Genomic DNA, 259,369 nt, shown 5'->3' with positions numbered 1-259,369 from the left:
TGTGGGACAGTCAGGTAACAGGGCGGAGCTCTAACCGAGCTCGGCCTCACCTTTCACAACTTTCTCTCTCCTTCAGGTTGAGGATGATACTTAATGTTGCTCCAGGCTTCCCACCTCGCTCCGGTGAGCAGTAACAATAGTGATTTTTCTGGAATGTAGAGCTCCGGGAACGAAGGGCTGGATTAATTTTCACGTCATAGGCTGTGCCATATTTAAACACGTTCCTGCGAGACCGCTTGTACATGCAGTGCTAGTCTTTCCTATTTTCCACCTGCCACTGTCACCACCTTCCCAAGCTACCATCGTCTGCCGGTTTTTCTCACCTCCACTCTGATCTCTACAGTCAACACAGCAGATTGGTCCGTTTGCATTGCTAAGTCTGATCGGGTGTCTTGTCTTTGAGCCTAGGAATGCAGCTCGGCGGTAGAGGGCTTCCCTAACCTGTGCTTAGCCTTGAGTTCAATCCCCAAGACAACTGTTTTCAAACATAATAGTTTGACCAAACCAAAAGATTTGTATTTTCATCGTCCCATGTCTACTGTCAATATCAGTAGTTTTCAAAACAAGTTATGACGTCAGTATATAACCTGACAACATGACTTCCATGATATGTTAACGGGGAGGTTTAAATTATAGATATGAGAGAGAGAACAGCCAGAAGAATCTGAAAGAGTTCAAAGCAGAGAGAGAAAGAAGCAGACTGAACGTGGCCAAACAGACTGAACCTGGGTAAAAGAAGTGTTCAGTCCAGAGGAAGCTCCATTCCCCCAAACTTCAAAAGGTGGGGAACACAAATGGCTATCTGTGGTGCCCATTAGCATACCAAAGCACATGCTGGCCTCCAGGCTCCCTCGGTATTACAAGTACCTGTTAAATATTTCAAAGTCCATGCTAGCCTCCGAGCTCTTACCACCGCCTCCCTTATCCTTAAACTCCTTCCATCCGTCCTGCAGTTACTCATTCACTTTATAACCCTGCTATGGTATGCATGCTCCCCCACCCATCTCTCTGCTCTACTCCTGTGTCTCTCATGGCCAGATCCAGTCTGCTGCTGCTGTTCAGTCTGCTGCTTTCTCTCTCGGCTCTAGGCTCTTCCAGTTGCCTCTACTGTTCTCTCATCTCTACAATTAAAACCTTCCCCTTAACAGTGCCACAGAGTGGTTATACCATCAGTTTATACAAGGGGGAGAGGAGGGAGCACAAAGCTAGCAGGGTTATAAGGAGAATGAGTGGCTGAGGAGGGAAGCCCAAGAGCCGGAGGGAATTTAAGGAGGGGAGGAGTTGAAAAGAGTTAGGGTGGACTTTTGAAATGTGTAACATGGATTTGTGATACTGAGGGAGGCAGGCTGGCTTGAGCTTTAATATGCTAAGAGGCACCACAGAAAGCCATTTGTCCCTTCTGCCAGGGATAGGAAGAGGGGAAGTGGCATTACAAGTCCCTGAGGAATACTGGCTTTTCTCTAACCACAGAAATCCTCCAGTATTCAGGTTGAGCCCATTTGTGGGTATTTGGACCGACTGCCTTTTGGGGTTTGGGGAACTGGAGTTTCCTTTGGACCTAACGATTTGGAGCATTACATGTGTCCTGCTCCAAGGAAGCTGTATTAATCATAGAGAGTGCTTCACATAGTGCATCCTCCGTGATGGGTTCCCAGCTCAGTAAATTACAGTAGCATCCACTGGATTGTTCAACACTCAAACCAGAAATCTGCGAGTTATCCTTTCTGCCTTGGCTTCACACCTAGCCCACGGTAAGAGCCCTACCTGACTGCCTCTCACCATTTTCTCTAATCCAGCTTTCTTTATCTCATCTGGACCCTTACCCTGCCCCCAGCTGGTGCTGGTGGTTAAGCTCAGGACCTTCTACGCGTACCCTGCTATGGAGCCACACTCTAAACTCTAGCATTCCTATGTTTTTCTCTGCTACCAATTCTTTATACAACAGCCTTTTTTTTTTTCTTGTTTAAAGCCTTTCAGGAACTCACTGTTGCACTCAAATTAGCCTCCAAATTTTATAGGGTCAACTCCAAGTACAACAAACATAAATACTGAATAAACAGACAAATAAATTCCAAACTCTTCCTGCTGGATGGTGTTTTGTCTGACCAGAAAAGGCATTTATTTTAAATCTCCAAAGATCTAGATTGGTGTCTTAAGGTTTCAGTTGCTGTGAACAGACTGCGTGACCATGGCAACTGTTATAAAGGAAAACGTTTAATTGGGTGGCTTACAGTTTCAGAGGTTTAGCCCACTATCATGGCAGGATATGGTGGCAAGATGGCAGACATGGTGCTGGAGAAGAAGCTGAGAGTGGAGAAGGAACTACATCTTGATCCCACAGGCACAGTGGACGTGACTTGAGACTGAGACTGTTGTTTTTCATTAAATTCAGCAGCTGCTCCTTAAGCAACTGCTCTCTTAATCGGCAATTGTAGCTCTGCAGCTATTAGCAATGGTGACTGGCCAGGTGAGAATTTGTTTCTTCAGGCACCAAAAGAAACTTTTTTAGATCTCTATCCTTCTATAGAACTCAGGGTTCAAAAGTTGAGGTGAAGTTCTGCTCAATCTGAGGGGCTGAAGAACAAGTATCTAACTTTCTCCTCTAACTCGCATCTCCTGAAAAACAGGGCATCCTGCTCAACCCCCACAAAAGAACGGCTGCTACACTTAGTTCCACCTTACCACTTTATGTCAGCTAGTTGCTTGCTGACTCAGCTTCCTAACCCCAAGTTAATTTTATTTAATCAAACAAATGCAACACATCTTTGTATCATTAAACAAATTATTTCACAGCATAAATTAGTGTAACACATCTTAAATTAATATCCCACGACGTAAGACCTCAAAGCCCACCCACAGTGACATAGTTCCTCCAACAAAGCCACACCTACTCCAAAAAAGCCACATCTAATAGTACCACTCCCTATGTGCCTGTGGGGGCCAATTACATTCAAACCACAATCAGGCACTTATACCCCAACTTCTCCAAATACCTTATCCATATCTTAGTCACTTGAGCCACCACCTGGCCCCTATAGGCATTGAATTTGGAGTATTTATCTAAGGCCTAGTACTTTAATTTGAAGGCAATCTTGGGAGTCATTGGATCCTTTGGTTTTTGTAACAGGGCCCCAGAGTTTAATAGGCTCCCAAACCTTAGCACAACTGACTCCATGATGGGAGTACCATTCAGGCCATAAAACTTAGCATGTAGACAGTACATGCCAACATAAAAACAAAGAACTGATCCATCATACTCCGTAATTCTGGGAAAGTCTCTAAATGTACTAACCTTGCCTTTGGGCTTCTGTAGTGCCTTCTGGCTCATTGTTCTTGTTAACTGAATTATGTCAACCCAAACTATGGATTTGGTGCCTAAAAGTTCACCTGACCACCCAGTGTAGCCGCTGACCAGCTAGTGAAGACTTTCTATTTGCTTAAACCCATATCTGAGCAGTCTTTGTGGATATCGCACAACAGTTTTCAAATATGTAATGTATCAAAATCACTTTGAGTTTTTAAAAACTAAATATGTCCCCATGGAGATTTCATCCAGCAAGTGCTAGGTCATGCCTGCATATCAGATCTGATGTGCCTCCCCTTGTCGAGTTTAAAGGTTTTGTTGTTGTTGTTGTTTACTTATTTGTTGTTTTGAGACAGGGTCTTTGTTATATAGCTTTGGCTGGCCTTAAACTTTCAGCAGTCTTCCTGCCTAAGCAGCCCCGGTGCTGGGATTACAAGTATGCACTATCATGCCTAACTTCATTTTCAAACAGGAAACAAGCCCAAAGAGGGACTGTGCTATGATTCACCCATTACTTCTGCCATCATTTCCTACCCAAACCATCAGCAATAGCATCCAAACATCCCAATCCATATCCACAAAGTAATGAGACTGATTTTGTTGTCATTTTTATTTGTTTGTTTCTAAAGATAGGGTTCCTCTGTGTGTTTTATCCTTGACTGTCCTGGAATGCCCTCTGTAGGCTGACTTTGAACTCAGAGATCAACCTGCCTCTATTTCCTGTGTTGCTTGGATTAAATGTATGTGACACCACTGCCTGTTGAAATTGATTTTGTTTTGTTTTGTTTTTTGAGATAGATAAACTCTGTGTAGTTTTGGAGCCTGTCCTGGAACTCTCTCTATAGACCAGGCTGACCTCAAATTCATAGAGATCTGCTTGCCTCTGCCTCCTGAGTGCAAATTGATTTTCTTTTTAAAAAAATGCAAAGCAGGCAGAAAATAGTGGTTCGTGACTGTGATCCTAGCCCTGGGGAAGACTGGGGAAAAAGGATTTCCAGGTCCAGGTTAGCCTGTTGTCTATCTAGCAAGAGAGGAGAGACAGAGAATATGAATGAGAATGATATGGATGGTGCTTCCGTCCGCAAACTCCCTGGAAAACTTGAGAAGCTGTCTGAGGCACCGAGCCAAGTGTCTGCTGCTTACCACAGCATCTGAATGCATTGGCTCTCCTCTTGAAGCCATACAAATCCTTCAGAACACTTAACTCTTTCCTGCTTTTGAGATTTGGCTGACGCTGGATCCTTGACTGCACTGCCTCTATCCTTGACTGTACTGCTCCTCTCTGATGCTCTTCATGGAGAGCTCAGCTTAAATGCCATCTTTTCTGTGACTTTGTAAATAACTCCCCCACCCTCACAGCCTTTGTAGTAATGAGGCTTGAACCCTGGGCCTTGAGCGTGCTAGGCAAGTACTCTACCACTGAGCTACATCCTCAGCCTTTAAAATGTTTGTTTGAGATAAGAGTCTCATTAATTTGCTGAGGTTGATCACCAAATGACTTTACTCCCTCAACCTCCCCTGTAGCTGGATTACAAGACTTACAACCCCCGTGGCAGACAGATCTTTTGCTTTTCTTCTGTACCCTCATCTCTACTTTCTTCACAGCACTGGTTGCACTCTATAATTGCCTTATTTATCTGTTTATTTACTGTTCCCCCCATTTTTTTATTTCTTGGGGGGCATATAACTTGACTGTGTTGTTCATCACTGAATCCTTACTGCTTAGAACCTGTAAAGGTTTATTAAGTGAATGTGTGACACCCGAAACAGCTTCCTGTAGTGAAAGTCTTTTTAAGGTAGATGGCGAGAGAATTTGAAGTTTTCATTTTGGTGGACTTTTGAGCAGGGCAATGGAATGCCAGATACATCAGTGATCTGAGTTGAGAAACCTTCATGGCCATGAACCAGGCTCTTCCTCTGGATTGTTTCTGTATCTACAAAACAAGGCCTACAGCTCTTTGAGTTTATAGTGTGTTGCTATTTGCAAGTTTTTGCAATCTATTTCAATTTGTTGTCATAGCAGCCTAAGCAAACATTACTATTCCCAGACTTGGAAAGCTTACGTAAATAAATTTTCTTCAAGGCCCTTTCTGTCTTAAGAGTTCTGAGTCTGCTGATAGTCTAATACTGACACAAAGTCAGTGTCATAAATCCTATCTTCCCACGAATTTTTCTACCAGAAATTTTAACACCCTAAACCCTCACTTAGGCTTCTGCGAGGTACTTAAGTTTATCTTCTTGTTTTCCTGCACTGTGGCAGAAGAAGCTAGAAGGAGGAACAGACATAGCCCTCTCAGCTGTGGCCCAGCCCTCATCCCTAGAAATGGTGAAGAAGAGGAATGAGAAACTTCAGCAGTGTCCTCCCTGGAGGAGGAGATGAAAGTTGCGGAAGCCATAGGCGTCACTACCACCCTGTCTGCTCTCTCAAATGGTCATGCCAAATACAGAGGAAGTGCCAGAGTCGTCCGTGGAACCCTAGAGGGAAAGGATGAGGAATGCTCTCTATCATGGCACCAATAGGCTCTTTGCATGATTTCAAGAAATTTGCGCCAAATCCATTCTCATTCCTGGCTCTGTGAATGGGAAAGAGGCATTAAACTTGGCCAATGTGCTTGCCTGTGCCAGTTTTCAAGCAACTGTGGGCTGGCTGAGCAGATTTATAGATGTGCATAGAACTGCTTTGAAAGCATTCTGCAGAAAGGCCGGTGACATAATGAATACATAAGGTTAATGAGCAACATGATTGCTGACTGTAGTCCAGACGACATCTGAGGAAGTAGGAGTTGGCTTTTCCTAGTTATTCCCCTGCACACACTTCTGCTGAAGGGGGCAGTGCTGGTTGGTTTTTGTCAGCTTGACACAAACCTTGATATATCTGTGAAGAGGGAATCTTAATTGAGAACATGTCTCCCTAAGATTGGCCTGTAGGCAAGGCTGTAGGGGGTATTTTCCTGAATAATAATTGATTTGGGAGGGTACAGCCAATGGTGGGTGGTGCCAAACCTGAGCAGGTGGTCCTGAGGTGTGTAAGTCACAGGGAACAAGCTGATAGGGAGCACTCCTCATGGCCTCTTCAGTTCCTACCTGAGTTTCTGCTTTGAGTGCCTACATTGACTTCATTTCTCTGGATGACAGACTAACTACAAGCTGTAGATGAAATAAATCTTTTCGCCAGGTGATGGTATACACACCTTTAATCCCAACACTGGGGAGGCAGAGTCAGGCGGATCTCTGTGAGTTCGAGGCCAATCTGGTCAACAGAGTGAGTTCCGGGACAGGCTCCAAAGCCATTTGATGGCCATTTGAATATATTCTCTGTCAGTTACTTGCTTAGAAAGTAAAAAGCAGAAGCTGTTCTCACTCTAAACTTACTAATTCCCATCTCTCCTCTGCCAACTTGGTAACTCTAGAATCTTCTTGAATGTTCCCAACAGTTATGCAAGTGTCAGGTAGAGTACACTTCTCTGTTGCCCAAGAAATTAATAGCTGGCCTTAAGATGTAGCCCTTGTGTTATGCTGGAGAGCTGGATGGGGACAAAGAAAGAAAAGAAAGAACATTAATGGTACGTATAGTACATACACATGATGGAGGAAGGAAGGATAGACTATCAGAGAATCCTGCTAAGTAGGACCACATCAGCCCACCCTGCCTCTCACTTTCCAGGCAGGGCGAGAGTGGACTCCGTTGAGAGTGTTGATAATGCTATGATCAGATTCTGCCCACTGCTTCCTCAATGCCTCTGAGCAATCCAGTCTGTACCATATAATCAATATGGAGACATGCTACACTTGCCCTCCGGTAAACTGCTTCATAAGCCACCTTCTTCCCTCTATGCATCTCTTTCAGAGAAAGGGACCATATTTAAATTATTTAAGACTATTTAGATTTATAGTCAGGTTTATACTACAGTTTTCCCATACATAGAAGGTATACTTAATACTTTTCATAGCTTTAGTATATATTATTAATGTTATTATTAATAAGCTTATCAATAAGAGAAACATCAAGTTCCTTTTTAGAGAGCATATGCCGTACCTATGAAAATGTTAGTGTAGTTTTTTTTTTAAAATTACTTCTTACATTTGTATTCATGTGTGTGTGTGTGTGTGTCCTAGGAGGCCAGAGGGTGTTGGATCTCCTGGAGCTGGAGTTACAGATGCTTATGACTGCCTCTCCTGGATGCTGGGAACCAAATTTGGGCCTTTTGGAAGAGCAGCAAGTGCTCTTAACTGCTGAGCCATGTTTTCACCCCTTTATGGTGTAGTTTAAATTTATTTTATTTTATTTATGGGTCTGTGTGCATAGAAGCCAGGGGACAATCTCTGGGACTCAATTCTCCCCTCCCACCTGTGGTTTCAGGGGATGAAACTCAGGTTCCATTTGGCATATGCAGCATGTGCTTTTATCCCAGAGCTACCTTGCTGGCCCTGCTAGTTTTTACTTTTGAATTTAATACATTTGTTTATTGTGTGCATGTGAGTACACGCATACTATAGCACATGTATGGAGGTAAGAGGACCGCTCGCAAGAGTCAGTTCTCTCGTTCCACCCTTGGTGTTTCGATGATGCAACGCAGGTCATCAGGCTTGATGGCAGGAACCTTTACCCACTGAGCCTTCTTGGTGTAGCAGCTTGCTGTAGTGGTTTTTTGTGTTTGTTGTTGTTGCTTTTTTGCCAATCTTCCTTTTGGGTAATTTTGTAGATTTTTCAGAAGCACACAGCAATTATTTTTCTTTCTGTAGTTTGTTAATTGAAAAGACACGTGAAGCAGATTAATTATAAAATTACTTCCATATTGAATAAAACAAATCAATAAAAATACAGTAGATGTTTAGTTCTTTTTTTCCCTTAAAAGCCAGTATGAAAATTTAAAATAAAGCTACTGAATGTATCTCAATTTTTGAGGCAGGCTCTCATGTAGGTCAGACTAGCCTTGAACTTGCAGTACCCTTGCCTCAACATTCTGAGTTATGAGATTAGCAGTGTGTATGCTGATGATTGTCTCATGTTTTAGATTTTGAACACTTGGTGGGTGAAAACGACGTCTCCTGGCTAGAGCCTGTGCTGTATCTGGTTAGCTCCTGGCTAGATCCTGTGCTGAATCTGGTTAGCTCCTGGAGTGCTTTCCGCATCCTTCCCCCTCCACCCTTCTCCTGCAGTCCACACTGCTGATTGGGCTAGCTCTTTGGGGATCTTGCCATTTCCCTGGCCCAAGTTTCTAGGTTGGGTCTCAAATGCCCACAAGAAGACAAAATCAGGGCATTCATCTTGAGGTTTTTTTTTTTTTTTTTTTTTTTTAACCTTGTATAGTTGACGTCAACCTTCATGTCCAACTTGGTTGAAATGCAAGGTTATGTTTTCCTCCAGGCTTTCTTGAAGTTTCTGTCACCAGCAGACCCTTCATCTTGTTCCTCTATATTTTCCCAGTGCTCTGTAGCATTTACTTAGAGAGCAAGGACCAGCTCTTAATGGTGTCTTGCCTAGGACTGCGGGGACATGCTGTGCTCAGTTGAAACGGGTTGGCCAAAGTTTTCTGCATCATTCTGTATCCCAATCCAAGTTACATTCTATTGTTTGATGTGTTCTAACACACAGCATTAAACTTGTGTTCTTCCACCAAAATCATTGTAAGACGTTTGCCTCTGTTTATTAGGCAAGAATTTATTAAGAAATGCTCCAGGCTCCATTTCAGTGCCCTGAGTGTAATTAAATGTGTTTAAATTTGCTTTGTTTTTTGTTTTGTTTGTTTGTTTTACTTAACCGAAAAGCAGAGCCAGTGTATAATAATAATTGCTGTGCATGCCTGATCATCTGCACTCAGTCAATTCCCAGAATCCACAGGGGAAGGAGAGAACCCACTCCCCAGTGTTCAATCTCGTCTTCTGATCTCCACACACTCACCGTGGCAAGTATGCATACACCCATACCCACACACAGACCTGGGTTCAGTGTTCCAGAAATTTCCTTTGCTGGGCTCTTTCATCAAAGGGAAGAAAACTAAGATTTACTGCTTGCCCGTTTATATGTAGTACGGTTTAATTTGTTATCATTTAATCTTCTTAGAAAATCAATCCAAAAGTACAGCTTCAAGTTAGAGAGCTGAATAATAATATCCATGCTACTGGGCATTTCTCTTAGAGTGTAGTTGCATATTCCTGCCACCAGAGGGAAAGGTGGGTTTCATAAGGGAGAAAGCTTGACTAACTGAAAAAGCCTTAGGTGCATCCAGCTGTAGTTGCTCTGATATGGTAGATACAGAGGGAAGGCAAGCAAAGAGGAGACACAGAATGTGGGATTCATTCAAATGACTAAAAATGGAACTAACTGTGCCCGAGAGAGCGGAGGGGTCTTGAAGCAGTCTAATCCTCCTGTTGTCTTCACTAATGGAGAAACCGAGCTCCCAAAGGAAAAGCATTGAGCCTTGTCAAACGATGTGGGATTCCTCTCTGTATGCTGTGAATGTTTTATTACCATTGGTTAATAAAGAAGCTACTTTGACCTATGGCAGGGCAGAATAAAGCCAGGCAGAAAATGCAAACAGAGATATATAGAGACAGCAGGAGGAGTCGAAGAGACGCCATGTACCTGCCAAAGGAGAAAAATACCTACTGGTAGGCCAGAGCCTTGTGGTGATACATAGATTGATTGAAATGGGTTAATTTAAGATATAAGAGCTCGCTAGAAATATGCCTGGGACATAGGCCAAAAAGTATTGTAATTAATATAGTTTGTGTGCTTATTCAAGTCTGGGTGGCTGGAAACAAATGCACAGCCTCCATTTACAGTCAATGATTGGATACTTCTGTGCAGCTGGGAAAAACTGAGTGACTCATTCTCCAAATGTAATTCGTTTATTGAGGTAACTATTATGAGAACCATATATATATGCATATATGTATATATATATATATATTTATTTATTTATTAGGGGATGCTATAGGGAAAACAGACTCAAGGATATAGGACAAGGTATGATCAGTTGCAAAGCCCTTCTGTTCTGCCCAAGGGAGTCAGGAACCAGCTACACACACTGCTTCAAGCAGCTACCCAAGAGAGCATGTGACTTGTCTCTCTCCTTTGAAGAGATCACATCTGCAGACAAGAAGCCACGCCCTAAGGCCAGTACCCCAAAGCTATTGGCAGAATGAATTACTACAACAGACAACTTTGATCTTTCTATCACCTGCCCCTGCCTCTATCTCCTAAGTGCTGGAGAAGCAAGACTGCACCACCATACCCACAAAAAATAGTACTTTCAAATTCACTGGTACCTGGGGTTGGAGAGATGGTTCAGATGGTTAAGAGCATTGGCTGCTCTTTCAGAGAACCAAGGTTCAATGCCTAGCACCCACATAGTGACTCACAACCATTTTTAAGTCCAGCTCCAAAGGATCTGATGCCCCCTTCTGGCCTCTGTGGGCAGTGCATGTTTATTGTGCAGACATAATGCAGGTAACGTCCCAAAACATAAAAGTTAAATTTTTTTAAATCAAATTCACCAGTATCTGAATGTTTTAGTCAGAACTCCTGGCACTAAAATAATTTTGACACAGTAATATTTTATTACAGTGATAATTTATTAACAAAAGAAATGGCACCTGAGATCTCAAACATGTAGAAGACCTTACAAAATGATTAACAACCCCTCCCTCCAACAAGAAACACCTTATTTTTGTCCTGAAGGATGGTTGAGCAATGATTTATGAACAACAGCATCAAGGCACTTACTTGAATTAAAAAAGCCTACTATAAAATATGACCCTAATGGTAAAGGATGGTGACAGTTAAACATTTTTTTTGGTAAAAACTGAGAATTCAGGTGCATTCAGCTGTCTCCATGTTGTTTGCACAGGTAAACATGTACAAAGGGGGAGTAGGCTGTGCTGGTAATATTCACACTCGCGTCTGAGAAGCAGAAGGCATGGTAGCATTGGGACTTTGACTCCAATTTCCCAAACAAATTGCACTGAAGAGGAAAAAGCTGTTTGATTCTGTTTCCTCCTGAGGATGAGGCACAGAGTGCAGGATAAGTTTATTCAAGTGTCAAATGGAAACCCTTTGTGACCAGCAGCTTCAACAGACTTAGAATCAGTGTCTCCAATGAAAGTTTTGATCCCTCACTGCCCAGTATGCAGTCTTCAATACATTCTCATTTTAAATTAAGTCATAGGGTACAAAACACATACTAAAAATCAATTAGTGTGTTGCTTATTTGACTTTTTAATTGTATTTAACAGGTTTACTTTAAAATTTCAGTTACAAAATGCTTTTAGTAAAAAAATAGTTCTTACCATGATGAAAATTACTGTATTAAAAATGCCCCCTCTATATCAAAACCTCCATTTTTATTATTTTAAAAACCTTAAATTTTTACTTTTAACTCAAAGTAATTCATTTGTATTCTAATTTATGATATAGTCTATAAAAAGCCAGCTGGTGTACTGTTTATCCTCTCATTATAATTTTCATGCTTAAACTTAGCCCCCAATTTACTGTCATTCATGAATATCTAAACTTTTAGAGAAGAGAATTGGAGGACAAAAAGTCTCCAGTGCTAGCTTGTTTTCCTTTCTCTTTTTCTGGCAAAGTCTCACCAATTATCTCAGGCTAGCCTCAAAGGTACAATCCTCCTGCCTCAGCCTCCAAGTGCTTCATAGGCCACCATGCCCACAGAGTCTAGCAGCTTTCTGAGTAGCATTTCATCCATTCTGCAACTTAATTTAAAGCGAACTTCAAATTAAGGATCACTGGGATTAAGAAAAGATTCCAAGAGGGGACGAACAAAAAGAACAAAAGACTGGGCAAAAATATAAAGCTTATCCACTGGAGAATTCCACTTTCCTATAGACTCTTTCCTGAATATACTGCCTCCTGCTCCAGCCTCAGCAGAATCTCAGCTCGGGCACTCTCCAGAGCATTCTCCAAGTCCCCTCTAGGACACCTGCCTCCCACATACTTGGGAATACCTGAAGAAGCATTTACTTCCATGCAGAGAACCCTCAGCTCATCTCTGTCATTACCTACAAGAAAAGCTTCAGTAAGGATATTAACAGGGGCTGCAGAGCCCAAATCCAAACCTACTTCATTCCTCTTTGTACTTTGCAAAGTGGGGTTAACACTGGCAATGTGTTCTACAAGGTCGAACTGCCAGGAACAGCCTGCAGATGATTGCTGTTTGTGCTAGAATGTAGCCAGGAGCATTAGTCTAATGGATCATCTAGCATCTCCATGCGGTCTCCAAGTCCACCATTTGCTGTGCTGGAAGCTTTTATATAAATTATATCTGTTCCATTGACCCTGCTTAAAATTAACTAGGCGCCTGCCAGTCTTACCCTGTCTAAGACACAGACAGCACTGCAGCCACTCAGCTCACCGGGAAGGCTACTCCTGAGTAGGCCCACCCAGACTCTGGCTACAACCTGAGAATATGCTTCTTAGCTCTTTGGGGCTTTGGTGAGCCTGTGCCTCTCCCCTTTTAGAAACAGAACCACTTTCTAACTTTGCTCTTAGAGGTGTGCTTCTGAATCCTGATCTTAACTGTGGAGTTTACCAGGACATAGATTCTGTCTAGTCAGGTCTCTTCCTTTCTGGACAGATAGTTTTCAGTGATCTACCCTTTTACTCCCCTGAGCTGTTCTTTGTGTAGCGAGTCTGCATATGCACTAGCTATTCCATCCCTATGCACCTGTCACTCCAGCACTTGGAGTAGGAAGCAGGAGGACCAAAAGCTCACAATCACCCCAGCTATTTAGCATGCTTGAGGTCAGCCTGTGCTACATAAGGCCTTGTCATAAATACACACAGACACACATAAACTCTGTATTTCAATTAAGTGACAGCCATTTAACAACATTCAGGGTTTTACATCTGTTACACTCTAATGTTCTTAGTAAACAAGATAACTTATATGAATGTGTTTAAAGCATTAAAAAGCAAATGAAAATTTGTTATTGTTGCTGCTGCTGGTAAATTAGCCTTTGGTCCTAGATTTGATTCCTTCAATTATTAGCAATCAAATCAATTTTAATGTTTGATGTTAGGAAGATCTCAACCCAAAGATGGATACAACAGATTCTAGAGCATTCATGTTTTTAAAATGGCTATGAAAAGCAGGATCCTGTTTGCTTTTGTGGGACAAACACAAACCAGAACATCACTCAGTAAGTTGCTAATGCATATGTAAAGCTCCAGAACCTATTAGAGCCACACTATAAACTCACATGCAGGCAAAGAGCAGATACTTTCTAAACACTGAACTAAATTCTTTTTCTATGCTGGTGTTGCATGGATTGTAGAGTCATCTTAAATACATGCTTTAAAAAATGTGTGTGTCCCACAGAGGTCAGGAGAAGGTGAAATCCCCTAGAGCTGGAGTTACAGGTGACTGTGAGTGGCCTAATGTGGGTGCTGGGAACTGAATTTGGGTCTTCTGCAAGAGTAGGAAGTACTTTTAACTACTGAGCATCTCTCCAGCTGCCACTAACATGTACCTACTAGTCTCTCACTGAGTATTCAACATCTGTAATAGTCTTAATTCCAACCTGGCTTGAAGAAAGGGCAAGAGGGATTTTAAAAAAATGACTAGGATACTGTGATTTTACAACTGTTCACGAAGCTAGAGAGCGAAACGAAAGAACAAGCAAGCGACTGTTAACACTTCTTGAATTCCCAGGGGAGCGTTCACAAGGGATGTCAAACACCACAACAAGGTGGGCTTTATCAGCACAAACACCTCTAAGATAGAAAGTCAAACTTCTATTGGGCAAACAGAAAGGTATTTCTCACATGAGCAAACAGGAGTGTAATGGCAACAGAAAAACAACAGAAGCAGTTTTTGGAGTGTGTGTGTGACGTTTAAAAGCATTCTGCCTCAATACATTAGTCATATAAAGTTTGCTTCCCATAAATATTTTAAATTTTTTTCCATATTAGAACAGGCTAAGCCGGGCGGTGGTGGCGCACGCCTTTAATCCCAGCACTCGGGAGGCAGAGGCAGGCGGATCTCTGGGAGTTCGAGGCCAGCCTGGTCTACAAGAGCTAGTTCCGGGACAGGAACCAAAGCTACAGAGAAACCCTGTCTCGAAAACCCCCCCCAAAAAAAGAACAGCTAAAACATGATTTTGTACTTTGGCAACTGTGACTTTGATGACTTGGGTAGTAAGTGCTTTAATCTCACAAAGGTTAGTCCTGTATGCCTTGCTTGGGTGAACTATTTTTCTCACCTGTCAAAGTATTTTTCTGAAAAATCTACTCAATTCCTAACCTGTGGCCAGCCACCAAGAATGACACACCAGTAAAACTAAGGTTCCGTGAAAGTTCCAAGTCCTACTGCATGCAGCTACTTCTACTTAAGAAAGACTACCAATGCCCAGCAGAGCCTTGCTAAAACACCACACTGTGGTAGATTATTGTTGTCGTTGGCATTTATTTCTTAAGGGGAACTGTCATTCGTTCTTTTTTTTTTTTTTTTTTTGCAATCTCTCCTTGACTATGCACCACAAGTCCATTTACAGGGCTGCAAGAACTTGCTGAGACAATATTCTACTTTGTCTGACAAGACTGCCACTGATTCAGAAATACCAACTTAAAACAAATTTCAGGAGAAAGCACCAGGCTAAGTCAAAGAGGAAACAGCTTACAGTAGGCAGGTTCTCAGAAACATAGATGGAGCTGAAGAACAAAGACTCCCACTGTCTCTCTGACTTTGAACTTTTTCCTTACCTACTTATTCTAAATAAAAAGGCATGATTAAAACATCAGTGTTTACAATAGAGGTCTGTACAGTGTCGGGCTGGCTGTCAGGACCAGCTTCTCGTAGGAGACTATGCCACACTTCCTGTGTGAAGGAGAGGAGAAATGCGATTTCCCACCAGCCAGAGATCTTACTGCTCTCTGGGAGCAAAACAGAGAAAGACAGAGAGAACAGAACTCGTCTAGCAGGCCCTCGTGCTTCACCAGCCCCTGGACCAGCAGCACTGTCTTTCTTCCCCGCCCCGCAGAGCCATGCGAAGGCTCATGTGTGTAAAGCAAACCCCAACTTCAGCTCTCTGCCTTCTGGAGGATAGAGTTCAGATGTACAGTCCCTAAGGCAAGGTGACCAAGTTTGGGGGCTGCTTTACAGTTCCATTCTGTTTATACTGTACCCGAAGAATGATTATCTGCATCAAAGTCTGAAGCCACAGCATTTTCTTCTTTTTGATTCTGCCCAAAGGCTATTGGCTTCAAAGAGGAACCATTTCAAGTGTGCACCACTTTCTCCTTTCACGGTAGAAAGCGTTGCATGTTGAAACTGGCAAGACACTCTTCTTCCGTTTATTTACTTTCTCAGTCACCGGAAAGACTCAGACCATTGAGAGCAGGCACTCCTTTCTGCTTCTGAGAGTCCACTGCAAAAGCCACTGCTTCAGACAGACTATAGAAGAGAAGACTTTCTTCTTCCTTTTTGCAGTATTCTCCTCTGGTCAAGGAATCCCTCACAGAAGGATTGCACTGAGCCAGTAAAACCTGGACGCCAATGGCTTCATAATCCCTGCGAACTTCTTTCAGTGTGTGGATCCCCGCGGTGTCTAGAAACTGTATCGCACTGCAGTCAATCACAATAGTGTGCAGCTCCAAGGGGTCGTGGGACAGCTGCACTGAAACTTCATCTTGGATCCCACTGAAAATCACTGCTTCCTCTTTGAGTTTCTTCTTCGCTACCTTCTTCCAAGCTGCCTTTACCAAGATTGGGTTTAGAGTTTTCTTGTACAGAGCTGATTTAAAGCATTCTTTGTTTATGTAGTAGAGAGGGGATATGAAGCGGAAAATCTTGATGCCCGCCTTGGTCTGAAGGTTCTTGTAGTCAGAAATGGATTCAAAGGTTTCAGACTCTTCTTCCAAACCAAGCAGTGAAGCTTTTGGCTTCTGAGTACGGAGGATTACACAAAACATGGAAAAACAAACCCCAACAAGGAGGCCTATTTCGGTGCTTAACAGAGCGGAGGACAGCATAGTAACAAACCAGATAACCGTATCCATTCTGCTAACCCTCCACATCTTGGGAAGGTCTCTAAATTTGAGAAGGGCACCCCGGAGATTTACAATAGTGATGACACCAAGGACACATTTTTGAAGGGAATAGAATAAAGGAGCTATTACCAGAAGGACCAACAAAAGAACAAGGGCTGTCACGATAGCTGACAGCTGGGACTGGCAGCCTGTTGATTCTTTCACCAGTGTCTTTGCGAGAGCAGCACTAGTAGTTATGCAGTGGAAGAAGGAAGGTATGATATTGCAAAAGCCAATGGCGTACATCTCTTGATTTGCTTTGACCGTGTAGCCATGTTTCTTGGCAAACATCTCAGAAAGAGATACAGTGGTAGCAAAACCAATGATAGAAATAGCTATTGCATCTACAGCCACATTAGGAATCAGGCTCCAGTCTGGTGCTTGGGGTGGCATAAACCCGGTGGGAATATGTCCAGAAATACTGGAATTGTAATTCTCATTTAGTTTTCCAAAATGAGAAGCTAATGTCGCTGCCACAACGACAATGAGTTCGGTTGGAATCGGCGCCTTGAGCTTGGCCTTGAAGCGTTCATTGAGTTCTTTGCTTGGCAAAAGGACCAGGAGACACAACAGGCTGGTGATGAGATCACAGATATTGGTCTTAGGGATGTTTCTAAAGATATTGATCCAGGTAGTGATGACCGAGCCTATACCACTGCTCCGAGGAAGCTTCAGCCCGAGGAGGTACTTGGCCTGAGATGTGAGAACGGTGAGAGAGGCACCAGTGACAAACCCACTCAGCAAGGCATCTGAGAGGTAGACAGAGACAAAGCCCACTTGAAAGAAGCCCATCGCTACCTGGAAGAGAACATATGCAAGCGTTAAACAGAGATGGGAACGAGAGCCTCATACCACCCTGGCCTTCCTCTACTGTGACGAACCAGGGGACCAGATAGTGTCAGAGCTCAAAGAAACACAACCATACACGACTTTTCTTTCATGTCACAAGGCAGGGAAGGTTGCCTAAAGTCATACTCACTAGCCTCCCTATGAGGACTTGGGGTTTCATCTTATCCAATAATTTGAAGCTGGGACATAGTTCAGATTGCTTTCAAGGCTCCAAACAAAATGTATACAAACTCAAATTGGAGAAAGTCTTCTTCTACTTAAGAAAACATTTTCTCCAAATTAAAAAGTATTATCATAAAATGGAAGGTTTCTAATTTTTATTTTTGGAGGCAAAGTCTCATGGTCCCAGGATAGCCTTGAACTTTGATGACCCCAAACTCCTGATCTTTCTGCCTCTCCCTCCCAAATGCTAGGATTACAGGCATGTACCACTATACAGATGAAAGTAAAATTTTAGCTGCTAGAAAAAATTAAGTTCACATCAAAACTGAATCATGCTCTGTCATGCCTCTGAATTAGCAACACTACTCTAGCCTTTGCTGCCCTAGTCCGCAGAATTCTACTACCCCTCCTCACCTGGGTGAGATGTACTAAGAGAGCCAACATGGGCTCTAGGCAAGACAACCATCACTCCTTCCTTCTGTTTCTCCCACCTCATCCATACCAACGAAAGCCAACTATTCTTCCTGGCTCCAAAGCCTACATAGAGAACAGGGCTAATGCTGGTATTGGTTTCTGGATGCTAAAAGGCAGGGGCATAATCGTATCAACAGATTAGCAGGTTCCATACGAGACTCGAGAAGATTCTATTTTGTAATCATTTCTCTTGGCTGGTCAAAGAGTGGCCCTCAAGATTTTCACTCCCTCTTCATCAATCCAAGAGAACTACTAAATTTAGTGAAGTCTCTCACTAGAGTAGCTATTCATTTTTTTATTTTATTTTTTATTGAGCTATACAGAGTAGCTATTCTTAAGGAAGATGGGAGCTGACAGTAATCTGAATGACTCTGGCATCCCACTTCTCCCTTCCCCATCCCTCCCCCATCTATCCCTCTTGTCTGACTACTCATGGTGATTTTACTAATAATCAGCCACATGTGATATTAAGCAAACCCAGTGTTTCTAACATAGAAAGTTAAAAATTGTACTAGTTGGTCTGAGGACCCGTTCTGGTCTATTTTTTTTTTTAAATAAAAAATATCTGATTGTTGGTCGCTGCCTAGGAACAGGCAGGCAAGCCAGCCCTATTTTACCAGTGGAGTTTGGTTTTGGGTTCTACTGTTCGTATCTTCAGCACTCAATAAATGGTGGGTTTTTTTGTTTTTTGTTTTTTTTTACAACCCTAACAGTCCCCACACCAGATATTTGTGTATATTGATTACTCTTGTACTTTTGCCAGAAATAACCAATTGTTAAGTCTCTCCCTCATTCTTTGTCCTTCCTTCCCTGGTGTCTCAGTGTGTCACCATGGAGTCCTGGAACTTGCTATGAAATCAGGCTGGCCTCAAATACAGAGATCCTCCTGCCCCTGCCCCCTGAGTGCTAGGCTACCACACCCAGCCTAACTGTTCACCATTTCTTACCTGATAAACTCCAGCTATGAAGGTCACAGTGGTGCCAATTTTAATTGCATAACAACTTTTGGTACAAAGTCCATCTAATGTATGGTTTACTGACACACATCCATTTGAAGTCACTGCAAATGAAGACGATGTAGCAGCAATGTCAGGGCAGACTTTATGTAGTTCTCGGTCAACTACCTCACCAATCATAAGGCACAGTATTCCGAAAATGCCCACAGAGATGTGGCGAGAGGTACCAAACAGGCAATAAATGATGCTGGCAAAAAATGATGTATACAGACCATAGATAGGCTCCTGGCCAGCCAACAGGGAGTAGGCAATAGACTGGGGCACAAGAAGTATGCCCACAATCAGTCCAGACATCACATCGCCTAAAATGTTTTTCTTAAGATTATATTTTGGGAGCCACCGTAAAATGGGGATGAAATCAAAAACCATATTTTTGACTTTGGCTGGGCTACACTGGCAGCTCTTCTGCAGCTTTCTGATGACAACTCTTTTGATGTTAGTATCTGGCTTTTCCTGAGGTTCCATGTGGATCCTACGATAAGGTCTGCGTCGATCACTGGTCTCAAACTGCTTGAAGTCAGTGCTTGATTCCCTTTGGGCCTCCAGTGGGACCTCAGATGGAAGACTGAAGGCTTCTTCAGGTAAGTCCCTCAGCGGAAAGTCATGTTGCTCTTTATCTTCCGAAGACATTTTTGGAGTCAGATGGTTTATTTCCTACCCCAGAGAAAATATATACATATATACATTAACTTATAAACTAGTTCTCAGTGCTCACATATATTAGCAGTCCTACTAGCCCATTTGTGGGGTTAAAGAATTCCATTTGGGGCAGGCTTTTTCTTTTGAGGCAGGGTTTCACTATATAGTTAGCTGACCTGGAACTTGTTAGGTAGACCAAGCTAGCTAAAATTTAGAGATCACTTGCCTCTGCCTCCTTCATACTGGAATTAAAAGCATGGGCTATCATGTCCAGCCTGGGGGTAGATATCTCAAATATCTACTCTTTTACTGAGCCTCATCTGTCCTGGCCTGAGAGAGGTCAGGGAGAAAGGCCAGAAGTAGACTATACACAGAAAGTCACCAGGTTGGTTCAAAACTTCTCAAGAACACTAAATATTTTCCTTTGTATCTTCCTGGATTCCCTGAAGATTTTTCTCAAAAAATATTATCAGGGCAGCCTTTCTCCTTTTCATATGCTACCAAGGTCTTCACAGGCTGGGTATAGAAGTAATGTTGCCCAGAATTTTCACTTGGCAGATGCAGAAGTGACCCTACCTAGACTTTTGGGCCCTAAATTATAATCTAGTGCCAAAGGATCTACCACTATTAACTAGAAGAAAACAAAGCAAAATGAAAAGATAAAAATAACAACAACAAAAAGACAACAAAAAGTCTACAGCAATAGGAAATGCACCAGGTTTCTAAAGGAGCACAGTAAATTGTCAATGATTATGTCACAAATTAGTTCCACATCAACTGTGAGCTTAGCTTAGTATGGTAGTTTTAATGTAACTGGTCTCCATTATCTCATAGGAGTGGCACTATTAGGAGGTTTGGCTTTGTTGGAGTGAGAATGACCTTATTGAAGGAAGTATGTACTGTGGGGGCAGGTTTGGGAGGCTTCCTATGCTCTGGGTACTGCCCAGTGTCTCAGTTACTCCCAGTTGCCTTCTGATCTGATTTAACCAGCACCATGTCTGCTGCATTCTGCCATGCTCCCTACCATGATGATAATGCCTCTGAAACTGTAAGTGAGCCAATCCAATCAAATGTTTCCCTTGTAAGAGTTGCCGTCATGGTCATGTTATAACTTCACAACAACAATAATAAAAAAATATCTACACACATACACACACACACACACAAAAAAAAACCAAACCAATAAATCACCAACTAAGACAGAAGTTGGTACCAGAGACTGGAGTATTGTTATGATAGGCCCGATCATGTTTTTGTTTGGAGGAATGTGGACTTTGGTACTTTGGGTTAGGAAAACAGAGGAATGCTTTAAGCACTGTTTAATGGGCCATCCTAGTGAAGCATGGAAGACAGTGGTGCTAAGTTATTTGAATTGTGGGGATCAAGATGTTTCAGAGGAGAAGAATCTTAGTATGTGGCCTAGAGACTAGTCTTATGATATTTTGGTGAAGAATGTGGCTGCTTTTTGCCCTTGTCCAAAGAGTCCACCTAAAGCTAAAGGGAACAGTTTTAGATTAATTCCCTTGGCAGAGGAAGTCTCAAAACAGCCTTGCATAGATTCTGTCATGTGGTTATTAGTGCTAACTCTAATGAAGATTTCTAATGAAAAAAAAAAAAGCAAGCTGAGCAAGGAAAAATAAAAAAAATGTAAAATTTGAGGAGAAAAAGTACCAGCAAGTGGAATGGAGCTAAATCCTGTGTTCAAGGAGATAAACAGATTAAGAAACAAATACAGGGAGTGGTGACCTCAGAGCAAGATCCTACCAGCTAAGAAAAGCTTAGAGCTGGGTGGTGTAGTGCTGTCACATCTTTAATTCTAGCACTCGGGAGGCAGAGGCAGGTGGATCTTCAAGGCAAGCCTGGACTACAAAGCAAGTCCCAGGACAGCCGGGAATGTTACACAGAGAGATCCTGTCTCAAGCAACAACAACAATCCTCCCCCCCACCCCCGCCACCAAAGAAAAGAGTTGCTGTGGTCATGGTGTCTCTTCACAGCAATAAAAACCTAAGACATCTAGCATGTCTAGGTCTCTGGTCAAGACCTTAATAATTGTGTAAAAATCCAGCTGAAATGCTATTGCTACTAACAGTAGCAAACAATCCCCTTAGCTCAAATGAATCAGTTTCCCTCGGGTCCTGTGGCATTCTGTACCCGTTAATCAAGCAGGACCCCATGAAGCTCCTGCAGGAAAGGTGTGCCATTCTGTCCATCATGTGGTCACCACCAAGTGTAACACTGAGATAGCAGGTTTATTGACACGTTCAAATCAATCAAAGAACATGTTGTGACCATGCCCAGACAGAGGAAAATAGATGAAGGACTCAGGAAGTTTTGAATTGACAGAAGGAAAAGGGACCTTTGTCAGGTTCTAAAGACCTGTCATTACTAAGACGTTATAATTGAAGAGCCCATACCCTATTCAAGAACACAAGATATATAAAACTTACCCTTATTTGCTTAACTTAGGTTGAACAAGAGAAAAGCAATAATTATTCTGATGGTGTTTAGGAAATACAGGAGGAGAAAAGACCAGATTTAGAAGACTACTGACCCTGAGCAAGTCAAATGGTTAGTGAGCTGGTCCTCATGCGGCGTCTGTCTTCTCACTTCCTTTTTCCTGAGCTTGATTGAGTGATTTTCTGTCTGGGGCAGTCTTTGGTCAAAGTGCTTTTCTAACCCTAAGATAAGACAAAGAAATGTTAGAATACTACTGCTACCAATAATAATAACAACCAGACCCATGTGGGTGGTGAGAACTACCAATGCTCCCGACTTCTAGGCTCTCTCGTTTAGCCATGAGAATCAAATCCTGATAGTTGTTCTTTTAGAACAAGAAATGACACTATATGATGTGGGAGTCTCCTCTGTATGCTGTGAATATCGCTGGTTAAAAAAGGAACTGCTTTGAGCATATAGCAGAGTTATAGGGGAACAGAGTTAGGCAGGGAAAACTAAACTGGATGCTGGGAGAAAAGAGGCAGAGTCAGAGAGAAGCCTGCTGAAGATAGATGCTGGAACCTTGCTGGTAGGCCTTGTGGTAAAATATAAAATAATACAGATGGGTTAATTCTAGATGTAAGAGCTAGCTACCAATACACTTAAGTAATTGGCCAAGCAGTGTTTTAAATAATATAGTTTCTGTGTGATTATTTCGGGACTAAGCAGCCAGGAACCAACAAATGGCTCTTTCTTCCAACAGCTATAAAGCTACAATCCTTGCTTGTGTAGGTTAGTGGTAGGAGCTACAGTACTGACCCAATGCTCAAAAGGCAAAGAAAACTATTGGCGAGGGTGAGGAAGGGGAGCTAGAAGTGATTCACAGTGACCCAGATCCTTTGAGTACACAGGCCTAGTTTCGTGAAGCATCTTCTTAAAACGTCCTTTACATGGTCACTTGGTTCCCTCTCAAAGACAACACGTTTTTACTTTTTTTCCCTCAAAGTATAAAGACCACGATGTTCTGAGCTCTCCCATTGCACACTGAGAGGAGATGCAGCTCAAGCATTACAGCACTGGCCACACGTGGACAACCAAATCCTGGATGATTCAGGAGGACACAAAGAACAGAAATAATGCCATTTTGTTAGACCTAAGATTCAAATACTCACGCTGGCTCCTTTACATTTCCATGTTGATATATTTATAAAATAATTTTGGTTTTTCGAGGCAAGGTTTCTCTGTGTTGCCCTGACTGTCTTGGAACTCGCTCTGTAGGCCAGGCTGACCTTGAACTCACAGAGATCTGTGTGCCTCTGCCTCCAGAGTTCTTGGATTAAAGGCGTGCTCTACTTTGTCCGCAGGAATCATAATATTCTTAACCTAAGAGCAGGAAAAAAAAAGACCCTCAAAACTTTGAAACTGAGAAAGAGCTTTCAAGATGCAGTGTTTAACTAAACATAAAATAACATTGAATATAAATATATAAACATACATAAATGTATAAAATGTAAAATATGACCCCGTCCTGCCAACCTTTGATCATCATTGTTCATGAAAGCATAGCCATGGTGGAAATAACTCAGTTATCCCTCAATACACGTAGAGGTAAACAAAATGTGGTACAGTCTTGTACTGGATTATTATTCAGCTACTAAAAATGATTAAAGGTCTAATATTTTTCATTTGCAATGTGGATGAAGAATTTTTAAAGATACTTTAAAAGATATGTGTGGACTTGTGTGGGAGTGTGTGCACTGGAGGGCAGATGCTCACAGAGGCCAGAAGAGGCTATAGGACTCCCTGGAACTGGAGTTATAGGTGGTTGCAGCTCACAGCCTGCCTGACACGATGCTGGGAACTAAGCTTGAGTCCTCTGCAAGAGTGGTATGTGCTCTTAACCACTGAGACATCCCGTGAGCCCCTTGATACAGAATTTGCAAACCAGGTCGTGGCCGCCATAGGAGAGAAGCAGCCATGGCCCTACGCTAACCCATGGCAGTGGGCCTCAACAAGGGCGACAAGGTGACGAAGAACGTAAGCCAGCCGAGGCACAGCTGGCGGCGCGGGTGCCTCACAAAGCACACCAAGTTCGTGTGGGACATGATCTGGGAGGTGTGCGGCTTCGCGCCCTATGAGCAGCGCGCCGTGGAGCTGCTCAAGGTGTCCAAGGACAAGCGCACGCTCAAGTTCATCAAGAAGCGGGTGGGCAAGCACGTACGCGCCAAGAGGAAGCGGGAGGAGCTGAGCAACGTGCTGGCCGCCATGAGGAAGGCGGCAGCCAAGAAGGACTGATCCCCTCCCAGTTCTCAATAAACGTTGCTGTGGCGCAAAAAAAAAAAAAAAAAAAAAAAAGAATTTGCAAACCATATGCTTACTGAATGGCACAAAAAGACTATTATCCCTATTGTCATGTCCATATAGTGACTGGTATTTGATCCCCAGAACCTCCACCCATATGCACCCTCTCTCAAAATAAATTTTTTTATTTTTTAATTTTCACAGGAAATTTTAATGAAAAAGTATGTGAAATACCTGTATGACTACATAGCACCAATGTGATAATAGTTCAGGTTTTTGTTACATTCACAGGCTGTAGATATGCACACCTTCAACACTTCACTGACCCTAGACCTAATTTTTATCAATTTGTTTGTTTTTGAGACAGGGTCTCAATATGTAGCTCTGGATGGCCTGGGACTTGTTATGTAGACCAGGCAAGACTCTAACTCTCGGAGATCCACCTGCCTCTGCCTCCCAAATGCTGGGACTATGGCACTACACACAGCTACGAACCTCCATTTCATGACCACTGTGTGATCGGCTTCTCTTGAAGAGACAGTCTTTTAACAATATGAGGTCAACAATTTGGATATGTTTCTCCAAATTCTATCTACTACTAAATGTCTTCCCTCTAAGAGCAAGTCCAATGGCCTCTAGTTTGTTTTCCCCGAGCATCCATGTTCCAATCAGCAGACCACAAATACTAAGCTGCCATTGCTGGGTTGCAACCTTTTCCTGACATATCCATTTATTTTCTTTGGGAGGGGAGTGAAGTAGGGATTTGAACCCAGATCCTCATACATACTGAACACATGCCCTACACAAGACACACCTTGAAGACAGCATCCTCAAAAATGGTGCGGGGAACTGAGTCTCCACATGCCAGAGAATGAAATTAGACCTCTATCTGTCACCTTGCACAAAACCTGAGTCCAAATGATTGAAGACCTCAATGTGAAACCTGAAATACTAAACCTGCTAGAAGGAAATACAGGCAGTAGCCTACAGATGTAAATGTTGCCCTTGGCTGCCTTCCAGAAAGTGGAAGTGAAGTCCCTATTGCTGCAGACACTGTGTTCTTTGGACGTAGGACCCAGAGGATCCATGCAAGCTTCCTACAGTCCTACCCAGCTGTGAGGCCTGTGACCCACAACCACAATCAGTACAGCAAGCTCTCCCTAAAGGTGTAATAATGGCACTCATATCTTGGTGGTAACCAACAGCCGTCTAACTGGACTCAAGGCCTGCTGGCAGGGGGGATGTATGCCTGATACTGTAACCCTAGCTAACTACGTAGGGCCAGTGAAGTCATGAATCTCAGAGCAGGGTCTCCTATTGCCAGTTTACTAATCCTGCATACTTCCTAACTTCATCCTAAACACTTATCCTGTGTCCACAGAGAAGTGTGGCTGTCACCCCTCACCAAAGGGAACATTGTGGAAGAGGGGGCAGAACTAGCAAGTTTGCAGTGAGACTGACTCATAGACGTGATGGAGAACCCATGATACCTCAACAATCAAGAGCTGACAAAGAACAACAGGCAACTGAGGAATGCCAAGGAGGGTGAATTAGTCTTCCTCAGGGAGGACCCTCCAAACTGGTTATCCAATATCAAAGGGTCAACCCTGAAATCATATACATACAAGTAACACTAAACAAACCGAGTACATTGTATTTATACATTCATGCATTTATAGATCTATGTAACAATAACGGTTAAAGAAAAAGAGGGCAAAAGTTTGAGAGGAAGTGAAGGGGGCATTCAAAGGTTTGAACGAAAGAAATCAAAGGGAGGAAATGATAGTTATATTTTAATTAGGAATTAAAATAAATTTATAGTCACATGTGTGTTTATATATACATACTATACTGTACATGCCTTTTTAAAAATTTTATTATTGTATGTGTACACGTGCAGGCGCATGAGTATATGGGCTGGAGGACAACTTTGTGGAATCAGTTCTCACTTTCTACCTCCTTCTACCTTTACATGAGTTCTGGGGGTTGAAGGCAGTAATCAGACTTATGCAGTAATTGCCTTTACCACTAAACTATCTTGATGACCCTCTACTTTATTTTCTGAAACAGGGTCTCTCACTGACCGCAAGGCTCACAGTGTTAACTAGGCTGGTGGGCCAGCGGGCTCCTGAGATCCTCCCGTTTCTGCCTCCAATGACACTTGCAGTGGTCAAGTTAACTATTACATAGGTCTTGGGGATTTGAACTATGGTCCACCTGCTTGCATAACTAGCCCTCTTACTCACTGAGCCATCGCCTCAGCCCTCCATTTGTTTTATATTATATGTATGCACCATTAAAATTCTTGCATTTTCCAGTAGGAACAACAGTATAAAATTTATCTCTGTGTTATAATCTGGTTAACATAATAGCATCCCAGATGAGTTCAACCAACCAAGATCTGGCTTTTTCCATAGTTTTGTTTGTTTTCTTCTAGCTGGAATGCCCTTCCTCAATTAAATTCACACCTCTTTTTTTTTTTTAATTTCTCTCAAATGTCACCTTACCAATCAGTTTCTTACTAAATGCAGCATGTAAATTAGCGCCCCTCCATTTCCAGCTCTGCCTCTTGGAACCACCCCCTTCTCTTTGGTTTGATGTTTTCCCCCATGCCACTTCATATCATATATTGACTTTAAAATTTGTTTTAATTATGTGTATGCATGCATGTGCGTGCATGCACGAGTGTATGTGAGCGTGAGTGAGGATGCCCTAGGAGTCCAGAAATGGGTATCAGACCCTTATCAGTTACAAGTGGTTGTGTGGCACCCATCAGGTCCTGGGAACCTAACTCAGGTCCCGTGCAAGAGGAGTACATTCTCTTAAGCACGGAGCCGTCTTTCCAGCCTCTATACTTAGGTTAAACTGTAATCTCAAATTGTTTGCCTAACACCTAGTAAGTGTTTTACAAGTATTTGTAAAGTGGATGAATGACGGTTTAAGAGCTTTGCCGGGAAGAAAGGGGAGTTATTTCCTTTACTCTCATCCAACTCACCAAGTGCGTGCACCTCTTTGCACAAGATACTATAACAAAGACTGCATCAACATTCTATAGTTCATTAAGCACCTACTTGGGTTTTCGCTCACTCAAAGTTTATACTATCGACTTCTCAATCTTACCCTAGAATACAATTTGGAGATCTCCAAAGCCCTGCATATGTTCACCTCTCGCTTTTCCTCTAGGAGGCAGCACAGCATGGTACTACACGGTGACTTTCTGCATAGACTGACGATAAAAATGCAGATTCTTGGGCCTGCCCCTGCACATCCTAGGAAACAGAAGCCTCTGTATTTCGGGTGACGCGGAGCTAATGAGTCTGGGACCAGAGCTGGCAAATCAATAAGAGAGATCGGATAACCATTGGATCCCAGCCACTGTTCAACAGCTTTATGGTACTGGATAAAACCTACTCGGCATCAATTCCTGACCCGTAGAATGGAGAGATTACAAGTGAGGATCTCAGAATAGTACAGTACAAGTGAAGATCTCAGAATAGTACGGTACACAAGTCAGAAGTATTATGCAATACATAAGAGTTATTAGTCCATGTCTCTGGCAATTCTTAAATGACCTTTCATTTATTTTACTGATCTAATTTTCAAAAACAAGAATTTCTTTTATATCCAACACAATATATCACACTGGTTCTGGATGTCCCATAAAGAATCGCGGGGAGGCCGGGAGGTGGTGGCGCACGCCTTTAATTCCAGCACTTGGGAGGCAGAGGCAGGCGGATCTCTGTGAGTTCGAGACCAGCCTGGTCTACAAGAGCTAGTTCCAGGACAGGTTCCAAAGCCACAGAGAAACCCTGTCTCGAAAAACCAAAAAAAAAAAAAAAAAAAAAAAAAAGGATCGCGGGGTTAGGACCACGAGCATAGTTGAGAACCACACTTAGGGGAAGCCTCAGGTTCAACCCCCAGTAACCCTATAACCAAAAAGAATCATGAGTCAAAGAGGAAGAAAACTAACAATAGTATAGTGTCAGAAAGAACTCAGACTGTGAATGCTTCTAAATCACTGGTGAACCCAAAGTTATGAGAGAAAAGGACGCAGCCTGACGCTGCACATGGAGTAGAGGCGGGGTTCACTTACTAGCTCTGCCAGGGACTTGCTAGGTTGTTTTAGATGACTTCTTAGTGTGTCTGTCCACCTAAGCACTGAAAGAATCCCAACTCTAGTCTAGAGTTTAAAAGGATTTCTGCACTGAGTTTTGTACCTAACCAGGAGTGGAAGGTGGAGATGACTCCTCCGTCCATTCCGGACGGATACCAGCCCACTGCAGGTACGCCAGGTGCGAGGAGAGCAGTACCTGTTCCATTTGACTGCGGACGCTCCCCTCCCGTCTCCGGTCCTCACCTTAAGGCTCCGGGCTGCCAAGCCCGGGCTTCCGAGGCGCGTCTTCCCGTAAGACTGGGCTGCGGGGATGCTGCCGCGCGGGCACAGGCGGTGCGGCCGCGAGCGAGCCTCCCTTTAATCCCCCGGTCACCGTCCCCGCCCATTACCCGGCCCCGAGGAGGCGGCCCGCCACTGTCACCGGTGGAAAGGTGCGGAAGGAGCCCAGCGAGCCGAGCAGCGTGGCAGTCACGTGGCTTGGCGGCGCGACCGCTAGCCAATCACCCCGACCGGCCAGCGATCACCCCGCCCCTCGGTCGTTCGCTTTCTCGCGATTGGCTGCTCTGGACCCTCTGCCACGCATCAAAGGTCTCTGAGTTATCTGGGGATCCCGCCATGTACTCCCTGGGCTCGAACTGGGCTCCAGCTAGCAGACTGCAGAAGGTCCCGGGGCTCTCGAGAACCCTCCTCGAGCTCAGCTCGCTTCCGAAGGCTTCAAATGGCCACAGGCTCTTGCCCCAGGACTTCTTCCGTTCTCCGCAGAGCCCAGTAACCAGAGAGTGCTTTTAAAGGGTGTCAATGGAAAAGTAAAGATAGATATGAAATTTCACCCAACTGTTGTTTGACACCTTCCTGGTTTTTCATGATCGTTAGGGAGAAAAGTCAAATGGTCTCTGTGCTGGCACCACCACCATTGTTTATTTCTGCTACACAAAGGAGAGATCCGTGTCTCTGCATCCTAAGTGCTGGTCCAACACATTATTTTATTCTGTCGTCAAAGCTTGAGAAAATATTGCATTATGATTTTTCTCCTTTTAAAATATTTATTGCTTCAAAAGTTTTTCTTTATTACAGCTATTTGTGGGGGTGAGGTGGAGGGTATGGTGTGGGTGTCTAATTGGTTCTCTCCTCCCTTCTGCCATGTGGCCATGTGGGTCCTGGAATCAAATCCAGTTGTCAGGCTTCATAGCAAGCACTTTACCTACTGAACCGTCTTAAAGCCTGGTATTTGGGGTGGTGCTGGTGGTTTTGTTTTGAGACAAGGTCTCTGCAGCTCAGGCTGTTCTTGAATTCGTAGTAATCCTGCTTCAGCTCCCCAAATGCCGTGATTAAAAGTGTAAACCACCACACCTGGCTGTGATTTCTCTTTGTGTAGTGAGGAAATATGACTCAAACAGGTGAGTTACTGTGGGCCTACAGGCAGTAAGTGACAGGATGTGTTTAACCCTGTCACACCCGAGGGCAAAGCCCTCTCCTTCCCTCCCTCCCTCTCTTTGATTTTTTGAGACAGAATTTCTTTGTGTAGCCTTGGCTGTCCTAGAACTCACTCTGTAGAACAGGCTGTCCTTTAACTCACAGAGATCTGCCTGCCGGTGCCTCTTGAATGCTGTGGTTAAAGATGTGTGCCACCACTGCCTGGTAAAGTTCACTTTCTTGAATCACATTAGTGAATAAGAACCTCCATCTCCCCTCATCCCTGAACATAACAGAAATCTATAAAGGTTAGGCAAATTCAGTAAAGACATTTGTCTGTCTTGTTCCCTTTCTTTTTTTATTTCAGTCTGTATCAACCTCTGTTACAGATGAAGAAATTGAGAATCCTGGTATTCATCAAGGTATTATTTGTCAGGATGATGCCACCAAGAAGTAGTGGTGACCCAGAAATGATTTTTGAAGTGGAAGCTATCAGATGCCCAAACCTAAGCACTCTCAGCTATGTCCAGTGCCAGGGAAGGTACCAGAGAGAAGCCCCAGGTTTGCTCTCTCATTTCGGCTTTCCTCACTGCCTCTTCCTGTTGCATCTCCCTACTCAAAACATTCAGCGGAACTGGACTTTGATCTTCCCCTCGCTGGTGCCAGTGCTTCTGAACAATAGCAGGCTGGGGGATGATAACCAGCTTCCTGACTGCGGCCGAGCTGCCTGGTGATCGGTTTTAAAAATGGGTCAGCAGGCTGGCTATACAGCCCCTCGATCTCTTTAACCTGCGTAAGCCAAAGTGAGCATTTTCCCTTTTGCTGGTCTCCAGTTCATGGGAGCTGGGGCAGCAGCCTGAGAGCCACATGCATTAGCCATTATTCTGTCCTAAACATCTCCATCAGAGAGTAACTTATGATGTATCTTAGCTGGGGGCATTGTGAGCAAGCAAAGAATCATTTGGGTTAAGGACCATGTCAGAATCCCCCTCTCAGCCCTTCCTAGCCACACATTCTTCCCCAGTAGGACAGGCTGGCTCTAAAGCCCAGTGATGTTAGGCAGACCTGCTATTTAACGACCTATTCCTAATCATCTTTATTTACTTTTTGGGGAAAAGAATCAATTTCATTGCCTTTAAAAATGAGTGACGCAGAGTCAAGCTAAATTCAAATGACTAGTGGGAATCTGAGGATGTTGTTCAGTAGTTAGCGTGTGCTTAGAATGAGCCCTGGGGTCATTCCCCGCCAAAACCAATTGAGCTAAGGGTTTCCAGGGAAAAGTAAGTGTCTCTCACACTCTTTCTTACCAATCCAGTTTTGCCCCCTTCTAGAGACACCCTCGACAGCTGCTTCCTCTGTGGCCTTCCATGTTCACGTTACCTCACCAGTTCTTGGTGGAGACTATACATTAGACTCTGTTGGGGCAACTTTTAAAAGACAAAGTAGAGATAAGTGGTTATTTTTTTCTTTCTGGTATTGGGCATCTAAGCCAGGGTATTGGGTTACACTTTTTAATTCCTATTCTGCTAGGATTATTTATATAACACAGGTATTTTTTTCATCCACCTCCTCACCTCTAATCCCTAGAAGGGTTGTGGCCTTTCGGGACCACTCAGGGCTATTGTATACAGGGTAGAAAGCAACTTTCTCAGACTCAAGAAAGCAGTCATTCCCATGGCTAGTCTTGGAAGGAAATTGCTCTTAAGTGAAAAAAAAACCCAGCTATCTAGTCAATATCCAAGACTTTTAAAATTAAAGAAACTTCTCTAAGATTGAGACAAGAACTAGGCTTTGAGTGAATGGCCTTGGGTTTTCCCTTCACTGGAGAGGTAGCTAAGTCTCTTATGCAGTGGCTGTTGGTGCCCCAGGGAAGGGGCGCCTGTGTCATGAAGGCCAAGCACAGCAAGGCTCCTGAGCTCCAGCTGAGAGAAGACTCAGTGCATTTGGGGGCCATGCCATCTCAAATGAGAAACATGCATGTGGTAGCCAAGTATAGTCATAGCCAGAAGGCTCTTATGGGGCTAGCCAAGCAGACTTTAACAAGATCGGATGTTAGGCTATTGGTTATAACAATTGGGATTGAATGTCTTTCCAGCACTGTGGGGTGGGCACTTGGAACACATAAACTTTGATTTGGAGACAGAAGAGAAATGTGATTCTTACACCCAGTGTGAAGGAGCACACATCCCTTGTTATAAATATTTAGGTAAAGAAAGTAAGCAGTCACAAGGCACAGTGTCCAGATTGCTTTCAAGAACACAGGCTAAGAATTGTGGGAAATGGACACTCAAAATGAAATGTGATCTCGGCAATAAAATATTGACTTTTGCATTATTTGTTTAAACTCTGATGGATAGCCAAGACAATGTCTTAAAGATTAGAAATGGACTTGTTCTCTTTCTGGTCAAGAGTTTGGTTAAGAAAATAAGAAAGCGATCAAACAAATGTACAGACATTTAACTATACAAGTGTTCATCAAAAACACGGGCTGGAGAGGTGCTAAGCGGTTGAGTACTGGCTGCTCTTTCATAGGACCTGGATTCGGTTTCCAGCACCCACATGATGGCTTACAACCATCTGTAATTCCAGTTCGAGGGGATCTCATGTCCTCTTCTGACCTCCAGGAGCACCTGCCATGCTCGTGATGCACGTGCGTGCAGGCAAAACACTCATGCACATAAAATGAAAAATCTACAAAACATCAACAAAAAGTAGGGTATGGTGGCACATTCCCATAACCCCAGCACTTGAATGGTAGTAGAGACATGGGGATAGTGAATTTGAGGTCAGCCTAAACTACATAGTAAAACCCTATGTAAAATAAAGATACTGTGATGGTAAATTTGAAGTATCAGCTTCACATGAAGTAGATCATCTAGCAGTCACGGCTTTGGTCATGTCTGTGAAATGTTTTCTTAATTAAATTTATTGAGTTGAGGAGATCTGCCCATTGTAGGTGATAACCTTCCCTAGGCAGATTCTAGACTGTGTAACTGAGCTGAGAGGCAGGCATGCATTAATTTATCACTCTCTGCACTCTTGACTGTAGATGTAATGGGACTAGTTGTGTTAAGTTTTCTTCTCCTTGGTCCCCATAACAATAGACTGTAGCTTGGACTAGTGAGTGAAATAAACTCTTTCTCACAGCAACAGAAAATTAAACTAAGACATTTCTAAACAAAACACACACACAAAATGAAGCAGCCCAAATAACCACTGAAAACATGTTAAATAAATTATGATGCAACCACCCAGTGAGGTCAATGAAGCCATTAAAAATCGTCTGCTAAAAATATCTCATGGTGGAGGAATATATATACATATTATCAAACATAGAAGTGATGGAGGAAGGTCATTGGTCAATAAACAAACTGCCTTGGCCCATTCGATAGGCCATCCCTTAGGTGGGTGGAGTAAACAGAACAGAATGCTGGGAGGAAGAGGAAGTGAGGTAAGATGCCTCAGACAGACGCCATGCTTCTGCTCTCCAGGGCAGATGCGATGAAGCAAGCTGCCAGGTCAGACATGCTGAATCAAAGTCAAAGAATTCTCAGCTATATAGAGAGTTTGAAGCCAGCCTGGGAGAGAAGAGACACATTTATTTATTTATTTGTTTATTTTTTGGTTTTTCGAGACAGGGTTTCTCTGTGGTTTTGGAGTCTGTCCTGGAACTAGCTCTTGTACACCAGGCTGGTCTCGAACTCACAGAGATCCGCCTGCCTCTGCCTCCCAAGTGCTGGGATTAAAGGCGTGCGCCACCACCGCCCAGCAAGAGACACTTTTAGAAAGAAAGAAAAGGGTTGGAGGAGAAAGAGGCCAAAGGGAAGAGAATGAAGATGTGTCTCTGAGTGATAACTGTTATGTTGTTTTTATTTGCTTGTCAATTTTTTCAGTTTCCTGTGTTATAAAAGTGTACCCGTATGTGTATTCATGTACTCTATAAAGAGAGAAAATAATAAAAAGTTTCTTTAAACAAAAGGAGCCAGGCATGCTAGTGCATAGCTATAATAACAGAATTCAGGAGGTTGAGGCATGTGAGACCTTCTCCAAAAATAAATAAATAAATAAATAAAATCAGAGAAGGGAGGAGAAGGAGAACCAGGCCCGATGGTGTTTGGAATATGAACGAGAGATAGCCTGGGCTGTATTGTGAGACCCTACCTCAAAGGAAATAATGGCAAAATGGGCACATCTGTCACCGCCTGTCCTCATTAGTTTTTACCTTCCATTTGATACAACTTAGAATCAACTGGGAAGTGGGAACCTCAAATGAAGCATTACCTTGGTCAGACTGGCCCATGGCTATTCTGGCAGAGATGGTCTAGACTGATAATTGCTGAGGAAAGACCCAGCCCACCATGGGCAACACCATCCCTAGCCAGGTGGGGCTGTGATGTTTAAGCAAAGTCGCAGCAGGCACCTGGAAGCAGTGTTGCTTGTGATTTCTGCTTCAGTTTCTGCTTGAGTTCCTGCAGGGTGGGCTGACTTTGACCTGGAAGTGGAAGCCAAATAAGTCCCCCTTCTTCCTCTAAGCTCCTTTTGGTCAGAGCTGTTTTGTCACAGAAACAAAAAGCAAATGAACGCTGCCTCGTACTTGCACTGTGTTATCAGTTTAATAGCTATGTTTCCTGAGACCCAGCTGTCAGTTGTTCAGTGTGTAAGCCTCCCAGCAGGCCTAGCAATAAATATCATTATCAATAATTTGCAAATAAGGAAACTGATACAGCAGTTTAAATAATTTCCCCTAAGGCAAAAACTTTTTCACGAAGGAACAGGGTTCAAACTGAACTCTTTCTGGTTCTGTGCCTAAATGTGTGTGTGCCCTCCTGCTGCCTTTCTATGCCATTGTCAAAGCCACACTTAAGATGGGATTTGGCTGACCCTTTCGGAAGGATTCTGATTTTCTATTAAACGTTTTTTGTGTGCTGGAACACTGGCCATTAGTGTGGTGGGGCTGAGGTTGTGGGACCTTGAAGGGGTGAGGGTGCGGCACAAATAACCGGAACGTTCCTCATAAAAGGTACACTGAGGTACACTGAGGCAACAGATCACCCGAAACAAATTAGCTAAGCTCCTGAAACCTTCTGACTTCCTGCCATGCCAAGTGATTTTGTCCACTTCCATGATGGCCAGGAACTATGATGGCCTTCACCACAACACTGGATTTGTGAAATTGTAGAACTCCTAACCTAAATAAACCTCTCTTTTTTTGTAAGTCCCAGTCTCGAGTATTTTGTTGCATGCAGTCCTAGAAACCAGACTATGATATACCCAAAGTTCCTAACTTAAAAAAAAAAAAAGGTTATAGAACCCATTGTTAAGAATTTGGCAATTGCTAGTTGGTTACAATTCTTTTAATGAGATGACACTGAATTCTGTTGAATTCTTTCTCTCATCCTCTGTGATCATTTGATTTAGCATTTCCAGTATCAAAAAAAAAAAAAAAGAATTTGGGCCCATCTGGAGAGAAGACTCAGCGGTTTAGAGCATTGTTGCTCTCTTAGAGGACCCAGGTTCAATTCCCAGCACCTACATGGGGGCTCACAACTGTCCCTAACTCCAGTTCCAGATAATCTGAAGCCCTCTTTTGAGCTTTGTGAACACTGGACCCAAACATGTAGGCAATACATTCATGCACATAAAATAAAAAAGAAGCTAAAACAAAATTCTTTCGGGGTGATAGCAGGATGTCTGAGAGGAGTTCTGATGATGGTCCAGTGGTGATCATGTGCCAGAGGCCAGAGGACTTGAACCAGACCAATGACTCATTGCAATGAACATTTTGTGGGTTGGACTGATTGGAGTAAAGGGTACACTGTGTGACACACCGCAGCACCCGATGCCACTAGGATGAATGAAGAGGTGTTGGAAAGACAGAGCAGAGAGGTGGGGTTTTTTTGTGTGTGTGTTTTTATTAATTTGGGGGCTCTTAGGGAGAAATGATGCAGGGGTGAGGGGTGGATATGAGCCGACTGGAAGGAGAGCAGGATTGGGGTGCATGATGTGAAATTCCCAAAGAATCAATACAGAATTATGTTTTGTTTTTTTTAAAAAAAGAATTGTTATTAGAAGGGCCGTTTGTTTGTTTCCTGGCCTTCTGGCAACTCAGACCCGAAATAACCACACAGAAACCATATTAATTAAATCACTGATTGGCCCATTAACTCTAGTTTCTTATTGGCTAACTCTTACATCTTAATTTAACCCATCTCCATTAATCTGAACATCACCATGAGGTTGTGGCCTACCAGCAAAATTTCAGTGTGTCTATCTCCGGCGGCAGCTCCATGGCTTCTTCCTGACTCTTCTTCCTTTCTCCCAGCATTCAGTTTAGTTTTCCCCACCTAGCTCTGTTCCCCTATAGCTCTGCTATAGGCCCAAAGTAGTTCCTTTATTAACCAATGGTATTCACAGCATACAGAGGGGAATCCCATATCAAATGTGAGCCTAAAGGATAAAAAACACGAAGCAAGGTAAAGATAAGGGCAAACTTTGACAAAGTTTATCCATGACCCCAGGTTAGATTGTCAACCAAAACCAGAAAGGATTTCCGAACTCAAGAGGAAATCCATCTAACTGAATAAGAATAGTCAATAGGTAGCCAGACAGGAACTGACACCAACTCTAGGTCAAGGGTAAGAATAAATAAAATATGCAGGTGAGCCAAGATGTGTGTAAAATGAGGGTGGAGCCCTGCAAGGTTATCCAGCAGTTCTAAAGCAGCCGTCCTGTCAGGGAAACTGGCCTCTGTGGCTTTCGGAGGAGGTGGGATTTGGCAAGGCTGGGAGAGAAAGGTCTTCCTTCCATCAGGAAATGAGGGCTAAAGCAACACCCAATGACAGCAAAATGTCCTGTACAGGGACACAGGCTGATTCCTACAGAATCATAGTGACACAGAGATTACCCAGGCTCCAGCGCCTGCCTGAATGCCGCCATGCTCCCTGCCATAATGATAATGGACTGACCCTCTGAAACTGTAAGCTAGCCTCAATTGAATGCTTTTTTTTGGGGGGGGGGTAAGAGTTGCCTTGGTTCTAGTAGAAGTTGGTACCAATGGCATGTAGCTTACTACCCATATGATGAGCCAAGTATTTTATAGTTAAAATAAATGAAAAATAACTGAATAACTACCATCAAATTGAACATATTGCCATTTGTGTGTGGAAATAAAATTTCTGTCAGTTTTATGATTCAGCTTAATGTTCACATTCACGACTTTTTATTATATTATAGAGTAATAAAACATTACTCATTTAATCCCTCACAATAACTACATAAAATGATTTTAAGTAATTGGTGCAGCATATGACAGATTTTCTTCTCATTCCCCTGTCTCAGCCTCCCAAGCCCTGGGATAGCAGGTGTGCAGCACCAGGGCTAGCCTCCTTCTGTCTCATTTTCTATTTTTTGAGACAGAGTCTTACTGTATAGCTTGTAACTGGCCTCAAAAATTCCTATGTAGCCCAGGCTGGCCTTAAATAGCAATCTTCCTTCTTTAGCCCCTTGAGTTCTGGAATTCTGCTATGCGCACCACACCCAGTTTTCTCCTTTTGATTATAGTAACTTATACCTTTGTCTTAGTAGATCACCCTGCTCTCAGGAACCTTTGTGAACTAGCTGGCACCCTCCCGACAGATCTTCAGAGATTTCTCTTGGTCAGACACCCCCAGCCTCTTCACCCTTGTCTGTGGAAAACCTTTCACCCAGCACTGCAATGTGTGGTGATCATTAATATGCTGACCAGCCCGTTTTTGTTCAATCAGACCTCGGATTTCAGAGTTCCGGTCTTTCCAAAATGATTTTGTTCCCCACCGCTCCCAACCTTTCAGTTTATGGTTTAAAATAAAAATTCTGCAGTTCCCCAAGGGGCGCAGCGGCAGAAACTCTGCAGGTCCATGTGTGGTGGTAGTGAACAGTGGGTTCCAAGACCACAGTGGGTCATGAAGGCAGCCAGTCCCAGGCAGGGAGCCATATGGTGGGTGAGAGACCAAGATGGATAGGCATGCCATGCAGAGTGAGGTTGGATACTTATTTAGGGGGTTATGGGAGGGGAAAAGGGGAAAGAACAGAGAAAGGCAGACAGACAGACAGACAGACAGACAGACAGACAGAGGGAGAGAGAGAGAACCTAAATGGGGTGGGGAAAGAGACAGAAAAGAAAGGACTCAGACTGGAAGGAGAAGATCTGTCTGCCTCAGCAATGGATGGGGGAGGGGGCCTTGTCTCTTAAAGGGACAGAACAGACCATTACACCCACAAACACCTCTCCTAGCCCTGTGTATTTCCTTGTGTGGTCCCTGTTCTTTCCTTTGATTATATATTCTTTACCCTAAAACTTGGAATCTTAAAATCACCTGCAGCGGTTCCACTCCTGAATATGTTTAAGACGATTGAAGACATGTTCATAAAAACACGGTACACAACTGTTCACAACAGCTATGATGGTTAATCTTGACAGTCAATGGGATTTACTCACCTTTGGATGCGTCTATTTGAGGGTGATTGTAGAAATGTCTAATTGAGCAGGGGAGATCCACCTTTCTAGGTGGGCAACACCACTCCCTGAGCCAGGGTTCCACTCCCTGAGCCAGGGTTCCACTCCCTGAGCCAGGGTTCTGGACTGAACAGAAGGAGAAATCCAGCCAAACACCAGCATTCACATCCGTTTTCCTGCCTGGGAACACAATGTGACCAGCTGCCCCTCATTTCTGCTGCCGTGCTTCCCCGCCATGATAGACCCTCACAGTCTCCACCCTCCTGCCCCATGTAGTTGCTCTTTGCCAGGAATTTGGTCAGAGCAGTGATAAAAACAACTGAACATATAGCCCACAAGAACAACCAAAACGTTCAGTCTGGTGAATGAGTAAGCAAATTGTGGTGTAACCGTACATAGAAAGGAACCAAGCGCCGATGGAGACCTTGAATATATTATGCTAACTGGAAGAAGTTATACTAGGTGTGAGTGCACCCTACAATCCCAACTGCTTGGGAGGTGGAAGCAGGAAGATCAGGAGTTAAAGTCTTCCTTTTCTACATCAATTCCTGTAGCTTGGGCTATAGGAGACTCTTCCTCAACAATAAATGAATGAATCAATAGATAAGTAAATGAAAGAAAGGAAGAAAATGAAAGAAAAAGTCCAACACAAAAGCCACACATTGCACAATCCATGTCCTAGGAAATATACAGGAAAGGAAATGAAGAAGTCAGTGTTTGCCTGGGTGTGAGCAGGGAGGAGATCTGGGAGCGACTTTAGACACACGGGAGACTTAGTGTGATTCTGCAATTGGTGGCAATGGCTGCACAAGGTAGGAATTGTATCAGATGGCACATCATCATCATTATGCTAATGGTGATTGTTATGATTATGACTATGATTGAGACATATTCTCACTGTGTTTCCCTGGCTGGAACTCACTTTGTAGACCAGGCCAGTCTCTAACTCATAAGTGATCCCTCCTGCCTCTGCTTCCCAAGTGCTGAAGATGGCATGTTTCAAATGGTGAAATTCATGTTACATACATCATGTATCATTTTAAATATTTTATTTATTTATTATGCATACAATATTCTGTCTGTGTATATGTCTGCAGGCCAGAAGAGGGCACCAGATCTCATTACAGATGGTTGTGAGCCACCATGTGGTTGCCGGGAATTGAACTCAGGACCTTTGGAAGAGCAGGCAATGCTCTTAACCACTGAGCCATTTCTCCAGCCCCTATGTATCATTTTAGAAATTACTTTAATCACCTGTGGTTTGAGTCAGCTAAGGTTTCCGCTTTGTGTTTTTTTCATCTGAGAAGTCTGGATTGTAGAGTAGGGGTCATTCTAAATGAACTCCAGCAGCTGTTATTTTAGAAAGCTCCTTTAGCAAGGCTATGGGCTAGGAATGGAGGGATTAACTGTTCCTGGCCAGTTCTCCCTCACTCTGAACTCACTTGGAACCTTGGGGCTAGCAGGTTAGAGATAAATCAACTCCTTTGTTTGATGATAATGAAATTGAAGACTTGGCCAAGTCACAGAATGAGTGAGTGTCATGTTGGGCTTATAACCTGGTTTTTCTCTTCCTGGGAGCGCTTTATTTCTTTGAGTGAATTTTTGAGTGAATTACACAAAAAGGCTTTCCTTTATGGTTTTAGAAGTCCTTGTTTCCAAAGCAGTGCATTTCCAGTGTTTTCCCTAATATCTGAAAACAACCTAATGCAAACATCAATTCATTTGAGTAATTTGGATTTTTTTGTTTATTTTTTTTTGTTTTTGCTTTGCTTTTTTTGAGACAGGTTTTCTCTGGGTAGCCTTGGTTGTACTGGAGTGCTCTCTCTCTATAGAGCAGACTGTCCTCAAACTCAGAGATCCTGCCTCTGCCTCCCAAGTGCTGGGATTAAAGGTGTGCGCCATCAACTGTCCTGTGTATTTGGGTAATTTGTTAAGAAATCTGGAGCTGGGGAGATGGCTTCAGTGGATAAGGTGCTTGGCAATCCTGAGTTCAGATGCAAAAGAGATGGACACTTTTTTAGATAAGTACCATATACCAAACCTAAACCAAGACCAGGTGAACGATCTAAATAGACCTGTTAGTCACGAAGAATTAGAAACAGTTATCAAAAATCTCCCTTCCAAAAAAAGCCCAGGGCCAGATGGTTTCAATGCAGAATTCTACCAGAACTTCCAAGAAGAGCTGATACCTATACTTCTTAATGTATTTCACAATATAGAAACAGAAGAGTCATTGCCAAATTCCTTTTATGAAGCTACAGTTACCCTGATACCAAAACCACACAAAGACCCAACCAAGAAAGAGAATTACAGGCCTATCTCACTCATGAACATCGACGCAAAAATTCTCAATAAAATACTGGCAAACCGAATCCAAGAACACATTAGAAAAGTTATCCATTATGATCAAGTAGGCTTCATTCCAGAGATGCAGGGCTGGTTCAACATACGCAAATCTATCAATGTAATCAACCATATAAATAAACTGAAAGAAAAAAACCATATGATCATTTCATTAGATGCTGAAAAAGCATTCGACAAAATTCAACACTCCTTTATGATAAAGGTCTTGGAGAGATTAGGGATACAAGGGGCATACCTAAATATAATAAAAGCTATTTACAGCAAGCCGACAGCTAACATTAAATTAAATGGAGAAAAACTCAAAGCCATCCCACTAAAATCAGGAACACGACAAGGATGTCCACTCTCTCCATACCTCTTCAATATAGTGCTTGAAGTTCTAGCAATAGCAATAAGACAACATAAGGGGATCAAGGGGATCCATATTGGAAAGGAAGAAGTTAAGCTTTCATTATTTGCAGATGATATGATAGTATACATAAGCGACCCCAAAAACTCTACCAAAGAACTCCTACAGCTGATAAACACCTTTGGTAATGTGGCAGGATACAAAATCAACTCCAAAAAATCAGTTGCCTTCCTATACACTAAGGATAAGGAAGCAGAGAGGGAAATCAGAGAAGCATCACCTTTCACGATAGCCACAAATAGCATAAAATACCTTGGGGTAACTCTGACCAAGGAAGTGAAAGATCTATTTGGCAAGAACTTTAAGTCTTTGAAGAAAGAAATTGAAGAGGACACCAGAAAATGGAAGGACCTCCCTTGCTCTTGGAATGGGAGGATCAACATAGTAAAAATGGCAATTCTACCAAAAGCAATCTATAGATTCAACGCAATCCCCATCAAAATCCCATCAAAATTCTTCACAGATCTGGAGAAGACAATAATCAACTTTATATGGAAAAACAAAAAACCCAGGATAGCCAAAACAATCTTATACAATAAAGGATTGTCTGGAGGCATTACCATCCCTGACTTCAAACTCTATTACAGAGCTACAGTACTGAAAACGGCTTGGTACTGGCATAAAAACAGAGAAGTCGACCAATGGAATAGAATAGAAGACCCTGACTTTAGCCCACAAACCTATAAACACCTGATTTTCGATAAAGGAGCGAAAAGTATACAATGGAAAAAAGAGAGCATCTTCAACAAATTGTGCTGGCAAAACTGGAAGTCAATCTGTAGAAGAATGAAAATAGATCCATATATATCACCATGCACAAAACTCAAGTCCAAATGGATTAAAGACCTCAATATCAGTGCAAACACACTGAACCTGATAGAAGAGAAAGTGGGAAGTACTCTACAACACATGGGCACAGGAGAACACTTCCTACGTATAACCCCAGCAGCACAAACACTAAGGACATCATTGAATAAATGGGACCTCCTGAGACTGAGAAGCTTCTGTAAAGCAAAGGACACTGTCACTAAGACAGAAAGGCAACCCACTGACTGGGAGAAGATCTTCACCAACCCCGCAACTGACAAAGGTCTGATATCCAAAATATACAAAGAACTCAAGAAATTAGACCGTAAAAGGTTAATCAATCCAATTATAAAATGGGGCACTGAGCTGAACAGAGACTTTTCAACAGAAGAAGTTCAAATGGCCAAAAGTCACTTAAGATCATGCTCAACTTCCTTAGCAATCAGGGAAATGCAAATCAAGACAACATTAAGATACCATCTTACACCGGTCAGAATGGCTAAAATCAAAAACACCAATGATAGCCTCTGCTGGAGAGGTTGTGGAGAAAGGGGCACTCTCATCCATTGCTGGTGGGAATGCAAACTTGTGCAACCACTTTGGAAAGCAGTGTGGCGGTTTCTCAGGAAAGTCGGGTTCAACCTACCTCTTGACCCAGCAATACCACTATTGGGAATATACCCAAGAGATGCCCAAACATACAACAAAAGTATATGCTCAACTATGTTCATAGCAGCATTGTTTGTAATTGCCAGAACCTGGAAACAACCTAGATGTCCTTCAATGGAAGAATGGATGAAGAAAGTATGGAATATATACATATTAGAGTACTACTCAGCAGTAAAAAACAATGACTTCTTGAATTTTGCATACAAATGGACGGAAATTGAAAACACTATCCTGAGTGAGGTAAGCCAGACCCAAAAAGAGGAACATGGGATGTACTCACTCATATTTGGTTTCTAGCCATAAATAAAGGACATTGAGACTATAATTCGTGACTCTAGAGAAGCTAAATAAGAAGGTGAACCCAAAGAAAAACATATAAGCATCCCCCTGAATATTAACCTTCATCAGGCGATGAAAGAAGACAGAGACAGAGACCAACATTGGAGCACTGGACTGAAGTCTCACGATCCAAAGGAGGAGCAGAAGGAGAGTGAGCACGAGCAAGGAACTCAGGACGGCAAGGGGTGCACCCACACACTGAGGCAATGGGGATGATCTATCGGGAACTCACCAAGGCCAGCTGGCCGGGGACTGAAAAAGCATGGGACAAAACCGGTCTCGCTGAACATAATGGACAATGAGGACTACTGAGAACTGAAGAACAATGGCAATGGGTTCTTGATCCTATTGCATGTAATGGCTTTGTGGGAGCCCAGGTAGTTTGGATGCTCACCTTAATAGACCTGGATGGAGGTGGGTGGTCCTTGGACCTCCCACAGGGCAGAGAAACCTGCTTGCTCTTTGGGCTGAGGAGGAAGGAAGACTTGACTGGGGGAGGGGGAGGGAATGGGAGGTGGTGGCGGGGAAGAGGCAGAAATCTTTAATAATTAAATTAATTAATTAATAAAAAAAATCAGCAAGAAAAAAAAAAAGAAAAAAAAAAGAAATCTGGAGCTGGGGAGATGGCTTCAGTGGATAAGGTGCTTGGCAATCCTGAGTTCAGATCTTCAGCACTCACATAAAAACAATACAAAGCAGCATGTTACTTGTAATTCCAGCACTGGGGGGTGGTGTAGTCTGAGAAAAGGGGCAAGAATAGGAGAATCTCAGATGCTCAGTGACTATCCAGTCTCGCCAATCAGTGAGCTCCAGGTTCAGTGAGAGACCCCAGTTCGAAAAAGAAGGTGGAAGGTCTGGAGAGATGGCTTAGTGGTTAACAGCATTTGCTGGTCTCACAGAAGATCTGGGGTCAGGTCCCAGCACCCACACCACACAGTGCTCAACTGCTTGTACTCCAGCTCCCTGGGCTTTGCTGCCCTCTTTTGGTCTCTACAGGCACCTGCACACACAGTACATATTCAAAAGATTAGGTGAATAAAAAACTACACAATAGATAAATAAATTAATAAGTCTTTTTTTTTTTTAAAGTAAGGTGAGCTGGGCATAGTGGCATGCTTTTAATCCCAGTGCTCAGAGGCAGGCAGGATCTCTGTGAGTTCAAGGCCAGACTGGTCTACAAAGCGAGTCCCAGGCCAACCAGAACTACATAGTGAGACTCTGTCTCAAACAAACAAGCAAAATAAGTAAGGTGGAGAGTGATAGAGATCAAACGCTAACCTTTGGCCTTCATGGGTGCAGGCATGGACATGTGCACACACATACACACACATGCATACATGCACATGCATGCACGGGCACACATCACACACACACACACACACACACACGGAGGTCTAGGAATCACACATCATTTCCCCTTTTCAGTCTAAATAAAAAGGAAGGTTTTAACTTTAACATAGTAAAATTACATATAATAAAACAGGTGTCAAGCAAGAATAACAGTTACAATATTTTTTCGTGAGTCTAATTTTTATATCTAATTTATCCTTTATCATAACTATCTGTCTTCAACTCCATCAAAGACTCCAGAAGGATATAATATTACCTAAGTAAACTGGAAGTGCATGGTAAACAACTTCCAAAACTCTAGAATTGACAGAGACATCTCTCTGCCTGGAAAGTCACCAAAAGTTCTGTAATGCTGGAGCATGCATCTTTAGCTACAGGCCCATGGTATCTGGCAGACTTTTCCATGAAGCAGGAAATTTGAAAGACTGTTTTGCCTATATTGGCAGTTTGTCAGTCACTTTCTTCTGTGTCCTACAGAAAGTCTGGCATACTTTTTCATGAAGCAGGAACCCCAAAGGACCATCTCACCTTTAGGCAAGTTTAACAGTCGTTTTTGTGTGCTAAAAACTGAGAACCAAATCCAGTAGGCTTGCTTGTAACATTCCATCTTCAGAACAGCTGACGAGCCCCATAAGTTGACCATTCTAGCAACAACACTATCTTTTCGTCAGAGTGGAGGCCTCATGACCTAGATATCTTCCATAAGACCCTACCTTCTAAAGTATCCACTATCTCATGCTGACACCAAAGACCACGTTTCTTCAACAGCCTTGTTTTGCTCATTCTGGTACATTGAAAAAGGCAGCAAAAGTATATTACCCTATAAAACAAGGCCAATATTCATAATCAGAACCAAACTTAGTGTCACACTATAGGAAATGTCCTGGACTGGCCTCTTTGGGATACTCTTTTAGACCTAGTTTAAAGCCAAAATACACATCCGTAGTTTTAGGTACTCAGGAAGCTAAGGATGGTCTCTTGTGTTCAACCTGGGCAAAGCACCAAGATTATTTCAAGAAATAAAATGAACACCTGATTGATTGAGTAGAATTTTACTCTTGTGCTCAAGGAGCTGAACTGTACGAAAGCACAGATGTACAGTTATAGCACAGCCTGTGTAGAAATTCCCTTTAAAAGGAAAAAGATCAATGTGTTGGGGGGGTCCCAAATAGAAAAATAATGTATTGGGACATCAAAGAACAATCCTGGGAGGCTGTGGCACATAAGCTGAATAGAAGGGACAGGGTTGGTGGGGAGCAGCAAGAATAAAATGCAAAGCCCCAAATGGATGAAAAAAATATTAGAATGGACCTTAGAGTATGTGCACGGAAGTTGTGAAAAACAACAAAAGGGGCCAGCAAGATGGCTCAGCGGGTAAAGGCACTTACAGTCAAGACTGATGACCTGATTTCAGTCCCTAAGACCCACATGGTGGAAAGAGAGAACTGACTCCCACAGATTATCTTCCGACCTCCACACAGACATCATGGTATGTTCATACCCACTGGCCTGCAAAATTAGTATCTACAATAAAAGATTTTAGAAGGACTACGAGGACCAGATTCTGTAGAACTATTCATATCAGGTAAATAGGCAACAGGCTGGTGCAGAGGATGCAAACAGCCTTTTGTTCACTGGGCTATAGCCTTAGGGGAAAGACATTATTCATTCCAATCCTTAGTTATCTACAAGTTCTTGGGACTAGAATTTTATTTACAGGTATTTTTACTAAAATATATATATATAGATATAGATATATAGATATAGATAGATAGATACTGACTACAACATTTGTAGTACTAGAAAAATCAAACCCTGAACTATAGGGGCTGAAGAAACGGTTCAGTAGTTAAGAGTGCTTGTTGCTCTTGTCAAGGACCAGAGTTCGAGTCTCAGCACCCATATCAGGTGTTCACAACTGTCTGTAAGTCTAATTCCATCCAACGCCCTCTTCTGGCCTCTGTGGGCACCAGCACCCACATGCACAGACATACATGCAGACATACACTATCAACCAAAGTAAAAATAAATATTTTTAAAAGAAACCCAAATATCTAACTATGGAGACTCATTTACCTCTCAGAGGGCACAGGAAAATGTCTATGTTATTCTTAATTATCGCAACTTCAAGGGACTTCTCTGGCATTTAGTGGGTGGAAACTGAGATAAGTATCTTTAGTGTATAGGACAAACTCCTACAATGAAGAACTATTGGACTCAAGATGTCAATGGGGCCAAAGTGAGGAGCCCTTGCTGTCGAAGATGGTGCCACAACACACAGAGGAATACTCTGTAGTATTACAGTGGATGAGAAGTACCTTTGAAAGATGTTCATGATAGCTGACAACGATGGAAAAACCACGTTAGTCTGGCATCTGCAAGTATTTCAAAAACCTTAAAGCATGAAAAAACATTTCATCTTTAATTTTCTTTTTTGTCTTCCTATATTTCATAAGGTTCAGCAGTCAAGAACATTTAAAACTTATAAATAAAAACAGAACAATGCTATACCCCAAGGATGTGCCAGACAGCCCTGGAAGAAGGCTTAGGGGACAAACACTGGTAGGTCCCTGCCCTCATGAAGCTCCCAATCCAGTGGGGGAAGACAGAGGGAGAACAAGGGCGGGAAAGCCAAGAGAATTTCTGGAAAGAATAAACACAGCAAAGGAAATAGAATGGGAAGATGGGCAGGAACTGGGGGAAGGTGGTGAACTTTTCTGGGCTAAGATAACAAGAGATGATGGGTGATACTAAAGCTTGACAGTCTGCAGACTGAGTAAAACTGGGAAAGGCGTCTGGCTTAGAGAAGTTCAGACGGTCATGTGGACTGTCAGGGTAAGGAGCACCCTTTTCTCTCCCTCCGCTTTCAAAATAATATATAAATAAATTGTGACTTGTTCATCCCACTAAGAGAATTCTGAGGAGCCACAAGAAAGAATGAACTACAGTCACACATGGCGATACAGATGAAAATCACAAATGTGCTGAACTGAGAATTCTGCAGCACTAACCCGTGCAGAAGTCATGGTTTTCCATTGGGTGGAGAGGGGTACCTTTGTACATAGTACTAAATGGGTCCAACGCCCCCAAGAATTTATTACACTTTACAAGGAAGGACATAATTCACTTGACAATAAAGTCCCTTTACAAAGTTCAAAGGGCCAGCTACTGCTTACAATCAGGCATTCCGCAGCATTTACAAGGCACTGCTCACAGCACAGGGCTGTCATAGAACCTAAGGTAAGGTTCGTGCAGAAAGAGCGCGTGCGTCTCCTTTTGTGCAGAAGAGGCACATCAAGAAGAACGCTGGTGTGTCTAGAGTCTCTGGCGTTGATAGCCCACAGACTGTGGTGTGCATTTCTGATGAACAACCCAAGGAGGCACAGGCTAGAGTCAGAAAAAGCACATTGAGGCCAGGCGATGGTGGCGCACGCCTTTAATCCCAGCACTTGGGAGGCAGAGGCAGGCGGATCTCTGTGAGTTCGAGAACAGCCTGGTCTACAGAGTTAGTTCCAGGACAGGCTCCAAAGCCACAGAGAAACCCTGTCTCGATAAAAACAAAAAACAAAAAACAAAAAAGAAAGAAAGAAAGAAAGAAAGAAAGAAAGAAAGAAAGAAAGAAAGAAAGAAAGAAAAAGCACATAGAGGAACCAGGAAAAAAGATCAAGTTGAAAGGAAATAGACTTTCAAAAGTCAGTCTCTCTGGAAGGACCAGTTGTTAACTAGAGGTTACCTCTGAGCAGTAGGATCACGTGTGCTTTTAATTGTCCTTTCGCATTATTTTCTACAGAGGATATATATATAATTTTTTATAATAAAACTATGGAAGGTGTGTTATTTTTTTACAAGGGGCTTTAGAATACTAAAATTAGAAACCATTGAAATACAAACCCAAGAAAGCCTCGTGTGCAGAAATTATGAAATCAGGCCAAGAGCTGGTCAGACCATGATATACCTGTGTACAATACAAGCAGCCTGGAGCAGCCAGTGGCCACGGAAGTCCCACACTTGGGAGGGTTAGGGAAAGAGGGAATGAGTGTAGGTGGCTAGCTTTAACTGTCAAATCAACACAACCTAGAGGCACCTGGGAAGACGGTCTCAATGAGGGATTGCGGGTTGCCTTAATTGAGATAATTGGTGTAGAAGACAGTCTACTTTGGGCAACACTATTCCCTAGGCAGGGGCTCTGCACTGTAGAAGAATGGGTAAGTTGAGCCAAGCACAAGTGAGCAAGCAGACGTGCCTGCATTCATTCTCTCTGCTCTTGATTGTGGATGTGATGTGATCAGCTGTCTCAGGCTCCTGCTGCTATGACCCCTGACCACTGCAAGTGATGAACTGTAGCCTGAAGCTGTGAACTTAAATACACCCTTTTCCCCTCAAGTTGCGATTTGTCAGGGCATTTTATCACAGGTTTGGGTTGAGGGAATGGGTAGGGAGGCTCGCAGGTAGCTGTGTCAAAGCTCTAACCCTTCCAGCATGGAGGGCTATAGATACCCTTGTTAGCCAAACCAATCTCCAAAATAGTAATTGTCAGGCGTGGGTGTCACAGGTCCAAAGAAAGTCACTGGGGGCAGAGAGAACACATTTATGGGTAGGTAGTAGGCTGTTCCCAAGCTGCCTCTGACATCCTCAAGTGTTGTGCACTTGAATGTCTTCTCTAAGCCCTTATCGGATCAGGATGAAAAGGAACCACTCCTGTTCTCTCTCCCAGAGCCCACTGGCATCTGGAACATGCTGAGCCTCATAATTTTTATTCTTAGGAAGTATTAATGACTTAATCTCTCTGCTTGCTCCGGCTCCTGTGTGGTCTTCTCAGTGAGATTTACAGACAAGACCCAGAGAGGTCCAGACTGACACGGGGCACTCTGGAAAGGCCTGAGCCTGAACTCCTCCTTGGGAGCAGCAAGAGGGAGTCCCAACCATGGGTGAGGTGACAGCAGAGGACGTAGAGCAGTTCCTGGACTCAAACATTGGCTTTGCCAAGCAATACTATAATTACTATTACCGGGGGAAGGTTATCTCAGACCTCCTGGGGGCCAAGGAGGCAGCTGTGGACTTCAGCAACTACCACACGGTGAACAGCGTGGAGGAGAGTGAAATCATCTTTGACCTGCTGCGGGACTTTCAGGAGAACCTACAGGCTGAGAAAAGCACATTCAACGTCATGAAGAAGCTCTGCTTCCTCCTGCAGGCTGACCGCATGAGCCTGTTCATGTACAGGACCCGCAATGGCATCGCGGAGCTAGCCACCAGGCTCTTCAATGTCCACAAGGATGCCACCCTGGAGGACTGCTTGGTGATGCCTGACTCCGAGATCGTCTTCCCTCTGGACATGGGTGTGGTGGGCCATGTCGCACACTCCAAAAAGATCGCCAATGTCCCCAACACAGAGGAGGTATGCTCTCCTTGTATGAGAGGCTCTGGGGGTACACAGCTCTCTGGGGTTCAAGGGTCCAAGTGGGCTGAGTCACTGCTGGCCACCAAGCCTGGGAGAGTCATGGCATGAAATCGCCCTCTACTTATTGTCAATTTTATTATTTATTGACAGTTTATTTATTGACAATTTATTTATTGACAATTTATTATTTTTTTAGAAAAAAAGAATATTCAAAGCTAGCAGGAGTTTGAAATACTACAAAGAACTGTGTGCCTTTCAGTCATATTCACCAGTTATTAGCATCTTGTCGCGTCGGCTTCTCCCTCTATTCCTGTGACCTGTTAGAAGGAAGCTTCAGGCATGCCCTTTTGTCCATACAACCTTCATTCTGTATTTCCAGGACAGGACATTTCTTCCATATCCACAGTACAGTGGTGGAATTCGAGGAGCACAGTGCCAACATAACACAATCATCTGGTAGTTCATATGCAGTGTTTTCCAGGCATCTCGTGTACACTGATGTAGTTCTGTCTCTCCACTCCCAGCTGAGACCGCTCCTCAGTCTGTCTTTGCTTTCTGGAAAGTTGGTGTATTTGAAGAAATATTTTTTCTTTGAAAATCATACAAACCCACAAATATTTTACAGAAATGCCCTTCCATTTTGACTTATTTAATCCCCCTCCCCCCCGCCATGTGTTTGTTAAGGCGTTTGTTAAATTGTGTTTACTATACTCTGGGGGAGGAAGGAGAGAGAGAGAGACAGAGAGAGAGATTGACTCATTTGGCATCCCACGATGGCCTAGAAGTCCCTGGGGTAGCCCAGGATGACCTCAAACTCTTGGCAATCCTCTTGTCTCAGCTCCCCAAGTGACAGGATTAGATGCGAGCCACCATGCCTGGTTGTCTACTAAGGCTTCACAATTAGATTGGGTTTCACATCCTCACAGAAGCATCACTAATGTAATGTTTTTCTTCAGATTTTATAGCAGGAGACATTGGAGCCAAGTGCCCCATTGCTGAAAATGCTAACAGTAATTACCTGATTGTTCTAAAAATCCAGAAGCCTAGAGGGTCTCTGAGAGATCTAAGCCTAAGTGAATTACAAGATCCAATCACCTGGGCTACAGAGACTCTGCCTCAAAAACCCAAACCAAAACAAGCCAACCAAATCCTGCAGCTAGTGGAAATTTACTGACAGTTCTGACCAAGATCCCCACAAGCCACCCGATTTCCCTGCTGGTTATTAACTTGGACAGCTCTAAAGCAGGTCCGCTTGGTCTCCTGCCCAAGTCAACTCCACTTACCCTTCAGATCTCAGCTCAACAGTCACTTCCTTGGGAACACCCTCTGTCATAGCTGTCCCCTTCCTGAAGTGATTCATCAAGGTAAGCGCTAGCATCAAGGACCTTCTTTATTTGGTATTTATCCTGGGATCCTGTACAAGGTCAGGCACAAAGCAAGTGGTTAATAAACACAGCCTAAAGAACGGATTTTGCAGGGATTTCCCATTCGCTCATGGAAAGCTAATCCTTAGATGCCAGGGGCTTCATTTACTAGTATACCAGCCATCCTAAAATCCAATTTAAGGCCAGGCGGTGGTGGCGCACACTTTAATCCTAGCACTTAGGAGTCAGAGGAAGGCAGATCTCTGAGAGTTGGAGGCCAGCCTGGTCCACACTGGCTAGTTCCAGGACAGGCTTCAAAGCCACAAAAAAACCCTGTCTTAAAAAAAAACAAAAAAAACAATTTAACCATTTTCCCTGGATATTTTGTATTACTTTTATTTGTTTGGTTATTTTGAGACAGGGTCTTGCTGTGTGGCCCTGGCTGGCCTGGAACTTGCTTTGTAGACCAGGATAGCCTTGAACTCACAGAGATTTTCTTGCCTCCATGTGCCACATGCCTGGCCTCCTGGACATTTTGTGTCTTCGTCTTCCCCTTGCTTCTGTATTTATTTCAGATAAATAGTCTTAAGGTTAACAGGGGAAGAGGAAGGACTGGAAAATAACCTATTTAGCAAGGTGCTTGCTGGGCAAACACGAGAACCAAAGTTCAACTCCTAGAACCCACATTAAAAAAAATCAAAGAAGCCAAACCACTCTGGCATATATATACGTGTAATCCCAGATCTGGGGAGAAAAAGACAGGCAGAATCTGAGGTTTAATGACTAGCTAAATCACTGAGCTCTAGGTCAATGAAAGGCTGTCTCAAAAAACAAGGTGGACAGCAATCTAAGAAACGACACCCAAGACTGACCATTTCCCTCTACATGCAGATGCACATAAGTGTACTAAACACGTGTGTGTGTGTCCGTACACACACACACACACACACACACACACACACACGTCTCATCTAACAGGATCTGGAGGTCTTGGGAGGGGATTTGCCCAAGGTCACCAAAGCATTAGCCCAATCTGGCATAAGAATTCAAAGGGGCCATCAAACAGTAATTAGGAAAACAGTGGTTGTTTTCCTAAAAAATCCAGCAGTTTAGAGAGTCACTGAGAGTTCTAAGATAGCATGAACTACAGAGTCGAGTCTCAGGCCAGCCTGGGTTACAGACACCAGTTGTGTGGGAGCTAGGCTACCGTCATGGGGTTAATGTCTCCCTGCATGTCTACTTGGCATCCAGGACTAGGGTTTTGGGAGGAGTCTTGCTGGATACAGTGTGCCTCCTTTCAATTCCCTCCAAACTTTGTGACATTCTCCCAAGACTATGAAGACACAGTCTTGGGCAATAACTCTCACTATCTTGTGCCAACAGATGCTGACATGGAAACTCTTGCTCAGGGTGACACAGATGTAAAGTTCAGGTGGAATCTAAACTTAGCTTCTCTGGCCTTGAGCCCATGCTCTTAATCCTCTGCTACGCCACACGTCTCTTTATCTATAGAATGAGGTCATGGGATGGAGTGTTGTTTAAGAAAGATTATTTCCAACCATATTTCAAGAGTTATGACCTTATGCCTTGAGATCAGAGCTGGGTGCAAATATTGTCACTTCCTAAGAACATAGCCTTGGCAAATATTTAGTCTGCTTGGGCTCACTATTTAATTTATAAACCATTGATAGCACCCTGTTTCTGCCTCCTACATACTGAGATTACAGGTGGGTTGCCATAACTACCCGGCTTATACACTGATCCTGGGGCTCTAAATTCTGGGCCCAGACTTGTAGGATATGTGTATTACCTATTGAGCTATTTTGCCAGCCTCCTGGCACAAGGCCTACATGGGCAGTCCCTGTACCTTGTTTCAATTTCATAACTGTTAGTAAAGATCTATCCTAAGTAACAGATCCATTCCACTACTGTAGAGTATGGAAAAGGTTCTAACCTTGCCTTCCTGGAATTTTCCTTTTAGAGTCTTTTAGTCTCTAGAAGCGCTGAGCCCTTTGTAGGTCTTGGTGTTATGGAACTGAGGATTTGAGAAGGTCCTCTGATTCCAGAAGACCCAGGCCTGAAAGGGTGATGAACCTCCGTGCTGATCTGTTATTATTTTCTGTTCAGCTCTGAAAGTTCAGCCTCGCAGCCACACCCATATGTTTCCAGAAGCCCTTGAGTCCAGGGCAGCGTCCCTGGCTGTGAGTGACTCAGGCCTGCTTGAAAGTTCAGTTAAGACCAGGAAGTCCTGAGTGTTCAGCATTTGCATGTTGCTTGCTTGTTCTACTTGGGAAATCTCATTCAATGTCAGGCTCTGGGATGGATGTGATCTTACTAACAGTAACTAGAGGTTGAGTGGAGAAAGAAGATGGTAGAGAGAAGACTGGGCTCTAAGTTGTCTCTGAACCTCTATAAAGTTGTATTTTGAGCCTTCATTGTCCTAAAAAGTGTAAGACTGGTTGCAATAACTGCATTGTTGGAACGTGAAACTACAAGCTAAGTTTCCCAGGGTTCTCCTACACTTCTGCATCCCTGGCAAATCCCTGCTCATCCTTCTGCTCTTGTTCTTAAAAGACTTGGGATCAGCAAGCCAAATAAAACAGAAGATGATAGGCTAAGTTTTGAATTTAAATAAACAAAGAGTAATATTCTCATGTAAGTATGTCCCATGCAGTATTTAAGACATGCTTACAAGTAAAATTAATTATCATCTACTTGAAATTCAGATTTTTGTTTTGTTTTGTTTTTCGAGACAGGGTTTCTCTGTAGCTTTGGAGCCTGTACTGGCACTAACTCTTGTAGACCAGGCTGGCCTCGAACTCACAGAGATCCACCTGCTTCTGCCTCCCGAGTGCTGGGATTAAAGGCGTGCGCCACCACCGCCCGGCTTGAAATTCAGATTTAACCTGGCATCCTGCTTCTGTTGTTGCTGATATCCAGAAGGTTCAGAGAGTTATTTCAATTTTCTTGTATCTGTTGAGACTAGTCCATGAATGAGAAGGGATAGCTCTGTAGCTCTGTTTGGCAGGGCCAATGTGACTTAATTCTATTATGTATGTAAGTCATCTGGCTCTGAGCGTAGCACATTGCTATTATTCAGTAAATAAGTGATGTCACCATGGGTCCAGGCTTCAGATGCATCCATCTTTCTTTTCTTCAAGTCTTCCAAGCCCATTCCCACCTCCTGGACTTTGCAGTCATTATGTCCCTCCTTGGAATGAACACTCTCCTCTGCCTTGGGCTTCCAGCTCAGCGCTGTGTCTCTAGAGAAGGCTTCCAGACTCCTGTTCAAACCCAAACAGCTTCAGGCTGCCACCTCTCCCCTCACCGCTAAGGTCTTTCTGCTTTGTTTCTTTCAGAGCTCATCATCTCAGGCTGCCGAGAGAATGCTGAACCATTTTCTTATTTTTTTTTTCTGTCTCCTCTATTTAACTGACTGTTTTTTACCAGGACAGAAATCTTTTGCTCTCTGCTGTAGCCCCAGGGGTCACAGCAGTGCCTCAAACAGAAAGCATTCTGTCAATCCTGAGTGAATGGATGGTGACATTGGGCCTTCCTCAGCCATGTCTCTTGTGCCTGGGCTTTAAAGCCAATGGTTTGGGACTGAGGAGATGACTCAGTAGGTAAGAGAACTTGCTGTATAAATGTGAAGACTTGAGTTCAAATCCCTAGCGTCCATATACAGACACACAGCAGTCAGGTATAGCTATCTATCTGTGCCTACAACCTCAGCACTGGGAGACAGAGACAGGCAGATCCCTAGCACGCAGTGGCCAGCCGGTCTAGCCAAACTAACCAGCTTCATGTTCAATAGGAGACCTGACTCAAGGAAACAAGGCAGATGTCCCCTCTGGCTCCACCTCAGTCCCATGCACACACAACACACACACACACACACACACACACACACACAATTAGAATAAATTTTTTGAGTGGAGATGCCTCCAAAATCATCTGCTTCTGGTCCACTGAGGGCCTATGTTGTGGTTGTTTGCTATTTATTATGGTATGGCTATAGGTCATTGGGGGCTGGAGTGTTTGTGAAGAGTTCCTTGGCTAATGGTTCATAGAATAAAGTCAACTTGGACTTTGACTCACCTCAGAGACGGACCTCTGGGCCTGTCAGTGAGGAATTATTGTCTTTTTTTTTTTTTTTTTTTTTTTTTTTAGTTTTTTCAAACAGGGTTTCTCTGTAGCTTTGGAGCCTATCCTGAAACTTGCTCTGTAGACCAAGCTGGCTTCGAACTCACAGAGATTCACCTGCTTCTCCCTCCCGAGTGCTGGGACTAAAGATGTGCGCCACCACCACCCAGCGAGTATTGTGATCAGATTAACTGAAGTGGAAAGCACAACCCTAACTACAGGCAGCATCATTTCCATGGGCCGAAGTTCCAGACAGTATAAAAGGGAGACAGCAAACAGAGTGTTGCCTTTTGTTTCTCGTGGCTTGCTGCAATGTGATCGGTTGCTCATGTTCCCATCAGCACACCTTCCAGGACAGGGTCGACTGTACCCCCTCAGACTGGGAGCCAAGATAAGCCCTTTCTCCACCAACTTGCATTTGTCAGTTATTTTAATATAGTAATGAGAAGTGACTAGCCCGTTAAAAAAGAGGGTGCTGGTAGATTTAGAGACATCTGCCTCAGAGGTAAATGAGGCCCAAGTACTGGTTTTCCTGGATGAAGGCAAGTATTGCATAGCTGAACTGACTGAAACGAATCTGGGCATGCTCGGCCCTGAACAGTTCAGGCATTCAGCCGTGTCCGCCAAGAATGACACAGAAAACCCCTGAGCTGCTGCTGTCTTCCAGCTTGTTCTAATTAATCCTCAACCGCTAATACAAGTGGAGCATGACTGGCTTAATCTTAATTCCTTTACCCTTCACCCGTTTGCGCCAACTTCGCTGACCTTCTGCCACTGCCTATTCGTTTAATCTCACTCTGTCCAGAGGGAAATCCCGAAATGCAGGGCATCCCACCAGGAATACGAGTGGTAGGGAAAATTCTGCCGCCTCGGTTCTAGAGACCGTCGATGGATCGGCTGTGCTGCGGAATCGCCCTTCTCAGAACAGCACACATAGGACATATTTGTGCTGGCTCATGTCCCATGGACAGGGAAGTCAGGAAATTTACCACAGTGTCAGAGACAGAAAGGCGGATTCTCCTGACTCTAGACAATCCAGCCTCTGTCTTCCCTTTCTGGCTAAAGCCCTGTCAGGCTGCCTTCGGGGTTGGGAGTCAGGGTGTGTGCACCTCTGAGGTCTGCAGTTTTCAGCTAAGCCCTTAGGGTCTGTATTACTCCATTAACTTCTCTTGTGCTGCTGTGACCAAATTACCCGACAGAAACTACAGATGGAGGCCATTGGGATGGCTCAGGAGCAACTCCAGTGTGATCCCGAGAAGTCAAGTAAAGGTGGAAAGAGAAATTACTCCACAAGCTCTCCTCTGATTGGCACGTCTCTCACTATAGACATCATGCCTCTCCCATAATAACAATAAATAATGTTTTTACTTGAAGGAAAGAAAGATTGCTTTGGCTCATGGTTTGGGGCTAGGAGTCCAGCATGGGGAAGGTGTGAAGGGACAGGGCAGTTCATATGGAGGCCATAGAGCAGGGAAGGATGATGTCCCAGGTTGACTTTCCCCACTCCACGGCTTACTCTAGCTGGTCCACCAGCCTATGGGATGGTGCCACATGCTCTCTGGAAGGTTCTTCACAGACATGCCCAGAGGTTTGCTTTACTAGTCTCCTAGGAACCTCCTGACCTAATCAAGATGTCAGTCAGAATTACAGTTAGGGACTCCTCAGTGGGGAGCTTTAGTCTTAGCCACTTGGTACAAGCCTGACATGTAGTAGCGCTTTCATAGAGAGTTCTGGGATGGGGATGGCCACTGAAATGGCCATGTAAACTGTAATCAGCTTGTTAAGTGAAAACATCTGCCTACGATTCCAGCACCTGTGAGAGGCTGAAGCAGAAGGATGAGAGTTCAAGGTGGGCATGGAATATATGGAGAGACTGTGCCCGAATAAATAAAAGACTGGGTAGGAGTGGGGGGTGAAAATAACAAAGCCTTGGTCCAATGAGTGGATCCCAGTGTAACTTCACTGGGGCTTATGCGAGCAGGGCAGAGTTGAGGCCAGGGTCTAAATGCTCCCAAGCTGTGTTAACTTTGAGTTGCGGATCCCCTTTCTGTGAGGTGGGCTGTTGGTCCCTCTCTCTTAGGCTGCTGGGAGGATGATGATGAAAGGATGAGATGGAATGCCATGAGCAATGCCCACTGGCATCTTCATGGTTATGCCCTTAACTCCCTCATGGCTTCCATTTAAGTTTCTACCTTGGGCTTTGCTGCCCTGAAGTGTTTGTCCTCCGTGGCCCTTGGTGGGCGGCCTCTCAGGCCTTCCTCTTTTGATGGATGCTGGAGATGTACATGATCACCTCAAGTTGTTCTGCCCTTGCCAAAGGGGAACAGATGAACAGCGGGGGCTCTGAGATGCTCCCCCGTCCTTGTGGTCATTTGCTTGTTTCTGCCTTCTCTCAGGATGAGCATTTCTGTAACTTTGTGGATGAACTCACGGAGTATCAGACCAAGAACATCCTGGCTTCCCCCATCATGAATGGAAAAGACGTGGTAGCCATAATCATGGCTGTGAATAAAATAGATGGACCCCACTTCACTAAGAGAGACGAAGAGGTAAGACTGCTTGAGATACTGTTGAGGACACCACGCTAGCCCATTCCTCCTGCTCATGGAATTCCCCAACCTTGCCATTTGGTTTGGCTTTAGCATATATATATATATATATATATATATATATATATATATATATATATATATATATATATATCAGGAGGACAAGCCAAGTATGTCAGCCTATGCCTGCAATTCCGGTATTGAGAAGCTGGGGCAGGAGTATTGTCACAATTTGGTGGTGCACAATATAATTATAATTGTATAGCCTGGGCTGTATAATGAGTTTTAGGGCATTGCATGCTATATATTAGGCAGACCCTGTCTTAAAAACTAAAAGAGAGAGAGGAGGTGGGGTCCAGATGCTAATCTCTGAGGGAGGGAGGGAATATGACCGTCCAGACATTGGATTTTGGAGTTAGGAATGAGAGGTATTTGTTCTGGATCTTCCAGAATCTTATTGTTTTATTTGGACAAATCACTTATCTTCTCTGAACCTATATTTTTTTTATTTGTAAAGTGTCGGTGATTTCACAGTATCTACCTCAGAGTGGCTTGTAATTATTGGGTAACAGACACCAGTGACTTAACATAGTGCCACCAAGTTCAATAAATACTAGCTATTTTCATTAATACACTCTCAATAAATCAGCAAGCATGGTGAGTTTCCATTCGTGCAGCCACTCATGGTTCAACTGTGCAAATTGCCTCTGTGCAAGTTTTAACGACGGCCAGACATTTGCTGGTGGTGGAAGCGGCCAGAGGAAGGATTTCTCTGTCTCATCTGCTTCTTGAATCTGTAGATTCTTCTCAAGTACCTGAACTTCGTGAATCTGATCATGAAGGTGTACCATTTGAGTTACCTGCACAGCTGTGAGACTCGGCGTGGCCAGGTGAGCAGCCTGAACATGCCCTTCTCCTGAAGCATTGGTATCGTCAGGGCAGTAGGTGTGAAGGTACCATGAATCCAAGCCGTGCCTAGTGGGAATGCCCTGTATTAGGAGGTGGTGGAGGCTTGTAAAGTTGTATCCTAGAGCGGTTGTACTTGGATTTGAATGTTTGCTCACTAATGAGCGGGCAGAATTTAAGCCAGTTGCTAAGCCTCTCTGATAACGCGGATACGTAAGATGGCCGTGGTGCAAGCTTGCCACTCCAGCACTCTGGAGGCGGAGGCAGGAGGATCAGGAATGTGGAGATCAGACTGGGCTACTCAAGACCCTGACGAAACAAACAAACAAAGCAAAAAAAAAAAAAAAAAAAAAAAAAACCATGGGAATAATTATATATCATTCTCAAAAGAGTGTTATCAAAATAAATAAGAGGACATATGTAGGGTACTTCAACTGCTTATTATTTATTGTATGGTTTTTGCACTGTTGGGGATTGAACTCAAGACCTGTATTACTGACCTGCATCCTTAAACCTTGTGCTTAATATATATTATTAATAACACATGAGATAAAATAAATGGAAAAAGTTGGATCCAATGCCTCAGTTTTTTCACCTATAAAATGGGGCGAATGAGCTTATTTCTCTAGGTTATTGTGAGAGCTAAATGGAGTAAACTAGAAAGCCTTGCAGAATTGTTAGATTTTCTAAGAAACTTTCAACAACTCTGATCATTCTTTTTCAAATGTCTGCAGATACTGCTGTGGTCTGGGAGCAAGGTCTTTGAAGAGCTCACGGATATAGAGAGACAGTTCCACAAAGCCCTGTACACAGTCCGTGCTTTCCTCAACTGTGACAGATACTCCATAGGCCTCTTAGACATGACCAAACAGAAGGTAAGACAGTTTCAAGGACACCGGATTCACCTAGCACAGGACACAGCCTTGGTGAGTCTGCATGACTGTGGAAGATTTTACAAGAACGCTAGGGAGATGGCTCGGTTAGTAATGTGCTTGCCTTAGAACTATGAGGACCTGAGTTTGACTCCCAGAACTGAAGGAGGAGGAGCAGGCCATACACAGCATAGGTGTAGTGGTCAAAGGACCACTTTTGGAAATCAGCTCTCTCCTTCCATCGAAGATTCTGGGGGATTGAACTCAGGTCATCAGGCTCTCGTGGCAAATACTTTTACCCTGGAGCCATCCTGCTGATGGCTTTGCAAGTGTGGACCAGGATCCTCTGCTGCCTCACAGACGTCCCCTGCTGTCCCACAGACATCCCTGCTGTCCCACAGACGATGTCCCCTGCTGTCTCACAGACAACGCCCCCTGCTGTCTCACAGACAACTCCCCCTGCTGTCTCACAGACGATGTCCCCTACTGTCCCACAGACGTCCTTGCTGTCCCACAGACGATGTCCCCTGCTGTCCCACAGACGATGTCCCCTGCTGTCCCACAGACGATGTCCCCTGCTGTCCCACAGACGTCCCTGCTGTCCCACAGACGATGTCCCCTGCTGTCCCACAGACGATGTCCCCTGCTGTCCCACAGATCTCCTCTCCAACTCTGTGCTTTCTTTTTCTTAAAAGCGTGTTTTGGTGAATACAAATCAGAATCATAGTGTAGTCTAAGGAATCATTTTTTTCTTATGGCTAGTGACTTTTATGAAGTCACTAGACTGTTTAAGAAGTCTTTTTCTAACTTCCAAGATCAGAAAGGTATTTACTTATGCCAATTTGTGTAAGCTTTATTTTTATGGAATTCACATGTAGCTCTACAATATACCAGAAAAACTTAATGTATACCATGATACATGATAAATATTACTATTTCACGTGGACACCCAACCTACCATTACCTCATCTGGAAAAGACCCGCCCTTCCCCACTGCTCTAAGGAAAAGCCCACCTGTTGCCACAATCCCATTGAAAAGCCCATCTTTCCTTGGCTTGGTTTCTGGAATCTCTCCTCTGTTGCACTGGTTGATTTTCTATTATTCTACAGTGTCACACTGCCTTGATTTCAGTATGCGTGTACAATGTCTTGATGTTCACTTGTGAAGAGATCTCTGAATTTGGCATTTTATGTTAGAGTTCCTCACTATGTTTTTTTTTTTTTTTTTTTTTTTTTTTAGACAGGGTTTCTCAGTAGCTTTGGAGCCTGTCCTGGAACTCCCTTTGTAGACCAGGCTGGCCTCGAACTCCCAGAGATCCGCCTGCCTCTGCCTCCCGAGTGCTGGGATTAAAGGCGTGCGCCACCAACGCCCGGCCTCCTCACTATGTTTTATATCTCTTGAAGTTTCTCCCTGTATTTTCTACCCTTTCATAATTAGAGACTTCAAATTGAGTATTTTTTTCTCCTGCCATTCCTAGCAGCAACCAAGTCATTGATTATCTTCTTCAGGAGATATTAAGCTCTTCTAGAGCAGTGGTTCTCAACCTTCCTAATGCTGTGACACTTTAATACAGTTCCTCATGTTGTGGTGACCCCCAACCATAAAATTATTTCGTTGTTACTTCATAACTGTAATTTTACTACTGTTATGAATCGTAATGTAAATATTTCTTTGGAGATAGAAGTTTGTCAATGGGGTCATGACCCAAAGGTTGAGAATCCATGTTCTAAGGTCTGTAATGTGTTATATGCACCATAAACAAGTTGCAAACAGGACATGGGGCTCCGGTAGGTTCCCAGTTCACATGGTCACCCAGGTTGGAATTTTTTTTTTTGGTTTTTCGAGACAGGGTTTCTCTGTGGCTTTGGAGCCTGTCCTGGGTTTCTTTTTGTTGTCAGAAGTCTAGCAAAAGACTCCGTCTGGAAAGAAGGCCGAGGGTGTGGCATCTGAACTTTCTGTGAGCTCCCTTCTGTTTGTCTTCTGGGTGACATTAATATAAGCCAGCCATCAGGATGAGTGTGCTTAAAGGAACAAGGCATAAAGGGTGGCATCTACCTATAGCAATGCAGGGATAACAGGTCACTGTTTGTCCCCAAGTGTTAACAGCTCAATGATCAGAGAGAGACCTGGACAAGGAAAACCTTCTCTGGACTTTGATCTAACACAACCTTTGTATCTCAGCATGCAAAGGACACCAGCAGACAAGCCACAGATAGAAGCCTGGGTAGCCCTAGTGGCTTCTTCTCCTAAGCCTTCTTTCTGGTTCTTTCTTTCCCCCCTTTTCCTTTTTTTTTCTTGCAATAAGGCCTCTTGGATCCTAGGCTAGTCTTGAACTTGCTATGTAGCCAAGAATGACCTTGAACTCCTGATCTTCCTGTCTCTACTCCTAAGTGCTGGGATTCCAGGCAAGTGCTTCCACACTCATTTTATTCTGTGCTGGGGTTGGGGCACAGGGCTTTAGGCATGCTAGGTGTATTAGTTAGGATTTCTATTGCTGTGAAAAAACACCATGACCATGGCGACTCTTATTAAAAGAAAACATTTAATTGTGGTGACTTACTTATAGTTTCAGAGGTTCAGTTCATTATCATCATGGGGAGGGGGAGGCATGCAGGCAGGCATGGTGCTAGAGAAATAGCAGAGTGTCCTACATCTTGCAGGCAACAGGAAGTTGGCTGAGACATTGCTGGACAGCATCCTGAGCATAGGAAACCTCTAAGCCCAGCCCTGTAGTGACACACTTCCTCCAGCAAGGCCATACCCACTCCAACAAAGCCACACCTCCTTATAGAGCCACTCCCTATGAGATTATGGGGGCCCCCAATTACATTCAGACTGCCACACAGGCAAGCACTCTACCAACCGAACTCCATCCCCCCACCCGCCTTTCTCTATCTTCCTCCCATCCCCCACCCTCCTTTCTCTATCTTCCTCTTGTGTCTTAAGTAAAAAGAAAAACTCAAGATAAAGTAAGTTCAGAGCTGGAGAGATGGCTTGGAGGTTGAGAGCATTGCCTGCTCTTCCAAAGGTTCTGAGTTCAATTCCTAGCAACTGGCTCACAACCATCTGTAATGGGGTCTGGAGCCCTCTTCTGTCCTGCAGGCATATACACAGACAGAATATTGTATATGTAATAAATAAATAAATACTAAAAAAAAAGATAAAGTAAGTTCAGTAAGGGATGATTCATGAATCAGATGGCCCCCAGACAGGAAGCCATCAAGACCGCGGCTCTACATGGGCAGTGAACTCTTCTAGGGTGGATGAAATAAAGACAACTTAATTGGCTACAGCCACACATTTGTCTGATGTAGGTGTAATCTGATCGGTTGGCTGTCTGTGACTGACTAAAATTTAATTTGTAATAGAAACACGTCTCTTCTGTTATTAACTCAGATCTGGGGATGGAGCCTAGGGCCTTGCACATGCTAATCAAATACAGTGCCTGAGTGCCAGCCCAGCTCCTGCCCCAGCCTTTGTTTGTTATGGTGGGGTGTATGTTGGGAGTGCTGGAGCCCAAGCACAAAGGCAGGCTCGGGAGCACGCCCTGCTTATTGCGTTTAATAGCTTTCAGGGGCTTTTGGATGTTTTTTCACAACAGTCAATAGCAACATTTCTGGAGTTGACGGTGGCATTGTGTGATTTATTTTGAGACCCCATGTTTCTCACCGCTGCTGTTGTCATGATGCCTTTCTGATTGGCAGACACTACTGCAATGTGATTATACATCTGCGGCCTCATTGCTCTAGTAGGTCTCATCCAGATGCTTCGATTGTTTTCCATAGAGACCCTCCTCTGTAAAAAAGTATTTGTGTGTGTGTGTGTGGTTTGTGTATATTTCCATGTGTGTGTGTGGGTATGCACAAGCCACCATGTGCGGAGGCAGGGGACATTTTTGGGTGTCAAGCCTCTCCTGCCAGGTTGACTGAGATAGGGTCTTTTAATTGTTTGCTATTGCGTAAGACAGGCTGGAGAACTTCTGGGAATCCTCCTGCCTCCGCCTCCCATTTTGCCCTAAGAGCACCGACATTATAGACATGTGCTACTATATGCTACTTTACCTGGGATCTCAGGATTTGAACTTGCGTCCTGACACTAGCAAGGCAAGAGCTTTTACCTACTGAGCCATTTCCTCAGCCCCCAAACCTCATTTCCCCATCTAGTGTCCTACAACACTGGGGACACCCCAATCATCACCTATATTTCGTCTCATTAGACAGATCCTGTTTATCAATGTTTAACAAATAAGAATATTCTCTGACTTTGCTCTTCCAGGCAAGCTCAGGTTTCAGTGATCTTTCCACATTCAAACTTCAGTAGTAGGCAGTGCATATAGGCTTTTCTTTATAAGAACATGTGATTATTGTTTTACTTTACTCCTAGGAATTTTTTGATGTGTGGCCAGTTCTGATGGGGGAGGCTCCAGCCTATTCAGGTCCCAGGACTCCAGATGGAAGGGTGAGTCGCTTCGTGGTCTTTTCCATAAGCAAGGCTTGGTGGGTTCTGCTGAAAGACACTCATTCATCATTTGTCTCTTTCTTCACTCTGTCGTCTCTCCTGTGCGACGGTAATTCTTCACACCTTTCTGACCCTGTCACTTACAAATGTTTAATATCTTGTGGGAGTGTCGAGGGGACCCAGAGGAGCAGATGAGGTAGGAGTCGATCCCCGCATTCAGCAGACAAGAATGAGTCTAGAGATGTCACTCAGTTGGCTCAAGGGTCTTCCCAGCAGGAAGTTAGAAGCAGTTTGGAGCTCGAAAGAATGTTCAAATTGGTAGCCAGAGCACAGTCCCAGCTACTTGATACACTTGTTAGCTGCCTGCATTTAAGTTCTTGTTTGTTTGAACTTAAAAAAAACAAAACAAAACAACTGAACTGGTGGATAATGATAGTCAATTTTTTTCATAATGGGTTCTCAGTTTATTTTTGAAAAGATTGGAGATGAGTCAGATGGGACCTTTAAGCCCACAGGAAAGATTTGATTGGAGCTATGTCACGGCTGCATCTTTAGGAAGTAGCATGAGCTACCTAGTCAGCCACAGTCCACACCCCTGACTGGGTGCTCCTGTTTGCCCCCGACCCCTCCATAATTTAGGGTCACAGGGTATCATTTAAGTAGGTTATACCTGCAAATGCTATGGTTGCTCCGGAGAGGGAAGGGAAAAGAAAGTCAACACTGACTCTGAATTTCCGAACCAGTTAGTGCGCCTGCTGTTGGTGTGACAGGAAGTTCAGTGTGGTGGCTCTGACAGCGTTCCTTTCAGGTGGTGGCTGGGTTGTGTGTGCCTTCTAGGACACTACAAAGAAACACAAGAGAAGCCCACAAAAACCCACAGATATACCAAACAATGGCCTTGGCAAAGACTAGTCAGCCTGTATTGTTGTTCATTTAAGAATGGGAAACAATGGGCTGATGAGATGACTCAGCGATTAAGAGCACTGGCTGCCCTTCCAGAGGTCCTGAGTTCAATTCCCAGCGCCCATATTGCAGTTCACACCTGCCTGTAACTCCAGTCTCAGGGGATTTGACACCTTCACACAGAGTATATACAGGAAAACATCAGAGCACACCAGATACGGTCTCTTTATGTAGTTCTCAATGTTCTGGGACTCTCTGTGTACACTAGGCTGACCTTGAACTTGCAGAGATCTGTCTGTGCCTCTCAAGTGCTATGATTAAAGACATAGGACTACACCTGGCTCAAAACGTTTTTCTTTAATGAATGTGGGTACAGTGGGAGACTCCTGAGTTCTGACACTAGCTAGTTGTGTGGGCTTGGGGCATTTACAGAAGCCCTCTCCCTATTCTGTCATCCTGGGGCAGGCCAACCTGTTCATAGGACTTAGGTCACTGGTGCTAATCTCCCACCGACTTGCAGTAGGCATTCTAGTATCAAACCAGAACTGGCCAGTTGCATCTTGCTGTCTGCCGGGCGCTGTACCTGAGCTGTTTTATTTCTGTGGTACCATGGTTTGAACCCAGGGCCCCGTGCATACCAGGCAAATGTTTTACCACCTCCTCGGTCCTTTTTGTAATTTTTAAAAATCACCTTTATTTTTGAGACAGATTCCGTAGGCTGACCTTGAACTCCCCATTTACCCTAGGAGGTGCTTGAACTTGCAATGCTCTTGCTTCAGATTCCTGAGCAGCTGGAATTACAGACTTGTACCAGCAGGCCTGGCTATCACTTATTCTTTTTAATATGTCTATGAACAAGTTATTTTTATTTTTTCCCATTGGATACTTGAGGAGATCTGGAAAGGCCAAATTATTTGTACAGATTAAAAACCTGGGTGCTTTTCTCTCAGATGACTGCCTTCCTGTGGTCTCCCTTGTCTTCCAGTGTCGCTCACGCTGTATTGGCTGAATTCAAATGCGCTTTAAAAAATATGGTGTTTGACTTTAACCACTCCTCCCTCCATCCTAGGTCCAAAGCCCGCTAACAGCCAGCTTTATTTCATTTCATTTCCTTCAGAAAGTAAAACTTCTTGTGTGTGTCTAAAGTATGAAAAAGTTGTACAGGCTCATTAGGTCTCATGGAAAAAAACAAAACATACTGCTTGTCTTCAAACTGCCATACTTAAGGGCCTCATGATTTGGTTGCCAATGTACTGGTGACTCTTTCAAAGACCCTGGTGTCACAGTGTCTGCTGCTCAGCAGAAGGTAACAAAGGTGCTCTTGATGGCTCTGGTTTGGTTTTCCAGAATCTGTGAATTCATACATGAGTGTGGCCTTGAAGGCCACACAGTAGCTACAGTGTGTAGAAAAAGCTCTCTTTTTGCCTAACACATTGATTCTATTTTGCTGCTTTTCTTTTTTTTTTTTTTTTCTGAAAGCAAATTGATTCTCCAGTAGGTTTCAGAAAAAGAAAAATAAATAAAAATCCAACACCCTAGCCAAACCTGTTAGACATGCTCGGAACTTTTCGGAAGAGCCCCATGGCAACTGCGCTTGGCACAACGTTGTCAGCCACGCTGGCAGTAGCAGTGGCCACATGCTCACCTCCTAGATTCCACAACAGCCTGCACTTCTCAGCTGGGATGTTTGAGAACTATTTCTTGTCTTTTTTTTTTTTAAGACAAGGTCTTACTCTGTAGTCCAGGCTAGCCCGGAACTTACTATGTAGCCCAGGCTGGCCTTAAACTTGTAGTGACCCTCCTGTCTCTGTTTCCTGATTGCTGGGATTATAGGTGTGACTACTGTCAGGCCCAGAGTCTCTCAGTATAGTTCAGGTGGGTCCGGAACTCACAGTCCTCCTACCTCAGCCTCTGAAAATGTTAAGATTACTGGCATGAGCCACTAAGCCCAGTCAGTGCTTTCCAGTAGCTCAGCTTACAACGGGTTTGTAGGGATGTAACCCACACTGTGCATGGAGGAGATGCGGGCTCTATCTGTTCAACCACTTTCCCAGGGATAGTTGCCATCAGGTGTGGCCTGTTCAAAGTTCTTCTGCTTTGTAGGGAATAATATCTTCAGGCTGTGCCTTGCCCTGAGTGATTCCTCATTATAAAACAGCCGTTGGTTCCCTTTCGAGCACAAGTACTGATTAAGATGATTTGGTCTGTCATTTGTGCAAGCAAACAGCCACCATCTGTCCAGTGCCAACCACGAGGCATACTGATAACTCATTTATGCGAAGAAAGTATGACTCCCTCTGAATGTATCATATTAAATAAGGAACATATGGATATATGCATCAAAACTATATCAGAACCCAGGTCACATGTGTTTTTGATCCCAACACTCTGGAGACAAAGGCAGAGGCAGAGAACCACCCTGGTCTACCTAGTGAGTTCCAGGCTATCCAAATCTACATAGTGAGACTCTGTCTCAAAAAGTCAAAAAAAAAAAAACAAAACAAAAACAACAAACAAACAAAAACAAAACTGCATCAAAAAAACCAGACCTGTGAGCCTATCGAACACATGTGACTATTGAATGAATGAATGATGCCCGCTGAACACATGTGACTATTGAATGAATGAATGATGCAGCCCTGTACTTGGATCATAGAAAATAAGGGGCACCTAATGCTGGATACTGCAGCATTCTCCAATCCTTTCTGACCAGCCTATGCATGAGTCATGGACCAATAAGTACTGAGCTCTCAACTCTTCTATAGCATGCTTCACACACACACACACACACACACACACACACACACCACTATGTAAAGTGTAATACACAACCTGAGAGCTAATATTTGTATCTAAGATCAGATTGGAAAAAAAAACCAAAAAAACAGTACTACCAAAAGCCACAAATGCCAAGTGAAATCAATAGTTATTGGTGAACTTAAGTCATTGAAATTGACATCGTTGTGAACTTGTTATTCAATAAATTCTGACATTGTAGAAGGACATAGACATGTCAGTCTATGCTTCTAACATAACTTGCTCTCAGAGTAGGTTTGGCGTTGTTGCAAGGCCTTTTAACGTAATGAGGCTGAGACCTGTGGATGTGACAGGCATCCTTGAGAACTTGTCTATAGGATGCATTTCTGTATGTGGAGATGCTGAGTCAGAGAATATGTGCACTCTGGTCCTAGAGACATCCTGCTAACTCACCACCTGCAACTGAAACTCATAGGTAGAATGGGATATTAAGAATGATAAGATTGCCAGGCGGTGGTGGCACACGCCTTTAATCCCAGCACTCGGGAGGCAGAGGCAGGCGGATCTCTGGGAGTTTGAGACCAGCCTGGTCTACAAGAGCTAGTTCCAGGACAGGCACCAAAGCTACAGAGAAGCCCTGTCTCGAAAAACCAAAAAAAAAAAAAAAAAAAAAAAAGAATGATAAGATTTTTGTCGCTGTGGCAAATACTGAGACAAGAATGAGGTTTATAGGATGGAAGATTCTCTGGGCCTGGCAGAGTTCTTTGTCTGTAATTCCATTTCATTGACTGGTAGAGAGTGAGAGCCTTCTGTAGTTTTTCTTTGGGAGTCAGATTCAAGATCCAGATTCCTGAGCCAGGTGGTGGTGCATGCCTGTAATTCTAGCATTTGGTGCACACCTGTAATTCTAGCATTTGGTGCATGCCTGTAATTCTAGCATTTGGTGCACACCTGTAATTCTAGCATTTGGTGCATGCCTGTTATTTAGTGTTTGGTGCATGCCTGTAATTCTAGCATTTGGTGCACACCTGTAATTCTAGCATTTGGTGCGTGCCTGTAATTCTAGCATTTGAGAGGTTGAGACAAGAAGATCAGAAGTTTAAGGTCAACCTTGGCTGCATATCAAGTTTGAGACTAGCTAGAAAAGACTACATTAAATCTTGTCTCAAAAAAACTAGCCAACAGAGCTGGTAAGATGACTCAGCAGGCAACGGTGCATGTCACAAAGATTGATGATCTGAGTTTGATCCCTCATCAAACTCAGGTCCCGCATCATGGGAAGAAAGAATCAAATCCTACAAGTTGTCCTCTGATCTCCCCACCTTTGCTGTGATGTGTGCACATGAGCACACACACACACAATGGGCTGGAGAGATGGCTCAGTGGTTATTTCCTATGCAACCGTGATGGGGAGGGTAGGCAGAGGGAAAAGAGAATCCTTTGGACTTGCCTGTGGGACCACCATGCCTCAAAGGCACATAAGATGGAAAGTGGTGGAGGAAATCACTGAACAGCCTTGGTTGGCTTTCCCACACCCACTAAGGTTCACACACCTGCCAGCACAAATCTGTGCATGCACACACCCACACACCCACATACACACACACAATCCAAACAAGTGAATTATCCAGACTCCTGTAACCACACTGTTTTTACAAATGAAAAGAGATCTAATAGCTGAGGGAGAGGCTTGAGTGCGGAGTCAATGCTTCTTAATAAACGCAGCTAAGTGTTTTAGTAACAACTAGTCTGCAGGCTGGCAACAGTTCAGTGGTCATTGTCTGGGTGACTGTGTCCCAGGTCATAGAGATACTGCAGCGGCATTTTATGCTTCTATCCCTAAATCACATAGTTAAATGGGTCTAGAAATCAAGGACCCAGGTTCCGGTGCTGGCTCATTGCAATATCTCACTATACAGTACTCCTTCCTTCTCCTGCATCTCAGCTCTCAGATATGAGATGGTTGCTAAACTGCCTATCACTCTTAGGCAAACAGAGGACCTGATAAGACAATAGAATTTTTCATGGAGAGCAAGAGGAATAGAGCCACCTGCCAGCTGGTCCTATGACCCTCTTTGAGGGTCATTTAAGGACAGTGAAGGCTGGAGAGCAACAGAGATAACCTTAGAGGGAGCTAGGGGCAAACTTGGAGCCCCTGAAAAACAAGGGCAGATGCAGTGAAGGACGGGGTATGGGTGTCTTAGGCATGGGTAAACTTTGTGTGCTCTCTTCCTTGTGTGTTTTTTTTTTTTTTTTGAACAGAGAAGGAAGAATCAGGTTAGTTTCATGGGGGCACCTCTGTTGAAGTCCTGCTATGGCTCAGTGTATAATTTTCCTCTTTTGCCAGGAAATTAACTTTTACAAGGTCATTGACTACATCCTGCACGGCAAAGAAGATATCAAAGTAATCCCGTAAGTTTCATCTCCAGACATGAAAAACTTCAGGAACCTTAAACTTCCAATACCTTAAGTCAGTGGGTCCTGACACCGAACTCTGAGCACACTCTGAACACTCACATCCTTAGTTGGAGGCAGAGAGAGCAGGGGGAGGGTGGTAAACAATGAGACTGAGAAGGTGGTGAAACCAGTCTCCCAAAGGGAAGAGCTGGATCAAAGGCAAGCATGCTGAGTTATATATCAGAAGGAGTAGCCTGTGTTAACAAACAGCCTCAGCACCACCTCCCCTCCACCCCCCAAAAAGATGATGGTCTCAAATTGAGGCTTTTCAACCACTTCTGTGGAGCCACTTCTGGGGTTCAATAAAAAGGGAAGAGCAAAAAGAAGCTGGGAAAGAAAGTGACTCAGACCCCAAAGAACACCACATCCAGAGAAGGGCAGGAAAGGAAAGATGCTACAGGTACCTGTAGAGTACAATTTCAGGAGCAGAGAAGTCACAACCCCTTTTGGGATAAGTTGTTTTGGTCAGCAGAGTGTTCCAGAAAACTTATCTCCCAGAATCCCTTCCTGTACTAAGAGCCACGCCCAGAGCTCTTCCTGGAGACAGACTCACTTTCTTGCCTTAATTGTGGGCGCCATAAATTGCAGTCAGTGAGAGGATCACACCTTCAGCTGCTGCCCTTTCCCTGCAGAGCCAGTAGAGATAACTGGAAATGCTGACTAAGTCTTAGTCACCAGGTCAAATCCTAAAATACTCCTCTGTCACCCAGAGACGCAGTTCTCAGGTCTGTCTTTTGCTAGCTGAGGATGAGAAATAGTCTTACATTCCCCTCTTGCTGGGTTCTCTATTCCAGCACATTCCTGCTTGGATAAAAACTGGTTCTGGGGATGATGAGATGGCTCAGTGGTTAAGAGCAGTGGCTGCTCTTCTGGAGGACCTGGATTCAATTTACAGCACCCACATGGTGCACTTGTAACTCCACAGTTTCAAAGGGCACCAGACATTCACTTGATGCACAGCCAGACATACTGATAAAACACCTGTGCACACAAAACAACTAGCTAAAGAAACAGTTCTCTGCCACCACCCTCTCTTTCTCCCTCCCTTTCTCTTGCTCCCTCTTTTTCTCTTCTTTACTTTAAATACAGTCTTACTATCCAAGACTGGCCTCCAATTTATAATCCTCCTGCCTGAGTGCTGGGACTACAGGCGTGTAACCCATGCCTAGGTCTGAGTTTTCCTGAACACATTTTTTTTCCTCTTTCGATTTTCTTATGTGCAATCTTCAAACATGCTGCTCTCTAACCTCCTTTTCTTCTTTTATTTTTTTATTTCTTTATGCTCTACCTTCTCCCCTTTTTAAAAACAGGGTCACATGTGGTCTGGGCTGGCCTGGAACTTGCTGTATAGCAAAAGCTGGCCTTTAGCTCCTGATTCTTCTGCCTTGGTTCCCAAGTGCTTGGATTACTGGCGGGAGCCACCGCTCCTAGCTTCCACCCCTTTTCCGACCTTCACACTATGAAACTCGTGTGTCTTTTGCATTAGCACAACTCACAGCTTTCCTGGGTGTTTCTTTTTCTTTCTTTCTTTCTTTCTTTCTTTCTTTCTTTCTTTCTTTCTTTCTTTCTTTCTTTCTTTCTTCCTTCCTTCCTTCCTTCCTTCCTTCCTTCCTTCCTTTCTTTCTTTTTCCTTCCTTCCTTCCTTCCTTCCTTCCTTCCTTCCTTCCTTCCTTCCTTCCTTCCTTCCTCTATCTCTTTTTTCTCATGTGTGCATGCATATGTATACATACATGTCCACACAATGTGAATGTACACACATGTGTGCATATGTAGAGGCTAGAGGTCGATGTTGAGTATCTTCTTGCTCTCTCATTTGAACCCAGAGTCCACCAGCTTGCTCTGGGGATCTAGTCTCCACCTACCGCTGCAATCACCACTAGCCAGTGCTTGACCCACTGAGCCATCTCTCCAGCCCCATCCCCATCCCCAGTGCTTTACTAACCCAACACACCTCACCAGGCTCAAATAACAGTCACCTTTCTCCTTCCACCTAACCCTCTCCTGTGTCATCTGTTTTAGGTTTCTTGAAAACCTGCTGGTCTAGTGTAAACTTGTTCTCCTTTTCCAGTACCTACATTAAAACTGTAAATCCACTCTGAAAAGAAAAGGAAAGAAAGAGAGAAAGAGAGAAAGGAAGGAAGGAAGGAAGGAAGGAAGGAAGGAAGGAAGGAAGAAAGAAAGAAAGAAAGAAAGAAAGAAAGCAGTCTTTTTCTAATACAAACCTTTGAGTCAGTCAGGATATGCCTGACATCACCGTAGCAGCACAACCTTGAGGCCTATGGTACCAGCAACCACCCCACCACTTGCCCACTGTCAACTGGGGTGTGTGGTGGGGACCATCTTACAAGGATTGTCATCAGGTATGGCCCAAAGCTGACAAAACAGATACCGATTGCCTGGCTGGATAAGAAGACACCTGTCTCTGTGGACACCCGTATGTGTGGCACACAATTAAACACACGTACACGTAAATGTAAAAAGTCTTAAAAGATAACATATTTATCTCCACCATATTCTACTGATCACACAGGCCGGTCGTGATTCACTGTGCCTCATGTACACTAAGTCAAAACCATGAGGAGGTGGAAATTGCTTAGCATACCTAGAACACTGGTTTATTATAAGGTGTGAAAAAAAGGTCATGGTGTGAAATGAGATGCTTACAACACAGATGCCTGCCTCGTGTCAAGTCTACAAAGAAATCGAAGTTAATAAAAAAAGGAGCATTACAGAAAAGGAAGAGAGAGACATGAGTAGGCAGTCCACAAAGGCAACCCATATATCAAACACATTGTTATAAGGAAGACCACAGTGATGGCGTTCTCAGACCCTACCAGTAAGGCTATAATTCTAAAGTCTGAACACACTAGGTATTGGCAGGGACATGGAACAAAGGAATTGTAACATACCACTGACAGGTGTAAAATTGGTACAATTACTTCATAAATTAAAAATATATCCATGTTACCACTCAACATTTCGGAGACATACACTCAATATTTCAGAGACATACACTCAATATTTCCGAGACATACACTCAATATTTTGGAGACATACACTCAATATTTCCGAGATGTACAGAACTGAGTTAGCGGTGCTGTTTCATCTCATCTCAAACTGGGGAAGGAGCTAAGGGGTGATCGGCAATGTGTAAATGGATAAATTGTGCTACTGTGGTGAGAAGGAAAGAAACAGGCCAATCAGGTTAGAGAGGACAGGGAGCAGAGCCACGTGGGAAAACGCTGCAGAGAAGCAATGGAATTATACCACAATGACAGTTCTTCAGGGTTAGGGCCACGGCTGAGAGGGGCTGGGGCTTCCAAAGTGCTGACACTGCTGTTCTTGATCGGTGTGGGATTTCTGAAATGTTCACTTTCAGGGGTGTCTGTATGTATGTGTACATGCACACGTGTGCACATTCTGAGGCCAGAGGACATCGAGTGTCCCTCTCTATCACACTCTGGATGATTCCCTCGAGGCTGTCTCCCTTGAACCTGGAGCTAGGCTGGAGGCTAGCAAGCCCCAGTCATGCTCCTGTCTCTACCCTCTTCCCACCACCAGTGCTATGGTAACAGATACGTGCAGTCACACTCAGCTTGTTTGACATGGGCTCTGGGGATCTGAACCCAGGTCCTCAGATATGCTCCAATTACCCTTGGAGTTATCTTTCCAGCCCCAAATTCACTTTCTCATGAGTGATGATGATTGGTATGTCTCTTTCTGAATGTATATATTCTTACTATATTCTTAATGTATATATTCTTACTATAACCAAGCAAAAGTAATACAATCATGTGTCTCCTCAAGGAAGGGGATAGATTTGGAGAAAGGCATTACCAGGTTTTGTCATTGTACCAATACCCAGTAAAGAGGCTGTGATATCACTGGGGTGATACATCTTATGGGACCACTGACATATATGTGGCCCATTGTTGGCTGAAGCGCTGTTATACAGCACGTAACTGTAAGTCTAAAAGCTGTAGTGTTGCTTCTCCTAGATATAAGTATTAAAATATTAGCTTTGTGCTCAGTCTGTGGCAGGACTAAGCCTCTCTACTTCACGGGGGAAGATGACAGGGCTTTTGCTCTGCAGTCAGTAACAGGGTGGATTGAGTGTTTGGATAGTTTGAGCTCATGAACAATCATGAAAATGTTCTATTCATGACCTTCTTTTCCATTTCTGGATGTGCAGTAGACGGCTGACCACTCTTTGGGGCTGAGGCAGCTGTTGTGAGTGGAAGTGGGGGACTGGGCCAGTGGGAAGTGGGAAGGCACAGTCCCCAGACTTGAAAATCGCCATTTATTTGTCTTTGGCCTTCACAGGAACCCGCCTGCTGACCACTGGGCTCTAGTGAGTGGTCTCCCCACCTACGTGGCCCAAAATGGCCTGGTAAGTGACACAACTTGGAAGGGGGAAGAGTCTGAACGAGTAGGGCAGCAAGAAGATGTTGAATCAAGAGAGCGAGGGAAATGAGGGTCCAGCAGCTGACCCACAGAGAGGAGCACATAACTGACATTTGGGGAAATGAGCAAATACAGAGAAATCGTTCTTACACAGAAAGGTGTACGGTGTAGCCGACAATAGAAACTGGTGCAAATACATCAGGGACAGCATCATGACAGGCTGGTCTACCAGGATCCCCAGATACCGAGAACCAAGCTCTTGCACCAGACTTAATTGCCATTCCCAGCCTTCCCCTCCTACCCACAAACACAGCAGAACACCTGTGTGTTACTTCCTGCCATACCTGTGTGACAAAATACCTGCCCCGGGACCTCATCCAACTTCCAAAATCACAGCCCAGTGACCTATTTCCTCTAGCTAGGCCTTGCCCCCACCAAGACAGCACCTTCAGCACCACCAGCTGGAACCAAGCTGTCAGCCCAAAAGCCTGTAGGGGGACATTTCATATTTAGACTAAAAAATGTCCCACCCCCTCAGGGTCGAGAGTGGAGTGATGGCGTGCTGTCTCCTGCATCCCAGAGCAGGGTCATGTCCGGTAGCTACACATCACCCCTATGTGCTGTTTTGGCTAATGACAAAGCAGTCCACCATGGCAATCGGGTGGCCAGAAACCCAAAAAGGAAACAGGGAAATGAGGTGTGGGTTCCAATACTCACTTCAATTGGCATGTGCCGATAAGTGGAAGAGTACCTGCTAGGTCCTCTCACCTCTTAAAAGTTTCTGCTACCTCCCAGCAGGGTCTTGTTGATGACCAAGTTTTTTCACCCAGGAGCCTTTGGGGGTCCTCCATATCCAAAATCTATGACATGCTGACCTGGGTGCAGGGGTTGGGAGCCATATGCTGTATGTGCTTAGAGTTACAAGAGTATTAGTTAGGTCTGAGACAAGAAGACATTTCAAGGTGGCTTGAGAGGGAGGAAGGAGTTAGATCTAGTGGACCTTGGGCACCACTTTAAAGCCTAGGACTTTAATTCACAGGTGACTGGAGGCAGACAGAGAAGAGTACAGTTCAAGTAGGAGGTGATAAGAATCTCAAAGTAGGGGGTAGCGGATGTGGCTCAGGTACAGAGTGCCTGCCTTGTATGCATGAAGCTCTGCCCTTCATTAAACAAGTTGTGGCAGTCCACTCCCAAAAGGTAGAGGCAAGAGGATCAAAAGTTCAAGTTCATCCTTGGTCACATAGTGAGTCTGAGTCCAGCTGAGATAAATGAGACTCTCAAACAAACAAAAACCAATCTTGATGAAGGCAGACAGTTCTTAGGAACTGACGGTGACCCAGGCCCCAGGTAAACGTGCTCATTTAATATAACTTCAACAGAAACAAGATGTAGAGGAGAAGAGACAGGGTCGGGTCTCACACGGAGAAGGCAAACCTGGCAGGACTTGCTGATTAAGTCAGAGGGCAGAGGAGCAGCAGGACAGAGGGAATCTCCAGCTTCCGGATGAGCTGGACATTGTGGCTGTTGAGCTGCGGTATCCAATGACAAGTCACTTTCAGTCAAGAAGGAGAGACATTTCTCAGGAGCATGTCCGGCGTCCAGCAGGTGGATGACAGCTCCGATACCATGGAGAGAGTAGTGCTGAGTGACAGGGACGGAGTGTCTCAGCGTCAGGCAGCGCTGGAAACCATGGGTACAGGTTAAGGCTCCCAGGGAGAGTGCATCTGGCATAAAACACAGAGATGACAGGGTTTCCCGGGCAGGCGGAGAAAGAGGATTCTGTGAAGATCAAACATGAGAGGTCAAAAATGTTTGGAGACCCGGGAGAGACAGTGCCAGGGTAACCAAGGAAGCAATGCAAGAGTTCACACGCGTGTAGCACAGGGATCTGACGAGAAAGAAGCAGGAGTCCCACCATAGCGTGAGGCCCTTGGTAGCCACAGTGAAAGCAGATTTGGTGGCAAAGTGGGGAAAAAAGCCAGCAAGAAGGCAACTGAGGGATGGTGGTCAATGAGCAGGTGGTAAATATAAGAGAAAGGAGAATGCTTGCCTGGATGGTTGCTATGGTGATTATGTCAGCTGGAGGGAGTTTAGCAAGGCTGTGGGAGAGATCAGAGCATGCCCTGGGTTGGGGGAAACAGCCCTGGGAAAGGGCAACAATGAGGAGTAAGGGTATCCGATGGACATGGTCCTTGCAGAGGCTGGGAGGATGCTACAATGTATGTGCAGTGCTTGGAAAGGAACAGGGACAGCTGTCCCTCTGAGACCAGGCAGCCTCCCTCTCCAATGGTCAGTCATGGCCCACGTGGGAACATTGTGATAACTGAAAGATGGCATCTCTCCATGGGGGGATTGCAGCACTCAACCAGATGTCTTTGTGCAGTATACACTACACAGTGGCCCCATTGTCAGATCGATCTAGTCTTTTTTTTTTTTTTTTTTTTTTTTTGGTTTTTTGAGACAGGGTTTCTCTGTGGCTTTGGAGCCTGTCCTGGAACTAGCTCTGTAGACCAGGCTGGTCTCGAACTCACAGAGATCCGCCTGCCTCTGCCTCCCGAGTGCTGGGATTAAAGGCGTGCGCCACCATCGCCCAGCTTCGATCTAGTCTTCAAGAGAGAAATCTAGCAATATAGAATCAGAGTCAAAACACTTTTTGTTTCTTAATCTACTTTACAGCCCAAGGAAAGAATTCTTTCCTGTCAAACACAACAGAACTCTAACTGAGCCAGAGATGTTTAGAGTAGCTTGGTGGACTATGCTGGTCACCTCAGTCTTTAGGAGACAGAGGGAGGTTGGCTCCAAATCCAGACCAGCCAGGGCTATGTACTGAGATCAAATCCCCAAAGGAAAACAGAACATAGCTGGAGAGATGGCTCAGTGGTTAAGAGCACTGACCACTTTTCCAGAGGACCTGGGTTCAACTCCCAGCACCCACATGGCATTTACCTACTGTGTGTAATTCCAAGATCTGACACCCTCACACAGACTTACATATAGGCAAAACAACAATGCATATACAATAAAAATAAGAAAACAGAACACACATGCACACATATCTGAATATGCAAATACTTAACAAAAGAACCGCAGGATGGGGTACTACGCAGTTATTAATAATGACAGCTGTACGCTTAGCTTTTTCTAAAGCCTACAAAAGCCTCGAGAGTGTAACAGTTAAAAGGAAACTCTACCCGGTGACCTTTCCTATCTGGTACCCTCAGTTAGCAGCCCTGAGACATTTTGAATCTGTCCACCTGATGAGGACAGCGCCACCTTGGGCAAGGACATGTGTTCTGAATAGTGAGCAGGACTTGTAGGCTCTTGCTAGGCCCTGACCAGCTGCCTTATTCCCCTCCTGGCTTGCAGATCTGCAATATAATGAATGCGCCGGCAGAGGACTTTTTTGCATTCCAGGTAAGCCGTTTTTATTTGTTCTCTTAGCCAAGGGACTTTTTTTTTCTTTCTCTGGAAAGAATGTTAGAATACACCAGGATTGTCTTATTTTCTTGGGAAGGGAAGAAGGCACCAATTGGTTATATCCCAAGGTCCCTTTTCATTTCAAGACAATGCACATCTTTCATTCTCTGACCTCAGGACCAGGGCTTAGGCTCCTTACTCCCTGTCTGGGATGTTTCTGATCCTGGCATCTAACACTATGCCTGGTACTTGACAGGCCTGACATCTTGGGGATGGAAACCATTGTTCCTGGCATAGGGAATTAATTCACAGTGTTTGTAAGCAGCTAAACCCACATTAAGATCCGAGCTCTGTCCTCTTAGCTGAGCCAGATCATTGAGGTCCAGCTACCCGTGCAGCACGGAAGGGGTGGAGTCTGAAGCCCTGCTGTTTTCTTGTAGAAAGAGCCCCTGGATGAGTCTGGGTGGATGATTAAAAATGTGCTCTCCATGCCAATTGTCAACAAGAAGGAAGAGATCGTTGGCGTGGCCACGTTTTACAACCGCAAAGATGGGAAGCCCTTTGATGACATGGACGAGACCCTCATGGAGGTGTGGGATGCTGGGTGACCCTTGCCTGGCGGGGTTCAGAGTCCACCAACTTCAGGCTTGGACTCCAGAACTTCATGGTGGGACCCTAGTGTGTAACTAACTGCCTGACCACAAGGAGGGATGGGGGGCGTAGTCCTGAGGAGACTCGAGAGCTACTTTCTCCTTGTCCATTCCTCACTGTCCCATAAGGTTAATGCACTTCACTTTTGGGGACAGTTTTAGGTTAACATGAGAACTCGTGAGAAATCCTGTGTACTTCCTGCTGGTTGCACACTCTTACTTTCATGCCATCACTTTTTTTAAATAAATCTTCGTTTGAAATGCACTGACCTCCATTATTTTACCACTGCCTGTCTGCCCCGCATAGCTTTGCAAACCCACTTTATAGCTGAGAAAACAGAGGTCTCGACAGTCTCGCCCCCAGCCAGACCCTGGACCCAGGTTGGCGCTGCCTCTGATTCTTCCTTTCTGTGCAGTCTTTGACTCAGTTCCTGGGCTGGTCAGTCTTGAACCCTGACACCTACGAGTCCATGAACAGACTTGAAAACAGGAAGGACATCTTCCAGGACATCGTCAAATATCATGTGAGGTGTGACAACGAGGAAATCCAGAAGATCTTGGTGGGTAGCAGGGTTCCACTCTGGTAGAGTAGGCCATGGAACTGTGTCAGCCCGAGACCAGGTGTGAAGCGCAGGAGGCACAGCCTGGCCTGATTAGGTCTCTCCCACCTAGCACAGAGATGCAGCAGGCCTCAAAGCTGAATGGATGGATAGGTGGGCACCAGAGAGTAGCCATTAATGACTGCCTGAGGAGCAGTATCCCTTGCAGGGTCACCTCTCTCTTGGGGTCTGACCCTGGCTTGACAGCGCTAGAAACCCCACTTTCTTCTTGACTCAAGACTGACTGGGCACTAGAGACAGGGGCACCCAATTTCAGCCCTTACTTTAAGCAGGACACTTTTATCTGGCAAACCTATGGCGTCATTTCTCAGAGTCTCCCTTCTACAGGGCCACTCACTTAAAAGCCCTACACATGTTTAGCGAGCAGAGCAGTAAGTAGTTCAGAGAGAGTAGGAAGCCTGCCCATAATTACACTCTTTGTATTTAGGGATAGAGCAGAGGCTCAGGGGCACATTGCTTGCCTTGCATCATGAAGCCCTGGGTTTGATCCTGTACAAACTAAGCTTAGTGGAGCACGCTGTGATCAGGGCACCTGAGACATGGAGGGTCAAGAGTTCAATGTCATCTTTGGTTGCATAGTGAGTTTGAAGTTAGCCTGAGCTGCAGAAAACCCTGCCAAAGCAAAATATTGTCCATACAGCAAATTCCCATGTATGGGTATGTTCGAGTCTTCACATGCATTAGCCCCATGGGGAGTAGGGAAGGATTTCTTACCTAGTACAAAGATGAAGAAATGGAGGCTCCTAAGAGGGAGAGGATGTAGCCTCAAGTCACCTAGTATGAGAAGAGTTCTCACTTAAGCTTCATCAGGAAAATGAACTACTTTTCTTAATGGGTGGTTTGAGAACACCCCATGGGGAGAGTTCTCATGTATCAGGGCTGCTATTGTGAATGGTGAAATGGGTATGCAAGGATCAGTGGTTTAGCATTCCTGGAGAGGTTGGTGTTAAATAAACCAAGATCCTACAAACAAATTGAGTTAGTCAAATGGCTTGGGATATTATATCCAGTTGAGATCCCACAGCCTTGGTTATACACATTACACACTGAAACATCCCAAACCAATGTTCTCAGAGGTCTCCCTTCCCTTCCTTTCCTTTCCTTTCCTTTCCTTTCCTTTCCTTTCCTTTCCTTCCCTTCCCTTCCCTCCCCTCCCCTCCCCTCCCCTCCCCTCCTTCCCCTCCCTCCCCTCCCCTCCCCTCCCCTCCCCTTCCTTCCCTTTCCCTCCCCTTCCCTTCCTTTCCCTCTTTTGTTTTTTGAGACGCAAATAGTCCAGGCTAGCCAATCCTATCTCTGCCTCCCAGTGTGGGGTTGCGTTGCACTCTGGGTTTTCTTTGCTTTGCTTTCTTTAGAAAAGAAGACATGTAGCCCTGGCTGGGCCCAGACCTGTTCTGTACTTGAGAACGACCTTAAATTTTTGATCCTCTTGCCTCTACCTGAGATTACAGGTGTGTACAACCACGCCTAGGTTATGCAGCAACCCAGGACTTCACGCGTGCTGGGTAAACTCTTCACTGCTGACCTATATCCCCAGCTCAAGGCCAGTTCCTAATCTTAGAAAAATGCTAAAGAAAATCTTATTATCCCTTATCCATTAAAGGCCAATTCACAGAAGAAAACACCAAATTTAGATGAAATACCTCATGGTTTGCTTGACTCAGGCCGTAAGGCTAACCAAATACTGGATACATGGACCAGAAGGACACATAGCCTCAGCAACCCAGTTGGAAGCTGACAGATTTCACTCTGGATCAAGAAATCGGAAACAATTAACAGGGTTTCTTCATATGGCACAAAGGAAATTAGACCCAAAGAGGGAAGGAGCTTGTGTCAGGTTGCACAGCAAATGAATGAACCAAGACTGTGGCCAAAACCCTGATTATTCTCAGTCGTTAGTAACAATAAAAATATAAACACCAATATTATTTTGTTAGTACTACACTGTGACAATACTTTGCATACTTAGATTAGTTGAACTTCTGTTTGTTCAGGGACAGTTTTATTCTATAGCCTGGGCTGGCCTGGATTTCTCTGTATAGCTTATGGTACCTTGACGTCTAAGACTCCCCTGCCACAGCCTCTGGGATTGTAGACATGTTCCACTATGTCTGGCTAGTTCACATATTTTGTTTAAAAACAAGAACCAGGCATGGTGGAGCATGCCCATAATCCCAACACTCAGGCAGCTGAGGTTGGAGGGTGATGGAATGTTGCAGGCCATCAAATCTGAGCTAACCTGGGCGTCACAGTGGGACCCTGTCTTAAAAACAAAATCCTGGGGGTGTAGCTGAATGCTAAAGTGCTTGTATGGGCAAGGCCTGGGCTCCAATATTAAAAAAAAAAGACTATACAATCAAATGATTAGTTATAGGCTTTTATTATCCCTATTTATTAGATGACAGAATTAAGGTTCAAAGGTAACACAGCTGGAAGGTGACAGCCTGAATTTGAATGTGGCTCTCCATGGCCCCGACACCCAGTCAATGACTGCTGAATCTCTGAATGGGTGCTTCAGCTGGAGGAAGGGGCAAAGCAAAAGTGGGATGTGGAGGTCTCCTTGGGTTCTTGAAGCAATAACCTACTGTGTTTTCTCTGCTGTTTCGGGGCATGACAGAAAACCAGAGAGGTGTACGGGAAAGAGCCGTGGGAATGTGAGGAGGAGGAACTGGCTGAGATCCTGGTAAGCCGCTTGACCCTGGAGCAATAGGACTCCGAATATCCCTTCACTCTGCTTGGCTTCTCTCAGCAGACCCGGGGGAGGGGCCCGGGAGCACACTATGCTCCTTAACCACTGGACTCCACTCCAATTCAGCAAGGAGAACTTCCAGATGCCGAGAAATATGAAATCAATAAGTTTCACTTCAGCGACCTGCCCCTCACGGAGCTTGAGCTGGTGAAGTGCGGCATACAGATGTACTACGAGCTCAGAGTGGTGGAGAAGTTCCACATTCCGCAAGAGGTGAGGCCCACAGCTGCTCGCTCTTCTGCACTCTGCAGTCCCATCCTGTAGTCCAGCCTGGCCTTGAACTTGTGACTGTTGGTCCTGCCTCAGCCTCCTGGGTGCTGGGACTCCAGGTGGGAGCTACTATTCCCAGATCACTGACCCTCCCTCCTTCCCTCCACGCTTCCTGGCTTTAAAAAAACAGTTTGGTCTATAGAACATGTGGAAGGAGTATGTGCATTTGGGATTCAGAATATGTGCCCAGGGCCTGGCTGGATTCTGTTAGAGAAGGCACTGTTCGTTGGGACAAGGTCCTGGAACTCTCATGTGGGTGGCTGATCTTAGTTAAGTTCATGGGAACAGGCCTTTTCCACTGCAGAATTCCTGACAACGGTGCACTGTGGGAGATGTATGTGAAAGAAAGGGCGCACAAAACCTCCCAGACTTTGGCTAAAGTAGGGCCTTTGAAAGCATGCCCCAGACCAAGTCAGTACCGCCCAAGACGCTGTTGGGCTGGCCGTAGGCTTTACACACCACAGACCCAGACACAGCAGCATGCCACCAGCTCTAACGAACCTGACACTTAGTGGACCAGCTTGAGAACCACAGGATTAAACAGTCCTTCCTCCCAGGCACGTTTAGGAATCCTTGGTGAAGCTCAACCTGAAAAGGATGTGGGTGGCTCATGCTTATCTTGTCCCCAACACCTACAGTCATAGTGTCGAGCAGGAGGTTGCTTGCCTAGTGTTTATACATCTGTGGACACTTGCCACTGTCTGGGCCAACGACGGGGTTGGAGGAACTTGGGTGTCCTGAGGGAGGTCCTGGCCACCTGGGCAGGCGTATGCTGCCTCATTGACATGTGTGTTCACAGGCCCTGGTGCGCTTCATGTACTCACTGAGCAAGGGCTACCGGAGAATCACCTACCACAACTGGAGGCACGGCTTCAACGTGGGGCAGACCATGTTCTCCTTGCTGGTGGTACGGAGGGCTGTGGGGGTGTGGCGGCCACGGTGTGGCCGTTTTTATTTGTTGATTTTTAAGAATTGCACAATTCTGTCTGGGAGTGTAGCTTAGTGACAGAGGAGTTGCCTAGGAGGTTCAATTCCTAGCACTGAAAAAAAAATTGTGGACATAATACAAGCATAAAAGGAGATTCATGAATAAACCAGTAGGGCAAACCTGTAATCACAGCACTCAGGAGGCCAGAGCAGGTTAGCCTGTACCAGCTAGCAAGACTCTCTCAAAATATAAAACCACCAAGAACAGACAAATGTACAGAGCTTACCAAATTTTCTTTTTGTACCACACATACACATAAACACATAGCATACATGCCATTTATTTTTATGACCAATGGAGTAATCTATAATATTTTACTTGAAAAAAATATGTACATCATATAATGGTATGTTCTTTCATTGTATATGCCAATCAGATTTTTAAATTTTTTTGTTTTTATTTTCTGTGGATGAGTGTTTTGTCCATGTGGTACACCATATGTGTGCAGTATCCAAAGGGACTAGAAGAGGGTATCAGACACCCTGGAGCTGGAGTTTCAGGCTGTTGTGGGTGCTGGCTACTGGACCCAGGTCTTATGGAAGAGTAGCCAGTGTTTTTAACTGTTGAGCCATCTCTGCAGCCCCAAGATTCTTTCTTTTTTAATTAATTAATTAATTTATTAAAAATTTCTGCCTCCTCCCCGCCACCGCCTCCCATTTCCCTCCCCCTCCCCTGATCAAGTCCCCCTCCCTCATCAGCCCTAAGAGCAATCAGGGTTCCCTGCCCTGTGGGAAGTCCAAGGACCACCCACCTCCATCCAAGTCTAGTAAGGTGAGATAAACACACACCCACATAAAACACATCTCTTACTAGATGAGGCATAAAGCTTACCACTGAAGTCATTTTTAGAGGTACAATCCAGTGACTCTAAGTACATTCACAACGCTGTGCTTGCCAGGGTCAACTCTAGGACAGTCATTCATCTTCTCAAACAGTAGCTCTGTACCCATTAAACAAGAATGCCAGTTTTTCCTAGCTCTAGGCCACCCCTTGACCTTCTTTCTATAGAAACGTGAACCACTCTAGACACTGCTGCCAGTGGGATCACACAGACCTTTGTGTCTGACTTTTTTTACTTAACATAGCATCTACAAGGTTCATCCCATTACATTTTTCTTGCTGCACAGAACAGTTGTCCATTGCAACCTGTGTGTGTGTGGAGGGGTTGTTCTAGAACACCTCCTCATACCAAAACTTTGTGTGTGGTCAAGTCCCTTTTATAAAACAGCAGTGTATTTGTGTGTAACCTATGCCTCCTGTATATTCTTGTTTGAGATAGGGTCTTGGAGTATAGGTCAGTTCCACCTTGAAGTCCACCTTTTGGGTCCACAACTGGTCAGACCCACAGGTATGGAGCCCATACATACAGAGGGCTGACTGCAATGGCTGTCCTAGAATTTCTTTACTCAATACCCTATTGTTGAAGATGAAGGCTGTTTTCCAATCTTTTACTATGACAAGCATTGCTAAAATGTCTTTGGGTGGCCTTGGTATGTTTGTGTCAATATTTTTGACACATACATTTCAGAGTCCATCATATCTCATCAAGAGTTTCTCCATACAGGTCATGCTGCAACACCCGCTGGCCTCATGCTCCTTGTCTGCATTCCTTACCCTCATGACTAGCACTACCTAAGCACTAGGGTTTGGAAACAGGAGTTTTAGCTAGGCCACAGAAAGTGATGACAGCAATCTTAGATTAGGTTTTTCTTCCTTTCCCTTCCCTTCGCTCTCTCCTTACCCCTACCCATGTGTGTGTGTGTGCACGCGCGTGTGCACGCGCACACGCGGGGTCTCATGTAGCCCAGGTTTGCCTTAAGTTCTCTATGTAGCTTGAAGATGACTTACTTGCAACTATAGATCCTCCTGCCTCCATTGTCTCAGGCATGCGGGCATCACCACGCCTGGCAATTTGGCTTACTTCACTGAGCCAATGTCAGCTCTACAGAGTTCTCTCCACCTTCACTTCAACCTCAGCACAAACAAGAGTGAAATAGTTGAAGGAACCCCAGAGAAAACTTTTTCTGGCTGTACCTTGACTGGTAGACCAGGGTTAGAAAGCCAGCATTACGAGTATGGCCACGTTCAAAGACCTCCCAGTGACAAAATGGCTGCCAGGTTTGCAATGATCATTACATCCAACCCCTCCCACTCCGGGGCACAGATGCAGAGGTCCAATTAGAACGACATAGGAGTAGGGTGCTCAGCCTCCCTGTTTACCTGGGTTACCTGGGAACTGTCTCAGCTTGATATTGGAGCTCTACAGACTGAGTAGAGCGAACCATTGGTCACCCCATGGAGTGGTGGCATATGCCTTTAATCCCAGCACTCGGGAGACAGAAGCAGGCAGATCTCTGTGAGTTTGAGAACAGTCTGGTCTACAAGAGCTAGTTCCAGAACAGGGTCCAAAGCTACAGAGAAACCTGTCTTGGAAAAAAAAAAAAGAAAAAAGAAAAGAAAAGAAAAGGAAAAAAAAAAAAAGAAATTCAAGGTCATCTTCAGCTATATAGAGAGTTCTAGGCCAGGGCCTACAAGATGGCTTGGTGGGTAAGGGTGCTTGCTGCTAAGCCTTAAGAATTGAGTTTTATCCCCATGAACTATATGGCAGAAGGAGAGAACCAGCTTCCAAAAGTTGCCCTTTGGCCTCCACATATGTGTTGTGGCACATATATACACACGTACACACACACAAACATAAGTATAGCAAAAATTTTTAAAATGAGTTCTAGAAAAGTCTGGACTATATGAGACCCTGCCTCAAAAGCAAAAGCAAAGAAACAGACATCCGTGTGTGGGCTCTGGCTGTGCCCTCTCCACCTGTCTCTTTACCTTGCTTCCCTCCCCCTAAATAAATGCTCCTGGCTGATCCCTCTAATATCCTTCCAGACAGGAAAGCTGAAGCGGTACTTCACTGATCTGGAGGCCCTGGCCATGGTCACTGCTGCCTTCTGTCATGACATCGACCACAGAGGCACAAACAATCTCTACCAGATGAAGTGAGTTGGTTCTTAGCACCCCGACTTCCCTATCTCCCAGTCTCCCCCCAGACTCACTATCCATATATGTACAATCCCTTGGCTGGCTACTAGGGAGAAGCCTCACTGTCTGAAGCCTTCCACTTTCCCCACTCTGGATCTAGGTTTAGATCTACAGTAAATGGAATAATGATCTCCCAAAGATGTCCAAATCCAGGAACCTGGTAATGTTGGCTGACATTCAAAAGGGACTTTTCCATTGTGACTGAGTCGAGAGAGAGGCTTGAAATGCGAACCGGGATGATGCGCAGGGTCACAGTCCAAAGGGTCCTGGTGAAGAGGCAGGGAGTTAGGAAGAGTAAGCTTCCATCTGCTGCCTTCGAAGATGTCAGAAGGGCCTACCAGGAAGGTATGCAAGTATCTTTAGAAGATGGAGACAGACTCTCTCTTCCAGGGCCTCCAGAAGGAGAGCATCCTGGGCCCCACTTAGCTCTCTGAACTCCAGGGATGAAAGGAGGTACACTGTATTGTTTTACATCAAAAGTCAGTGACAGCTTGTTATTATAGCCATAAGACATTAAAATCTTATCATTCACTGGGCAGTAGTGGTGCATGCCTTTTAATTCCAGCACTCGGGAGACGGAGGCAGGTGGATCTATGGGAGTTTGAGGCCAGCCTGGTCTATAGAGCAAGTTTCAGGACAAGCACCAAAACTACAGAGAAACCCTGTCTCGAAACAAAAACAAAAACAAAAACAAAAAAGCAGCAACAACAACAACAAAAAAAACCCTTATCATTCTAAGAAAATTTTAAAAAAAGTTTTATCATTCTTCCCCCTTTCCTGTCTTATATGTGGAACTAATTTGAGCCGACATGTTAGCAATTGGAAAAATTCATTCATTCATTTGGCTTGCATTTGTACACTCCTCGGTTGATGAGCTGCATTTAAAAAAAAAAAAAGACAAATAGTAATAACAACAATGATAATGATGATAGAAAGACAGCCTCCATCCTAACCAAATTCATATTCCGCGTGGCCTCTGAGGCACTGTCCTTGGAGCACAGTCGCATTAAAACGTTACAACAGGCTTGGAGCTGGGTGGACCACAGGTATCACCTCCACGCCTTAAGTAGGTTTCTGATGCCATGGTAAACACCACAGCCAAGAGCAACTTGGAGGAGAGAAGGGCTTATTTCATCTATAGCTTATCACCCATCACTGAGGGGAGTCAGAGGGAATGCAAGGCAGAACTGCAGGCTGACTTTTCTTTCTCATCTTCCGGTTCCCAAATAGCCAACACAGAGACTTCCAATTATTACTAACCAGCCCTGGCAACTTAAACCAGCCCATTTCTATTAGGCCGTGGAAGCGTGCTGCTTACTGGCTTGTTCCTCGGACTTCTGTCCGCTACCTTTCCTGTACCTCCCAGGATCATCTGCCTAAGGTTGGCACCACTCCCAGTGGCTGGGCCCTCTCACACTAATAATTAATCAAAAAAATGCCCCCACAGTCTTCTCCACAGGCCAGTCTGAGGGAGGTATTTTTCTCGGTTGAAGTTCCCTCTTCCCAGATGCCCTTGGCCTGTGTCAAGTTGACAAAAACTCTCTCACACTACTTGAGAACGCTGGGATTCCACTAGATTCCACTCGGGCCCACAGCCTATAGGACCTTCTGAAGACTAGAGTCCATGCTCCCCCCATCTTCTCACTATCCTGGGGTGCTCCAAGGCTCATGCCGTGTTTTACGCTGTGGGACTCTGAGCAGCAGGCAGAGCATTGTAAATGTTCAATATATTTATTGACTTGAGAAAAGGACAAATATTTCTTTTTCACGAGAGCTCAACGACTTCCCCTAAAACTTGACTATCTTCAAAACATGGTCCTCTGTGTGTGTGCCCGTGTGTGTGTGCTCCCGTGTGTGTGTTGCGCCCATGTGTGTGTGTGTGTCTGTGTGTACACTGTGTGTGTGTGTCTAGGAGACAAATAGCTCTCTAAAACAGTGCCCAGTGCCTGGCCTTGCATATGCTTGTGTCCTTTTCTGGCCTAACAATGTGTAAAGAGTCCATGACCCAGAAGAGGCTCTCAGTTGCTTGTGAAGAAAGGCAAAGACAAAGTTAGGATATTTGACGTCTGCTCCTCAACTTCCACCATCTCATTTTTATTTTGTACAAAACCCTTCCTGCTCCTTCCCCATCAGCATCTGCCTATAGAAATAGGAGCTGGCAGGACTAGGTTATAATGTCTTTAGTCTCCATCTTGGCCATTTTATGTTGATATTCGTATTCATATTCTCTCCCTCCCTCCCTTCCTCCCTCCCTCCCTCCCTCCCTCCCTCCCTCCCTCCCTCCCTCCCTCCCTCCCTCATTTAGATCCCAGAACCCTCTGGCCAAGCTCCATGGATCCTCCATCTTGGAAAGGCATCATCTGGAGTTTGGCAAAACACTGCTGAGAGATGAGGTAGGATGACCCCCGTCTCACAGGAAGCCTGCAGGGGCACAGGCATCCTTTTGCCATTGGCTGAGGCTGTCATTGTCTTGTCACCATTTAGGGTGGCTGCCAGAAGAAGAGTGAGTGACTTTCCTACCAGCACCATTTCTCAAAACTCGTCTACTTCTTTTCTTTAGAGCTTGAATATCTTCCAGAACCTGAATCGCCGGCAGCACGAGCACGCGATCCACATGATGGACATTGCCATCATCGCCACGGACCTGGCCTTGTATTTCAAGTAGGTATTGCCCCTCACTTTCATATCAGTGATGATTATAGCAGCAAATGCCATCGTTCCTGCTGATATTTGTTCTGTGTCAGGCCCAACACATCATCCCTGTAAGGTAGATGTTCTTTTTGTTTGTTTTGTTTTTATTTTTTGGTTTTTGAGACAGGGTTTCTCCATGTAGCTTTGGCGCCTGTCCTGGAACTAGCTCTGTAAACCAGGCTCTGTTCAAACTCACAGAGATCCGCCTACTTCTGCCTCCCAAGTGCTGGGATTAAAGGCGTGTGCCACCACTGCCCGGCCAAGGTGGATGCTCTTACACCTGTCCTATAGGGACACGGATTTGCTAAAATCACACGCTCAGCGGCATCTAGAATGAAGTCTTCATTCCAAGGTCATAGTTTTTCCCGGCTGTTTTGTTAACTATGTGAATTCAGTAACTTCCCCGTCTGGACCAGCCTGTGTTAGCAGCCCAGCTGCTGTCTCACTCTTATGCTTGGTCTCTTTAACAAGCCGGTGTGTGTTGCAGGAAAAGGACCATGTTCCAGAAGATTGTGGATCAGTCAAAGACATACGAGAGCCCCCAGGAGTGGACCCAGTACATGATGCTGGAGCAAACGCGGAAGGAAATCGTTATGTGAGTCGAGGCAGGGTTGATCCTCATCTGCCTGGGGTCCACCCACAGCTCTTGCTGCTCTCAGCAGAGCCCTGGGACACTTGCCACTTTTGACATTTTCACATTTGAAAGCATGAAGCTGTGTCTAAATGGGATGGCCACAAGCAACCACATATGTTTAACTTCGATTTTAGCACTGAAAACACAAGAGAATGCATTGTTACTGGTTTATATATCTGCATGCAAGATATATAAACTATCTGAAGTATTTCAATGATAAGCTCTAGGATTCGAGTAGCTAAGGGGTACAGTGTTCAAGTTTTGAACAAAGTGTGTACTAATGGTGGAGAGCAAGCACAAGGATCCAAGTACGATTCCCAGAAAACACATTAGAAAAGCCACACGTAACGGAGCGCTGGGGAGGTGGAGACAGTTTGATCTCTCAGGCTCACAGGTCTGGCCACCCAGCCTCGCCTTGTTGAGCTCAAGGTCAATGAGAAACCCGATCTCAAAAAACAAGACAGATGGCGCCCGAAAACAATATTCACAGGTGCTCTCTGCCTTCTAGATACACACAAATGCATGCATGTGTGCATACACACACACACTATAGCATCTGTAACCCAGCACTCCTATGGTAGATGGGTAGCAGAGATAAGAAAATCATTCAGAAGTTCATGGACTAGCTAGCCTGGAGTACGCAACCACCAAAGAGACACCTTGCCTCACCAAGGTGGGAGGCGAGAACTGGCTCCTGAAGGGTGTCCTCTAACCCCCACACCAGTGCCATGGCATGCATGTGCCCCCACTCATCCCGCTGCACAGAGCACCCAGATAAGTCTGAAACAGAAGGATACTAAGGTAGTTCAGTCTTAATCCTAAGTAGGTGCTGAAGTCAGTAGGGAAGGTCTACTTTGAAGGACTGCATGCTCTAAGAGAGGATTTTCTAGCAGGCGTACATTCATACGCAGCCTTGGGACGACAGGATGGCTGCAAAGTCAGATCCCTGTCTCACTCCATGCGTCAAAGTAAATTCCAGATGAGCCAAGAATTGTTAAATAATGGGGGGTGGGTGATGGGAAAATTAAAAGGAATAATTTCAGGATAAACTTTTCTAAGAACAACCTGACATCCATATGTTGTAAAAAATGATTGGATAAATTTGACTATTTGAAAATCAAGAATCTCTGCACAACACACACATACATACACAGACACTAGATACACACACACATACACACAACCAAAGACAGAATGCAAAGAGAAAGTATTCGTGGTACTTCTAACAGAAAAGCAGCTAATTTTCTCAGTAGATGTTAGTACAGTTCAAGAAAAGAGCCAAGTCAACAGAAAAAAGACAAAAGGCACACAGGCAGACTTTGCCAAGAAAGGAATTACAACGCTCGGTAAAGGACGGTGGTGGAACGCATACCTACATACTGAGAGAATACGAAACAGAACTACGGCAGAGACAGTGTTTTACCCCTCACCTTGTCGGCCAGAGTGAGGGGAGCAGGTACTCTCTCTCACCAGCGTAGGGGACAAGTAGGTATGATCTTCACAGAGGACAGTGGGGCACTATTGTCTGCGAAGCTATGACCCCAAAAATTGAGAGAACACCTTAACTGTCTCTAATTCAAATAAAACTGGGGCTGGGGGGGGGGGGGGGCGGGAAGCAGGGCAGGAGGAAGCGGCAAAGTCACTTGATAGATAAATCAAGACATCTCCACTTTTGTCTCGGTGAAAAGCACGTGGCTTCAGTTTGCTTTTTTGTTTGCTTGTTTTTGCTTTCGGTGTGGCTTGGTTTCTAACGGCATTAATCTCTTTAACAACCACGCCTTCCCTGCCCATGAATTTCAGTGCATTCCTGTTTTGGCCAGACCACACGTTTTCAAATCCTTCTATGCTTCTTTTTGTTCCCAGTTCAAAAAGCATTCAGCAATAGCTATGCCATCTCGAAATCTCCTCCACCAGATTAATTAGACCATTGCTTTTAAATCCAGCCTCAATCTCAGAACACAAAGTATTGCCCAGGCAGCATGCAGATGACTTATATATAACCCAGTTCCTAATGGAGTCCTCACTTCTACCTGAAACCTTGAGAGCATTGTCTGTCCTATCCATACTTTTATCAACATTGTGGTCTTCTGAGTGTCCATTGAAATTAGGCACTATGCTGTGCTGACCAAATCCTAGGTGTACCAACCTGCTTCCCCAGTGTTCCATTATGTCACAATGCCCTCACCCATGGTGCCACCCCTAGTTTCTCTTCTATGGCTTTGACGGAGCCAGTTAAGAGAGCAACTTAAAGGCAAGAAGAATATAGCTATAAATCCCATGCTTGATGGCAGAGGCGGGATTGTAGTCAGTTCAAGGCCAGTCTGGCCTACTTAATAAATTTGAAGTCAGCCGGGGCTAGATAGCAAGATCTTGCCTTAAAACCACCAAAAAGGGAAGGGAATATCCTGCATGTTGTCTCCTGCTCAGCCCCGGGGAACTTGTGAAGAACACTATGGCAGTGGGAAGGGATGGTAGAGAGGCTTCCTCACATCACAGAAGACAGGAAGCAGTGGACTCTAACAAAGCCACAGCCCCCCAGGACACATACAATGACCTTCTTCCTACAGTTAGGTCCCACCTCCTAAGGTTTCAGAACCTCCCAAAGTAGGACCACCAGCTTGGGACTATGTCAACACCCGAGCTTGTGAGGGACACTTCACATCCCAGCCCTAACATTGTCAATCTTGCAAAGGCTGCTGCTCTGGCCCAACAGCCCCACTTCTAAGATTTCATCACCATACACTCCCCCACAGGTGCACCGAGGGTGGACGAAAGTCTTTGCCACGTGACTTCTAGTTACAGAGAAGCCTGGAAACAACTTATGTTCCCACCAATGACGATTCAGGATAAACACAGTGCTTTTACACAACGGACTACCAAATAAACTTTGCAAAGAGATATATCAAAGATATAAACAAACAAACATGGACAGGACTGATTATTGTAAAAGTCAAGATGGTCTACCAAGCAGTTTCCAGGCTGAGCACTTTTACCCTGCAGGGAACCCAAAACCTTCCAAGGCACGTCTGGGCGTGGTAATTCGTGTTCTCTTTCATAATACTAATCTTCCTGAAAACAAACCAGGCATTCCCACCCTTCTACCAGTTTACAGAGTAAAGCCATGTTCTTCCCTGTCTTGATCTGCCTACAGGACTTTGGCCCAGGCACAAGATCCTCTAGGCCATAAAACAAGAGGAATCCCGACATGTTTGAAGTATTGGTAGACACTTCAAAGCCTCTCCTGATAGACATGTTACAAGCCCGAGGAAGGGCCTCAGGCCTCCCCTGTCTTATAGATTCTGATAAAAACATACTTTCCTCTATATTCTCACAAGAGCACTTTTGACATGGGGTGTGCAGGTTTCTTTCTCTGTGATCCCTAACAGGGCATCCTACATCCAATTCTCTTCTGAGCTATTATCTGCCTATTATGGCTATTATCTGAACTATTTGAGTCAAATCCAACAAATTAAGGGTTCTTTCTTTGAAATATGCCTCCTCTCTCTCTGTCTCTCTCTGCTGGAGATGAAACTCGGGGTCTTGGCACACGCTGGGGCACGTTGGAGTTACTCTCATCCCTGCCTCCATTCCTGTGTAAGAGCCGCATACTAACCAATTACACCACGGGAGCAATCTCCTGCCTCCGTTTCTGACGCAAATCACACGTCTAGGCTTCTCATACTTCAAACAAACATGTGAGTCAGGCATTCTCATGACTTCCTCCTCAATTTCTATAATTTTTCCATAATGGCTTATAGAATTCTGGGAGATCTCTCACAGTTTCCAGTTTGTATTGGAGGATGGGGTGACTGTAGATAGATAACCAGACAGAGAGTACATAGGAGCAGTCTGGAAGGCCACCAACCTCTCAACATACAGGTGTCTACTAGCCTGGAAGCTCACCCCAGAACTGTCCAAAAGGTTTTTTGATTGTTGTTTGTGCTTGTTATTGTTTTGTTCTCACTATGTAGCTCTGGCTAGCCTGCAACTCGCTACTCAAACTAAGCTGGCATCGCTAGAATTTACAGAACCCGCCCGCCTCTGCCCCCAGAGAGCTGAGATTAAAGGCATGTGGCAACTCCTCCTGGTTTACAATCTCTAGCCAGCCTTCCCCTCTCAGAAGTCAGTGGACAGGGATAAATATTCAATTCTAAAGTCAGTTGGTCCTCCAGCTCCAATCCAAAGCTGTCTGGGGATCCCATCCTCAGCTACCTCATTGGCATAAGATAAGGTCAATCATAAGGAGCTCACTGCAAACAAGACACTCCCACCACTCAGAGCATTTAAAGGTTTTAGGAGCTGTGTGCAGGGACCTGAGGACAAAGGCCAGGTCTATTTCCTAGTTATACCCCATTATATGCAGTATTTTAAAAAGCAAAACAAGGCATTAGAAATGGAGGGTTTTGCTCTTTACCATTCAGCACATAGGCAGTATCAAGGTATGTCCCTTTAAACAACCATGACTTTCCTCAGAGGATGTGCCACTGTCTAGGGACAAGGTTATTAGAACAAAGATATCCTTAGGAAGCACCAAAGTGACAGATTCTGTTATTTTACTAATTATTTGTTTGTTTATGGTCTTTTGAGCCAGGGTTTCTCTGTATAGTCTTGACTGTCCTAGAACTCACTCTGTAGACCAGGCTGGCCTCAAATTTGTAGAGATCCACCTGCCTCTGCCTCCTGAGTGCTGGGATTAAAGGTGTGCACCACCACTGCCTGGCCCTGGTATGTAGTATTCTTTTAATTGGTGAGATCAAATCTCATGATGTTAGGTAAGGACTCTCCAGAGTTACACTATGGCCTAGTTCCTTGCTTGTCTGTCTCCCTGCCTGCCTGCCTACCTGTCTGTCTGTCATCGATCAGTCTGTCATCTTTCTAGTCACCTGTTTATGCTAGACAGTGTTCTGTGACACATGAAAGGGGCGGCTCTCTTGTGAGTCACGGTTTTGGTTGCTTCCGTCTGAGGTTACTTGGCCCTATAGCTTTGGGTCTGTAGCTGCATAGTATAAAATGTGGCATAAGAGGACTGGCCTGCTCTCCTTATAGTGGCCAAAGAAAAAGAAGCAGGAACTTCTGAGGACATGGCCAACTGACCCAACTTCTTTCCGTCTAACTCCACCTCCTAACGGTTCCCCACTTTGCAAGAGTGCTGTGGGTCAGAGACCAAGACTTCAGCACATAGGCCTTTAGGGAGTATTCAAGATCCAATCCATAATACTATTTGTCTGTCTATCCATCCATCCAACTGTCCATCCATATACCCATCCGCCTATCCTATGTACCTGCACATCTATTTCTACTTTCCTTAGAATTAAGAATAAATGAGAAAAACAAGAGGGAAAATACAAATAAGGGGCTAAGTAGATGTCATTGGGGGGGGGCATTATAATGTGCTTACTGAACTGAAAAGTTCCAGGTCAAATTTTGATGTGACTGCTTCAGTTGACAGCAAGTCTACCATTTCCAGTGATGTTATATGACAAACATTTCCATAGATTAAATGACCTAAATCTGAAGCTTCAAAGTTTCACTGAAAGCAAAGTTGAAACTCATTATGAGATAAAAAATCCCTTTATAAAAATATAGCCCTGGAAAGGTGAACCAGAATTCATAATGTTTTAATATACCTGGCCATTTTCAGTATCTTGTGTTAACACAGCGCTCCTGAAGATGTATCACAGGTGTAATTAGTAGTCCTCTGAGAACTCTTTATTCTCTCTTGCTGGCACGCATCCCGGGAATGAAAGAAGTGAGATTCTAGTGTTGCCTTTCAACAAGATGGAAGCAGAGTGTAATTGTCAGCAGATGGGTCACTCAGGGTTAACTCAGAGAAACCTCAAAGAATGAGTGGTCTCTTGTAATGGAACACTTTCCATCTCCAGGGAATTTATAAAAATGAAAGCCCCACATAAAATAGATGAAGTTTAGCAGTTAAGAAGTATTCACCCATTATCTGATTTTAAAAATCCCACTCAGGTGGGCAGTGATGGCGCACGCCAGGACTGCACAGAGAAACCCTGTCTTGAAAAACAAAATGAAACAAAAAACTCAAAAAAACAACAAAGCCAAAAAAAAAAAAAAACAGCAAAAATCCCCATCCTATCTCACTGAGATGACGTTCCGAAATCAATCACTTTGAGTATCAAATAATTATTTATAAAAATAGATAATATGTTTTGTTTTTTGGGCTAACTGTATGACTTAATCCAAAGGAGAAAAACTAACACTTGAAGGTTTATGGTCAGTGAAAAAAAATTAGAACTAACTAAAACTAGTCAAGGTATTTGGTTATGAATGGGTGATCACGAAAGACTATAAAGTGCATACATCTGTACACAGATAAAACACGTATCCACATATGTGTCCATGTATATACAGTATGAGGATATAGTTCTGCAGAAGTCAAGTAGAAATCTAAGTTTAAGGAGAGAAACTTGTGTTTTTCTGTCCCCGATGATGAGGGCTGATCTGGAGTTAGCACACTCTACATTCCTTTGACTTTGGAAGAGTGAAGTAACAACGTTCTTTCGCCGTCAGCATTTATAACGCAGTGCAAACTAGATCCTTGCAGATAGTTAAACATATGACGAAACAGTTTCAGCTGTCCGGAAAGGCTCACATTTTTTGAAACTATTTATGTAGACCTTCAGTAAACACGGTGTGAAGACCTGGAAAGCAGGGCTTGACGACCTTGGCACTGCTGATGTGGAGGGTCAACTCTTTGTTGTGGCCTTTTCTTGTGCCCTAGCATGTTGGACTGCTTTACCTGCCAGATGCTAGTAAGCGGGCTTTCCACCCCAGCTGTAACTACTAAAAGTCATTTCAGATGGTAGCAGGGATGCTGCCGAGCAGAAACCTCCCCGGCCAAGAAGCACAGCCATGAGGCAATTTCAGTTACATCCATGGACTTCTGCCTCTGTCTCAGAACCACTTCCCACCTGGGCAGAGTGGGGCAGTTAGACATTTGGAGCCTTAGCGTCAGGCAGTCTGGGCTCTCACTTATTGGTGGCGTGACTTGAGCAGGTTTTGTCACCTCTCTGCCTCAGTTTTCTCTGTAGCTCAGTGGGGATGATGATGATAGTGTCTACTGTTTTTTATTCTCCCAGAGTTGGCTGGCGGTAAGTGAAAAGCTTTACAACTCGGCTTAGGTAGGTGGTGCTTTGGGGCACTTCCTGTAATATAATGACATATAGATTTGGTCTTTGTTCCTGGTTCCTCACATGGAGCTTCTAAGAGCCTTGGGATTTCCTGAGCAACCGGTGATGGTAGCTTTTGTTCTCATGAAGTCACTCTTGGCAGGAGCCTAAATAGTTTTAGGATGGGGGCTGCTTACCAGAGACACCCTGATATAAGGAGCTTGACACTTCTAGCCTCATTTCTACCCTCTAGGGAGGTGGGTGGGGAAGGCCTGGATCAAGTTAATTACCAGTGACCCATGGTTTCATTCATCAAGCCTACAAGATAAAAAACCTTCATGACATTGTTTAAACATGGGAGTTCAGAGGCCTTCTGGATTGCTGGCCACATGGAGGTCTTGTGTGGCCTAAGGGGCCTTCCTACTCCCAACCCTTCCATGCTTTTCTTTCATCTGTTTCTCAGTTGTTTAACACACAGCAAATATAAGCAAATTGCTTCCCTGAGTTTTGCGAGCTGACCCTGCAAATTATTGATCCTGGAGGGAGGTTACGGGTGTCTCCACACCTGGTTTAGACTAAAACAGACAGAAAAGTGGCTAATGTTGGATAGACTTCCAAAGTGAAGGCCTTCTGTGAGACCCGACTGTTAAGTCTGAGGAATCAGGGCTAACTCTAGGTGGTAAGTAACTGACTTGAATTGTGAGAGAGGAAAATTCTGAGATGCCCTAAAGTTAGTTAGAAGGTGGGGGGTGGGGTGGGATGAGAGATAGAGAGGAGAGATGATGAGATGCTATTTGGCTAATAATTTAGTCCAGACCAACAAAAAACAAACAAATAGAAAAACCAAACTTCACCTTCCTAAATGTACGGTGAGGCCTTGTCTCTAAGGCACAAGAGGCAAAAGCCACCACAATGCTGTCACAAGTCCGCTTCGGACCCCAATCATCTGAGAAAGAACAAGCCGTTCTCTTATGCATTATTCTCCTATTCCAGACCTACTGGCTCCTCTGCACTGTAGGTTATTGTGCCTTCTTCCCCCAAAACTCAGGTACCGTGGATATCTTCTAACCACTCCCACCCTGCAGCTGCAACTGCGAGATTTTGTTCCAGGATCTGGCCCTTTATTTTTCTGGCATCTATAATGGCTCCATAAACCATTATTTACAAGATCCCTTGGACTGTAGAGTTTGAGTTCAACCTAAAGAAAACCCCAGCACTGTCTTCCGGTACTTTGATCGTCTTGGAGGTGCTTATGTTGTGAGCTTCCTGCGGTATGAGACCTGCACCAAACCCCTTGCTGTGTCCTGAGCCACATCATTGTGTCAGACCCCGCCTAGCTCTTTTTTGTGTTGCTCTCTACTTATTTAATCGAAGGATGTCCCACCAGCTCTTGAGCAAGGGTGCGACTTCCCATTCCTTATCAAGCCTTTTCTGTCTTAATTCAGTTTCATTCTTGATTGTGACCCAACCAGGAGTTGGGAGCCCTCAGCATCCTCAGGGCTGGCCTGTAGGGCCTGCTGCCTGATTTCATAGGCCTTCTGACCTAAGAATAGCTAATTACTTTTTTGGCTTTGTTTTTTGAAACAGACTCTCTATATACCCCTGACTATCCTGAAACTCTCACTATGTAGATCAAGCTGGCCTTGAACTCACAGAGATTTGTCTTTCCAGACTTCCCGAGGGATTAAAGATGTGTGCCACCAAGCCTGGAACTAATTGCATTTTAAGCGGTTGGGTGAATTCTTTAAAGGTAACATTTCACAACAAATAAAAAGAAATTAAAGCGTCCATGTCCATAAATAAGATTTTCTCCAGTTATGGAGAGTCATTTTCTGACTTTATGGGTTGTGGCTTCTTTTGCCTTTATGGTATCTTCCTCCATAAAAATCAATCATTACGTTAGTTAGCAAATAAATAAAAATTACATTTTATGACTTTATTGGTAGAAAGATAATCTTAGAAAATTTGTTATGATTTCATTTTTAATTCTGGCTTTATTGATTGGTTTATGAGGCTCTCTCCATAGCCCAGGCTGGCCTGGAAGTCACAGCAATCCTCCTGCCCCAGTCTCTCAGAGTACCAGGTTTAGAGGCATGAATCACCATATCTGCCTTTCGTCTGTCAAAAGCATGTAAAATTAAGGTATTTTCATAAGTTTCCAGAAATATGTGTGCCTTTGGCATTCTGCTGAACAGATAGATAAGTTGACCTGGCCTTTTAATATGTCTGGTTGCTTCTACTTTGCTGACGGAGTTGAGCAGATAAAATCGAGATAGTGTCCTCTGCAGAACCCAATCATTTGCCAGGACCTTTACACAAAGTTTATCAGCACTTGGCACAACATTTTACAAAGGAGGAAAGAAAGTGCCCAAGAGACAGAAAAGTGACTTACCTGGCGACAAGCTATGTGACCCCAGGATGGTAGCCCCAGAGAAAGGATCTGCTCCTGCGTATCCACCCATCCCCATACTGCTGCAAGGCCTCCCAGGAGGTGTCAGTGCCAGCATCCTGCAAAGTTCTGGAGACTGAAGACTGGAATGCTCTCTCCTGAAAGTCAGTCAGAGGGCAGGAAGAAGGCCTCTGCCCTCACAGTTAAGTTCTGGAGGGACCAGGTAAAAAGCAAGCTGAGCTCTCCCTGCAGCTGCCCTCCTGCATGGTAATTTGATAAGGTGATGGCAATCAGTGCTCTTACAAAACCCTGCTTTGTGCTCATCATAATACCTCTCAGGAGGAAGATTATGACCGTATGAGATGACTGAGTTCCTTTGATACACAACCTGGTATGACCGTCACACACTGAGGTTTACACACTCAGTTGAGAGACTTTAGGCATCTTGTTCTGGCCATTGCAAGTCAAGCGAAGATGGAAGGGCGGGATTCTGCTGAGTCTGATTCCAAGCCCTTCAGAGGCTAAGGTGTGGGGTTCCTGAGGCCTCAGATCCTCCTGCCCTCTTCTTGTGCACACATCCTCTTTCACTCCGTTCCACCTCCACACCTCCCTGGGCATTTTCTTGACGATTTCTCCTACTTTGTGCCCATCCCCACAATGGTTTCCTTCCTGAGATCTCTGAAAGAAAACACGAAACTGATGGAGTCTCTCTTCCTTCAAATCTTCCTGTCCTCTCTCTAGACCGGTTTCTTTTTGTAGCCTTGGTTATCCTGGAACTCCCTTGGTAGGCCAGGCTAACCTCAGACTTAAGAGACCTGCCCGCCTCTGCCTCCTGAGTGCAGGGACTAAAGGTGTGCGCCACCATGCCCAGCTCGATTTGGCTTCTCTTAACAAGGCTCCCAAGGGTTCCCTGAGGATCTCCCTCCCATGCCCCAGCCTTCCGAATGTACCAGGATTCCTGTTAGCAGGATTCTTGTGCCCGGTGTTCCCTCTGCCTTCTTTACCTAACCTCATCTGACATTGTTCACTGAAGACCCTACTTTCTAATACTGTTACGTGGATTTAGGGGCATTAGCATTTGGCCCATACCAGAGAGTTCCTATGCACTCCTCCTGGCCCAGCTCTCCTACCATATCTTAGGTGACCCAGGCAGCACTAGTTGCTCTCACTTTTAGGCACTCCTCTCCCCTTCTTGTCTTCTTCGGTGCCTTGGACCCTACTGTCTTACTCACCGTTTTGGCACGTGAATGCTCTTCTCTGTGTTCCTCCAGTGACCATGAGCCTCTCCATCTCCATGCCTTGTACAGCACCTGGGACTCTAGGACACATCTGGCAGGAGGGGAGGGGATGACCGCAACACCATCTTTAGGGCATAAGGTCTAGATAGGCTATTCTGGGGCTACGTGGCCTTCTTCCAGTCCATGAACATACCAAGTCTGCCTATAAAACATGTGGACGTGTTTCCCAGCCTCCGGGTGCGTGTTTCCACACGACACTTCAGCCAAGTAAAGCAAATATCTTGTCCTCTCCCGAAGCCACACCTGTGGTTTTAACCTGGGGACAATGACAAGGACCAGGAGGTGGTAACTCTTGCGTGCACAGCTGACCCTTTACTTGCCCAATCTGTTGACTAAGAAGATTTGCGTGTGTCCACACCTAACATTAAACACAGGGCACGCATTCCGAGGTTACTACCAAGCATGAAGGTGTTTCTATGAAACATACGCATTTCTGAAAGTCTATCCACTTAAGACTTACCTACTAAAAGTCACATTACATAATTAAAGAGTTTATTTAAACTTGTTAATGTTTTATGAGTGACCAAAGAGGCCTCCTAGACCAGCTGATGTAAAATGTTCCATATACAGATGATTAGTTATAATCAGGTTACAGAGAGAGCCCAGACAACAGTAAAGATCTTATCACGCAAGCACAAAAACCCAAGTTCAGATCCCCAGCACTCATGTTAAAAAGGAAAAAAAAGCACTGGATTATAACTGTAATCCCAGATTTGGGGAGACAGAGACAGGAGGATCCCTCAGACTTTCTGACCAGCCAGTGTAGCTGAATTAAGCTCCAGGTTCAGCAAGAGACCCTATCTGAAAAAGAAAGAAAGAGAAAGGAAGGAAGGAAGGAAGGAAGGAAGGAAGGAAGCAGAAAAGCAACTGGAGAAGACATCTGACCTTGGACTCTGTCTTACACACACACACACACGCACCTGCAGACGCACATACATGTGTATACACAAACAAGTATAAACTCACACACTCAAAATAAAGAAAATGTAAAAATAAGGAAAGTTATCCTTAAAAAAAAAATTCTGAGCTGAAAACTTGGTTCAGGTCCAGCCTTTCTCCACTGTTCGTTCCCCTCCAGTCCCTGCCCATGGGTCTCACTGAATCAGGCTGAGCTCTGCTTTCTGTGCTTCATCTGTGCCAGACATGGCTCTAGGCAAGCCCCTTTCTCCTCTCTTCTGTAGCTCCTTCCTGCAACACAGCTCTGAGAAGATGACTTTATACTCTGAGCTTTTAGCCGTCCCTTCTCCCCCCACCCCCCACCCCACACACTTACAATCCAACATGAACTTTAACCTCAAAGCCTGGGACAGATCACTGTGAAATATTCTCTCCCTTTGTGGCCCCTGTTCTTCCCTGTCCCAGTCCTTCTCTACTGTACCCACTGTGTAGGGATTCACACCTGCCTTCCCATCAATGTGAGACATGGCTACTCACTGAACCTGGGGTTCTCGGTTGGCTAGCCCACTGGCCGATGAACCCCAGGGGTCCTCCTGTCTCCCTGCTCCCTTGCCTCCAGGTGTGGGTTATAGGGGTATCTCACCACACCTGACTTTGTGTATGGGTGCTGGGGATCAAACCTCAGGTCCTTACGCTTGCCAGACAAACATTTGCGATTGAGCCGTCTCTGTAGCCTGACACCCTTTTTACTTTGGGAAATAAACTATCAATCTGTGCGTGTTAAGCAATGCCAGATGGGAAGTGGTGTTTGTGTGTCCGGCAAAGTGCAGACTCATCCTGTCTTTCTGTAAGATGATGGAGTCACTCAGGACAAGGTCCAGCCTGAGAAATCAGTTTATATAATATAGGGTAAACGTAGAGCAGGGTCCAGCCTGATCTCAACAGTAATAGATGCCCAGTATGTTCACTGCACATACACACCATATCTGGGTGCTACAGGCTGCCATTCAAGTTCATTATCTCATTTAGTCTTGTGTCTACTCTATAATAGAGGCACCACGATCATTACAGATAAGAAGAGAGGATTAGGGAGGTGAACCCGATGGCAAATCTCTGATTATATACAGAGACAGGATTCAACTCCAGCTACAGGGAGGGGAGTGAGCCCAAAATGGTGATGTTACCTACTGGGAAGGGGGCAGAGGAAAGTGGGGGACACTGAGTTCGTCGGCATCTGTAGCTTTAAATGGCTTTGGAGTGACAGAGAGTATCCTGTGCTCAGGGCCATGATGATGACCGCCTGTGACCTCTCAGCCATCACCAAGCCCTGGGAGGTACAAAGCAAGGTATGGACGCTTTCTGTCCTGGCAGAGAGGGGGCTCGGTTTGCTGACCACAGTTAACGAAGCTGGACCCTTTTAGCCCAGCTCCACTCTCTTGGTCTCTCCAGTGACAGATAGGAGTACCAGGGAAGGGGTGGGCTTCCCCTTTTGCTGAGCTTGAAATACTAGTGAGTTGGGAATCGGGGTAGGAGGGTTTGGGTTCTGCATATATGATGGGGTCCATCTGTTGCAGGTAGCTCTGCTGGTGGCTGCTGAATTCTGGGAGCAAGGTGACCTGGAGCGCACGGTGCTGCAGCAAAATCCCATTGTGAGTAGAGAGGGGGCGTCAGCCAGTACAATTTCTTGCCAACCCAGAGACGTGATTAATGACACAGGGCTGTGGCCTTACCTCTGGATATCTTTCACCAGCATAGTGGTTTTCTGAGATAGTACATGGTTCGTAGGCTGCGTTCAACCTCATTTCTTGAGAACAGAATGGGGGCCAGAAATGCATGCGCTAGCTACCATTACTCACCCGCCTGCAGTTGGAGGGCCTTGCTGTCAACATGTGGGTCCTTAGCGCCCTCAGGTAATTGGAGCTTCGCCAGTGGACACCAAACTGATTGCTCTTGATACAGGGGTGTAGGGACCACGTACCCTGACTCTGTTCTAGCTGCACAGAACCAGCTAGCGGAAGCCTATCTATCTGAGAATTTATCTTACCACTGAGAGCTGATTTGACTAGGTCAGTCAGCTGGCTTCTGGCAGTTAGGAACTGTCTCCAAAGGGTGGAGTTCTGAAGAAGGCCTGGGGAGGATGAGTAAAAAAGACAAAACATGGATGGGAGACAGATTGAACTCTGAGAGTGCCAAGGGTGTGTGGGTCACTGTATCAGCCCTCAGCAGCAGTCCAGGGAGAAGGAAAGGCAGGTGGAACACAGAGAGTGTGGAAAGGGGCGCTAAGAACCCCAAAGATTTGTTGTCTTCTCTGTGCTCTCTTTGCTTGCCTTGCCTTATCTCAGGCAGATGTTTAGGACCAGGGCAAAAAGCAGCCACCCTCTTTGCCAAAATATCATTAAGAATGGCATCTAGACCACTTACTAATCTTCTCCTCTGAAACTCCTTGAACTGTCATAATGTACATTGCTCTCGGCACCACCGTCTCCTTTGTTTCTTTTAATATTTTACAATGAAGACTGAATAGTTAGCGATCTCTCTGTACCATTAGCCAGAGTCAACAATTAACAAAACTTGCCATTCTTGTTTTACCTACTCTGCCCAATGCTCCCTCCACCCCTTTACTTTGGACTGGGATATTTTTATGGGAATCCCAGACTCGGCTATTTCTTCCTAAACACTTCATCTCTAAGAGAGAAGATTTGATTGCAGAAACAAAACAAAACCATAGCTAGAGCCACCACCATTTCATCCTTCCTTACAACACCAACAGCAATACTTTACCAGTGGCTCATTCCCAGTCTCTGCTCATTTTCTCAGATGAGGAAAAAGAATTCTGTTGATTTGTCCAAATCAGAATCCAGACAGTGAGGCTCCAACTCTGAAGCCTCACAGAGGCAGCAACAGGCTGCCCTAGCCTTCCTTTCTTCCTCCCCCCTCTTCTCTCCCTCTCCCTTCCTCTCCCTAATTCTCCTCTTCCTCTCTCCCTCCCCCTACCTCTTTCCACCTCCATATCATTGTTAAAGACAGTAGGTGTTTGTGTAGTATTTCCCACACTCTGGCTTAGTCACTTGTATTCGGTGTGCTCATTAACACAGTCCCCTATATATTCTATATTTTCTCCAAATTGCTAGTCAAATCTGGAAGCTTGGTAAGTTTAGAATTTTATTTTATTATTTCTGACATAGAGTCTCACACATCGAAGGTTGACCTTAGACTCACTATGTATCTAGTAGGATGACCTTGAATTTGTGATTATAGGCTTGTACTACCATTCCTTTTTTTTTTTTTTTTTTTTTTTTTTTTTTTTTTTTGATTTTTCGAGATAGGGTTTCTCTGTAGCTTTGGAGCCTGACCTGGAACTAGCTCTTGTAGACTAGGCCGGCCTCGAACTCAAAAAGATCTGCCTGCCTCTGCTTCCCAAGTGCTGGGATTAAAGGCGTGCGCCACCACTGCCCAGCTACCATTTCTATTTTTGTGTGTTTGTTTTTAGCAAGAATGTTTTTTAGATTGTGTGGATCCCTACTATTGCCCCATGTCATTAACTCTTTCTCTCCCATGACAGCCCATGATGGACAGAAACAAGGCAGATGAGCTCCCCAAACTTCAAGTTGGCTTCATTGACTTTGTGTGCACCTTCGTCTATAAGGTAGGCTTCCTAGAGTCCAGTGGACAGAAAGGATAATGAACCCTGGCAAGCGTGTGACACTTGGTAGGAAAATTTTTACCTCCAGTGGCACTTGGTTCTCAGGACAACTCTAGAGAGGGAGATGGCAGGTACTTTTGGCTGAAACCTGGAGCTTGGTTCCTCCTACTTGCTCAATAAATACTCACAAGACAAATGGCTAAGCATGCTTTTATGGACACAATGTCATTTTTCTGTTGGCCACATTATATACAAGAAGAGAGAGGTCAGAAAAGAGAAGCATCTCTGGAGCCACTTATGCAGCAGGACTGGAGCTGGGGCACCTACCACCCAGGCCAGGGCTTTCTACAGTATGAGCTGTAGTTCCTTTATAAGGAAGAAGAACAAATAATCCCAGAGGGGCCAAGTATCTCTCTTGTTGTACAGACCAAGTAGGGCCTTCTGGTCAACCAGACAGCATGGCTGATGCTCACACTGCCAGCAGCAGTGTTATGAATGGGGATGCTGGGCTTCATGTTACTGACTTAATCCCAGCTACTCTTGGGTAGATGCTGCTTCTGCTCTACTATCTAGATGAAAATGAGCTTTGGCAGTGACCGTTCCACATTGCTTCTGGTAGAGCCTAGACCACAGCTTAGGCATCTCTGGGCACAGTAGACTTTGACTGGCCCCTGCTGCAATGGACCTTCCTCAGCTCAGCAAACCTACTTTGCCAGTCTGCAATCCATTCTCTCACCTACAAATGCAGCAGTGATGAGACATCTCTCATGGGGTTGGGAGTGGAGGGACTCAAGAGACCTAAGGAAATAAATTGCCCCACAGATTGCAGTGTGCTGTGCCCAAGGCGTTATTCAACCCCTAGAGTTGCAGGAGCTTGTATGAAATATCTCAATAACCCAGTTCCACTCAGTGAATATTTATGAAGTATTTGTACGTTCCAGACCTTAGTTCTGCTAAGCCAGAACCAACCAAGGGGATGAGGCAGCCAGCGTTCCTCCATCTCTAGGTGTCATCCTCTGGAAGAGGCAGGCAGAGGGAATCATTGTAAGGAAGTGGAAGTTGATTAGAGAAGACTTTGAGGACATCCAATGAGGACTCGGTTTACCTAGGGTGGTTAGAAAAGGTTTCCCTGAGGAAGTGTTAGGGAAGTAGGAAGCTCAAGGGAAAGAGGAAGGGTAGAGTGTTCTAGAAAGAGAACAGTTGTGGGAAGTCATGAAGTGAGACTTGGGGTGCCTGGAGCTTCTGGATGGCAAAAGGATAGAGATCAGGGAATGGCACAAAAAGACTTACATTTCACCCTGAAGGAATGGCCATGAGGAAGGCTTCAAACAGGGGAAGGAGGAGCTCCCTAGTGTCAGTAGGTATGAGGGGTAGCTTACACCAGAGCCAGGCAGAATGTACCCCACTTTGAGCTAGGGTCCTAGAGCAATGCCCCTGCTTTATAGTCTTGCTCTCTCTCTGTCTCTCGCTTCCTCAGTCCCTTTCACTGTCTCTCCCACTCGTCTCCTTACCAGGAATTCTCCCGTTTTCATGAGGAAATTACACCCATGCTGGATGGGATAACCAACAACCGCAAGGAATGGAAGGCACTGGCTGACGAGTACGAGGCCAAGATGAAGGCGCTGGAGGAAGAGAAGCAGAAGCAGGAGGCGCCCAAGCAAGGTGTGCAGAAGGGGCAAGGTGGAGTCTTGGCCAGGCACACAGTCAGCGTGCAGCCCATCTGGGTCTGCACTGTTGTCTCTGTTCTATGTGGGAGGGTACTGAGGCTGCTGGAGGCAAAGTATGATGATCAAACCACGCAGTCAGATGCGTGGCAGAATCTGGTCCCTAGAGAGAGGTTGAGGGATGCTAGGATCCACAGTAGAATGTAAGGCAGACTCTGATTCTAAGCCTGCAGACGTTTTTGCCTAGAATTTTCAGTTCGAAGGAATTCTAAAAGCTGACTTTACAGCTGCTTGTTTATTTGAATCCTAGCTTTGCCACCATGAGGTTTGGCTTGTATATTACTAGTGAAATACGGCTGAGCATAGGAACATATGCTTGTAATCCCCGCAGAAACAAGAGACCTTGCCTCAGTAGGTGGAAGGGAAGAACTGACTCCCGAAAGTGGTCCTCTGACCACCACATGGGCTGTGGCATGTGTACCCTCCAACTAATAAATGCATCCAAAGGAAGGGAGATATAGAGAGACAGAGAGACAGCTAGACCTTGTGTGCCAGAAGAGAAGTTAGTCAGGGTGGAGCAGAGACATCAAGAAACCAGAACATACAACTGACCCTAGCTTCAAATGGAATTTGTCTGTCCCAGCTCCCCTCACAAGGTACCATCTCCCCCACCCCCCGGCTTGGCTTGCCATTTCTTTGTCTGTGTGTTCTACTTCCTCATAGGACTTGGCTTCTTGTTCCTGTCACACAATGTCTGATTGCCTGAGCACATGACCCTCTGTTCTCTGCATAGACACTGTCGGTCCCCAGTTCTTCTATGGGTAGGCTGGGGGTGATTTAAAAAGAACAGTTTCAAAGACTGGGGACACCCTTGCTATCTCTCCAGGGTGTCTTATATAACACTGCCCCCATGAGTGGGTTTAGCTATTGCAAAAACTGTGTTTATATAAACAAAGGGCCCTACAGTTTTTCCTTTTTAAAAAGAGCAGGGCTGGGAATTCATCATGTTGACCCCCAAACTCTTTTATGATTTTTGTCCTTTTTGTTCTTTGGTTTTGTTTGAGACAAGGTCTCACACTGTAGCCCAGCCTGGACCTTTCTGTGTAAACCAGTCTGTCGTTGAATTTAGGGCAATGTTCTGGTCTCTGCCTCCTGAGTGCAGGAATTAAAGGTGTGATCCACCACACCCAGTACAAATAGTGTCTTACAGAGTGGTGACCATAGGGGACACTGATTCAAGGAAACAGACTCTAAATGAATGAAAACTAAGCAAGTGCTTTGTCCCTGAGCTATGCCTCTAGCCCAGGAGCTTGTCCTTAAAATATGAATTTGCTGTACACGTTTTAAAGTTGGGATACCCCAGATGTAAATGAAACAAAACAAAAACAGATTGCCAACAGTAGTATACAACAGATTGCCAATTTCTTTTTAAAACATTCAGATCTGGCCACACCAGTAGACATGTCTCCATGATAGTGGCTGAAACTAAACAGTAACTTCTCCCTTGGTGTCGTCTCCCCTATGTCAGTTCCCATACCTCCCTGTGTCACACAGGCATCCGAGCCAAGGTTGCCATGTGTCACCCTGGGCTACTTCTCAGTGGGGAAGCACTTCTGGTTTCCCTGCTTCTCCTGACCTCACCCCCACCCCCACAGTCTGCTCAGGCCAAGCCTTGAGCTTCATCCAAACAGGTCAAAGGCACATTTGCTGCAGCTCCCTCTGACCTGCCTTGTGCTTTCCTGTCCTGCACAGCTGCTTCCGGGAACCAGGCAGGAGGAAACTCCAACCCAGGGGGCACACCTACATCCAAGTCCTGTTGCATCCAGTAGCTGAGGGCACGGCTGGAAGGTGGCACAGCCCTCAAGAAGGAAGAGACCACCCAGGCCAGTGGAAAGCCATATATCTTCTTGGAAAGTTAAAGAATCAGGAGTTGAGAACTGATGGGAAATACAGCAGGCATCTATATCATCAAGAGGTTTTAGACATTGTTTTTGTTGCTGTTTTGTCTTTATGTTTTGTTTTGGACAGGAACTTGCTGTGTAACCCTAGTGGTCCTGGAACTCACTCTGTAGACCAAGCTGTCTTTGAACTCACAGAGACCACCTGCCTCTGCCTCGTAGTGTGGGGATTAAAGGCATGTACCACCATGCCTGGTTTAGAGATTGTTTTTTAATCTTGAAATGTCTATTGAGTTTAGCCCTCTATTCCAGACTTCATATACTGACTTACTTTATTTTGTGTTCTTATAATGCTTTAATTCATGTAAGTTCTTATAATTTAGTGTTTTATCATAATTTTTTTGCTAATTTTCAAAAATAGAGAATTATACCTCAAATATAATAAGTTTATGGAAACTTAACCCCAGATTTGAACATCAAGCTGTGGTTAGATTTGTTTTATGTGTTTTTACATTCATTTCCAAATTTCCCCCCTCCCTTCTTCCTTTCTTCCTGGATCCCACCATGTAGCCCAGGTTTGCTTTAAACTCTCAGCCTTCCTACCTGGAAGACTTTGAGGCACCTTAGCACTACTGCACCCCCCTTCCTGGGAACCAGGCCTTTAGCATTAGGAGGCACCTTAGCACTACTGCACCCCCCTTCCTGGGAACCAGGCCTTTAGCATTAGGAGGCACCTTAGCACTACTGCACCTCCCCCCACCCCCGGGAACCAGGACCCTGGTAACCAACCATGCGTGCACGGGAGCTTTGAGTCCTTCCCATCGCCATTGTAGTCTTTCTTCTATAGACCCGGACCCTGGCACTGGGGTGAGACGACCTGCAGGCGTTCCTCCTTGTAACCGCCATAGCATTGATCAAGTAGAGTAAGCTGACCGTTAAATGAACTAGTCAAAATAGTTGACAAATGATTTTTGGACTTTCCCTTTGACTCTGTACTACCCCCTCCCTGATTTTGTGGTTTTTTTTCTTTAAAAGAGCTTGTAATAGACAAAGCAGGCGTCCTTCTCCTCTCGAGGCTGAGGGACCTCTGCCGTGGCAGAATAAAAATTCCTCTTGCTATTGCATCAGCCGTGCTGTGAGTGTCTCTTGGGGCGACCTCTTCCTTGGTGGGGCTTTAGGGCCCAACACTACCCACAACTTAGCTGAAATATTAAAGGTAATTTCCACACATATCATTTCACTCTTCTATAGTCTTTAGAGGAGTTATTTTTTGTTTGTTTGTTTGGGACAGGGTTTCTCTGTAGCTTTGGAGCATGTCCTGGAACTAGCTCTTATAGACCAGGCTGGCCTTGAACTCACAGAGTTCTTGCCTCTGCCTCCCCAGTGTTGGGATTAAAGGCATGCGCCACCACCGCCCCACTGGAGTTATGCATCTTTAAAGGTCCCACGTAATTCCAGCACTAAGGAAAGAGGTGGGAAGAGCAGGAGTTTAAGAGGTCCTGGTCTAGACAGTTAGACCCTGTCTCAAGGAGAAAGTTACAAATCCTTAAAGGGACAGAGCATTTTTCTAACACAACACTGTCACATGGAGAAGGTGGAATATATTCTAATCAACTGCAAATGGAGGAGTGGGGGCTTTAGCAGACAGCTCCTCCAGGACTTTCTGTAGTTGCAGGATACTCTGCATTTCTCAAGAGAACCTAGGCCTGAGGTGGAAAAGCCTGCCATATTGCCCAGCCTGGGTCAACTGTACAAGGCCATTTTAGCTCCAGGCCCCTAGGCCCTTGCTAGTCTTGTATCACTGCTTATACACAGAGATCAATTTAGAGTCTGTTTCCTTGAACCAATGTCCCCCTACGGTCACAATTCTGTAAGACACTATTTGTACTGGGTGTGGTAGACCACATCTTTAATTCCAGCACTCAGGAGGCAGAGGCAAGAACATCACCCTAAATTCAACGACTAGTTTGCACAGAAAGTTCCAGGCTCGGCTATATAGTGTGAGACCTTGTCTCAAACAAAACCAAAGAACAAGGACAAAAATCATAAAAGAGTTTAGGGGTCAACATGATGACTTAGCAGGTAAAGGCTCCTCCTCCTAGGCCTGATGACCCGAGTGCCGTCCTGGGACACTTTCACATGCACACACCCTACACACATAACAGAAAATAAAGTGATGGTGTGCTTCAGCTTAATCCAATTTTCATATATTGAATTTAGTCGTCCTGTTTCTTTTTGCTTGCTTTCTTTTACTTAAGATCTACTTTTTATTCTTGAATTTTCCATTGATTTCGGTTGGCGATCTTCCGTTCAACAGGCCCTTTTGACTTAAAAACGGACCACATCTAAGTATGCCAGCAATGCCTGGCAGAGTTAGCATCCACACAGCTGAAACCGATGAAATCAGCAAAAGATCCCAAAAGTTGTCCATCCACCAACAAGTACAGTCGGCTGTCAAAAATATCTGCCTTTGTGGCTCACACTGAAACTTTGTTTCGATTGTTTCCCCGCCCCCAGCTTTTAAAAGCTCTAACAGACAAAGGCCAAATTGAAGGCTTAGAGAGATGCCTAAATGCCTTGCTCTATCTACCCAGAGGCTGTGAGATTAGCTGGGCTAGTCAACACCCCCTCTGTGTGCAGGCACAGGCAGCTGGTGTAACCTGTCAGCACCCATTTCTTTCCCTTTTATCATTGACTTGCTGCAAAGACAGGGTCGCTGCCCCCTGTTCTGTTAATCTTTTCTCCCCCCTAGGCTGGCACACAACACCCGCCACCAGCCTTCCATCAAACATGTCCTTCTTCTCCAACTGGGGGCTGGTTCTGCAGCAGCAGCCTCAAGGAGAAGGAAGTGCATAGCTCCCTTCAAACTGTTTATGGACCACAAGCCTACTCTAAAGGCCGGTTTGAATAAAGCAGGAAACTGAAGGCCAGAGAGTGGAGGAGTCTGGTTCAAGTTCCAGCCTAGGTCCCTGGCCTTCTTCCAGAAGTTGTTCAAGATCAGAGAAAACTGCCTGTGGCACACACAGGCTGTGACTTCCACTGCTCTCTCTGGGCCTCGGGAGCACATGTCCTGCCCTTCTGTTAGAGCGGGATGTGCCTGGACTCCGATCTTTTAACCTTGAGCGGTGTTTTCAGCTCTGTTGTAAGTGGCATTAAGGACACTGGTTTTCCAGCAGAGGCTTGTCCCTAAGCATGCTGTGTTTAGTCACTAAACTAAGCGGCAAGGAGAAGAGCGATGTCTCTACTGGAAGAGAAGTTGTCCTGGAGCATACAGGGTCAGCCCTGTTGGGTTTGCTTTTTTGTTTTTTTGTTTTTAGGTTACTCCAAATTTCATGTTCCAGTGTGGAAGCAGTTTTACAAAGTTTTTATAGTGTTACAGAACAAACAGAGTCCTAAGTCAAGGCAAGTTTAAAACACATCAGAGAGTCAGGTACAAGAAGATGAGGGCATCTTTTCTACAGGCCAAAATGCCATCTGGCGACATTCTTGGCTTTAGGGCTACTGGAAGCTAGTGTTCTCCTAAGTTAATAGATACTAAAAGGACTTGATTTTTGTCACTGTATCTGATGAGGTTGAGAGAGCAGCCTTTGGCTGGGACCCAGTATGGTTCTAACTATACTCCTACTAGTCACAAGGATGAGGCAGGAGGATTATAAGTTTGAGGTCAACTTGAGCTACACAGTGAGTTCTGAACTAGACTGGGCAACTTAGTGAGACTCAGTCTCAAGAGGAAAATAAGAAGGTACAGGGGGTCTAACACCATGGTACCAACACACAAGACCTTGGACTCAATTCCCAGCATAAAACCAACCAACCAACCAAAAAAAAAAAAACCCAACACTGGCCAGGACTTTTTCTGAGGCAAGACTGAATCTGGATTCTCTCCTTCACTTGCCGAATAGTGTTGTTGTCCTCCATCCTCCCACCCCACACACACACACAATGAGTTCACAAGACCAATAAAGAAAGACACCCCTGGGCAGGACTGTGGGTGGTGTTTTTTAATTTCCATAGTGTATTTGTTCAGTTTATATATAAGCAGATCACGTCACTATTTACAGTACATGAGCATAGAGATTCTACAGTCTTTTGTGATGTAAACAATAGCTCCCAGCAGGGGCCGAGAAAAGAAACCAGTTCTGAAGTATTTACAGACGTTAAAATAGAACTTTATAGTCACAGAATAATAATACGTAGAGCAATTTGGTTAAATTATCTACGAAACTATAGACTCTGACAATGTACAAAGACAGGAAAACAGTTTCTCATTTAGAAGGTAAGACAGATAAATCACACTGGAAATAAAATAGGGACAATGACAACCACAATAATTAAGAGCAAAGAAGTCTTCTTCCTCGCCGCTCACGGATAAAGTATTTATATAAATAAGGACACAACCCAACGAAATGGGAAAAAAATATATAAAAATCTTCTACCAATTAAAAAAAATAGCAAAACTAAAAACTCGATTTTCAATCATTAGCAGTGTCCTTTAAAAAATTAAATTTTAGCTTCTATTATAAATAATAAAGCAGATGTGTCCCACTGTATAGGTGAAATTCTTGCACCTTTCTCAAGAAATGCATCAATGTAACACACACACACACCCACGCACACACGCACACGCACCCACAAACACAACCTTACATTCACATACCCCAGGCTACAGTTACCTTGTTGAGCTCCCTAATACATAATGCCCCCTACAGTAGAACCCTGGGTATGACAAAACCTCTCAAGTTTAGCCATTCCCTGGTTTGACCCTGTCACAGAGCCAGGGAAAGCCCTGGCTCCCTATTGCTCAAAATTCTCTAGGCTGCTGGTCACACTAGATCACACTAAGAGAAAAGGGTTTTGAGTCCAAGATTTGGAACTGCGGGGAGGGAGCAAAGGAACTACCTTGCCCAGTCGATTAAGGCTAGCTACTGACTGCATCTCCTGACTAGGGTTGGGAGCTAGGGAGTCTTGTCTTCAATCTCAGCAGCTGCTTCTCATAGAAGCGTGTGCTCAGGCCGTGCTAACAGGACTCAGGAGCCAAGGGGGCAAGTGTGAAACTCTGTAATTGACAGCACTGCAGACTGTGTGTGTGGGGTCATCTTCCCCAGCAACCACCTGGAAACCCAAGCGTTCCACTGCCCCGTCCCATGTACTCCCCAGACCATGCTCCCCATGAGATTTCCAACCTGTTTCAATTGGAATCAGAACACCCCTTCAGAAACCAAGGTGGGAATAATTTATGACTTATTATTCCTAACACAAAAACGCCTGACAAGATTTAAAAATACAAATTACAGAAAAATTAAAACAAAAAACAAGAACAAGAACAGGAACAACAACAACAACAAAAAAAACCTGTTTGGCTATTCAGTGGACCATATCAAAGGTCATGGCCAGGGCCCCTTCTCCCCCAATCCTCATACCCAATTTCTTTGTCCCAAAGGTACCATGTAAGCTACCTAGCAGAGGTTCACTTAACAGGGTTGGCAGCTTGGCTGCCAGTATTGCAGTTAGAGTAAACCACTCCGGACACCTGGACACAGGGTTCAACCCCATCTCCTCTACCACAGGATAACCAGTACATTTTCCGCACTGTATAGGCATCTAGGTAGTTGCTGATGCTCCGAGTTGGTACTGAACAAGTAAGACAACTCATTTGTATCATTGTGTTGCATTGCCAAGCTGATGCTGGCCGCCATGGTGACTGATCAAAAGACCTTAATTTTGCCTTCCATCTTGGTGGCCAGTGGACACCAGTCTTTGACCACTAGACTGGTGACCACACATTGATAAGGCAAAGTGCTGGCTAATCCCCTCCACAAGGACACTACCCAAGGCCAGCGAAAGGGAGCAAGGAGGCTTGCTGAGGCTTCCTTGGAGAATCCTTTGACAAAAAAAAAAAAAATATATGGCACGGAGGGGTTGGAGCCACATGAATACCTTTCAGAGGAGCTGTTGTACAGTAGAGACAGATCATCTACAAAATCACAGGTTGCAAGCCCCTCCATTTGGGTATTGGGATGTCCGTACTCCTTCTGACGTGCAAGGCATCCTGATGAAATGGCTTCGTGAAGATCTGTCTCCCCAAATCCCAAAGGCTTGGTCACTGCTGCTATACCATTAAAGATTCGAAAAACAAAAGCTGCCCTAAACATATGCAGTGTGATCCATGCCTCCTGTTGCCCCATGTGTTTTTACAATCACTGGAAAACAATGTGTGAAAACTGTCTAAGCTGAGCTGTTTGGGGAAACAAGTGTATTGCTAGTATTGTCTGCAAGCAAGCAAGAGACGGCCAAGTGGTCACAACATTCAGATTAAAAGCTGTTCGGTGGGGATGACGACAAGGCTAACGCAAGACTGGAAGTTGTCAACGAGCCTGATGAGGGGTTAACTCCTTACCATCCCCACAAGGAACTATGGCTTGGGTCTGTCCTGGTAAGCTAGCCTCTTCATGTTAGGCACCTCAGCCAGGACTATGTGGATCTCACCCTGTTGGAGGCTGACAACCTTGTGGAAAGTGCCTCACCCCTGCCCCCAATGCATACCCTGAGCTAGCCAGAGAGTGGAACTCTGGGCTCCCCCTGGCTTCAGGATAAAAATGCTGTATCACTGGATAGTTTCATTCGCTAGCTCAGGGAACAGGGGCCAAAGGTCAGACAGCAAGTAAGAAACTTAGTGTGAAATGATTGCGCCACAAAGTGTTGCAATTGGCTAGGCTGTTTTTTTTTTCTTTACAAAAGTGGGTACCAAGATATAAACCCATATCATTCTGTTTCTTGGGCTTCCAGTGAAGAGGAAGAGGTACAGACTCTCTCAAGGCTACTACTGCCTTGAAAGATGCCCATTTTCTTTCTTACGCTGCCCCCCCCCTCCGTCCCCATCCCCTCACCCAGCCTTTAGGACAGCACCTCACACAGATAAAGGATACACATATTTGCCAGAGGAGAATGTGGAACAAGGCGGAAGTGTCAGGTTTCTGAAAGTGCTTTCATTAACTAGTGCAAGTGTCTGACTAGCTACTTCCCGGATGTCCTGGATGTCCCGGATGTCCGGGCCAGCAGCTAGCGTCAGGGACACCCCGCCCACACTTCCATCCGTTCTAGCTCAAGGCCATTTCTGTACGCGAAAGTTTTTATCCCAGGCTCTCCCTGCGCTTACCCTGTATCCCCAGACTCTTCAATCAGCCCTGGAGCTCGCCTGAGTGCAAAACCCTCAGGGATTTGGAGAGTAGCGTCAACATATTGCACATAAGTACTGGTTAGTTTCCTTCTGCCCCAGTGGGAAGGATGAAGGCATCCCTTTTTCTTTGGCTAATGACACCAACAGGTTCACTCTATTTACGACTACATACCCAATCCCTTTCCACACGTGATCCTGGGATATGGCTTTCTCAAGCTGACCTCAATCGCTGAAGAGCAAATGTCAAGAAAAATACTTTTGACCTCAATGAATCACATCACACACCCTCTAGGGTGACCCGGGTACAGAGAGAGGTGCCCTGCTTCTGCAGCAGCAGGATCCGCTGAGAGGCGAATTGAACTCAAGGACTGGGACAGACCCGGACTAGAGCTGGCCGCGCATGCGCATGCCAAAAGAGTTGTCTGCACTTTCCCTCCATTTGCTACCTGCACAGTGGCCTCGGCAGTGGCCTCACATCTTCCCCCAAAACACTGACCTCGAAGGCCTGAGGTCACAAAAGACATCTTACTGTAAAAGTCTTACCACATTAGGATTTGAGGGTTAAGTCTTTGCGGCTGGCGCGGAGCGCTCCTCCCACCCCTGGAGGCTTGCTATCCACCAGATGATACAAGATCAACAGATAAACACAGGCATAGGATGGGTACTTCCTGACTCAAAGCATTTTTCTAGTGGGGGCCACAATGTGTGCCAGGGGGATGGGAGTAGGGACCTTAGTTGCATTCCTTCCTCTCATAGCACCTATTTGATGCATTCTCCTTCAGTAACCAGAGTCATGCCCCACCCCCACCCCAGAGGACTGTCATTCAGCCTTGTACTGACCCAGGAAGGAGATGGAAGAATTCCACTTAGTGGTTGGATTGGACATTTCTAGGAAAATACCAGCACAGCACAGAGATGACACGGAGCCTGAATGGTGATCACACGTAAACATCACTGAGACGCATGAGGACAGCTACAGTGAGATGGTTGCCAGTAAGCAGCAGCTGCTCCCTCTAGGTTCCTCCTTGATTCGATGGGAAAGAGACCAAGGCGGTCTCGTGGTCTCGGAGGGGGCCTGACCATCTCCTTGGTAAATTATATGCAGCACCGAGTGAATCTTCCAGAGAGAGATCATCTACAGGGCTGGTCATTTGTAGAGCTGGGAGTCTGGTTTTATGAGAGGGTGAGTGGAGAATACCAGAAACTCTTGGTGGGCATCAGTGCCAGGTTCAAGGCTCTGCTCTGCTCTAGAGCCGACATCTAAGTGACTTTGAGGGAACTGACTGAGTAGCTCAGTTAACCCTGGCTGGGGAAAGAGAGACTTAACTGTTTGCTAAGAATTTGTTCTTTACTCCAGCAACCAACAGCTATCCAGGTCTAACTGTGGAAACAAATAGGAAGAGCCCAGGGTTTTCTAGACAACTCCTACACTCTGAGGCTCAGAAAGAAGGGACTCAAGAAACCACAAGAGAAGTTCTTGGTGGGGTCAGAATTCAAATGACTCTTCAGATTAAATCTAATTCCTCTTCCATCAGGCAATTTCAGTAAACACTCACTTTATCCCGTGATTAGAGCCCAAGTTTTAGTGGATGCAACTGAAGAACTTTAATTTGGTTCCATTCTATACCCATTTTCCACGTGCCCACCGTATGCTGGGCAATGAACAACTATAAAGGAGTGTGGAATGTTTGGGTTTGTGCTGTGAAAAGTCCCTTTTTGTATCTATCCTTAGGAGCCACCCCTTCTCCAATTATATTCCTGTTTGCTATTTCACCTTCCCCTCTCTATACTCTTGTATTTTGCAACAGTATTGGGAAGTCTTCTGCCAAGCAATGGCTTCAAGGGCATATTTCCCCTTAGGGATCAACTCAGGACAAGGATGGGCCAGCACAAAAACCAGCCAGCATATGGCTCTACAATGGTAGTTTCCCAAAGACTACCACTAGGTCAGGATGTCAGATAAATGAAATATCAACCAATTAGTAATGCCTGACCAGAAAGAGCACTGTTGAAGATTCTAATTGCACAACCAGGCTAAAAAAATTAGTGTTATGATCAATTAAGTATGCCTGCACTGACCAAGGATGTGGGAGTCACGACTGTGACTAGACACTGTCTAAGCAGAAGCTAGGACATCTGATGCCTAATTGTGCCCCTCAGTCTATTTCACAGAAAAGGAAACTGGGGTTTAGGGAGGCCAACAGATTTGACACCCAGATCCTGTTTCCCTATTCTGCTAAAGCTAGTCTCTTCCAGCCTTATCTATGGGTGGAGAGTTTTCCCGACACCAAGTATAAGATCAAGCTTCACGTTCTTTACTGAGGTATTTGAAAATCAAAAAAAAAAAAAAAAAAACAAAACCCACAAATTCTCAAAGGAATAAGCCTGGCATTAGCAGCAGATTAATTTAGTTTGATAAGTTATTTACCTTCAAACTTGCTTATTTGGCAGAACATGGGGGGGGGATGAAAGAAAGAAAATGTCACAAGACCAAGGAGAAATTGATCTATATATAACGAAGCATTCGAATGGATACTATGCCTAGCTGGTTCTCCCTCATGAAGGGTCCCTAGGAGCCCAGAGGATGTCACACTGGATATGACTTTGACAGTAGTCATAACGGTCTGAAGAGGAGCCCACCATGAACGCTCCATGAGAGTGCCGTGCCCACCCCCCACTCTGTCCCTTTACAGAGGAGGGACAGTAAGGACAGCAGCCAGATACGGGATGGTCTACCAGTTGCTGCTCCTAGGTGAAGTCTGTGTACCACCTGTGGGTGTCTCAAAGCCTTGAGGGGTATCTACAGGCAGGGCAAGTCACAGGGCACTGAGGACCAAAGCTGAGGAACACCTGAGCCTGTGCTGAATGAACCTTGAATTTGCCTTAATGCTGGTGAGTCAACGGTTGACCTAGTTCTCAAATAAGCTGCTAGGCTGCTCAACTCAGCTAACTCCACTCTTCCAGCCTCTGACTTTTGCATCTTTATGCTAACTGCTGCAGGAGGCTGGAGCCCAGAGTCAGGAGGCTTGGTGTGGGTCACTGCTCTGCATGCTTCCTGGCCATGGGACCCTGGGACCCTGGGCAAGATACTTCCCCTCACAGGGTGCTGTCCTCTCTCCCTGTGGAATGGGTCTAATGCAGCTTGTTCCACCTTCCTTACAGACACTCACGGCTCTGGGCTCTCCAGACAGGCACTCTCCAAGTGGGAGTCGGACAGGGGAAAGGGATTCTCATCACAACTTGAGTGGAACTCACTCAAAATTAAAGATACCAACCAGGACTCGGTAGAGCATACCTGGCTACCTCTCTCCACTCTTCCTACTTGTGACTGCAAGCCAATTTTTCCTGCGGACGTACTGGCCACCCAGCACCTCTAGTACTACACAACCAGGGGAGCAGTGCAGCTCAGTAGCAAACACCTCATGACAGTGCATAGTTAAACAATGGAGGAAGCAATACAATAACCCCAGGCACAGTATATCTGAGCCATAAATACATTTGTTTTAAGGATATACTTTTTTTTCTTCAATTAAAAATGAGTTTCTAATCCTGATTCTACTCACAAGTAACAATTTCATCATCACACGCTACAGACAGAAGATGTTATGGGGGACATAGCTCAAGTCTACAGAAGGAAGTCAGTCGGGCGGGACGGGCAGAGGATGATTGACAGCACTTGGAGGTGCACCCAGGACGATCCGCTGGAAGCGAGGGCACTAATGTGGCAGTGGAACATCAACGCCATGGAAACTCACGGACGGAAGCAGCTTTGTTCAATGTAAACATTGATTTGTTTTTAAAAGGAAACAACAGCAGATTCAAGTCTCTCTCTCTCTCTCACGTGTGTTCTCTCACGCTCGCTCATTGGCTCGCTCTCCTTCTCATATACTTATTTCTTTGAAAACGTAAACATATTGGAAGGGCCTTGTCTGAGGTATTGAGGTATTCCTCGAAGGTTAAGGCTGATATCAATGCAGGCTCTGCTGGGCCTCTTTCAGTAAGCTGTCAAAATCCATGGCTTCATACTTGCTTTTCCCTGATGAGGGAAGGGCCTCTTCTGATGTGGGATCTGTGGGTCGGTGAGAGGTAAGGTCAGTGAGAAACTCAGTCCCAACCAGCAAACCTGCCACTGAGGGCGGGCCTCGTCACAGTGCAGGAATGGGTACTACCACGGTATCAACCGTCACCCTGCTGTGACCTTTCTTTCTTCCATGTTGACAAGATCTCAAGGTTTCAGTAGCCCTGCTGTAGAGCAATGGGTCTCTGAACAGAACACCCTACAATTCGTTTCCAGCCAACTTCTTAGAACTGGACTTACCTCAACACCCTCCACCAACTAGTAACACTGTGAGTTCTCAGTCCCAGCTAGCAACACTGTTACTACTCTGTCCCACCAACTAGTAATGATTAGGAACACGATACAGTGTTGCTAGTCAGTCACATAAGAATGCTAATAAACCTACCTCATGCAGATGTCGAAACAGTCTCATAATGGACTATAGCCAGGTGTAGTGTCGCCTGACCTGGGACCCACCTACCTCTCCTGATACTCAATGCAGCATCTTGAGGGCTACCATGGGCTCTCCCCTACAAGTAATTCTTTCACAGGTCATGCATGTTTCTTGGGATTTCACCAACTTGTACACAAACAGCAAGGGCATGATGACGGTTCGGACACACTGTCACCTATTAACAGCAAAGCCGCTGCCTGTTCAAGGGTCACCATGGAGTGACTGTAAAAAGGTAGGTCAGCCATGGTGCTGCTGGGCGGCTGAGGGCACAACTGCACCTTCCTGTAAGAGCAGGAAGGTGACTGTGTGGTTAGAGTCACTCACAGGTTCAGAGGCCAGAACAAAAACAACATGGCAGCCACAGACAAAGTAGCTGTGGAGTAACAAAGGGCAGGAGCTTGACTTAGGGCCATGTCCAGAGGGGCCTTCAGTCTAGGTGTCATTAAAGGAAGGCACTGTGCCTCATGTTCTGGGACTCACTAGAATACAGTTAAGATTTGCTCTCTTACCGTAGTCAGTGTATCTGGGCCAGCGGAAGTGCCGGAGCCCTCCGTAGCTCAGGTGGAAGGAGGGCTCGTTGCGCTTCCTCAGGGTTGCGCCGTTCCTCAGGGACAGGGCAGCATGCTCCGAACACCGGAAGGTGATGACGCCGTGCTTCTCACCTCTGGAAGAAGAGGATAGGGTAAGAGAGTGTGTTTCTAGGTCAGTCTGGTGGACGTCAAAAGAGCACGCATCATAGGATGAGGAGTGGAAAACCATGCCGCATGCCTTCTCATCAATGAGGGACAATGACATTTGACAGGCCAGCCTCTGCAACGTGATGACAGGAGGATCAGTTGGACCACTGAATGTTTGACAGTTGCTGGACACCGTGTATTGTCACATATTCAGATGACTGTGTGAGGGGTGTTGCCATGCCTTCTTCCCCCAGGGAAAACAGGCTCCGTGGAGTCCAGGGTTCCACCCAATGGCATAGCTTAGCAGGGACTCTCACAAATCTCTTGATCATGAAGCTGATGCTCTTAATGCTCTCCAATCCCCCTCATCACTCCCCTGCTTCTGCTAAGCCTCCTCCCCATCCATTCCACTCTGCCATCCTCTAGACGTGGGTCTCAGCTTTCCTAATGCTGTGACCCTTTAATACAGTTCCTCATGTCGTGGCCCTAAAATTATTTATGTGACCACAAAACTACTTTCATTGCAACTTTATAACTATAATTTTGATACTGTTATGTTATGAAGCATAATGCAAATATCTGATGTGCAGGGTATTTGATATGTGACCCCTGTGAAAAGGCACTGACCCCCAAAAGGGTTGTGACCCATAGGTTGAGAATCATTATTCTAGCCCCTTTAAAGACAGCTTCAGCCTTTATTTCCTTGACTGCCAACTTGTCCTTCACTTTATCTAATATTGTTGATGTTTCAGACCCATCTGATGCTCAAGCTAGACCATGTTGCCTCAGCTGCTCTTCCTGCTGCCTGCAGATTCAGATGTAGAACTATCAACTTCTATAGCGCCATATCTGCCCACACGCTACCATGTCCTGCCATGAAACCTCTGAAACTGTAAGTCAGTCCCAAATAAATGCTTTCCTTTATTAGAGTTGCTGTGGTCATGGTGCCTCTTCACAGTAGAAATCTGAATTAAGACACGTGGGCTTCATTTTTCCCACATCCTTCCCAGCTCTTCTTCATTTCCATTTTAATAGTAGTATGCTGGTTAGTTCCTGTCAACTAGAGTCATGTGGGAAGAGAGAACCTCAATGAAGGAACCACCTCCATCAAACTGGCCTGTCGGGCATTTTTTTGATTGATGATTGGTGTGGGAGGCCCCATCCTATTGTGGGTGGCACCATTCGGGGGCTGGTGCTCCTGGATTGTATAAGAAAACAGACTGAACAAGCCATGGGGAACAAGTGTAATGAGAAGCACTCACCCATGGCCTCTGCTTCAGTTCCTGCCTTGAGTTCCTGTCCTGACTTCCTTTCATGACAGAGTAAGCAGTAAGCAGAAATAAACCCTTTCCTTTAGGTCACAGTGTTTAGCATAGCAAGGGAAAGTGAACTAGATCAGTAGCCATCAAAATGGAGACAAGGTATGGAATAACCGTTATACAAGAGAAGACTTCCTGGCTGACACTTTTTATTATGATTATTGTTAAATCGGAATTTAAAACTCCTAATAACTGCAGGCATGATAGCAGATAATTTGGAAATACTTTTCAATCAACAAATCTGTGGCATCTATAGCAAACTTTTTTTTTCCTTTAGGCAACTTAGCTTTTGGTGGATTCCCTTACAGATAAACATCTGCTCCCCTAGGTACATGAGGACAAGCCAGGGTTGCTTAGTAGACTGCAGCCCCAAGACTTGCTGCAGAGGAAGGGAGGCTGGTGAGTAACACAGAGATGTGCCACAGTGAGGTCGCCAAACAAGGGCATCTTCAAAGTGTCTAAGGGTATTTCGTGGCCCGCATGGTTGTCTGCACAAAGGCCTTGACATGCCCAGGGGCTTCCGCTCTTTCCTGATAACTTGTCAGAGCTCATCCAGAAAGGAAAGCAGGGATTTGGTAGTGCCAGATGTTGAGATGACAGAAAGCATGGAAATGAGCTGGCACTGGGTCACGTGTCAGCAGGATTCATCATGGTCCTTCTCCCACTCACGTCCCTCCCAGCCCCCTGCGTTCTCCCACTGGAACAGCTGGTCCTAACTCACCTCTTACCCACCCATCCCTCCCAACTCCCTGCGCTCTCCCACTCGGAACAGCTGGTCTTAACTCACCTCTTACTTCTCGTCAGCACCTGGCACTCTACGATCTCACCGAACACCTCGAAGCGCTTTTTCAGTTCCCGAGAACTCATGTCACTGGAGAGATTTCGAATGTATACCACACGGCCTTCGCCCTGCTCAAGGAGGAGGTAGGAGAGGAAGCCCGTTATTATTCTCATGGAGTCTCTGTCTAGGCCTGGCTGAGCAGCAACATTGCTGGAGTCAGAGAGAGGATAAAAGATAAAATGGTGGCTCTCCTGGCCCTAACGCGTCTCATTATCTCTCCTTCTGGTGTACTCTGACCCCTACAAACCAGTTGGTTTTGGTTTTTGTTTGTTTGTTTTGTTTTGTTTTATTTTGTTTTTTTCAAGACAGGGTTTCTCTGTAGCTTTGGAGCCTGTCCTGGAACTAACTCTTGTAGACCAGGCTGGCCTCAGACTCACAGAGATTGGCTTGCCTCTGCCTCCTGAGCGCTGGGATTAAAGGTGTGCACCAGCACTACCCAGCAAACCAGTTGGCTTTGAACTGACAGAGATCAACCTGCCTCTGTGGATAGAGCCCTACCTCCCAAGTGCTGGGATTAAAAGCATATGTCACCATGCCTGGCTTACATGTAATTTGTTGTTGTTGTTGTTGTTATTGTTTTGATCTTTATTTTGAGACAGGATTTCTCTGTGTAACAGTCCTGGCTGTCCTGGAACTTGCTCTGTAGACCAGGCTGGCCTTGAACTCCCAGAGATCCGCCTGTCTCTGCTTCCTGAGTGCCTGGCTTTACCTGTAGTCTTAAGTACCTGTTGCACAGCCTGTGCACTCACACACCCACCTTCTGAAACATGGCAACCAGGAAGGCTGCTTGTTCTATTCTATTGTGTTTCTGTTATACCTTCCTTCCCTCCTTTCTAGGGCTGTGATGTAACTGGCAGGCTCCCAGGACAATTTGTGGGCAGACCCGGCATCTAGGGACAGGCTCTAAAAGGATCCTCCAGGTGTTTGGAAGATGCAATCGGCCTGTTGAAGGACCTTATGAAGCAGAAGGCCCTATTCTCCTGTGTCAGGACGAATAAAGTGAGGCTCAAGGACACTGTCCACTGTCCAAAGACACACAAAAGGTACGGCCTGTGACCTGGTCTGCCCAGCCTATCTCTACTTGACCTCCACCACCTTCTGTCTGTATACCAAGGTCACTCAAGTGCTGGCTTTGCATAGTGCTACCTTTAGTGGCTTTCCCTACCCTTGTTGTTTTCAAATAAGACACCTAGTTATGTCCTCCATGCAGGCTATGGTCCATTATTCCCTAGGCAGAGGTAGAAGGCTGGTGGGCTTAGCATTTCCTGATGTCCCTGGCTTGCTCCCATCTGCTCTAGGCCCAGAGACCCCAGATGACTTACGATGGCCTTTTCCTGCCGCTTCCTGGCATGCCGGGCACGTGGAGTTCCGTCTGAACAGGGACCTCTGCTCTCACGTCTGTCAGTAAACAAGGCAGATATAACACTCAGTCTCACTCCTGCAGAAACCCAGGCCCGACTCTGTGGGACTGAACACTGGTCCGGCGTCCTCCGCTGGCTCCCAGGCTGGGAGTCCTGGGACTCACCTGGTACCTGACCTTCCAGGCCTCACCTTTCTCTCTACTGTGAGGGATAGAAAGCCTTTTCATTTCCTTGTCTTATTGACTGAATAGAAAAAAAATCCCAGGTTTTACATATTTCTATTTTAGATTTCCATTTTCCAAAACAAAGTCCGAGCAAGGTTCAAGGTCCAGCTCGGACTTGCCCAAAAGTAGAAATGGGAGACACCAGAGCTGGCATCAGGTCTGCTCTAGAACCACTGCCCTCTGATGGTTCCTACTCCAGCCCTAGAACAGCCTCGTCCATTGTAAAACTTGACATCTACTCTTGTCCACATGTGGATGCAGCTCTACCATAGCCTGCCCTTCCCCATATGAGTCTTTAAAAAAATACAGCATAGAGGATAAGAGGATGAGCATTTGAAGCACACAGCTTAAGCCCTGTTCTATTACCTCCCTGCAGAGGGTGACCTTGGGTCAGCCAACCAATCCTCTCGATGCACTTCTTCATGGGCAAAACAGGTATATAATATACCCAACTGTGCCCTCCTCCTTGGTCATCTGTGAGCAGTAAATAAAAATCACTTAAATGCTTAGGTTAGCACTGCTCATTTTTTCGATTTACCTTCTCTGGCCTCAGTTTCCTCATCTATAAAATGGGGATAAGAAACATGTGTGTCCTCCAACTGCATCTGAGATGCTTAACTAAATAACAGAAGGCAATGTGACTCACTAGCTTTCAAACGCTCTTCGGTCAAGGACTATCATCCATTGAGACTACAGTTGGTGGGCCTTCCCTTCCAGATGGAGACTGGAAGTCAGGGGATTAAGTTGGCATTGTTCAGCAAGCCTCCATGATTTCTTGATAGCCAAGGGAAAGAAAGTTGGTTTAGGGAAGACTGCGGGGTGGTTTTCCAGGCTTTTCAGATATATAACTCTTTGGGCAGTTGAGCAGGAACTGGGGAAACTGGAGAGTTTCCAATTTCACTGTTCTCTCCAGTGAACAGAAACGGCTATACCTACACCAGGCCTGCATCCGAGAAGAGGAAACAGGGAATCTATGGCCTCAAGGAAGGTCTGGTCTCAACTTCTGGGGCTCTGAAGTGTAGACCCTGTTCAAATCCATGAGCCAGGTGGGAAAGGAAGTGCTCAGGAACTCTAGGGGCTGCCCTGGTGGATGGGTTCAACACCGGGGAAACTTCGGTAGCATTAGGAACAAACCTTCAGGGTGAAGGGACATTTTGGCGGACTCCCAGGAAAGGATAAAAGAACCTGCTAGAAAGCCTTGAAGGGTTCTGCGAGACCACTGTGCTGGCGGCTTGTAAGCGAAACCTTGGGGAAGCCATCTGTAGCTAACACTAAACTCAACACTTCTTCACACCAGTTTGTGGGGCGTTCTTTGTGAACCCTCTAAAATGTAGTTTGATGAGGAGAGTGGCTTTAGCTCTCTTGGGGTCCTTGAAGAGCTAAAAGTAGCTGGTAGATATGTGTGCACATAAAGCTGAATCTAAGGAAAGGCATCTATGTCTGAATTCTGACCTCAGAATTTGAAAGCTTGTTAGAAAGGCAAATTTGCCACACCCACAGACTCAGATACTCAGCATACCCCTGATGCAGCAGCAGCAGCAGTAGCAGCAGCAGCAGCAGCATCTTAACAAATCCACCCCCACCCCCACCAACTCCACGGCTCTGCTCCAGGCTGAAGAGTACCATCTAGTGGCCACCCAGGCAACCTTAAGCACAGAGCTGAGAGTCTCCCAAAGACAAAGCTGGTCCCATTGCCGGCTGTGATCAAAGCAAGTAGGAGCTGCTCTCCCCCAAATCTGCCAAATTCAAGGTTCTTGCCTTGAATTCTTGATTCCCCTCGGTGATGGAGTGTGACCAGAGAGTTGGAAAATGAACTAAACCCTTACCTCTCTCCAAGCTGCTTCCTGTCACAGTGTTTTTGTTTCGTTTGTTTGTTTTGGTTTTTTCGAGACAAGATTCCTCTGTGTAACAGCCCTGACCGTCCTGGAACTTACTTTGTAGACCAAGTTGGCCTCGAACTCACAGAGATCTGCCTGCTTCTGCCTTCCAAGGGCTAGGATTAAAGGCGTGCATCCACCACCAGCTGGCTTGTCATGGTGTTTTATCACGGCAATAGAAACCCCTTTCCAGGTCCAGGGCTCAAAGACAGGATGCTCGAATGGGCTCCTATTGCTCCATGGCTCCCATGGGTCTTTAAGGGTCTGCTCACAGCAGCAAATAATGCAAGGCCAAGCTGGAGATAAACTTAAGACTGCTTTCAGCAGGGTGCTTTTCAGAGCATAGGCCGAAATTACACCCACCCTTCTTTAACACATTAACACCAAGTTGCTTTTCAACTATGTGGTTGTGTGTGTTTGCATTTAAAAAAAAATCTATCTCTTGACAAATACGAAGCAGAAAACAAGGCTCAGGCTCATTAGGACCTAAAGCGGCAGGTGGCCAGAAGGTAAGGATTCTTCCTTTGCAACAGACCCTGCCAGCCTTGACTTGGTTCAGACAGCCTGGTTCTTGAGAAGCCCATCTTATGGACTTCTGACTACGGCTGGGGCCCCACGTGGAGATGCAACCCCAGTTTTAAAGCAAATTCCTAGGGTTCTCCCTCTCTGGCACCTAGTAGCTGCTCAGATACCCCTCTCTCCAGGGCCAAGCATACCTGAAGCTCTTCCGGGTGGCTGGTGACCAGGAGCTACAGGATGAGGAACCAGAACTGGAGCGGCTGCGGGAACAGAGCTGTCGGCTGGCCTTACTGGGTGGGCTCTGGTAGGGGCAGTGGTCAGAGCAGGGAGGGCTGACCCCCGAGTCCTCTCCTTCATCCTCCTCCTCCCCTCCCTCCTCTTCCTCCTCCAGCAGGAAGCTGCTCTCGCCACTGCTGCTGCTGTCGTCCTCAAACACGGTGTCGTACTCGGGGCTTTTACACGAAGCCAGGTCTTCGTCCTCCAGAGCAGTCTCCAGCAGCCCAAAGTGCTTTGTGAGGCTGGCACGGATCTCATGGTCTCTCAGCTGCATGCTGTCCTTAGGGGTAGAGTCACAGCTCTGTTCTGTCTCCCTCCTAGGGGTCTTTGTTTCAGTCGGCAGGGAGGCACCCTGCTGGGGCCAGTCATCAAGAGAGACCCCAACTGGCTCCCAAGACCGCAGCACCTTCCTCTGCAGGGCAGCCTCTGGCCTGAGCACCTGGCAGTAATCGTGGTCTCCAAAGGAGCAGGAGAAGGGGCGCTTCTGCCCAGCCTGGGACACCGGCTGGGCCGTGGCATGCTGCAGGTGGGACAGGAGCTCACTTCGCTCAGGGTGCCTCTTGGGCAGCTTGTGGGAGGCCCCTGGGGTGGCTGGGAGCTGAAGAGCCTCAGGGGAGGGGAGGCTGGGAGCTGTGTCTTGGCCTGGGCTGTGCTTGGTGTCCGGCTTGAAGGGGTCCTCCTCCATGGGTTTATATGGAGGTGTGGTGGGTGGAGTGAGTCCTACCCAGGCAAGAGGAGAGACAGGTGAGGGAATGGCAGGTCTCCTCAGAGGACAGTAAGAGCTCCGTTTGAGAGGACAAACAAGTGGCTGCCTGCCACAACATTCCTACAGGTGGATGGCATTCATCACTAACTGGTCATCACGCTGCTGCCTAAGCCTGTATGCAGGCCTAGAGTCCTCCCATTCTTAGGATGAGAGGCATCGGCCATCCCTTTGAGACTTGGTAATGGCAGCTAAGGTGTCCAGGTCAGAGATATCTGTCCTTGCCTTACAGCTAATTGTGTAAAGAGCCCTGGCTCAGGAGTACCCCAGCACAGAACAGGCAGGCACCACTGGTAAAACCACAACCTCAGTGTCCCTGATGCTCCTGGCTCTGACTCTGTCGTCCGTTCTTCCCAGTGCACCTCAGGGACTTGCTAAAATGCTGACTCCTTTCTCTCTTCCAAAGCCTATAAGGGAGGCACTAGACACCTCTATGTTTTGGTCCTTTGGGGATGCTCCTTCTTCATCCCCAGTCCTTTTGGCTAGATCAGGGGACCACAACTTCACCCTGTACTTCTGTTCTGTCACGTCTTTACTTACACCAATTCTTTGGCTAAGAGCATCCTTCTTTGTCTTCCCAATGCCTGCTGGGCCTTCAACCCTTCAGTAACCCCCTGTGCTGAGTACACCACAGTCTGACCGGGCCACACTGGCCCTCTTACGCCAGCAGAGTTTCTGCTCATACTTTGAAACAAGCACATGGCAAACCATGCTCCTGAGGGGTTAGCCTCACCAGACTGCGGTCTCCTCCAGAGCTGTGTCTATGTTTCCTGACCTCAGCATCACCTCAGCTGCTGGTACCAGCAGTGGAAGGGCTGGCCCTGGGCCTTGACCCTCCTCCCAGCATGCTCCCCACGCATCTCAATGCTAGGGTAGATAGCTCATGAGGCAGAGGTCAGAAGTGCTCCTGCCCAGGGCCTTGCCAGCTCCCCACAGGCACCCCACCAGCCGAACCCCTAGCTCACCTGCCGTGCCACAAAGCTCCACCGTCAAGGACTCCTCATAGCTCTTCTTGCCAAGAGGGTCGCTGGTAGAGGCAGAGGGGACAGAAAGGGAAGAGACTGGTCAGTAGGAGGCTTCCAAAGCCCTAGACTTTTGGGGGGAGCAAAGGACTCAATGATAGACCCTGGTTCTGTCACGGAAAGGGGCCTAGAGAGAACTTGCTGAGGGGCCCTATCCTGGCTGTTAAGGAAACTCAAGCTGCAGTTTGGGGGAAGTATAGGCAAAGACTGGTATAGATTCCTTGCTTTATAGATGGAGCAACTGAGACCCAGAAAGGGAAGGGACTTGCTCCTATCTGACAGCATTGGAGGCCTCCAGTACCCCCAACCCAGAGAAGACTCTTCAGAGTCCTGGAGACAACAGCTTATGATCTTTCCCCTCAGCTTGAGGAGGCTACCTCCTTAAAACATGCTCCATTTGGAAGGAGTCTGGATCTTGAGGGCTCGAGATGGCCATCAGGGCAGGGCTCAGGGGCTGATGACCTCCCACCCAAATGCACACATCTTAATCTCACAGAATAATATACCAATAATTTCTTTAAAAAATCTACCTTTGTGACAAGGCCAGCATGAGGCACCTGGGGGAGTCTGAAAAGACATAAAAAAAGAGAAGAAAGAGAGAATAAGGGATAAGACTCCCCATATACATCACCATGAACACTCTCCCCTGTATGTGTGTGTGTGTGTGGGGGGTCCTCACATTTCCAGGGGCACCATGCACAGCTGCTCTTTTACATGACACATGGTCTTGGCCATCTAGGGGAATGGTCAGGCACAATTCAAATACACCTTGCATTGCTGGGTCCCAGCCAGTAGATCTCCTTTCTTTGCAGAAATAAGGAATGGGCTAGGCAACCCTTGCTGGCCAAACAATGGCCAGGCATTCTGAGCCTGAGGCCCCAGGACCCAAGCTGTGATTCTAGATGGTTCTAGAGAGGGGTCTTTCACTAAACAGCTCTGCGCCTAGGTCCTCAGTCTCTGCTTTCTATTTGGAACAGATCTGCATATGTAGCCCAGGCTGGTTTCAAACTCTATCTTCCTGCCCCTGCCTAAGTACTGTGTTTATCAACATGCCTAGCTTGCTTTACTATTTTAATGACCTTCTTCCCTATCCCCACAGAAGCAGGCCTCCTGTTCTTTGTTTACTAGGCAGTGCTTTGATAGGCATGATGGAAATCTTGAAGAGCAGGTGTAGAAGATCTGCCCAATATCCCATTGTACAGAAAGGGCAGTGGAGAGCAGATGGAACCTCATCCAACACACAAAACTGAGGACTTGAACGCAGAGATCCCAGCTCCCAGTGGGGATGCTATGCCCAGCCCACCCTTCCTTGTGGACCACAGACTACCTCTGGAAGGGGGCCGTGGGCAGCTTGGGTCCTCATCTGTGTCCCCACACCCACTCTCACAGGGACTTTCCAGGACTGGGATCTGGGATCCCTGGGGGAGCTGCTGGTCTTGACTATCATCTGTGAGGCTGCCCAGTTCCTCCTCCAGGTTGTGGGTCTCTGTAGCCAGGCACATCGAAGGCAGAGCACCTAGGGGCTCATCAGTGTATGTTAGCCAGGGGCCCAGCTCTGGATTCAGTCTTCTGGAACGCCGCACGGGGCACACAGAACTGTCCAGTTTCCTCCCTAGTTTGGTCCATGGCAGGCCACGGCCTGGTCTCTTCCTGCCCCACTCCTCTTCCTCCTCCTCTTTTTCTTCCTCCTCCTCCTCCTCTTCTTCTTCTTCCTCATCTTCCTCCTGCTTTTGCCTGGTAGGTTGACTGACATCCCGCTTCACCTCCAGCCTCAGAGGGCGCAGGCTGGGTCTAGGCCCAGTGCTCTTAGGGGAAGCTGTGATTCTCACCTCTTCCGCCATGGCAGAGTGGGTAGGGGAGGCCTGACTGTCTTTGGGGGGCCTGGGCCTGGACTGGGGTGTGAGGGAAGCATAGACAGGTGTGGCCAGGCGGTAGGGCTTGCTGACATCACAGAGGACATCTTGAGCCAGAAGTTCCCTTAGGATAGAGAACTCAGTCCAGATGGCTTTGGGGGGATGCCGGGACCGGGGTGGGACCTGCCTGGAGGGGCTGCTGCAGGGCTGGGGGACCAGCTCTGGGGCCCACTGTGGCAGCTTCCTCTGGGGCAGGCAGTAGGTGTGCATGTAGCGAATGAGTTGTACCATGGACCTCACATCCTCCTGGGGAGCCTGGGCACAGCTGGGGCTAGCCCTGTCCTGTGCTAGGGAGTCTTGAGGAGAGGCTGGAGCTGGCCAGGGGCTCGGGCAATCCTCCCCCACCACCTCATCCTCCTTGGAGAGGAGCTGAGTACTTGGGCGTGGGGTGGGGGTTTTCATTTTGGGGCAGGGCAGCACCGAGGTGAGGTGCTTATGCAGTTCTGTACAAGGCCGACTCTGAGACCGCAGCATGGGGATCTTCTTGTCCTGGATGCCATCTGCCTGGAGAAGGAAATAGGCCACGGTGAGCAGGGAGGGGAGCAATGCTTCTCCCTCTGCCTGTTCTGGAAGTCAGCAGACCCAGCATCTTTTCTCAGGACCATGGGAATGGCCTGTTCCTTCACTTCACCCCCAGCCTCCAGCAGGGCTGGTACCTGGCAAACTGAATTGCTGAGGAAGAAAGTGGCCGCCAGACTTCTACAGGGCTCCCAGCCTTGGAGCCTCTGCAGATCCTTAAAAAAAAAATAGGGTGAGGAAAGGTAAGGGTGTCATCTTTTGTACGCCAAGTTTTAAAGTGGCCAGCAGCTCCTCAGAAAAGAAATCTGAAAACGTCAGTATGAAATGGACAGTGACTCTACAGCCAGTGATGATCCTGTTCCCACCTGTCCCCTGCTCTAATGCGTGCCAAGATCTGTGTCAAACTTCACAGGCCAAAACACTCGCATGTGGGAAAGTACAGGGTCCTTTTCAGAGCCTCCAGCTATGCTGCTTCCAAGGAGTAGTACCCAGGATTTTGCCTTGGTCAGGGTTGTGTGAGGACAGAGGGAGAAACTGAGGTAGACTGAACCTGCCACTCCTAGCCATGGGTGACAGCCACCTGGGGGCCCAGGTCATCGCTGAGCATATGCAGAAATACCTTGACACAAGGCCGCTGGCTTCTGGACCTGAGGCTGGCCTGGGACCAGGTGGCCTCCTCCTTCAGAGCGTCAGAGCTTGCTGTTGGGGAGGATGTGGTCAGGAGGAGCTTCTGCAGCTGGGAAGAGGGGAAGAGGGGAAGAGACTAGGGCCAAGCACACTCAGAGACACAGGGCACCACATGCCAGCTGACTGTGCGCTGGCCAGGGCCAGAGACCCCAAGGAGCTAGGTAATGCAGAAAACAAATTGACATCTACCAAACTCCCAAACACCATTATTCCACAGAGAGCAAAGTTAGTGACCCAGGAGAGCAGGTCTGGGTGCTGGGTGCTCATTTCAATGTGAGGACAATGTCAGTTCATTCCACCTGCCTGTAATAGACAGACACATATGCATACATAGACACGCAGATGGAGAGGTTAGAGACCAAAACGATGCTCAATATAGGTTCTCCTCTGTCCATGACATTTAAAAAATTATTTCAACTAAATACACAGTACTCATAAATGGTGTGTGTGTGTGTGTGTGTGTGTGAAATACTAAAAGGTAGACAATTAAAAGCAAATCTCCTTCCTTCTCAAGGTCCTTTCTCTGTCCTAGAAGCAACCTCCATTACTCTCTTGTGAGCCTTCATGAGGTGGGCTTTTAATCATACAAGAATACACACACAGTGCATGTTACCTCCAACACACTCAACTGTTTCCATACAAGTAAAAGAATGCTAAATTTTAGTTTGTCCTTTCTTCACCTATTTTTTTTCATCTGCATGTGTGTGGGGGCAGTGTTGTTGGGATACCTGAGCACACTGTAAACCCCGAGATTACACTAATTAAGTACAATCAACCTTGGGTCAAGAGCCGGAGCCAGCAACTAGTTGCCAGGAAGTGGCCATAGAGAGCAAGAGGGAGTCAGGAAAACAAATAGAGAAATGCACAGGAAGTAGTAGGGTGAGACTTTGAGTTTGGCGGCCTTTTTGGTTTGGGATGGCAAAAGAGAAGTTCTCTTTCTGGGATGTCGTCAGCTAAGGAGGAAGATTAGCTCCTGGTCTCTCTGAACTAGCAGGTTTTCAACTCAGCATCTGACTCCCGAGTCTTTATTAGTAAAATCATAAGATTAAGGTTTAGTTTGCACAGGGTCACGTGTATCCCAGGCTGGCCTCAAGTTTTATAGTCAAGGGTGACTTGAACTGCTGAGCTTCTTGCCTCTACCTTCTACATGCTGAGATTTCAGGCACACATAAACCATCACACCCAGTTTTATGGGCTTCCTATGTGCTGGGCAAGCACTCCACCTATTGAGCTACCCTCTAGCCCTCAGACAGCTTTTGAAATAAAGACTGTCGAAGCTCTCCTGCTGGCAGGGTCACAGTTCATCCACCTTAAGAGTGCAGAGGCTGAAGAAAAACAGGCTCCTCCACCACACGCATGCGCGCATGCGCACATGTGCATGCACACACGCACCACCCTGCACCCTGGGCCACAGGGACAATATCTGGTTCTAGTCACTTCAGCCCCATTGCAGGCAACACCCTGAGCAACCTATTTTCTTCTCTGCCCTGATACAAGGGGCGTGGGGGGTGCACACCCAAAACCACTGGATCTGACACTTTTTAAAAACACCTCTGAGAGTCCAACCTCTGACCCTGAGAGACACTACTGACCTCATGATATGCAGATCTATAAGAGAGGCTCACTAGTCGCCCAAGTCCACACAGGCTAGTTCTCTGCAATTCAAGGCAAGGTCTAGGGTCTGTGGGACTTCTCTGGGCCCCTCCAGAACTATCATTATGCCGGAAGACTTGACATTTAGTCTGCTTTCCATAAGCTTAACCCAGGGTTGGGAAACAGAATCAATAGGGCAACCACTATGCAAAGTAGGCAGAATTGAAGGCTCAGGCCTAGGACAACCTGTGACCAGCAGGGGTTGCTCTCTCCCTTCACAAGGTTTCCTGCAGAGGCCTGGTACAGAAATAACACTGAGAATTCTTCCTACTAATGGCCTAGTCAGGCTCTGACTCAGCCAGTGTGTCTTAGGTGGGCCTATACGTTAGGCACTGTTCTAAATGTTGCCCAGTATTACCCACTGTAATTCTCCCGACAGCCTTTGACCCAGGCCCTATTATCTACTCCCAGGGATCAGAAAGCTGAGTCATTGATAGGGTGTGTGCCCGAGGACCCACAAGCTCTCATTGGAAGGCTGAAATTCAAATCGAAGCAGCCTCTTCCAGTCTGGAAGGCTGCAGGACCCCACAAGAGGGAGCCATAATGGGAGCTGGTACACAGTATATATTGGACCATAGCAGACACTTGGTAAATGTTCCCCCCAAAGGCTGCAGAAGAGAAGGCATGACGCCCTAGTGCACAAGTCAGTACACGCGGGGTCTAACTTGGTTGGCATACCGACTTGCCATGAGACTCCTCCCCCAGGCCTTACTTTCCCCTGAGCAGAACTCGATGCTCATGGAGGGCCTTTCCAGGATCTGAGAGCCCTCCTAGCTCTGATAGGCTCTAGAGTCTCAGCAACACTAGAAGTGGCAGTTACAGAGAGTAGAAGGAAGCCCCGCATTCATACAAAGCTTTGGTAGCCTGAGCCAGAGTCCAAGGTAAGTGTCCTCAGTAAGTTGGGAGGTCCAGACCCTTGCAAGACCAGTCAGCGACGGTCTCCACTCCCACATCTCCACATACATTGAATTTACACTTGTTGGTGTGAAAACTGGCACAATCTCTTCAAAGCATAATGAGCCAGAATTTGCATTTCTAGAATTCACGGACTCACACGGGGCAACCAATGACTTCAGTACTGTGCGTGGCAATGGAGCGGTCGACAACGGATGTCCATCAGTCAGCAGGGGAACGGTTACATGATGGCACATCCTTACCTGGAAGTACCACACAGCCACCCAGGAGGAAGCAAAGCCCCACACCCTCATCTGAAGACTTTCCAGGACACACTGCTCCGAGGGAGAAAGGTGCAGAGCAGTTTATAACGTAGGCTCTGCTGGTCTTGTAGTTCGAAAAAAAAAAAAAAGAAAGAAAGAAAGAAAAGGTGAAGAGGAAAGTCATGTAACAGATCAGTAACCATGGTTACCTCTGGGGAAGGCAATTGTGAGAGGGCTAGGAAGGTTTTGCTTTTAACTGTCCACGTTTCTGTTTCCTGCTTGGGTTTTTCTCCTCTGTGTGCTATCACCGTGAAAATGTTTGCGTGTAATTTTAAGGTTTAAAACAGAAATAGAACCAAGCCTAACGCCACTGTCCAGGCAGGAAGGGTGAAGGCCCGGCGAGACCTCGCACTCCAGGCTCTCCGCAGAAGCCATGTGCTGGCGCTCAGGGACCCTGACTGAGCTGGAACTGACAGCACAACCCTCACCGTGCGACAACCTGACAGCAGCCTGAGGCCACAGTCCTCACCATAGAAAGCTCATCCACTTCAGACTCTGGGGACAGAAGCCTCTCCAGGGCGGGGCTGGGGGGCGCAGATAAGGGGGCAGGTGAAGCTGGGTCACAGGATGGTGTGTCTCCTTCATCCAGCCCCGGGAAGGCAGCCAGCCCCACATCGTCTTCAGGGATGTCATCCAGGGTCTTGGTGAGCGCAGCCAAGAGAGCTTCATTCTCACTATCAATCTGGATGGAAGAGACAACGGGGGGGGGGGGGGGGGAGGTTAGCTGCTATGGGAGACTCAGCTGCTATGGGAGACTCAGCTGCTGTGGGAGACTCAGCTATTCTGTGTACCCCGATAAACCACCACTGCCTTCTTGCCACCCCACCCCACCCCTTAGAGATGGTTGTCAGCTCCGAGAACCACAGACTTTGATAAGCAGGCTATGGAAAGGGCCTTGCCTGGAGTCTCAGTGTCCTGGCTCTGCTGCTCCTTGAGCTGTGACCTGGGCAGAAGGCAGCCTACCTGAAAATACCTGCCTCTTCTGTCAGAGACTCGGGTCCTCTCCATCATTGGCAGCAGGGTCTCAGCCCCTTAACCCTCGAGGCCCCGACTGGGCAGAGCTCAACTGTGGATGTCACAACTACAGCACTGGAAGCCTGCTTGGGCTTTTGATGGAGTCCTGGGGCTTGCTCTCCAAGAGGCCCAGGTGCTGGGCTCTGAAGCTGCCGACTCACAGAGACCACACTTACCAACTGTGGGTTCTTGGGTAAGTTAGCCCTCACCTGCCACATAGATACCAGACAGGACTCACTCCGAGGAGTTCTTATTGAGGAGTGGGGGGCGAGGGGGAGCTGGTGCGGGGGTGGTCACAGGTAAGGTGCTTAGATGCAGTGCCTGACACAAAACAAGCACTTACCTTGCTATGCTATACCTGCTAACTCTACCACCACCTATTGTTGGTTTTCTTATGCATGCCTGGCTTTAGCTTGGCTTATTTTTGTTTTTGTTTTTGTTTTTAGAGATAGGTTTTCTCTGTGTAGCTTTGGTGCCTGTCCTGGAACTCGCTCTTGTAGACCAGGCTGGCCTCAAACTCACAGAGCTTTGCCTGCCTCTGTCTCCCGAGTGCTGGGATTAAAGGCGCGTGCCACCACTGCACAGCCTAAGCTTGGCTTTTTTTCTAGCCAGCTTTTTTTAAAACTTAAATTATTCTATCTACCTTTTGCCTCCAGGCTTATACTTTTCTCTATTCTCTATTCCCTTTTTTCTTTTTTACTCTGTAGCAGGAAGTGTGGCGCAGTGGTTGGCTCCTCTCCTTCTGCTTTTCTAGCTCCTCCCTTTTGTTCCTCTATTTATTCTCTCTGTCTGGTAGTTCCATCTATTTATCTTTCCTGCCTAGTTATTGGCCATTCAGGTCTTTATTAGACCAATCAGGTGTTTCAGACAGGCAAAGCAACATATCTTCAGAGATAAACAAATGCAGGATTAAAGAATGCAACACATCTGAGCCGTGATGGTGCATGGTGCATGCCCTTTTTTTTTTTTTTTTTTTTTTGGTTTTGGTTTTTCGAGACAGGGTTTCTCTATGGTTTTGGAGCCTGTCCTGGAACTAGCTCTTGTAGACCAGGCTGGTCTTGAACTCACAGAGATCCGCCTGCCTCTGCCTCTGCTGGGATTAATGGCGTGCGCCACCACAGCACTCTGGGAGGCAAAGGCAGGCGGTCTCTGTGAATTTGAGGCCAGCCTGGTCTACAGAGCGAGTTCCAGGACAGCTAGGGCTGTGACACAGAGAAACCCTGTCTTGAAAAAAACAAAACCAGACAAAAAGAATGCAACCCAACCTTGAATCATTAAACAAACATTCCACAGCATAAATGACTGTAACGCATCTGTAACAAATATTCCACAGCAGCCACCATTCCAGTGACAGCGACGGGAGTCAGCCCCCACCTCACGCTCTTCCTTCCCTTCCCATCACATGCTGCACTGCATCCAGCACACCCAGAACACCACACTCCTGCCCTCCTAGAGTCTGGCTTTTGCTGATGAGTGGAGCTGGACAGGAGAACAAGGGAGTACCTTTCAGAGCTGGAAAGGGGCTGGAGGAAGCCAGGGGATGCTGGGATAGCTAAACAAACTAACAAACAAACAAGCAGCAGCAACAACAATAACAAAAAAAACAACAACAAAAAAAAAACCAAGAAGATTGCAGGCTGCCTAGAGTGGACAGGAACTTTCTCTGAGACACTTAAAGCAAAAGGCTGAGAAAACAAGGCTCAGGCTTAGGGGAGATCTAGGGTAATGGCCTAGGCTTGAGAGGAACTGGAAAGCTCTGTCGGTAGCATCTAGGAGCTCACACAACACCTTTTTGAGGGGAGCATGATTCTAATCTCCATTTTGCAGAGAAAACTGGTGCACAGATGGACCTGAACCCCGCCTTCCCTGCCCTCTCCGACCACTGATTGAGGCTGGGGCCACAGACCACACTGCTTCTAGATTAGGCCAAGCACTCAGAAACCCTGATTCCCTGGGTTTGTGCTGGCAGGAGCACATGCTGTCACATGCTCCCTTCTGAGGCACGCTTTCCCATCCCGGGCCTAGCTGTTTATCTTTTCTTCAGGAAGTTCGTCTGAAATACACATCTCGTGATGGCCTTTCGGCTGCACTGAAATCTGTTTAGGCTATAACCTTACAGTCAGGGCAGCAGCTGAGTAACTCAAACGGGGACTCGGGGAGAGGAGAATAAATGTGTTTGTAATTTTTAGAACAGAGCTAAAAATAAAAAAAAAATAAAAGTCAAAAGAAGTTGTTAGTGGATCTGAACCAGGGCTCTGTGGATTCTGAAGCTAAGGGGATTCAAGTGACTGACCCCCACCCGAAAGACTCCCCCAATCCTCAGGCAAGACTTCCCAGTGCTCTATTTCCAGAACACTTGCTAGCTCGATGGGGAATTAAGAACCTGGGACTTGGACCCAGTGATATTTGGGGGATGACCACACGGAACTCTGCCACCAGGGTGGCCCTGAACCTACACAAGGGGAGACATAACCCCAGGGCCTCTCCTAGTTCCAAGTCTGGGGTCTGAGAAGCAGCAAAATTGCTGAGCAAAGGAAACCAATGGGGAGCAACAGGGAGACTGGCTGACTTCAGTTTCTTGGGTTCTTGAGAAGTCACTCGGAATGACGTCATCAGTACTGGGTGGAATGAGAATTCCCAGGGTGCCATAAATTATCGCACATAACAGGAACGTAAGGGCTTTCCAGTGGCCGGGGCGTCAGACAAGCGGTATGCGTGTTCTAGCTCATCTGCTGCATGGATGACTTCATGCCAGAGCCCTGGTGACACAGGCGGGCTCTAGGCAACAACTTCAACCGGTTACAGCTAGGGCTCCTTGGGAAGCCTGCCTGCCATTCTTTCCACAGGTGGGCTGAAGCCCCAGAACAAAGGCCTGCGAAAGTCACATTGCAAGCCAGGGCAGGGCCACGGATGCAAAAACCCTAACTTACCGAGCACAGGCATGGGGTGGAGAGGAGCACAAAATGGCAGAGACCATGACGAGGCTGGATGTAAGCCACAAAGACTAACAAAAGACCTTTTCCTCGACCCCTCTCCCTGAGCTGCCTAGCTCTGGAATGGCTGGGTGGGGTTAGGAGAAGGGCCACCTTCCCCACACTGCTGTGGCTCCTTCCAGGCCTCCTGGCTGCCCTGTAGGCGCCTTTTGATATCATCGGAGCTGGCCACCTCATCCTGCCTGGGCCCATTAGCTTGTTCCCCCTGCTCGGCTTAGAAGCAGAGTGAAAATTAATGGAGAGTTAATCAGCTGAGAAAGGGATATTAATAGACTTGCCCCGCCCCCAGCCTTCCCCAGCTCATCTCAGGCTGGAGGAGAAGGAGCCTTGCAGAAACCTTAGTAAAATGCTCCATTTGGGGATGGGAGTGGCTTGAAGGAATGGGACAGAGCAGCACAGAGAGCCAAAAGAACACACAGAGATCCTTGCCTGTCCAAGGAAGCCTTCATGAGTTTGTAGACACTGAGGAAGTCACCCACGGCCCAGAATTCCTTCTAAGAGGGTCCACAAATTCCCAGCATCTTTAAGGACTGGTGACGTCCTCTATCCTTATCACACCAAGAAACAGTGATACAGTCCCTGTTCCCTCTTCATTCCTCACATAGGGAAACTGAGGCCCTGTAAAAGTTAGCTTGCCAAGGCCGCATAGCATGAAATAACCAATCATCTGCTTATTCTAAGAACATTCCCTAAGTGCCTGTCATACCTGGGCCCCAAGACTTTGGGACATACAGAAAATGGAAAGCAATGCCCATGTCCCCAAACCTTGTCAACCCTCAGTACTATTATAACTTGCTCTCCTTTCTCTTAGTTTGCTCCTGTAGCACCGGTGCCATCAGATTGTCAGAACAGGGCACTGACTCCATTGCCCCCCCCCCTTGCAGGATGAAACTGTCTAAGTTAACGGCAGAAAGAGGATCAGAACCAGTGGACCCTGGGTCTCAGTTCATGGTTTTGGAAGAGGTCATAACACCTACTAACTGGACCCTTACCATGTGCCAAGATTTCAGAAATGAGCAAACCATTGTCTTCAGGGAGAGCACAGACAGAAGATGAATGTCCAGGAGCAGAAGTGATCAGGAGGGGTGACCCATGGCTTTACTTATGTGATGACTATTTATTAGGGCTGGGCACAATGCTAGACACAGTCAGGGTAAAGTCCCGGGGTACAATATGCAAACTGAGAACACAGCCCCAGAGTTCACGAAGGGGTGGAGGGATGCCACACAGACAGTGATGGCGACAGACTCTAGTCACATCATCACCCATGCAGCAGATGCAGCTGTGTATAATGGCCTGGGGGAAGAGGGCGTGAAGGGGAGAGGTCCTGGTGTAAGCGCTCAGCCGACTGTGAGGACTGACTGCTCACTGAGCTGGGAGCCTCCACAGGCTCATTCAGCTCTGAGCTCATCGTACCCATGACATGACTTCTCCCGAGGACTGCCGAGGCTCTGGCTAGGAGCAGTAGGTGTGAGGCCTGTGTAGTCTCCCGGGTTTGGTCTCCAGCAGCACGCTGACCCCACTCTTACATGAGCTCTCTGCAATCTGAAAGCCTTTTTGAAAAACATCTGTCCCCTAAGAGAGAGGGGAGCAACGTTGTTTTGGCACTGTGTTTAAGTTTAGAGTTTGTTTGTTTAATGGAGAGGGCTGGTGAGACAGTAAAGCATTTGCCTTGTAAGCAAGAGGACTGAGTTTAAGGCTCATGTTTAAAACAAAGGAAGGAAGGAAGGAGAGAAGGAGGGAGGGAGGGAGGGAGAGAGGGAGGGAGGGAGGGAGAGAGGGAGGGAGGGAGGGAGGGAGGGAGGGAAGGAGGGTGGCAGTATGTACTTGTTATTCCAAGATTGGAAAGTGGAAACAGGTGATTTCTAGGCAATACATGGTGAGACCCTGTCTCTAAAACAAACACAGACAAAAAGCAAGATATATGATGCCTGAGGAATGACAGAGGTGGTCCTCTGACCTCCATATGCATACACAGAGAGAGAGAGAGGCAGAGAGAGAGACAGAGAGACAGAGACAGAGAGATCCCGGACGGAGCCAGACAGGGCCCAGCTCTCACAATATTGGTAAAGGGATTCCATATAGCAGTACAGGTTGTGGGCTCAAATTAGAACTGTTGCCCTGATCCTCCCTTGCTGTGTGACCTTGAACCCATCACTCTAGTTCTCTGAGCTTTATTTTCCTCGCCTATAAAATGAGTGATTAACAATATACAATTTATACGTTAGAACCCTCTCAAGGAAAACACGTACTATGCATAGGACTCCATGGTGAGGTCTCGACTACCTATACTTCCTTCCCAGCACCGCAAGCTCCCAGGGGCTGTTCCAGGATCACTGCTTCTGCTCTTCCATTCCCCCCTCCCCAGCTAAATATAAGAGGCCTTTTCCTGACACCAGCCTCCAGCCATCATCTGCCGTGAGCCCTGGCAGTCCCGACTGTTGGCTTATATGTTTGTTAATCTCGGGATGTCTACTCCTCCAGACTTTGAGTCTACTTACTGATGACCTCAGCTCCTGACACACAGGGGGCTCGACAGGCTGCTCTGGAAGGACAAGCTCCCTCTGCAGGACTGTCTGAGATGCACAATGGCTTACAAGCCCACATGCGCAGAGTACAGTGCTGCCTAAGCACCACAGAGGCACACTGAGCCTAGGCACCTGCCTCAGCTTCAACACAGTCTTATTTCATCTGTATCCATGCAATGCATCCCCTGCCTCAACCAACACACACAAGCAAATGTCTGTAGAACTTGCTTTATTTTGCAGAACAGCTCAGACATCTCATGCTATTAGTCTCTTGAAAAAGCCTTCTTAAAAGGAACGCTAGCCATCATGTGCCTGAGGCTGGGTGCCCAAGCCACTGGGACTGAGAGTACTCTGCAGAATGGCTGGTTTGGTTGAACCTCTGGGGGCTCTTTCTGGTAAGAGCTGCTAGGAGAACCAAGTGAGGCAGGAACAGCACTGCAGAGCCGCTCAGTACCACAAGCCCTATCCCAGAGGCCTGATCACAAAGTCCTGGCTCGGGAAGCAGGTTGGCTTTGTATTTCTGAGGCTGTTGTTTAGGGCACAGCATAGGAATTGGGGGGCCCACCTGGAAGAGCTCGGCGTCATCAGGGCTGTACTGGCTGGGCTCTGTCTCTGAGGTCTCCGGGCACCACTGCAGCTCCCCAAAGCAAGCGGCTGAGTCAAAGTCACTGGTGTCCAGCTGGGAGAGGTCGAGCTCCGGCAGGTCAGCGCACAGCTGTTCCTCCCCGGATTCCCCACCCTGAGGAGACAGGAGGGAAAGAGGTGGTCAGAGCTGACTGTGGCCACACCCAGCCAGGAACCTGCTCATTCATAAGGGCTGTTGATTCGGACCCTCTACCAAGAACCAAATTTGCCAAATAACCAATAAGTGTAAAGATCTGCCTCATTCTTTAAAACCATTGAGCCCACTGGAAGGTAAGGTGGGCCCTGCAGCACAAAGCCCTGCTGCCCTCTTTCCTTTCCCTCTGTACATCCCTCAAAGCCCTGCCTGCACAGCTTGTCTTTCTTCTTACAAGGACTGCTTCGCTGAAAACTTTATTAGCGCCAGTAAACAGTTACCATTTTATATAAGTGCCCCTCACCTGGAACGCAATGCCTCATGGCTAATGCCCCTTTTTAATAATCACAGAACAGAACAAGGAACTAACAGTGTCTGACACTGAGTGATTCCCAAGCTTTCATGAGACACCTAAGTCCACAGGTGTGTTGGGGGATTATTTATAATGTCTGAAGTGTGGAAGACCACCTAGAAGTTGGAAATAAAACCGTAACACGCCTCTATTACAGAATACCACAGTCCTATCGAAAAGAATGAGGCCGATCTAGGGATCGTCTTGGAGATGTGCCAGAGAAAAACCTAAGCTGCAGAAGAGACTCATGCAGCAGGCACTCCCAATGCGTAGGGGAGGACATGGCAACCATGCTGCAGGCTTCCCCTATAGGATAACATCCATGTAAGCTCACGGGAAGAGGTCTGCAGAGCCCCTCACTCATCTGCAGCCAGGTGAGGGTGGGAGGAAGTTTGAGGGGACTCTGGCAGCAGCACCACCCTGACCGATGGCCAGCTCATCCTCATTTCTTAGAGATCTTTCCTTTTCTTTTTAAAAAAATTATTTATTTTAAGTACATCAGTGTTTTCACCCGCAGGTATGTCTGTATGAGGGTGTCAGATCCCCCGGAACAGGAGTTACAGACAATGTGAGCTGCCACGTGGGTGCTGGGAATTAAACCCAGGTGCTCTAGAAGAGCAGCCAGTGCTTTTAACTGCTGAGCCATCTCTCTAGCCCCATCTGGAGGATTTTTTTTTTCAACACAGACCCTCGGGCCAGCCCACCTCTGCTGAGTCACAAGCTGTTGATTTTCTCACTGGTACCCAAAGTCACCCATCACCAATTATGGGACTGTCCTGATGTTCAGAAACCCTCGAGGCAGCCGGGACGGGACTGCAGTGGAACGCCAAAGATTTGAGGAAGGCAACTAAGACCTGGCTATCCAGAGTCTAAATTTCTACTCATCAGCCATAAGCCTGATAGAGAAGGTCATTCGCATGACCCTCTGAAACCCAACTGTCTCACTATAAAATGGATACAGCACCAGGCTTACAGGCAATTGAGGTGGTATTACAGTCCAGCCCAGTAAGTACTCAATAAATGTCAGGTAAGGGCAGGCTAGTGACCTCAGAGAAAGACAATGGTCATAATAAAAGCAGCAGTGTTCTATGGTGGATGGGTGGGACTAGCCTCAGGGGGAGAGGGAAAGAGAAAGATGGGGAGGGGAGAGAGGGAGGGAGAGACAGAAGGAGGGAGGGAAGGAGAGAGGAGAGAGAGAGAGAGAGAGAGAGAGAGAGAGAAAGGCAAACAGGACACTTAAGAGAAACAGGCTTTCCCCTGGCCTTTTCCTAATTGTTCCCACTTACTAGGCCTCATAAATTATGAATAAATGTATATAATTAGCTCAACTTGAAACAGGAAAAGGGCTTTTACCCAAATTTGGGTCAAATATCTTAATTGGCATTTTGCAAGAATCCTACCTATATGGGCAGCATGGGAACCAGGACCCTGCACACAGCCATTCCCAGCTGAGTCTCAGGCCAAGCAGCACTGTGCCAGCAAATGTGCTCCAGGGACAAGTCCCCACCGTCCCCTCTCTCCATCTTCCCCACTACACGGATACCCAGTAGCCCTAAGTACTGAGCTGTGAGGTACTCAACCTCATACTAGAGAACAGCAACGGCCAAGGGTGGGAACAGACAAAAGCGACCACTGTCCTCTCAGTGGTGGACCCCTGGGGACTGAGGGAGGGATCACACAGAAAGTATGATGAGAGTCATCGCTGCTTAACTGTACAGAAAATTCCAGAAGTAAGCAATTCATAAGTTTTTTAATTATGCATCATTCTGATTAGCATGATGAAGTCTTAAGTAGTCAAGCCCCGTCTCTGAGTCGTCCATGTGTCCAGTGTATCTACAGGGTGTGTACCGCCCACCCATTAGGGCCTCCAGAGTCACCCTCACTCCCAGACAGACTGCTGTGGCAAGACGGTGCTGTGTTCAGTTACCTCCTACCTCAGAGCAAATGCCCCCAAGTTCAAGAGCAACAATGCTGCGGTCAGGACATGCTAATGTGGAGCCACGACGGACTCCTCATAGGGGCAAAGGCAGGCAAGCATTCTAAGCAGAAGAGAGAAGAGTCTTGTGACTAGGTGGGTTAAGATCTAAGAAGCCATCTAAGAATTTATGAGCCAGGTGGTGGTGGCGCACACCTTTAATCCCAGCACTCGGGAGGAGGCAGAGGCAGGCAGATCTCTTTGAGTTTAAGGCTATCCTGACCTATAGAGTGAGTTCCAGCACAGGCTCCAAAGCTACAGAGAAACCCTGTCTTGAAAAACAAAACAAAACAAAAAAAGAGGGGGATAAGAAATTCAAGCTGGTTTTGCTATCACATCTCAAACGTTTATGGTTAAGGTCGCAGCACAGAGTGGGGCGTAGTAAAGGTGGAAAGGGCTTGAGATTTTGTGTGTATGCACAGAAAAATGCTACAGTATTCAGGGTCTGGTGTGATCTGTGGCTTTAGGCATCTACTTGGGAACTCGAATACAAACTTCAAGAATAAGGACCACTGCATGAATTATGATGAGTCCAGTTAGAAGCTTCTGGGCCTTGCTGGGGAGCCTGAAGGTGACAGGAGACATGTTGCCTCAACTCTGAATTCCTGCAGTAAACCAGTCATGACAGCTCCGAATCACCTATGCTCGGTCGCTGCAGCCACTAAGGGTAGGTTCTCCCAGCGACCTCTTGGCACTTCTGTTCCTTTTGTGCCCAGTCAGTCTGGGGCAATGCAGATGGCTTTGGCTTTTGTGGTTAGTCAGTTGCTTCGTTCCTATGGGCCACTGTAAGTCTGGAATAATTGTATATAAGTATTTTGGTGGACATATGTCTTTATTTCTCTGGGATGAATATTAGGTCTGGATTTGCTGGGTCATTTGGAGCATGGAGCTGAGTGTTGAAGGGGTGAGGTGGGGGCAGGTAAGGCTTCCTAAGGGAGCAGACAGAAGCCAGGTGATGGAGGAGGCAGGAGGGCATTAGTCAGGGCGAAGACCTCAGCAAGGGCGAGCCTAGCACATGCTGACGTGGAGCCGCAGAGGTGCTGAGGTCAGCAGGCTGCAGCTCATTATCTAGAGCTGGGGGGTGGCAGCGATGGTGGTGGATGAAGAGGCAGGTGGAAGCCGGATCAGGTGGGATTGCAGGAGATTTGGGTTTTACTCTGAGTGTGATAGGGGTAGGATCAGCACAGCAACTGTATTAGACTGTTGGAAACATACAGGAGACAGGAGGTGGCAAGCTGGAGAGCCTCACCTAGGGCCTGGAGAACAGGAAGGAGGCCCTGAAGCTAAGACAGAAGGGTACGAGACAGCAGGGGCCTGCTGACCGGCAGAGCCTTCAGCAGTCAGTGTTTCTACTACCCCAGGAACTCAGGGAGGCTACCTCCATAGCATCTGCTTTTTAGAAACAGCACAGAATCAAAGAAGTCTCAGAACCCCAGCTCGGCCCGGAGTCAGCAGTCCTGAAGGGTGGTCCAGGTGATGGATGCCTTGGGAGGTAGAGACTCTGTGGAGAACCTGACAAAAGGACTGGAGGGTGTGGCACAGTGGGCAAGCACCTGTGTTTAGCATGTGCAAAGCTCTAGGTTCGGTGCCCAGGACTGCCAACGGGAAAGCAGCACAGTGAAGATTCTTCCCCCAAGACACATGTATGCACATAGAATTCACACAGCTGCTCTACCTCCTTCCCTTGGCAGATGTGGAAACTGAGGCTCAAGGTGGATAATGAGTCTGCTCGGATCATCCGGGAGTGTCCCTCTTTGGCAAGCACACCACCTCCTTCGCAAAATGCCCATAAAGGCCCATGATGGCTGCACATATTGATCCCCAAAGCAGCTCAACATACTCAGAGCATAGCCAGCATATAAAAATAAAGAACCTCGGCTTAGCAGTCCTGTCAATTAGGCCCAAGACCGCTCTCCAGCTAAAAACCATTAGGCTCTCTGCTAATGGGACATTCTTGGCCCTCTCTACATTTAGAGGCTTCTGAGGGGGTGTTAAGGTGACCCAGTTCCCTGGGAAAGGTCTCAGTTGGGGCTTTCTGGCCCTGTCCCGGCCGCCTGCCTTCTGCAAGCTCGGCTGACAGAGCCAAGAGGTCACAGAACAGGACTAATAGCCACTGCTATTATTGAGTGCTTGCTGTATGCCAAAAGCCATGCTAAGTGCCTTACATATGCCTTCTCATTAGAGTCCTAGAACATACCCAGGAAGGTAGATGCTACTGCCCCCACAGTACGGGGCAGGAGACTGGGACACCGGGTTCACTTGTGTTTATCGTTATGGCTGCAATCACAGCTTACTACCTGTGCAAGGCACATCAACAGCAGAAAAGGAAATCGGCCTGGAGGCTAGCAGGCCGTCATCAGGCCGCCATCTGGGTCCCTCCGAGGTTTTCAAGAGAAGGAACTGCCCCGCCTCAGTCCACTCTTTTTACTTTGCAGGTAGACATCCTCCCTTTCTCTTACATCTCCCCTTTTGATGAGGACACTAGCCACACCAGATCAAGGCCTACCTAACTGACCTCAATTGAGCCTGATCTTTTCTGTAAACACCTTATCTCTAAATCACCCAAGGTCCCAGAGAGGTGAGGCCGAGTCCAAGGCCCAGGCTTTCTTCTCAAAAGCCGGTGCTATCGTCCATTACTGTTGGTGAGTGTAAGAGGAATATTGAAGACCATTCACATTCCCACTTACAGACGGGAAGTGTGGCTTAGGTTGGGGGTTGGTAATGGCCCAAGTCGCATGGCTGAGCAAGGACAAGTCAGGGGACAGCAACACCGCACCATGCTCCCAGCCTCCTGGGCACAACTTGTCGCCTATCAAGTTGCTGTGCCATATGCCCCTTCCTCTGGCAACGCCACACCCCTCATCTGAAAGGGTTGTGGCTTCCTCAAGCCAGGGATAGAAATGACCCTGGCAGAGGATTTGCAAAGTTTCACTTCAGACTCGCAGAAGTGGCTTCAATGGAAGCCTGTGTGTCTTTGTTGGAAATCGATCCCCTGCTTCAGCAAGACTGCATCTTCAGGGGAAAAAAAAATGTCCAGTCCAGTTTTCCAGCTTACAATCAGCAAATCTCCTGGCTTACTCCAGGTCCCAGAGCAAATTCTCAGAATTCCTTGAGTGGAAGAAAGGAGGGATGGCAGGTAGATGCAGGGACAGATTGGGTACTGGACGTAGGCCGTACCTTGTGTCTCAGTGGATCCGAAGAACTCAAGACTGGACAGATCACAGAAAGATTTGGCCCCTCTTGCCAAAATCTTTCATATAGTTCTTGAATTTAGCAACTGTCTCAGAGCTACAAAAGCTCTGAACTCAGCAGGAAATAAATATATCAGCAAGTGAATTAAGAAGGAATTTCTGAGTAGAAACACAAGTACAAAAAGCATGACTGACCTGGCCTTGCTACCTGTACCGCCTCTGAGATCAAGACAGTGACTCTCGCTTGGTTTTATAGGCGAACACTGCCAGCAAGGAGAGTCCTACCTCCCAGGCCTCTTAAAAAGGAAGGAAGATAGATCGAGTGCCTGGCACATGCCAGGCTCTCCATGAGTATCTCTGGTTACTGCAGACTGAACATTGGGACCCCACGAATTTGTATATTGAAATCCTAACTCTCAAGGTGAAGGTGATGATGTCAGGGGATGGGGCACTTGGGTGGTGACTGGGTCATACATAGGGTAGAGCTCTTGTGAGTGAGATTAGTGTCCTTAGAACAGGGAGCCTTAGCAGCCATTACTAATTCACTACAACTAGCCTAGTCCAGACCATGATCCTGAGCCTCCACCCCTTTCTAAAAAAGGAAGGAAGGAAATACACACAAGCTCCCCACAAAAGCCATTTCCTTTCACAAATGTTTCGTTCCCTTCTTCTCTGACATCCCTCCTTTGGTCTGCCTCTTAATCCATTCCCTCGCAAGGGAAAGAAGCCTGCCAACTATCCTTGCGGGAACCTGCTCTTCCCCCAAAGCCAGGTGATTAAAATAAGCAAGTCTGCCCAAGTGAGAAGGATTGGATACAGGTTTTGTGGAGCATTTGGTTAAGAGGGCTCAGCTATTCTAGACAGGCCTGCAGCCATCTTTGCTGGTGCCTAGGAACAGCAGCCTGGACTGCTGCAAGCTAGGGCAATGCAGGGTGAAGCCGGAGAGAGGGATCCTAACAAAATAATTTACACCGTGGAACCAGCTGGGTCTGAAGGCAGTAAGTCCCTGCACCGTCCAGCTGTGCAAGTGAATAAATCCCCCTTCTAAACAGCGTTTGCGAGCTGGAGTCGGCCTCACTTATCAATGACAAAGTGATGGCTAATTCATCTCTCTCACATTTAAAAAAAAAATCCAATCTTCTTGTTGTCTTCCAAATTAATACAAAACTCCTAAAGAGGAGTCTAGAAGAATGGTAAGGAGCGTAAAAAAGCTTTACCTCCCCTCCCCCAAATACTTACCACATCATCAGAAATAATGCACAAAGAGCACAAACGCAAGGAAGAATGACTAGATAAAATGGAGGCGCTCGAAGCCCAGTCTGAAAAGTACAGAACTGCCTGAAATCATAGCTCCCTGGAAGGGCCTTAAACACTCAGGCCTTAAAGCCTCAGGCCAGGCAACCATGGAAGTATCTGGCCTTGGGCCAGCTGAACATTAACACAATGCCCAGCCCTTTACAGCCAGGCCCCCAACCTCTAGCCAAGCAAGCGGTCAGGGACCCTCAGAGAAGGTGTCCAGGTCTCATAAGAATAAATCCTCCAGCTCAGAGAGCAACACAGCTCCAGTATTCAGAACTGGCCATGAGCCTATCCCTGTCAGCTACAAAGGAGCCAAGGTAGCAGTGTGCTTGGGACAACAGCTCTGCCCCAGGGGCAGGGCATCAGAACCACCCTGGACAGCAACCTCTGTGTCCTAGCAGAATTTCTTACCGTGCTAGTGTTTCTGTTAGTTGTAGGCAAACCTAATCCTGAGAGACCTTTGGTATGCTGCGCAGTCTCCAGCTGACTGGCCAAGCAGGTTAGCTGGCATGCTCCGAGCCTGCATACCCTCATTGCTCACCCACCTGCTCCCCCCGAGTCTGTGCTCTGCTAGGGATTGCTTCCTCCCGACTCAGTTGTTCCGACCCCTACAAACTTTAAAGAGTTCCTAACTAGAAAATGTCAGCAGAAAAGAAGAGAGTTTGGGAAAACTTAGGTGCAGACTGTGGTCCAGTAAGTCTGAGTTGCTAAAACAAACAAACAAACAAAACTGCTGTAAATTTTATGCAGATGAGATCCGAATCAAAGATGAGACATTGATGAGGAAGGAGATCTCCATCAAAGATGAGGAGACAGTGGCAAGGCCACTCAGCAGGCATCTCAGCAAGACATTGGGGCTCTGGCCCTGGGGTGGGGGCTATGCAGGAATGGCAGGGACTCTCAGTATCAAAGTCAAAGAGGCAATAATGAAGGCCCAGAACACATGGCTTTTTAAGAGGGCATATACAACATTCCATGACTCAATGCTTTGTCTGGCCTTTTTCTAGGAATCCACAGCCCCTCTCGCCACCATCAGATAACACGTGACTGCTGTACACCTCTTCCATCTCCACTGCCCCGGAAACAGCCTTCTATCAGCTGAGGGGCACCATAGGAGGTAGGGCACTGGTATGGTCCCTTGCCTCACTTTTCCAAGTGATTCTCTTATCTTGCAGGTGAGGAAATCAAGGCTCACAGAAAGGGGACAAGGGGTCGTCTCTCAAGATCCACACAGCTAGCTCCTAGCAAGGTCGTACAACTAGGATCTCCCTGTAAAAGCCCTTTGCAATATGACAGGTCACTTCCTCAACAGCTGTGGTCCGTGGAAATTCCCGGTCAGATTCCTGCCTGCCTTGCAGAGAGAAGGGAAAGAGAAGAAAGGTCCACAGGGCAGGTACTATCTTGCTTCGTCATCACCTCCCTCCTCTCTGTGGCCTCCAAGCAGTCCCTTATCTCTCTGAGATCTGTGAGCTTGGGTTGCTGGGTGGGATGGGATTACCTGGGGATGGGGAATTTTTACAGGGCCTGGTGCAGGCCTTTGGAATCCAAACTCCCTTTGTCTGGCACCTGGGTCTGAGGGGTGGTACTCTCTTCTCTACCTCAGGGCAGCAGGGATACTGGTCAGTGACATCAGGACTTCTCAGCAGGCACACCAATACCCAGGCCCAGGAAGGCACTGTTTGTTTTTAAACAATAGAAGCTTAGTGTATGCCGTGACTTGGGCTATGCACTTTGTGTGTTTGCCTGTCCTTGCAGTTGATTGCATGCACTTGAACTCAAGAGTCTCTTGAATTCCCACGAGAGTGGCAGGAAAGACACTTGCTCGACTGCCAAGTGATGCGTGTATGAACATCCAGAGGCAGACCTGGCCCTGGCCGCGTCTTGCTATTCATAGGCAGCCATTGTGCCTCTGAGCATCTCCAGAGTCTCCCGCATGCAGCAGGGAGGGAGCATGTCTGGGGCCATCTGAATGGGCACCCCTCACCTGCCAGCGGCTGCTTCCCTCGTGGTCTCTAACCCGTGGCCGCTTGACCAGACCACCCTGACTCTGGCTTTGCCTGCGCCCTGCTGAGATTCTCTCAATAAGCACTTCATTTTCTGGAATAATTTTTAACTACTTTCAAGCATACAATTTAGAGGCATTAACTATATCCACACTGTTGTGCAACCATCACGCCACCCACTTCCTGAACTTTCCCCGTCTTTAAATGTATCTATTCCTTAACCAGGAGCTCCCCGGCAGCAGAGCCCTGTCCTGTTCCCCACCGTACCCCCAGTGCACAGCACAATGTTTGGCATGCAGTAGCTGCTCAACAAAATGTGTGCAATAAACGGAACAAGTGTCTTGTGAACTGTGAAGGGCAGTGAGCAAAAGCCAAAGAGTACGTGTTAATTTTTTTCCCAGACAACTCCCAAACAAAGCTCCATTGCCTCAGTTAACCACATAATAATTTCATGTCTGGGAAACCTTGTGGGAGGTGAGGGCGGGGGGCGGGGAGGGCGAACTGCCCTGAGCTCCTGTTCTTTCCCGGTTCTAGGCCCCTTTGTGAGGTCAAGAATCAAGATATGTGATCATACACACCAGCTGGCATCCACACTCACCATTCCAGCACCAGCTTCTCTGCCCAACACAACATTTATCGGTGGCTGAAGGGCAGGCCCAAAAATAAACCGCTAGGATCAAATGCCACTCAGAGCTGCTCTTCTGATACTCGAGCGGCTGAAAGGCCTTGGAGGTTCGGTGATGGGGCTGGTAGTGGTTGGGGGGCGGGGGGTGTGTCACAGTAGCGTACAGAGACTGGAAAGCAGAGCCGTAGCTGAGAGGAGAGTAACGTAGGCATCAGAAAGCCAGGCAGCCAAGGCCATCATATTTTAAAATTCAAGAAGGGGCAGGGGTGGAAGAAGAGGAAGAAGAGGAGACAAAAGGTCCATCCATGGCTAAGAAAATACCAGAACTCCAGATAAAGGTAGGATAGGTCGTACTGTGTTACCCTTTTGCCTCTGGTATAAGCACCCTGGCTCTCCCAAATTCCTGCCTTTATTTTTAAAATTGGTGTCTTTATACAGATTACGATGATTTTTTTAAAACAATGAACTGAAATACAATTTATTTTGATTATTGAATCACTTGCACAGTAGTAAGTGCTTTCTTGGCCACACCTGCCCTGGCCTTGGCGGAATACAATGAAGGAGTTACGGTATGTATAGGAGACTAAAATGGAATTATGCCCTAGGCCATGTCATTAGCTGAGCCTTGGGAACCCCACTCCAATCTCTCTGCAATGGGACCTCTAAGCCTTCCCTGGCTGTGGAGTTGCCCTGGCCTGTTTGGTGTGGAAAAGCATTTGGGGAAGCTATAAAATGCCCTCCATAGGAAATGCTGTTAAATTCTTCTCAAAGTAGCAGAGGACTAACGAGGGTAGTAAGCACCATTCAGTTTGGGGCTTGGTTTTTGAGACAGGTCCTCAACACATACCCAGATTAAACTCAAACTCTTGGTCTCCTGCCTCAGCCTCTTGAAGACTGGCTATATATATATATACACACACACACATACACACACACACACACACGCATGCACACACGATACCACATCTGGCCGACAGAAGTTTGTTTTTCTATCTCTGTCTCTTTCTCGATACAACCCACACTTTTAGAAATGGCTCTACCATTGAGATGCATCTACATATCTATAGTCATATATGTGTGTTTGTATTTATCAGTACCGTGTGTGTGTGTATCCTGTGGGCATGTGTGTCGCAGCAGATGTGTGGAAGTCGAGAACACTCTGTGGAGTTGGTTCTCCCCCTCCAGGAGATTAAACTAAGGCAGTCTGGCCTTTGCATGACACTGTCTTTTCCCAGCCCCCACCCACCTTGCCCATCTCGCCAGCCCTTGTTTGACTGGTTTTCAAGAAATAGCCTCACTATGCTACCCAGGCTAGACTTGAGTGTGCTTTGTAGCCCAGGTGGGCCTTGAACTTTGGATCCTCTTTAGCCTTCTGAATAACTGGAATTATGGGCCTGCACCAGTAGGCTGTGCTGTCTGTCATTAAGTGAACTGTGAAATAAATACTCACTGCTTATAAAGGAATGAAGTCTGGCAAATGACTAGTGTTCATTTAAGAAGAATGAGAGGCCTTACAAGATGGCTCAGTGGATTAAGGAGCTTGCGGCCAAGCTTGGGGACCCGAGTCTGATACCCACCTGGTAGAAGAGAGAAAACTACTAAAGTTGTTTTCTGACCTTCGTGTGGCACTGGCAGACAACCCCATCCCTCAAAATAAACAAATACAAAAAAAAAAATAAAAATAAACAAATACATAAATAAGTTTTTTTGGTTGGGGAGGGGTGGAATGAGAGATGAGAGAAGATTTCTGTTTTTTCCCCAAATCAAGGCATTCTTTCAACTTCTGACTTACTAATAAGGCAAGTTAGGCATATTGCTGGACTTGGGAAATGCGCCTTTTCACCCCCTGACGCTGAAAGTGGCGACCCCTGGAATCCTCACAACGTTCTGTATTGCTCTTTCCCTCATTCAAAAGAGTTCCCCAAATTGGAGTATATCTGGGGCTCGGATAGAGCCTCCTGGATCGGGCAGCTGAGAAGTACCTGGTCTGGGATGACAAAAACATTCTGGCCAGCCAGGCATGGTGGTGCATGCCTTTATTCCCAGCACTCCAGGGGCAAAGGCAGGAAGATCTCTGTGAGTCTGAGACCAGTCTACACACTGAGTTCCAAGACAGCCAGAGTTACAGAGTTAGGACCGACCCTGCCTCAAAACAAACAAACCAAAAACTCAAACATTTTGGAGGAGATTGTACAGCATGGCAAATGTATTTAATGCCTGTTTTGTATACATTAGTATATACATTTATATACATTTTGTATACAATAGTGCTCTGTTTTACTACAATAAAAGCAGAAAAAATGTTACAAAGTTTCAGAGACTAAAAAGGCTAAGAAGAGGGGGAAAAAAAGAAAAGCCACACACCCATTTGAAGGCTCATTGGAGTCCTGGAAGTCCATTTTCTCTGGTTCTGTTCATGTTGTCTCCTGCCCCAGCTGGCAGCAGAGATGGCAGCGCCTGGCCAGGGCTCATCTGAAAAGCCCTGTGCCTGTTAGCACTGTTATAAATAACCAGAAAGAGGCAGAAAGGGGTTCTGGCAGAAGAGTGAAGGTCAGGCAGCCCCATGCAGCATCTGAGGAAATGTCACACCCGACAGGCCAGCAAGGTGCATGCTCACATCTTTAGCCCATCTGCCCAGGTGGAATGAGGCCTTGCTGTGACCTGCCCAATACTAACAGCCCTGAGGGGGCTGACTCCTTGGAGGCTCTCAGCTGGGACTGGACCCTCGAGGAGTGCCCCTTTCCTAGCAGGCTGAAGCCTTGGCAGACTGAGCCAGCCAGGTCCTTACACCAGCCCAGGCTTCTTGGCCAGCCCTCCACTCAACCCACCCAGGGAGCGTGACTCAGGCAGTGCTTAACCCACCAGTGCCCCTGCTGCACACAGTGTGGGAGCTGGAGGACCACATGGCCCATCTGGTCTTGTGGTTCCCATGCTGGGCTCCCTGGGGAACCCCCAGCCTGTTCTTTTTCTCCCCCACAGCCCCAGTAAGGCCTTAGGCTTTGAAGAGAAAGGAATTCCGATGGAGTTAATTAGATTTTCCATTTTTATGAGCTAAGAGCTATACAGTGGCAAGCAATCTCAGTATTTAACCTTAGTGAATTCAACACAATATGCCTGACCCTAAAATAAAATAGCCACGTTTCTATTTTCTGTACTTGAAAAATGGGGTACACATTTTGCATTGGGGGTCTGATTGCATATACGCATACCCACACTACTCACAAGCACACTTTGAGGGGGACTTAAAGGCTTTATGAGGCTAATTTGACCCAGACTGCATACTAAGCAACCACTCCCGAAGGACCCTCTCCATCCCTGGGTCTGAGTGGGCCATGAGAGCCTAGCCAAGTGGGTGTGCTCCATTAGAGAGAAAAGAATCTGAGGCTTGAGGGTAATGTGGTTTGCTGAGCAGGAATGTGAGTCTCAATCTAAGCCCGAACTGTGTGTCGCCCTAATAGGGCTGTCCCACTGTGTGACTGACAGTGCAGAGAAAGGCTTGCTTGACTCTGGGCTGCTAGATTTGGAAGCACTGGAGAGAGGGGCTCATGCCCAGTGCCTGGTGACTCCTTTGAGTCTTCTGATTCAGAAACCAGGCAACACCTGGGAGAAATGTACCCAGGGTAGGGAGTTCAGGACTTATCAGAATTCCAGCAAGCCAGGCTGGGCATACTATCTGGCTGAAAATCCTATGCTGGACCAAAGCTTCATAAAATTTCCAACCTAGCTTGCCCAGGGTATCCCCCTCTTTTCCAGCTCTCCCTGACTATAGGACAATGGTCGTCCTTCCCCTGGAACACAGCTCTTGAAGTTTGGACCCTTGACCCCTGCTATGTCCCAGCTACTGCCCTACCGTTTAATCTCAGGGAGATTCCTGACATCCCAAGTCCCACATTTTCTGAGGCTTACAGAGCTGTACTTTGGCCATAGCACCAACCCAGGGCCTGGTTGCCTCTACTGTACAGAAACACGGTCCTGGCTCTGTCTTCTCTGGGCCAATTCCCAGCACCTAGAATTGTGCCCAACCTTTGTAGAAGGGTAGGAGGGGAGCTGAGGAGAGAGCCACCACTCCCCTGGCCAGTTTTGATAATTCAGTCTCATATTCCTATGACATCCATCATCCCCCCCCCCGAAAGGGGGCTTCTGAATCCATTTATTCCCCATGGAAACTTCTTTCCTTTTCAGTGGGTCAGATGAGAAATCCAGACCCACAGACTCCCAGATAAAGCTGGTGGGAAAAAGAGATTCTCTTTGGTCCCATAGGCTTTCCTTGGTCATGTGGCTAAGGAGGGCCAGAGGCCAGGCAGGCTGCTCTGCCGGGGAGGCTACGTAGGTTCCACTGATAATGGGTTTTCAGTCATAGTGGGGTCTGCCTTCTGCAGAACGTCCTGGGGGGAGGAAGCGGACAGATCAAGAGATCCGTCACTCAATTACAGGTGCCCGCTGACTTCTTAAGAAGCAGGTGATCCAGGGTGGGGGTGGCATTACCTGGCCACAGCAGTAAGAGCAAATCCCTTCGCTCTCTTTGCCAGGACTTGGGATCGCAGAACTTGCAAGAATTCTTTAGTTCTAAAGCGGGCATTCTCCCCTCTGCTCTTCCCAACAAGGTAGAAGTTAAAACGTTTTTCCAGTCATGATGCTGAGGTGTCAGGAGGGGAAGCGGCTGCTGTAAAGCCACATAGCAAGTCTAAGAAAGGAAGAGGACTCCATCCTCTCAACCTCCAGCTTCTAGCTGAAGCAGTAACAGAAAACAGCAAGGGGGAAGCTGGGAACAGATTCTCTGTACAGTGGCATGGACCTTGGACTGGTTGTCTCTCCGAGCCTATTTCCCATATCCCAACACTAGCCAGCCTCAGAGACCAGAAGACACAAGATCTTGGTACATGTAGGGTCACCAAGAGACACCCTGGGCACAGAAGAAAGCCTCAGAAGTCCCATAAGCAACTCCTCATGAGGAGGAAGACAGGAAGGGCATGAGTACCAAGGGACCAAGTGTCATGGGATGGATCATGGGTTAGGGGTAAGAGATCTGGTATCTCTTCACCGGTTCCTCACTGTGGGGTCCCAGCAGCAACAGCCTCACCTGAGATACCCGCCTTTCATGCTGATCTGGACCCTGCCGTTAACAAGCTCACCTGGTAACACACATGCACGCTCAAGTGTTAAATAAAATTGGGAAGTGACCCCAGGCCGTGACTGAATGCCACTTCTAAATTCTCCCGGCTGGCAATCCCCATCTAGTGAGAGCAGATAATGCAGAGTACCATTCTAGGTCCTGCCTGGTGCCTGGTAAAACCACAGAGGCCAACCACTGTACCAGGAGCCTGGCAGGTAACAGCTGCTCAAACTATTACGTTTTCTTCTCCTGCCTCAGGGGCCAGAAGGAAGGCGGCTTCTGCTTTAATTCCAAGTCCTGCCTGCACATCTGGGAGGCGAGGCCGAGACCCCATAGGCAGCAACAGATGGGGACAGGGTGGGAGCAGAGAGGAAAGAGGACAGGAAGTCAGCAAGAAAAACAAGCACCAGAGACCATCCAATCCCCAGAGACACCGTTGCTCAGCTCACACGCTAAAGCAGGCGCACGGCCAGAAGCCAGCAGGCCTGCGCAAGAATCAAGAGGAACCACAAGGCTGTGTTCCCTCACGCTATACATGATAATGCCTTTCTTTCTAGGCTGGGCTCTGAAGGGATTCTGGTGGCTAGAGGAGACAACACCAAGGGTCAGTAGATCAACAGATCAACACTGGGGCTATGGGCCACGCCCTGAGAGGGTCGATGGGGTAAGACTGGGATAAGACATCCTGCATTGCACTTCTGGCCAAATGTTTAAACTCCTCTTATGTTCCAGATAACAGAGTATTAGCAGTCCTACGCGGTGCCCTCAGATCCTTATGGGAATTTAATGAGAAGGACTTTGCTGCGTGGTATCTGGTCCAAAGTCAGTGCTCAGAAGACAATGCCTGGGCTGCAAGATAGACCACATGGAGAGATGTTAAGAATGCAGAGGTCCAGAGTGCATGCATCACAACCACCTGTAACTCCAGCTCTAAGAGATCCACCATCGCTTTGGGCCTGCACACGTGTGGACATATTCGCACATACTTAATTCTTTCTAAAGCTTAAAAAACAAACAAAAAAAAAAAAATTGGCAGCGTCATTAGTAAGACCGCAACGCGGTCCTGAAGCAACTGCTGGAACAGCTGCAGCTTCGTCTGATGGATGGCTCTGCAATTTGCTCTCTACACAGAACCTTCAGTTCTGAGACCGGCCCGGTCTGCAGTAGAGTCTCCTGACACCGCAGAGTAGCCATGGCCTCTTGCCTCCACTTGGGCTCCTTTGAGCAGTTTAAGGCAATCCCAGGCTGCTGGGTAAGGCAGCTGCCCTCATCACCGTAAGATGCAGACTTGAGATCACCAAATCACCCCCAGGGAAAGACCAAGCCCTCTCTTGTCTGGAGAGACCTTGTAGGGTCTGGCTCCTGTATTCCTTTCTTGGGTCATTTTGCTGTAGCACTCCCCTGCCTCAGATCTCAGCCTTGGCTGACTTTTTCTGTCCCTGACATACCCCAGGATCTCTCCCCGTAAGGTTTTGCACACCGCATCCTCTCTCCATGGAACACAGATCCAGCATGGACATTTTACCCAGGTAATTCCTTTCTACCTATCACTTTTCCTTCCTTAGGAAGCTTTCCTTGAACCTGCAGACCACATTCAAAACCCAACTGTATCCTCTCATAGCCTTTTGGACCCAGAAGCCTCTAACTTATAATGAGAAATTAAACATATATCTGCATGATATTCGTGGTACCTAATACATAGTATGTGTTCAATAAACATTCCGAGAAATCAGGAGCCTGTCCAACCTTGAGTCCCCATCATACCCATTGCTCCACAGAATTGGGGACCCTTTCTCACCTTTTCATCCTTTAGTCCCACCCAGGACACAAGCCCAGATGCTGCCTGATCGTTAGTCTACATCCAGGACCCAAAGGCTTTGTGCCAGAAGTCCAAACATTTCTAGATCTGATTTTCTTGAAAGCAGTCCGGGCCTGGATAATAGCCAGGGGAGGCGTGTGTTGCCGGCCACGACAGTAAACGCTGATGAAGCTGTCTGGCCCAGCTGAGCCAAGATCAGGAAATGCCAAGATTTAAAAGCATCCGGAACCCATTATTTATTGTTGTTCTTGCACTTCCAGGCTATTTTGAGCTGCGGATCAATCGGCTGGCTCTCCTCCTTCCAAATATTACTCCCGAAACACCCAGAACTCACCTGGCCTACCTGTCAGGCAGGGGTCAGCTCCCCAACCCCACCCACCAGTCACCAATGACAACAGAAGAAATAGGTGGCTGTCCCTGGGGGGAGTAGGGGACTTCACTGACAGCCCCTCCCCCCAGCAACCCCAAGGGAGGATTGCTGTAGCGGTGCAGAAATGGCCTCAGGTAGGCAAAGACACTTGTCTAGAGATGGAGAGATGGCTTTAAAAGCTTCTTGCAGAGGACCTAGGTTCTATTCCTAGTACCCATGCAATGGCTCACACCTGTCCGTGACTTCAATCCCAAGGAATCCATTGCACAATTCTGGCCTCCAAGGGCACCCACCAGGCACACTGGCACACAGACATATATGCAAATACAATACTCATATACATAAATTAAGTAAAATTGAAAAATTAAAAAGAAAAGAAAAAAAGAACGGAAGACAGAAACGCGCCCTGAGTGGCACAGCTGGGAAATGCTGAAGAGGAATGGAGCTGGGACTTGACACCAAATCTTCCAGTGCCAAAAACCAGGTCCACACCATTCAGCAATGCATCCCTTCCTAGCTCCATCCAAGTTCCTCACGTCTCTGAATGCCTGGATACACCCTCCTAGCCACATACAATGGTCCCCACCATTTCTGTACTACTGATCAAAAAAACATTCCCTCTTTAGGGCTAGACAGATGACTCAGTGGCTAAAAGCACTTGCTCCTCCTCAAGGGGACCCGGGTTCTGTTCTTAGCACCCATGTGGTGGCTCACAACCATCTGTAACTCCAGCCCCAGGGGATCCACCACCCTCTTCTGGCCTCCTGATGCACCAGCCACACATTCAGTGAACAGACATCCATGCAGACAAAACAACCATACACATAAAAATAAATAAGCAATTTTAAAATGCAGTCAATTTAGAAACAAAACACCCTTTCCATCTGCATAGTCATTGCCACAGTAGCTGTGGGAAAGGAGGGCCAGCTCTGTATGATTCTGCCTGTGGTTTTACACAGATACATGGATGAGCTGCATACTGCATATGACTGATAGCAGGAAACACCAAAATATTAAGAGCCTGAGAGAATGGCAATAAAGGATTGCTTAGAAGAAGGGGGAGGCCAGAGAGAATATTTCCCTCCCATTTAACGTCCTCTGCAGTTGGAAGGCTTTTGTTTTTAATCATATATATGCTTCAATCTATTCTTTGAAACCCAGTTCCTATGACCCATACATAGCCACCCTAACTTCCCCGGCTTGTCCTTCCTCTTATTCTTCCTCTGGTCATCTGGGCTGGCCAGTCCCTGCTCTGTATGTACACATCTGGGCCCTCCCCAGTGGGAGTCAGGCATCCAGCGTTTGGGTCAGGACTTGCTTCCCCCTCTGCTTGGGGCAGGGCATGAGGCAGGCATTCAGCTTTCTGTCTAGGCCAACAGCCTAGCAAAGCCAAATAAGTCAGAAGCACTAAAATGGAGCCTGGGGGGAAAAGGGGAGGCAGAAAGCAGAGAATCTGAGGTAAATTCCACTGCTGGCAACCAGCCCAGCTCTCTTCCCCGAGCAGTGACTCAAGCTCGGCTTCTGCCAACAGACAGTCACCAAAACTCATCATGGCCCTGCTTATTAAATACAAAGTGCATAAAATAGAGCCACCACTACTCATTCTGGGGCAGGGACAGGGATAGGGTTGAAGGACCATCCTTCCAGATGGCTCATCTACAGCACTCCTAGGCTCACCAGGAGCTTAACGGTTATGTCATCTCCAGCAAGGAGGTGTCTATCCCTTCCCTGAGATCTGGGAGAGATGGGGACCATCTCATCATAATAACCACTGTCCTCATAGGACCTCTTGGTCCCAAGTGCCTTACAAGGCATCTTACTTTATCGCCTGACAGCCAAGTAAAGGCAGATGGACTTTCCTGCTCATCTTGGGATGATCTGGAGTTCAGCGACAGGAAGTAATGTGCTCCAGATTGCAGTGCTACTGGGGTCAGGATTGGACCAAACCAGCAAAGAGCCTGAACTGGAGCTTGCTGGCCAGAGCTGTGGGACTATAGACTGGACCCATCACCTTATTCTATTTATTTGCTTGCTTGAAAGTATTCAGCCCAGGCTACTTTCTGTCTCTAATTACACACTCAATAGGGGCATGAAGTAGGGACAAGAAATACTCTATCTCCTTTACGCTGAGATCTCCCAGAGCAGAATGACAGATCCTCCCCGCCTTCTTTATCTTTCTCCTCCTTCTCCGTCTTTGGATTTTTTTGAGACAGGGTTTCTCTGTGTAGCCCTGGCTGGCCTGAAACTCACTATGTAGACGAGGCTGTCCTTGAATTCATGGAGATACACCTGTCTCTGCTTCCCAAGTGTGTGCCAACATGCCCAGCAAAAAGGCAGACCCTTGCCCTGGGAAGGAAAGCATTCTTGTTACAGGGAACAAGGGCATGACAGAATCAGATGCGAAGGCAGTTACTTTTGCTCTTTCCTTTTTATTCGTATTATTATTTTCTGTTGCCATTGCTTTGAGACAGGGTCTCATGTAGTACAGGCTGCTGTGAACTCACTATGTAACTAAAGATGGCCTTGAACTCATGATCCTCCTGCTGCTACCCCTAAGTAAGAGGATTGAAGACACGAACCACGATGTCTGGAGAGCGTGAGTACTTGCATGTGTGCTTGTGTGCGTGCATACATGTGTGCATGTATGTGTGTGTGTATGAGCGTGTGCATGTGTGTGCGTGTGTATGAGCGTGTGTGTGTGTGTGTACAATTGCAAGCATTCATATGCATGTGCAAAGGCCAGGGACATTGTTAGGTATCATCCTCAGGAATCTTGCCTACCTCCTTTGAAACGAGGTCTCTTATTGGTCTGGAGTTCACCAATTAGATACTGTCTTGTCTCCACCTCCCCAAGCACTGGGAGTATAAGCATGTGTCTTCTGGCATCAGCCTCCCATCCTCCTTTTTGGTACTTACTCTGTAACTGATCTTAGCCTAAAGGCTGAGAAGCAATATGGTGGGGACTCGGCTCAAAGTCCTTGTAGGTTTAGCTGATGGGGCTACTTGGAGGCACTGATAGACTGTTAAGAATACTGATCTTTGAGGCCAACAAGATGGCTCACTCAGTGTGTAAAGGTGCTGGCCACAAAGTCTGACAAACTGAGTTCAATCCTTGCCACAACATGATAGAAAGAACCAACTCCCACTAACTGTCCTTGCCCTCCATATGTATGTGATGGTATACATCCCTGCATGCACAAAGACAGACGACAGACAGAGCACTTTGGAATCAGAAAGAGCTGCATAGGTTTGGGCATATTCACCCAACTCTGCGAATGTCACCAAGATGAGATCTTCACATCTCTGCACCTCAGCTTTGCTCGTACAGTGGGAACGAGAAGATCACGGGCCCCTAGTACAACACAATAAATTCCTCAGAATGTCTGTGAATGCACAAAGCAAAAAACAAAATACAAGATTAGAAAGAAAAGTAGTTAATTATCAAAACACACTGTCTTAGTTAGGGTTTCTATTGCTGTGAGGAGACATGGTGGCCACAGCACCTCTTATAAAGGGAAACATTTCATTGGGGTAGCTCTCTGACAGTTCACAGGCTGAGTCCTTTATTGTCATGGCAGGAAGCAAGGCAGCACACAGGCAGACATTGTTCTAGAGCTGAAAGTTCTTTTATCTCAATCCAAAGGCAACAGGAAGCAAACTGCCTCACTGGGTGTGACTTGAGCATATATATGACTTCAAAGCCTGCCTCCACAGTGACACACTTCCTCCAACAAGGCCACACCTCCTAATAGTGCCACTCCCTATGGGAGCCATTTTCTTTCAAACCAGCACACACATTTATTGAATATTGAAGAGGTGGGCTGGAGAGTTGGCTCAGTAGTTAACAGTATGTATTATTCTTGAAGAGCCTGTCAGGTCATGCACAACTGCCTGTAACTCCAGCTTCAGGGATCCAATGCCTTCTTCTGGCCTCTATGGACATCTGCATGCACACAACCACACATAGATACATATACACAGAATTTAAATTTTTTTAAAAAAATTTTAAAAACTATTTAAAAGGGTGAAATTCTACCCTAATGGTGTTTTCCCTTATTCACACACTAAGTAATAACAGCTAGTGGCAAGTCTAGTAATTATCTACAACTTCTAATTAGCAATAAACCCAAATATTTCTAGAGAACATTGACAACTATAAAGTGATATGAAAATATCTGTGATTTTGGTGACAAAAATCACAGGCACCACTAATACTTTTTTGCCACCTACATTCATATTTAAAGTAAATGTTAAATGAAGATAATTTCTCATCCAAATTCACATACTCCCTAAGCATGAGATTGTCCAGTATTTTACAGAAAGGCGGGCACTCTCCTAGACCTAACAGGACTTAGGTTCCACCTTCATGCCCACAGAGGTCTTCTAAAGGGAGTGAGGGTACAGGGAAATGCTGTGTGGCTCTGGGTCCTAAGGACTCTAGGTAGGGTGTGGGTTATAATACGAAGCGGCTGGGTAAGGGCTCTGGGCCTTGAAGCTAATCCAGAAGTTTAGGCCAGAAGAGGGCTAAGCCTCCATCAAACATCTGTGCAGCTGTCTCTGAGCACAGAAAAAAATGTATTCTTGCCCTGGGGTGTAGCTCAGATGGGGAAGTGCTTGCCTAGCGTGTGTGAAGCCCTGGCTTTGAACCACAATGCTACACAAGGTGGGCATGGTCTCACACACACACACCTAGAGTCTCAGCACTTGGAAGATGAATTCAAGGTCAGAAACTCAAGGCCATTCTTGGCTATATATCAGGCTGGGGCGACAGAAGACCTTGTCACATTAAAAAAAAAAAGTTTCAGGTGTGGTGGTTCATGCCTTTGACTCCAGCACTCAGGAGGCAGAGGAAGTTCTCTTGAGTTCCAGGCAACTGATCTACATAGCAAGATCTTATCTAAAAAAAATAAATAAATAAAGCTGTGGTGGCAAACACCTTTAATCCTAGCACTCTGGAGGCAGAGGCAGACAGATCTCTGTGAGTTCAAGGCCAGCCTGTTCTACAGAGTTCCAGAACAGCCGCTGTTACACAGAGAAACCCTGCCTTGAAAAACATAAATAAGTAAAAGACCAATTTTGTTTTGTGGCATGGTCTCTCTGTGTTGCCTTGGCTGTCCTGGAGCTTGCTTTGTACACAGACTGGCCTCGAATTCTGCCTGCCTCTGCCTCCTGAGTGCTGGGATTCAAGGGTGCGCCACCATGGCCAGCTCATAAAATATTTTTTACAAGAACAGCTTGCACCCTCTGCCGCAGCAGCCATGCCCTTGCCTACAACTGCAAAGAAGGAAAGAGCCCTTTGCATCCTGCCCCCATGACGCCTCCCTCCAGGACAAGGACACCAGACATCCTGTGCTCCCCATCGCTGCCATCACCACTCTGGTCTGATGCCACCCTCGTCCCCTACAGACTCGGGGAAAGACTCTTACCGTGTCTCCCATGTGTCCATCATCCTCCCCGCCACAGCTGCCAAAGTCCTCTCTAAAATACGCATATTAGATGACAGCCCCTCACTTGCAGGCCAGAACTGTCTGAAGACCCTCACTGCGCTTAGGAGCCCAAGCATCTAAGGCTTGCAAGGCCACTGCTAACAGTGCCAACTCTTTCCAATCAAACTCAACAGCTGGTGGTCCCACAGCCTTTGCACAAGCCACTTGTATGTGCCTGGCTCCTCCTTGATTGTCACATCAAACGACACCCTTTTCAAGGAGCCTTCCCTGACAGCTGGTTCTGCAGTGGCCACTTGTCCCCGCTCTGTCACACTCTGTGACCCTGACTGAGGCTTACTCTCTTCCAGAGACACACCGCAGTGTCCAGTTATTATTTTTCCAAGTCCACTGGAATGGAAGCCCCCAAACGCTGTCTGTTTCCCCCAGACTCCTACTCGACACATAGTTGGCACTCTTCGGGTTTTACTGAGTGGGCTGACTGTGTGTGGGAAAGTGAGCTAAGTCCTTCCACCCATGATGTCACTTAATCCCTTAGCTGGCATCATGCCTGTTGTGTATAGGAGGAAACTGAGTTTCCCCTGTCTGCCTTCAAACACAGGTTCTTAGTCACTGTATTGTTCTGCTTTCAACACACACACACACACACACACACACACACCCAATCCTAAAAAGAGAAGGAAGGGGAATCATACAGAAAAATGCAGAAGGATGGGACAAAGGGACAGCACTCCATGCTTACAACCTCATCCTGTGTGGATGCCACTGCCTCCTGAACACAGTACTCAGAGGAGCTGGCAGGGCTGTGGTACCCACTCTTAGACTCACATTTGCATGTAGAGCCGTGGGAATTTCCTACTGCTCCTTGGGCTTTTTTTTTTTTTTCATTCCAGGCCTCTAATCTAATCTCCAGGTCAGGTTTCCAGAGCTCTGAAGTGTCCTCAGCCTGGGAAGCTGCCCAACTAAGGCTGCTTGAGAGCCTAGGGGTCTGGAAAGATACTTGCTGAGTCCCAGTAGGTTCAGCCTCTACCAAATGCTAGAACCACAGCAGTTGCAGGTGCTGATGGGAGGAGCCGTTTGTCTGCGGCACAGGTGAGGGCACCTGAGTTCCAGGGAGGTCCACCAACTTCCTTTGGAAATACCCAACTAGGGAGGTGGTTGAACTGAGCAAGGAAACCAGACATCTAACACCCTATGCCATGACATTTAACCTCTCTTCTATAGTAAAACAAAACCCTTCTTGTTTAAGAGTTGTTCCCAGGGACGCCCAGGGGGCAGAATTACAGAACAGCGAGGGAGAGGAAACCTTTGCCTCAACAGGTCTAACTCAGAAGGTAGGAAGTAACTGAGGCCTGGTTGTGGATGTGTTCTGTTTTGTTTAAATGGGGATTGAACCTAGCGCTTTGCGCTTGCTAATCAAATGCTCTACAACTGATTCATAGCCACAGCCTTCTTTGTACCTTTTGGTTTGAAACAGCTATTTAGGGGTTTTTTTCACCAGGTAGCCCAAATTGGACTTGACCTGTGGTCCTCCTGCCTCAGTCTCTTGGAATAGCTAGAATTAAAGACCTGTGCCACTACGCCTGGCTGAGAAAGTCTATGATGGAGCATCTGGCATTCCTCTGAGCTGTATTATGCTACCTCATGTGTCCCCATGGCCCTAGACACAAGTCAAGGCAACACAGGGGTCATACATCCTTGGGGCACTTGGTCCCACAATGGACACACTGCAGGAAAGCAGGCCTAACGGATAGGGCTTGTATTCCAATATGGTGACAGCAGGGAGGGCAGGTGCTGGGCAGACAGTGTGCCACCAGCAGCCGAGGGGGTAGCTGCTATGCAGGAGTTGGACTCCAGCAGAAACTGCCTGTGACCATTTTAGCCATGTTGCCATGGGGCAGCCCTGGCTAGAACAACAGCCTCCTTACATAGAGCAAAGTGGGAATCTCTGCCCACTCTGCTAGCTCAAAGGCAATAAGCACAGAAGAAACAAAAGAGGCCACTGCCCTTTAGAAGCAAGCATATCTCTACCATTTTACTGCAGATTAAAATTCCCATGCTCGCTCGCTCTCTCTCTCTCTCTCTCTCTCTCTCTCTCTCTCTCTCTCTCTCTCTCTCTCTCTCTCTCTCTCCTGTGTATTCATGCATGTGTACAATAAAACAGCCATTCAGAGCAAACTGATCTGAAATGGGTTCTCCGAGACTCAGCTTTGCTGGACCTGATCCAGGCAAATCCTGTTTGCCTCCACGGGCCTCAGTTTCTCCACATGAATATGCAAGCGTCAAACTAGGCACTACCTATCATCCCTTCTGACTTAAAGTTTGCTAAGTTTACTGAACCCAACAGGCTTCCCATGGCGTAATGGGAAGGCTCCAAGAGACTTCTCTTGGCCTTCTTTACCCAAAGTTGACTGTTAGCCTCCCTTTGATAGCTTGTATCAAAAGGTGCCAGCATGTTTTTCTGGTTAGATTTTTAAGCCAGAAGGTCTCTTTACAACTACTCCACATTGTGTGGTAAAAGCTGTCCCAGACTCCACATAAAGAAATGTGTGTGGCAGGTTATAATGCAACTTTATTTGTGGGGCCGGAGAGGGAGCTCTGAGGTTAAGGGCACTGGCTGCTCTTTCAGAGGTTCTGAGTTCAATTCCCAGCACCCACATGGTGGCTTGTGACCATCTATAAGATCTGATGCCCTCTTCTGAAAACAGAGCACTCATGTACATAAAATACATGAATAAATAATTTTTTTAAAAAAAACCACTTTATTTATAAAACCAGGCTGCAGACAGACGTTAGCCTACAGGGCTGTAAGAAGTCTTCTAGCCCCTGGAATCACCATAGTGCTAACCTCTCAACACACAGTAGGTCCTCTCTTTGCCCTGCATTGCCCTCCAGGCACCGGGTCTTTAGAGGGGCTACTTCCACTCTGGTAGAGCTTCTAGCTGCCATTTTTCCAATGAACATATGTCTCTGAAATGAGGCCACTGTCTTCAGGAAATGCCACAGTTCCCTGCTTAGGTGCTATCCCTGGCCTGCAGTGACTGGCCTACCATCCCTGAAATCAGAGGCTGTATCTAAAGTGAGAGTCTCTGGGTTCTGAAGGAAAAATCACTTTGGGGACAGCATCTTAGAGTCTCTGTGATGGTCCCAACAAAATGGCTCACTAGATTCAGGAAGACAAGGCTGCTGCTGTGTGGGACATGTAGGGAAGCTGGGGTGTGCCTTGCCTTCCCACAAACACTTATGGCCTGATTGCTAAGCAGGGTGGTGCTGGGCACAACTTTAAGCAACACGCTGGATCTTTCAGGAGACAGAGGTTGGCCCGGATGAGCCAACGTCCTTCTGGTTTTCCCCTGGGATTCGATGAGCTAACTACTTCTCCCTCCTGGCAGGACACCTCTCCTCTGAGTCAGGGACTCCTCCTGGCGGGCAGCAACACTCCAGCCTACGCAGGGCACGGCACCCTCACCTGTCCCCAGGAAGGCCAGGAGGAAAGAACAGTAGCGGCCACCCCAGAAATCAGAGAGAACGAAGGACCCGCCATGGGTAGACATAACGAACCATGGCAAGATGAGCTGGAGAAGGCGACTAAGGATGCCTGGCCAGGACATCAGTGGGTGACCAGCACCTTTTTTTTTCTCCCAAGGGAGGATGCTACTAAAATCAAGCTGACTGTTTCCTTTTCGCTGTGATTTATCCAGAGGGTGGCGGCATGCCTACTGTGACTAGAGCATCAGAGGCCGCCTGATGAGAAAGTACAACTAGGCAGAGAAGTGCTTCCGTATCTGCTCTGGCTCACGCTGATCAGACTCACGAGGTGGGAGCTAGCATGAGCTCACCTTACAGATGCCAAAACTCAAAGGGAACAGCAGACAGCCATCGTCGTCAATCAGATCCGGAGCCCTCAAGCGTTAGCATCTACACAAAACCCATTCCAGAGGCTAGGAATGTAGCTCAGTTAACAGAGTGCTTGCCTAGCTAACTTGAAGCCTCGAGTTTCATCCCAAGCACCTTACAAGCTGGTGTGCTGGTGTCCATCAGTAATCTAGAGCTGGAGGTAGAGGAGGAAGGACCAGAATTTCAGATCATCCTCAGCTACACAGAGGTCAAGGTCAGCCTGGGCTACATGAGATCCTGTCATTCATAGATAGATATAAATAGAATACCCCTCCTTAAACAAAACCGAGGCTCTGGCTCTCTCTTTGCCACCTTGCCTGGGCCAGGCCCCAACATGGAATAACCTGGCTTCGGGAAAAGGTCCTTGCTGTTACGTGGCCCCTTTGGCCTCTGAGAAGATGCTATGCAGAGGGGGAGGATGAGAGACTCTAATCTCTCATCCTCCACTCTGCTCCCAAAGGATCATAGGTCTCCTGTGGGGGCTCCTGACACAAAGTCTACTTGCCATTCCTATTTTACAGCATCCCCGCCCTTGACTCCAAATATCAGCAGGCTCAGCCTTCCCTCACCCTGTCCTGGCAGGTGATTGCTCTCAGCCACTTCCTCATCGTCCTCTCTCTTTGACTTGCCTAGGGGCCATCTGTGCCCTGTTGGTATCCCCTCCAGTGGCTTCGGCACTATTTTCCCATGAGGAAGCTTTGGACTCAAGGCAGGGATTTATAATGTGTACCCTGAGCTGAGGAAAAGCTCATTAGTCTTGTATTTACTTAGTGAGCAAAGCCCTTTCACATACGCACAGGAAAAGGCACGCTGCCCTGGGACAAAGCCCTCAATATCTTAATCTATAAACCATTACAAGAAGGCAGGCGGGTACTGCTGGACACTGTGTCCTTCGCTCTTGGGGCTAGACTGACCTTGAAACCATGATCCTCCTGTTCTGCCTCCTGAGTACTAGGATTACACAGAGTGGGGGAAAATCACCACACCCGGTTCGTGTGTGTGTGTGTGTGTGTGTGTGTGTGTGTGGTACTGGGGTTTGAGTTCAGGACCCGACCCTGTTAGGCAAGCACATTACCACCGAGCTGGATCCCCCAACCCTTTCTGTACTTTTCATTTTGAGAAAGGGTCTCACTAAATTTCCCAAGCTGGACTTGAACTTGCTCCACAGGCCAGGCAGGCTTTGAACTTACTATCTCCCTGCCTCAGCAGGCTTGCTGGACAAGGTTTGACTCTGTCAGTATTCCTCCAAGTCTGGTCCCCAGCCACTCACTGCAGAGCTTTCCTGGGGAACAAAGACCCAGAATCAGGGATTCCATGGACCCCAGAGGTGCCGAATTCATCTCAAGGAGCTCCAAGAATCTGTACTTTATCCAAGCCCCTAAGCAGTGAAGTAACCATTACCATAAGTGTGTGAATACGTGCGCGCGCGCACACACACATACACACACCACACACACACACACCACACACACACACACAAACACCACAACTCCAGACCCTGATACACAGTTGGACTCCCTGTGATCTCCAACAGAAAGAATGCATTCACTGTGAGCTGTGGGAGAAGGACCCATGGTGTGCTATCATCTGTCTCTGCTCAATCACAAGCACTTTGCGAGCTCCTCACACCAGAGCCAGGAGCAGGCCCTTTCAATCTGCCCCTCACCATACAATCCTTTAAGCACAGAGGCCTCCAGGAAACAAGTGCAAGCTGTCCACCAGCTCATTCCGGGTTGGGCTGGTTTGGGGTTGTAGACATAAGACAGGATCCAGGTAGCAGATGCTGACGGCAGGCAGGGCAGTCTGACCAGACAACAGGTAAAGGGGTTAGGCCCTTAGGCAAAAGCATGCTCCAAGGAATCCACCCACCCCAAGGGGTCAGCAATCCTGTGATCTGTGGTTGGGAGAATGGTAGTTTCTTCCCATCCCCAACAAAGGAGAAATCTGCTCACGGCTGATTACAAACGATGTTGCCACAAGGTCCTGGTCCATGGATAGTACACATGATTGCCATTCATGCGCAGACAGTAAACTAATGCCTAGAGACGTTAAGTAACATGCACAAGGTCACCCAGCTAGGAAGGCATAGAGCCAGTAGGTGAACCCGGGCAGTGTGACTGGTGATCAGGCAGATCCTTAAATTTGTTCTGTGTCCCCTCTCTTACTATCCATGAAGTCTGGGAACAGTGTCATTAAAGTCCTGCAAGGTAGGCACCGATAAAAGCAAACCCATTTTCAATTTCATGGGTGTCGATGAATGACTGAGTTCATAATGCCATTTCCTGAGCAAGAAAGGGCATGGTCCTTCTAGGAGCATGGTTCTGTGGTGAAGAGCACCATGATGGAGTAGTCCAGGATATCAACTCCACAGCCAGGCTACCTGGGCCCAGACCTTGCTCTATAAACTGTCTGATCTGGGGCATGTGACTTGGCATTTATGCCCAGGTGCCATTTTCTACAAACCAAAGAGAACAATAGTAAATACTTCATAGGGTTATTTTGAGGATTAACGGGGATATAAACAAAACGCTTAGAACAGTGGCTAACACATAAAACTGCTGGCTGCTATTTTAAGTAGGACGAAATGACTTCCCATTTATGAGTTCATTTCATCCTCCTTAACGACCCTGCTTAGTTCACAAGAAGGAATGGTTTGCTCCGTTCAGCAGACGAGGAAAAGGAACTGATCGAGGAACATGCCTTCCACAAGGACACACACCCAGTTGGTAAAACTTGGAATTCCAAGTCACCTACCAAGAAAGCCTCTACCCTACATTTGTCTCCTTTTTGAGCCCTGAGGCAATTCTTAATTTTGCTCAGTTGATTTATGTCTAAAGTGAAAGATCTGGAAGCAAGCACAGGAATGGTTCCTACACAATGAGCATACCCACCACGTTTAGTGCCTTTGCCCTTGCAGACATCACTAATCGACAGCAGGCCTCTTTGCTGCTCAGCCAGAGCACAGCTTTGAATTTTCCAGGGTTGCTATTATCAATCAAGCACAAATGGAAGATGATCAAACCCAACTTTTCCACTCCACAGAGAGAATCTTTTCAACCCAAACTCAGGATATTTCTGTATCTAGTTTTGACAAGGATATGCTCATATAGCCCTGTCCATATTCCTACATACAGAGTCCATGGCAAATCACTGCCCTGCGTGTAGAATACTCTCACAGCGGCATCCATCCTCCACATCCTGACTGCTCAACAGACACCTCACTTTCCTGACTATCAAGCCGCAGCCGCAGGTGTTCCCAGCATTCTGCATCAGCAAGACTCCTCATGGCCGTGGACACTAGCAGAGTGTGTGCCAAGAAATTTGTCAATAGACGCACTTAAGTCCCCATTGGGAAGATGACTGCGATGTTTAAAGCTGGGGAGTCTCTACAGGCATCGGGGTCTTCATCTCTTCATCAGCCCTCTGAGAGACAACCCTCCTATCTGAAGACTGCTGTGTCAAGAGAATCTAAGTCATAGACACATTCTTCTTACCCTAGTGGTGGGCTCAGAACCTGGTCCTGAGGAAACAGAGAGCCATCTTTCTCGGCTACCATGGTGGGCTCGGGGCTTACCTATTAGACAATGAGAGTTAACCCAGGAAAGAAGGCTGATGTTATTGGAAAAGAAGTATTCTTCCCACCACCACCGAGCTGACCCAAAAGAAACCCTGTGGGGGCTCTCACCGTTAGGAAAGGCCAGTAACAGGAAAAGGGAAAGTTCAAGACCTGCCTGGGCTTTAGAGTTCAGGTCTAGCCTGGGCTAAGTTGCATGTTAAAAAGTGAAACCCTGCTTCAACATAAAAATTGAAAGCCATGATAGGGTACTGAGTTAGCATGTGTGAGGCCCTAGGTTCAATCCCCTATTACTAGGAGTTTAAAAAAAGAAAGAACACTTTGCCATTTCTCCTTTGACTGGGGGAGTCAGAGGGGAAACAAAGGTGTCATAAAAGAAGGGTTGGGAGATGGTATTCCTGCATCCAACGGATCCACATCTTCAATTATAGGAATCAGTTGGTTTCTTCTGGAAGGAGGTGGCTATGAATCAGCCCCGCCACTTAGAACCAAAACAGACCTGACAGCTAAATATATTGTAATGAAGGTGGGAAAGAAATTCAATATGGGCTCTGATCCTATGGCTTCTCCTTCCATGCCCACCACTGGTGCCCAGGCCAGGAAGCCTGGCTTTTTAAATCCATTTCTTTCCCTACATTTATTTGTAATTTATTACGTGTGTCAACTTGCAGGAGTTGGTTCTTTCTTATCCCCGTGTGGCTTCCGGAAACTGTGCTCAGGTTGTCAGGCTTGGAGGCATGGGCCTTCACCTACTGTACCATCTTGCCACCTGGTCCCCAAGCCTGGCTCCTTAACATGTATGTTAACATGCATGTAAGAAGAGCCATGAGAATCAATGACCTTAACCCACCGGTTTGCCTTTAATGCAGTTTTGTCTACTAGTAACCCTGGACACCTAACACCATCCGTCAGCCAAGTGACTTAGCGCTCTGCCCTCAGGCACAGGAGAGACTTTTGCTTCTATGAGAAGGAGATATCCACTGATTCACCATCGTTTGCTGCTGTCTGATGGTCTCCATTCTTATAATCTACCTTTGCTGCTACCAAAGGCATTCCTGCCAAGCCCTCTGCAGATGGTCAGCGGCACGCATACGGCAGGAACCAACAGGAGCCCTGTTGTAAGGTGTACGCAGGTGTGGGACAGCAAGTGTGTAGATACCAGCCTCCACAGCGGCTCCGGCCTCAGGCATCCTCCTAGACCTTACACCTTCAGGTTGCCTTTGCGCTGACCCAGCATGGCGTAAGCCTTGGGCAGCTAACCATATAGATGTGGGGAAAAATAAGCAAGTCATTCTGTTCTTTGGCCTCAGTAGTGCCATCCAGGGTTGGAGTACCACTGGCTCCAGACAGCAACAGCTCTGGCCCCTAGACATACCTGGAATAGTCATGTGGCACCTTCAAAAGACAAAAAGGATCTTGCCTTTGCATAGGAGACTGGAGTCTCAGGAGTCAGAAAAATGGCTTGACAGGCAGTTATGAGCATCCAGTACCATGAGATAGAGGAGGAGAGCAAAAAAGCCATGCTAATCAAGACAAAGGAGATATTTAGGCTGCCTGGTCTATCACCAGATCAGAAAGGGGTATGATCTTCTTGTGCTTACTAAGTATCAGCATGTTGTCTCATTTGGTTGTCCCAGCACCTTGTAAAAGAAACACAACTATCCCATCCTTCTTCACAGATGAAAAAACTAGGGGTCTAGAGGCCCAAGATAATCCAGCCTCTTTGCCTCTTTCCTATGCTACCTTTAGAACTAATGGGTCCCTTAGATGAAAGCAGATGGCCCAATCTCTGGTACATTAAACATGGAAGACCAGAGAGGAGCTAATCCCAAACAAAAAGCCCACTTGGAACTCAGGGCACCCACTGCCCCAGGGAAGATGGCTTTTTCTATGGCCTCAATCCTGACTATCAATGCAATGGTTCCTTGTCATTAGAGGCCAAGGCTGCCTGAGAGCATGTGAACTCTTCTGTGTGAGAACCATGGCTTCAAGGCTAAGCAATGCCAGGTCCTATCTGAGGTTAGATGAGAAGAACATAGGAGAAAGATAACCCTGCTATCCAGTCTGAACAGGTAGCCACCACACCAAGCAGTTAGGACCCGTGGGAAGGAACTGAGAGGAACTCACCTTGCTAGAGTGGACAGCAGGGGCCTGGGGAATGAGGGTCAAGTACTAAGGACTACATTCAGGCCGCAGCAAGGCTGGTTGCTGCCTAATATCATGGGTCTACGGAGGGGGTATGCAGGACAGACAGGAAGGTTACAATCTGGCTGGCACACAGAATGGGAACAAAAACAACAGACGACCCAATCAGGTGACTTTTCTATAGGCCAGTATGTGACAGAGGGGTACGGGGGGAGGGGAGTAAAATGAAGAGAGGTGGTGGGGTCTCCTCATGGTCTATCTGTGGGCAGGAAAAAATCAGGAGAGCTCCCTGGTTTAGGCATGCAGCAATCTAGGTGGGGGTTGCCCTGAGGAGCCCCAGCTTGGACTGGCTGGGGCAGAAGTACCTAGACATAGGCAAGCTGAGCCATCAGCCCTGGCAGCCACACCAGGAGATCTCACCCTCACCTTGCTCAGGTTAAGCTGCCCCGCATGCATGTGTGCAGCAGAGACGGGTAGACAGGGGGCATGGTACAATGAATCTGGCCTTGGTCATGTCCCAGTTATATAACATGATTCTCTCTCTCTCTCTCTCTCTCTCTCTCTCTCTCTCTCTCTCTCTCTCTCTCTCTCTCTGTAACACCAAAACTTTCCTGGAAGGCCTCTTTTCTCCCCACTGCACAGATAAGGAGCCCAAGACCCAAAAGAGTTATCCACCAAGGTCATGACTTCCGTCCATTTGGTCTCTCTAGCCCCTTGCAGTCATGGTTGACCGACCCCTTTCGCCTGACACTTTCTTCATGAAAATCTCCACACAGGTGATCATGAAGGTATGCCTGTGCTCTCAGCACTCAGAAGGCTGAGGTAGGAAGACCATGAGTCTATGGCTAGCCTGAGCTACATAGTGTGCCTCCTGCCTCAAGGAAGGAGGAAGGAAGGAAGGAAGGAAGGAAGGAAGGAAGGAAGGAAGGAAGGAAGGAAGGAAGGAAGGAAGGAGAAATGAAAAACCTATACAGCCTTAGCTGAGATTCAACAGAGCAAATAGGACAAGTGGGCTAGTCAAGGCACAGTCTCATTGGCAGGTGCATGTCTCAGGAAAGTAACAAACTTGGGGTGCTGAGTATGTCATGAAGGGTCAAGTGTGCACTAAAATGAGGAGCCAACAGTTTCTCTTTCTTTGAGCCCGATGTGGCTTCAGAGCCTGGGTGGGTCAGTGTGCACCCCAGGGACTCTGCCCTGTAGGCTCAGGATCGCTGCCTGCTACATGCAGGCCCCTTTTCCTCTTGGCCTCCTGGGGTTGGTAGTACTCGGGAGGAATCCAGTTCTGCCCCGTGGGTTCACATTAGGGCACCTGCTAATCGGCAGGCCACCGAGGCCAGCCATCCTGGACAGGCTGCAAGGTGAGGCACTCAGCCATGCCCGAACCCAGGGCCACATGACCCCAAATCCCAGCTATAAATATCTGAGAACCCGTCAGTCCCTGCCCATATCGGCCCCCCTCCCTCTCACGGGATTGAAAGGGTGCCTTGGGGTGGCCTGGATGCCAGCTGCTCTGCTCCGGGCTCAAACTCTCTCCAGACCCGAGGGTGGGGGTAACTCTAGTCTCTAAAAATGCAGGCATCTGTCAGGCGTGCAGGCCCCTTGAGCCCACATCTTCGCTCCTTTCCTCAGTAACTATGCTGGTGTCGCTGCTGTTTCCAGCCCCCTACATTTCTGAGCCATTTGGATCTCGCTTTCACAGGCTGCCACCTCCACAGCAATCATTAGCCTGGTGCTTAGGAGAATGAAATCTGGCGTGCGTACACGAGCATGGCTGCTGGTGATGGTCTTTGCACAAACAGCGGCGATAAACCTGAGCCTCCCTCCTTCCCCTTCTCGGGCTTGTCCTACGACCACCTCCACCAAGAGACCGAGCACCCCAGCCTAACTTAATTCAGCTCACATCTGCCCCAAACCCCATTCACTCCCTGCCAACATATGAACACTCCCCTTGATGCACTGGCTGAGTCACTGGCTTAATGCTGACCAAGATTGGCATTCATGCTTATTTTCCTTTATTCAGCAGTGGCAAATAGAGTCTACCTCATAGGTCAATCTTATCAGTAAGTAGTAGCTGTCACAGGTGAAGAGTATGTGGCCACAGAGCCAGCGGGAGAGGACAGCAAGGACTGACGGCATGCCTTCGCCGCCCACGCATGCCTAGGTTGGCTATCCCTGTTTGCTCATTGGTTTCTTTGTTCCTTATGATGCTGGTTATTGAATCCAGGATCTTGGGTATGCTAGGCAGGTGCTCTACCTTTGAATTACATCCCCAGCCCTTGCTCTTTTTTTTAAAGATAGAATTTCACTATGTATCTCAGGCTTGCCTTAAGTTGCTCTGCACCCCAGGTTGGCCTAGAACTCACTACATGTCCCAGATGACCTTGAACTCATGTTCCTCCTGCCTTGGCCTCCCAAGTCCGTATATTAAAGGCAACGCACCACTATGGCCAGCCCCGCTTTAGTATTTAACCTTTACATCACCGTTCTCAAACCTAAAAGTTCAGAAAGCCACAATCTGGCTGTCTAGACCAGATAGATGCCGTAAGCTCAGAAAAGATCGATTTCCCCTCTTTCTGCACACCATCTAAGTGCCAGCATGGTGGCATGCAATCGCTTCCCTTGAACACAAAGAGGACTCTACTGTCTGCCCCTCAAGAAGTCACACAGGAACACAGGCATTCTGTCTCCTTTTCACAGGGGGAAACTGAGTCTTGACTGTCCCAATGTTATGGCCAGGCTGGCATTGGAGACCACAGGTCAATTCACAGAATGGCACACATCCAGAAGCAGCAGAAATCACCCAGTCCAGTGCCCCAGAGGACAAAGAACAGCTGTCCATCGGTGTGCCTTCTCATACCTTACTGGGAGAGAAACTCCCTACCACTCCAGACAGGCAGCTCACTCCACCAGAGCCAGTTCTAGGAAAAGACCCTTCACTGGAATCTTTACCCAAGATCTTCATCACCCCTTTCCATGCCAGAGATTTTCAGATGCAGCTTTTATGCCCCCTCAAGCTTGTGTCCTCTGGGTTGCGCATCTCTAGAGCCTGCAGATGCTCTAAGAGGGTGTATCGGTCTTGGCTATAGAATCCCCTCCTGCCTAGGTCTCCACCCAAACTTCTACTAATGCAGCCCAGTGTTAGAAGTACTGATCTCTTTTGGGGGTTCATTATACTCCCTGTACCTGTCCTCTGCCAAACCACTCCTCTGGCAAAGAGCTCCAAAATAGGACAGCAGAAAGAACCGGCTGTCATAGAGACCCTGGTTCAAACCTCTCGCTGTACAAATGGGGAACGTGGGACTGTGGAAGAAGAAAATCCTGTCGGTCTCAAGGGAGCCACAGTGAAACCAGACCAGACCCCAGGCAGCCTCTTCCCTGCTTGGCTTAACTCTGTCCATCAAACACCAGAAGATGCCTGCCTTGAAGTCTTGTACCCAATTCAAGGTCAGGAGGGCCAAGTGAGGCCATTTGAATCTTGGTGTTGAGTGAGGAGAAGAATGTGGACCTGTGGCCTTAGCCACAGTAGCTCCTGCAATGGGAGAAGCAGAGCTTTTGGTGTGCAGACTCACAAGGCTCCTCCTCGGAGAGCTCTGCTTCCCAGCTGCCCCCAAACTCTGCAGCGGGAACAGTTAACCTGGGAGTTAACTGTTAACACCACCCCGGGAGTTCATCCCAGGTTCCCACCCCTCCACTCAGCCTGGGATGGGCACCCTTTCACCCAGATCTCCTTTCAGCTGTTCCGGTTGGGGGCAGTGGCTCCTGCCAGGCAGAGGGTGTTAGGAAACACGGCCATACCATGGGAGCAATCTGGCTGGGCCAACCTGCATGGAGGGCTTGAGAAAGGCTTTCTTCTGGTTCTTTATCAAGTGCCACAGAGCACCGGCACCCCAGTCTAGGCACAGCCAGGATCCGTTGCCTGCTGTACCCCAGCCTTCTCTGTCCTCCACAGTTTTCTAGTCCTTCACCACACCAGCCTCTCTCAAACTCCCCCAGGCTTCTTCAGTGTTCTCTCTTGCCAACCAGTCTCAAGAGTCAGCTGGTGCAAGTGTTCCTGAAGCACCTCCTCTCACTGTGCCTCCATTCCCTGCCTCGCCACAGCCTGCCACCATCTTCTGCTGCCTCCTGAGCTCCTGGTCTTCAGCAGACCCTTGGTTTCTGGTATACAAGAGAGGCTCAATAAGAACCTCCTGAAGACACCAATGTTGCCTTGGCACCTGAAGCAGTACAAGGAGCTTAGAGATTGTGAGAGGCACTAAAACTTGACCTTTAGGACAGGAGAGGCACCCCACTCCCGAACAAAGCTTATAGTTGAACTTGTCAATGAAATACACGTTCAAGTTCATGATTCCCAAAGGGCTGTTTGTCTGTTTGTTTTCCTAGGAACTGGGGGTGGAAGCCAGGGCCTCGGGCAGGTTAGCGAATGCTCTGTCACAGAGCCGTTCGCTCGCCACTTTATCAGAATGGAGAAGACTCATTCGGAAAGGCTTTGTCAGGGATCTGTCTGAACTGGGTTGCCAAGCTGCCCCCCCCCACACACACACACGCTTTCTCCCTCCTCCTCGGGCTGCACTGAGAACTGAGCAGGCAGTAAGAAGTAACCTACCTGGGTAAGAGGATATTGATCTTGATGACTCTGGAACCAGCCTGGTTTTCTATAGAAACTCTTGGAAGACCTGAGGGAACTGATGGGGGTGGGGGTAGTTCATATTTGTAATGCTCAAAAACCCAGTACTGCTGGGAGCAATGGCTCTCAGGGACCTCTTTTCTCTGAAAGACTGGCTGAGAATAAAGCCCCTGGCCAATGCTGACACTGCCCCAAAAGCCATGACCGCTAGGAGATAATTCAAAACCGTTCTGGATGATCTCCTCCCTTGAATCCTAGGAACTGAAGGGATGGTTCATGATCGGACAGTCTGTCAAACTTCCCACTTTTCAGCACAGAAACTGAGGCCACTCCACTACAGCCAGACCGTCCCTAGGGCTCCTGAGGTAACTAGGAATGGGCTGTGGCCGACAGAAACAGGAAGGTGAGCCTTGGTCTGTGAAAGTCCACAAAACTGAGCTCAGAGCCATGGGTAGAAGCTGGGATGACGGTCAGAACTTCCCAAAGATGGTCACAGGCAGCCTGGGAGGAGGGGAGGCTCTGTGGTGTGGCATGTGCAAACACAGGCTCTTTCTGGTGGGCCAGCAATCTCCACAACACAGCATTTCAGTGAGCTTAGCCCTAGCGAGTCCAAGAGCCTGGCTTCCACTCTGGGTGTCTCCTCGTCTTCTCCAAGGTATTTCTGATCACTGGAGATCGAGACAAAGTCAGAGAAACTCACCAACCTGGCCCTCTTGCCAAGCTGTAGGCTGGGGAAACAGATAAACAGGCTGAGGTCTTGGCCAGCAATCTGGTCCTCAACACAGTTAGAAACACAAGTCACCTGCAGGCATCAACCTAATGCTGGTTCAGACATGTGGGAGGCTGGGGTAACACGCACATGTTTTGGGAAGAGAGCTTTAAAATGTCTCCTTCTCAGGGTCCCCTCCTGGGAAGCTGGAGGCTCAGGGAGGAGGACAGGGCTCTGCGGCTCTCATGGGGAAAGAGGACCAAAGAAGGCAATAAGTCCAGATGCGGGGGAGGGGACACTGCCCAGCAGTTTCCTGAGAAGAGTCGGGCTGTAAAAGGAGTGAAGAGGCCTCTGTGATCCAGGGGCACAAGGCAGCCACTTAACTCTTCCGGCCCAGCACGCAAAGTGTGGGAGGATAGAGGAATTTCCCAACACATTCCTGGGCTGGAAGCCAGGCGGGCCCCCTCCCACTCCTGGCTGTCAGCACTACTTAGGCCCCTCCTTACTACACAGGGGCAGCTAATGGCCCAGGGGGCGGTGGCGGCGTTCCTTTGAAAGGGGTTAGGAAGGTAGGTGGGGTACAGACTCTGGAGACAGGAAGCTCTGGCAACCAGGATATATCTGTTTCTGGATTTCTCTCTGAAGAACAGTTTCTACATCTGTAAATTGGTGTGTGTGTGTGTGTTTGAGTGTGTGTGTGTGTGTGTGTGATGTGGTGTCCAGTGCACATACTAAGTACTTGACGAGTTGAAGATGAAACAAACCACAAACCTGCCTCTGCAACAAGATGCAGGGCACATTCACACTGACTTCAGCTTGGTCTTAGTGCTCTGCATAAGACATGGCCCCTATCTCAGTCTCAGGCTGGCATTTGCAAAATGAAAACCATAGTCTCCCTTTTGTGAACAAAAAAAATGTTCTTTCTACCAGCCAGGGAAAGTCTACCACTATTACGGAAGAGCTGAGGGGGCAGGGCGGGCCTCCAAGAAAGCAGGTGGGGCAACATAAGGTTATGTGCACACGTGTGTGCCTCCTTGCAGAGTTCAGAGGCCTGCCTGACCTCACCCAATCTGAAGGTACTGCCAAAGGGAAATGGTTTCTGGGCCACACTAGCAGAAAGCCACATAGGCCATTGTACTTCAATTGTCTGAAGTCCAGAGCTAGCCAGGGGCGAGGCATAGATCGAACATGGGCTCCTCCATTACTGCACAGTGCGGCTTCTGGGAGGGACAGAGCACTGGTAGCCTGCATCTCACCCCCAAGACAGCTGCCAACAACCTACCTAGCTCTCCCCAACCATCATGTATATCATTCAAAGTCTCAGGAAGCCCAGGGCAACCAACCACAGGCAATGCCGTGGTCAGTAAGCATTGGGAATGTAATCTTGTTCCTGTAGAGGACAGTCCCACACCACAGAAATCCATCCAAATGGGAAAACACCTCATTCAGGCCAACTCTTCATAATATAGATGGAGAAACTGAGGCCCAGAGAGAAAGAGGAATCTGCTCCATCTCATGACAACCTGGAAATGGAGATGAAGCTACACATAGCTCAGCGCTTTCTAGTCCTAGACTGGTGCCTTCACCATCTCTCTACTGATTTTATGTATAAATTACATATATATACATAAACATGTATAGATATAGATGATATAGATATAGTACTGCTTATGAATGACAATCAGAGCATGGCACAGAAAGGGTCTAAAAGAAACGTAATTGTTTAAGGAAGCTAATGGGAACCAATGGCCAAGGGCAGCAGCAAAGTCTGTGCATCTTGGCTCTTGACAGCTAACCACCAGGGGGCAGTGCTAGCCTCAGACAGCTTGGTTATGTTGGAACAACGCCAAAAGGAGGCCACTGAGGAAAAGCAGAAATAGAAAAGACTGTATTGAATATTGATTTCTGTCTCTCTTGATTTACTTTCCTTACAGACAGCTCAGAGCTCCTCCAGAGTTGCCTGGGAGAAAGGTTTTGCGGGGAGAGGGTGGTATGGAGGAGGTGTGGCACATGTCTAAAACCCCAGCACTTGGAAGATAGAGGCAGGTTAGGAGCTCAAAGTCCTCCTCAGCTACACAGTGAGTTGGAGACCAGCCTGGATTACATGAAACACACACACACACAAACACACACAAACACACATACACACACACACCTGAGATCCAAAGCCCTGGGTACTCCTGGGCCAGAGGAAGGGAAGTGGCTGTCACAACATTCATACCCAGGTGCCTTCCAGACCTGGAACTTGTGCTTTGAGGTGCCAGCTAATCCACCTATAAGCAACATCAGAGCCCTGTAAGTGCCCGAGGCCTATCCAAGTTCAGGGGTGAAAGTGAGGTAGCTGATAAGCTGTCAGCCATGGGTCCTTGTGCCACCTCAGCCCCGCTTTTATGGGCAAGGGCTCATAAAGCCACCACTGACCAAGCCATGCTGTATCCTCTGAGGGAACCAGGTGAGTGAGCCCCCTTGAAGGGAAGGGAAGACGTCTGCAAGAGTCCACACTGCAGACTGAGACAGCACCTGGATTCCCTCACTCCTCCCATAACTCAGAAGCGTATCTCCCTAACCCTAGGTAGGGCTTATGCAGTAAACCCAAAGAGGTAAGAGTTCACCACTGGGCTGTGTCCTGACCCGCCCTACACACCCCTTTCACACACCTTAGGAGCCTGATACACACCCACCAAAGGCAGGGAAGTGACTGGGTGGAGCTGAGAACAGTCATACCATCTGCACCTGCCAGCAGCCACTGGAGATGACAGAGGGGACTTGTCCCAGCACCCACGGCGAATATCCCTGCTCTCTGACAGTGGGGATTTGTCCCAGCACCCATGGCGAATATCCCTGCTCTCTGACAGCAGGAACTTGTCCCAGATGAAGGCAGCTTAATCCCAGAAAGGGACAGAGTCCAGCCACTGAGTATTCAACTCCCAACCAGCAGCTTCATCTCGTCTCCATGACTCCCCCAGCAGGACCTGGAGAATCCCAGTCACTCTGGCCCAAAGGGACCTGGCTGCAAATGGAATATCTGCAGTCAACAGAGGGGCCGAAACAGGAGGGACAAAATTCAGATCCGGCCCAGCAACTAGATCACACACTACGCTCATTCCTGAAAGCCTGGATCCCCCAATAGGGCCTGCTCCTTAGCAGATGTGGTCTGAATGACAAATGAACGAGGGTCAGACTGAGGGTTTTCCCTAACTTCCCTAATTCTGACATTAAGAATGTGAAAATTCTGTCCAGGTGGTAGGCACAGAATCAGAACCAAGAAAGAGACTACAAACAACAAGCCTTTCTCTGGCAGCCCTTACTGCGGACCAGGACCCCAGCTAAGTGTGGCCTGCCCCAGTTCACTTCCATTTCATGGTCCCTGGGTACACAGTATCACTGGCCCTGTTTCCCAGGTATCAGATCTATACACAGTGAAAACAAAGCAGAACTAACAGGTCCTGTGTCCTTACTTTGAAGGGCTCTACTACAGTGTCCCCCACAAGACAGGTACAGGGCTCTACCATTCCCCTGACTTCAAAGCACTACCTGTAGACTCCCTAATGCCTATATTACCATGACCTCACTCAAAAGAACAGCCAGGCCACCCCTGAGAGAACGCCACCAAACAAGTGCCTCCTATGCTCTTATCCAGGTTCAAATGGGCAAATGATTGTGCACAGGCTGATAGACTGAATGTGCTGCCGAGCACCCCCTTTGTGCCTGAAGGGGAGGTGCCCAGGCTGCCACAGTGCCCAGCACAAAGGAACAGGAAGTAACTAGGCAAGGGCCAGGCTAGTGTGCAACCTTGTGGACTAAATGGTGCCTTCTCCTACTCCCGCCCTCTGGCCTGCAAGAGCCACACAGTTAACTAGCGCCGTCATCCCAAGCACCAAGAAGGCATAAGTCAGAAACACCAAGGGCGGGCTTTGCCAGCACATGGTAGGCAGTATAGAATCTTTTGAAGAAAATACCACTGCACCAAAACCAGCTGTCCACCTCGGCCTAGCCAGTCATCACCCCACGAGCCAATCATGCTTACAGCTAAGTGTGGTCATGGGAAGCCACCACACTGAACATGCTAACTGCTCCACAAGATCACTGGGCACCTCCCAACACTGCCACCACAGTAGTTAGAGTTACAAAAAGCAAAGTTCACGAGGCCAGCCCTGCACCACTCCAAGCTCATATTAAAGAGCTAAATTCTTCCTCAGAATTATTGGAGAGGGTCTTCAAGGGGGGATGTTAAGGTTAGGCTGTCCCTGGCTGTGACACGCTGGTGACCTCTTTGAACTGTCAGAAGCTAAGATGACTTATAGGAGACCAGCACACAGTCGGGCTCACTCATTTATCCTGAATTGGGGGGGATTCCCGTAAGCCCTGCCCGTCTCTGCGGATCTATGGGAGAGAGACGTTTTCTTCAGTGGCGTAGCTGCTCATTAGTAACCCAATTAGAACCACTGGTTCACCAAGCTAGACACAGGGAGCCTTGGTCTGTAATCAGTCCTCTCTCTAGAGTACACAGGTGTTTGTTATCTCCCCAGGAGACGGTCATACAACGGTGGCCAGTGTGACTAGCAGCCACTCAAGAACACAGTAAGACGGTCAGGAGTTCATGGAGAGAAGAAGCCACCTACAGCCAAGGCTGGGAAACCAGTTCTGACGGCTGCCTAGCCTCTAGGAGGGTGAGAAGATACATTTACATGGACCACAGTGCCGTCACCACTACCAAAATAACCATGTCTGGCTGCATGGTTCATACAAACCACATCCCACAACAGCCAGGCCACCATGCCATCACACCCAACCCACCATCGGCATGGCACTAGCATGTCCCTGCCAAACACCTCATAGCATCAGGTCACCTTTGTCAGTCCAGTGAGCCCACAGGGGAAGCTTTCCTCACAGAAGCTGTGGAAGCCAAGCATGACTCCATGCCTAGTGTGCTCTTAGAGTCACATTATTGGGCTTATTGGAGGATGGCTTTCCCTTGGCACCTTTCCTCCCCCAAAGTGCAGTAGAGCAAGCTGTAAGACCTGCCTGGTCTGGCTGTCCACTCCACACCCTATCTGTGCCATATAAGGCCCACCCTTATCACACAATAAGGGTGATGTGTCACAGCAGGGTGCTGACTTGACCATGGTCTTGTGTGTGACCCTGCAATATACAACATAATTTCTAGAACTGCCAAGGGACTGCAATGAGACTGTACAGACAAGGCGCTGAAGAGAGTTGTGTCACCCAGTGGCCACAGGAGTGGCAGAAATTGGCCCTGTTGGGAATATCCATGGCATGGTGTGTTCAAGAGGTGCATGCATACACAGGCTAGAGGCCCCAGGACCCTAGCCATTGGCTCCACGAAGTCACTACCCAATGCCTTCAGAGTTCTAGAACATAGACTTTGGAGGAGGTAGATGATGGCCTTCAAACTACAGGGCCTGCTCGCTTCCAGTGCAGCCCCTCCCAATGCAGCCCCTCCCACAGACCCTCAGTGAGCCTTGCCAGAAATAGCTGTGTAACACCAAACCACCCAAGCCCCAGCCTTTGTGCTGCTCAGGAATCCCCACACTGTCCCAATAAACCTTTATGTCTTCATAATATTCGCCTACTCCTCCTCTCAACACAAGAGTCTTAACACTCCCATTTAACAAATGAAGAAACCGAGTCTGAGAGGAGAAATTTGCTCAAGGCCACCCAGGTTGCTGCTTGGAAGCTAAAAAAAAACTACTCATCTCTCCCCCCACGCCCCACCTCCTACCTGCCCAGGACCTCAAGCATGCTAGGCAAGGAAAGACTTTACCACTGAACGGACAACACCAGCCTAAAGCCACAAAGTCTACGATAGCTTATTACAGCAACACCAGAAAACTCACATAACCCCAGCTCACTGGGAAAGTGACAATATGAAGTCCCAGCAGCAGGTGAAATATGGCCATGGCCTTCAAGTGGGGAGAAAGGCCAGAGGGAGTCATTCCAGCTCCCTAAAGGCAGAAGCTGAAGCCGTAATGTGGTCATAACAAGCCCCCCAGAACTGTAATGCTTAGATTCACAGCAGCACCCACAGAGGCCATATGTGTATGGGGGGGGGGGTCTTTCTTGTAAGGGGAGCAAAGACAGGCCAAGAGAAAGCTGGAAACTCATAACTTGTGAAAGTTCTAGACTTCTAGAATTCAATCACACTTAGAGCAAGTCTTCCTCGCTAATTGGAAACCTGACACTATCATGATGAGACCCACGCCTGTGAGCATATGAGGACATCCCGCCACTCCTCCTCAGAGCCCTCTGGACCCAGAACACCAGGAGGATTTCCCTTGGGGCACGGAGCTGAATATAATCCACCATTCCTAAACAATTATTTGATAACATGAGGTCTCTTAGCCTACCTCACCACACACATCATCTAGAACTGTGAAGAAGACCAGCGGCAGAGGAACACGTGTGTGGAGAACTGGTATCTCCCTGCACGATGCCACCCCCAACCCAGATCCCAGAGCTCACCTCTTACCCCACACCCATCCCTTCAAAAAAGCCAGCGTGAGAAGTGGGCCAGAAAGGCCCGTTTTCCAGAAAGAGGGCTATTGTTCTCCAGTACAGGACAAACTTTCTCCCCTGGCATCAGAGGACAGCCTTGCCAAGGACAAGACAGCTCTGTCCTCACTCAGTGAGGGGACCTGGAGTCTTCATCTCATGTTAGTCAACCAGGCAAGTACCACCGGGTCAAAAGGACTGGAAAGGAACTTGCTGGTTCTGCTTCCTGCTCCTTCCTTCCCACTCTCTGGGATGTTTCCATCTCTAAGGGCAAGCCAGACCCCTGCTTTCCTCAGAACTGCTCAAGAGAGTGAATATATACCCTTCCCAGTGATTTGGATGGGAAAAGGCAAGTCAATCATCCCAGAAATTTGGCAGGATGCAAGGAATCATGTGGATGCCACTGTGCTCAGTAAAAGTCACAGACAAGGCTCTTAGGGCACAAACCCAGCCCCTGCAGCAGAGCCAAAAGCACACATAACCCATTGAACCCTCTGGGGCCCGGGAGTGGGACAGATTTTTGGCCTGGACTTGGTGAAAGGTTACCTAGTTACTTATTTACTAAAATGTTAAATCACATCTGGCCCAAGTTCTTGCTGTGTCACACCTACGAGCTGGGCATCATAAGCCACAATTTCTTTTTGTTATTATTATTATTATTTTGGTTTACATGGAGTTTCTCTGTGTAGCCCTGGCTCTCCTGAAATTCGCTCTTAGACCAGACTGGCCTTGAATTCACAGAGATCCACCTGCTTCTGCCTCCTGGGTGCTGGGATTAAATGTGTGCACCACCACCGCCCAGCAAATTTCTCTTTTTGAAGTAGAGCACTAGTCGTTCATGCAACACAGAATGGTTTACAAAGAACAGATTCAATGTGCTAATCAAATTGTCTGGCTTATAGAACATGCCTAATAGGTGATAACTTTGAATATAAGAATAGTTAATCGTTAAAGACCCACCAGGACTGGTATTCTGTAGCCTGGAAAGACACTCGGCTTGTCTTTTACTCCATAATATTACTCCACAACTACATAATTTTTAAATTTTCTGGTTGATTCCTTATGTCAGACTACCTCATCCTCGCAAGTAACAATCATCATCATCATCATCATCACCATAAAGAAGGCAAGATTTGCGGCGGGGGGTGGGGGCAGACTAGCCAGACGTTAATCCCAGCTGGGGAGGCAGAGACAGGCAGATCACTGTCAGTTCAGTTCGAGGCCAGGCTGGTGTATATAGTGAGACCCTGTTTTAAAACAAACAAAAACACTGAGCTTGCAATTTGGGCAAATTGCCACCAGGTGGCAGATTGCTTGGTGGCAGGTCAAAGAGAAGCTCTGCAGATTCAGGTGTACCATCTGTGCCGTGTCACACAGAACTCAGAACTTCTATAAGGAGTCACTAAAAAAAAAAAAGTTCTATTAAAATAGTAGCCTTAAATAAGCTGAGTGTGTGCAAGGTATTGTCAAAGGCTTTAAATATACCAACACATTTAAACTCAATTCTAAAGTTATTCTCAAAGGCGTGGGCTGTCTTTCCCCCATATTGGAAAGGAGGCTCAGGAGGGTGGACAGAGACACCCTAGGACCCCCTGAGCCCTGGCCCATCACCTGGCAAGCGCCACACAGCCGCCATCTGTTGCAGATCAGCAGGGGGCAGAGCACAGTCTGCTCCATCCTCTCAGGCACAGAGCTAGAAGCAGCCTAGAGCTGAGACCGTTGAGACCAGTCCCACGTGTTTCCAGGCTGAAGATGCTGCTCTACTTACGCTGGAGTCTGAGCAAAGTCCCGGGGGACAACCATCTCTGGAATGTGACATCATTTCCCAGGCTCCTCCCATTCTGCCCTGTCCCAGGGAGGAGGCCCACTCCAATAAGGATGCAGGGAAGAAGAGTGTCTGGGTTGTGTACCTCAACCCTAAGAAAAGTCACCATGGGAACTCAGGGACTAGCCAGGGTTAATTTTATCATGAATCCAGATGGACTTTTTAAAAAATTATTTACTTATTGATGTGGGGGGGCAGAGGAGTAAAGGTGCCAGCTACCATGGTAGAAAGAGACTCAGTTCCTGCGAGTTCCACAACCTCCATACATGCCGTAGTACATTGGTACGCATAGTAAATTAACTCATTTTTTTTTAAAAAAGGCCTTTTACTCAGTTCTTCCTCTTAAACTTCTCCTTAGCAATAAGTTAGATATTTCTAGCAGTATATTCTCCCACGAGCATAAAAATAAACATTTAGTATCAAAACAAACTAAGTCACTTCCACCCCAAATACCAAGCATACTCCCCAGGCCACACATGGAGGCTTTGATGAAGCCATTCGCATGTACTGACCCGATTCCAGTCACCTGTCCTGGCTGGGCCTCAGTTTCCTCCTCTGTCACATACTATAAAAGCAGTGTGTCTGAAGTCATTCAACCCAAGACCTGGCATCCCTAGGTCTCAGAATTTAGCTAGCCAAAGCTCCTGCAATCCCACACAAGGCTTAAGGCCCTGGGCCAGGCTTGTTCTCCAGCCTTCAACAGGAGCATTAGGCTGGGAGACACTAAACACTCTCTCTCTCTCTCTCTCTCTCTCTCTCTCTCTCTCTCTCTCTCTCTCTCTCTCTCTCTCTCTCTCTCTCTCTCTCTCAGATCTTGCTCTACTCAAGCCTCCCAGGCCCCAGCTGCCCTCCCATTCATGACTATGAGCACAGGTTGTTTCTAGGGCTGTCTCCCTATCTGTGAAGGAAAGATTGGTAGCCCTTACTTTAGGCCTGCGCCTGGCTTTCAGGTTCTGTGAAAGCACACACAGCCTTTCCCAAGTTGACACCCCTCCGTGTGGGGTCCACAACTATCTCAGAATCTCCCTTCAGGGGCTCAAAACTAAGCGGAGGTAAAGCAACATCTGAAGGCCCTTTTGGCAATCCCATTTCACACATTCCACTCAGCCACACCCAGACAGAACGACTCAGATCACCAAGAGGGGCTCAAACACCCCCTTTTCCCTGAACTGCACCCTGCCTCACCAACATCCCAACAGCAAGAAGAGGCCAATCACACCATTGGCCTGTGCCTTTCCTTCAGTAGAAGAATCAGAATGAGCTGGACCTTCTAAGAGACTGAGTCTGCCCAGGGACTTTGATGCAGAGTCCAGAGTGGGACCTGCAGGACCAGGGCAGGGAAAGGACCAGGACAGTACAGAGAATAGCAGTGTCTCTCTAGAGTACTTCATTGTCAAATGGAACAGCAAAACATGGGAAACAGATTTAATTCCACACACAGCCAGATGGCCTACTTCCAGAGAGGGCCAGGACACACAGCAGTCAGTAGGTGGATAATCCAAGCCCACCCAAAAGAATGTTGGGCAACAGGTCCTCTTTTCCACTCTTGAGCACCTTGGAATGATCCCTCAGGACAAAGAGAAAGCTAGGCCTGGGAGGATGCTGGCCAGTTCACCCAGAACCAACACATGGGTTCTAGAAGCCTTCTGCTCCGCCTCTCTGCTGTCACTCTCTTGTGCCTCACATCCCTTCTCTCAAATACACATATGAGCCTGCGGGGAGGAGCATCCTGCCAGAGAGAAGGCCAGGCAGCACCTCGGGCTTCTAGACAGCAGGGCCAGCACTGATCTGGCAGAAATCCACATGACAATCTGAGAATTCCTTAGCCATGTGGTCTCTCACAGACTCCTAGGTTACAGATGAGGAGACTTATGACAGTGAGGACCCACAGTCTGTCAATTGAATGTCAGGGGCTGTTCTTCAATGTGTGAGATCATGAAGTATGTGTGTACATCTGACTTATGTCATGATTATTGGGATCTCCAGGCATACCATATTTTGTTTCAAATGCCAGGATGTCATTCTTCACGACTGAGGAACATTCCTTCCTGGTGTACATCATGCTTTCTTTATTCATCAACTACGCGGGTTCTTTATGTAACTTACTACCGTAAATGATGGTGTAGTACCGCAGGAGTGCAGCTACCTCTTCAAGGGCCTGCTTCATTTCTATTAGCTATGCATCCAGAAATGGGAGAAGCAAGAGAGTAGCCAGTTGTGCCAGGGTCCAAGGATGAAGAATAGGGAGGTTCTGGCCAAAGGACCCAGGTTCAGCTAGGCAGGTGGACTAAGTTCTAGAGATATAAAGTCAACAATGTGATTTTAATAAACATGATTGTATTCTTCAGGGAAAGACCTTCATATTCCTAGTACACATGCATATACACACACGCGCGCACATGCACAAAACTGTATTGATGATATATTAATTATCTTGATCATGATCATCTCAAAGTATGTACATGTACCAAGTCATTACATGGGCCTTAAAGTTTCTACTCTTTGATTTGTTAGTAGCAAAATGAACAAGACAGCTTAATATATAAAGGTCCTTGCCACCAAGCCTGATGACCTAAGTTCAATCCCCAGAACACACACAGTAGAAGAGAAACAACTCCCACAAAATGTCCTCGGACCTCCAAAAGCACAGCATGGTATACATGCATGTGCGTGTGTGCACACTCATGCACACAAATAAAGAATGCCTTTAAAAATCTGGAAAAAGAAAATATTAGGCAGGATGAAACCCTGAGTGGTCTGTCTTCCATGCCACAAATCCGTCCTTTTTACCTTTGCACAGAGGTTTGGTTGGAATGGAATTCTGCAACACCCTGCAGAAAAACCCCCTCATCTTCTCCCCAGGGGCCTTAAACCTAGCTCACTTGCATGGCAGGCGCATGAAACTGACCGTACAATAGCGTGTACCAAGTGTCAGTAACGTCTGCACTAAACTGGACCCACTGGACCAGACAGTTTAGAACTTCCAACAGTGTTGTCGGCTAGCCCACGTGGTCATCCTCCCCGCAGCCACAGGTGTCTGTGTGCTGAGGATGTGAGCATGTGGACAGCCTTACCCCTGCCTGGGCCGCTGAAGTCTCTCCACACTGCACGCCGCCATTTCCCTCCCCTTCCCTGGTCACGTCTACCAGGTCATGAAGCACCTCTTCCAGTCACCATCAATGGTAAGTGGCAACGTCACAAAGACAAAATGAGCAGAGAGTTTTCCAGAGGGAAAATGGCTGTGGGAAGGAAAATGTGTTCAGGTGATGTTTCTCAACAGCGAAATGATGGCAGAGCCGGCAGGCTTCCTTTGGAAAAGTCTATCTGAACTTCCTTAATTTTCTTCAATAAACACTGTAGGAAAATTTTAAACTAAGTGTTGTTTTTATTTCAAAAAACAAAAACAAACCATGACAGTTGGTAGAGACAAGAGGGTCAGGAGTTCAAGGTCACTCGAAGCTACAGAAGTTTGAAGCCAGCCTAGAGATCCTGTCTCAAATAAATAATGATAGCAAAGCACTTTTAAAAGAAAAAGGAAGCAGGAAAAGATATTCATGATGCCTGTACATTTCAAATATATAAAATTCATGGTTGATTCTTGAACTACATGTAATAGTTACTCTCAACTGTCAAATCTGATGAGATCTGGAGTCACCTAGAGATAGGACTCTTCGGGCAAGCCTTGGGGGCTTGCCTTGATCAGGTTAAGTGGCGTGGGAAGGCTTACCCACTGTGGGTGGGTGCGGTTCCTTGTGCTAGAATCCCGGGCCTGTATAAAAGGCTGAAAGTGAACGGAGGACAAGCTCTCATTCACCTATCTCTGCTTCCCAAACTTGGATACAATGTGACCAGCTACGTCCAGCTCCTGCCCCTTTAGCTTCCCCACCATGAAACACTGTATCCCCAAACTGTGAGCCAAAACACATCTTTCTCCCCTCAGTTGGTTTTAACAGGGCACTTAGACTTGGCAACAGAGAAAGTAACTACGACACTGCATCTTCCAAAATAAATTTTTTAAAAAATTGACAATTTTAAGTGTTTATTGGGGAGAATATAAAGCAAGATAGAACCAAAGAATAGAAAAAGAGCACACTACAAGCCTGGATGGAAGGTTCCAGAGTGTGGGTATAGAAGTTCAAACCACCTTCAAACCCTTTGGTAATTAGCTCCTAGCTTTGGGAAACTAAGTGTTGTTTCCCAAAGAAGGTCACATGAAAGGTCTATGAGGCTCCTGACCACAGCTTGCCCTCAGGACATGTTTGTAAGGACATGTCTGCCAGCAGGGACTGCTGGGCATGGTGTTGGTGACAAATGCAATCGCATCACTCGCAAGGCTTTACTGTCCTCCTCCCAGAGGGAGCCCGAAGGGTGCAGGAATGGTCTGGCCTCTAACAAAAACACGCAGCTCAGCTCAGACTGGGCCAGTAGATACTGGTTAAATAAACAAATGAAGGAGCATGTACAACCGATTCTTTGTGAACAGTGGGTAGTGAACGGATAAATCGGTGACTTCTGATCTGAAACAAGGCGGGGGCTAGACTTGTTCAAAGCCACTGACCACCCAGCATGCACCACAGGTTGACTGAATGAACTCTAGCCGTATCTCGCATATGGTCATCATGCTATCACAGACACATGCTAGCACTGACCACACATGAGGCACTGGCTGCCAAAGGTCATGATTAAAGGGAAAACAGGAGAGATGTATATTATCAGACTATGAGCAGGAGATACTAATCCAAGCCAGGAAATACCCTGAGCTGGCCAAAAAGTGGGACAAGGCCTCCCTCCCAGGACAGTGGCTCTTGGTCCCTGCCTCTCCACCTCTGTGGTGGTGGTGGTGGTGGTGGTGGTGGTGGTGGTGGTGGTGGTGGTGGTGGTGGTGGTGGTGGTGATGGTAGCTGACTTTCTTAGATCAGGACTCCAGCCCAGGCCCTACCGCCCCCAAGTCTGGCCCCTTGGTCTGGCCATGCTGGATTCCCTGCACCTTGAACCTGCCTGGGGCCTGGCTATTCCAGCTGTAGAAGCCGCCCGTTTATTAAGCAACCCAATTAGCCCCTCTGACCTCCATTCTCCGCAGCTCTCCAAGCAGCCGGGCGTTAAATAGGAGATCCAAAAGTGGAAATTGACTTTATGTCAACGGTGGCTGTGGATGCTGACACCATTAGATGGAGGGCCGGTAAGGAAGACTTCGTCCATCAGGACAGTCTGCCAGGGTTACTAAATTCAGAAAACCACGATTCTGCAACTTAAGAGAGGATGTAAAATGTCCTTACTTTAGTAGAATCTGTAACTCCAGCGGCGGCCTAAAGTGCATTGATCTACACACCTCACTATGGCCCCCATCCTCTCAGTGAGGCCTTGCAGTAACTACAGCACATGCGGCTCTAGCCTGGGGTCTGTCTTTGTGTAGTCTCTGTCATGTGTGTGTGGGGGGTCAGTGTGGTGTCTTTGCAATGGTCTCCTGTCGTGTGTGTGTGTGTGTGTGTGCGTGTGCGTGTGTATGAATGTGTGGTGGTAGTGGTGACAGTGGTGGTGGTGTGTGTGTGTGGTTTCCTGTTGTGTGTGTCTTTGTACGGTCTCCTGGTGTGGGTGTATGTGAATGTGTGTGTCTTTACAATGGTTTCCTGTCAAGTATGTGTGTGTGTGTGTTTGCAATGGTCTCCTGTCAAGTGTGTGTGTGTGTGTGTGTGTGTGTGGTAAGTGTGGTGGTAGTGGTGGTGGTGTGTGTGTTTGTATGTCTGTATGTGTCTGAGTGGTCTCCTGTTGTGTGTGTCTTTGCATGGTCTCCTAGTTTGTGTGTGTGTGTATGTGTGTGTGTACTTAAGAGAAGAATGACAATGGCTGAAACTCAAAGCCTTTGGCTGGCACTTTCCCCAAAAGGCTTTCGACTTCTCAGCATTCAGATGAGCACCCTCCAGGATGAACATCTTCTAAGAGTGGCCTGGATCACCCTCTCCGCTGCAGCCACCCTTCCCCCCAACACCCTTGCAGATTGATTGCTTTTTCTCAAGCTTGTCACCCTCTGAAATCCTCTTTTGACCTTTCTGCCTTCCTGGGTCATCCCAGGTCAAGTTCCCCCTGGGTCCCCAGGTCCAAGCCCAGTGGTTGGCACACAGAAAATACGCATTAACTTTAACCATGGGCTACATTGATGGAGAAGGGCAGTCCTTTTGCCATAAGAACGTATAAGCTAGAGAAACTCAAGACTGGTATTCCAGAAGCCAGATCTATCCTCCATGGAACACAGGACAAGCCACCAGGCAGCCTATTTCAGAAAGTGACTTCTGCTCTGTCCAGCCAGGTAACCCACCCGCCACCCTGGAGGGGAGGAAGAAAGCCGGATGTGGGGTTTCCTAGGGTTATAGAAAAAGGACAGCTCACAGGAAGGAATCTGCAGAGTCTGTAGCATTGGAAAACACCCCAAACTTCCTCAGGATGTGTTCTATAGCTTACAGGAGCGGCACAACAGAATCTACATCAGATAACACTGGTTTCCAAGGCTAGAGATCCTGCCCCTCTATTAACTAGCATTTCAGTGAGGATTACTTAAATAACATGTTCATATGTACCTCCTAAGTTCTGTATTCAAAGCCTCTCTATTCAAAGCCCAGTGACTTTGTGTTTGTTCGCAATAGTCTAGGCTATATCCCAGACGGTACTAGAACTCACTGTGTAGCCCAGGCTGGCCTTGACTGATGGCAATCCTCCTGCCTCAGCCCTGGTTCCCACCCTAAATGCCAGGATTACAATCATGAACCACCATACCCAGTGATGGGTCTTTAAATAGGCAAGACTTCCGTTCTTATCCTTGAGGGCAGGAATTGTGCCCAAGGACTCTCAAGCAGCAAGGAAGAAATGAGCAAGGCCTTGAACCCAGATTGCCTCACCAAGAGCCCACACAGAGCCAGAGCTTCTCTGGCCTTCTCTACAGCCCTGTGTGCTCCATGGAGTAGGCCATGTGTGATCTGTCCCCTGTTTAAGGTCCATAGCTAACATCAGAGAAAGAATTCCAAAAGTGACATTTTCAGTTGTGAAGGCTCAGTCCAAAGGGGAAGGGCATCATGGAGGTGAGCTGTTTCTGATGTAACTAAGGGAGCTCCTCAGAAGCTGCCTGTTATGATGGCTCCTAGGTGCAAGCCAGGTCAAGTGGCCACCTGTCAGCCCCAACCTTCACAGGCAGCTGCAGAAGGCCATAGACTGTCAATCTACCTGTTTAACCAGATCTCTTGGGCCTGAAATCTTACCGCTCATTTGAAACCAACTAACTTCAAGTGTGATGCTATGAGTAACTGTTCCCAATGCTTATAAAAATACTTTTACATCGGTTATCTCTTATAACCCAACAAACAAACTCACATACGCAGCAGGGGACAGTGAGTGAGAGAGGTCACGTGACTTAGACACACTCCCACAGCAGCCAGACAGCAGAAGCAGGGTAGGCAGCCCATTGCCAGCAGCTGGGGTCTTTCTCCTTCAATCCAAGCTGCTAGAGGAAGGGGGAACACAAAAGTAGCCCCAGATCCTACTAGGAAATGTGAGGAACAACAAGATCACTCACAATGATCCCTAAAAACCAGCAATCTGGCAGGCAGTTCCCCAAAATGGAAACAGGTAAGCCTCAATCCTAAGAAGGACGGAGGCCCCAAATCCCTAAGAGATACCAGACAAACATCTGTCTGGTTTAGGCCAGTGAGACAATGGCCACACAAGCCAGTGAGACGGTGCAGGGGAAAGGCACTTACCCACAAGCCTGAGGACCTAGCCCCGAATCTATATAAAGGGGAAAACTGACTCCACAGAATTGTCCTCTGGCCTCTAAGTGCAATCGAAGTACGCATGCTCACACTCACATATCATACACAACACCCAAATAAAACGTGATTATTTAATTATCAATTACATTATGCTATTATAATGTTATTAAAAATAAAAACCTCTAAAAAGTTTAATAGCATCACATATTGGTGTTACGTATGAGGAAACAAAAGACTTTCACTCATTACTGTGAAAACAAACTGATAGAATTTAACTGATAGAATTTACTTAAGAACAGGAAAGTGTCGATATACCCCAAAACTGAAAGTTGCACACCCCTTGATGCCGGGCAAGTCCCCTTCAAGGTGTTCTTGTTGTATGTATACTCGTGTGTGTGTAGAATGACAACCATGCAGAGACATTCAAACCAGGCACGCTCCATCAGGAATACCCCAAATATGACAGACAACTAAAGCACCGGTCAAGTCAAAACAAGAAGTCGATCTCTGCACACCGACATGAAAGGATTTTCAAAAACTATTAAGTAGGGGGAAAAGCAAGTTGCATAACAGTGTTCTTAGCTTGGCGCTGTTTGTGCTTAAAAAAAAAAGGGGGGGGGGGATGGAGGCAGGAAGTCAGACCATCTACTGGTATTCGTTCACTTCTGGGAGGACATTAGGAGTTGGTCAGAACTGCTCTAGGGATGGAAACACAGGACGGCTTCCATTTTATAACTTTTGCCATTGTTAAACCATGGCCTTTATTACATTAAACACATCCACAAGGAAGTCCATTTGTTTCTTCCTCATGGAACCACAATACAGCACGAAAGCAGCTCGCCAGGCAGCTGGACGCGAGGGGCCAGCTTCTCCTGACCCTCCCAGCAGCTGCCCCTTGGGGCTGCTCCAAGTGGCGGCCTGAATCACAAGACGGATCAGTTAGCACTTCCACCGGCCTGGCTGAGTAATAGAGTCTAAGTCAGGAAGCTTGGGTGCAAATGTCTTTCCTGCCAGCAGAGGTGTTTACCCTGCTCTGACACATAAGCAAATGCTGGGGGGTGACTAAAACCCGACAGAACGGCCGGAGGTCCTGGCAAATACCTGGAGATGATCAAATACTAAGTTAAAATGTATGGGGACGGGGCTCCAGGACCTGCACAGGGGGTGCAGGCCAGTGAAGTCAGTCACAGAGCCTCATGTCTGGCTCATTCCTCGTGAGAGGGTGGCTTAGGCACAGCTCTCAGGCCCACTGTGGATGTTCCTGCCCAGGGAGGAGCTGTTCCTACTTTTTTAAAGTAGGAAATGGAGGCTCAGGTGGTCATGAGGTAAGCTAGAGTTAAAACTATGACTTTCCCTCTCAAGGTCATAGGCAGAAGTCAGTCCATAAATGTAGCCTGGAAGGCAAGCCAAGTGTGTGCACCCAAGGAGGGAAGCTTGGCAAATGTGAAGCCTACAACGGGGCTTTTATTTGTGTGTATATTTTTGTGTACTGCTTGTGACAGGTCATTTTCTCTTTTTCCCTTGTCTATTTTCATTCTCAATAAATTAACAATGATCATCTTTTATTTTATGTATGTATACACACACACACACACACACACACACCTTACATAGAAATAGGAAAGAAATGACATTCATCTAAGAGGCATCTGAAGACCAAACCACTAAGAGTAGCTCCCCTCCCTACCAAGGAGAAGACACTGGGAATGAATAGTCAGCCTCATTTTTTTTTTCTGATAGCTTAGTTCCCAATGCTGACAACTTTTAAAATACAACTTTTAAAATGTCTTTAAATGGCAACTTGAATATATATATATCAATATATATATATATATCACTTGTTAAGCAAGACAATCAAAATATAAAATTTTTAAAGTATAAACTTTTCAAAGGAGTGCAGTATGGTGCAACACTCAGGAAGACTGAGGCTGGAGAAGCAGGAGCCAGAGGTCCAGGTAAGTCTAGGCAACATAGCAGGACCATCTCTTAATAAATTAACTATTTAATTAAATCAAGGAATCTAAGGGAAGAATGACTTCTCCAAACGTCTTGGAACCAATGCTACACGACTCAGCCCAATTAAACTAATATCTGAGTTTTTGCAATAACAGTCTCACACTGAACTTTATAATCCTTAGCTCCCTTTTTTCTTGACAAGATGGCTTTGCATTGACTTGGTCTGTGAGACTCCAAGCTCAACAGTCTCCCTAGGCATAGGCGATTCTAGTGTTCCTGGCTTAAGCCTGGGCCCACAAGGGCCCCCACTATGCAAACCTGGTCCTGTCTATCATGCCATGGTTACTTTATCCACTGGCTGCACAACCCCATCGGCAGCTGAAGAGGCTCAGAGGGAGTTGGGTGACTGGTGTTGAATTGCCTCCTGGCCACATGGTATGGTAACTACGGTCGCTCTTTTTCCACTTGATGTGAGCTTTCTTTAAATAATTACAGACCTCATGTTAACAGCTGCAACTCTGTGAGACACACCAGAAACCAACGCCCAAGAATGACTATGCTGGGACTCAGAGGCCACCCAGAGTTAGGTCTGCTGACCCCAGGATATCCAGGAACTCTCCTGCATCACCTCCCTTGTTAAAACACTTTTTAGTTAAAACCAGATCCCAACGCTATAAGCAGTTTGTCTGTGGGTTTAAAACAAAAAACAACAAATGATTCTAGATAGATAAAAGTGCGCGCGCGTGTGTGTGTGTGTGTGTGTGTGTGTGTATGTACACATCTGTCAGTAAAGGATTTTTTTTTAATGATTTGTTCCTTTAAAAAAAAATCTGACCCAAAGTTCCCAATTTTCACCCAACCTTGCCACCCCCGTTAATGACTTATCCAATGTTCCGTGATTCTCTGGGGAGGTTGGGAACAGGCATTCTCTAGCTTGGAGTTCCTCCTCCACCTTCTCCTCCCTCCCACCCACTCACTAAGCCACACGATCCTATGACACATTTCTTCCAACTTACAATTCAAAGAGAAGTCAGTCCCTGTCACCCGGGACAATCTGGAGAGTTAAGCACCTGCAATTGGCTTTGCCAGTGAATGTGGGGAGCGCACTCACACACACACCACCCACCTGAGACAAGACTGTGCCCCAGCTCCATCTGTGTCTAGAACCTTCTTGGGCTCTGTTCAATATCTGGTGGTCCTGCTGTATGCGATATTTAAAAGGAAACCCCTCACAATCGAAAATCTATGAGACACAGGCTGGTAGAAAAAAAGAGAAACCGAGGCACACCAGCCCCAAGAGAGCCAAGATCGAGTCAAAGTTCCAAAGCAAAAGAGCTGCCTCCAGACTCTCCCAGCCCACTTCCACAGCACTCTAATCACCAAGCAGGCACAACAATCACTAAAAATGTGTTTCCCCTTCCCCATCTCACAACTAAAGACAAAACAATGGAAATTATGCTTTTCTGGGGGATGTTCTCCGTTGCAACTGTTGCAAAATCACACAATAGGTGGATGTTGCAACTTCAAAAAGACTGGGAATCATCCCTGAGAATTCAAGACAATCTAGGAACTCAGTCTAGACAAGACACAGACATGAAACTGCCCCTTCCAAACACCATCCTTTCTCATTAGACAGATTTAGGGGTGGGAGTCACAAGTCACACACTCCTGCCAAGTTCATGTACCAGTGTTCTTGCTGGGCGAGTCACTTCCACGTCCCCAGACTTTGGGCTACCCTGTACATGGTGATGAAAATATTTATAAGGATGTGAATTCTGGATGTGAGATGGACTGTCACAGCAATATGCTACAGGGCCTAACAGTAAAAGAGGCGTAATAATTATTATTGCAACAATCATCATTCTTTCTAAATTTATTGCGGGCTTACTCCACAAAGCAACCACCTTCCCTGCCCGTCAGGTAGGTACCTGGTAGGTCCAGGCCATGAGAAAATTCTGACTGAGCAAGGATTCCAGTTCGGATTAAGATGAGAACTATACCCTGGCCTTTCCTGCCTGCAAATCCCCACGTGCTTCCTCCACACCAAAGGCCTGGGGATGAGTTGTGCAGACCACAGGTGGCAACACTCATTCCACCCTGCTGTGTAGCCCTGGGAAAACCGAGTCACCCAAAGCCACCTTCCCTCGGGAACCATCCCAAGGCCTCTCTACTCCAGAGCAGCCTGCAGCTCGTCGTCCTTGCTGGAAATCTTGCCGTTCCTCCTTGTGCTTCCTCCAGATGCTTGTGATTCGGGCAGACAATGCATTCATCCTGCCTGTTGTGGATCTCCAGAACCCTCCTCAGAAAGCTCATAGCCTGTGGCCACTCATGTCTGTGACCCAGTCACACCAGGCATCTGTCACACCAGGGCAGGCTGTTTCTGCCCTAAGAGGCTTCTCCCACCATGTCAGATAACTCTTTCTCCTTCCACAACACTCTGCTTCCAAAGCCCCATGATCTGCTCTCCTGAGCCTTCTGAAGGTTAGACCTGTTTCCAGAGCAGTGCAGCTTGCTGAACTCTGTAACCCAGCTTATAGTGAGAATGACTGCTACACGGACGGAGAAAGAGATAATAAATAATAATTGTCCACAGTTCCATAACAGTTTCCTTCACCAAGATGTCATCAAACCAAGTCACTGGCACATGCCCTCGTTGGTGATAACACTCAAGCACCACACGAAGCAATTCAGTTAAGATATATAATGTTACCACATCCCACAGACGAGGAAACTGAGACCCAGGCAGAATAAGCAATATGTTCCAAGTTAATTGACCACTAAATGACAGATCCTGGACTCACCCAGCTCAGACCTGCTCGGAATCAGTTCTAGGCTGCCTTTCAGGCTGGGTTCCTCCCCAAGAACCGGCTTATACTGGTCCTTTGCTAGCCTGACTACCTGGCAACAACACTGTTAAAACTAACAGATTATCTGAGCATAGCAGAGCTTTCTTTTGGGGTAGATGTCTCTCTACCCCACTGCCTTCTCTCTCTCTTCACCCCACACTACAGTCACACCTCGGGTGACCACCAGGCGTCAGAGCCCAGTCTGAGCACAAAACAGGCCTATATGGAATCTACTCTCTGATTCTAAGAGGAGGAACCTCTGGCCCACAACCACTCCCACCTCCCCCTACACACAAGCTGTGTGGCAGAGTCACAAGCTATAGGGGGCATTGCCACATTCCTGCTGAGGGACAGACCAGGAAGCAGCAGCCAGGTGGCCTCTCTTTCCGTGACTAGGACAAAGAGCAAGTGCTAAAGAAGGCCAAAAGCCCTAGGCTCTGCAGAGCAGGTACGGCCACGCCCATAGGATGGGGGGGTGGCCTAACCCTGGAGAGAAGGTAGCCTGAGGTCACTGGGGCACTGGGGCATGGCTTCTGGGGCAGGGCTCTGGCCACCCTTACTTACTGAGCCCTGAAGGCTCGATCAACAAAGGAGCTGTATATCTCCAGAAAGATATTCACCCTAGACCCAGGCCCTCATAGGAAAAAGCAAAATCAAGCAAGCAAGCAAACAAAAACAAGGTTGAGGTATTTATTGCTAGGGCTTCTGGTAAGAAATGAATGAGCTCATGGGCCACACGGGCCAGGGTGGCTTGAGGGATTCATTCATTCATTTTTCCTCGTTCATTCAAGAACTATTACAAGAATGAAGGTGTTCCTCTATCTAACCCCAAGCATAAAGATGTTAACTCAAAATGAATCAATTTCCTCAAGGTGAGGCTTAAAACTTCAAAATGCTTAGGAGAAAAAAACAGGGGCAAAAGCCCTGGATTTGGAGCAACCATAATTTATTTTCCACAGTGCCACAGGCAGAAAAGAAACTGACAAACTGCGTTTCATGTAAACTCCAACAGAACAAAGAGGAAGCTCCCCCAAAAGCAGGAAATATTTGCAAATTATATACCTGATATGGGATTAATATTTTGCTTTGGTTTTGGATCTTGTTTGAGACAGTCTCACTATATATGCCAGGCTGACCTGGAACTCACAGAGCCTACTGGGATTAAGGCATGCTCCACCATGGCCAGCTCGGGATTAATACTCTGAAAACAGTCAAGTGAAGGCGATAAACTTGAAGCAATCTGATTCAAACATGAGCAAAGGACCTGAAAAGAGCTGGCTGTTGGAATGTGTACTTACCATCCTAACGCTTGGGAGGGAGAGGCGGGAGGATCAAAGTTCTAGGTCAACCTTGCCTAGGTAGTAAGTTCGAATCCAGCCCAGGCTACGGGGACCCTGCTTCCAAAACACAAAGACTTGAACACTACTTCTCCAAAGAAGACAGTCGAATAGTCAATAAGCACACGAAAAGATGCTGAATCGGGAGGGAATCGCAGTCAAAATGACAAGGAGATACTGTCTAGTATGTCTACTACTATCAAAACCCAAGAAACAGCCGGTGGGGCAGCCTGGAGGAAAACTGGAACCCGTGCTCACTGTCAGTGGGAATGGAAAATAGTGCAGCTGCTGTGAAAAGTGTGGCGGTTCCTCAAAAATTAAAAATAGAATTGACACAGGATCCAGCAGTTCCATTTCTGTATCTACCCAAAAGAACTCAAGCACATTCTCAAAAGCAGCTATCTTTATACCCGTGCTCACGGCCCCATCGTTTCTACAGCCACAGCAGGGGAAGCAATCCAAAGAGCCATCAACAAACGAAGGGGGAAGCCAAATGCGGGCACACACGTACAATGGAATATTATTCTGCCTTAAAAAGGACAAATTCTGACACGCGTGGGTGAACTCTTGAGGGTAGGCTATCGTACCGAGTGTAACAATCAGTCCCACGAAAGGGATCCATACTATCTGACCCACTTACATGAGGAACCCACAGTAACCAAATCCTGGAGACAGAGGATTGAAACCGCAGTGGAGGGCTGCTGTTTACTGGGTACAAAGTTTCAGTTTTACAAGATGAAAAGAACTACAGAGGTGGACAGACTGGTTGTACAAAAAGGATAAAAGCATTTAATGTCACTGAGCATGTAGCTAAGAGAGTTCAATTTATCTGTGTTCTGCTACAGTAAAAAGAAGGAAAGGAGGAGAAAAAGAGAAGAAGAAAGGAATGCTGAGTGAGTGTGGAACATGTGTCAAGCTTTAGTCTAGGTCCAAGGGATGCCGCAGGTACCACCCTGGCGACATCAGTCCTGTAAACCCCTCCATGCCCCAGAGCAGTGTCTGGGCAGGCAAGAAGATATACACTGGAGCTGGAGAAATGGCTCAGTGGTTACAAAGCTCTGGTTGCTCTTCTAGAGGATCCACGTTGTATTCCCAGCGCCCACATGGTGACAAACAGCCACTTTGTACCTCAAGTTCCAGGGGATCCAGCGCCCTCTTCTGGACTCTGTGGGCACCAGGCACCATGTGGCATACAGATACACATGCTAACAAAACACCCATATGCATGAGAATAAAAAATTGTTAAAAAAAAAAAGATGTCATTAATAAGTCAGAGTGTCCCCAGGTGCCACATACCTTAAAGAAAAGGCCGGGTCCTAAGGTAGACAATGGGGAGAAGAGTAGAGTCTGAGACAGCTGATCTGACAAGGTCCCTGGGGGCCTAGGGATAAGAAAGACTTCTGGGAAGACCATTCAGGGAGAGGGAACAGTGGGCACAAAAGCCCCACAGCTCAGTCCTGACTTGGGCCCCATCATGCCCACTGGCAAAATCAGCATAAAAGGGCTGGGAAGATAGTGCACTGGGTACCAGATGTGAACTTTGGTCCCTAGTTCCCCTAAACTGTTGTATGGCTGTGACCAGGACCAGCATCCTCCAATCTTTAAGGGTTTTGACAATCAAAGAAGCCCCAGGCATAGGGGCTGCAGACAGCATGCATTTCCTCTGATTTCCTCCTTTCCAACCCACTCACCTCTTAAAATAACCCCTACCTTCTGAGTTGCCCCACATGTGGGGGTGTGCCTGAGGATTGAGGGGAGCAGATGTGGGGCAAAGATGCAGGGTATGTGGGGTTTGTTTTAACTTTTCCCCCCCAAGATTTATTTTATGTATGTATTTTACCTACATGTACGTCTTGCACCCTGTTCATGTCTGTGCCTAGGGAGGTCAGAAGTGCGCTTTCGATTCCCTGCTACTGTTATTATGACTAGTTGTGAGACACCGTACAGGTGCTGGGAACTGAGCCTAGAGCCTCTGGAAGAGCTGTCCGTGCCCTTAACCACCTCTCCGGACCCAGAAGATGCACAGTTAAACTGCAGCATTCCAGCATTCTAGCAAGTCCTCTTCGGGCACCAGCCCTCCATGCCCCCATCCATAAAATGGAATGGACGTGAAAAGTAAGGAGAGACGCTATCTAGGGAAGCCAACCTGCTTAAGCCAGATACTACAATGGGTCTTCCGCCAACCCTTAGTCATTTGTACGTGAAGTGCTAGGTACCCTGTGCTCCCAACAGAAGCAAGAAAAGACAGTGCAGAGGAAGACCACCCAGTTAGTGCCAGACACACTTCAAACAGTATCTGACTTTTTAGGACAGGAGTAAGGGTGTCATCAGAGAAAGCTGCTTAAGACACAGAAGAGAGAAAAGGCGAGAGACACAGAGAAACGTCAGCAAACAAAAGGAATAAAAGACACAGAAGCCTGAGGCCTGCACACACAGTGACCAATGTGTAATTAGGATGTTTTCACTGAACAGCTGGTTCTGGTGTTGGAGGATTAAAAGGATAATGCCCCCGGCAGGTCCCAGCTTGGGTTCCTGCATATCAAGCAGTCTACATGGTTGCTGTTTTATGACCATTAACAATGATAACGGTGATAGTGAACCCCTTTGCTGACTCTAAGGCCTACACAGCCAAACCCCTCACGTGGATTAGACAGTCAACGCTTTCCTAGTTAGTCAGTCTTCTCATGTGGGATGTTTGAGGTGGAAAGGTGGGGGTGGGGTATAACTCACTGTTAGTGTCTACTTAGCAAGCCTGAGGCACTAGGTTCCACCCCTAGCACCAAAACACAAAATAAAACAGAAAACTCCTTAGGATGACAGAATACAGCACAAACCAAGGAACATTAAGTACAACAGATTGTGGGGTCATAACAGGAAGGACACTTCTGAGAGTGGGAATTGGAGCAGGTGGCATCAGAGCCGGGTGCTAAAGAATGTAGGTGGCGATGAGGGCAGTGAGGAGGACCAGACCCTTCATGGGAGCGTCTCTCCAAAGCAACCTGGGGAAGGAATTACAGAACAACATCAGGGCGACTCTTGGTCAGCTTCAGTCTACCCAACTGTAAAATGGAGCTTGGTAGAGACTGCTTCATGGGGTTCCTCAGAGGTTAGTTGATTGGGTAGAATTCAGCGCAGGGCCAAACAAGCTCTCGGAAGGATGAGACAGTAGTTATTACCTTCCCTCTGCTTCCTCTCTATTGTTGGAGGACAGGGTTGACGATGAGGCCAGTCTAGAAGCATCTAAAGCAGAGATCACATTCCAAATACCATGTTTTTCTGCTTATCCCAGTCGGCCACACATGCAGTAGCTGATTGACAGGTGGAGAGGAGGTTAGATGGGCATTTGAGACCTTAAAGGTCACATCCAGAGGTCTGTTTCTGCAGGCCATACAGAAACACACGCGGCTGCAGAGGTTTGTGATCAGAAGATGCAACAGCGTGAGGTCACCAGCAGCATGAAGGCTGGGTTACCCTCAGTGCCAAGGAGCCATAGCAGAGCCCTTCTCACTGTTCTGGGTACCACAATTTCCCTACAAGGATCCCGAGACCAGAAATAAAGACTTGAGCAGCCACGTTGCCAAGGCTGTTTGCCATGGCAACATCAGGGAGGGACTCGTGGGCCGGCTGCTGCAACTGCTCAGGGCCTGGTTCTAAATGACTATGTTCTGCCAGGCAATCACAAGGAAAAAAAATAAGGCTGCAGAGCTGTCGGGGAGCATCCATCTCAGCCAGGCAGGGCTTACCCAGCTAAGTGTCCAGACAGCGGGTCTCAGGAAGTGGAGTCCCTGCTATGGAGAGCTAGCCATGGGAGGAAGACAGTTCAGGGTCCCATCCTGCCTCTGCTGTATGACCTGGAGGCATGTCATCTCTTCTTAGACTGTTTCCTCACTCTGAGGAAAGAAAATTAAGCAAGGTGATCCCCAAGGCACGCCGAACTCCCCTCAAAGCTCAAGATGACATTTGTATAATTCACATTCCCATCACTGTTATTGCTGTCGTTGATACGGCGATCATTTATCAAGCGTGCACTATGTCACTGCAGGAAGCCTTCTGGGTCCAATGTAGTTATGTCATGTTTTCCTAAGAAGGCCAAACAATTATCCCCTCCCTGATCCTCAGCTGAGGCAATGAGGCTGAGAGAGATCATAACACATGCTTGAGGCCACGAACCTAAGAAGTGAGAAAGCCCTGATTTAAAACATGCAGCTAAACTCCAAAGCCAAGAGCTCTTAGCCAGGGTAAACTATTCCTTCAATTATTTCTCTTCAAGAGGCACCCAACTAGATTTAGTTTTGTTTTGTTCTTTTCTTTTTCATGTTTTGAGACAGGGTTTCTCTGTGTAGCCCTGGCTGTCCTGGAACTTGCTTTGAAGACCAGGCTGGCCTGGAAACTCAGAGATCCACCTGTCTCTGCCTCCTGAGTGCTGAAATTAAAGACATACAAGCCAGTATGGCAACAGTTGCTAAGGCACCATGGGATACTCCTTTAGATTTAGTACAGGGGAAGTAAAACAATTACTTTGACAGAAGAACTTCAGGCCTAGGGAGGACCAAAGACCTAGAGAGAGAGTGAGAGAGAGTGTGTGTGTGTGTGTGTGTGGGGGGGGGTTATCCCAAGGTCTGTCTCTTCATGGGAGCCTCAGGTCATCTGCACTAAGACCTTAAGTGCATGACAGTCTGCTACTACCAACCCCATTCTGTAGACAAAAATGCTGATGAAAAGAATTTTTTTGCCAAGGCCATAGGCAAACTCTGAGCACATCACTTCTGCAACAATCAGGGCAAAGGTTCAGTGGCCTGTTTTTTGTTTACTTGTTTGTGTTTGATTTTATAATTTTTATTCATTTTTATTTTATTTGCATTGGTGTTTTGCCTGCATGTATGTCTGTGTGAAGGTGTCAGATCTTGTAGTTACACAGACAGCTGAGAGCTGCCATGTGGGTGCTGGGAATTGAACCTGGGTCCTCTGGAAGCACAGTCAGTGCTCTTAACCCCTGATCCACCTCTCCAGCCCCCTTATTGCACTGTTTTAAATACTGCAGGATGGTGGCGCTAACTAGCCAGTGACTTCACCTTCCCATTTCTAAGTCTCACTCTAAATCAGGTGGCAACTCTGTGTCCTAGGAAAGGGCAGAACTGGGTCTCTGGAGTCCAGCTGCCACCTAAAGCTTGTAGACCAGACCTCAAGGCAGGACCCATCTGTGGGAGCTCTGTGAACCAGACTGCTGACGGCAACACCTCTTCATGCCCTCCCCGTCTCCCTCACTAGACGGTTCAACTATCTAGTGAGAGGACCTATGTAGTCTTGGGGATTTATGAATGTGAAAACGAAGAAAATCCTAATCCAGGGTCCAACAGACACTCTGAGGCCAGCAGTTCAGTCAGTAGTATTCCTGAGAAAACTTCCTGCCTTCAGCTCCCTCTGAACCAAGATAGCCCCTCCCCCTAACCAAGTCCTAGAGCTGGACAAGACTCGGCTGAAGAGGAAGAGCCTCAACCTCTGGGCACCTCAGGCCCCCCTCTTCCGTGGAATGCAGGCTGGATGTGATGCTCTCTTAGGGCCCTCCCAAAGCCTGCTCAAAGTTCAAATTCTGGGCCAGCCACTGGACCAGCTGTGAGACAGTGAGTAACTGACCCAACTTCTCTGTGCCTCCATTTCAGAATTCACCAAATGGAGAATACACGACCAACCTCCTACATCCACAGGAAGCCCATCCATGGCCATGACCATCTGTTCAGAGAAACCCGAAGCACATGAAAGACATGGTGTGCAGGTTATGAAATGATGCCCTCTATTGCTGACAATGGAGCCAGTGTATGCTGAGGACTGGGGAGACCCTATCTCAACTCATCTCATCATCTCATCAGGTCTCAACCTCTCATTCAGGTTCTTGGATACTTTGGCAGTGTCCGGTATAGGTTCTGTCCATGCAGTGAGCCTTAAATCCAATCACAAAGTGGTTGCTGCTCATGGCACTTGTAACACTATTGCATCAGTGTATCCTCCATGCAGATCGCTGTTGTAGGTCACAGGGTTTGTGGCTACCTAATACTGATGATTACCTTTCTTCCCCAGTGGTATGCAGAGCACATTCCAGCACCATGAATGCTGGCTGGTCAGTAGTACTGCAGCTTAGAGTTGGGCACCTGATCAGCTTCTCTGTATTCAGTGACATGGCAAATTAACACAGAAATCCCCAACTGGCCAAACATGCAGCGCAGGGAAGACTTTAGAGGACTAAGTCCTACACGGGATATTTTCATCAAATGCCTCCCTTCAAGGTTCAGGGATCTATGTGGAAGGGGAGATGGAAAGAGAGTAAGAGTCAGAGTGATGGGTGACTCCAAGGACAGTGTCTTCCAGACACAGCAGGATGAAGCACACGTGAGCTCACAGAGACTATGGCAGCACACGTGGAGCCTGCACAGCCTCAAGCCCGATGAGCGTCCCAGCACAGAGAGGAAGAACACAGTCTCCCACCCGTAAACAAGCTATTCGTAATCAACACCTGCTAGCAAAGGGGAACATCAGTTCTCCCCAACAGTGTCATTGGGCATATCAACCACATGCCAGAGTCGGACCCACGGCCAGGAGTAGTTGTCCAGTACAAAATAATCCCATTTTCTCTTCTGCATCTGTGGACTTTTTATTTCATTGTTGATTTGTTATTTTTGTCCTATTGGTTTTTGTTTTGATTTTTATGGTAGATGCTTTTTCTGAGAGAGAGAGAGAGAGAGAGAGAGAGAGAGAGAGAGAGAGAGAGAGAGAACAAAAGTGCGCAGGCAGGGAAGTGATGATCTGGGCGGGGTTAGGGAAAGAGAAAAACATGATCAAATATACTGTATGAAAAAATAATATTAAAGAATGGAAGCTTGTGTGACTGTGACCTCCAGGGGTTGGGGAGGTCCCAGCAGACAAACTGCAGATCAGGAGTCAAATCCAGTAGAGGTAATAACAGAGAGAGCTCTGCAGACCAAGCACACTGTGAAGCAGGACTGGAGCCACTGGGTCTAGAGATGGGAGAGTCCAGACACAGCCCAGCCAGGAGAACTGGCTCTTGCAGGTAAACAGACTTGGTAGAAGACAGATAAGGAGACAGCAGCAGACAGCGTGAACCTAGGTCCCAGGAGGAAACTTAACAGCACATTCTGGGATGAGCCTCAAAAGAATATACTGTTATCCCCATTTTTATTTATATATAAAAAAACAACTAAGGGTGCTGAGTTGGTGGTGGCGCACATCTTTAATCCCAGCACACAAGAGGCAGAGGCAGACGGAGCTCTGTGAGTTCGAGACCAGCCTGGTCTACAAGATCTGGCTGTTACACAGAGAAATCCTATCCTGAAAAACAAAACAAAACAAAACAAAACAAAAAAACAAAAACACAAAACAAAAAAAACTGAGGTGGGGGGGCATAAGACATTTGCTCAAGGTCATGGAGCTTGTAAGTCCTGATTTCAAACTTGGGAAAAGCAAGCAACTCAGGATAAATCCGGGGACTGTGTTCCAACTTCAAGGACCCAATACCTGCACATCAAACTTCAAGTCTGGCAGTTAATTTAAAAGTAGTAGGGAGCTCAGCCATCAAACTGAAAAATCATGAAGGAATCTTAATTGCATTACTACCTAAATATGCCCTATATACTACATGATTGCAGCTCCGTGATACTCTGGAAAAAGCAAACCTACGGACACAGGAAAAACGCCAGTAGTTGGCAGCAACGAGGGCAAAGGGATGAAAAGGCAGAGTGCAGAGAGCTCTCAGGACACGGGACAGCCGTGCAATGCTATAACGTACTATTACTACATACCTGTCCCAATCCACGGAACGCACAATTCTAGGAATGACCCTCGCTGTGCACCGGAGAGGGGGAGCTCCGGGGGCTCTGGGCAATCATGATTGGTGTGTGTGGGTTCATCAACTGTTACAGCGGATTTCCGGTGAGGAGGCTGTGCAAGTCGGGGGCAAGCTTATATGGAAAAATGTCTGTTCCTTCCTCTCGGTCGTGTGCCCAAGACCAAGGACAAATGAGAGAAGGCAATGTCTAAGTGTGGCAAAGACGGGTAGCAGGTATAAGACTCTAGTTGTGGATGGGACAAGGACCTTGGTAAGGAGGGAACACAGAAAGGTCAACCCAGCACAATGCATTCCGCATCCTAGAGGTGTCCACAGGATGGGTATGAGCGACTCCGCTGCCTTGGCAGAGACTGACAGAGACTGGTTGTGAGGATTCTTGTCACCTTCACATAGTTCCAATGTTCCTTCTCTTTTTTATATAAGAATGATTACAGACGGGTGGGTGGTGGCACATGTCTTTAATCCTAGTCTAGTATCCGGAGGTAGAGGCCTGCAAATCTCTATGAGTTCAAGGCCAGCCTGGTCTACATATTGAGTTCCAGGACAACCAGGGGTACATAGAGAAACCCTGTCTCAATAAAATGAGAATGAATAAATAAATACATAAATAAATGTAAAAAGGGGGCTGGGGTGGAGTTCCGTGGTAGAATGTTTGCCTAGCCTTTACAAGGCCCAGAGCACAATCCCCAGTACCACAAACCAAAGATTGCACACACAGAACCAGCTCTAAATTTAATCCTGTCCCATAAAAGTGTTCCGGTGAGCAAATTCCAAGTTGTCTAGGCAGCAGGTCAATGCTCAGCTTACAATCCATTATTTCATTCCTGACAGGGTTTGCTATCCCCATTTCACAGGTCGAGAAAGCGAGGCCCAAAGCAAGAGAAGTACTCTAGACTCTGTCCTCTCTCAGTGGGTCATCATTTGTGCAGGGTGCCAGAGGAACAACCGTGAGCACAGAGGACAGTCCGTCTTCAGGCAGCATTAAGAGTCAGGCTGTGCAGGCAAGTCACCACTATCCCCACCTCTTCCTTTACTCCAAAGCAGTGTAAGTGGAGCAGCGAGCCAGGGAGTTCTTAGGGACCACGGAATCTTTAAAACTGTTAAACACTACCTAGATTGTACAGATCTTTGTGAGGGAGGAATGGAACGGTGCCAACAGAGGCTCAGCGAAGAACATGTGACCTGGGGGATAGGCTATAAATGCCGCCGCCGCAACCGCTGCTGCTGCCTGGGAAGGGAAGGCAGCTGTTCGCCCTGCGATGCTCTTGTCATGACCAAGCCTGAGGCCCCATTTGCAGGGCTGCTTCTGACTCAAGTCAGTGTTCCTTTCAAATGAGAGGGAAGGAAAAGGATGACTCATAGTATAGCATAGTGGAGTTCCTGGCTGACCTACAGCAGCTGGGGAGAGGAGGCCCCAAGGCAAGGGGAAACATGAGCCCCAGGGGCCCAACTGCTTGGCTGTTGCCTTTCCTGGGTATCATACCCATGCTCAGCATCAGTCAGAGAGGCCAGAGAGAGTGAAGCTCAGGCCTCTGGGGAGCATGTGCCCAGATGTACTCATATGAAAAAGCGACCCTGCCCCCCTCCCCCGGTCTCATGCAGGCCAAAGGTGGGCAGAGGCGCCTGCGGGACACAGCTGCAATTCTGACTTGGACAGCAGCTGGCCCTGGCTTCAAGGGCAATGGAGTGTCCCAGACCCATCAAGGGGCACTAAGACTTTAAGTCATTTCTTCAGTTCTCCCTGGGTGTAGGGCCCCTTCTGTGTGCTCAGCTCCAGCATAACAGTGACGAGGAGATGAAGATCCAACTGTAAAACGGGACAAGCTCACAACCATGGTGCTGTATGGAACCAGCTTAAGTGATTCTCTATGGGGAGGCATTGAGCATAGGGAGCCAGGAAAGCTCTGAGTGAACGGGCAGTGTTGGCATGGGCATGGCTTCAGACTCACAGGAAAATGGCAGAGTCCTACCCCCCCCCCACCACCAAAGTGAGGCTCAGAGACATCGCGAAGCCTTCTGGGCGTCCAAGTGTGACTGCCAACAATGAGTGCAGAAAATGTCCACCATAGTTTTCTTCCCCTGGATGTTTATAGTCCGAAGACTCTTCCCCTACAGAGATGGCTCCTATTTAAGTTAACTAAACCTAACCCCTTGTCCAGCAGTACTTAAATCCTGCCCCCTCGTTTGTTTATCTGTGTGCAATAACCCTATCTCCCTGTTCAACTGTATACAATAAACACTGAGCATCTGAGGCTTTCTCCATCAGAGTGCCCAGTCCACGCTAACCCTAACCAGTACACCCCATCCCAGTTACTGCTGTGTCTCCATGTGTCTGTCTTTTCTCTACTCCCCCACTGCCCTAGTCAGGTCAAGTCCCTAGAGCCATGCAAGGGGGAAGCAGTGAACCTCACACGTTACCCAAGAAATGCACATTAAACAGCAAGAGTAACAGAGTGTATTACTGACCAAGCTGATATTAGTGGAAACAGTATGAACAAGTGGGGTATGGCCAGTCAGGCAGTCCCACACAATGTTAATGAGTGTGTAAAGGAATACAATCTCCCTAGAAGACAATTTTGATATGTGTTTACCAAATACCTGAATGGTTCCTTTGATAGAGCAATTTTACTTCTAGGAATTTAAATGAAGGAAAGAACACATGTACACAAAGATATTCATTTCAGCATTGCTTACAGTAGGATAGATACAAACAACCGAGTAACAACCAAGGACTGATTGATGCGTGTTGGCTCAACCGTCCATGAAATACTATACAACCATTAAGATATTAAGCACAATATTTATTGATGAAAAAAGATGTTCACAGCATATTGTGAGGAGGAGAAAAAAAGCAAGTTACAAAACAGTGTGCTTCCAATTTACAAATTAGTACAACAGAATAACTCCATTTGTTCTTTGGTTTTTTTTTTTTCCAAATAAGTGATCTATATGAATAGGAAAGATTTTGAGATACAGATGACTTTGGAGTAGCTCTCTTTGAACAACATCACAGATTTCTGGACTGGTGAGATGGCTCAGCAGGTAAAGGGTGATGACCCCAGTTCAAGCTCCATGTCCCACTTGGTGGCTGAGATCTTCTGCAAGCTGTCCTCTGACCTCCACACACATACCACAGCACACACATGCAGACACTCATACAAAACTAAACAATTTTGAAATATTAGATATGTCGCCTTTTTCATGAGGCTTGGCGATGTTTTCTAACAATGTTAAAATTTTTAAATAAGGGTTGGACTAGACGACGTATAACGTCCTTGTCATCTCTGACACTATGACTGTCACTCCAAGCACTCGAGTCATTTTAAATAACCCCTATATTACCGAGCTTTCCACGTGGCCGTTGGAGTTAAGGCTTTCACTAGCAGCTGTAACCCTGTACGCCCCTCTCTTGTATATTCCCTGCCCAGCTGTCTCACTTGTCAGCCCAGAAGCTTCTGTTTGGCAAGGCTCAACTGTACCCCTATGTGTAATCCATGTGCCCCATCAAGAACTGGGCAAAGGAACATGGCTCAGCAGGCTGGCAGGTGCCATGCGGGCACAAAGAGATAAAAAGGCACAACTTATATCCTACTGGATAGACTCAGACACACAATGCTTGGCTTTATAACTGCCTATGAGAGACAGCAGAGAGAGCAGGGCAAGCTGGCAGGAAGGCGTACTAAGGGAGAAAGCCATGCCGGAGGGTGGGCAAGGGCACACCAGGCAAGGGGGACAGTGTAGGCAAAGCTGAAACCAGCACACAGTTCTTTCAGACATGTTCTTCAGACATTTCCAAGAAGCTGCCACAACCCTAGTTCTGATAAACGTCTCCTTTGGCAACAATGGAGAAAAGTTAAGTCTCTGAAACAGAAGTTCTCTTTAATCTAAGCCTGGGTAAGCCACCAAAGACAACCAGAAATCTACTGGGGACAAAGACAATCCACTTTCCCCAACCCTCCCAAGGGGAGAGCTGGGGGGAGGGGAGGGTCCGGGGGAAGGGCTGTGGGGAAGCAGCAGCAGGGACAGCCAGATATCTCACATGCAGACAAGGCTCACCCCACCAGCAGGCCTCTGGCTTCTCCGGCAGCACCACCGGCCCCATTGGACAGATGGAGGAACCCGGCTGGAGAGTCAAAACGGCTTGCTCCAGGATCACCCAGCCAGAGAGCGGGGAAGGTGACTCCACTCAGGCCTTCTGACTCCAAGTCCAGTGCTATTTCGAGGTAACACACAGGACCTGGAGTCAGGAGCCCTGGGTGGCTCTGTCACCCCCTGGCTGAGTGGTCGTGGACGAGCAGCTCACCCCTCACAGCCTCTTCCCCAACTGTAAAATGAGGCAGCGGGCTGCCCCGCCCATTCCCGCTCAGCTCTGATCCTTCTAGGGGCGGCTGCAAAGCTCCCGGTATCAATTACATTTCCCAAGTTGGCCCGGCAAAGATCACCGAGAGATCTTCGGCCTGTCACGTGGTTAAGTTAAGGGGGGGGGGCGCAAACATCCCAAATTAACTTTCACTGCACTGCTTCTGCTGACACCTGCTTTCTCATTTTTTTTCTAGTTTCCTTGGTGAAGCAGCCTTACTAAGTAAGCTAGGCTGGCGGCTAAAAGGGCAAACAATTAATTATTGGTGAGCCAAACACCAAAGCTAAAGTTAAAGGCCAGGGTCATGTCCAGAGAAAACAACCTTGGTATGGGTGAAGAAGTCTCATGAGCTGTTTTGGGTCTCTTCTACTAGGTTCTTAAGTGTAGAAATATGGAAACGACTCCAGGCAATAGAGATCTGCGGTACAGGTCTTGTGGGGGGTGCACCAAACCAAATCCCCACCACCTCCAGTCCTGATCCCACGCTATCTACTGCTGGGGTGCTGAGGCTAGGGCCGACTTCGGCAGACACAAACACCGGGCGTGTGACCGAGCCCGGCGACGCTGCCGGGAGCTCCACCGCAGTTTCGTCAGAGGTAAAGGTACGCGCCCGGCGCGCGCGGCGTGTGCACACGCGCAGGGGACACACACACACCCGCGCACAGCCCGCTCATTAACACCCCCTCCCGACCTGAGGAAGCGCGATCACTCGATCACTCGCGACCGTCCCCTTGGGCCTCTGCTGCGAACCCACCCGAGCGCACCAGCCACACACCACGCGGCCCCGCAGCTCCGGGACGCAGCGGCGTTTGCAGAGGGCTAAGGCCCGCCGTCTCCCGCGCGTGGCGGGCTTCCTCTAGGCGACACCTCGCTCCGCCGCCTATCCTAATCGCCAGCCTGAAGTCGCCACCAGGAGTCTTCCCGGAGCAGAACGTCTCGAGACGGCCGCTGCGTCCCCTCCGAGTCGCAGCTCACCGCCAGGAGTCAGCTTGCAAGCCTCTCCCCGCCCACCCGGTCCCATGACAGCTGCTACCGCCCAAAGACTGGTAGATTCTAACCAGAAGCAAAGTTTCCCTCTCTCCTCCCACCCCCCTCCCCACTCCGCCTTCCCCTCCCTCCCAGTGTTATGCAAAACGGACCGGCACAAACGCTTCCACTCCAGGTACTCAGTCTGTCCCCGCGAGTCCCGCGGGTTTCCGTCCGACAGCCGGGCTCCGTACCCAGTCGTGTCCACGCATCCGGGGTCTCCTCTCAGGCTCCACCGCATCCCCAACCTCTCGGGGACACGCAGCCAAGAGCCGGGAGCAAAAGCCCTAACTCGGGAGCCAAACTTTAGGCTTGCAACAGGCTTGGGCCGGGGGAAACGGAGGAGTTGGGGGCACGCACGCCGCGTGCACATTTCCCCGCAACTGTTTGTCCCAGCAGCAATCCCCATTTTGGTCTCCAAGCCAGCAGCTCTCTCCTCCTCCCTCCCGAACACCAAAGCACACTCCTGTCACGAGCGTGTAGCCGGTGAAGCTCCCAGGCTCAGCCAGAACCCGGGACGCCGCCTCACCTTCCCTTCCCCCTGCATCGTGGAGCGCGCGCCGAGGCCGCGCGCCGCAGGGGGACCCAGACACCCCCCAGATAGTCCTTCCGCCCCAATCCAGCTTTGCTCTTGCCTAGAGGGTCTCCTCCGGATAGCGAAAGCTGATAGACACTATCTCCGCCCGCATGTCCACGTGCCCCGCAGACCCTTAATTCCCCTAGTCGGCAACTGACAGGAAACTCTGCGCTGCGGGAGCAGGTGGGGGGCTGCAGACAAACCAGTGGCAGTACTTGGGGTACCCCGGTGCTGGAGAACGAGGGGACTCCAGGGCTGCGGGCCGCCTCCCTTAACCCCGCCACAAGTGCACGTGAAAGTACGGCAGCAAGTGCTGGGCGCCGAGGACGCGCCTATAGCACCCAGAGCCAGCCTTAGGGGTCCCTCCGACCCTGGCTAGACTCTACCTGCCCAAGGAATCGCAGTACCCCTCAACTTTGTCGGTGGGGGAACCATAGACTCCAGGTAGCCCTGACCAGACCCTCCCGGATGACTGTGTCCCCCATTGCTACAGCATGCGCCGGCGACCTGCAGCTCGCTACGCCTGTAACGGAGCGCAGCGCAAGGCACGTGGAAGGGGGGCTCTGCAGCCTGAACCCCCAGATCGCCCCGGTACGCCCACAGCTGCGCTCCTGGCTCCGCAGCTGCCGCTGCAGCCCCACGGTTCTGCACCCTAGTGTCTGGCCTGCTCTGCCCGCTGGCCGTACCTGCGTGTCAGAGAGATAGTTGAGGAAGAAGGACGAGAGCTCTTCATCCAGCAGCGCGCTGCAGTCGTTCCCCGCCATCTTCCAGCCGCGGCTGCAGCGTGCGGCGGAGTCAGCGCCGAGCCCGCCCGGGGGAGGGAGCGAGCGAGGAGGAGGGAGGAGGCAGCCCGGCGGGCGGGTGGAGGGCGGAGCTCGGGCCCCCGGCTGCGGCAGGCCGGCTGGCTGCGGGGGCGGGGCCGCGTGAGCCTGGGGTCGTACCCCCACTTTCCCTGCTCAGAGTCTGTCGCGGCGACCAGGTCTCGCAGCCCCCCGCAGGGATAAAAAGCGCCGGCAGCCAGGTGGCGGTGTCCGGGCCAGCAGCCCGGTGCCTGCGCAGCAATGCGGGCACCCCCTCCTTACTGCTAGAGCGAATCACGTTGCGTTAGCGCTGGGCGGGCCCTTGCCTGACAACCTGCTTCTACACAGCTGGGGAAACTGAGGCTCCAGGAGGTTTGGAACGGCATTTGAAGCCGCAGTGTGCTTCAACAGCAAAAGAGAAAGCTTCAGAGGCCTCCTAAGTTCTCTATCCAGAGTGCAAGACCAGAGAGGGAGGAAGGCAGGCACAGGTCAAAGGCAAAGAAATCAGAGACGACTTCTCGGAGAGGGTGGCATTCGTATGTTTTCTTTGAAGCCTTCCCCCCCTCCCCATTTCCTGTTAAGCTTAACCATCCCCCAATTATGTCCTTTACCATAGCCTACACTGTCTTTTTTTTTTTTTTTTTTTTTTTTTTTTTTGGTTTTTTGAGACAGGGTTTCTCTGTGGTTTTGGAGCCTGTCTTGGAACTAGCTCTGTAGACCAGGCTGGTCTCGAACTCACAGAGATCCACCTGCCTCTGCCTCCCGAGTGCTGGGATTAAAGGCGTGCGCCACCACCGCCCGGCAGCCTACACTGTCTTGAATTGGCTAGACTTCTGTCAGTCTCCCAGGTCCACTGACCTTCTCCCTTTTCTTAATAGGAACCTTCTGGAAAGGAGCCACTATGCTAATCGGTCATTCACCGAATAAGGGTATCTTTAGGGCACACTTACCCACTACCATTGGTTTTTTTTGGGGGGGAGGGTGTTTGAGACAGGATTTCTCTGTGTAACAGTCCTGACTGTCCTGGAACTCACTTTGTAGACCAAGCTGGCCTCGAACTCACTGAGATGCTCCTGCCTCTGCCTCCCAAGTGCTGGATTAAAGGCACGTGCCACCACCGCCCGGTTTTCCATCACCCTTGTAAGTACCAACTCATTTGTTGTTTCCCAACCCCAAGCCTATGCGACCCTTTCTCTTAGAAGTATCTCAGCGGCCCTTGTACCTTGGCTTCCGTGAAGAATTGATTTGAGTCAATCTGTCCTTGCTAGAGTCTAACACATGAAACCAGACTTAAACCTTGTTTTGTTATTACTTCAGTTGACCAGGGGTATTTAATAAATAATATGTTAATTGAAAAGGCTGGAGGGCTCTGCTCTCCCCCACCCCCTCTGTCACCACGTACTCTACCAGATGAGGGAACTATAGGTCAGGACTGCACTCCAGGAGACTCCTGAACCAGAGCCAGGAAGCAAACCTTCTGACTTCAACCTTGAACTCTCATTGCTTCAAAGCTGGCCAAGCAGGCATCTAGGTGTGTGAGGGCAAAGGAGGGGTGTGGAGGGGCAAGGGCTGGGGCTGAATAAAGGCTGCAAGGCAGGAAGACACAGACCTGTTTATTGGGCACACCTGCCTCTTGCCACCTCCCTCCCACAGGGTACTGGCAAGCGGCTGCCCCACCCTGCCCGGCCAGCCAGCGGGCTCTCCTTCCAGCCAGAGAAGGAAAGAGCCTCAGCACACCTGCTCAGACTTGAGCCACACAGCAACAGCTTCCTTCTTCTCCAGTCTGAGGTTCCCAGAACCGCAGGGTGTGATTTCACTCTTTGGGCTCAAGGCCAGCATGCTTTTAAGGAACAATGCTGCCAACAGAGAACCTACAGCTAGCCTCAGAGGAGTCCTGGGTTCTGGTCCAGCCCATACTGTTCCAGTACTGGGCAACTCAGTCAGGGTCACTGCCTGGTTTTGAACCCCAGCAAGTCATCTCATCTCAGGCTTTGGTCTCTCATCTTTACAAATGGGGATAGTGAAATCACTTACTCATAGTGATGTTATGAAGATAAAGAGATAAAATATGTAAAGTGTTTGGCACAGGGCCTGCCTTCAGGGGGAATATGAGAAAATACCCTTACGGGTGCTGGCCTAAATTATGACTTACCTTCCCTCCAATTTAAACGGACTCTGTACTCCATTCAGGTCTGAATCCTAATACCAACAACTGTGTGCACTGTTACTTAAAAGTAAAAGGGAGAGTCAGGCATGATGATGCATGCTTGTAATCCTAACACTTGGGAAGTGGAAGCAGGAGGGTCAGGAGTTCCAGGTCATCCTTGGCTATATAAACCTGGAGTACAGGACATGCTGCCTCAAAAAAAAATGAAGCAAAGACTGGGAACATAATTTACTTTATAGAACATTTTACCTACCACACATGAAGTTCCGGGTTTTATAGAACCAAATAAAACTGGGTATTGCGGCATGCCAGCACTTCGGACACAGAAGCAGAAGAACCAGATGTTCAAGGTCATCTTTGACCACGTAGCAAGCTTGGAGCCAGCTTGGGCTACATGAGACCCTGACTTACAAAACAAAACAAAACAAAAATGATGAGCCTCAGTTTCCTCATCTACAAAGTGGGGACAGCAATGGTGCCATTTCACATGGGCCCTTGTAAGCATCAAGTGAAATAATACGTGTAAAAAAATTGCTTGGCCCTTGTTCAGCAGACAGGAAGTGACCATCACCGTCATTATCATCTTCATTATCACCAAGGACTTGAGTGCTCCAAGGCTGCTGCTCCTGGACCAAGTAGAGGTCCTATAAAACGGTTTCCAGAACATCCCCATTCTAGTCTGGCCCTTTGTTGTTATGACTTTTGTAACAAAAGGGATACATTGGGTCCCCTCCCCAGCCAGCCGTCCCTGACCATGGCTGTGCACTGTTCGCTGCCTTGCTAGAGACTCCTTCAGAGACTTTGTTTTTAAAACTCTGGCATTGTTAGAATTACTACCCATTGCCCAGTCTTAAAGACTTTATCGTTGACACTCTGATTGGGTTGTGGCTGCCAAGACATTTAGGGTGAACCTCCACCTGAGAAGCTTAGCTTGCTTTTCAGGAGTTCTTTCCTTAAAGGCACTCACAGTCTCAGGCCCCACGACCCTCTTGCCTCCTTGCAGGAGTGTGGAGTTCTTCCTTGAGAAAGTCGTCAGGCACGCTGAGTGATCATTCATGCCTGCAACCCCAGCACTCAGGAGGCTGAAGCAAAAGGGCTGCAAAGGAAGTCTGAGACCACCCTAGGTTGCATAGTGAGACCTCCTCTCAAAAAAGAGAAGAAAAGAAAAGTCCTCAAGAAACCCAAGGTGACAGAGCATCTCAGGTTGCTTGCTGGTCTTCTGCCCAGCTAATGAAAAAGCCCCTGAATGAAGCCGTGCAGAGTCCCTGACCCAAATGTACTGTTAGCATCTCAGGCTCCGACTGAACCTCCCAGCTTTCCTGTGCATCTGAGCTGCGTCATCTCTAATCCTTTCCACCAGCTTCAATGGGATGAATTTATCCATTACATCCCCAGGGGAAAGGAAAGCTTAAAGGGGGGTTAATGCTGGGGATCTGGCTCAGTGGTGGAACATTTGCCTCGCACACTCGGGGTCCTAGGCTAAACCTCCAGTATTCCTTGCAAAAGGGGAGAAGTGATTACCTGTAGACCAAGCAGCTAGAGGTTCAGCTAAGGCCAAGCCTAGGTGTGTGCCCATCCAAGCGATAGCCCCCTAGAAGGGAACTAGAAGTGGCTCCTAACAGCTGGCCACCTGGAGGAAGCCAGAACGGTGGCACATTTAGTTTATGACTTTCAAGGGAAGGGCAATAATACTGCCAGAGTTGGACTTCACGAGGCTCCATGTCTACCTCCTCTGCCTTTTTATTGGCCTTGCCTCCCTGGGAGGTAGTGAAAGTGAATGTGGTACGTGTCCAACCCAGCCCAAAGCCAAGAGCACCCCAGGCTCCTCGGATACGGCTCGAGGAAAAGGAACCCATCCAATTGGACTTGAATATTTTAGCCTTTCCCCCGCCTACAAATACTCCCAAGTGAGACCATCAGCATTTCTTCTCCTGAGACTCTTGAGGACATGACAGTCACCTGGTCTCTGTCACCAGAGATTTCTATTCGGTAGGTCAGAAGTGGGCCCAGATTTAACAGGGTCCCCTGGGTGACTCTGCTTGTCCATCATTCAACAGATGTTTAAGTTACACCTGCTATGTACCAGCTACCGCAGTTGGTGCACACATAAGCCAGTGCCTATAGAACATCTGCCATCCCTGCCCACCTACTGGCCAACACAACTGTTAAGCAAACTATTGTTCAATGAGGGAGAGAGGACACGGGTCTTAACAGGCAGTAAGGCTTTCTGGAAGCCTATGGTCAAAGCTATGGTGCCCATAGCCACATGCTGCTCTGTGTCCCAGCTTCTGTGTCCAAGGCCAAGATGAACTTTAAAAGGCAGCGCCTTTGAACAGTTGATCCTTAAAGTCCCTATCTTAGTTAGGAACTCTATTGCTGCCTGAAACATGATGACCATAAGCAAGTTGGGAAGGTTTATTTGGCTTATACTTCCACATTGTAGTTCATCATTAAAGGAAGCCAGGACAAGAACTCAAACAGGTCAGGAACCTAGAGGCAGAAGCCTGATGCAGAGGCCATGAAGGTCTCCTGCTGCAGCTGGGCTGCCCTTTCACCAATAACCTCTCCTGGATTCTCTTCATGCTGTCCATGAAGAGAACACCCATGGGTCTCTCTTTTCTCAATGAGCCTTTCCATCCTGGGGCTTCCACCACTACTCCAGCTGTGCCTTCACCAAGGGCCTCTCCTGGCCTCTCATTGTACCAAGCCTCGACTTTTTTTTTTTATGGTTGTTTCATGCCTTCAAAACCAGTACCACCTGGGAGGCTCTTATACATGACCAAGTTGGCTACAAACACAAGGTACAACCTTGGTCACATCTGAACACAGCTTGTGTGTGCAGATTCGGAGGAAAGATTTTCCAGAAAATTTTACCTCAGCGATGCTGGTCTCTTCTGAATCGCCACTGATTTCACAGCTCTAGCTGACCAGCATCAATTGTCCCAGTAAAGCAAAAGTTTTGCTTCAGTGGTTCTGGTATCCTGTTAATCACAGCAGATTCTTCAGCCCCAGATAACCAGAACCACAAATTATTAACTCAAAATAGCAAAAAAAAAAAAAAAATCCTGATAGAGTCATTAAGAGACTCTCAAACTTCCCTCTGAAACCTCCCAAGCCAGGCCTGCGTTGTCTGCACTCCAACAAAAATGCCTCACTGAGATCTCAACACTCGGTGGCTTTTCTAGCCCAAAGTTCCACAATCCTTCCAAAAACACGGTCAGTCCTAGCACCACTCCTGGTACCAATTTCTGTTTTAGTTAGGGCTTTTATTGCTTCCATGACCAAAAGCAAGTAGGGGAGGAGAGGGTTTATTGGCTTACACTTCCACATGATAGTCCCTCATTGAGGGAAGCCAGGACAGGAACCGGAACCGTTATCTCTGTCTTCCACTGAGTGACAGAACTTCAGAACTGTAGAGGGGCAAAGGATCACAAAGCCCTATGTGACAGAGACAGGACCGGAAGTCAGAGTTCCAGAAATCACCTGGATGTTTTCATTTGAAGGTCTTTGGCCCAGGAGGAACAAGGCACCTCTGTGTCTGACGATGCCCTTGTCTCTGGCAGTGGCATTCCGTGACTTCGCTGGTGCATTTGACAGAAACAACAGTTCATGTTGTTTCATGTGCAGCAAAATGACTTCAGATCACCAGGTGAGCAGGGCTAAGCAGCTTTCGAGCTTCTTACTGCTTCCTGACTTTATAAGGGCTACCCTCCACCAACCCTCAGCCTCAAAACAAACAACAAACAAAACTAAACATGAAGATAGAAAAATTTGAAGAGGTAGAAACTTACTTTCTCTTTTCTGTTTACAGGGCAAAAGTCTTCAGCAGGATTCTTCCCATGCCCGTTTAATAGGTGAAGAAACAGAGGCACAGAAGATGTGGTGTCCTTCCTAGGTTATTATTCAATATGTACTCTAGTCCAGCAGGGCACAGGTGACACATCTTTAATTGCAGCACTCGGAAGGCAGAAACAGGAAGATCTCTTGGAGTTTAAGGCTAGCCTGGTCTAAATAGCAAATTCAAGGAGAGCCAGGGCTGCATAGAGGCATAGAGAGAACTTGTTTCAAAAAAAAAAAAAAAAAAAAAAAACAACAACAACAAAAAAACTGGGCAATGGTGACACACAACTTTGATCCCAGCACTCAAAAGGTAGAGGCAAACGGGACTCTGTGAGTTTTAGGTCAGCCTGGTCTGCAAAGTGAGTTCCAGGACAGTCAAGTCTGTTACATAGAGAAACCCTGTCTTGAGAAACCAAAAATCAACAACTAGACAAATTAACCCAAATACATATATACATATACATAATATCTATATTTATACAAATATTTGAATGAGATATGTATATGTCAGAAGAGCGACATTTAAAGAGACAGTATTCAAAAGGCAACATAGTGGGGCTGGAGAGATAGTTCGGTGGTTAAGAGTACTGGCTGCTCTTTCAGAGGACCCAAGTTCAATTCCCAGCACCCAAATGACAGCTCACAACTGTCTGTAACTGCAGCTCCAAGGAACGTGACCTACTCGCATATAAATACATGCAGGCAAAACACCAATGCACATAAAAGTAAATCATTAAAAGGCAACAGAGTTTACATTCAGTTTGATATGTGTATATATGTATATATATGTGTGTATACATATATATGTGTGTATCAGACAAAAAGGATAACTGAATGCTCTGTCATTTTCTGGCATTGGAGTCTTGGGGAAATCACTTCTTGAAGATTATTCTATGTCTCCGACTTGTCCTAAAGTTTTGTGTGAATCAAGTTCACACTAGAGAAGACTTTGAACTCAATACTTACGGCTCTAAGTAATTAACAATGCTCCTGTGGGAAACCTTAAGTCTGATTCAAAAGACAGAGAACTACAACATGATGTTTATATATACTTTGATTCAACAAAATTTGTATATCCTTCTGGGTGCCTGGCACCATGCTATAGGACCATAAATAGCAGCCACTTTCAGCTTTTGCTGACAGGTAGTTTCAAGATTCTGGGTTCCACGGTGTGCAGCCATGAGGAGTCGGCAGACAAGTCAGGAGAAATAACCATTTCTTCTCCGGAAGCTGGAAGGGCTGAGGACCGCTTAAGACAAAATTCTTTTCTCTATGGAGCCTCGACTCTCACTCTGTACAGTGACGATCTTGAGCTGGACCAGCCTCAGGCATTTTCTCCAGGGCCTCGGCCCCGGATGTTCTAACTCCTGCTCGTGGGAGAAGTCATCTGGGCCGTGTATAGTTTGGCAGCGAGGCAGCTGGAGTCAGGATGCTGGAAGGAGAATTCAGGTCAGTAGGCCACCCCAGGAGTGTTTTATATGAAAAGGAATCTCCTCAGCTCTGAAGCAGCCAAGAGGATTACAGGATCCAGAGGGAGAGCATGGCCTCCAGGCATGGCAGCCATCATGAGGAGCAGAGCATGGTGTGTCCTCAGTGCAGCGGTATTGTGGATACTGGCCTCTCTGGATTCCTCCAGAATCCCTCAGATCCCACAGCCAATTGGGGCGGGTGGACAAGTGGAAAGGGAGCATCCATGTTCATTTCATTGCTTCACTTTTAAATTGTAAACTATTTTAAATTACCCCAATCCCTAGGTGGGATTTCCACATGGTGGAAAGAGAGAACTCACTCCCACAAGTGTTCCTGTGACCTACACACAAGCGCTGTGATACTCACTGCCCCATGTAAATGTGTCATCAACTTGCTTTGTAACCATGGATCCCTTGTGATATCAGATTTATTTTCTCCAGATGGCATTTTAGTCCCAGACATATCACTAAATATGTAAACGTGGTTAAGAAAACAGTGGGAATGGATGAGGTCCTTTACTTGTTAAACCTTCAAAGGCCTGTGAGATGCTGATACTGAGCCTTGGTGTTCTAATACACAGTCAAGCCAGATCTGCGTAGAAGAGTCTAGTAAACGTTAACCATGACGCATTATTTGAAGTTTATTCATCATCCTGTTGTAAACAGTCTACTCTGTGGTGTGCTACATTTGGTGGACAATACTAGCTATAGCCTCTTCCATTGCAGTGAGCAGGAAACCCTACACACAACAAGCGTACCCAAGGGAGAACAGTCAGGAAGAGTGGATGCTTGCTCCCTAGCTGTGCTCCAATGCGCTCACCACTGTGGATGTCCAGGTGTTTTGTCCCAGGTCCAGGTCCAGTCCTCTTAGCAATGTAACAAAGAAGCCCTCTGGGTTGTCCCCCCCCCCCACTCTGGGCTGTCCTCCCGCTCTGGGCTGAGTTTGCTAATTGTGTTAACCTGGTGCAAAAGCTCATTGTTTAGCCAATCCCTGCTCTGATTGGCCAGAATTAAGTTGCATGCATTCTAAACCCGGGAGTTCAGAGGGTTTATACAAATTACTCAAACCAGGGTTTGTGAGCAAAGACTATGTGGAGGTTTGAAAAAAAAAAAAAAAAAAAAAAAAAAGGCCTCCAAAGGGAGTGGCACTATTAGGAGGTGTGGCTTTGTTGGAGTAGATGTGGCCTTGCTGGAGGAAGTGTGTCACTGTGGAGGCCGGCTTTAAGGTCTCATATATGCTCAAATCATGCCCAGTGTCTTAGACCACTTTATAAGAATTGCCAGATTGCCAGTCTGGGCAAAGACGGTGCACAACTTTAATTCCAGTACTCAGGAGGCAGAGGCAGGTGAATCTATGTGAGTTCGAGGCCAGCCTGGTCTACAAGAGCTAGTTCCAGGACAGGCACCAAAGCTACGGAGAAACTGTCTCAAAAAAAACAAAACAAAACAAACAGAAAAAAGAAATAATGTTCCAGTTGATGAGCTAGCTACCTTAAGACAATAAAAGAAGCACAAATTAAAACAGAGAAGGGTAGTAGTAACTGAAAATTGAGGAGACATTGGTAAAAATGAGAATAGAAAAAGGTCACCAAAATTAATAATTGATGCTTTGAAAGAACCAACAAAATTAACAAAACTTTAGACCAGTGGTTCTCAACCTTCTTAATGCTGTGACCCTTTAATAGAGTTCCTCATGTTGTGGCGACCCCCCCCAACAGAAAATTAGTTCTTTGCTACTTAGTAACTATAATTTTGCTACTGTATGCATTGTAATACAAATGTCTCATATGTGATCCTCAAAGGGATTACAATCCACAGGTTGAAAACCACTGCTTTAGACTGATCAAGAAAAACAAAGAGACTCATTATCAGTAAGAAATGCGACAGGGGACACAATTACCAATTTAACTCTGATTAAGAAGATTGTAGCAATTAGAAACAAATAAAACAGACAAATTCCTACTAAAGCAAAACCCACTGAAACTGACTCGAGAAGAAATGGAACCTTTCATAGACCTGAAACAAGAGCTTCAACTGGCAAGGAAAAGGCTGCCCACGAAGTGCTGGGCACGGTGGGACAGCCTTGTAATCCTACCTCTCAGGAGGAAGAGACAAGGGGTGGGGGCACAGACTCAGGGCCAGTCTGACCTACACAACTCCCCCACACCTAAAACACAAGGACTGGGGTGCAACTTATAACACTCGCAGCATGCACACAGCCTTCTGATCCCCACTTTAAAAATAAAATCTATCCAATGACAAAAGCTCAGATCCACACTTAGCTTCACTATAACGCTTCCGAACATGTAAAGTATTAAGAGCCACTCTTCATGAGCTCCTCGAGAGAGAGCCAAGAGGAGGGGACACTTGCTACCTCATCCCCAGGCCGCCTTATCCGGATACCAAGACAAGACAAAGACGTAACAAGGTAAGTCTAAACCAGTGTCTCTTATAAGAACAGATGGAAATTAATACACCTGAAAAATTAACAGCAGCTAAATATCGTTATAGAAAGATATGTATGTGTTAAGATGCCATTGAGTCCCAAAAGATTCCAATCATCAAAAGCAGTAAAGGAGAATGGAGACATCCAACTAAATTTAAGCACGGGAGGAAAGTGGGACCATTTTGGGAAAGTCTGCAAAAATAGTTCACAAGGAGTTTTGGCTCATAAAGCAAGATTAATATGATACCTGCATTATGTCCCCAACCATTCTGCAGCTATTTTGAGGCTCATTTGTGATAAAGAATATGAGGCTATTTTCACAACCGCATGGAGGGGGCTTATTATAAAGACTCCTCTGTCTGTAGATTCTCCAGGGTAGAACATAGCCTCACCCATGGGCACCATTCAGTTCCCAGTGTTAAACTGTCCCTGTCTTGTAGCCTTTGTGCTCCGTGTTCCCTTGACCTGGAATGTTCTCCCTCACCAACCCCTCATAGCCTGTTCATATCCTTCATCCTCGGCTCACGCTCATCTCCTCAAGTATCTGCCCTGACCAGCTGACGTAAACTAAATCTTTGAAAAGACCTTGATGGTTTATTCATGTGACAAGCAATGTGGGAGTACCAGGAGCCACTTACTGTACCACCCGCAGTCTCTCTCGGGCACAGCCCAGGGCCTGCAATGGGGAAGACGATTCTGAATGAAGAACGAACCCTGTGTCTGTAACACGAGCAGAAAGCTCTGGGTCCTGATGAGGAAGCTGAGACTCCACCAAGAAAAACCAATGCCCAAGTGTCAGGAAGGGTGACCAAAAATTTGGAGTGTGCTCCCAATTTGGATCTGTTCTCTGGACAATACTAAACTGAACCGGACAGAAGCAGGCACAGCAAGGAAAGGCAGGTGGCATGTCAGAGAGAACACTAAACACAGCCATCTTTTCACCTATTCAAGTCCTGTGAGAAGTCGGGTGTAGCAAATCGCTTTCTCCACGTGTTCCTGAGACTGCTGACCAGCGTGACTCTGCTGACTTTATTATTTACCCAGAAGTCCTGAGCATGTGCTCCCCCCCCACCGCCCAGCTGAGATCTCTTCCACTAAACCATCTGAGGTAACAACAGTGAACAAAGTTAAAACTGGGCCTCCTTTGCAAAGAGAAAGGAAAAGGAAAAAGGGAAAGAGACTTAAATATGCAAGGTGTTTAAAGTATTGCCATTGCAGAAGCAATGTCTCTTAGCACACAACAGGCTGCTGCCCTGTGAGGCCCTCTTTCTGCTCTTAGGAGTCTCCCCTAAAAGTGTGTGAGAGAGAAAAGGCTTTCCAGGTGTAAAGACACAGCACCATTGTCCCCAGTCAAGGGTGTGCTGTTCCTCTAGACATCAAAAGTAGGGTCTGCTGCTTGCCTCTATAATTCCAAGCAGGCCTTATGACTCACTTTGATGGAAAGACCGCAAGAGAAGATGTGTTCTGCTCATTCCTGGGCTATGTGTGATTTTGCTCTCTGGGAAGTCAGCCACCACGGGAAGATGAGAAAGGCACAGGCACCTTGAGCCATATCTGCTTCTTCTGCTGAAGAGCAGGCATATGGTTGAGCCCATTCTGGGTTCTCCAGCCCCGGGCCCGCTACCCTATCAGAGCCAAACAGTACCATAGAGACCAACTCCACAGAGTTCTGCTCAAACCACAGCATGAGCTAGTAAGTGGTTATCGTGGCTCCTAAAAATAATTTTACTTGTTTATTTAGTAGTGCTGGGCATCAAACGCAGGCTCTCAAACATGCTAAACAAGTGCTTTACCTCTGAACTATATACCTCCAGCCCTATGGCAAGTTGTACATATGCATGCACATGTGTGTGGTGTGTGTGTGTGTGTGCGTGTGTGTGTGTGTGGTGTGAATGTGGACAGAAGACAACCTTGCATACCCGCCTTATTTGAGACAGGGTCTCTTTATCCATCACTTGTGGTCCCCCAAACCAGCTGGACTACAAGCTTTTAGAAGTTCTATCTCATCTCCCACCTGCAGGAGCCCTGGGATTACCATGTCCAGGTTTACATGGGTTCCGGGGATTCAAACTCAAGTTCCTGTGTGTTCATGGTCACAGCTTTACTGGGGGCAATATTTTAAATAAAGCGACAGATAACAGAAGTGCTGGCTGTATAGATGTTGGTGAGGTGTTGGTATAAGCTGCGCCTCGGGGCCTCATCTGTAAAATGAGGTAACTATAGTACATTGTGGTGATGATCAGTCTACACAGCAAACCTTCAGTGATTCTGTGGATTGTATAAATTGTAATCTCTCGGGCTTGGCGGCACACACTTCTAGTCTCAGCATTCTGGAAGCTGAGGTAGGCTGACCTATGTGAGTTCAAGGCATGTCTATTTCCAGGACAACCAGAGCTAAAGAGTGAGAGTTGTTTTAAAAAAAAAAAAAAATCCCCCAACTCAATGTACTCATAATGTTGTCAACTTCTTAATAATAAATAGTTTTAATGAAATTCCCAAATGAGGATGAACTTTCGAATTAAAAAAGAAGACGGAGAAATAGAAACAATATATTTGAGGTTAGATTTTAGAGATAATGTTCTCTGCTAAAAATTTCCTTTAATTTGATCTTCATGATAAAAAAAATCTTCTATTTAGTGAAATTGCTAAGTAGAAACACCAGCCCTCTTGTAATTTGCCCACGGACACTATAGCATCAACAGGGAACAAAGTGCTTGTGTTTCCTCGTAATCTCATAAGTAGTAAAGTGCAGAGTTCAAGGGGACGCCTTCCTGGACATCCGCTGCTGCTTGTGGCGCTTCTATTATGTTTTGGTGCCGGTGTTATTCCTCACTTCACAGACGGGGAAACTGAGACCTGGAAGATTGTTAGTGACAGAGCTGAGATTTGTACCCTTGACACACTGGCCTGGAGCAGTACACACTGCTCCCGAAGCTTGAGAACTCAATAAATCAACAGGGATTGATCAAACAATTGAAATGCGCCCAGAGACATTGCTCTCAGTCGGGAAACCTCAGCCTGGGCTCTGACTCATGCTGAGACTTTCCCACTGAGCCCTGGGCACTCCAGACCAAGGCAGGATTCAGTAGATTTCTAGAAAAGCCTGGGTAATAATCCAAACCACAATCCCTTGGACCTTAATTTTAACTGACTAGGGTTAGTACTTTAATCCTAAAATTGTGCTAAAAATATACCAGTGGTACTTAGACAATGCAGTGGATTTAGATTCAGACATCTACTTTCAGTGCCTTTGGGCCAGATCTTAGCTCCCTGGCTCTCAGAGTCGAAGACAGTGATCCTGACCTCTGTCATCAATCATGCAATTCAAGTGAGGTAATCCCTGAAAGAACTGGATAAATGCATATTTGATTTAAAAATCACAGTGAAGCGTCCATGTAAAGTTAGATAACATGGACAAGCAACATAAACTGTATAGGTGTTTTTTAATCTTGGAGATTCAATAAGTAGATTAAAATTAAAAAACAAAACCAAAACCACAAGTTACCCCAAGGAAAGGAAGCAAATGGTGATATTTGCATAGGTCATGGAGGCCCACCATGAAGCACTTCCTGGTTCATAGACGGTACTGAGTGAGCATTCAACAAACAAATCCTAACATGACTGAGTCACACCCCGACCTCCAGTACCTACCATCACCCCTGGCTAGGTAGATGCTTTTGCTCATTTTCCCCTTGGTCTGGGCTTACCTCCTATGTCCAGGCACACCGAGAGAAACCTTTTAAAGTATCCATTCCCACCAGGAAGTGAAAACAGCAAGACCAGACTGCTAGCATCCGGGCTTCTCAGCTAGTATCAGATGCAGGATAGGGAAAGTTGTCTGTGAACACACAGCGACTGAAAGGGAGATTTTTTTTTTGTTGTTTGTTTATTTACTTATTTTTAAACTATTACTAAGTAGTGAAGCGTGTAAGTAGACAGGGGAGTGTTGCCATACTGCACATGTGTGAAACTAGATCTCCCCTTGCATTTTTTTCCTAGCAATTGAACTCAGGTCCTAAGGCTTAAGCAGCGAAATCTTTACTTACTGAGCCATCCTTCTCATCCGCCTATTTATTTATTTTTCAGGTAGTGTCTCATGCAGCTCAGATTGGCCTTTAAGTGTTGAGGATTATAGGTTAAGTGTACCTGTATGCCCAGATAAAGTGTGAAAATTTCCTCCCTCCCTTCCTCCCTCCCTCCCTCCTTTCTTCCCTCCCTTCTTCCCTCCCTCCTTCTCTCCTTTTCTTCTTCCTTCTCTCCCTCCCTCCCTCCCTCCCTCCTTCACACCCTCACTCCCTTTCTTCTTTCCTTCCTCCCTTCCTTCTTCCTTCTCTCCCTTCCTCTTTTCCTCCTTCCCTCCTTTTTTCCCTCCCTTCCTCCTTCTCTCCCTCCCTCCTCTTTCCTTCACTCCCTTCTTCCTTCTCTCCCTTCCTCTTTTTCTCCTTCCCTCCTTTCCTCTCTCCCTTCCCTTGAGGCAGTGTCTCATGTTGCCTAGGCTGGCTTCCTAATTTGAAGCCATGGTTGACCCTCTGTCCACCTCCCAAGTGCTGGGCTTACAGTGTGACTCACAGAAAAGGGCACTACTTTATAACTATACTTAGGGTTGGGAGTAAAATTCAGTGGCAGAGCACTTGCCTGCCACGCATGAGTGAGGCCCTGTTTTCCACTCCCAGGTCTCCAAACACGCATGCACACCTGTATACATAACTACAGCACGTAGCATACAAATGGGGGGTAAGTACATGGGAAAATCATTAGTACACTTGCAAAAGCACAGCACGACACTGCGTACATATCCCGCGGTGAATTCAATCACACACCAGCAATACCAATTGTTTGTGATATTTTGCAGCAACTTGAACTCTCGTGCAACATTTGTAGGAATGAAATATGCTATAAACATTTTGGAAAATAGTTTGGCAGTTTCTAATAAAATTAAATATCTATCTTCTATATGACACAGAAATCCCATGCTATGTATTTATGGAAGCAGACTAAAACAATGTCTACATAAAAAAATGTGTGCAAGAATCTTCATTGCGGCCCAATTAATAATAATCAAAAACTGGAAGCTAGTCCTTCAGGTGGTGAATGAGTAGACAAACGGTGGCATGTCCATTCAATTAAATACTATCCTGCAATAATAGAAGAACATGCTATCAACTCACATGCAACAGCACAGACGAATTTCAAGTATATGACACTAAGCACAACATGCCAGATTCAGAGGACTATATAGAGCATAATTCTATTTATGCAAAATTTTAGGAAAAGCAGTATTATGGTAAAGAAAAATAAAGAGCAGATTGGCCACAAAGTAGCCCAGGGAATCTCTCATATGACGGCAATCTTCTAAAGCTGCATTGTGTGAGTGGTAGGACTGTCCAGTCTTGTCAAACGCCAATGCAATAAAACAGACTCATCTTATTGGATGCAAATTGAACCTCAGTGAAACTAATGTTTAAAATACAGATAGTACCTGTTTGCTGTTTTGCCACTATAGATTAATTGCTTTTTAATTTTTTAACACATTTATTTATTTTGCAGATATGTGTGGGCTGGGTACACTCATGGAGGTCAACAGACAACTTTCAGGAGTTGGTTCTCTTCTTCTATATGTGGATCTCTGGGATGGAACTCAGGTGGTCAGTGCTGGTAGCAAGTACCTTCACCTGAGGAACCATTTCACCAGCACCAGCCCTGAATTCCTCTTTGAGGCAATTCTCCTATCTCAGGAGAATTCCAAAGAGAGTCTGGATGGGTATTTGCCAAGTATATCATATAGGAGATTCCTGAATTGGGCACAAATGAGAAGAGATGGCCTCTAAAAACATTCAAGATTATGGAACTTAGGCACAAAGCCAGTATTATGTGTGGTAGAAAGAGCAACGGTCCAGAAGTCAAGAGCCATTCACTGGTACATTCATTCATTCATTCATTCATCCCCCAAACACAAGGGAATTAAGCCTGAGCTGGTTTGAGCTGGGTCCCCACACAGCCACGCCACACCTAAAAGAGTCCTACCAGACACAAGCCCAAGCTAGGCCTTATCTTATATAGACGGTTCCTGACTTGGTGGCAAAGGAGGAAATGGATGTGACTCAAGGAAGTCATAGGGACTAGCACTGATGACCTCCGTGTCTGCTGCTGCTGCTGCCGCAGTCCAGGCCCACTGCCTCCTCTTGCTCGAACAGCCACAGCAGTTTCCTGGGTGGTCTCCTTGGGGATGCACTAACTGCCTCTGGTTCCCTCTACATGCAGCAGCCAGAGGGTTGTTGTTGGCATCTGAGATCCAGATCCTTTGCTGTATGCTCCTACTTCACCATTCTTCCATGGTACCTCGAGGGCTCATGTTAAAGTCCGGAGTCCTCAGGATGGCTCAAGGGCCTGGCCTTATGTAACATATATTGAAAGATCAGCTAGGGATGTGTGGTATCCCATAAGCGTGAACAGGAAGGAGGAGCAGAAAAGAATAAAAGGGAGAAATTCTTTTTTTTCCTTTGTTTACACATTGGGTTTTTTTTTTTTTTGTTTTTCGAGACAGGGTTTCTCTGTGGTTTTGGAGCCTGCCCTGGAACTAGCTCTTGTAGACCAGGCTGGTCTCGAACTCACAGAGATCCGCCTGCCTCTGCCTCCCGAGTGCTGGGATTAAAGGCGTACGCCACCACCGCCCGGCTAAATATGTAGCCCAGGCTGGCCTCGAACTCGTGATCCTCCTGCCTCTGCCTCCTTCAGCAAATCCTACTGGCGTGCGCCACCACAACCAGCTACACATTGGTTTTATTGCAAGAAAGCAACTTGGACATGTCAACATTTAAAATGAGCATCTTTTCTTTCCAGTGAAAACCAAAAGAGAAAAAGAAAACAAAAGAAAAAGAAAAATTAAGAATAAAGTTACAACAGAGAATGTCAACTCCAAATAAAACCGTACAGGTTCTGTTGATTCTCCCATTGAGTAGCAGGGTTCAGGTCATCGTTAGGAGAGATTTTATTTTAAAAGTGTCATCTTAAACTGCAAGGATGTCCGTTAAACATCACAATTACACATACCAAAGGAGAAGCCATGTTGTCACAATGCCCACTTCCCCTGCCCCGACACCTCAAACCCACCCTTGCTGACCTTATATACCCCTTTTTTTTCTTTTTATTAAACAAGAGAAAGTAGACAGATACATGTTGGTAAATGCTAACTGTCTGTATTCACGTAGACACAGTGTAATCTCTGAGCCCCATATCCAGAGAAGGGAAAAAGCTAGAATTCTATGCACTACTACACAGGGCCCTAGCACCCCCCAGCCTCCAGCAGAGCCAAAAGGGCTGGAGGGCTTTTCTTTTTTCCCACAGAGCATGCTGGTGGTGATGTTGAATCCACTGTTTGAGACAAGAAAGGATAAACATGAATTTAGAACAGAATAGTAGAGATTCTTTTCCCGTTGTAATTTGCTCAAGATATTTCTCGAAAAATAAGTTGAAGACCATGGTATTGAGGAGACCTCAAAAACAGGGCGATTGAGCACAAGAGGGATTGGGGAGGGGGGGAATGACTGTAACTTGATCCCAGGGACTGGAGAAATTTAAAAAGTAAAAAAGAGCTTTGAATCCATCAGTTTTCTGTGTTAGTCATCCTTGCCTTCATCCTCCTCTCCTTCTTCACCTTCATCATCATCTTCATCTTCACCTTCATCTCCATCCCCTTCTTCATCAATACCTTACAAGCCTTCATCATCATCATCATCTTCTTCTTCTGCCTCTCCTTCATCATTCTTATCAGGAACCAAATAGTACTGCAGGGGTGTGTCCAAATGTCACTTTTTGATGGCCTCTTCTAACTCATCCGCACCTGCATCAGAGTGGTCAGTAAACCAGGTAAAGCAGCTCTCTGGCTCTTCCTGCTGCCTCTTCCCGCTGGCCTTATTCTGTGCTTGACGTGAGCGTTTTGTCAAAATCCTTTCCAGATTTCCATTTGATTTCAGTGGACTTTGAGGACGGGTCACCACTCTCGTTCAGATGAAATTCTTTGGAGAGAACTTTATTTTCCAAGTAAGGATCTTCATCGAAATAAAAATCTATTCTGTAACCTGATTTAATGTCTTCAAATTCTCTCACTCTGGGCAGGTAATACTGAGCTCTTTGTCTTCTTTTCCAAGATGTGCAGACACTTGTGGATGGTTGATCAATGTGGTTACCCAAAATTTTGGGATTTTGGCAATCAATTCTGACCTCTTCTGAAAAAATGGTTGGTGGAGTTTATTATATTTTTGTTCTACTTTCAAAATTTCTTCACTGGCTTGTTCATTAAGTGTGTCTGTTTCATTTTGTACTTCGTCAAATGTCTTCGATTGCTTCTTGCTGTTCTTTTTCTCCCTTTGGAAGGCCGGGAGAGGCTAACTTGCCCTCCAGTTTCCGGGCAGAAGCTGATTTTAGTTTCTTGGACTGAGGCAGCAACACAGATTGCCATTTCAGGGCCATGGCACAAAGGAAGTGGCTAGAAGCCAGAGACTAGAGACAAGATGCACACACAGCAGGAAGAAACTCACAGGAACTCAGAAGAAATTCTTAAGAAACGGAAGACCCCTCTGATTTCTGGTCCTGTCTGGCTAACACATGCCTCAGTTTCCCAAGGCACCTGGCACCAATCAGGTGATCTCTAAGCACCCTCTCAGTTCCTTGGGTGTTACTCGACACCTCTTGCTGCATCTGTTTCTTCCTCTATGTGCCCTTATCACACAGCAGACACCTTTACACAAAATTGTTATCTGCACGTGTGAGTCACAGATTATACTGGCTCAACCTGCAGGAAGCTTCACTGCCCATTCTGCTGAGAAGATTCTCTGCCTAGAACAACCCCCATGGTCATGGTCCCGACCTCAGGTGCAAAAGAATCCTGGTGAGCAAATGTCCTTTGAAATGGGAGAAGAGGGACAGAACTCTTCTCTAGCCAGGACCTGTCTTCTGTAAACAGCAAAAAGGAGTGAGAGAGAAGGCAGGGGGTTGACAGCAAGGCCCAGCCTTTCAAGGTTCTGCTGCTCTATCAGAGGCACTCAACACACTGCCAGGGAGATGCTCTCCTCTGGTCAAGTGGAAAAGTCATGGAACTGGCCATAAATCAATGCTCCATGCACTGCTCGGGCTCGGCTAGACCCTGACAACGCTGCTTGACCTCTAACTTAGTTCCTTTAGCAGATCCAGTTAAGTTCAGTTTAAGCACATCCAGCATCCTGCATCATTTTTAATGGTACAAGCAGTAGATGCGGATGAAAGGGAAGCACAAAGCACGAATAAGCAAAGGGGGAACTCCCTTGATTCGCCACCCTTCGCCACCCGGAGATGATAAACAAGCGCTCTTTCTGTTTCCGCTAGCATGTGATTCACATTGCACTGACTGCCTCTTCCAATTATTTTATTTCACAATATATTGTGACCTTCTTTTTGGGTCATTACATTTCCGTCTACACTCTGGTACTTCGATGAGATTGGATACCCATCGATTCTCGCTAGCTGGGGCCAGTCTCCAGGCTTCAATTCACCCTCCAAAAGCATATAGCAGTCCCACATGCTGGCAGACATCAGACATTTCCCTGAAGACTTTGTTGGTCACCATGCAACAAGTATCCTAAACATTCTATTTTTAAAATTTTTGTTTTGTCGTTGTTCATTTTTGTTTTGTATTTTTGAGACAGAGTCTCACTGAGTTATGCCCGCTGGACTAACACTCTATGTAGACCAGGCTGGCCTCAAATTTAATATACCATTGAGAATTGCCTTGAGTTTATTCTCTAGAGAGGGAAAGTAGTCGAGATTAATTCTTAGCAGGCAAGACAGCAAAAGTAAAGTGCAGCCTCCAGAGAAGAGATCAAGCCAAAGGAACAGGTGACAGCCAGCCTCAAACTCCTGATCTTCCTTCCTCTCCTCCTGAGTTCTGGGATTACAGGCATGTTAAGATCATACCTGTCTTTATATGGTACTGGAACTCAGACACAGGCTTCCGCGTGCGGGGCAACCACCGTATCAACTGAGCTACTTCCTCTGGCCCTGTAGTCTACCTTTTTTTGTTTGTTTAGTTTTAGTTTTTGTATTGGTCTTGTTTCCGGTCTCCCACATCTCCATGATAAGCAACATTCAAGGCCCATCTTTGTGGCTTCTACTTGCGTTTCAAACATTTAAGACCCTTTCTTGTAACAGATTTTGACTTTCTCTTTGTAATATTGAGAGATCTCATCTAAAAACGAAAGGCTAAGGAAGACCAAGTCGTTTTCTTGCAGCTACACATTTGGCTATTTCACAGTGGACAGAAGCATCTCTCCCAGAGGAAAAAGTGCATTCGTGCCGCCACCGCCCGTTGCCTCTGCCTGCACAGCTGGAGCTGCACTTGCCACGTGCCATCCTCCTCTCCGCATGTCCCTTGACGTAACCCTCCCTGGCTGCACCCTTCTTCCACAGAGGAGCATGGAGACAGCAAAGCGGCAGCACAACTTGGGGCGAAGTTGGTCTCCCACCAAAGCCCTCACTCTGCAGGTTGCCCTGAGTGCGGGATTCCAGCTATCGAAAACCGGCTTGCAGTCTTAAACCCTGCAGAGACATTTGCCACTGCTTTGGACAAATGGTAATTAGTCTAAATCGTTTTGAAATCATTGTAATTAGTCTAAATCATTTTCACCAGGCTATCTTAACAATAAACTTCTGCCCATCTCTGTGACAGTTTCACATTTGATTCTGAAATGCTCCCCTTCCCAAATGCTTGTCTTTTAGGACCTACCCAAGCATTGACTTTTCCATGAAGCCATTTAAAGTGTCTCCTGGAACCCTTGCTCTCAAAACCGCAAGCTACTATACTGTGGTCCCCTTAGGCTCCTGGTCAATCTCCAGGCCTGTGAAGAACAGGTTTCCCCCACCCTAACCCCTATGGTACCTAGCACTGTGTATAGAACACACCAGGTATTTCATGAAAATACTTAAGTAAAGACACATCTTTAGCCACCCTGGAGAGTCCTGGGTGGGAAAAGTGGGGACGGGAAACCAGGGTCCTTTGCTACAGCTCACGACAAGACCTTTTCTCAACATGCTTGCTTTGAGCTCCAGTCTTTTAGGCTGTTTGAGCCTGGTTGGTGGGTATGGGTAGATAAAGGGGAGACAGGAAAGGGAGTGGCAAGAAGAGGAGGAAGCAGTAAAGGAGGTAAATGGATAGATGGAAGTGAGGAAGAAGGGGTGGAGGGAAGACAAAAGAATGGCTGAATAGAAAGAAGAAAAGTCAGAAGGGAACAAATTAGTGGACGAGATGAAAGAAGGAAGAACAATGTGGTTGGATGGAAGGATAGTGATACATGGGAAAGAAAAAAAGGCAGCACGAGAAAGCAGGAAACAAAGAGGGAAGGAAGGGCTAAGTGTGACGGGCCCCCCTGGAATCCCAGTACTCGAGAGGCTGAAGCAGAGAGATTGTCAATTCAAGGCTAACCTGGGCTACACAGAACAGCAGCTCTGTCAAAAATGGGGCAGGGGGAACCACTGCTTAGTTGAATAGAGTCAGGTTGACTCATCCAGAACCCCTCAAAAGAGTCATGTGCCCAGGGTGGTTTAGGCATGGAGCTGTCAGAAGCATGAGGGGTCTGTGATCTGAAAAAGAGTGACGTTGGAAGGCTGGGGAGATCGCTCCCTTGAAGTCCTAGTCTGGCTTCTTTTGCTATGACTAAAACACCATGACCAAAGGCATCCCAAGGAGGGAAGGGTTTATTTCTGTTTACAGATTTTAGTTCATCAAGGAAGGAAGTTTGGGCAGAACTCAAAGTAGGAACCTGGAGTCAGGAACTGAAGCAGAGGCCATGAAGGACCACTGCTTACTGGCTTGCCCTCAAACTTTGTTCAGTTTGATTTCTTATGTATCCCAGGGCCACTTTCCCAGGGAAGACACTACCCACAGTGGGCCAGGCCCTCCCATGTGAGTCAGTAATCAAGAAAATGCTCATAGGCCTGCCCATAGGTCAGTCCAGTGGAGAACATTCCTTACCTGAAGTTCCTCCTGGTTGGTGTCAAGGTGACAAAATGAACCAGCGCGGTTGGTATAGCGCTTGCTCTTTAAGCACAGGACCCGAGTTCAATCTCCAGACCCGAATTTAAAAAGAGGAAACTAAAAAGCTGGGTGCCATTCCCGTGCTGTGGAGGCAGAGATGCATGGATCATTGGTGCTTGCTGACTGGTCAGCTGAAGTTCCAGGCTCTTGAGAGGCCCTGGCCCCTAAAAGTGTAAGAGAGTGGACATTGCTTGAGAACATCTGAGGGTGACCCCTGGACCCTACATATATGTGCACAGGCGTGCATGTACAAGTGCTCATAGGCCCCTGCACATATGTATACATGCAGAGACTCAGGGATTAAACGGGGCCGGGCCAATTGGAGTAGATAGGCCTCCAAAGATAACCTCTAAATGGTAGCACCATCAGCTTTCAAAGGAGGCGTTTGCTTGCTGCTCCATGGAAGGACTGAAATTGTTTTTCTGCTTCACATACAACTTTAGTTTTTATTTTCATTTTTGCTTTGCGACAGGACTTCTCTGTATAGCCTGTCCTATCATGGAACTCAGTTAGTAGGCCAGGCTGGCCTCGAACTCAGAGATCTGCCTGTCTCTGCCTCCCAAGTAGTGGGATTAGAGATGTGGCCACCACACCCAGCAGAACACACATTCTTGTCTGGAGCCCAAGGAAGGTTTTTGCAGTATACACCGAGTGCTAGGCCATAAAAGAAATCTCGATAAACTGAAAGGGTTCAAAGTATGCAACGTATAGTCTCTGATAAGTATGGCCTGGAACCAGAAATGATTGATGGAGAGAAACTTGGGGAATTCACAGACCTGCAGAAATGAAACAATACACTCCTAGAGTTGGAGCCTTCACGCTGGACCTTAAAGGGCAGGAAGAATTTTCACAAAGTTACCAGAGTAGCAAAGCAAGGCCTCTAGCCTATTCAGGTACCCGTAGCCTGCTGTAGACTGTAAGTAGGGGAAAACTGGGGGAGGGAATGTCTGCAAAGGTAAACTGAGGCCTGAACACCACACTAGGAGCTCAGGCTTCCCCTCCTCCACAGGGTGGAGCTGTGAGGGCCTATGCTTGAACCCAGAAGAAGGCTGAGCAGATAAGACTTGGCGTGTAGATCCCTGTGTTCCTTCAGTTGATTTGCTACATGATACAATCTTCTGAGGACACAATGCAGACGTCCAGACTCAGGGACAGAGAACTTCAAGTCAGCCATTCTGGGAAAGTGCTTGTGGGAGGCTGGAGAGTGACCCCAGAGGGTGACTCCTGTTTTTCGTCTGCGTCTTTCCTGTCATGGCTGGCCGGAGATCCCCTGCCTCACTGTACCCCTGGGTCTTCTGTTCACTGGGTGCCAAATCTCACCCATGTCAGCCGATAAACAATTAGCAGACAAGCAAATAGTAGACAGACAATCCACAGGGCATTTCTGTGGTGGGTGCATGGAAAGGCCAGCGGGGAAATGGCTTCTCCCCTAGTGACCACAATTCCAGTGAACCTGTTTCTACACTCGTGGGAATGGTCACTCCCTCCCGCCCTGCAGTTCACAGGCCCTGGAGAGAGGGAGCCTGGCCAACTGGTATGAACTTTGGCCTCATGTTATCATTTTCCTCAGAATCTCAGAAGTGGCCAAGCAACTCAAAGGTCTTTCATGATGAAGGGGACAAAAGTCAGCTCCAGCCATTAGCTATTGATCGCTCCTGACCACACCTTGAACGAGATCCTTGTTCCAGATTTACAGAGCGAAACTGACGTCTCAGGGTTATTCCAGGAGGCCCCAGAAGATGCTAAGAGTCCTTGTTCTGAGCAGAAAGCTTCCCAAACTCATACCCATTGAAGCTGTGTGTAGCAAGACTCAATGTCCTACCCCAGAGGACAGAGTGACACCGAAAGCCGGGATTCTGCCTCTCCTGGCTAGAACTTGGGAATAATCCAGACCCTTTGCATCCATCAGTTCTGTTCCTGGGAACCTCTTGTAAAGAGTAAATCTTCAGTGTGGACAAGGGATAAGGATGTGGAATTATCTGCACGTCCTGCACTGCGAACTCAGCACAGCATATAAGAATATTGACATTTATGACCTGAGACTGTTGGCGAAGCAGTTTGCTTACATTATCACATTGGCTTCCCACAGGAGTCCTGGGGGTAGACACAGCTATTATCCCCATTTTTTGCAGATAAGAAAACAGCCCAAAGAGATTCCCCAAGATCTTACAGCTACAGCACAGCAGAGAGCAGACTTAGAGCAACATTGTCTCCTGTTGTAAAACAATGGATAGAAATTGCTGGGCGTGACTACCCCCGGGTTCAGAGGCTGGGGGAGAGAATCATTGAGGCCAGCTTAGGCAGCCTCATAAGACTCTATTTAAAAAAAAAAAAGCCAGGTAGTGGTGGTGCACACCTTTAATACCAGTACTCAGAAGGTAGAGATAGACAAGACAGATCTCTCTGAGTTTGAGTCCAGCCTGATCTACAGAGTGAGTTCCAGGACAGCCAGGACTGTTACACAGAAAAACTCTGTTTCAAAAAAAAAGAAAAAAAAAGTTTCTCAGATAGTGGGACCCTGGGGGTCAATCCTGGAACTCACTCTGTAGACCAGACTGGCCTTGAACTCAGAGATCCTCCTGCCTCTGCCTCTGGAGTGCTGAGATTAAAGGTGTGGGCCCCATCTCCTGGCTTGAGAAAACTTTGGCCACTCCCACCTCACTCAGTATCTCCCTTGCTATGTGCAAGGAGCAACAGAATAGAGAAAGCAACCTGAGGAAAAGTTCAGAAAGTAATCCCAGGAGACATGACACATACCGCAGGCCCTAGGTGACAGGACAGTCCAAGGTGGGTTTCCAGTGACATGTCTAAAAGGCACATCTCATGGCAGTCACACCAGTGAGTCACACCTTTCTGTCAACCCTTTTTAAAAAAAGGGCTTTTTTTTTGTTTCCAAACCATTATTTTTCTGATTTATATACAATATCAAAACACAAGCATGATGTTTGTTGGATAAACAGAGCTTCGAAACAGCCTGAGTACCCCCAAGATGACAGTGGAGCTGTCCAGAGGCCCAAACAACCCCACAGGGGTCCCCAGGGCTCTGCCAGGGAGGCTGCGAAGCTGCAGGAGGTTAATGGGTGGGGGGAGCCTGTGCCAAGGAGGCTGGAAAGATGGGGGCCAGAGGGGACTGGTAGGGGTCAAGGTCAGCCTGGCATTGCCCCGCCAGCCGTCCGGAACTCAAGTTTGTCTGAAAAGTACTGACTTTTCCCAAGGAAGATAATAGACAGCCCTGTAGAAAATTTAGGCATGGTGGGAGGGCTTTCCCTAATAGCTTATTTTTTTTCTTTTCTTTTATATGTATATTTTAATTCTCTGTTAATAACATTTGAATTGGCATATTGTATGTGATGCTGGGCAAAGCGGTCTGTTTTTACTGCAAACATTCCTGGTTGTTTCCATGCGCTACGGTTTGTTTGCTTGCTTCCATGTGTTAAATAATGTCTTATAAAAATTTGGCAAATGCGAAATAGGGCAGTGACAAGAAAAACATTTTTTTACTTAAATAGCTTTGATCTTATGGGTGAGAGACTCGTTTTATTACATAAGGCAGGTGCTCTGGCAAAGAATGAGTCTGTTTGAAAAGATTGAGTTCATCCTAGCAGGTAGTGTGCAGAAGCATCCACTACCACACTGACACCGCCACGCTGGCCTTGTCTCTCTGTTCCCAGCTGCCAGACCAGAAGAAAAAAAAATTTTAAAAGACAGTCTCCCTGTGTAGCCTTGGCTAGCCTGTAGATAAGGCTAGCCTCAAACACACAAAATTCTGCCTCTTTTGAGTGCTGGGATTAATGAGAAGCACCATCACACCCTGGGAAAACTATTACTACGACTTTCTCCTCCTCCTCCTCCTCCTCCTCCTTCTTCTGTGTGTGTGTGTGTGTGTGTGTGTGTGTGTATGTGTGTGTCACAGCACGTTTGCAGAGGTTAGAAAGCAACCTACAGTAGTTGGCCCTCTCCTTCAATCTTGTGGGTTCCGGGGATTAAGTTGTCGGGCTTGGAGGCAAACACCTTTACCTGCTGCGCTCTGCCTTGCCAGCCTGGGAAAACCATTCCTGGTGGTTTTCATTCACGTGTGTAGAGAATCTTTGCATTTGTAAGTACATGCATGTTCACTCTGCAGCAATTGCGTTTTTATTATGGGTCTCATTAATTGTGGCACTGAGTTAGGCCACCATGTATCTTGGGGCATCTTTCCATAGGACATGTCGAGTTGTGTCGGTTGGGAATTCAATCTGCTGATCTAGAGTCCTTCCTGATGCTATCAAAAACCCTTACAGCTCCCAGCCTGCCATGAGCAAGGCCTTTGTCTCTCCGTGGATGGGGTGGGGTGCAGTTCAAGGGCTGGTTTTCTTTTTCCTTCCTCTTTGCTTCTCTCCTTTCTTTCCCCCTCCTTCTTCTCTTTCATTTTTGCTTTTCTTTCTTCTTACGTATGTAATGTATGCATGTGTGTGCACACATGTGAGGGAGGGCTCACCCTTGTGCGTACATGCGGAAGTCAGAGGTCAGCACCAGTGACAGTCTTTTTCTGTCACCCTCCTCCTTCTATATTTTCATTTTCTTTTTAAAATTTTTAAATTAATTTTTAAAAATTTCATATATGTGTACTATGTTTATATCACTTCTTCCCTCCTCACTCTACCCCCTCCTGTGGGTTCCCTCTTAAATTCATGGCCTTTTTAAAATAATTATTTATTTATACTTATTTGTTATTATATTTACCTATTTATATATAAGTTAATAAGTATATAAATACAATCTGCTGAGTCCATTTAGTGTTGCATATATATAATTATATACATATATATATGTGTACACACATACATTTTAGGGCTGATTATTTTGTAGCAGATAATCAAGTAGGGGGATCATCCCTGGGGAAGACCAATTCTACCCCAGTAGTCATTAGTTACCTGTAGCTTTTCATCTAGGAGTGGGGCTTTGTGAGATTTTTCTCATCCACACTGGCATGTCAGCCGGTATTGTCATTCTTCAGGTCTTATTTAGACAGTCATATTGTTGAGTTGTCATGGGCACAGCTGTCCTGTCATATATAGAAGACACTGTCTCCCAGGAGGTTTTCCGGTCCTCTGACTCTGGCGATCTTTCTGCCTCTTCTTCGGAGATGTTGCCAGAGCCCTAAGAGTAGGGGTTGTGTTGTAAATGTATGAGTTGGGGCTGGGCACCCCCGTGGTCAGTGGTTGTCTGCATTTTGACCTGTTGTGGTTTTCTGTAATGGCCTCTGTCTGCTGCGGAGAAGGAGCTTCTCTGATGAGGGGTGTGAGCTACGCTTCTCTGTGGGTATAAGGATAAGCATTTAGAATGCAGCTGGGAATTAAACGGCTTTGCAAAGTGGCAGTGGCAGGTTTTCTTCTAGGTGCCATGACCTCACCAGCCAGGAGCAGCTGGCTCTGTTTATGGCACCAGGCATGGATTCCCTCCTGCTGCGGGGTCTTGAGTCCAGTGAGACAGTTCCTGAATACCCCCAAGATATATATGGCATCTTTGGTGATACTTTGGCATTCTGGTCATTGTTGTAGCTCATAGGTATCACAGCTGGGTGGCACAATGGTTAGCTTTCTCCCTGTGATGCACTTTCTGGTACCATGAAAGTTAGTTCAGGGAGACAGCTCCTGGGTCATATCCGGTTTGATTCCTGTGTTCGAAGTGTATGGTGTTTTCAGCAACAGGGTCGGTTTTACCTTCAAATTCTGGGAGGAAACTGAGGGCGCTGATTGACAACTCAGAGTTTTGTTAGGTAGTCCATGGCTCTTAAGGGGAGGGTTATGGCCCTATGTGGTATAACTTGATTAAAACTGTGGAGTGGGTGTGGGCATACACGTACATGTAATTCACATACACTTACATGTAATTTTAGGTAAATATAAAACAGTATGATTCCCCGTGGGCTTCTCGAACATCTTTAGTGTTATTTATCCCTCCTCCCTCCCCTCTCCCTCTGTATTGCCTCTCTTTCCTGCTCTTCAGGTAAAATTCTCCCCTTTCACCATTCCCCCTTCCTAGCCTCATCCCCGACTCTGCCATCAGATCCAGGTCCCATCACCCCCCGCCACAGTCTCTTTTTATTTTCCTGGTTTCCGTGGTTATTCCAGGTCATATACTCACACCTGGAGGTTTGGAGCTAGGAACCACAAATAAGAGAGAAAGGAGACATTTGTCTTTCTGCATCTGGGTTACCACACTTGATACAATATTTTCTTGTTCCATTTACCTGCAAAAATCATGATTTCTATTTTGTACCATTTTCACCATTAAGGTTTTTATTCCTCTCTAGGATCAACTTAAATAATTAGCAGAATACATAAATGAAGCTTTCATTCAGATAATGTTTTTTCTGCTTATAAGGGGCTATCTACCCTATATTTCTAAACAGGATTTCTTGCCTAGAGCTTGCTCACTCTGTGACTGGTCAGCCTGGAGAGGAGGCTCTTGTCTCTGCCTCCTCTGCACTAGTATTACAGAGTGTAGTGTCTGAGTAAGAATGGCCCCCATGGGCTCATATACTTGAATACTTAGTCACCAGGGAGTGGTACTACCCAAAAGAAAATGTGGCCTCGTTGGAAGACGTGTGTCACAGGGGTGGGCTTTGGAATTTCCAAATCTCAAGTCAGGCCCAGCATCTCTCTTTTCCTGGTACCTTCGGATCCTGATGTAGAGTTCTCAACTGCCATGCTTCCTGTCATGAGGGTAATGGACTAAACTTTTGAAACTATAAGCAAGCCGTAGTGCAATGCTTTCTTTTATAAGAGTTGCTGTGGTCTTGGTGACTAAGACAAGGGGCATCCTGCCAGCTGTTAACAGCTGGAAATCCAAGCAGTTCCTCATGCACAGAAAACATTTCATTCATTGAGTCATCTCTCCAGTCTTTGTTCTTGACCTTTCTTATTTTATTTTACTTCTTATTAATGTGTGAGGGGGCATGCTCTTGGAAGCCAGAAGACAGCATTTGGGAGGGGGTTCTTTTCTTCTACAGTGGGTTCTGGGATTGAACTCATGGCTTCAGGCTTGCGCAGCAAGCACCTTGCCCACTGCACCGCCTTGTTGACCCCTTGTTCTAGCTTTTTAAGATAAAAAGTTTGTTATGTCTTCTTTCCCACTCTAATTACTGATGCAAAGCATACTTACTGTCAACTACGCAGACTGCAGGAAAGGGTGAGAAGTCGCAGCTCCTGCACATGTAGTCAGCTAGCATTTGATTATCTGTCCTAACAGTTGTTTTTTTCTAGACTAGACATATTTTTTCTCTATTTTAACCACTTAAAAGAGTGCACTTCTGTGGACCCAGCATATTCACAATACCACACAACCATCACCATCCCCTAGTTCTAGACTCTAGAGTCTTTTCGGGACTCCAGGAGGAAATTGCATTTTGTTTTGTTTTTTCAAGACAAGGTTTCTCTGTAGCTTTGGTGCCTGTCCTGGAACTAGCTCTTGTAGACCAGGTTGGCCTTGAACTCACAGAGATCTGTCTGCCTCTGCCTCCCAAGTGCTGAGATTAAAGGCGCGCACCACCACCGCCCAGAAACTGCATTGTTAATGCTATTCTCAGTCCCCCTTATCCCCAGCCCCTGACAATCATCCCTCTGCTATCTGTCTCCAGGGATCACAGTGCTGGGCGTCTCACATGAATGACCCTTTGCATCTTCTCTTCCTTCACGTAGCATAATGTCTTCAAGACCAAGGATGCTGCAGCAAGAATCAGTTTTTTTGTTCCATTTTAGAGCCAGTTACTATTCCGTGCTGTGGGTGCAGCGTGTTCCATTGCTCTACTCATCAGCTGAGGTACATCTGAAACATTTTTCACCTTGGAACTCTGGTGAATAGTTTGTACAAGCATGTTTGTATACTTTTTTTTTATTGGAACGCCATTTTTAGTCCTAGAGGTTTAGAGTAGAGGTGGGATTGCTGACTGGAATGGTCTGTCTATGCTTAACTTACAGAGGAAGCCACGGACTAGTCAGCCCAGTGGCTGGGCCACTTTGTCTTCCTGTCAGCAATGCACAGGGCTCCTTGCCAGCCCTGGCTGTTGTCCTTTGCTATGGCAGGCAGTGGTTTTGATTTGTGCTTCCCTGATGACCATGACAGTCAACGTCTTCTCACAACCCTGGTGACCATTTTCATCTTCCTTAGCGAATATATTTATTCAAGCCTTTGGTTGTTTGCATTTTCTGGTTGAATTGTAAAAGTTCTTCTATATTCTAGATCTTTCTATATTCAAACATACAATTTTCAAATACTTTTCTTCCACTCTGTGGGTTTCCTTGAAACAGAAGTGATTTATATAAAAAAAAATTTAAATTTTGATGAAGTCTGATTTATCTCTGTGTGTGTGTGAGAGAGAGAGAGAGAGAGAGAGAGAGAGAGAGAGAATGGTTTTGATCTAAGAAACTATGCTCAACATCAAGATTTACTCTTTGGGGACCTTCTAAGAGTGTCTCTAACTTCAGTTAGCCTCCTGAGTTGGTTTTGTGTATGGTGTGAGGTAAGGTCCAATTTCATTCTCTTGCTGTTGCTATCCAGTTAGCTTATCACTATTTGTTGAAGAAACTGCTCTTTCTCTCTTCAGTGGAGGTACCTGCTTGAAGACCAAGCAACCACAACTGCATACATTTATACATTTCCTCTGGACTCTGAATTGCTGGTTTGTTTGTTGGCTGCTTTTTTTGGAGGGGAGGGGGATTGGGTTTTTTGTTTGTTTGTTTGTTTGTTTTTCGAGACAGGGTTTCTCTGTAGCTTTGGAACCTGTCCTGGAACTAGCTCTTGTAGACCAGGCTGTCATCGAACTCACAGAGATTCGCCTCCCTCTGCTTCCCGAGTGCTGGGATTAAAGGCGTGTGCCACCATTGCCTGGCCTGTTTGTTCCTTTTTTTTTTTTTTTTTTTTTTTTTTTTTTTTTTTTTTTTGGTTTTTCGAGACAGGGTTTCTCTGTAGCTTTGGGGCCTGTCCTGGAACTCCCTTTGTAGACCAGGCTGGCCTAGAACTCACAGAGATCCGCCTGCCTCTGCCTTTTAAGACAGAATTTTATATGCCTCAGGCTGGCCTGAAACTCACAGTGCAGCAAAGGATGACCTAGAGCTTGTGATCCTCCTGTCTCGCCTCTAGAGTGGAGGGTGTTCCTCTATTCCAGCTCCATGCAGTGCTTTCAACCAGTCTTTTCTTACTTGGCTGATAATGGCCATCTTTCTACATTAGCAAAGAAGGAAAAGGACCATTTTATGTCATTTACTGGATTACTACAATTAATTTCAACAATCTCTGATAATTAACTATCTTGATCACTTCAAATTTTTAACTACCAGAAATAGGCTGCAATGAGTATCTTTCTAATGTACATTCCGGTGCTCTTACCTAATTATTTCCTTTGGATTAATTTCCAGAACCCAACTTATTAGGTCAAAGGAGAGACATTCTTTTAAAACTTTGATGAATGTTTCCAAATTTTCCTCCAAAAATATCTGAACATCACCTTCTCTGAACAGCCTTTGGAGATGCCTGTTGTTTCCCCCAATGTCACTTACAGACAAAAACACTGGGAGCCCCGAAACACTGCTTCAGTGGCCAGGACATCTGAACAGGGCAGCGACATTCCTCATCAGCTGAGGCAGCCTCCTCTCTGACCTGAGAGGACCCTCATCCAGTTTCACTTGGGATTCTTAGTGCCAAGACAGTTTGCCTGTGACTTTGGGTTCTTCTGTCATTTGTCCATTATTCCCTCCAGCAAGCAGGAAAGGGCCAGGAATTCTCTGGCTTGTTCGCTGTGTGGATCTCATGTCTTATAAAGTACCCAGGCTGGGGCATTTCTCATAACATGTAAAAGTAATCATTAGGATGGGGGCCCAGACCTATGAGGGATGAGGGTGGGAAGAGTACCTTCCCTTTTCGTATCTCCAATGGCAGCAAGGTCTTTGTCACACAGCAGCTGCTCCCTGTTGGCTAACTGAAGAAATGAGCGTGACTAGCCCTGGAGTGTCGACGACGGGAACACCTCCTTCTTCCTTGGCCCATCTACGAGCTGACATTATTCTAATGTTTTCCTCGGCGTTTCTATCTTCACAGTCCCTTTGGTGTCCGTGCTGCAGCAAAATGCAATTTTTTTTCTGCAGCTAAACAGAAGGGCACACTGTATCCCCCTAGCATGCTGAAATACTTGTCCACTGGCGAGAAGCAAGGAGGGGATTGCCCCTCCAGGGCTTAGCTCCCTTTGCTTGGATGCTGTTCTCTGAGCTGGAGTCAGCAGGAAAGCTATTTTTGACCAAGTGGCTACCTACACTCACATGACCCTCAGCAATCCAGGCCAAGGTCATTGAACTTAGTTCATCAAAGACACTTGAGCGACCAGTGATCCCCTTCCCTGGGGACCCTTCAGAGAGAACGGGGAGGGACGTGTGTGTGCTAATGATGGTTCTGGCCCTCACTACAAAGTCATGCAGCATTCCCTAGAAGGTTACCTCTCTTCCTCTGTTGTTGCCATGGAACCTGAATAGGTTATTGCATTAGTCACTTTTTAAAATTTTTTTTAGTTATTGCTTGGGGAGGAGCTATGATGAGTATGTTCCATGGTGGCCAGACAACTCTGTGGAGTCGGTTTCTCCTTCCACCTTTATGTGGATTCCAGGAATTGACCCCAGGTTATCAGACTTTCACAGCATGCACTTTGACCTCCTGAGCCATCCTGTCACCCCCCCCAAGCTAATTTTCTTGCTGCTGTGACCCACATAACAAGAAGCAACTTAAACAGGAAAGGCTTACTTTGGCTTGCGTTTTTAAAAGGTACACAGGGGACTGGAGATTTGGTTTAGTGGCAAAGAGCATGTACTGCATTTGCAGAGGACCTAAGTCTAGTTCCTAGCACCCACAAACATCTATAACTCCACCTTTAGGGGAATCTGAAGCCTCTTTGGGCACTGCACTCACATGCACACCTCAACATAGACACACAGACACATACAACACATAACCAAAAATGAAAATAAAATATATTTAAAGAGGGATAGAGTTGCTAGAGAAATGACCCAGTGTTTAAGAGAACCTGCTGCTCTTGAAGAGGGCCTGAGTCCAGTTCCCATCACTCATTTTGGGAAACTCACAACTGTCTGTATCTCCAGCTCCAGGGGATCTCATCTGATGCCTTTTCTTCTCTGTCTGTCAATTCCCAAATAACCCACATGGAGACTTAATATTAATTCCAAGTGCTCAGCCAATAGCCCTGGCTTATTACTAGCTAACTCTTACATGTAAATTAACCTGTATTTCTAATCTATGCTTTGTCACGTGCCTTGGTTCTTTTTTGCAATAGGGCAGACCTATCTTGCTTCTCTTTGCGTCTTCTGGTGACTCCCCTGACTCCACCCCTTCTTCTTGCCAGCATTCTCTTGTTTGGCTCCCCCCCACACACAAGCTTATTCTGTTCAGTTATTGGCCAGTCATCTTCTTTATTAAACCCATCCCAGCCACATATATTCACGCAGCATATAGAAATATTCCACATATCTGGCCTCCATGGCCATATGCATTCACATCCACATGCCCACACATATGCACACAATAATTAATAATAATAAAGGATGCGGTCCATAGTGGTGGGAGGACATGAAGGCAGGAACAAGGCAGCTGGCCACATTATGTCCATACTCAGGAAGCAGAGAGTAAACATGAATTGGAGCTATGTTATAAAACCTTAGGCTCACCCCTCAGTAAACCACTTCATCCACCAAGATGCCACCTCCAAAAGGTTCCACAACTGTCCAAGCCAGTGCCACCATCTGCCAGCCCACGTCTATGTGGGGTGTATTGCGTTCAAACTACAGCATTCCACTCCTGGTCTCCATAGACTCGTGGCCATCTCATAATGCATCTCTAATTTCAAAAATCCCTATAGTAGTCCAAACATTGTTCAAGAACCCAAAGTCTCTTCTGAGATTCAAACCAATCAACTATAAGCCCCTGTAAAATCAAATTGCAAGTTACATACGTTCAATATATAGCATTGGAGTATCATTCCCATTCTAAAAGTGAAGAGCAAGGATAACAAGGAAAAATCAGGTGAAAAGCAAGACCGCAATCCTACAGGAACAATACTAAATCATTCAGCTCCATGTCTAGCAGCTAGGGCTTGTGATGGAATCATCTGGGCTCCAAAGGGTTACCTAAGCCCTCTCCCTCCAGCTCTGCCATCAGCAACAGACACAGCTTTTCTCTAGGGCCAGCTACACCCCATGCCTGCAGCTTGCTTTCCTCCGCTGATGCTCAATAGTCCTGGCATCTCCAACATGCTGGAGTTGCAACTTTTTACCTTCACAGTTTCATACAATGGAGCCTCCTGGCAGAGACTCCGGCCCTGCCACACATTGCCTGGCTTTGACAGCTCCCTGATGCATGACCCACTTACTTTTCCATCTTCCATACCAGCAAAAACAGTACCACGTTGTTGAGGGAGCTGCAGGCCGCTTCCCTGCTGCCCCAGCTCCCGGCCGCCTGGCTAGCTTATGCCCCAAAATAACAACACACAAATTGTATTCTTTTAAACACTGCTTGGCCCATTATATCTAGCCTCTTCTTGGCTAATTCTCACGTATTAATTTAGCCCATTTCTAATAATCTGTGTAGCACCCCAAGGTGCGTTTACCAGGAAGATTCTAGCCTACATCCATCCTGGGTCGGAGCTTCATCGCGTCTGCCCTGAAGAAGAGCAGCATCTCATCTGGCTCTGAAAGGAGCTGCCCTGCATCTGAGCTCACTTCCTCTTCCTCCCAGCATTCTGTTCTGTTTACTCCACCTACCTATGTTCTAACCTATGAGGGCCAAGCAGTTTCTTTATTAATTAACCAATGACCTTCTTCCATCACCACGTAGACAGTGCCGCCAAGTTCTGCTGCTGGATGGAGATATACCTGTGTTCCCTTGGGCCAACACTGTAGTGGCCTTTGTTTGCCTTTGGAGATGGAATCTAAAACACTTTCCTTAACAGCTGTGTTTTGATCAAGGACCCCTTCAGCGACAAATGCACTTCTGAGTCTCTCCTGACAAATGAACTTGAGAAAGCGCCCTCAAGGCACCGGCACCTGTTCCTACTGCCCCAGTGCGGAGTGAGAGTTTTATTGGTGATGTTGCAAAACCTCTTCAACAAGTAGACAAACTTGTTTGGAACTTTAAAATCTCTCATTTTCCTGCTAAACTGCACATCTTTCTTAACTTTCTACCCCATTTGTTGTCCTTTTGTTGTGTGCGTGGATAAGGGCGGAGAGCGGTGACAATGTGGGTCTGAATGCTCTCGTATCTTGAAACTTCCTCCGCCAAACAAATTGATGCCTTCCTTTTTCACCCCCTATGTTCCCAAACTTTATTTAAGAAATAAAGCAATGCTGGTAAATTTCCAGAACATAGTCCATCTTCTGGGATCCCTCCTGTGAAAATGTGACATGGGATTTCCAAACATATGCTGGTATACGCAGTTCCCATTGTCCTATTCAGGTGATACCTTTCAACATTCCCCCCGTCTGTGGTCTGTCTTTGACTTAGCAATAATTGTCTGAACAGCTCCTATGGAGTAGCTCTTGCATTAAAACCAAGAATGTGTTTGTCTAAAACAACAGGTAAGTCTTCTTTTGTTGGTGTGCGTTAGCCATTACATTCTGTGTTAGACACCCCTGAAGGAAAATGCAAATTTCCTTAAGCACCGTCAGGTAATTAATCTGACCCTAAATCTGAAGAAGGTTAGCCAGAGCCATTACACCCACTTAAAATCAGAATTATTTACGGCCGGGTTGATCAATGGCTCTGCATGTTTAGCTGTGTTGTCAATATTGTTTGTATTATCAGGTACTAAGCCCTTGTATTTTTCAGTATGGTCTCCATATTCAAGTTTCACAGCTAACCTAAGCACCCAGTCAACACACTGCAGATCCCGAATCTTGAAGGACAGTGAACATCTCCAATCCAGTTTTCAAAGAACTTGGCCAGTCATTACCCCTATCTTCCATCTGTCTGATTTTCCAGTTTTTCAAGCCAAACAATACAGTTTCTAAATTCTGTTTCATCTTTGTAGTTGAAGTTCATAGGGTTGCAGTAGTCCAGGTCTGTGAGTTTGCATCAGAGCATGGTCCCTACTGTACACACAGGTCACCTAGGTGCTAAGACAGGAAAAGCCGATTCCTTACCTTTTAATTCAGTCTCATTCCAGTTCTCAATAGAGAGGCAGAATGTAGCCATATTCTTTCCCAGAACACAGCGGGAATAACTCTAGCTCAATTCTTGATATAATCCTTGCTCCTCTCTGCAATCTCATGAGTCAGACCTTCAATGTCCATATTTCTCTCCCTATTCTGGTCTTTCAAACTTCCACCAGAATGGCCAATTAAGTCTTCCAGATCTTTGCTAGCCTACAGTTCCAAATTCTTCCACATTCCTCTGACAAACCAATTCCAATGACCTAAGTACCATATGGTCAAATTTATCACAGCAATAACCCCATTCCTGGTACTAATTTTCTATATTAACTACTGTTCTTGTTCTGACCAAATAGCTCCTAATAAACAATGCACAAGAGGAAGGGTGTTTTAATTATCAACATGACACAATCTAGAATTACCAGAGAAGAAAGGCTCAATGAATAATTGTGTAGATCAGGCCAGCCTGTATATCTGTGAAAAATGCTCTTGATTGTATTAATTGCTGTGCTGTGCAACGGGTTAGTTTAAAACTGGGAAGCAACACTAGTCCCTTAGTTTGGGTCACAGGCTGTATTTAGAAAGGTGAATGTGAACCCAGGTGTACATTCATTTACTTTGCGCTCCTAACTGTGGACCTGACTTGCTTCTTCAGGTCCCTGCCGCCATGGTTTTCCTGCTGTGATGGACTACACAGCCTGGAACTGTGAGCTCAGATAAACTCTTTCTTTCATAAATTGGTTTTGTCAGGCTGTTTGGTCACAACAGGAAAGGGAACTGTATTAGTTACTTTTTTGCTGTTATAACAAAATGCCACAACTAAGAGCAACTATAGAAGGGCCATTTTGGCTTAGAATTCTTAAAATTCCAGAGGGAGAGGAGTGGCAGGGAGGCAGGGCAGCAGGCTGCAGGCAGGGAGGCAGGAGCAGGAAGCTGAGAGATCCTGTCTCAGTGCAAACACAGGAAGCAGGAAGACTGTACTAGAAGTGGGCCAAGGCTATAAATTCTCAAAACTCACCCCCACTGATGTACTTCCTCCAGCAAGCCTGTGCCTCCTCAGGATTTTATAAACTTCCCAAACATCGACATCAACTAGGTTCAAATACCCAAACCTATGGGGAACATGTTTTGTTCAAACCAATACAAAAGGTTTGTTTTGACCCACAGTTTATGTGAGGCGCCTATACTACCACATGACAGTATGGTACTGCTCTTATAGTGCCGAGCCTGCACTACAGGACCGTTCACAAGCCGGGCAAGGGCCTGGAGATTACAACACAAAAAGACACACAGATAGAGGCACGAGTCATCCTTGAAACAAGAATGCCCCCTTGATTGTATCCAGGGGCAGCTTATATAGGGATCCTTAACTGATATCCACGCCCCAGCCAAACCCACCAGAAACCACTCTCCTGCCATCAGGAACTCCTGAGAGTCTCGTGTTCAGAGCAGCTGCAAGCACAACACGTTGTTTACAAGAAATTCAGGATCTGGGGGTTCACAGCTCCCAACATTTATGAAAGATACAGACCATCATAGCGGAGAAGGCACGGCAACAGGAAGAGATGGTTGGTCATATTGTGCTTGCAGCCAGAAAACAGAGCTGACAGGAAATGGGACCAGGTTTTAAAGACTCGAGGCCCAGACTCTCAAGAGCTGACTTGGCAGGGAAGAGAATTTACTACTTTACCAGAGGACCTGAGTTCTGTTCCCAGCACCCACATCAGGTAACTCACAACCACCTGTCCAGGTATTTGATGTCCTCTTCTAGTCTCTGAAGGTATGAACACACAGGTAGGATACAGAGACAGACAGACAGATTTGAAAACAAAACCTCTCAAGGGTCTCCTCCAGTGACCCACTTCCTCTTGCTAGGCTCCACCTGTTAAAGATTATACAATTTTCAAACCCAGCACTACAGCTGAGAACCAAGCACGTCAGCCTATAGGAGAGACATTGCACATTCAAACCACAGTTGTTAAGTCAGGAAGTAAGGTGTTGAGACACTCACTGTCTCCTGCCTTCTCTTTAAACAGACAGCTGTAGACCCTGCAGAACTGTGCATGCATACACGAGGAAGACAGTGTCCTCTTCAAAAAGAAACTCACATTTTAATTATTTGGGTTTTGTTTTGTTTTAGGTTTTCTTTTCTTTTCTTTTGTTTTTTTGAGATGGTCTTCATGCAGGCTGGTCTCAAACTCAGATAGTTGAGGACCTTGAGCTTCTGATCTTCCGGCCTCCACCCCACAAGTGCTGAAATTATAGGCATGCACCACCACACCCAGCAATAAACCTACATTTTAATCTCAACTTTATTGGAAAACAGATAGAACAGAATCCAAGGACCTCAGGATTTAAACTGCAATGCTTCCCTACCCTAAACTAGCCCTTAGTTTAACACCTAACAGATGCTCACCAGACGGTCAATAAGTGGAATCTGTTACATGTCCCATCATGCCTCACTGCATACTAGCGACCCGCCAACTCCAGGTCCTCCTGGGGAGCCCTCTTCTCCTTTGCATGCACTGTCTCTCCTACTGGGTAAGGTGCACATTCAAGGTTTGTGGCCCAATTGAAAACCCAACATCTCAACACCACCTTGCCAGATCCCCTTAAATGGAGGATGTTATTCTTTGATCTGTATTTTCCTGGTAAAGTGCTCACACTCTGCTTTGAGTTTCTTTTCTGTTTTACATGACAGGGTTTCTCCGTATAATATCCCTTCTGTCCTGGAGCTCACTCTATAGACCAGGCCAGACTTGAACTCACAGAAATCAGCCTGCCTCTGCCTGTCATGTGCTGGGATACTGTGGAATAAAATTTTTGTTTAGTAAATAATGGAGTATTTTCTCTGAACTTGCCCAATACAAATGAACTGGCTATTGTAAACGTAATTCTTTGTTGTTGTTGTTGTTGTTGTTGTTTTCTGGGTTTTGTTTTTGTTTTTGTATTTTGAGACAGGGTTTCTCTGTGTAACAGAACTAGCTCTTGTAGACCAGGCTGGCCTTGAACTCATGGAGTGCTTCTTCTTACCTCTGCCTCCTGAGTGCTGGAATTAAAGGTGTGTGCCACAACCAACCAGCTTATAAATGTAATTCTTTGTTGATAATTGTTCTTATTATATATAGTCTTACTATGTTAAAGTTAAAACCTTTCTTTTTATTTAGACAAAAGGGGCAAATATTGTGGAATATTACTTTACGTAAAGATTGTTACATTTATTTATGTTGCAGAATATTATTTTAACCATGTAAAAGTGTGTTATGTTTCTTTATGTTGCGTTTGTTTACTGATGCAAAGATGTGTTGCTTTGCCTGCCTAAGGCTCTTGATTGGTCTAATGAAAAGCTGAGTGGCCAATAGCTAGGCAGAGGAGGGATGGGGGGGCTGCGGGCAGAGAGAATAAGAAGAGGAATCTAGGCTCAGGAGAGAGAACAAAGGAGAAAGGAGGGAAATGCCCAGGACCAGACAGCCAGGCAGTCACCAGCCAGTCAGACACGGAAGAAGCCAGAAAAATAGGACATACAGAGTGAAAGAAAGGTAAAAAAGTCCTGAGGCAAAACACAGATGAAGAGAAACAGGTTAAATTAAGTCATAAGAGCTAGTGGTTCAAGCATGAGATAAGGCCAAGCATCCATAACTAATAATAAGTCTCCGTGTCATGATTTGGGGCTTGGTTGGTAGTCCAAAAGAAAGCTTGCTACACTAGGATTAAAGGTATGTGCCACCACTGTCCAGTATGCTATCAGTGTCTTCTAACATGGCTGCCTGTGTGCTCCATCTCCATCATGAGTCTCTAAGGGAAAGAGCCTGGCTTTGCTGTTCATTATGTCTCCAATGTATAGTGCCTCCTGTTCCTTACTTGGCCCCTGTGAATATCCACTTGTTGGTTAGATGGCTGCCTGAAGACAGATTGTCACAAGATTCCATCTGCAGGTCACTGTCTGAGAGGGTGTTCCCAAGCTGGACACATATAACACTCCAAGTATTTAGTCTCACAAATAATTGATGTTCATTGTAGAGGAAATAACACAGTCACAGTCTCTTTGTTTTATTTATTATTGGAGGGGGGTATCTGTAGAGGTCCTAGGACCGTCTTGAATCCATTCTTTCCCTCCATTGTGAATTCCAAGGATCGAACTCGGGTCACCAGCCTTGCACAGCAAGGCATTCACCCACTGAGCATCTCACTCAGGAAAAGCACTCAATATTTTAGGACACCATTTCAGATGCTCCTGTTAAGCACCTCCCTCCATACTCACCTCTTTACAGAAGAGGGAGCTCTCAGAGCCCTTTGTACAGAAGAAGCATGAGGATCTCCTCAGTCACCTTCCGAGAAACTGCCCTTCCCCTTCTAGGTTTAATGTAGGATCTCCCATATTAGGTAAAAGAAGCCCCACCCCCCTGGTCTTAGTTGATTGGTACAGGGGAGAGTCTTGGCTCATATTGGGCCAATCATGGCTCCTGACTGCTCCTCTCACAGGTCAGTATTCAACCTGAGGTGGTCAGTGTGTTTCTCACTTAGGATTTGTGGAGTTTGCATTATTAGAGAGAGCTTCTGGTAGATGCTCTTGATTGTCTCCAGCCTTGATGGACATTGTGGTCTGCCATAAGGAAAGGGGGCTAGCATGCACAGAGAGGCAAACACAGCTGACTGAGAAGATGTCCTGGACAGCCCTGGATTTTAAGAGTTCTTTTGGTCTGGTCACCCTGGGCTTCTCCTCCTCCTCCTTGGTTTTCCAACTTGCCTTCAGATTCCCTTTGCCATCAAACCACCCCTCATGGAGAAGAATGCCTGCCACTTGCTGCTGAGGGCTCCTAACAGGTGCACAGCATGCTGTGGACCTAAGTCCATGTCTATAACTGCATACCTACAGTCTCTATGAGCAGGAAAATAGTGTCTGGGTTTCCATGGTTGGTCAATCCCCTGTTGTTAGGAATGCTGACTGTACTGAGCAGCGCTTTGTAGACTTTTTCCTGAATTCTTCTTTGCTCATTCACGTTGTTCCATTAGAACGATTTCCTAGGTAGGAATTGTTCTGCAAAAGACATTCACATAGAAAGGCTTCTGGTGGCTTTCCATGCCCAGTGACTGTTCCCTCCCTCAGACCTTCAAGCAGCGACATTGTTTTAAACTGAGTTACTGTTGTGTGTGACCCTTGTTGGTCCTTTGGGAGAAGGGTGCAGGTTTGGTATCTGATTTGCCTGTAACTGTGCCCAAAATTCAGTTGAAAAGTAGGTGTGGGGTCAGCTGTAGTCACGAGGATTTTTAAGGGATTCCGTTAACATGGGGCCTGTCCCTAAATGCCCAGTGGACTCTGGTCTTGCTGAGTGTATGCTATGGACAAAGCTGGATGGTCACTGGCTGGCACTCATGGGTTTAGTCCAGATGGAGAAGGAACATGACTCAGAGGACACATCTGACGTGACTCCAGGGAGCAGGGCTGTGAGCTCAGGGGACAAGTTGATCAACCCTCAATACGCCCAGCCAGTACTAGGGGAACAATGAGGGTGAAGGCACACATAGTCCCCTCTGCCCTGGGCTTGCAGCCAATTGCCAAAGAATAGGTGAGGGCAAGAGTAAAGGTCATGTGAGATTGGTGGTTTACCCTGCTCTATGAAACCTTCCTGAAAGCTGAGGCTTGTAGGTGGATGCCAGGAAGGCCAGGCTGAACCAAGCCTGTTTCCAGCTAGAAATAAGAAAGAATTAGGGCAGCCAATGGGCAGAAAGTTCCACAAGATTTAAATATAGAATCCACCAATGGCTGAAAGCAATAGAGTTGACAAAACCCTTCCTGACCTGATGTCGTGTTCCACACTAAAAACTCACACCTCAGGATCAGGGGAGAGCCCTGAGGAAATGTAGCAAGAGAGAGGTACCATTATGTTCCCCAGGGGAGGCAAGAACAAGGATACTACTAGAGTCAGTGCCTCTGGTCACTGTGGCCTGTCCCAGACCCAAGGCTTCTGAAAATGTCTCTGCCTGTCCCACTGACGCCCATCCCACCCCACCCCATCTCAAACCGTGCCCTCCCTCCTACAGTCTGATCTGCCCTGCCATATTGACTCTCCTAGTCAGCTTGTTGTTGTTGCTGTGGCAAATACCTGAGAGGAATAAGTTAAAGGGGAACGGGTTTGTTTTGGCTCACGGTATCTGTCTCTTGTTGGTAGAATCCATTGCCTTGGAGCCTGCGGTGAGCAGCATGACATAGGGAAGAGCATCACAGAGCACAGCTGTTCACCTCATGGTGGCCTAGAAGCAGAGGGTGAGGAGAGTCGGGGATAAGAAACAGCCTTCAATGACACAGCCCTAGCCATGCACACCTCCTGATGCCCATTGGCCTATGAGGTCAATAGATTAATCCAAGAAGGGGGTCAGAGCCTTCTTCAAGTTCCTATATAATCTCCCAATAGCTGTGTTAGCATTTAGGGTCAAGCCTTCAACACATGAACCTTTAGGGCACTTCATAGTCAAGCCATTACATTGACTTTCCCAGTCTTGGAGACAGCCGAGCTCTTTCTCTGCCCTAAAACCCACCAACTGGACACACCAGTTTCCATCTGGCCTGCTCTGCTCACACTTTACGTCTGAGGTCAGTGAAGTTGCTTTGGAAAGGCAACCTGAAGCAGTCACGGCCATTAATGTCTCTCGAAGCTCGTTGCATTCAACCACAACTAGAAGTGATTGTTGATCGCTGTGTTGCCCAGAAGACAGCGTCAGATTGGGACTGCCATACTCACCTGTGCTGGGCAGGCCCATTAGAAGGTACCCAGTGAGCATCATGTGGCAAAGACTGGGGATCAGGTAACCACCAAGAGTCTGAAGTCAGAAGCAGGGAGATGGGCTCAGAGGGTAAAGGTGCAACCCAAGTTCCATCCCGGGATCCTACATAAAGGTGGAAGGAGAGAACCGACCCCACAAAGTTGTTCTCTGACCTCTGTACACATGA

At 46.7% G+C, this 259,369-nt stretch overlaps 3 protein-coding genes and 3 pseudogenes across 7 annotated transcripts; 2 read left to right on the top strand and 4 right to left on the bottom strand.

Annotated features, from left to right (window-relative positions):
• Positions 1-14,417: 14,417 nt before the first annotated feature.
• Slc26a2 (solute carrier family 26 member 2) lies at positions 14,418-28,786 on the bottom strand. 4 transcript variants are annotated; one of them, XM_057788750.1, is made up of 5 exons: positions 28,588-28,786; positions 23,102-23,312; positions 22,045-22,171; positions 18,785-19,507; positions 14,418-17,150 (listed from the first exon to the last, which is right to left on the bottom strand). In XM_057788750.1, the coding sequence occupies exons 4-5, from the start codon at positions 19,481-19,483 to the stop codon at positions 15,630-15,632; spliced, it is 2,220 nt and encodes a 739-aa protein (XP_057644733.1). In that variant the 5' UTR covers positions 19,484-19,507; positions 22,045-22,171; positions 23,102-23,312; positions 28,588-28,786; the 3' UTR covers positions 14,418-15,629. The 4 variants fall into 4 exon arrangements, with proteins under 4 accessions (XP_057644733.1, XP_057644735.1, XP_057644737.1 ...); XM_057788752.1 differs by having other exon boundaries at positions 23,230-23,312; XM_057788754.1 differs by lacking the exon at positions 22,045-22,171.
• LOC130886688 (60S ribosomal protein L36-like) lies at positions 23,907-24,224 on the top strand (annotated as a pseudogene).
• Positions 28,787-49,113: 20,327 nt separating the features above from the next.
• On the top strand, positions 49,114-108,728 carry Pde6a (phosphodiesterase 6A). 2 transcript variants are annotated; one of them, XM_057788722.1, is made up of 22 exons: positions 49,114-49,587; positions 57,494-57,646; positions 58,447-58,536; positions 59,287-59,427; positions 63,809-63,883; positions 69,891-69,955; positions 74,324-74,390; positions 77,771-77,818; positions 78,262-78,411; positions 78,888-79,031; positions 81,706-81,771; positions 81,904-82,050; positions 82,907-83,014; positions 85,982-86,091; positions 88,440-88,527; positions 88,695-88,795; positions 89,313-89,420; positions 102,462-102,525; positions 102,754-102,828; positions 104,742-104,825; positions 106,337-106,484; positions 108,239-108,728. In XM_057788722.1, exons 1-22 carry the CDS (start codon positions 49,114-49,116, stop codon positions 108,313-108,315), a joined length of 2,583 nt encoding a protein of 860 aa, XP_057644705.1. In that variant the 3' UTR covers positions 108,316-108,728. The 2 variants fall into 2 exon arrangements, with proteins under 2 accessions (XP_057644705.1, XP_057644706.1); XM_057788723.1 differs by lacking the exons at positions 57,494-57,646; positions 58,447-58,536.
• Positions 108,729-112,389: 3,661 nt separating this feature from the next.
• Ppargc1b (PPARG coactivator 1 beta) lies at positions 112,390-216,225 on the bottom strand. Its single transcript, XM_057788830.1, has 12 exons — positions 216,135-216,225; positions 142,041-142,214; positions 135,410-135,622; positions 132,003-132,119; positions 130,279-131,368; positions 129,482-129,518; positions 128,895-128,956; positions 127,088-127,886; positions 124,232-124,307; positions 122,856-122,977; positions 120,582-120,736; positions 112,390-119,630 (listed from the first exon to the last, which is right to left on the bottom strand). Exons 1-12 carry the CDS (start codon positions 216,210-216,212, stop codon positions 119,530-119,532), a joined length of 3,024 nt encoding a protein of 1,007 aa, XP_057644813.1. The 5' UTR covers positions 216,213-216,225; the 3' UTR covers positions 112,390-119,529.
• A 17,561-nt stretch (positions 216,226-233,786) lies between these two features.
• On the bottom strand, positions 233,787-234,639 carry LOC130886872 (protein SET-like; annotated as a pseudogene).
• A 17,155-nt stretch (positions 234,640-251,794) lies between these two features.
• On the bottom strand, positions 251,795-252,352 carry LOC130887002 (RNA transcription, translation and transport factor protein-like; annotated as a pseudogene).
• Positions 252,353-259,369: the final 7,017 nt, after the last annotated feature.

The sequence above is a fragment of the Chionomys nivalis genome, chromosome 14 (genome assembly GCF_950005125.1).
Source record: "Chionomys nivalis chromosome 14, mChiNiv1.1, whole genome shotgun sequence".
NCBI classification, from domain to species: domain Eukaryota; kingdom Metazoa; phylum Chordata; class Mammalia; order Rodentia; family Cricetidae; genus Chionomys; species Chionomys nivalis.
This window is presented reverse-complemented; position numbering and strand designations above follow the sequence as displayed.

What these genes read in the sequence shown, in the direction of transcription:
- Pde6a (XM_057788722.1), top strand. Translation starts at nt 49,114, where the DNA reads ATGGGTGAGGTGACAGCAGAGGACGTAGAGCAGTTCCTGGACTCAAAC. An exon ending in AGTTCCACATTCCGCAAGAG is followed by an intron (nt 82,051 to 82,906) that starts GTGAGGCCCACA and finishes GTGTGTTCACAG; the next exon opens with GCCCTGGTGCGCTTCATGTA. An exon ending in CCATGTTCTCCTTGCTGGTG is followed by an intron (nt 83,015 to 85,981) that starts GTACGGAGGGCT and finishes ATATCCTTCCAG; the next exon opens with ACAGGAAAGCTGAAGCGGTA.
- Slc26a2 (XM_057788750.1), bottom strand. Translation starts at nt 19,483, where the DNA reads ATGTCTTCGGAAGATAAAGAGCAACATGACTTTCCGCTGAGGGACTTA. An exon ending in TCATAGCTGGAGTTTATCAG is followed by an intron (nt 17,151 to 18,784) that starts GTAAGAAATGGT and finishes GTTCTCTTCCAG; the next exon opens with GTAGCGATGGGCTTCTTTCA.
- Ppargc1b (XM_057788830.1), bottom strand. Translation starts at nt 216,212, where the DNA reads ATGGCGGGGAACGACTGCAGCGCGCTGCTGGATGAAGAGCTCTCGTCC. An exon ending in ACTATCTCTCTGACACGCAG is followed by an intron (nt 142,215 to 216,134) that starts GTACGGCCAGCG and finishes CTGTCTCCTCAG; the next exon opens with GGTGGGGAATCCGGGGAGGA. An exon ending in GTGCTGACGAGAAGTAAGAG is followed by an intron (nt 120,737 to 122,855) that starts GTGAGTTAAGAC and finishes CTCTTCTTCCAG; the next exon opens with AGGTGAGAAGCACGGCGTCA.